Below are 288,358 nucleotides of genomic sequence, written 5' to 3'. Positions count from 1 at the left end.
ACACTCTAACCCACTGGGAGTGATCACTGACCCTGTGACCAATTGGGAGTGATCACTGACAATCTGACACATTAGGAGTCAACACTGACCCTCTGACCCCATTGATAGTGATAACTGATACTTTGACCCGTTGGGAGTGATCACTGATACTCTGACACGTCGGGAGTGATCACTGACCCTCTGACCCATTGGGAGTGATCATTAACCCTCTGACACATTAGGAGTGATCACTGACCCTCTGACCTCATTGGGAGTGATCACTGACACTCTGACCCGTTGGAAGTGACCGTTGACCCTCTGACACTTTGGGACTAATCACTGTCCCTCTGACCCCATTGGAAGTGATGACTTGCTCTCTGCTCAATTGGGAGTGACCGCTGACCCTCTGACCCCGTTGGAAGTGTTCACTGACCCTCTGAACCCATTGTGGGTGATCAAGGACCCTCTGACACGTTGGGAGTGATCACTGACCCTCTGACCATTTGGGAGTGACCGCTGACCCTCTGACCCGTTGGTTGTGATATCTGACCCTCTAACCCCTTTGGGAGTGATCACTGACCTTCTGACCCATAGGAAGAGTACAATACACAGTTCAATCCGATCATATGAATCTCAGAACATCAAACACTCCTCCATGAATCAGAACACGACCCATCCAAACGGTGGCCTCCATAGGGAGAGATCACTGACCCTCTGACCAGTTGGGTGTGATCATTGACCCTCTGACACGTTGGGAGTGATCACTGATCCTCTGACCCCGTTAGGAGTGACCACTGTCCCTCTGACACGCTGGGAGTGATCACTGATACTCTGACCCATTGGGAGTGATAACTGACACTCTGACCAGTTGGGAGTGACCGCAGTCCCTCTGACACGCTGGGAGTCATCACTGACCCTCTGAACCCATTGTAAGTGATCATGGACACTCTAACCCACTAGGAGTGATCACTGACCCTGTGACCCATTGGGAGAGATCACTGACCATTAGAAACATTAGGAGTGATCACTGACCCTCTGACCCATTGGGAGTGATCTCTGACCCTCTGACCCATTGGGAGTGATCACTGACAATCTGACGCATTAGGAGTGATCACTGACGCTCTGAGCCCATTGGCAGTGATCACTGACACTCTGACCCGTTGGGAGTAATCATTGACACTCTGACCGCACTGGGAGTAACCGCTGACCCATTGACCGCACTGGGAGTAACCGCTGACACTCTGACCCCATTGAGAGTGATCATTGATACTTAGACCCGTTGGGAGTGATCACTGAACATCTGGCCCCATTGCGCATGATCACTGTCCCTCTGACCCATTGGGAGTGATCACGGACCCTCTGACCCGCTGGGAATAATCACTGACACTCTGACCCCACTGGGAGTAACCGCCGACCCTCTGGCCCCATTGAGAGTGATCACTGATACTTTGACCCGTTGGGAGTGATCACTGATACTCTGACACGTCGGGAGTTATCACTGACCATCTGACCCATTGGGAGTGATCATTAACCCTCTGACACATTAGGAGTGATCACTGGCCCTCTGACCCCATTGGGAGTGATCACTCACACTCTGACCCGTTGGGAGTGACCGCTGACCCTCTGACACTTTGGGAGTGATCACTGATACTCTGACCCATTGAGAGTGATCACTGACTCTCTGGCCCCATTTGGAGTGAATCACTGACCCTCTGACCCAATGGGAGTGATCACTGACCCTCTGAACCATTCAGAGTGATCACTGACCCTCTTACCCCATTGGGAGAGAGAACTGACCGTCTGACCCGTTGGGAGTGATCACTGACCCTCTGAACTATTGGGAGTGATCACTGACCCTCTGGCCCCATTCGGAGTGATCACTGAGCCTCTGACCCGTTGGGAGTGATCACTGACCCTCTGACCCATTCGGAGTGATCACTGACCCTTCTGACCCGTTGGGAGTGACCGCTGCCCTCTGAGACTTTGGGAGTAATCACTGATACTCTGACCCCACTGGGAGTGATCACTGATACTCTGACCCATTGGGAGTGATCACTGACCCTCTGACCCGTTCAGAGTGATCACTGACCCTCTGACCCCATTGGGAGAAAGAACTGACCCTCTGACCTGCTGAGAGTGATCACTGACCTTCTGACCTGTTTGGGTTATCACTGAACATCTGACCCGTTGGGAGTGATCACTGACCCTCTGACCCCATTGGGAGTGATCACTGACACTCTGACCCGTTGGGAGTGACCGCTGTCCCTCTGACACTTTGGGAGTGATCACTGACGCTCTCACTCTTTGGGAGTGATCACTGATACTCTGACCCATTGGGAGTAATCACTGAGACTCTGACCCGTTCAGAGTGATCACTGACCCTCTGACCCCATTGGGAAAAAGAACTGACCCTCTGACCTGTTGAGAGTGATCACTGACCCTCTGACCCCATTGGGAGAAAGAACTGACCCTCTGACCTGCTGAGAGTGATCACTGACCTTCTGACCCCATTGGGAGAAAGAACTGACCCTCTGACCTGCTGAGAGTGATCACTGACCTTCTGACCTGTTTGGGTTATCACTGAACATCTGACCCGTTGGGAGTGATCACTGACCCTCTGACCCCATTGGGAGTGATCACTGACACTCTGACCCGTTGGGAGTGACCGCTGTCCCTCTGACACTTTGGGAGTGATCACTGACGCTCTCACTCTTTGGGAGTGATCACTGATACTCTGACCCATTGGGAGTAATCACTGAGACTCTGACCAGTTGAGAGTGATCACTGACCCTCTGACCCGTTCAGAGTGATCACTGACCCTCTGACCCCATTGGGAAAAAGAACTGACCCTCTGACCTGTTGAGAGTGATCACTGACCTTCTGACCTGTTTGGGTTATCACTGAACATCTGACCCGTTGGGAGTGATCACTGACCCTCTGACCCCATTGGGAGTGATCACTGACACTCTGACCCGTTGGGAGTGACCGCTGTCCCTCTGACACTTTGGGAGTGATCACTGACGCTCTCACTCTTTGGGAGTGATCATTGACACTCTGTCCCGTTGGGAGTGACCGCTGTCCCTCTGACACTTTTGGAGTGATCAATGATACTCTGATCCATTGGGAGTGATCACTGACACTCTGACTCATTGGGAGTGTTCACTGACACTCTAACCAGTTGGGAGTGATCACTGACCCTTCTGACCCATCGGGAGTGATCTCTGAACCTCTGACCCCATTGGGAGTGATCACTGACCCTCTGACCCATTGAGAGTGATCACTGACCCTTCTGACCCGTTGGGAGTGATCACTGACATTCTGACCTGTTGGGAGTGATCACTGGCCATCTGACCCATTGGGAGTGATCACCAACCCTCTGACACATTAGGAGTGATCACTGACCCTCTGACCCCATTGGGAGTGATCACTGACACTTTGACCCGTTGGGAGTGACCGCTGTCCCTCTGACACTTTGGGAGTGATCACTGATATTCTGACCCATTGCGAGTGATCACTGACCCTGTGACCCATTGGAAGAGATCACTGACCATTAGAGACATTAGGAGTGATCACTGACCCTCTGACCCCATTGGGAGTGATCACAGACAATCTGACGCATTAGGAGTGATCACTGACGCTCTGAGCCCATTGGGAGTGATCACTGACACTCTGACCCGTTGGGAGTAATTATTGACACTCTGACCGCACTGGGAGTAACCGCTGACCCACTGACCGCACTGGGAGTATTCGCTGACACTCTGACCCCATTGAGAGTGATCATTGATACTTTGACCCGTTGGGAGTGATCACTGAACATCTGGCCCCATTGCGCATGATCACTGTCACTCTGACCCATTGGGAGTGATCACGGACCCTCTGACCCGTTGGGAATAATCACTGACACTCTGACCCCACTGGGAGTAACCACCGACCCTTTGACCCCATTGAGAGTGATCACTGATACTTTGACCCGTTGGGAGTGATCACTGATACTCTGACACGTCGGGAGTGATCACTGACCCTCTGACCCATTGGGAGTGATCATTAACCCTCTGACACATTAGGAGTGATCACTGGCCCTCTGACCCCATTGGGACTGATCACTCACATTCTGACCCGTTGGGAGTGACCGCTGACCCTCTGACACTTCGGGAGTGATCACTGACCCTCTGAACTATTGGGAGTGATCACTGACCCTCTGGCCCATTCGGAGTGATCACTGAGCCTCTGACCCATTGGGAGTGATCACTGACCCTCTGACCCATTCGGAGTGATCACTGACCCTTCTGACCCGTTGGGAGTGACCGCTGCCCTCTGAGATTTGGGAGTAATCACTGATACTCTGACCCCACTGGGAGTGATCACTGATACTCTGACCCATTGGGAGTAATCACTGAGACTCTGACCCGTTGAGAGTGATCACTGACCCTCTGACCCGTTCAGAGTGATCACTGACCCTCTGACCCCATTGGGAGAGAGAACTGACCCTCTGACCTGTTGAGAGTGATCACTGACCTTCTGACCTGTTTGGGTTATCACTGAACATCTGACCCGTTGGGAGTGATCACTGACCCTCTGACCCCATTGGGAGTGATCACTAACACTCTGACCCGTTGGGAGTGACCGCTGTCCCTCTGACACTTTGGGAGTGATCACTGATACTCTGACCCCACTGGGAGTGATCACTGATACTCTGACCCATTGGGAGTAATCACTGAGACTCTGACCCGTTGAGAGTGATCACTGACCCTCTGATCCGTTCAGAGTGATCACTGACCCTCTGACTCCATTGGGAAAAAGAACTGACCCTCTGACCTGTTGAGAGTGATCACAGACCTTCTGACCTGTTTGGGTTATCACTGAACATCTGACCCGTTGGGTGTGATCACTGACCCTCTGACCCCATTGGGAGTGATCACTGACACTCTGACCCGTTGGGAGTGACCGCTGTCCCGCTGACACTTTGGGAGTGATCACTGACCCTTCTGACCCATCGGGAGTGATCTCTGAACCTCTGACCCCATTGAGAGTGATCACTGACCCTCTGACCCATTGAGAGTGATCACTGACCCTTCTGACCCGTTGGGAGTGATCACTGACATTCTGACCTGTTAGGAGTGATCACTGACCGTCTGACCCATTGGGAGTGATCACCAACCCTCTGACACATCAGGAGTGATCACTGACCCTCTGACCCCATTGGGAGTGATCACTGACACTTTGACCCGTTGGGAGTGACCGCTGTCCCTCTGACACTTTGGGAGTGATCACTGATACTCTGACCCATTGCGAGTGATCACTGACCCTGTGACCCATTGGAAGAGATCACTGACCATTAGAGACATTAGGAGTGATCACTGACCCTCTGACCCCATTGGGAGTGATCACAGACAATCTGACGCATTAGGAGTGATCACTGATGCTCTGAGCCCATTGGGAGTGATCACTGACACTCTGACCCGTTGGGAGTAATTATTGACACTCTGACCGCACTGGGAATAACCGCTGACCCACTGACCGCACTGGGAGTACCCGCTGACACTCTGACCCCATTGAGAGTGATCATTGATACTTTGACCCGTTGGGAGTGATCACTGAACATCTGGCCCCATTGTGCATGATCACTGTCACTCTGACCCATTGGGAGTGATCACGGACCCTCTGACCCATTGGGAATAATCACTGACACTCTGACCCCACTGGGAGTAACCACCGACCCTTTGACCCCATTGAGAGTGATCACTGATACTTTGACCCGTTGGGTGTGATCACTGATACTCTGACACGTCGGGAGTGATCACTGACCCTCTGACCCATTGGGAGTGATCATTAACCCTCTGACACATTAGGAGTGATCACTGGCCCTCTGACCCCATTGGGACTGATCACTCACATTCTGACCCGTTGGGAGTGACCGCTGACCCTCTGACACTTCGGGAGTGATCACTGACCCTCTGAACTATTGGGAGTGATCACTGACCCTCTGGCCCCATTCGGAGTGATCACTGAGCCTCTGACCCATTGGGAGTGATCACTGACCCTCTGACCCATTCGGAGTGATCACTGACCCTCTGAACTATTGGGAGTGATAACTGACCCTCTGGCCCCATTCGGAGTGATCACTGAGCCTCTGACCCATTGGAAGTGATCACTGACCCTCTGACCCATTCAGAGTGATCACTGACCCTTCTGACCCGTTGGGAGTGATCACTGACCCTCTGACCCCATTGGGAGTGATCACTGACACTCTGACCCGTTGGGAGTGACCGCTGTCCCTCTGACACTTTGGGAGTGATCACTGACGCTCTCACTCTTTGGGAGTGATCACTGATACTCTGACCCATTGGGAGTAATCACTGAGACTCTGACCCGTGAGAGTGATCACTGACCCTCTGACCCGTTCAGAGTGATCACTGACCCTCTGACCCCATTGGGAAAAAGAACTGACCCTCTGACCTGTTGAGAGTGATCACTGACCCTCTGACCCCATTGGGAGAAAGAACTGACCCTCTGACCTGCTGAGAGTGATCACTGACCTTCTGACCCCATTGGGAGAAAGAACTGACCCTCTGACCTGCTGAGAGTGATCACTGACCTTCTGACCTGTTTGGGTTATCACTGAACATCTGACCCGTTGGGAGTGATCACTGAACCTCTGACCCCATTGGGAGTGATCACTGACCCTCTGACCCATTGAGAGTGATCACTGACCCTTCTGACCCGTTGGGAGTGATCACTGACATTCTGACCTGTTGGGAGTGATCACTGACCATCTGACCCATTGGGAGTGATCACCAACCCTCTGACACATTAGGAGTGATCACTGACCCTCTGACCCCATTGGGAGTGATCACTGACACTTTGACCCGTTGGGAGTGACCGCTGTCCCTCTGACACTTTGGGAGTGATCACTGATACTCTGACCCATTGCGAGTGATCACTGACCCTGTGACCCATTGGAAGAGATCACTGACCATTAGAGACATTAGGAGTGATCACTGACCCTCTGACCCCATTGGGAGTGATCACAGACAATCTGACGCATTAGGAGTGATCACTGACGCTCTGAGCCCATTGGGAGTGATCACTGACACTCTGACCCGTTGGGAGTAATTATTGACACTCTGACCGCACTGGGAGTAACCGCTAACCCACTGACCGCACTGGGAGTACCCGCTGACACTCTGACCCCATTGAGAGTGATCATTGATACTTTGACCCGTTGGGAGTGATCACTGAACTTCTGGCCCCATTGCGCATGATCACTGTCACTCTGACCCATTGGGAGTGATCACGGACCCTCTGACCCGTTGGGAATAATCACTGACACTCTGACCCCACTGGGAGTAACCACCGACCCTTTGACCCCATTGAGAGTGATCACTGATACTTTGACCCGTTGGGAGTGATCACTGATACTCTGACACGTCGGGAGTGATCACCGACCCTCTGACCCATTGGGAGTGATCATTAACCCTCTGACACATTAGGAGTGATCACTGGCCCTCTGACCCCATTGGGACTGATCACTCACATTCTGACCCGTTGGGAGTGACCGCTGACCCTCTGACACTTCGGGAGTGATCACTGATACTCTGACCGATTGAGAGTGATCACTGACTCTCTGGCCCAATGGGAGTGATCACTGACCCTCTGAACCGTTCGGAGTGATCACTGACCCTCTTACCCCATTGGGAGAGAGAACTGAACGTCTGACCCGTTGGGAGTGATCACTGACCCTCTGAACTATTGGGAGTGATCACTGATACTCTGACCCCACTGGGAGTGATCACTGATACTCTGACCCATTGGGAGTAATCACTGAGACTCTGACCCATTGAGAGTGATCACTGACCCTCTGACCCGTTCAGAGTGATCACTGACCCTCTGACCCCATTGGGAGAAAGAACTGACCCTCTGACCTGTTGAGAGTGATCACTGACCTTCTGACCTGTTTGGGTTATCACTGAACATCTGACCCGTTGGGAGTAATCACTGACCCTCTGACCCCATTGGGAGTGTTCACTGACACTCTGACCCGTTGGGAGTGACCGCTGTCCCTCTGACACTTTGGGAGTGATCACTGACGCTCTCACTCTTTGGGAGTGATCACTGATACTCTGACCCATTGGGAGTAATCACTGAGACTCTGACCCGTTGAGAGTGATCACTGACCCTCTGACCCCATTGGGAGTGATCACTGATACTCTGACCCGTTGGGAGTGACCGCTGTCCCTCTGACACTTTCGGAGTGATCACTGACACTCTCACTCTTTGGGAGTGTTCATTGACACTCTGACCCGTTGGGAGTGACCGCTGTCCCTCTGACACTTTTGGAGTGATCAATGATACTCTGACCCATTGGGAGTGATCACTGACACTCTAACCAGTTGGGAGTGATCACTGACCGTTCTGACCCATCGGGAGTGATCTCTGAACCTCTGACCCCATTGGGAGTGATCACTGACCCTCTGACCCATTGAGAGTGATCACTGACCCTTCTGACCCGTTGGGAGTGATCACTGACCCTCTGACCCCATTGGGAGTGATCACTGACACTTTGACCCGTTGGGAGTGACCGCTGTCCCTCTGACACTTTGGGAGTGATCACTGATACTCTGACCCATTGCGAGTGATCACTGACCCTGTGACCCATTGGAAGAGATCACTGACCATTAGAGACATTAGGAGTGATCACTGACCCTCTGACCCCATTGGGAGTGGTCACTGACCCTCTGACACGTTGGGAGGGATCACGGATCCTCTGACCCTATTGGGAGTGAGCACTGACCCTCTGACCCGTTGGGAATAATCTCTGACCCTCTGATCCCATTGGACGCGATCACGGACTCTCCGACCCGTTGGGAGTGTTTACTGACACTCTGACCAGTTGGGAGTGACCGCTGTCCCTCTGACACGCTGGGAGTCATCACTGACCCTCTGAACCCATTGTAAGTGATCCTGGACACTCTAACCCACTGGGAGTGATCACTGACCCTGTGACCAATTGGGAGTGACCACTGACTATATGACACATTAGGAGTGAACACTAACCCTCTGACCCAATTGAGAGTGATCACTGATACTTTGACCCGTTGGGAGTGATCACTGATACTCTGACACGTCGGGAGTGATCACTGACCCTCTGACTCATTAGGAGTGATCATTAACCCTCTGACACATTAGGAGTGATAACTGACCCTCTGACCCCATTGGGAGTGATCACTGACACTCTGACCCGTTGGAGGTGACCGTTGATCCTCTGACACTTTGGGAGTGATCACTGTCCCTCTGACCCCATTGGAAGTGATCACTGACCCTCTGACCAATTGGGAGTGACCACTGACCCTCTGACCCCGTTGGGAGTGATCACTGATCCTCTGAACCCATTCAGGGTGATCATGGACCCTCTGACCTGCTGGGAGTGATCACTGACCCTCTGACACATTAGGAGTGAACACTGTCTCTCTGACTCCATTGGAAGTGATCACTGACACTCTGACCCGTTGGGAGTGACCGCTGACCCTCTGACACTTTGGGAGTGATCACTGACCCTCAGGCCCCATTCGGAGTGATCACTGAACCTCTGACCCCATTGGGAGTGATCACTGACCCTCTGACCCGTTGGGAGTGATCTTTGACCCTCTGACCCCATTGCGAGTGAGCACTGACCCTCTGACCCGTTGGGTGTGATCGCTGACACTCTGACCCATCGTGAGTGATCACTGACTCTCTGACTCATTGAGAATGGTCACTGACACTCTGGCTCCATCGCGAGTGATCACTGACCCTCTGACCAATTCGGAGTGTCCACTGACCCTCTGACCCCATTGGGAGTGATAACTGACACTCTGACACATTCGGACTGACCACTGTTTCCCTGACCCATTGGGAGTGATCACTGACCCTATGACCAATTGTGAGTGACCGCTGACCCTCTGACCCCATTGGGAGTGATCACTGACCCTCTGACCAATTGGGAGTGACCGCTGACACTCTGACCGTTGGGAGTGACCGCTGTCCCTCTGACACTTTGGGAGTGATCACTGACGCTCCCACCCTTTGGGAGTGATCACTGACCCTGTGGCCCATTGGGAGAGATCACTAACCATTAGAGACATTAGGAGTGATCACTGACCCTCTAGCCCATTGGGAGTGATCTCTGACCCTCTGACCATAGGGAGAGTACAATATGAAGCTCAATCCGATCATATGAATCTCAGAACATCAAACAGTCCTCCATGAATCAGAACACGACTCATCCAAACGGTGGCCTCCATAGGGAGAGATCACTGACCCTCTGACCAGTTGGGAGTGATCATTGACCCTCTAAGCCCATTGGGAGTGATCACTGACCCTCTGACCCCATAGGCAGTGATCACTGATACTTTGACACTTTGGGAGAGATCACTGATACTCTGACACGTTGGGAGTGATCACTGACCCTGTGGTGCATTGGGAGTGATCACTAACCCTCTGATACATTAGGAGTGACCACTGACCCTCTGACCCCATTGGGAGTGATCACTGACACTCTGACCCGTTGGGAGTGAGCGCTGTCTCCCTGACACTTTGGGAGTGATCACTGATACTCTGACCCATTGGGGGTGATCACTGACCCTCTGAGCTGTTGGAGTGATCACTGACCCTCTCACCCTTTGGGAGTGATCACTGACCCTGTGACCCGTTGGGAGTGATCTCTGACCCTCTGACCCCATTGGGTGTGATCACAGACTTTCCAACCTGTTGGGAGTGTTCACTACACTCTGACCCGTTAGGAGTGACCACTGTCCCTCTGACACGCTGGGAGTGATCACTGATACTCTGACCCATTGGGAATGATCACTGACACTCTGACACGCTGGGAATGATCACTGACCCTCTGGCCCTATCGCGAGTGATCACTGACCCTCTGACCAATTTGGAGTGACCGCTGACTCTCTGACCCCATTGGGAGTGAACACTGACCCTCTGACACGTTGGGAGTGATCACTGACCCTCTGACCCCGTAGACAGTGATCACTGATACTTTGACACTTTGGGAGTGATCACTGATACTCTTACACGTTGGGATTGATCACTGACCGTCTGACCCATTGGGAGTGATCACTAACCATTAGAGACATTAGGAGTGATCACTGACCCTCTAACCCATTGGGAGTGATCTCTGACCCTCTGACCCATAGGGAGAGTACAATATGAAGCTCAATCCGATCATATGAATCTCAGAACATCAAACAGTCCTCCATGAATCAGAACACAACTCATCCAAACGGTGGCCTCCATAGGGAGAGATCACTGACCCTCTGACCAGTTGGGGGTGATCATTGACCCTCTAAGCCCATTGGGAGTGATCACTGACCCTCTGACCCCAGAGGCAGTGATCACTGATACTTTCACACTTTGGGAGTGATCACTGATACTCTGACACGTTGGGAGTTATCACTGACCCTGTGGTGCATTGGGAGTGATCACTAACCCTCTGATACATTAGGAGTGACCACTGACCCTCTGACCCCATTGGGAGTGATCACTGACACTCTGACCCATTGGGAGTGACCGCTGTCCCCCTGACACTTTGGGAGTGATCACTGATACTCTGACCCATTGGGGGTGATCACTGACCCTCTGAGACGTTGGGAGTGATCACTGACCCTCTCACCCTTTGCGAGTGATCACTGACCCTGTGACCCATTGGGAGAGATCACTGACCATTAGAGACATTAGGAGTGATCAAGACCCTATGACCCCATTGGGAGTGATCACAGACTCTCCAACCTGTTGGGAGTGTTCACTACACTCTGATCCGTTAGGAGTGACCACTGTCCCTCTGACACGCTGGGAGTGATCACTGATACTCTGACCCATTGGGAATGATCACTGACACTCTGACATGCTGGGAATGATCACTGACCCTCTGGCCCTATCGCGAGTGATCACTGACCCTCTGACCAATTTGGAGTGACCGCTGACCCTCTGAACCCATTGGGTGTGAACACTGACCCTCTGACACGTTGGGAGTGATCACTGACCCTCTGACCCCGTAGGCAGTGATCACTGATACTTTGACACTTTGGGAGTGATCACTGATACTCTGACACGTTGGGATTGATCACTGACCGTCTGACCCATTGGGAGTGATCACTAACCCTCTGACATATTAGGAGTGACCACTGACCCTCTGACACCATTGGGAGTGATCACTGACACTCTGACCTGTTGGGAGTGACCGCTGTCCCCCTGACACTTTGGAAATGATCACTGATACGCTGACCCATTGGGAGTGATCACTGACCCTCTGAGCCGTTAGGAGTGATCACTGACCCTCTCACCCTTTGGGAGTGATCACTGACCCTGTGACCCGTTGGGAGTGATCTCTGACCCTCTGACCCCATTAGGAGTGATCACGGACCCTCTGACCCGTTGGGAATAATCACTGACACTCTGACCCCACTGGGAGTAACTGCCGACCCTCTGACCCCATTGAGAGTGATCACTGATACTTTGACCCGTTGGGAGTGATCACTGATACTCTGACACGTCGGGAGTGATCACTGACCCTCTGACCCATTGGGAGTAATCATTAACCCTCTGACACATTAGGAGTGATCACTGGCCCTCTGACCCCATTGGGAGTGATCACTCACACTCTGACCCGTTGGGAGTGACCGCTGACCCTCTGACACTTTGGGAGTGATCACTGACCCTCTGGCCCCATTTGGAGTGATCACTGACCCTCTGACCCAATGGGAGTGATCACTGACCCTCTGACCCGTTCGGAGTGATCACGGACCCTCTTACCACATTGGGAGAGAGCACTGACCATCTGACCCGTTGGGAGTGACCGCTGTCCTTTGACACTTTGGGAGTGATCACTGATACTCTCACCCATTGGGAGTGATCGCTGTCCCTCTGACCTGTGGGAGTGATCACTGACACTCTGTCCTCATTGGGAGTGACCGCTAACCCCTTGCCCCATTGGGAGTGATCACTGATACTTTGACACGTTGGGTGTGATTACTGATACTCTGACACATTGGGAGTGATCACTGACCCAGTGACCCATTGGGAGTGATCACTAACCCTCTGACAAATTAGTAGTGATCACTGACCCTCTGACCCCATTGGGAGGGATCACTGATACTCTGGTCGTTTGGGGTGACCGCTGTCCCTCTACACTTTGGGAGTGATCACTGATACCCTGACCCATTGGGAGAGATCAATGACCGCCTGACCCGTTGGGAGTGATCACTGACCCTCTGACCCGTTGGGAGTGACCGCTGACCCTCTGACACTCAGGCCCCATTCGAAGTGATCACTGAACCTCTGACCCCATTGGAAGTGATCACTGACCCTCTGACCCGTTGGGTGTGATCGCTGACACTCTGACCCATCGTGAGTGATCACTGACTCTCTGGCTCGTTGAGAATGGTCACTGACCCTCTGGCTCCATCGCGAGTGATCACTGACCCTCTGACCAATTCGGAGTGCCCGCTGACCCTCTGAACCCATTGGGAGTGATAACTGACACTCTGACACATTCGGACTGACCACTGATTACCTGACCCATTGGGAGTGATCACTGACCCTATGACCAATTGTGAGTGACTGCTGACCCTCTGACCCCATTGGGAGTGATCACTGACCCTCTGACCAATTGGGAGTGACCGCTGACACTCTGACCGTTGGGAGTGACCGCTGTCCCTCTGACACTTTGGGAGTGATCACTGATACTCTGACCCATTGGGAATGATCACTGACACTCTGACGCTCTGGGAATGATCACTGACCCTCTGGCCCTATCGCGAGTGATCACTGACCCTCTGACCAATTTGGAGTGACCGCTGACCCTCTGACCCCATTGGGAGTGAACACTGACCCTCTGACACGTTGGGAGTGATCACTGACCCTCTGACCCCGTAGACAGTGATCACTGATACTTTGACACTTTGGGAGTGATCACTGATACTCTGACACGTTGGGATTGATCACTGACTGTCTGACCCATTGGGAGTGATCACTAACCATTAGAGCCATTAGGAGTGATCACTGACCCTCTAACCCATTGGGAGTGATCTCTGACCCTCTGACCCATAGGGAGAGTACAATATGAAGCTCAATCCGATCATATGAATCTCAGAACATCAAACAGTCCTCCATGAATCAGAACACGACTCATCCAAACGGTGGCCTCCATAGGGAGAGATCACTGACCCTCTGACCAGTTGGGGTTGATCATTGACCCTCTAAGCCCATTGGGAGTGATCACTGACCCTCTGACCCCATAGGCAGTGATCACTGATACTTTGACACTTTGGGAGTGATCACTGATACTCTGACACATTGGGAGTGATCACTGACCCTGTGGTGCATTGGGAGTGATCATTAACCCTCTGATACATTAGGAGTGACCACTGACCCTCTGACCCCATTGGGAGTGGTCACTGACTCTCTGACCCGTTGGGAGTGACCGCTGTCCCCCTGACACTTTGGGAGTGATCACTGATACTCTGACCCATTGGGGGTGATCACTGACCCTCTGAGCCGTTGGGAGTGATCACTGACCCTCTCACCCTTTGGGAGTGATCACTGACCCTGTGACCCATTGGGAGAGATCACTGACCATTAGAGACATTAGGAGTGATCACTGACCCTCTGACCCGTTGGGAGTGATCTCTGACCCTCTGACCCCATTGGGAGTGATCACAGACTCTCCAACCTGTTGGGAGTGTTCTCTACACTCTGACCCGTTAGGAGTGACCACAGTCCCTCTGACACGCTGGGAGTGATCACTGATACTCTGACCCATTGGGAATGATCACTGACACTCTGACACGCTGGGAATGATCACTGACCCTCTGGCCCTATCGCGAGTGATCACTGACCCTCTGACCAATTTGGAGTGACCGCTGACCCTCTGAACCCATTGGGTGTGAACACTGACCCTCTGACACGTTGGGAGTGATCACTGACCCTCTGACCCCGTAGGCAGTGATCACTGATACTTTGACACTTTGGGAGTGATCACTGATACTCTGACACGTTGGGATTGATCACTGACCGTCTGACCCATTGGGAGTGATCACTAACCCTCTGACATATTAGGAGTGACCACTGACCCTCTGACACCATTGGGAGTGATCACTGACACTCTGACCCATTGGGAGTGACCGCTGTCCCCCTGACACTTTGGGAATGATCACTGATACGCTGACCCATTGGGAGTGATCACTGACCCTATGACCAAATGTGAGTGACCGCTGACCCTCTGACCCCATTGGGAGTGATCACTGACCCTCTGACCAATTGGGAGTGACCGCTGACACTCTGACCGTTGGGAGTGACCGCTGTCCCTCTGACACTTTGGGAGTGATCACTGACGCTCCCACCCTTTGGGAGTGATCACTGACCCTGTGGCCCATTGGGAGAGATCACTGACCATTAGAGACATTAGGAGTGATCACTGACCCTCTAACCCATTGGGAGTGATCTCTGACCCTGTGACCATAGGGAGAGTACAATATGAAGCTCAATCCGATCATATGAATCTCAGAACATCAAACAGTCCTCCATGAATCAGAACACGACTCATCCAAACGGTGGCCTCCACAGGGAGAGATCACTGACCCTCTGACCAGTTGGGAGTGATCATTGACCCTCTAAGCCCATTGGGAGTGATCACTGACCCTCTGACCCCATAGGCAGTGATTACTGATACTTTGACACTTTGGGAGTGATCACTGATACTCTGACACGTTGGGAGTGATCACTGACCCTGTGGTGCATTGGGAGTGATCACTAACCCTCTGATACATTAGGAGTGACCACTGACCCTCTGACCTCATTGGGAGTGATCACTGACCCTCTGACCCGTTGGGTGTGATCGCTGACACTCTGACCCATCGTGAGTGATCACTGACTCTCTGGCTCGTTGAGAATGGTCACTGACCCTCTGGCTCCATCGCGAGTGATCACTGACCCTCTGACCAATTCGGAGTGCCCGCTGACCCTCTGACCCCATTGGGAGTGATAACTGACACTCTGACACATTCGGACTGACCACTGATTACCTGACCCATTGGGAGTGATCACTGACCCTATGACCAATTGTGAGTGACTGCTGACCCTCTGACCCCATTGGGAGTGATCACTGACCCTCTGACCAATTAGGAGTGACCGCTGACACTCTGACCGTTGGGAGTGACCGCTGTCCCTCTGACACTTTGGGAGTGATCACTGACGCTCCCACCCTTTGGGAGTGATCACTGACCCTGTGGCCCATTGGGAGAGATCACTGACCATTAGAGACATTAGGAGTGATCACTGACCCTCTAACCCATTAGGAGTGATCTCTGACCCTCTGACCATAGGGAGAGTACAATATGAAGCTCAATCCGATCATATGAATCTCAGAACATCAAACAGTCCTCCATGAATCAGAACACGACTCATCTAAACGGTGGCCTCCATAGGGAGAGATCACTGACCCTCTGACCAGTTGGGAGTGATCATTGACCCTCTAAGCCCATTGGGAGTGATCACTGACCCTCTGACCCCATAGGCAGTGATTACTGATACTTTGACACTTTGGGAGTGATCACTGATACTCTGACACGTTGGGAGTGATCACTGACCCTGTGGTGCATTGGGAGTGATCACTAACCCTCTGATACATTAGGAGTGACCACTGACCCTCTGACCCCATTAGGAGTGATCACGGACCCTCTGACCCGTTGGGAATAATCACTGACACTCTGACCCCACTGGGAGTAACTGCCGACCCTCTGACCCCATTGAGAGTGATCACTGATACTTTGACCCGTTGGGAGTGATCACTGATACTCTGACACGTCGGGAGTGATCACTGACCCTCTGACCCATTGGGAGTAATCATTAACCCTCTGACACATTAGGAGTGATCACTGGCCCTCTGACCCCATTGGGAGTGATCACTCACACTCTGACCCGTTGGGAGTGACCGCTGACCCTCTGACACTTTGGGAGTGATCACTGACCCTCTGGCCCCATTTGGAGTGATCACTGACCCTCTGACCCAATGGGAGTGATCACTGACCCTCTGACCCGTTCGGAGTGATCACGGACCCTCTTACCACATTGGGAGAGAGCACTGACCATCTGACCCGTTGGGAGTGACCGCTGTCCTTTGACACTTTGGGAGTGATCACTGATACTCTCACCCATTGGGAGTGATCGCTGTCCCTCTGACCTGTGGGAGTGATCACTGACACTCTGTCCTCATTGGGAGTGACCGCTAACCCCTTGCCCCATTGGGAGTGATCACTGATACTTTGACACGTTGGGTGTGATTACTGATACTCTGACACATTGGGAGTGATCACTGACCCAGTGACCCATTGGGAGTGATCACTAACCCTCTGACAAATTAGTAGTGATCACTGACCCTCTGACCCCATTGGGAGGGATCACTGATACTCTGGTCGTTTGGGGTGACCGCTGTCCCTCTACACTTTGGGAGTGATCACTGATACCCTGACCCATTGGGAGAGATCAATGACCGCCTGACCCGTTGGGAGTGATCACTGACCCTCTGACCCGTTGGGAGTGACCGCTGACCCTCTGACACTCAGGCCCCATTCGAAGTGATCACTGAACCTCTGACCCCATTGGAAGTGATCACTGACCCTCTGACCCGTTGGGTGTGATCGCTGACACTCTGACCCATCGTGAGTGATCACTGACTCTCTGGCTCGTTGAGAATGGTCACTGACCCTCTGGCTCCATCGCGAGTGATCACTGACTCTCTGACCAATTCGGAGTGCCCGCTGACCCTCTGACCCCATTGGGAGTGATAACTGACACTCTGACACATTCGGACTGACCACTGATTACCTGACCCATTGGGAGTGATCACTGACCCTATGACCAATTGTGAGTGACTGCTGACCCTCTGACCCCATTGGGAGTGATCACTGACCCTCTGACCAATTGGGAGTGACCGCTGACACTCTGACCGTTGGGAGTGACCGCTGTCCCTCTGACACTTTGGGAGTGATCACTGATACTCTGACCCATTGGGAATGATCACTGACACTCTGACGCTCTGGGAATGATCACTGACCCTCTGGCCCTATCGCGAGTGATCACTGACCCTCTGACCAATTTGGAGTGACCGCTGACCCTCTGACCCCATTGGGAGTGAACACTGACCCTCTGACACGTTGGGAGTGATCACTGACCCTCTGACCCCGTAGACAGTGATCACTGATACTTTGACACTTTGGGAGTGATCACTGATACTCTGACACGTTGGGATTGATCACTGACTGTCTGACCCATTGGGAGTGATCACTAACCATTAGAGCCATTAGGAGTGATCACTGACCCTCTAACCCATTGGGAGTGATCTCTGACCCTCTGACCCATAGGGAGAGTACAATATGAAGCTCAATCCGATCATATGAATCTCAGAACATCAAACAGTCCTCCATGAATCAGAACACGACTCATCCAAACGGTGGCCTCCATAGGGAGAGATCACTGACCCTCTGACCAGTTGGGGTTGATCATTGACCCTCTAAGCCCATTGGGAGTGATCACTGACCCTCTGACCCCATAGGCAGTGATCACTGATACTTTGACACTTTGGGAGTGATCACTGATACTCTGACACATTGGGAGTGATCACTGACCCTGTGGTGCATTGGGAGTGATCATTAACCCTCTGATACATTAGGAGTGACCACTGACCCTCTGACCCCATTGGGAGTGGTCACTGACTCTCTGACCCGTTGGGAGTGACCGCTGTCCCCCTGACACTTTGGGAGTGATCACTGATACTCTGACCCATTGGGGGTGATCACTGACCCTCTGAGCCGTTGGGAGTGATCACTGACCCTCTCACCCTTTGGGAGTGATCACTGACCCTGTGACCCATTGGGAGAGATCACTGACCATTAGAGACATTAGGAGTGATCACTGACCCTCTGACCCGTTGGGAGTGATCTCTGACCCTCTGACCCCATTGGGAGTGATCACAGACTCTCCAACCTGTTGGGAGTGTTCTCTACACTCTGACCCGTTAGGAGTGACCACAGTCCCTCTGACACGCTGGGAGTGATCACTGATACTCTGACCCATTGGGAATGATCACTGACACTCTGACACGCTGGGAATGATCACTGACCCTCTGGCCCTATCGCGAGTGATCACTGACCCTCTGACCAATTTGGAGTGACCGCTGACCCTCTGAACCCATTGGGTGTGAACACTGACCCTCTGACACGTTGGGAGTGATCACTGACCCTCTGACCCCGTAGGCAGTGATCACTGATACTTTGACACTTTGGGAGTGATCACTGATACTCTGACACGTTGGGATTGATCACTGACCGTCTGACCCATTGGGAGTGATCACTAACCCTCTGACATATTAGGAGTGACCACTGACCCTCTGACACCATTGGGAGTGATCACTGACACTCTGACCCATTGGGAGTGACCGCTGTCCCCCTGACACTTTGGGAATGATCACTGATACGCTGACCCATTGGGAGTGATCACTGACCCTATGACCAAATGTGAGTGACCGCTGACCCTCTGACCCCATTGGGAGTGATCACTGACCCTCTGACCAATTGGGAGTGACCGCTGACACTCTGACCGTTGGGAGTGACCGCTGTCCCTCTGACACTTTGGGAGTGATCACTGACGCTCCCACCCTTTGGGAGTGATCACTGACCCTGTGGCCCATTGGGAGAGATCACTGACCATTAGAGACATTAGGAGTGATCACTGACCCTCTAACCCATTGGGAGTGATCTCTGACCCTGTGACCATAGGGAGAGTACAATATGAAGCTCAATCCGATCATATGAATCTCAGAACATCAAACAGTCCTCCATGAATCAGAACACGACTCATCCAAACGGTGGCCTCCACAGGGAGAGATCACTGACCCTCTGACCAGTTGGGAGTGATCATTGACCCTCTAAGCCCATTGGGAGTGATCACTGACCCTCTGACCCCATAGGCAGTGATTACTGATACTTTGACACTTTGGGAGTGATCACTGATACTCTGACACGTTGGGAGTGATCACTGACCCTGTGGTGCATTGGGAGTGATCACTAACCCTCTGATACATTAGGAGTGACCACTGACCCTCTGACCTCATTGGGAGTGATCACTGACCCTCTGACCCGTTGGGTGTGATCGCTGACACTCTGACCCATCGTGAGTGATCACTGACTCTCTGGCTCGTTGAGAATGGTCACTGACCCTCTGGCTCCATCGCGAGTGATCACTGACCCTCTGACCAATTCGGAGTGCCCGCTGACCCTCTGACCCCATTGGGAGTGATAACTGACACTCTGACACATTCGGACTGACCACTGATTACCTGACCCATTGGGAGTGATCACTGACCCTATGACCAATTGTGAGTGACTGCTGACCCTCTGACCCCATTGGGAGTGATCACTGACCCTCTGACCAATTAGGAGTGACCGCTGACACTCTGACCGTTGGGAGTGACCGCTGTCCCTCTGACACTTTGGGAGTGATCACTGACGCTCCCACCCTTTGGGAGTGATCACTGACCCTGTGGCCCATTGGGAGAGATCACTGACCATTAGAGACATTAGGAGTGATCACTGACCCTCTAACCCATTAGGAGTGATCTCTGACCCTCTGACCATAGGGAGAGTACAATATGAAGCTCAATCCGATCATATGAATCTCAGAACATCAAACAGTCCTCCATGAATCAGAACACGACTCATCTAAACGGTGGCCTCCATAGGGAGAGATCACTGACCCTCTGACCAGTTGGGAGTGATCATTGACCCTCTAAGCCCATTGGGAGTGATCACTGACCCTCTGACCCCATAGGCAGTGATTACTGATACTTTGACACTTTGGGAGTGATCACTGATACTCTGACACGTTGGGAGTGATCACTGACCCTGTGGTGCATTGGGAGTGATCACTAACCCTCTGATACATTAGGAGTGACCACTGACCCTCTGACCCCATTGGGAGTGATCACTGACACTCTGACCCGTTGGGAGTGACCGCTGTCCCCCTGACACTTTGGGAGTGATCACTGATACTCGGACCCATTGGGGGTGATCACTGACCCTCTGAGCCGTTGGGAGTGATCACTGACCCTCTCACCCTTTGGGAGTGATCACTGACCCTGTGACCCATTGGGAGAGATCACTGACCATTAAAGACATTAGGAGTGATCACTGACCTTCTGACCCGTTGGGAGTGATCTCTGACCCTCCGACCCCATTGGGAGTGATCACAGACTTTCTAACCTGTTGGGAGTGTTCACTACACTCTGACCCGTTAGGAGTGACCACTGTCCCTCTGACACGCTGGGAGTGATCACTGATACTCTGACCCATCGGGAATGATCACTGACACTCTGACACGCTGGGAATGATCACTGACCCTCTGGCCCTATCGCGAGTGATCACTGACCCTCTGACCAATTTGGAGTGACCGCTGACCCTCTGACCCCATTGGGAGTGAACACTGACCCTCTGACACGTTGGGAGTGATCACTGACCCTCTGACCCCGTAGACAGTGATCACTGATACTTTGACACTTTGGGAGTGATCACTGATACTCTGACACGTTGGGATTGATCACTGACTGTCTGACCCATTGGGAGTGATCACTAACCATTAGAGCCATTAGGAGTGATCACTGACCCTCTAACCCATTGGGAGTGATCTCTGACCCTCTGACCCATAGGGAGAGTACAATATGAAGCTCAATCCGATCATATGAATCTCAGAACATCAAACAGTCCTCCATGAATCAGAACACGACTCATCCAAACGGTGGCCTCCATTGGGAGTGATCACTGACCCTCTGACCCCATAGGCAGTGATCACTGATACTTTGACACTTTGGGAGTGATCACTGATACTCTGACACATTGGGAGTGATCACTGACCCTCTGACCCGTTGGGAGTGATCTCTGACCCTCTGACCCCATTGGGAGTGATCACAGACTCTCCAACCTGTTGGGAGTGTTCACTACACTCTGACCCGTTAGGAGTGACCACAGTCCCTCTGACACGCTGGGAGTGATCACTGATACTCTGACCCATTGGGAATGATCACTGACACTCTGACACACTGGGAATGATCACTGACCCTCTGGCCCTATCGCGAGTGATCACTGACCCTCTGACCAATTTGGAGTGACCGCTGACCCTCTGAACCCATTGGGTGTGAACACTGACCCTCTGACACGTTGGGAGTGATCACTGACCCTCTGACCCCGTAGACAGTGATCACTGATACTTTGACACTTTGGGAGTGATCACTGATACTCTGACACGTTGGGATTGATCACTGACCGTCTGACCCATTGGGAGTGATCACTAACCCTCTGACATATTAGGAGTGACCACTGACCCTCTGACACCATTGGGAGTGATCACTGACACTCTGACCCATTGGGAGTGACCGCTGTCCCCCTGACACTTTGGGAATGATCACTGATACGCTGACCCATTGGGAGTGATCACTGACCCTCTGAGCCATTGGGAGTGATCACTGACCCTCTCACACTTTGGTAGTGATTACTGACCCTGTGACCCGTTGGGAGTGATCTCTGACCCTCTGACCCCATTGGGAGTGATCACGGACCCTCTGACCCGTTGGGAATAATCACTGACACTCTGACCCCACTGGGAGTAACCGTCGACCCTCTGACCCCATTGAGAGTGATCACTGATACTTTGACCCGTTGGGAGTGATCACTGATACTCTGACACGTCGGGAGTGATCACTGACCCTCTGACCCATTGGGAGTTATCATTAACCCTCTGACACATTAGGAGTGATCACTGGCCCTCTGACCCCATTGGGAGTGATCACTCACACTCTGACCCGTTGGGAGAGACCGCTGACCCTCTGACACTTTGGGAGTGATCACTGATACTCTGACCCATTGAGAGTGATCACTGACCCTCTGGCCCCATTTGGAGTGATCACTGACCCTCTGACCCAATGGGAGTGATCACTGACACTCTGACCCGTTCGGAGTGATCACTGACCCTCTGACCCATCGGGAGTGATCACTGACCGTCTGACCAATTTGGAGTGACCGCTGACCCTCTGACCCCATTGGGAGTGATCACTGACACTCTGACCCGTTGGGAGTGACCGCTGTCCTCTGACACTTTGGGAGTGATCACTGATACTCTCACCCATTGGGAGTGATCGCTGACCCTCTGACCTGTGGGAGTGATCACTGACACTCTGTCCTCATTGGGAGTGACCGCTAACCCCTTGCCCCATTGGGAGTGATCACTGATACTTTGACACGTTGGGTGTGATTACTGATACTCTGACACATTGGGAGTGATCACTGACCCTGTGACCCATTGGGAGTGATCACTAACCCTCTGACAAATTAGTAGTGATCACTGACCCTCTGACCCCATTGGGAGGGATCACTGATACTCTGGTCGTTTGGGGTGACCGCTGTCCCTCTACACTTTGGGAGTGATCACTGATACTCTGACCCATTGGGAGAGATCACTGACCGCCTGACCCGTTGGGAGTGATCACTGACCCTCTGACCCGTTGGGAGTGACCGCTGACCCTCTGACACTCAGGCCCCATTCGGAGTGATCACTGAACCTCTGACCCCATTGGGAGTGATCACTGACCCTCTGACCCGTTGGGAGTGATCTTTGACCCTCTGACCCCATTGCGAGTGAGCACTGACCCTCTCACCCGTTGGGAGTGATCACTGACCCTGTGACCCATTGGGAGTGATCACTGAACATCAGACACATTATGTGTAATCACTGACCCTCTGACCCGTTGGGTGTGATCGCTGACACTCTGACCCATCGTGAGTGATCACTGACTCTCTGACTCGTTGAGAATGGTCACTGACCCTCTGACTCCATCGCGAGTGATCACTGACCCTCTGACCAATTCGGAGTGCCCGCTGACCCTCTGACCCCATTGGGAGTGATAACTGACACTCTGACACATTCGGACTGACCACTGATTCCCTGACCCATTGGGAGTGATGACTGACCCTATGACCAATTGTGAGTGACCGCTGACCCTCTGACCCCATTGGGAGTGATCACTGACACTCTGACCCGTTGGGAGTGACCGCTGTCCTTTGACACTTTGGGAGTGATCACTGATACTCTCACCCATTGGGAGTGATCACTGACACTCTGTCCTCATTGGGAGTGACCGCTAACCCCTTGCCCCATTGGGAGTGATCACTGATACTTTGACACGTTGGGTGTGATTACTGATACTCTGACACATTGGGAGTGATCACTGACCCTGTGACCCATTGGGAGTGATCACTAACCCTCTGACAAATTAGTAGTGATCACTGACCCTCTGACCCCATTGGGAGGGATCACTGATACTCTGGTCGTTTGGGGTGACCGCTGTCCCTCTACACTTTGGGAGAGATCACTGATTCTCTGACCCATTGGGAGAGATCACTGACCGCCTGACCCGTTGGGAGTGATCACTGACCCTCTGACCCGTTGGGAGTGATCTCTGACCCTCTGACCCCATTGGGAGTGATCACAGACTCTCCAACCCGTTGGGAGTGTTCACTGACACTCTGACCCATTAGGAGTGACCACCGTCCCTCTGACACGCTGGGAGTGATCGCTGATACTCTGACCCCATTGGGAGTGATCACTGACACTCTGACACGCTGGGAATGATCACTGACCCTCTGGCCCAATTGCGAGTGATCACTGACCCTCTGACCAATTCGGAGTGACCGCTGACCCTCTGACCCCATTGGGAGTGATCACAGACACTCTGACCCGTTGGGAGTGACCGCTGTCCCTTTGACACTTTGGGAGTGATCACTGATACTCTGACCCATTGGGAGTGATCACTGACCCTCTGACCCATAAGATCATAAGACCATAAGACAAAGGAGCAGAAGTAGGCCATTCGGCCCATCGAGCCTCCTCCACCATTTTATCACGAGCTGATCCATTTTATCCTATTTAGTCCCACTGCCCCGCCTTCTCACCATAACCTTTGATGCCCTGGCTACTCAGATACCTATCAATCTCTGCCTTAAAGACACCCAATGAGTTGGCCTCCACTGCTGCCCGTGGCAACAAATTACATAGATTCACCACCCTCTGACTAAAAAAATTTTTTTGCATTTCTGTTCTGAAAGGGCGCCCTTCGATCCTGAAGTCATGCCCTCTCGTACTAGACTCCCCCATCATGGGAAACAACTTTGCCACATCCACTCTGTCCATGCCTTTTAACATTCGAAATGTTTCTATGAGGTCTCTCCTCATTCTTCTAAACTCCAAGGAATACAGTCCAAGAGCGGACAAACCTTCCTCATATGTTAACCCCCTCATTCCCGGAATCATTCTAGTGAATCTTCTCTGTACCCTCTCCAACGTCAGCACATCCTTTCTTAAATAAGGAGACCAAAACTGCCCACAGTACTCCGTGAGGTCTCACCAGCGCCTTATAGAGCCTCAACATCACATCCCTGCTCCTATACTCTATTCCTCTAGAAATGAATGCCAACATTGTATTCGCCTTCTTCACTACCGACTCAACCTGGAGGTTAACTTTAAGGGAATCCTGTACGAGGACTCTCAAGTCCCGTTGCAACTCAGAGCTTTGAATTCTTTCCCCATTTAAATAATAGTCTGCCCGTTTATTTTTTCTGCCAAAGTGCATAACCATACACTTTCCAACATTGTACTTCATTTGCCACTTCTCTGCCCATTCTTCCAATCTATCCAAGTCTCTCTGCAGACTCTCCATTTCCTCAGCACTACCGGCCCCTCCACCTATCATCGTATCGTCAGCAAACTTAGCCACAAAGCCATCTATTCCATGATCCAAATCGTTGATGTACAATGTAAAAAGAAGCGGCCCCAACACGGACCCCTGTGGAACACCACTGGTAACCGGCAGCCAACCAGAATAGGATCCCTTTATTCCCACTCTCTGTTTCCTGCCAATCAGCCAACGCTCTATCCACGTATGTAACTTTCCTGTAATTCCATGGGCTCTTATCTTGTTAAGTAGCCTCATGTGTGGCACCTTGTCAAAGGACTTCTGAAAATCCAAATATACAACATCTACTGCATCTCCCTTGTCTAGCCTACTGGTGATTTCCTCAAAAAATTGTAATAGGTTTGTCAGGCAGGATTTTCCTTTAAGGAATCCATGCTGAGTTCTGCCTATCTTGTCATATGCCTCCAGGTACTCTGTAACCTCATCCTTGACAATCGACTCCAACAACTTCCCAACCACCGACGTCAAGCTAACAGGTCTATAATTTCCTTTTTGCTTCCTTGCCACCTTCTTAAATAGCGGAGTGACATTTGTAATCTTCCAGTCTTCCGGAACCATGCCAGAATCTATCGACTTTTGAAAGATCATCGCTAATGCTTCCGCAATCTCCACAGCTACTTCCTTCAGAACACGAGGGTGCATTCCATCTGGTCCAGGAGATTTATCGACCTTTAGCCTATTCAGCTTCCTGAGTACTTTCTCGGTCGTAATTGTGACTGCGCACACTTCTCTTCCCTGCCACCCTTGAGTGTCCGGTGTCCTGCTGTCTTCCTCAGTGAAGACTGATGCAAAATACTTGTTCAGTTCCTCTGCCATCTCCTCATCTTCCATTACAATTTCTCCAGTATCATTTTCTATCGGTCCTATATCTACTCTCACCTGTCTTTTACTCTTTATATACTTGAAAAAGCTTTTAGCATCCTCTTTGATATTATTTGCTAGTTTCCTTTCATAGTTAATCTTTTCTCTCTTAATGACCTTCTTGGTTTCCTTTTGGAAGGTTTTAAAGACTTCCCAATCCTTTGTCTTCCACTAATTTTTGCTTCCTTGTATGCCCTCTCCTTAGCTTTAACTTTGGCTTTGACTTCTCTTGTCAACCACGGTTGCATCACTTTTCCACTCGAAAATTTCTTCTTTTTTGGAATATACCTGTCTTGCACATTCCTCATTTCTAGCATAAACTCCAGCCACTGCTGCTCTGCCGTCTTTCCCGCCAGTGTCTCTTTCCAGTCAACTTTGGCCAGTTCCTCTCTCATGCCACTGTAGTTTCCTTTACTCCACTGAAACACCGACACATCAGATTTCGGCTTCTCTTTTTCTAATTTCACAGTGAACTCAATCATGTTATGATCACTGCCTCCTAAGGGTTCTTTCACCTCAATCTCTCCAATCACCTCCGGTTCATTACACAATACCCAATCCAGTACAGCCGATCCCCTAGTGGGCTCAACAACAAGCTGTTCTAAAAAGCCATCTCGCAGACATTCTACAAATTCTCTCTCTTGAGATCCAGTGCCGACCTGACTTTTCCAATCTACTCGCATGTTAAAATCCTCCACAATTATCATAACACTGCCCTTCTGACAAGCCTTTTCTATTTCCAGTTGTAATTTGTAGTCCACATCCCTGCAGCTGTTTGGAGGCCTGTATATAACTGCCATCAGGGTCCTTTTACCCCTGCTATTCCTTAGCTCAACCCAGAAAGATTCTGCACCTTCCGATCCTATATCACCTCTTTCTAATGATTTAATATCATTTCTTACCAAAAAAGCCACGCCTCCCACTCTGCCTACCTTCCTATCCTTCCGATACACCGTGTATCCTTGGACGTTCAGCTCCCAGAGACATGCATCCTTTAGCCAGGTCTCAGTGATGGCCACAATATCATACCTGCCAATCTGTAGCTGTACAACAAGATCATCCACCTTGTTTCTTATGCTGCGTGCATTTAAGTATAACACCTTAAGACCCGTTGGGAGTGATCACTGACCCTGTGACCCATGGGAGTGATCACTGACCATCAGACACATTAGGAGTGATAACTGACCCTCTGACCCGTTGGGAGTGATCTCTGACCCTCTGACCCCATTGGGCGTGATCACGGACTCTCCGACCCGTTGGGAGTGTTCACTGACACTCTGACAGGTTGGGAGTGACCGCTGTCCCTCTGACACGCTGGGAGTCATCACTGACCCTCTGAACCCATTGTAAGTGATCATGGACACTCTGACCTGTTGGGAATGATCACTGACCCTCTGGCCCCACCGCGAGTGATCACTGACCCTCTGACCAATTGGGAGTGATCAGTGACCCTCTAACCAATTCGGAGTGACCACTAACCCTCTGACCCCATTGGGAGTGATCACTGACACTCTGACCCGTTGGGAGTGACCGCTGTCCCTCTGACACTTTGGGAGTGATCACTGATACTCTGACCTATTGGGAGTGATCACTGACCCTCTGACCCGTTGGGAGTGATCACTGACCCTCTCACCCTTTGGGAGTGATCACTGACACTGTGACTCATTGGAAGAGATCACTAATCCTGTGATGCATTGGGAGTGATCACTGACCCTGTGACGCATTGGGAGTGATCACTAACCCTGTGACCCATGGGAGTGATCTCTGACCCTCTGACCCCATTGGGCGTGATCACGGACTCTCCGACCCGTTGGGAGTGTTCACTGACACTCTGACAGGTTGGGAGTGACCGCTGTCCCTCTGACACGCTGGGAGTCATCACTGACCCTCTGAACCCATTGTAAGTGATCATGGACACTCTGACCTGTTGGGAATGATCACTGACCCTCTGGCCCCACCGCGAGTGATCACTGACCCTCTGACCAATTGGGAGTGATCAGTGACCCTCTAACCAATTCGGAGTGACCACTAACCCTCTGACCCCATTGGGAGTGATCACTGACACTCTGACCCGTTGGGAGTGACCGCTGTCCCTCTGACACTTTGGGAGTGATCACTGATACTCTGACCTATTGGGAGTGATCACTGACCCTCTGACCCGTTGGGAGTGATCACTGACCCTCTCACCCTTTGGGAGTGATCACTGACACTGTGACTCATTGGAAGAGATCACTAATCCTGTGATGCATTGGGAGTGATCACTGACCCTGTGACGCATTGGGAGTGATCACTAACCCTGTGACCCATGGGAGTGATCTCTGACCCTCTGACCCCATTGGGCGTGATCACGGACTCTCCGACCCGTTGGGAGTGTTCACTGACACTCTGACCGGTTGGGAGTGACCGCTGTCCCTCTGACCCATTGGTTGTGATATCTGACCCTCTGACCGATTCGGAGTAATCATTGACACTCTGGCCCCATCGCGAGTGATGACTGACTCTCTGCCCAATTGGGAGTGACCGCTGACCCTCTGACCCCGTTGGGAGTGATCACTGACCCTCTGACCTGTTGGGAGTGATCACTGACCCTCTGACCCCGTTGGGAGTGATCACTGACCCTGTGACCCATTGGGAGCGATTACTGACAATCTGACAGATTAGGAGTGATCACTGACCCTCTGAGCCCATTAGGAGTGATCACTGACACTGACCTGTTGGGAGTAATTATTGACACTCTGATCCCACTGGGAGTAACCGCTGACTGTCTGACCGCACTGGGAGTGACCGCTGACCCTCTGACCTCATTGAGACTGATCACTGATACTTTGACCCGTTGGGAGTGATCATTGATACTCTGACACATCGGGAGTGATCACTGACCCTCTGACCCATTGGGAGTGATCATTAACCCTCTGACACATTAGGAGTGATCACTGACCCTCTGACCCCATTGGGAGTGATCACTGACACTCTGACCCGTTGGCAGTGACCGCTGACCCTCTGACATTTTGGGAGTGATCACTGATACTCTGACCCATTGGGACTGATCACTGTCCCTCTGACCACATTGGGAGTGATCACTGACCCTCTGACCCCATTGGGAGTGATCATGGACCCTGACACGTTTGGAGTGATCACTGATACTGTGACCCTGTTGGGAGAGATCACTGATACTCTGACCCTGTTGAGAAAGATCACTGTTACTCTGACCCATTTACTCTGACCCACTGGGAGTAATCACTGACCCTCTGACCCATTGGGAGTGATCACCAACCCTCTGTCCCCAATCGGAGTAATCACTGACCCTCTGACTCATTGGGAGTGATCACTGACCCTTCTGACCCGTTGGGAGTGATCACTGACACTCTGACCTGTTGGGAGTGATCACTGACCGTCTGACCCATTGGGAGTGATTACTGGCCCTCTGACCCCATTGGGAATGATCACTGACCCTCTGACGCCATTTGGAGTGATCATGGACCCTCTGACCCGTTGGGAGTGATCACTGACACTCTGATGCGTTGTAAGTGACCGTTGCCCTCTGACACTTTTGGAGCGATCACTGATATTCTGACCCATTGGGAGTAATCATTGACCCTCTGACCCGTTGAGTGTGATCACTGACCCTCTGGCCCCATTCGGAGTGATCACAGACCCTCTGACCCAATGGGAGTGATCATTGACCCTCTGACTCCATTAGGAGTGATCATGAACCCTCTGACCCCAGTGGCAGTGATCATGGACCCTGACATGTTTGGAGTGATCATTGACACTCTGACGCGTTGGGAGTGACCGCTGCCCTCTGACACTTTGGGAGTGATCACTGATACTCTGACCCTGTTGGGAGAGATCACTGATACTCTGACCCAGTTGGGAAAGATCACTGATACTCTGACCCATTTACTCTGACCCATTGGGAGTAATCACTAACCCTCTGACCCATTGGGAGTGATCACCGACCCTTTGTCCCCATTCGGAGTAATCACTGACCATCTGACTCGTTGGGAGTGATCACTGACCCTCTGACCCTGTTGGGAGTGATCACTGACACTCTGACCCATTGGGAGTGATCACTGACACTCTGACCAGTTGGGAGTGATCACTGACCGTTCTGACCTATCGGGAGTGATCACTGAACCTCTGACCCCATTGGGAGTGATCACTGACCCTCTGACCCATTGGGAGTGATCACTAACCCTTCTGACCCGTTGTGAGTGATCACTGACACTCTGACCCATTGGGAGTGATCACTGAACCTCTGACCCCATTGTGAGTGATCACTGACCATCTGACCCATTGGGAGTGATCACTGACCCTTCTGACCCGTTGGGAGTGATCACTGACCGTCTGACCCATTGGGAGTGATTACTGACCCTCTGACCCCATTGGGAATGATCACTGACCCTCTGACCCCATTTGGAGTGATCATGGACTCTCTGACCCGTTGGGAGTGATCACTGACACTCTGACGCGTTGTAAGTGACCGCTGCCCTCTGACACTTTGGGAGTGATCACTGATACTCTGACCCTGTTGGGAGAGATCACTGATACTCTGACCCTGTAGGGAAAGATCACTGATACTCTGACCCATTTACTCTGACCCATTGGGAGTAATCACTAACCCTCTGACCCATGGGAGAGATCACCGACCCATTGTTCCCATTCGGAGTAATCACTGACCGTCTGACTCGTTGGGAGTGATCACTGACCCTCTGACCCTGTTGGGAGTGATCACTGACACTCTGACCCATTGGGAGTGATCACTGACACGCTGACCAGTTGGGAGTGATCACTGACCCTTCTGACCTATCGGGAGTGATCACTGAACCTCTGCCCCATTGGGAGTGATCACTGACCCTCTGACCCATTGGGAGTGATCACTGACCCTTCTGACCCGTTGTGAGTGATCACTGATACTCTGACCCATTGGGAGTGATCACTGAACCTCTGACCCCATTGTGAGTGATCACTGACCATCTGACCCATTGGGAGTGATCAGTGACCCTTCTGACCCGTTGGGAGTGATCACTGACACTCTGACCTGTTGGGAGTGCTCACTGACCGTCTGACCCATTGTGAGTGATTACTGACCCTCTGACACCATTGGGAATGATCACTGACCCTCTGACCCCTTGGGAGTGATCACTGATACTCTGACCCATTGGGAGTAATCACTGACCCTCTGGCCCCATTCGGAGTGATCACAGACCCTCTGACTCAATGGGAGTGATCACTGACCCTCTGACTCCATTGGGAGTGATCATGAACCCTCTGACCCCAGTGGCAGTGATCATGGACCCTGACACGTTTGGAGTGATCATTGACACTCTGACGCGTTGGGAGTGACCGCTGCCCTCTGACACTTTGGGAGTGATCACTGATACTCTGACCCTGTTGGGAGAGATCACTGATACTCTGACCCTGTTGGGAAAGATCACTGATACTCTGACCCATTGGGAGTAATCACTAAACCTCTGACCCATTGGGAGAGATCACCGACCATTTGTCCCCATTCGGAGTAATCACTGACTGTCTGACTCGTTGGGAGTGATCACTGACCCTCTGACCCATTGCGAGTGATCACTGACACTCTGACCAGTTGGGAGTGATCACTGACCATTCTGACCTATCGGGAGTGATCACTGAACCTCTGACCCCATTAGGAGTGATCACTGACGCTCTGACCCATTGGGAGTGATCACTGACCCTTCTGACCCGTTGTGAGTGATCACTGACACTCTGACCCATTGGGAGTGATCACTGAACCTCTGACCCCATTGTGAGTGATCACTGACCATCTGACCCATTGGGAGTGATCACTCACCCCTCTGACCCATTGGGAATGATCACTGACACTCTGACGCGTTGTAAGTGACCGCTGCCCTCTGACACTTTGGGAGTGATCCCTGATACTCTGACCCATTGGGAGTAATCACTGACCCTCTGGCCCCATTCGGAGTGATCACAGACCCTCTGACTCAATGGGAGTGATCACTGACCCTCTGACTCCATTGGGAGTGATAATGAACCCTCTGACCCCAGTGGCAGTGATCATGGACCCTGACACTTTTGGAGTGATCATTGACACTCTGACGCGTTGGGAGTGACCGCTGCCCTCTGACACTTTGGAAGTGATCACTGATACTCTGACCCTGTTGGGAGAGATCACTGATACTCTGACCCTGTTGGGAAAGATCACTGATACTCTGACCCATTTACTCTGACCCATTGGGAGTAATCACTAACCCTCTGACCCATTGGGAGAGATCACCGACCCTTTGTCCCCATTCGGAGTAATCACTGACCGTCTGACTCGTTGGGAGTGATCACTGACCCTCCGACCCTGTTGGGAGTGATCACTGACACTCTGACCCATTGCGAGTGATCACTGACACTCTGACCAGTTGGGAGTGATCACTGACCCTTCTGACCTATCGGGAGTGATCACTGAACCTCTGACCCCATTAGGAGTGATCACTGACGCTCTGACCCATTGGGAGTGATCACTGACCCTTCTGACCCGTTGTGAGTGATCACTGACACTCTGACCCATTGGGAGTGATCACTGAACCTCTGACCCCATTGTGAGTGATCACTGACCATCTGACCCATTGGGAGTGATCACTGACCCCTCTGACCGGTTGGGAGTGATCACTGACACTCTGACCTGTTGGGAGTGATCACTGACCCTCTGACTCCGTTGGGAGTGATTACTGACCCTGTGACCCATTGGGAGCGATTACTGACAATCTGACAGATTAGGAGTGATCACTGACCCTCTGAGCCCATTAGGAGTGATCACTGACACTGACCTGTTGGGAGTAATTATTGACACTCTGATCCCACTGGGAGTAACCGCTGACTGTCTGACAGCACTGGGAGTGACCGCTGACCCTCTGACCTCATTGAGACTGATCACTGATACTTTGACCCGTTAGGAGTGATCATTGATACTCTGACACATCGGGAGTGATCACTGACCCTCTGACCCATTGGGAGTGATCATTAACCCTCTGACACATTAGGAGTGATCACTGACCCTCTGACCCCATTGGGAGTGATCACTGACCCTCTGTCCCCAATCGGAGTAATCACTGACCCTCTGACTCATTGGGAGTGATCACTGACCCTTCTGACCCGTTGGGAGTGATCACTGACACTCTGACCTGTTGGGAGTGATCACTGACCGTCTGACCCATTGGGAGTGATTACTGACCCTCTGACCCCATTGGGAATGATCACTGACCCTCTGATGCCATTTGGAGTGATCATGGACCCTCTGACCCGTTGGGAGTGATCACTGACACTCTGACGCGTTGTAAGTGACCGTTGCCCTCTGACACTTTTGGAGCGATCACTGATATTCTGACCCATTGGGAGTAATCATTGACCCTCTGACCCGTTGAGTGTGATCACTGACCCTCTGGCCCCATTCGGAGTGATCACAGACCCTCTGACCCAATGGGAGTGATCATTGACCCTCTGACTCCATTAGGAGTGATCATGAACCCTCTGACCCCAGTGGCAGTGATCATGGACCCTGACATGTTTGGAGTGATCATTGACACTCTGACGCGTTGGGAGTGACCGCTGCCCTCTGACACTTTGGGAGTGATCACTGATACTCTGACCCTGTTGGGAAAGATCACTGATACTCTGACCCTGTTGGGAGAGATCACTGATACTCTGACCCATTGGGAGTAATCACTGACCCTCTGACCCACTGGGAGTGATCACTGACCGTCTGTCCCCATTCGGAGTGATCACTGACCCTCTGACTCGTTGGGAGTGATCACTGACCCTCTGACCCTGTTGGGAGTGATCACTGAACTCTGACCCATTGGGAGTGATCACTGACACTCTGACCAGTTGGGAGTGATCACTGACCCTTCTGACCCATCGGGAGTGATCACTGAACCTCTGACCCCATTGGGAGTGATCACTGACCCTCTGACCCGTTGGGAGTGATCACTGACACTCTGACCAGTTGGGAGTGATCACTGACCCTTCTGACCCATCGGGAGTGATCACTGAACCTCTGACCCCAGTCGGAGTGATCACTGACCCTCTGACCCGTTCACAGTGATCACTGACTCTCTGACCCCATTGGGAGAGAGCACTGACCCTCTGACCTGTTTGGTGTTATCACTGACCCTTCTGACCCATTGTGTGTGATCACTGATACTCCGACCTGTTGGGAGTGATCACTGACCCTCTGACCCGATTGGGAATGATCACTGACCTTCTGACCTCATTCGGAGTGATCACTGTCCCTATGACCCATGGGAGTGATCACTGACCCTCTGACCCGTTAGGAGTGATCACTAACCCTCTGACCCATTGGGAGTGATCACTGACACTGTGACCCGTTGGTAGTGATCACTGACCCTCTGGCCCCATTCGGAGTGATCACTGATGCTCTGACCCGTTTGGAGTGATCACTGACTCTCTGACCCAATGGGAGTCATCACTGACCCTCTGACCCGTTCAGAGAGATCACTGACTCTCTGACCCCATTGGGAGAGAGCACTGACCCTCTGACCTGTTGGGAGTGATCACTGACCCTCTGACCTGTTTGGGGTGATCACTCACCCTTCTCACCCGTTGTGTGTGATCACTGACACTCTGACCTGTTGGGAGTGATCACTGACCCTCTGACCCATTGGGAGTGATCACTGACACTGTGACCCGTTGGTAGTGATCACTAACCCTCTGACCCATTGGGAGTGATCACTGACACTGTGACCCGTTGGTAGTCATCACTGACCCTCTGGCCCCATTCGGAGTGATCACTGATGCTCTGACCCGTTTGGAGTGATCACTGACTCTCTGACCCTGTTGGGAGTGATCACTGACAAACTGACCCGTCGGGAGTGATCACTGGCCGTCTGATCCATTGAGAGCGATCACTGACCCTCTGACCCGTTGGGAGTGATGACTGACACTGTGACTCGTTGGGAGTGATCACTGACTATCTGGCCCCATCGCGAGTGATCACTGACCCTCTGACCAATTGGGAGTGACCATCTGACCCTCTGACTCCTTTGGGAGTGATCATGAACCCTCTGACCCGTTGGGAGTGATCACTGACCCTCTGACCCCATTGGGAGTGATCACTGGCCGTCTGATCCATTGAGAGCGATCACTGACCCTGTGACCCCATTGGGAGTGATCATTGACACTCTGACGCGTTGGGAGTGACCGCTGCCCTCTGACACTTTGGGAGTGATCACTGATACTCTGACCCTGTTGGGAGAGATCACTGATACTCTGACCCAATTTCTCTGACCCATTGGGAGTAATCACTGACCCTATGACCCACTGGGAGTGATCACTGACCCTCTGGCCCCATTCCGAGTGATCACTGACCCTCTGACCCGTGGGGATTCATTACTGACCCTCTAACCCTGTTTGAGTGATCACTGACACTCTGAACCATTGGGAGTGATCTCTGACAAACTGACCCATCGGGAGTGATCACTGGCCGTCTGATCCATTAAGAACGATCACTGACCCTCTGACCCACTGGGAGTGATGACTGACACTGTGACCCGTTGGCAATGATCACTGAACATCTGGCACCATCGCGAGTGATCACTGACCCTCTGACCAATTGGGAGTGACCACCTGACCCTCTGACTCCATTGGGAGTGATCATGAACCCTCTGACCCCATTGGGAGTGATCATGTACCCTGACACGTTTGGAGTGATCATTGACACTCTGACGCGTTGGGAGTGACCGCTGCCCTCTGACACTTTGGCAGTGATCACTGATACTCTGACCCTGTTGGGAGAGATCACTGATACTCTGACCCTGTTGGGAAAGATCACTGATACTCTGACCCATTTACTCTGACCCATTGGGAGTAATCACTGATCCTCTGACCCATTGGGAGTTGACACTGACCCTCTGTCCCCATTCGGAGTGATCACTGACCCTCTGACTCATTCGGAGTGATCACTGACCCTCTGACCCTGTTGGGAGTGATCACTGACACTCTGACCAGTTGGGAGTGATCACTGACCCTTCTGACCCATCGGGAGTGATCACTGAACCTCTGACCCCATTGGGAGTGATCACTGACCCTCAGACCCATTGGGAGTGATCACTGACCCTCTGACACATTGGGAGTGATCACTGACACTTCTGACCCGTTGGGAGTAATCACTGACACTCTGACCAGTTGGGAGTGATCACTGACTGTTCTGACCCATCGGAAGTGATCACGGAACCTCTGACCCCATTGGGAGTAATCACTGACCCTCTGACCCATTGGGAGTGATCACTGACCCTTCTGACGCGTTGTGAGTGATCACTGACACTCTGACCCATTGGGAGTGATCACTGAACCTCTGACCCCATTGTGAGTGATCACTGACCCTCTGACCCATTGGGAGTGATCACTGACCCTTCTAACCCGTTGGGAGTGATCACTGACACTCTGACTTGTTGGGAGTGATCACTGACCGTCTGACCCATTGGGAGTGATTACTGACCCTCTGACCCCATTGGGAATGATCACTGACCCTCTGACCCATTGGGAATGATCACTGACCCTCTGACCCGTTGGGAGTGATCACTGACACTCTGACCAGTTGGGAGTGATCACTTACCCTTCTGACCCATCGGGAGTGATCACTGAACCTCTGACCCCATTGGGAGCAATCACTGACCCTCTGACCCATTGGGAGTGATCACTGACCCTTCTGACGCGTTGTGAGTGATCACTGACACTCTGACCCCATTGGGAGTGATCACTGACACTCTGACCTGTTGGGAGTGATCACTGACCGTCTGACCCGTTGAATGTGATCACTGACCCTCTGTCCCCGTTCGGAGTGATCACTGACCCTCTGACCCAATGGGAGTCATCACTGACCCTCTGACCCGTTCACAGTGATCACTGACTCTCTGACCCCATTGGGAGAGAGCACTGACCCTCTGACCTGTTGGGAGTGATCACTGACCCTCTGACCTGTTTGGGGTGATCACTGACCCTTCTGACTCGTTGTGTGTGATCACTGATACTCCGACCTGTTGGGAGTGATCACTGACCTTCTGACCCTATTGGGAATGATCAGTGACCTTCTGATCTCATTCGGAGTGATCACTGACCCTATGACCCATGGGAGTGATCATTGACCCTCTGATCCGTTAGGAGTGATCACTAACCCTCTGACCCATTGGGAGTGATCACTGACACTGTGACCCGTTGGTAGTGATCACTGACCCTCTGGCCCCATTCGGAGTGATCTCTGACCCTCTGACCCGTTTGGAGTGATCACTGACCCTCTGACCCTGTTGGGAGTGATCACTGACAAACTGACCCGTCGGGAGTGATCACTGGCCGTCTGATCCATTGAGAGCGATCTCTGACCCTCTGACCCGTTGGGAGTGATGACTGACACTGTGACCCGTTGGGAGTGATCACTGACACTCTGACCCATTGGGAGTGATCACTGACACTCTGACCAGTTGGGAGTGATCACTGACCCTTCTGACCCATCGGGAGTGATCACTGAACCTCTGACCCCATTGGGAGTGATTACTGACCCTCTGACCCATTGGGAGTGATCACTGACCCTTCTGACGCGTTGTGAGTGATCACTGACACTCTGACCCCATTGTGAGTGATCACTGACCCTCTGACCCATTGGGAGTGATCACTGACCCTTCTGACCCGTTTGGAGTGATCACTGACACTCTGACCTGTTGGGAGTGATCACTGACCGTCTGACCCCATTGGGAATGATCACTGACCCTCTGACCCCATTGGGAATGATCACTGATCGTCTGACCCATTGGGAATGATCACTGACCCTCTGACCCGTTGGGAGTGATCACTGACACTCTGACCAGTTGGGAGTGATCACTTACCCTTCTGACCCATCGGGAGTGATCACTGAACCTCTGACCCCATTGGGAGCAATCACTGACCCTCTGACCCATTGGGAGTGATCACTGACCCTTCTGACGCGTTGTGAGTGATCACTGACACTCTGACCCCATTGGGAGTGATCACTGACACTCTGACCTGTTGGGAGTGATCACTGACCGTCTGACCCGTTGAATGTGATCACTGACCCTCTGTCCCCGTTCGGAGTGATCACTGACCCTCTGACCCAATGGGAGTCATCACTGACCCTCTGACCCGTTCACAGTGATCACTGACTCTCTGACCCCATTGGGAGAGAGCACTGACCCTCTGACCTGTTGGGAGTGATCACTGACCCTCTGACCTGTTTGGGGTGATCACTGACCCTTCTGACTCGTTGTGTGTGATCACTGATACTCCGACCTGTTGGGAGTGATCACTGACCTTCTGACCCTATTGGGAATGATCAGTGACCTTCTGATCTCATTCGGAGTGATCACTGACCCTATGACCCATGGGAGTGATCATTGACCCTCTGATCCGTTAGGAGTGATCACTAACCCTCTGACCCATTGGGAGTGATCACTGACACTGTGGCCCGTTGGTAGTGATCACTGACCCTCTGGCCCCATTCGGAGTGATCTCTGACCCTCTGACCCGTTTGGAGTGATCACTGACCCTCTGACCCTGTTGGGAGTGATCACTGACAAACTGACCCGTCGGGAGTGATCACTGGCCGTCTGATCCATTGAGAGCGATCTCTGACCCTCTGACCCGTTGGGATTGATGACTGACACTGTGACCCGTTGGGAGTGATCACTGACACTCTGACCCATTGGGAGTGATCACTGACACTCTGACCAGTTGGGAGTGATCACTGACCCTTCTGACCCATCGGGAGTGATCACTGAACCTCTGACCCCATTGGGAGTGATTACTGACCCTCTGACCCATTGGGAGTGATCACTGACCCTTCTGACGCGTTGTGAGTGATCACTGACACTCTGACCCCATTGTGAGTGATCACTGACCCTCTGACCCATTGGGAGTGATCACTGACCCTTCTGACCCGTTTGGAGTGATCACTGACACTCTGACCTGTTGGGAGTGATCACTGACCGTCTGACCCCATTGGGAATGATCACTGACCCTCTGACCCCATTTGGAGTGATCATGGACTCTCTGACCCATTAAGAGTAAACACTGACCCTCTGACCCGTTGAGTGTGATCACTGACCCTCTGGCCCCATTCGGAGTGATCACTGACCCTCTGACCAATGGGAGTCATCACTGACCCTCTGACCCGTTGAGTGTGATCATTGACCATCTGGCCCCATTCGGAGTGATCACTGACCCTCTGACACAATGGGAGTCATCACTGACCCTCTGACCCGTTCAGAGTGATCACTGACTCTCTGACCCCATTGGGAGAGAGCACTGACCCTCTGACCTGTTGGGAGTGATCACTGACCCTCTGACCTGTTTGGGTGATCACTCACCCTTCTGACCTGTTGTGTGTGATCACTGACACTCTGACCTGTTGGGAGTGATCACTGACCCTCTGACCCTATTGGGAATGATCATTGACCTTCTGACCTCATTCGGAGTGATCACTGACCCTATGGCCCATGGGAGTGATCACTGACCCTCTGACCCGTTAGGAGTGATCACTAACCCTCTGACCCATTGGGAGTGATCACTGACACTGTGACCCGTTGGTAGTGATCACTGACCCTCTGGCCCCATTCGGAGTGATCACTGATGCTCTGACCCGTTTGGAGTGATCACTGACCCTCTGACCCTCTTGGGAGTGATCACTGACAAACTGACCCGTCCGGAGTGATCACTGGCCGTCTGATCCATTGAGAGCGATCACTGACCCACTGACCCGTTGGGAGTGATGACTGACACTGTGACCCGTTGGGAGTGATCACTGACCCTCTGGCCCTATTCGGTGTGAATACTGACCCTCTGACCCTGTTGGGAGTGATCAATAACACTCTGACCCATTCGGAGTGATCACTGACAAACTGACCCGTCGGGAGTGATCACTGGCCGTCTGATCCATTGAGAGCGATCACTGACCCTCTGACCCGTTGGGAGTGATGACTGACACTGTGACTCGTTGCGAGTGATCACTGACTATCTGGCCCCATCGTGAGTGATCACTGACCCTCTGACCAATTGGGAGTGACCACCTGACCCTCTGACTCCATTGGGAGTGATCATGAACCCTCTGACCCGTTGGGAGTGATCACTGACACTCTGACCCCATTGGGATTGATCACTGACCATCTGAACCATTGGGAGTGATCACTGACCCTCTGACTAATTGGGAGCGACCGCTGACCCTCTGACCCCATTGAGAGTGATCACTGACCGTCTGACCCGTTGGGAGTGATCAATGACACTCTGACCTGTTGGGACTGATCACTGACCCTGTGACCCCATTGGGAGTGATCATGGACCCTGACACGTTGGGAGTGATCATTGACACTCTGACGCGTTGGGAGTGACCGCTGCCCTCCGACACTTTCGGAGTGATCACTGATACTCTGACCCTGTTGGGAAAGATCACTGATACTCTGACCCATTGGGAGTAATCACTGACCCTCTGACCCATTCGGAGTGATCACTGACCCTCTGACCCGTTGGGAGTGATCACTGACCCTCTGACCCATTGGGAGTGATCACTGACACTGTGACCCGTTTGGAGTGATCACTGAACCTCTGACCCTGTTGAGAGTGATCACTGACAAACTAGCACGTCGGGAGTGATCACTGGCCGTCTGATCCATTGACAGCGATCACTGACCCTCTGACCCGTCGGGAGTGATGACTGACACTGTGACCCGTTGGGAGTGATCACTGACCCTCTGACCCCATTGGGAGTGACCACCTGACCCTCTGACTCCATTGGGAGTGATCACCTGACCCTCTGACCCGTTGGGAGTGATCAATGACACTCTGACCTGTTGGGACTGATCACTGACCCTCTGACCCCAATGGGAGTGATCATGGACCCTGACACGTTGGGAGTCAGCATTGACACTCTGACGTGTTGGGAGTGACCGCTGCCCTCTGACCCTGTTGGGAGAGATTACTGATACTCTGACCCATTGGGAGTAATCACTGACCCTCTGACCCACTGGGAGTGATCACTGACCCTCTGGTCCCATTCGGAGTGATCACTGACCCTCTGACCCGTTGGGATTGATTACTGACCCTCTGACCCTGTTTGAGTGATCACTGACAAACTGACCCGTCGTAAGTGATCACTGGCCGTCTGATCCATTAAGAACGATCACTGACCCTCTGACCCACTGGGAGTGATGACTGACACTGTGACTCGTTGGCAATGATCACTGACCATCTGGCACCATCGCGAGTAATCACTCACCCTCTGACAAATTGGGAGTGACCACCTGACCCTCTGACTCCATTGGGAGTGATCATGAACCCTCTGACCCCATTGGGAGTGATCATGTACCCTGACACGTTTGGAGTGATCATTGACACTCTGACGCGTTGGGAGTGACCGCTGCCCTCTGGCACTTTGGGAGTGATCACTGAAACTCTGACCCTGTTGGGAAAGATCACTGATACTCTGACTCATTTACTCTGACCCATTGGGAGTAATCACTGACCCTCTGACCCACTGGGAGTGATCACTGACCCTCTGGTCCCATTCGGAGTGATCACTGACCCTCTGACCCGTTGGGATTGATTACTGACCCTCTGACCCTGTTTGAGTGATCACTGACAAACTGACCCATCGTAAGTGATCACTGGCCGTCTGATCCATTAAGAACGATCACTGACCCTCTGACCCACTGGGAGTGATGACTGACACTGTGACTCGTTGGCAATGATCACTGACCATCTGGCACCATCGCGAGTAATCACTCACCCTCTGACAAATTGGGAGTGACCACCTGACCCTCTGACTCCATTGGGAGTGATCATGAACCCTCTGACCCCATTGGGAGTGATCATGTACCCTGACACGTTTGGAGTGATCATTGACACTCTGACGCGTTGGGAGTGACCGCTGCCCTCTGGCACTTTGGGAGTGATCACTGAAACTCTGACCCTGTTGGGAAAGATCACTGATACTCTGACTCATTTACTCTGACCCATTGGGAGTAATCACTGACCCTCTGACCCATTGGGAGTTGACACTGACCCTCTGTCCCCATTCGGAGTGATCACTGACCCTCTGACTCGTTGGGAGTGATCACTGACCCGCTGACCCTGTTGGGAGTGATCACTGACACTCTGACCCATTGGGAGTGATCACTGATACTCTGACCAGTTGGGAGTGATCACTGACCCTTCTGACCCATCGGGAGTGATCATTGAACCTCTGACCCCATTGGGAGTGTTCACTGACCCTCTGACCCGTTGGGAGTGATCACTGACCCTTCTGACCCGTTGGGAGTGATCACTGACACTCTGACCCATTGGGAATGATCACTGACCGTCTGACCCCATTTGGAGTGATCATGGACTCTCTGACCCGTTGGGAGTGATCACTGACACTCTGACGCGTTGTAAGTGACCGCTGCCCTCTGACACTTTTGGAGTGATCACTGATACTCTGACCCATTGGGAGTAATCACTGACCCTCTGACCCGTTGAGTGTGATCACTGACCCTCTGACCCGTTAGGAGTGATCACTGACCCTCTGACCCATTGGGAGTGATCACTGACACTGTGACCCGTTGGTAGTGATCACTAACCCTCTGACCCATTGGGAGTGATCACTGACACTATGACCCGTTGGTAGTGATCACTGACCCTCTGGCCCCATTCGGAGTGATCACTGATGCTCTGACCCGTTTGGAGTGATCACTGACCCTCTGACCCTGTTGGGAGTGATCACTGACAAACTGACCCGTCGGGAGTGATCACTGGCCGTCTGATGCATTGAGAGCGATCACTGACCCTCTGACCCGTTGGGAGTGATGACTGACACTGTGACCCGTTGGGAGTGATCACTGACCCTCTGGCCCCATTCGGTGTGATCACTGACCCTCTGACCGTGTTGGGAGTGATCACTAACATTCTGACCCATTCGGAGTGATCACTGATAACTGACCAGTCCGGAGTGATTACTGGCCGTCTGATCCATTGAGAGCGATCACTGACCCTCTGACCCGTTGGGAGTGATGACTAACACTGTGACTCGTTGGGAGTGATCACTGACCATCTGGCCCCATCGCAGTGATCACTGACCCTCTGACCAATTGGGAGTGACCACCTGACCCTCTGACTCCATTGGGAGTGATCATGAACCCTCTGACCCGTTGGGAGTGATCACTGACCCTCTGACCCCATTGGGAGTGATCACTGACGATCTGAACCATTGGGAGTGATCACTGACCCTCTGACCAATTGGGAGTGACTGCTGACCCTCTGACCCCATTGAGAGTGATCACTGACCCTCTGACCCGTTGGGAGTGATCAATGACACTCTGAAATGTTGGGAATGATCACTGATCCTCTGACACCATTGGGAGTGATCATGGACCCTGACACGTTGGGAGTGATCATTGACACTCTGATGTGTTGGGAGTGACCGCTGCCCTCTGACACTTTGGGAGTGATCACTGATACTCTGACCTTGTTGGGAGAGATCACTGATACTCTGACCCATTTACTCTGACCCATTGGGAGTAATCACTGAACCTCTGACCAACTGGGAGTGATTACTGAACCTCTGGCCCCATTCGGAGTGATCACTGACCCTCTGAACCTGTTTGAGTGATCACTGACCCTCTGACCCTGTTTGAGTGATCACTGACACTCTGACTCACTGGGAGTGATCACTGACAAACTGACGCATCGGGAGTGATCACTGGCCATCTGACCCATTAAGAACGATTACTGACCCTCTGACCCACTGGGAGTGATCATGGACCCTGACAGGTTTGGAGTGATCATTAACACTCTGACGTGTTGGGAGTGACGGCTACCCTCTGACACTTTGGGAGTGATCACTGATACACTGACTCTGTTGGGAGAGATCACTGATACTCTGACCCTGTTGGGAGATATCACTGATACTCTGACCCATTTACTCTGACCCATTGGGAGTAAACACTGACCCTCTGACCCATTCGGAGTGATCACTGACCCACTGACTCGTTGGAAGTGATCACTGACCTTCTAACCCTGTTGGGAGTGATCACTGACACTATGACCCCATTGGGAGTGATCACTGACCATCTAACCCCTTGGGAGTGATCACTGACACTCTGACCTGTTGGGAGTGATCACTGACCGTCTGACCCATTGGGAGTGATTACTGACCCTCTGACCCCATTGGGAATGATCACTGACCCTCTGACCCCATTTGGAGTGATCATGGACTCTCTGACCCGTTGGGAGTGATCACTGACACTCTGACGCGTTGTAAGTGACCGCTGCCCTCTGACACTTTGGGAGTGATCACTGATACTCTGACCCATTGGGAGTAATCACTGACCCTCTGACCCGTTGAGTGTGATCACTGACCCTCTGGCCCCATTCTGAGTGATCACTGACCCTCTGACCCAATGGGAGTGATCACTGACCCTCTGACCCGTTCAGAGTGATTACTAACTCTCTGACCCCATTGGGAGAGAGCACTGACCCTCTGACCAATTGGGAGTGATCACTGACCCTTCTGACCCGTTGGGTGTGATCACTGACCCTTTGACCCATTGGGAGAGATCACTGACCCTTCTGACCCGTTGGGTGTGATCACTGACACTCTGACCTGTTGGGAGTGATCACTGACCCTCTGACCCCATTGGGAATGATCACTGACCTTCTGACCTCATTCGGAGTGATCACTGACCCTATGACCCATGGGAGTGTTCACTGACCCTCTGACCCCATTGGGAATGATCACTGACCTTCTGACCTCATTCGGAGTTATCACTGACGCTATGACCCAATGGGAGAGAGCACTGACCCTCTGACCAATTGGGAGTAATCACTGACCCTCTGACCCGTTGAGTGTGATCACTGACCCTCTGGCCCCATTCGGAGTGATCACTGACCCTCTGACCCAATGGGAGTGATCACTGACCCTCTGACCTGTTGGGAGTGATCACTGACCGTCTGACCCATTGGGAGTGATTACTGACCCTCTGACCCCATTGGGAATGATCACTGACCCTCTGACCCCATTTGGAGTGATCATGGACTCTCTGACCCGTTGGGAGTGATCACTGACACTCTGACGCGTTGTAAGTGACCGCTGCCCTCTGACACTTTGGGAGTGATCACTGATACTCTGACCCATTGGGAGTAATCACTGACCCTCTCACCCGTTGGGAGTGATCACTGACCGTCTGACCCATTGGGAGTGATTACTGACCCTCTGACCCCATTGGGAATGATCACTGACCCTCTGACCCCATTTGGAGTGATCATGGACTCTCTGACCCGTTGGGAGTGATCACTGACACTCTGACGCGTTGTAAGTGACCGCTGCCCTCTGACACTTTGGGAGTGATCACTGATACTCTGACCCATTGGGAGTAATCACTGACCCTCTGACCCGTTGAGTGTGATCACTGACCCTCTGGCCCCATTCGGAGTGATCACTGACCCTCTGACCCAATGGGAGTGATCACTGACCCTCTGACGTGTTGGGAGTGATCACTGACCGTCTGACCCATTGGGAGTGATTACTGACCCTCTGACCCCATTGGGAATGATCACTGACCCTCTGACCCCATTTGGAGTGATCATGGACTCTCTGACCCGTTGGGAGTGATCACTGACACTCTGACGCGTTGTAAGTGACCGCTGCCCTCTGACACTTTGGGAGTGATCACTGATACTCTGACCCATTGGGAATAATCACTGACCCTCTGACCCGTTGAGTGTGATCACTGACCCTCTGGCCCCATTCGGAGTGATCACTGACCCTCTGACCCAATGGGAGTGATCACTGACCCTCTGACCCGTTCAGAGTGATTACTAACTCTCTGACCCCATTGGGAGAGAGCACTGACCCTCTGACCAATTGGGAGTGATCACTGACCCTTCTGACCCGTTGGGTGTGATCACTGACCCTTTGACCCATTGGGAGAGATCACTGACCCTTCTGACCCGTTGGGTGTGATCACTGACACTCTGACCTGTTGGGAGTGATCACTGACCCTCTGACCCCATTGGGAATGATCACTGACCTTCTGACCTCATTCGGAGTGATCACTGACCCTATGACCCATGGGAGTGTTCACTGACCCTCTGACCCCATTGGGAATGATCACTGACCTTCTGACCTCATTCGGAGTTATCACTGACGCTATGACCCAATGGGAGTGATCACTGACCCTCTGATCCGTTCAGAGTGATTACTAACTCTGTGACCCCATTGGGAGAGAGCACTGACCCTTTGACCCATTGGGAGTGATCACTGACCCTTCTGACCCGTTGTGTGTGATCACTGACACTCTGAACTGTTGGGAGTGATCACTGACCCTCTGACCCCATTGGGAATGATCACTGACCTTCTGACCTCATTCGGAGTGATCACTGACCCTATGACCCATGGGAGTATTCACTGACCCTCTGACCCCATTGGGAATGATCACTGACCTTCTGACCTCATTCGGAGTGATCACTGACCCTATGACCCATGGGAGTGATCACTGATCCTCTGACCCGTTGGGAGTGATCACTGACTCTCTGACCCATTGGGAGTGATCACTGACACTGTGACCCGTTGGTAGTGATAACTGGCCGTCTGATCCATTGAGAGCGATCACTGACCCTCTGACCCTGTTGGGAGTGATCACTGACCCTTTGACCAATTGGGAGTGACGGCTAACCCTCTGACCCCATTGAGAGTGATCACTGACCCTCTGACCCGTTGGGAGTGATCATTGACACTCTGACGCGTTGGGAGTGACCACTTGACCCTCTGACTCCATTGGGAGTGATCATATACCCTCTGACCCGTTGGGAGTGATCACTGACCCGCTGACCCCATTGGGAGTGATCATGGACCCTGACATGTTTGGAGTGATCATTGACACTCTGACCCTGTTGGGAGAGATCACCGATACTCTGACCCATTTAATCTGACCCATTGGGAGTAATCACTGACCCTCTGACCCACTGGGAGTGATCACTGACCCGCTGGCCCCATTCGGAGTGATAACTGACCCTCTGACCCGTTGGGAGTGATCACTGACCCTCTGACCCTGTTTGAGTGATCACTGACACTCTGACCCATTGGGAGTGATTACTCACAAACTGACCCGTCGGGAGTGATCACTGGCCGTCTGACCCATCAAGAATGATTACTGACCCTCTGACGCACTGGGAGTGATGACTGACACTGTGACCAATTGGGAGTGACCACCTGACCCTCTGACTCCATTGGGAGTGATCATGAACCCTCTGACCCTTTGGGAGTGATCACTGACCCTCTGACCCCATTGGGAGTGATCATGGACCCTGACACGTTTGGAGTGATCATTGACACTTTGACGCGTTGGGAGTGACCGCTGCCCTCTGACACTTTGGGAGTGATCACTGATACTCTGACCCTGTTGGGAGAGATCACTGATACTCTGACCCTGTTGGGAAAGATCACTGATACTCTGACCCATTTACTCTGACCCATTGGGAGTAATCACTGACCCTCTGACCCATTCGGAGTGATCACTGACCCTCTGTCCCCATTCGGAGTGATCACTGACCCTCTGACTCATTAGGAGTGATCACTGACCCTCTGACCCTGTTGGGAGTGATCACTGACAGTCTGACCCATTGGGAGTGATCACTGAACCTCTGACCCCATTGTGAGTGATCACTGACCCTCTGACCCATTGGGAGTGATCACTGACCCTTCTGACCCATTTGGAGTGATCACTGACACTCTGACCTGTTGGGAGTGATCACTGACCCTCTGTCCCCATTCGGAGTGATCACTGACCCTCTGACTCATTAGGAGTGATCACTGACCCTCTGACCCTGTTGGGAGTGATCACTGACAGTCTGACCCATTGGGAGTGATCACTGAACCTCTGACCCCATTGTGAGTGATCACTGACCCTCTGACCCATTGGGAGTGATCACTGACCCTTCTGACCCATTTGGAGTGATCACTGACACTCTGACCTGTTGGGAGTGATCACTGACCGTCTGACCCATTGGGAGTGATTACTAACCCTCTGACCCTATTGGGAATGATCACTGACCCTCTGACCCCATTGGGAATGATCACTGACCCTCTGACCCCATTTGGAGTGATCATGGACTCTCTAACTAGTTGGGAGTATTTTCTGACCCTCTGACCCTGTTGGGAGTGATCACTGACACTCTGACCCATTGGGAGTATTCACTGACCCTCTGACCAGTTAGGAGTTATCACTGACCCTTCTGATCCATTGGGAGTGATCACTGAAACTCTGACCCCATTGGGAGTGATCACTGACCCTCTGACCCATTGGGAGTGATCACTGACCCTTCTGACACGTTGGGAGTGATCACTGACACTCTGACCTGTTGGGAGTGATCACTGACCGTCGGACCCATTGGGAGTGATTACTGACCCTCTGACCCTATTGGGAATGATCACTGACCCTCTGACACCATTCGGAGTGATCATGGACTCTCTGACCCGTTGGGCGTGATCACTGACACTCTTATGCGTTGAGAGTGACTGCTGCCCTCTGACACTTAGGGAGTGATCACTGATACTCTGACCCCATTGGGAGTGATCACTGATACACTGACCCATTGGGAGTAATCACTGACCCTCTGACCCGTTCAGAGTGATCACTGACCCTCTGACCCAATGGGAGTGATCACTGACCCTCTGACCCCAGTGGGAGAGAGCACTGACCCTCTGACCTATTGGGAGTGATCACTGACCCTCTGACCCGTTTGTGGTGATCACTGACCATATGGCCCGTTGGGAGTGATCACTGACACTCTGAACTGTTGGGAGTGATCACTGACCCTCTGACCCCATTGGGAATGATCACTGACCCTCTGATCCCATTCGGAGTGATCATGGACTCTCTGACCCGTTGGGAGTGATCACTGACACTCTGATGCGTTGGGAGTGACCGCTGCCCTCTGACACTTTGGGAGTGATCACTGATACTCTGACCCCATTGGGAGTGATCACTGATACTCTGACCCATTGAGAGTAATTACTAACTCTCTGACCCGTCGCAAGTGATCACTGACCCTCTGGCCCCATTCGGAGTGATCACTGACCCTATGACCCAATGGGAGTGATCACTGACACTCTGACCCATTGGGAGTGATCACTGACACTCTGACCTGTTGAGAGTGATCACTGACCCTCTGAACCATTGGGAGTGATTACTGACCCTCTGACCCCATTGGGAGTGATCACTGATCCTCTGACCCCATTTGGAGTGATCATGGACTCTCTGACTCGTTAGGAGTATTTTCTGACCCTCTGACCCTGTTGGGAGTGATCACTGACACTCTAACCCATTGGGAGTATTCACTGACCCTTTGGGAGTATTCACTGACCCTTTGGGAGTATTCACTGACCTTCTGACCAGTTAGGAGTTATCACTGACCCTTCTGACCCATCGGGAGTGATCACTGAACCTCTGACCCCATTGGGAGTGATCACTCACCCTCTGACCCAATGGGAGTGATCACTGACACTCTGACCCATTGGGAGTGATCATATACCCTCTGACCCGTTGGGAGTGATCACTGACCCTCTGAACCCATTGGGAGTGATCATGGACCCTGACACGTTTGGAGTGATCATTGACACTCTGACCCTGTTGGGAGAGATCACTGATACTCTGACCCATTGGGAGTGATTACTCACAAACTGACCCGTCGGGAGTGATCACTGGCCGTCTGACCCATTAAGAATGATCACTGACCCTCTGACGCACAGGGAGTGATGACTGACACTGTGACCCGTTGGCAATGATCACTGACCATCTGGCCCATCGCGAGTGATCACTGACCCTCTGACCAATTGGGAGTGACCACCTGACCCTCTGACTCCATTGGGAGTGATCATGAACCCTCTGACCCTTTGGGAGTGATCACTGACCCTCTGAACCCATTGGGAGTGATCATGGACCCTGACACGTTTGGAGTGATCATTGACACTCTGACGCGTTGGGAGTGACCGCTGCCCTCTGACACTTTGGGAGTGATCACTGATACTCTGACCCTGTTGGGAGAGATCACTGATACTCTGACCCTGTTGGGAAAGATCACTGATACTCTGACCCATTTACTCTGACCCATTGGGAGTAATCACTGACCCTCTGACCCATTCGGAGTGATCACTGACCCTCTGTCCCCATTCGGAGTGATCACTGACCCTCTGACTCATTAGGAGTGATCACTGACCCTCTGACCCTGTTGGGAGTGATCACTGACACTCTGACCCATTGGGAGTGATCACTGACCATCTGACCAGTTGGGAGTGATCACTGACCCTTCTGACCCAACGGGAGTGATCACGGAACCTCTGACCCCATTGGGAGTGATCACTGACCCACTGACCCATTGGGAGTAATCACTGACCCTTTTGACACGTTGTGAGTGATCACTGACACTCTGACCCATTGGGAGTGATCACTGACCCTTCTGTCCCGTTGTGAGTGATCACTGACACTCTGATCCATTGGGAGTGATCACTGAACCTCTGACAAGTTGGGAGTGATCACTGACCCTCTGACCCATTTGTGGTGAGCGCTGACCCTCTGACCCATTTGGAATGATCACTGATACTCTGACCAGTTGGGGGTGATCACTGACCGTCTGACCCCATTGGGAGTTATCACTGACCCTCTGACCCATTGGGAGTGATCACTGACCCTTCTGACCCGTTGTGAGTGATCACTGACACTCTGACCCATTGGGAGTGATCACTGACCATATGGCCCATCGCGAGTGATCACTGACCCTCTGACCAATTGGGAGTGACCACCTGACCCTCTGACTCCATTGGGAGTGATCATGAACCCTCTGACCCTTTGGGAGTGATCACTGACCCTCTGAACCCATTGGGAGTGATCATGGACCCTGACACGTTTGGAGTGATCATTGACATTCTGACGCGTTGGGAGTGACCGCTGCCCTCTGGCACTTTGGGAGTGATCACTAATACTCTGACCCTGTTGGGAGAGATCACTGATACTCTGACCCTGTTGGGAAAGATCACTGATACTCTGACCCATTTACTCTGACCCATTGGGAGTAATCACTGACCCTCTGACCCATTCGGAGTGATCACTGACCCTCTGTCCCCATTCGGAGTGATCACTGACCCTCTGACTCATTAGGAGTGATCACTGACCCTCTGACCCTGTTGGGAGTGATCACTGACACTCTGACCCATTGGGAGTGATCACTGACCATCTGACCAGTTGGGAGTGATCACTGACCCTTCTGACCCATCGGGAGTGATCACGGAACCTCTGACCCCATTGGGAGTGATCACTGACCCACTGACCCATTGGGAGTAATCACTGACCCTTTTGACACGTTGTGAGTGATCACTGACACTCTGACCCATTGGAAGTGATCACTGACCCTTCTGTCCCGTTGTGAGTGATCACTGACACTCTGATCCATTGGGAGTGATCACTGAACCTCTGACAAGTTGGGAGTGATCACTGACCCTCTGACCCATTTGTGGTGAGCGCTGACCCTCTGACCCATTTGGAATGATCACTGATACTCTGACCCGTTGGGGGTGATCACTGACCGTCTGACCCCATTGGGAGTTATCACTGACCCTCTGACCCATTGGGAGTGATCACTGACCCTTCTGACCCGTTGTGAGTGATCACTGACACTCTGACCCATTGGGAGTGATCACTGACACTCTTATGCGTTGAGAGTGACTGCTGCCCTCTGACACTTTGGGAGTGATCACTGATACTCTGACCCCATTGGGAGTGATCACTGATACACTGACCCATTGGGAGTAATCACTGAACCTCTGACCCGTTCAGAGTGATCACTGACCCTCTGACCCAATGGGAGTGATCACTGACCCTCTGACCCCAGTGGGAGAGAGCACTGACCCTCCGACCTATTGGGAGTGATCACTGACTCTCTGACCCGTTTGTGGTGATCACTGACCATATGACCCGTTGGGAGTGATCACTGACCCTCTGACCCATTGGGAGTGATCACTGAACCTTCTGACCTGTTGGGAGTGATCACTGACACTCTGAACTGTTGGGAGTGATCACTGACCCTCTGACCCCATTGGGAATGATCACTGACCCTCTGATCCCATTCGGAGTGATCATGGACTCTCTGACCCGTTGGGAGTGATCACTGACACTCTGATGCGTTGGGAGTGACCGCTGCCCTCTGACACTTTGGGAGTGATCACTGATACTCTGACCCCATTGGGAGTGATTACTGATACTCTGACCCATTGAGAATAATTACTAACTCTCTGACCCGTTGCGAGTGATCACTGACCCTCTGCCCCATTCGGAGTGATCACTGACCCTCTGACCCAATGGGAGTGATCACTGACACTCAGACCCATTGGGAGTGATCACTGACACTCTGACCTGTTGAGAGTGATCACTGACACTCTGATGCGTTGGGAGTGACCGCTGCCCTCTGACACTTTGGGAGTGATCACTGATACTCTGACCCCATTGGGAGTGATCACTGATACTCTGACCCATTGAGAGTAATTACTAACTCTCTGACCCGTTGCGAGTGATCGCTGACCCTCTGACCCCATTCGGAGTGATCATGGACTCTCTGACCCATTGGGAGTGATCACTGACACTCTTATGCGTTGAGAGTGACTGTTGCCCTCTGACACTTTGGGAGTGATCACTGATACTCTGACCCCATTGGGAGTGATCACTGATACACTGACCCATTGGGAGTAATCACTGAACCTCTGACCCGTTCAGAGTGATCACTGACCCTCTGACCCAATGGGAGTGATCACTGACCCTCTGACCCCAGTGGGAGAGAGCACTGACCCTCTGACCTATTGGGAGTGATCACTGACTCTCTGACCCGTTTGTGGTGATCACTGACCATATGACCCGTTGGGAGTGATCACTGACCCTCTGACCCATTGGGAGTGATCACTGAACCTTCTGACCTGTTGGGAGTGATCACTGACACTCTGAACTGTTGGGAGTGATCACTGACCCTCTGACCCCATTGGGAATGATCACTGACCCTCTGATCCCATTCGGAGTGATCATGGACTCTCTGACCCGTTGGGAGTGATCACTGACACTCTGATGCGTTGGGAGTGACCGCTGCCCTCTGACACTTTGGGAGTGATCACTGATACTCTGACCCCATTGGGAGTGATTACTGATACTCTGACCCATTGAGAATAATTACTAACTCTCTGACCCGTTGCGAGTGATCACTGACCCTCTGCCCCATTCGGAGTGATCACTGACCCTCTGACCCAATGGGAGTGATCACTGACACTCAGACCCATTGGGAGTGATCACTGACACTCTGACCTGTTGAGAGTGATCACTGACACTCTGATGCGTTGGGAGTGACCGCTGCCCTCTGACACTTTGGGAGTGATCACTGATACTCTGACCCCATTGGGAGTGATCACTGATACTCTGACCCATTGAGAGTAATTACTAACTCTCTGACCCGTTGCGAGTGATCGCTGACCCTCTGACCCCATTCGGAGTGATCATGGACTCTCTGACCCGTTGGGAGTGATCACTGACACTCTTATGCATTGAGAGTGACTGCTGCCCTCTGGCACTTTGGGAGTGATCACTGATACTCTGACCCCATTGGGAGTGATCACTGATACACTGACCCATTGGGAGTAATCACTGACCCTCTGACCCGTTCAGAGTGATCACTGACCCTCTGACCCAATGGGAGTGATCACTGACCCTCTGACCCCAGTGGGAGAGAGCACTGACCCTCTGACCTATTGGGAGTGATCACTGACCCTCTGACCCGTTTGTGGTGATCACTGACCATATGACCCGTTGGGAGTGATCACTGACCCTCTGACCCATTGGGAGTGATCATTGACCCTTCTGACCTGTTGGGAGTGATCACTGACACTCTGAACTGTTGGGAGTGATCACTGACCCTCTGACCCCATTGGGAATGATCATTGACCCTCTGATCCCATTCGGAGTGATCATGGACTCTCTGACCCGTTGGGAGTGATCACTGACACTCTGATGCGTTGGGAGTGACTGCTGCCCTCTGACACTTTGGGAGTGATCACTGATACTCTGACCCCATTGGGAGTGATCACTGATACTCTGACCCATTGAGAGTAAATACTAACCCTCTGACCCGTTGCGAGTGATCACTGACCCTCTGGCCCCATTCGGAGTGATCACTGACCCTATGACCCAATGGGAGTGATCACTGACACTCTGACCCATTGGGAGTGATCACAGACACTCTGACCTGTTGAGAGTGATCACTGACCCTCTGACCCATTGGGAGTGATTACTGACCCTCTGACCCCATTGGGAGTGATCACTGATACTCTGACCCATTGAGAATAATTACTAACTCTCTGACCTGTTGCGAGTGATCACTGACCCTCTGCCCCATTCGGAGTGATCACTGACCCTCTGACCCATTGGGAGTGATCACTGACACTCTGACCTGTTGAGAGTGATCACTGACCCTCTGACCCATTGGGAGTGATTACTGACCCTCTGACCCCATTGGGAGTGATCACTGACCCTCTGACCCCATTTGGAGTGATCATGGACTCTCTGACTCATTGGGAGTATTTTCTGACCCTCTGACCCTGTTGGGAGTGATCACTGACATTCTGACCCATTGGGAGTATTCACTGACCCTCTGACCAGTTAGGAGTTATCACTGACCCTTCTGACCCATCGGGAGTGATCACTGAACCTCTGACCCCATTGGGAGTGATCACTGACCCTGTGACCCATTGGGAGTGATCACTGACCCTTCTGACCCGTTGGGAGTGATCCCTGACACTCTGACCTGTTGGGAGTGATCACTGACCGTCAGACCCGTTGGGAGTGATCACTGAACCTCTGACCCCATTGGGAGAGAGCACTGACCCACTGACCTATTGGGAGTGATCACTGACCCTCTGACCCATTTGTGGTGATCACTGACCATATGACCCGTTGGGAGTGATCTCTGACCCTCTGACCCATTGGGAGTGATCACTGACCCTTCTGACCTGTTGGGAGTGATCACTGACACTCTGAACTGTTGGGAGTGATCACTGACCCTCTGACCCCATTGGGAATGATCACTGACCCTCTGATCCCATTCGGAGTGATCTTGGACTCTCTGACCCATTGGGAGTGATCACTGACACTCTAATGCGTTGGGAGTGACCGCTGCCCTCTGACACTTTGGGAGTGATCACTGATACTCTGACCCCATTGGGAGTGATCACTGATACTCTGACCCATTGAGAGTAATTACTAACTCTCTGACCCGTTGCGAGTGATCGCTGACCCTCTGGCCCCATTCGGAGTGATCACTGACCCTCTGACCCAATGGGAGTGATCACTGACACTCTGACCTGTTGAGAGTGATCACTGACCCTCTGACCCATTGGGAGTGATCACTGACACTCTGACCTGCTGGGAGTGATCACTGACCGTCTGACCCATTGGGATTAATCACTGACCCCCTGACCCCATTGGAAGTGATCACTGACCCTTTGACCCGTTGGGAGTGATCACTGATGCTCTGACACATTAGTAATGACCACTGACCCCCTGACCCCATTGGGAGTGATCTCGAACCCTCTAACCCCGTTGGGAGTGATCACTGATCCTCTGACCCATCTGGAGTGATCACTGACCCTCTGACCCCATTGGGAGTGATCACTGACCCTCTGACCCGTTGGGAGTGATCACTGACCCTGTGACCCACTGGGAGTGATCACTGACCCTATGACCCGTTGGGAGTGACCGCTGTCCATCTGACACATTGGGAGTGATCACTGACCCTCTGACCCATTGGGATTGATCACTGACCCTCTGGCCCCATCGCGAGTGATCACTGACACTCTGACCCGTTGGGAGTGACCTCTGACCCTCTGACCCCATTGAGAGTGATCACTGACCCGCTGACCCCATTGGGAGTGATCACTGTCCCTCTGACAAGTTGGGAGTGATCACTGACCCTTCTGACCCATTGGGAGTGATCACTGACACTCTGACCTGTTTGGAGTGATCACTGACCGTCTGACCCATTGGGAGTGATTACTGACGTTCTGACCCTATTGGGAATGATCACTGACCCTCTGACCCCATTTGGAGTGATCATGGACTCTCTGACTCGTTGGGAGTATTTTCTGACCCTCTGACCCCATTGGGAATGATCACTGACCCTCTGACCCCATTCGGAGTGATCATGGACTCTCTGACCCGTTGGGAGTGATCACTGACACTCTTATGCATTGAGAGTGACTGCTGCCCTCTGACACTTTGGGAGTGATCACTGATACTCTGACCCCATTGGGAGTGATCACTGATACACTGACCCATTGGGAGTAATCACTGACCCTCTGACCCGTTCAGAGTGATCACTGACCCTCTGACCCAATGGGAGTGATCACTGACCCTCTGACCCCAGTGGGAGAGAGCACTGACCCTCTGACCTATTGGGAGTGATCACTGACCCTCTGACCCGTTTGTGGTGATCACTGACCATATGACCCGTTGGGAGTGATCACTGACCCTCTGACCCATTGGGAGTGATCATTGACCCTTCTGACCTGTTGGGAGTGATCACTGACACTCTGAACTGTTGGGAGTGATCACTGACCCTCTGACCCCATTGGGAATGATCATTGACCCTCTGATCCCATTCGGAGTGATCATGGACTCTCTGACCCGTTGGGAGTGATCACTGACACTCTGATGCGTTGGGAGTGACTGCTGCCCTCTGACACTTTGGGAGTGATCACTGATACTCTGACCCCATTGGGAGTGATCACTGATACTCTGACCCATTGAGAGTAAATACTAACCCTCTGACCCGTTGCGAGTGATCACTGACCCTCTGGCCCCATTCGGAGTGATCACTGACCCTATGACCCAATGGGAGTGATCACTGACACTCTGACCCATTGGGAGTGATCACAGACACTCTGACCTGTTGAGAGTGATCACTGACCCTCTGACCCATTGGGAGTGATTACTGACCCTCTGACCCCATTGGGAGTGATCACTGACCCTCTGACCCCATTTGGAGTGATCATGGACTCTCTGACTCGTTGGGAGTATTTTCTGACCCTCTGACCCTGTTGGGAGTGATCACTGACACTCTGACCCATTGGGAGTATTCACTGACCCTCTGACCAGTTAGGAGTTATCACTGACCCTTCTGACCCATCGGGAGTGATCACTGAACCTCTGACCCCATTGGGAGTGATCACTGACCCTCTGACCCATTGGGAGTGATCACTGACCCTTCTGAACCGTTGGGAGTGATCACTGACACTCTGGCCTGTTGGGAGTGATCACTGACCATCAGACCCATTGGGAGTGATCACTGAACCTCTGACCCCATTCGGAGTGATCACTGATCCTCTGACCCCATTCGGAGTGATCATGGACTCTCTGACCCGTTGGGAGTGATCACTGACACTCTTATGCGTTGGGAGTGACTGCTGCCCTCTGACACTTTGGGAGTGATCACTGATACTCTGACCCCATTGGGAGTGATCACTGATACACTGACCCATTGGGAGTAATCACTGACCCTCTGACCCGTTCAGAGTGATCACTGACCCTCTGACCCAATGGGAGTGATCACTGACCCTCTGACCCCAGTGGGAGAGAGCACTGACCCTCTGACCTATTGGGAGTGATCACTGACCCTCTGACCCGTTTGTGGTGATCACTGACCATATGACCCGTTGGGAGTGATCACTGACCCTTCTGACCTGTTGGGAGTGATCACTGACACTCTGAACTGTTGGGAGTGATCACTGACCCTCTGACCCCATTGGGAATGATCACTGACCCTCTGATCCCATTCGGAGTGATCATGGACTCTCTGACCCGTTGGGAGTGATCACTGACACTCTAATGCGTTGGGAGTGACCGCTGCCCTCTGACACTTTGGGAGTGATCACTGATACTCTGACCCCATTGGGAGTGATCACTGATGCTCTGACCCATTGAGAGTAATTACTAACTCTCTGACCCGTTGCGAGTGATCGCTGACCCTCTGGCCCCATTCGGAGTGATCACTGACCCTCTGACCCAATGGGAGTGATCACTGACACTCTGACCCATTGGGAGTGATCACTGACACTCTGACCTGTTGAAAGTGATCACTGACCCTCTGACCCATTGGGAGTGATCACTGACACTCTGACCTGTTGGGAGTGATCACTGACCGTCTGACCCATTGGGATTAATCACTGACCCCCTGACCCCATTGGGAGTGATCACTGACCCTTTGGGAGTGATCACTGATGCTCTGACACATTAGTAATGATCACTGACCCTCTGACCCCATTGGAAGTGATCTCGGACCCTCTAGCCCCGTTGGGAGTGATCACTGATCCTCTGACCCATCTGGAGTGATCACTGACCCTCTGACCCCATTGGGAGTGATCACTGACCCTCTGACCCGTTGGGAGTGATCACTGACCCTGTGACCCACTGGGAGTGATCACTGACCCTATGACCCGTTGGGAGTGACCGCTGTCCATCTGACACATTGGGAGTGATCACTGACCCTCTGACACATTGGGAGTGATCACTGACCCTCTGACCCATTGGGATTGATCACTGACCCTCTGGCCCCATCGCGAGTGATCACTGACACTCTGACCCGTTGGGAGTGACCTCTGACCCTCTGACCCCATTGAGAGTGATCACTGACCCGCTGACCCCATTGGGAGTGATCACTGTCCCTCTGACAAGTTGGGAGTGATCACTGACCCTCTGACCCATTTGGGGTGAGCGCTGACCCTCTGACCCATTTGGAATGATCACTGATACTCTGACCCGTTGGGAGTGGTCACTAACACTCTGACCTGTTGAGAGTGATCACTGACACTCTGACCTGTTGGGGGTGATCACTGACCGTCTGACCCATTGGGAGTGATCACTGACCCTCTGACCCAAAGGGAGTGATCACTGACCCCCTGACCCTCTGGGAGTGATCACTGACGGGGTCTGACCCATTGGGAGTGATCCCAGACCCTCTGACCCATTGGGAGTGATCACTGACTGGGTCTGAACGCCTTCACCTCGATGCATCAATCCTCCTCACTGCTTCAAGATGGAGTTGGTCATGACCTCACGTCCCATCGTTGTTTTTTCTCCACGAGTCAGCCTGTGTTCTCAGTCTCTTTCGGCCCTCTCTCATCTCTGGTCTCCATGAGACAGCTCTCTGGATCAGCATAGTGGTGGATCATTTGATCGAGATCCAAACTGTACGTCACAGGCACTAACAGTGTCTGTAACACTAACAATACGAAAAGGACAAGCAGAAGGCATAGAAAAAGTGATATAATGTGTGGAAGATGTTGTTCAAGGAATCTTTGTTTGCTGGTGCCATCTTGACACTACAAAACACTTTATGTAACAGCAGGATAGAAGCTGACTTTGAGTCTGACAGTTCATATTGTCAGGCTCTGTACCTCCTCCCCAACAAGAGAGAGGAGAAGACAGATTGACTGGTCTGGGAGGGGTCCTTAATTATGTTGGTTGGTCTTGAATGCACATGCTGTGGAGATGGACCATTGGGGAAAATAACTAAGTGTAGAAGAGGGAGGCAGTTCCCCTCCAGCTCTTCTGGCCAGTTTCAACTTGGAAATTGTGTCAGCCCAATGACCCAAGCCGATCAGACTGTAAGAATCCAGCTTCCGTTCACAAACTGTGGAAATGCTTGCTATACTGCCCTCTGATGGGAAAGGCTGGTGCTGCAACTCTATGTCACTTAAATAATCATCTCTCTTGACAGACAATAAACTTGGATTAATTCAGCAGATTTCAATTCCTCAGGACATTTCATGGTTTTGAAGTGCAATGTGTTTCACTTGCAGACACACAGCAGTGACACAGAACAGATCAAAATGTGAAATAATTCTGATGTGACAGTGGTGAAGACATCATCTCCTTGCTGACAAACAACCCAGACACACTTCAAAGATGCACGTCTTTCCCACTACTCTACTCTCTCTATACTCAAGACTGTGTGGCTAAGCACAGCCCAAAAGCCATCTGCAAATCTGTCATAACACCATTATTGTTGATCGAGTATCAGAGCCGGTGCCCAGGAGTGAGGCAGACCAGCTGGCTGAGTGGTGTCGCAACAACGACCTTGCAAGTTCAAGGAGTTGGCTGTTGACTTCAAGAAGGAAAAGTCAGGGAGGGACACCAGTCCTCATTGAGGGGTCAGCGGTGAAAAGGATGAGCAGCTTCATGTTCCTGGGTGCCAGCATCTCAGAGTACCTATCCTGTGCCCAACACATTGATACAATCATGAAGAAGCCTTGCCAGTGACTAGTCCTTGTTAGGAATTGGAGTAAGTATGGTCTGTCACCAAAGATTCTACAGCTTTCTATAGATGTACAGTGAAGAACATTCAGACAGTTGCATCACATTCTGGTGTGGATGCTCCAGTGCACAGGATTGTAAACTCAATCAGCTCCATCATGGGCAATAGCCTGCTTACAAAAGCAGGATAGGTGGTACCTCAGGAAGGCAGCGTCCATCATTAAGGGCCCTTGTTGTTCAGGATATGGCTGCTTCTCATTACTACCATCAAGGAGGAGATACAGGAATCTAAAGGCCCACTAAAGACTCAATGTTGTAGGAACAACTTCTTCCCTTCCATCATCAGATTTCTGAATGGTCCATGAACCCATGAACTCCACTTTGCTACTTCAGTCCTGAAGAAGAGTCTTAGCCTGAAATAGGCATCCGTCAGTCTCGTGAGACCATGGATTTGCACCTTGGAAGGTTTCCAGGGCACAGGCCTGTGCAAGGTTGTATGGAAGACGGGCAGTTGCCCATGCTGCAAGTCTCCCCTCTCCACGCCACCGATGTTGTCCAAGGGAAGGGCACTAGGGCCGATACAGCTTGGCACCGGTGTCGTCGCAGGGCAATGTGTGGTTAAGTGCCTTGCTCAAGGATACAACATGCTGCCTCAGCTGAGGCTCGAACTAGCGACCTTCAGATCACTAGGCGAATGCCTTAACCACATGGATGCTGCCTGACCTACTGAGTTCTTCCAATATTTTGTGCATGTTACTTTGCTCTTGTTTTATTTAATTGTCATATTTATTTATTTTGTCATTTATAGTAATTTTAAGTCTTTGCACTGCACTGCTGCCACAAACCAAAAAACTTCACATAAGAGTCAGTGATGATAAACCTAATATACCGTATTAATATCTTAGGTAAAATGGAGAGACCTGCTGTCCTTGGAAATAGTGCAAAGTGCAATCCAGGATTGGCCCTTAGCTTAGAAATTGTGATGTGTCATAAAAGGCTGTAATGCAGTGCACCAGTATCTGTTTCAGATGTTACAGGTCTCAGTATTGCCCATACTGCAACAATATTTGTTGCAACTTTTCCCTTGTAGGCTGCAGAATATGTGAAAGAAATGCCGTGCCCCTCAACCAAGACTGGATCCAGAGTGAGTGTGGTGGTAGTGTTGGGGTGCAGGCAGCTATCAGAGCCCCATCAAACATCTGAGATTCAATTGGCGTCAATGGCCATTTGGACTTTGGAGTTGTTGCAGGAATGACCAGTGATTACTCCTGATTCAAGTCCCACAAGAAGAAAGTATCTCACATGGAAGAAAGGGTCCAAGGCTCATGGAGAGCCTGAAAAAAATGTGATCCCTTTCATACAGGATCCAACAAACCGTTATACTGTGAGTTACTGTGAATTCCCTTAAAGAGCCGTCAGTGAACAAGATTAGTAAATGTCTGGACACTCTGTAACAGAAATAATTTGCACAAGAAGAAAGCATCACTCATGGAAGAAAGCATTTGATAAACACCTGAAATGGAAATAGAAAGATATTCACAAATGCCATTCATGCCAGAAAGTGCCCAGCCACCTATCCAATCATACAAAACATTCTCAAAGTTGCTGGTGAATGGAGCAGGCCAGGCAGCATCTCTAGGAAGAGATACAGTCGACATTTCAGGCCGAAAGTAAGGGTCTCGGCCTGAAACGTTGAATGTACCTCTTCCTAGAGATGCTGCCTGGCCTGCTGCGTTCACCAGCAACTTTGATGTGTGTTGCTTGAATTTCCAGCATCTGCAGAATTCCTTGTGTTTGAACAGTCACTCAGACTCAGCCACAACTGTTTGGCTGCCCATTTATCTGGTCTGGTCTTTGCTAGTATTACTCACAAGTTATCCTGAACCTGTAATGCAAGAATATTTCTTTTGGTATCTTATCTAAATTTACTTACCATCAGTTGATACAGTTTTCTTGATACATCTTAACAATGGCATTCACTAGATAAACCATGGCATTGTACAAAGGGATTTCTGGGATCTGAAGCTTAAAGTCATACCATTTAAGCTGCATTTAAACTGTTAAACCACTAAAACATTCAAAGTATGTTTAATTGTTAACTTGTTGTGTACTTTTCGATCTCCTGTTGTCTGATCACAGTGAAAGAATCACAATCAGAAACAGGTTTATTATCACCAGCATGTGACGTGAAATTTGTTAACTTAGCAGCAGCAGTTCAATGCAATGCATAATCTAGCAGAGGGAAAAAATAATACTAATTTTTTAAAAATAATAATAATAATCAATAAACAAGTAAATCAATTACATACGCAAACACGAGAAATTCTTCAGGTGCTGGAAATTCAAGCAACACACACAAAATGCTGGTAGAACACAGCAGGTCAGGCAGCATCTATAGGAAGAAGAGGTACCTCTTCTTCCTATAGATGCTGCCTGACCTGCTGTGTTCTACCAGCATTTTGTGTGTGTTAAATCAATTACATATATTGAATAGATTTTTAAAATGTGCAAAAATAGAAATACTGTATATTAAAAAAAAGTGAGGTAGTGTCCAAAGCTTCAATGTCCATTTAGGAATCGAATGGCAGAGGGGAAGAAGCTGTTCCTGAATCGCTGAGTGTGTGCCTTCAGGCTTTTATACCTCCTACCTGATGGTAACAGTGAGAAAAGGGCATGCCCTGGGTGCTGGAGGTCTGTCAAAATGGACGTTGCCCTTCTGAGACACTGCTCCCTGAATCTGATCCTGATTCTGACCTCAGCCCAGTCCAGTGTGCACCCTTCACTCAGCTGGGGAATACCTGGACAACGAAGGCTCATACGTTAGGATACTCTTCAGTGACTACAGCCCAGCATTCAACGTTATTGTCACGTTGACATTCATCACCAAGTTCCAAGATCTAGGCCTTGATACCTCCTTGTGTAACTGGATGCTGTTATTTCCTCACTTGCAGGCTCCAATCAGTTCAGACCGGCAATAATATTTCCTCTAAAGTCACCTTCAGCATAGGTGCTCCACAGGGCTGTGCTTGGCCCCCTGTTCTACTTGTTTTATACCTATGACTGTGTGGCAAAGTACAGTTCCAATGCTGCTGCAGTTAAGTTTGCTGACACCCCTGTTGCTGGCTGAATCAAAGATATTAAAGAATGGCAAAATGGGAGAGATTGAAAATCTGATTGGATGGGGCCATAACAACAACCACAACTGAACCCTAAGAGACAATTAACGACTACAGGAGATTGAGGCATCGAGAGACCAGCTGTGCAAAGGGGGAGCAGTTTCAAACTTCTGGGTGTCAACATCTCTGACAATCTATCCAGGGCCCGACATATTGATGCAATTACAAAGAAGGCACGACAGTGGTTCTATTTCATTTGGAGCTTGAGGAGAATTGATATGTCTCTGCAACTTGGAGCATTGTGAGCAGTCTTGGGGCCCTTATCTAAGAAATGACATGTTGGTATTTGAGAGAGACCAGAGGAGGTTCATGAAAGTTATCACAGGAATGATGATAAAAAATGAAATCAAATCATTAGAAAGAGGTGACAAAGGGTGGGTAGGTGTTGAATCGTTGTGGATAGAGCTAAGGAACTGCAAGAATAAAAGACCCTGAGGAGAGTTGTATACACACCCCCGAACAGTAGTAAGGATGTGGCCCACAAATTGTAATGGGAGATAGAAAATGCATGCCAAAAGGGCAATGGGACAGTAGCCATGGGGGACTTCAATATGCAGGTTGATTGAGAAATCAGGTTGGTGTTGGATTACAGGAGTGAGAATTTCTAAATGCCTACAAGATGGCTTTTCAGAGCAGCTGGTGGTTGAGCCCACTAGAGAATCAGCTATTCTGGATTGGGTGTTGTGCAACAAACCAGAATTGATTAGAGAGCTAAAGGTAAAAGAACCCTTAGGGGAAAGTGATCATAATATGATCGAATTCATCCTGAAATGTGAGATGGAGAAGCTAAAGTCAGATCTATCAGTATTACAGTGGAGTAAAGGGAATCACAGAGGCATGAGAGAGGAGTTGGCCAAAATTGATTGGAAAAGAACACTGGCAGGGATGATGGCAGAGCAGCAACGGCTTGAGTTTCTGGAACCAATTCAGAAGGCACAGGATATATACATCCTAAAGAAGGAAGAAGTATTCCAAAGGAAAGATGACACAACCATGGCTAACAAGAGAAGTCTAAGCCAAAGAGAGGGCATATAATAGAGCAAAAATTAGTGGGGAGTTAGAGGACTGAGAAGCTTTTAAAAACCAACAGAAGGCTACTAAAAGAGTCATTAAGGTATCAAAGATGGAATACAAAAGTAAGCTATTCGATAATATTAAAGCAGATACCAAAAGTTTCTTCAGATACATAAAGTGTAAAAGAGAGGCGAGAGTGTATATCAAACCACTGAAAAACGATGCTGGAGAGGTGTTTATGGGGGACCACAAAACAGCATACAAGCTGAATAAATATTTTGCATCAGTCTTCACTGTGGAAGATACTAGCAGTATGATGGAAGTTCCAGGTGTCAGGGGCCACAAAGTGTGTGAAGTTATCATTACTAGAGAAAAGGTTTTAGGCAAACTGAAAGGTCTGAAGGTAGGTAAGTCACTTGGACTCAGTGGTGTACACCATAGGGTTCTGAAAGAGGGGTTGAAGAGATTGTGGAGGCACTAGAAATGATCTTTCAAGAATCACCAGATTCTGGAATTGTTCTGGAAGACTAGAAAATTGCAAATGTCACTCCACTTTTCAAGAATGGAGAGGGGCAGAAGAAAGGAAACTATAGGGCAGTTAGTCTGACCTCAGTGTTGGGAAGATGTTGGAGTCAATTATTAAGGATGAGGTCTTAGGGTACTTGGAGGCATGTGATAAAATAGGATATAGCCAGCATAGTTTCCTCAAGAGACAATCTTGTCTGAAAAAGCCATTGGAATTCTTTGAAGAAATAAAAAGCGGAATAGACGTAGAAGAATCGGTGGATATTGAGTACTTGAATTTTCAGAAGGCCTTTGACAAGGTGCCACACATGAGGCTGCTTAACAAGCTACAAGTCCATGGGATTACAGGAAAGGTTCTAGCATGGATAACCAGTGGGTGATGGCAGGAGGCAAAGAGTGGGGGAATAAAGGGAGCCTTTTCTGGCTGGCTGCCAGTGTCTAGTGGTGTTCCACAGGGGTCTGTGTTGGGACCGATTCTTTTTACGTTGTACATCAATAATTTGGATGATGGAATTGAAGGCTTTTTTGCAAAGTTTGCAGATGATATGAAGATAGGTGGAGGCGCAGGTAGTTGTGATGACGTAGGGAGGCTACAGGAGGACTTAAAGAGATTAAGAGAATGGACAAAGAAATGGGAGATGGAATAATGTCAGGAAGTGTATGACCATGCACTTTACTAGAAGAAATGAAATGGTTGATTATTTTCTAAATGGAGAGGAAATGCAAAATCTGAGGTACAAAGGGACTTGGGAGTCCCTGTGCAAGATTCCCTAAAAGTTAATTTACAGGTTGAGTCTGTGGTGAGGAAGGCAGATGCAATGTTAGCATTCATTTCAAGACGACTAGAATATAAAAGCAAGAACGTAATGTTGAGACTTGATGAAGCACTGGTGAGGCCTCACGTGGAGTATTGTGAGCAGGTTTGGGCACCTTACCTGGAACTGGAGAGGGTTCAAAGGAGGTTCACGAAAATGATTCCAGGATTGAATGGCTTGTCCTATGAAGAACATTTGATGGTTCTGGGCCTGTATTCACTGGAACTCAGAAAAATGAGAGGTGACCTCATTGAAACCTACAGAATGGTGAAAGTCCTTAATAGAGTGGTTGTGGAGAGGATGTTTCCTCTGCTGGGAGAGTCTAAGATCAGAGGACACAGCCTCAGAATAGAGGGGTGTCCTTTTAAAACTGAGATGAGAAGGAATTTCTTTAGCCAGAGAGTGATGAGTCTGTGGAAATCTTTGCCACAGGCAGCTGTGGAGGCCAAGTTTTTATGTATATTTAAGGCAGAGGTTGACAGATTCTTGATTGGTCAGGGCATGAAGGGATATGAGGAGAAGGCAGGAGACTGAGGCTGAGAGGAAAATCTGATCCGCCATGACGAAATGGTGGAGCAGACTTGATGGGCCAAATGGTGTAATTCTGCTCCTATACTTTATACTTTATTGTTGCCAAACAATTGACACTAGAACGTACAATCATCTCTGCGATATTTGATTCTGCGCTTCGTGCTCCCTGGAGTACAAATCGATAGTAAATATTAAAAATTTAAATTATAAATCATAAATAGAAAATAGAAAATGGAAAGTAAGGTAGTGCAAAAATCCGAGAGGCAGGTCCAGATATTTGGAGGGTACGGCCCATATCCGGGTCAGTATCCGTTCAGCAGTCTTATCACAGCTGGAAGGAAGCAGTTCCCAAATCTGTCTGTATGAGTCTTCAAACTCCTGAGCCTTCTCCCGGAGGGAAGAGGGACGAAAAGTGTGTTGACTGGGTGGGTCGTGTCCTTGATTATCCTAGCAGCACTACTCCGACAGCGTGCGGTGTAAAATGAGTCCAAGGATGGAAGATTGGTTTGTATGATGTCTTATGGAAGACAGCTGTGTATGCCAAGTCTTGGTTATATTTAAGGCGGAGGTTAATAGGTTCTTGATCAATCAGGGCATCGAAGGTCTTGGGGAGAAGGCAGGAGAATGGGATTGAAAAGGATAATAAATCAGCCACGATGGGATGTTGGAGCAGACTTGATGGGCCAAATAGCCTATTTCTGCTCCTAGGTCTTATGGTCTTACATCTCCAAAGACACTCGGAATTTTTACAGATGTACAGTGGAGAGCAGGCTGACTGGTTGCATCACTCTCTGGGATGGAGGGGCCACTGCACAGGATTGGAAAAAGCTGCAGAGAGCTGCAAATTCAAAGTTCAAGGTTCAAGGTAAATTTATTATCAAAGTACACACGTCATGGCATACAACCCTGAGATTCATTTTCTTGTGGGTATACTCAGTAAATATATAACAATAACCATAGAAGAATCAATGGAAGACCACACCAACTAGGCATCCAACCAGTGTGCAAAAGACAACAAACTGTGCAAATACAAATAGCAAAAAAATACTAATAACAAATAAATAAGCAATAAATATTGAGAACGTGAGACGAATTGTCCCTGAAGCCTGTGACAAATTCATGCAGATTTACAGATCATTCCTTGAACATGGCCTAGTCCACTGAGTTGAAGCGATCCTGTGATCACTCCCCTGCCTCTTGCAACCACCCCTTTATTGTCCTCATCCTGTTAGTTTTGCTCTTTAGCCTCTACCTGCATGCACCTGATCGAATTTACGAAAATGCGTTCTGGGCATAGAACGGTAGGCATTAATTATCCTAGAATAACAGCGCTCGAGTGTGTTGGGACCTCTAGTGTTACCGGTAATTGAGCAAAACTTTCTTCAAAGGAGCCTGGTCAAAGTCCTCGGCAATGATCTGAAAATGTCAGGATGGACTATTTCTTGTTTGGAGACTGCATCATGCAGCATCTCAAGCATGTGATTACAGTCGGCCACTGATGGTATGTAAACTGTGGTCAGGATTATGGAGGTGAACTCCCTAGGTAAATAGAACAGGCGGCATTTGATCATGAGGTATTTGAGGTCAGCGGAACGTGAGTTCAACAATATCGCCACATCAGAGCACTATAAGAGTCTTTATGAAACACACACCTCCATCTTTTGCCTTTTCCAAATCAGCAGTTTGGTCCATTTGGCCTTCTGTTTGTTAGCTGTATCTGGCATTCCCGAAGAAAGCCACATCTCACTCAGACATAGAACACAACAATCTCTCATTTCCCCGCAATCTTGCCCTCAGGTCCTTAATTTTGTTCTCCAGCGACTGCACATTTGTTAACAAGATGTTGGGCAGAGGGGGCCTCATCCCTCTGTGTTTCAGCTTGGCTTGTAGCTCCTCCCTCCTGCCTTGCTTCGGCCATGGCGATGAACTTTCATCCACTTAAAGCTGCCATAGCTGCTTGGTCCACCAAGTCATTCAGACGATTGTGAAATCTGTAGATCTTTAAATTGATTTAAAAATACATTGCTTAAAGGGAAATCACATGTGTCAGATTGCAGCAAGAGTAATTCGAAATGGTATATTTAGAAGTATTGGTTGTAGCCCACAGGATGTCACCATGGTTGACAAGCAGCAACACTTTGCAAAGACAGCTGTATCGTGGGCACTAGCCTCCCCAGCATCAAGGACATCTTCAAAAGGTGGCTGCTCAAAAAGGTGGCATCCATCATTAAGGACCCCCATCACCCAGGACGTGCCCTCTTCTCATTGCTACCATCAAGGAGGAGGTATGGGAGGCTGAAGACACACGCTCAAGCTTTGAGAAATCGCCTCTTCCCCTCCACCATCAGATTTTTGAATAGATAATGAACTCATATACCCTACCTCCTTTCCTTTTTCCTTTTTTTACTGTCTTTTTCACTTTTTATTTAATTTATTTTTAATATATTTCTTGTTGTAATTGACAATTTTCTTATTATGTACTGCTGTCGCAAAGCAACAAATTCCATGACCTGTGCCAGCGATGTTAAACGCGATTCTGATTCTGATGTGGTGGATACAGCCCGATCCCATCACAGGCAAAGGCCTCCCACCACTGGAGTGTGGGGTGGCATCTATCATCGAGAACCCCGACCATCCAGGCCTTGCTTTCTTCTCACCATTACCATTAGGCAGTAGGTACAAGGAGTCTTCATGCTCAGGAACAGCTATTACCCTGCAACCGTCAGGCTCCTGAACCAGTGTGGATAGCTTCACTCACTCCAACATTGAACTGATAGTCCACACTGCACAGGCTCATTTTCAACTCGTGTTCTCAGTATTATTTATTTTTTTATTTATACAACTTGTCATCTTTGCACATTGGGTGTTTGTCATCTTTGTTTATGTATAGATTTTCATAAATTCTATTCGATTTCTTTATTTTCCTGTTAATGCCTGCAAGAAAATGAATCTCAGGGTAGTACGTAGTCACATATGCGTACTTTGATAATGAATTTACTTTGACTTTGACTTGAGATCACGATGTTCAACCTGCTGATACCACTGCTCTCTTCATTCCATTAGAGCGCCCATGTGATTTTGAAAGCCTCTCTGATTATTCACACCATAACAAAAGAATCATGTTTGCATGATTTGTTTGATTTTCTTTTCCTCTGAGCACATTGGGGGTTGGTCTTTATTTTTTTTAAATTGGGTTATTTCGGGTTCCTTGCTTTGTGACTGCTGGTAAGCAAGCAAATCTCAAGGTTGTATAATTTATACATTCTTTGATAATAAATGCACTTCAAATCTTGAACCTTTGAACCTTGAGGAAGCAATCCATTAGTTTGAAGTAAACAGGACAGTAAAAACAGAAAATGCTGGAGACAGTCGGCAGACCAAGCAGCATCTGCGGAGAGAGAGGCAGAGCTTCTTCATTCCGAAATATCCTTTGCTCACCAACACTACCTGACCTGTTGAATATATCTAATATTTCCTGTTTTATTTCAAATTTCCAGCATCTGCAGGTTTTAAAAATTCACAACCACTATGTAATGATGTTGTAAAATCATGCTAGCAAATAAACTGTTGAATTAAATAACTTTAAAATGCAATATTGAAATGAGAGGAAGAGTCATTTGACTGAAAACTTTTCACTTCTGTTTGAAAGCAGGATCGAAGTGAAACTATGAGTACTTGCTCTTTCACATATTTAGTCACTTCCCCAGATGGGAATTCGTCCTGTCAGTCCAGCATTTCCTTCCCAACTTTAACTGTGGCTGAGTTGGAAAACGCTTCTGCTCTCCACTGAAGGATGTTAGCTCAAGTCTTGTTCTAGACACTGGAGCATAAAAATCCCAGCGAGCATTCCAGAGTCATACTGTTGCCCTGCCTTTGAGGTGGCGGTTTGCTCAGGATAGAACAGATCCCATTAAACTACTTCCAAAGATGAGCAACCTTGGCCTCATGATCAGTACTTACCCTCAATCAACACAACTTCATATTGTTGTTACAGGAGCTGTTACTGGATGCCTTTGCAAACCACAGCAAGAGACTTGAGGGCTGTCGGGATAAGGAAGCTGAACCAGCCACGATTTTGTTGTGGAATGGTCAAGCAGATTTGAGGGGCCACTTTCTCTTCTCCTGCTCTTACGTGTTTGATGGTGTCCCAGCATGGTCACGAGCTCTTTACTCATCATGACAGCCAAATTCCATGGGACACATCCAGCTTTAACAGTACAGCACAGTTCAGCATGCTGTGCCAAACTTATTAAACACCTAACTAAACTAATCCTTTCCACCTGCCTGCACAACGGCCATATCCCTTCAGATCCTGCACATTTAAGAGCCTCCAACATACTTCCCTCCACCACCACCCCAGCAGCACATTCCAGACACCCACTCACCACCCTCTTGCCCAGCACATCTCCTTTTAAATGACACCCTCTCCCTCTTGCTGTCTGTCACAATGTGGGAAAAGGACAGGTACTCCATTACACAAGAAAGTCTGCAGATGTTGGAAATCTAAAGCAACACATGCAAACTGCTGGAGGAACTCAGCAGGTCAGGCAGCATCTATAGAAAAGAGTAAACAGTCAATGTTTCGGGTTGAGATCATTCCGCAGGATTGGGAAGGAGGGGGGAAGATGACTGAATTAAAAAGGTGGAGGAGGGGAAAGAGGCTAGCTGGAAGGTGATTGGTGAAGCCAGGTGGGTGGGAAAGGTCAAGGGCTGGAGAAAAAGGAATCTGATAGGAGAGGAGAGTGGACCATAGGGGAAAGGGAAGGAGGAGGGGCCCAGGGGGAAAGTAATAGGCAGGTGAGAAAAGGTAAAAGATCAGAGTGGGGAATAGAGGAAGTGGGGTAAGATTTGTTCACCGGAAGGATAAATCAATATTCATGCCATCAGGTTGGAGGCTACCCAGACAGAATATAAGGTGTTGCTCCTCCACCCTGAGGGTGGCCTGATCTTGGCACAAGAGGAGGCCAGGGACCAACACGTCGGACCGGGAATGGGAATCAGAATTAAAGTGTTTGGCCACTGAGAAGTTACGCTTCTGTGGATGGTGCAGAAGTGCTCGATAAAGCACTTGCCCCAATCTACTACGGGTCTCACCGTTGTAAAGGAGGCCACATGGGGAGCACCAGACACAATAGACAACCCAGCAGATCCACAGGTGAAGGACTGAATGGAGGTAAGGGAGGAATTGCATCGGCAGGTGTAGCAAGCACGTAGGCGCCTGCAAGGATAAGTCCTGGGATGGAGATTAGTGGGGAGCGACGAATGGACAAGAGAATCACGAAGTGAGCGATGCCTGCAGGAAGTGGAGGGAGGGGTGGAAGGTAAAGGTAGGTTTCGTGGTAGGATCCCTTTGGAGATGGCAGAAGTTGCGGAGGACGATGTGTTGGATGTGGAGGCTGATGGGGTGGTAGGTAAGGACAAGAGGAACTCCATCGCTGTTAAGGTGACGGGAAGATGGGTGAGCGCGGATGTTCAGGAAATGGAGGAGAGGCGGGTGAGGGCAGCATTAATAGTGGAGGAAGGGAAAGCCCGTTCTTTGAAGAAGGAGGATATCTGGAATGGAGAGCTGCATCCTGGGAACTGATGCAATGGAGAAACATGAATAGCATTTTTACAGGAGATGGATGAGCTGGGAAGAGGTATAGCCAAGATAACCATGGGGTTCGGCTGGTTTATAAAAGATGTAGGTCGACAGTTTGTCTCCAAAGATGGAGACAGAGAGATCAAGAAAGGGGAGGGAGGTATCAGAGATAGACTGAGTGAATTTAAGGGCAGGGCAGAAGTTAGAAGCAAAGTTGATGGAATTGACGAGCTCAGCTCAGCATGGGTGCATGAAGCAGCAGCACCAATGCAGTTGTCAATGTAGCGGAGGAAGAGTTGGAGAGTATAACCAGGGAAGGCTTTTGAACATAGACTGTTCTACATAGCCGATGAAGAGGCAGGCACAGCTTGGGCCCACGCGAGTGCCCATGGCTACTCCTCGGGTTTGGAGTAAGTGGGAGGAGCCAAAGGAATTTTTTTTTTTCAGGATGAGGACCAGTTCCGCAAGATGGAGAAACAAGCCCTGAGAAGACCCTCAGAGTCCTGAGATCAGTTCCTGTTTCATTTTAACTTTTGCCATCTGAAGAGAGCTGTACACACAAATAAATTTTAGATGCCCCCTAGCACCAGGTTTAGGGCAAGGCATTAGAGGTTTAGAGTAGTTTTAAGAATTATTCTTTTTGCCCAAAGCATGGTTGGAATATAGAATGCAGATGGAGGAAGCAAGTGCTCTCTTCTTATTTGAGAACTATCTAGACAAGAACTTGGAGAAGATTAAGTGCTGGTAAATGGGATGAGTGAGGAAGGTCAGCATAGACGTGCTGGGCTAAAGGTCCTTTTCCTGTACTTTATGACATTATGACTTTTAAATTGAATGCAAGTGAGATTCCAGAGAAACTGCATGAGCTACTCTACCTCAGCAGCTGTTATCAACCTTGAACAGCAGATGGCATACTTGTTATTCAATGTACCAACCACCGTATCTTATGAGACCAGACACAGCTGAAAGAAGCTGAGGCAAACATCACAAAATCATGGGTTAGTAAACAAAGCCATTCAGTCCATCAAGGCCGTGTCAACTCATTGCATTGTCAGTGCAGAAAGTTGCACTTCCCTGCCCTTACCCCGCTGAAGTGTATTTCTTTCTTCCAAGCATCGATCCAATTCCCCTTTTAGAGTAAAACCATGATAACTATGAAAGGAAATTAAAATTTCCATCGGAATCGCATTATTATTTGGATAGCTGCGATAAGAAAGGCATCTTTGCCCTCTTTGAAGCATCTATTGATTTTCAACATCATATGTGTTTGGGGAGAGGTTATTGAGAGACATAAAAGGGCCAAGTTAAAGTGTGGGGCACAAAAGCAACCAAAACTGGCAGATGCAGGATATCTGAAATAAAAACAGAAGGAAATGCTGGGCAGGTCAAGGCAGAAGGAAGAAGCAGAGTTAGTGTTTCAGTTCCATGACCTTTCAGCAAAGCTAGGGAAAGTTAGAAAACAGGCAGAGAAGGGGAGGGGCAGGAGAACAACGGGAAGCTGTGATAGGGTGAGACTTCCCTGCACTGCCCCGTCAGACAATACGTTCCAGATGTTAACTACTTACTGCATTAAAATGTGTTTTCCTCATGTTGCTGCTGGGCCTTTTGTGAATCAATTGCATCTTAAATATAACATTGACCCTCCTGCACAGATCAATGTAGACCCCTTAACCTACAAAATCTGCATGACCAGCAACCACCCATTTTTATTAATCCAACCCAGAAGCACTCTCTCCTTCCCACATTCCGACAAATTCCCCTCAAATACTACTGCTTATCTGTACACTCAATATAATTTCCAATGGACAATTAACCCACTAACCCACACAACACACACAAAGTGCTGGAGAAACTCAGCAGGTCAGGCAGCATCTTTGGAAATGAATAAACAGTTGGGCCAAGGCCCTTCTCCAGGACCAGAAAAGAGAGAGAAGACACTAGAATAAAAAGGTGAGGGCGAGGGGAAAGAAAATAGCTGGAAGGTGATAGGTGAAGCCAGGTGGGTGGAAAAGGTCAAGGGCTGGAGAAGAAGGAACCTGATAGGAAAGGAGAGTGGACTATAGGAGAAAGGGAAGGAGGAGGAGGCCTAGGGGGAAATAATAGGCAGGTGAGAAGAAATAAAAGATGAGAGTGGAGAATAAAGGAAGTTGGGGGGGGGAGATTTGTTTCTGGAAGGAGAAATTGATATTCATGCCATGAGATTACAGACTATCCAGATGGAACATAAGGTGTTATTCCTCCACCCTGAGGGTGACCTCATTTTGGCACATGAGGAGACCATGGTTCGACATGTCGGAATGGGAATGGGAATCGGATTTAAAGCATTTGGCAACCAGGAAGTCCCACTTACGGCGGGTGGTACAGAGGTGCTCAACTAACACACACATCTTGGTTGTGAAAGGAAACGGGAACTCCCAGAAAAAAGGCGGCACGGTAGTGTAGTGGTTAGCACAACGGTTTACAGTACAGGTGGCCCGGGCTCAATTCCTGCCACTGTCTATAAGCAGCTTGTACTTTCTTCCCGTGACTTTGGGTGCTCTGGTTTCTTCCCACAGTAGGACAGGAAGGGCCTATTCTGTGTTGTATCTTGATAAACAAATAAACACACCATTACAGAGAGAACATGCAATCCACACGGACAGCACAAGAAGTCAGGTCATTGGAGCCCCATGGTTGTGGCAAAATGAGCCATGACTCTGCGCTGTTTCATCTCCTGGCTCTTCCTTCCATAACGTATCACCTCACTACTTCCTGCAGTAGGGCCCATTCATTCCACTTGAGTGCCCAGACACTCGTGAAAATCTTTCTTTCCAAGTCTGCGTCACCTGCACAGTTTGAAAGTGTCACTGCACATCTATATCCAAGTTATGAATAAACTACAGCAAAGGTATTAGTCCCAGCACTAACACCAGAGAACATCAGCACCATTCATCATTCTTTTTCTCATTCACACATGTGCTTTCATTTTGCCTTTTACTCCACGGGTGACAAATCTGTGAACAAGCTGGTGAAGTGACACTGTATTGAACGTCTTTTGGAAGTCCATTGACACCACAGTAACTGCACTATCTTCTTTTCCTCTCTGCCAATTCATCAAAAAAATTCAGTCTGGTTAGTTGACCAAGACTTGCCTTTTACAAGTAAGTGCTGGCTTCTGTAACATTGTCCATCAGAATCCAAGTGTGTTCGTTCTAGAGTTTTGTTTCTCAAAGCCTCCATGTTACTGAGGTATAAGTGAGTGTCCTCTGGTTTTATCCAAACTCCATTTTTAATGAGTGATGTTTCCAAATGCCTGCTGCTCTGACACATTCCTTGTATCTCAGAGTGATTGGGAGGTTATGAGCAATGCCTCTGTAATTTAAAGCCTTGCTTCTTTCCGCAGTTTAGAATGCACCCCATCTGGAATTTGTGAACTATCTACATTAAGGACAGACTTTCCAGTTCCTCTGTCTTGTCAGATTTTTATCCCATGCCACAACGTAGCCTCTTCGTCTTTCTCTATGCTCGTTAGACTCTTTTAGACCCAAACTGGTCTTGCACTTTCTTTTATTATATTTTCACAATGGAAATCCCCTGGGTTCCTTGGCTGCGTAAGTAAAGAGTAAAGATGTGAACCAGGGCATTACACTATTTAAGAGCCTACCAAAGATATTTGGCTGTTTTTGTAATGTTAACTACCATATTCTCTGTCCTTATCCTTTCTCATTTTCTCCCTGTGTTTTCTAAATTCAGTCTGGCTCTCTGTGTTACTATTACTCTGATGTCTGCCACGGACCCACTTTCTCTGAACCATCTTATTTTCCTTTAAACCCTGGTTTTAATTGCCTTACACTTCCACCTGCTAAGTACAATGCAACTGTGATAACCTGGCATCTGTTGTTTGGAAATCCATAAGATATAGGAGCAGAATTAGGCCATTTGGCCCCTCCTCAGCCCCACTCCCCGGCCTTCTCCCAGTAACCTTTGATGCCACGTCTGCCTTAGATGCATCTAACGACCTAGTCGCCACAGCTGTTTGTGGGAATAAATTCCACAAATTCACCTCCTTCTGGCTAAAGAAATTTCTCTGCATCTCTATTTTAAATGGATGCCCCTCTATCCTGAGGCTGTGTCCTCTTGTCCTAGACTCCCCCACCATGGGAAACATCCTTTCCACATCTACTCTGTCTGGGCCTTTCAACATTCGAAAGGTTTCAATGAGATCCCCCCTTACCCTTCTAAATTCCAGTGAGTACAAACCCAGAGCCCTCAAACATTTCTTGTATGATAACCCTTTCATTCCTGGAATCAACTTTGTGAACCTAAATCCTGACAGTGTGGCATCTGGGGTTGATGGTGGTTGGGGGGGTGGAGGGTCATTCACTCATCAATCCAGAGTCGGGGCCTGGGATGCTAACTGTGTGCAGGTTGTGGGGTCAGAGCCTGGTTTGGGTTGGGTTAATCTGAAACCTGCAAACCCCTCTGTTCCCCTCTCCCTTTCAAATCACCGGGTTTAATGGACAACTTACTCACTGTGCAACATGGAAAAAAGTCAAATCAAAGTGCGTTTGGATACTAATCGAAGTGACATCCAAAAGTTTACAAAATCAATGAGCTTACCATGATGGTGCCAATGACCTATGGTGACATCTTACAGATAGCTTACAAAACTACGGGATACTCTCCATCTCCTAGACTTTTTCTTCTGAACTGCAATCAATTGCAGCCTGTAATTTCCCTTTTAAGAATTTATTTTTTGGACTACTGAATGAATTGATGCTTCTGAAATCTCCCAGGGGATTCAGCATGAAGTGGAACCGTGGTCGACCCCGGGTGTGGCTGCGTCGATCGCTAACGGCAGAAAGTGAACCCATGGTTTGCTCCATTACTCCGTGTCAATTAATGTGTCGACCAAGATTAAAACTGGCAGGGATGAGAGCGAAAAGCTAATGGGTGTTCACTGCCACCTGCCTGTATTTGACTGGAGGAAGGTTCATGAGTCTTGGGTCCCACGCTTCAAGGTCTGATCGCCTCCAGGGCTTGTGGATGTGGGCTTTCTTTCAGTTGCGGTTCGATGTTTAAGTTCCCCCGTGCTGAACGCGCTTTACTATTTGTGCAATTTATTGGAGGCACTTCCGCGTGGAACTGGAACTGTGGCTTGCAGCCAATGACCCAGCACTGAACTGAGTAACTCCGTAGCAGTGGTTGCGGCTATCAACTTCTGGACCGGCTTCACTCAAATCGACGGCTCTTTTGGGGATTCTGTGCTTGGACGTTTAATGTTCTGTGTGTTACTTGCTTGATTTTCGTTGTTTGCGCGATTTGTTCTTTGTTGGTGCAGTTTTGATGATCTTATTGCATGCGAGGTTTCTTTAAATGGGTTCGAAGGTGTTTCTTTGTTTTGTGGCTGCCTGTGAAAAGCTTGTATACTGTATACACACTTTGATCCATGTACTTTGAACTTAGAACCGCTAAAGACCCAAAAATGTTGTTGTTATTATCCCAACGTGCTTATGTTGTGCTCACTCCATTTCTGCTTTAAGAAACACACACTGTCAAGTTCTGTTTTGTCTCCCCTTCTTTGATTCTGATTGACCATGGCCAGGTCCATTCTCAACCCTCTAACTCTGGCCTTTCTCTTCAGTTAATCACTTTTGCTCCACATTGTTCCTTACCCTTCTCTTTGGCTAGTCTGCATCCTATGGTTTGGTCTGGGTATGTCCAGCAAATTTCTACAGAAGTGTGGTGGAGTGCATCACCGCCTGGTATGGAGGACTGTAGATTAGCCAGCTCTATCATCCCCACCACTGGGGACATCTTCAAGAGGCAACGTCTGAAGAAGGCAGCATCTATCATTAAGCACCCCCACCATCTGGGACATATACCCCCTTCCCATTTCTACCACAAAAGAGGAGATACTGGAGCTTGAAGACCCACATTAGGAACAGTTTCTTCCCCCTTGCCATTAGTTTTGGGAGCGGTTATTCTGATTCACCTTGCATCTGGGAACATTTAGCACCAAACTTGCCCAGCCTGGTCTGAGCCAGCTAACTCCCAATTAATGCTAAAATATCAGAATTCCACAGTGGTACTTTGCATCTGTTCTGAAATGAATAAATATCATGTTTGTTTATTTATTTGCTGATTTATTTACAGTATCTGTTTATCTTGTTATTTGTTTGTTTATTTATTTATGTATGTATCTATCTATCTATCCTCAGCTCGAGCTGGTAAAGTCTGAGGTACGGGCATAACCAAGTACCTTCATTTGTCAATTGCTTTTGGACTTTCAGACTACTCTAGCGGTGTTTAGTACTGTGGCTTTCTGGAGATTTATATCAATATTGCTGTGTAGGCCTAATTGTTTAGTGCTATTTTGCACTGACTTTGGGATGATACCAGTTGTAGATATTACTAATGGGACAATGTATACTCTGTTCATGTTCCATAGTCTTTCAGTTTCCTCTTTTAATGCAGCATATTTCTGGTGTTTTTCACTTCTTGATTTCTGTATGTGTGTTTGGAATGGCTATCAGTTGTTCTTACTTGTTTATCCTGTAATATCATATCTGGATGGTTATTATGGATTGTCCTATCTGTAATAACCAATCAGTCATATTGTAATTTGTGAGATGTTGACTCTAAAACTGGATCAGGCTTGTATTTATAGAAAGCTATGCTGTCTTTTATAAGTTTGAATTTTAAAGCAAGATTTTGGTGAATGATGTTTGCCACTTGATTGTGCCTGTGTAAGTAATCAGATTGAGTTAAACTGCTGCAGGATATTGTAATGAGTTCAATTGTTTCCGGTTTCTCTTGGCATTTTTTGCAATTATCATCTGGAATTTGTTGGTATTTTATTACGTATTTTTGATATTTTATTGTTTTAACCAACTGGTCCTGCATTGTCACAAGGAAACCTTCTGTTTCTGGGAAGAGGTCTTCAACTCTGAGCCAGGTGTTCAACGTTTCCTTGTCAACACCTAATCTGCTCAGATCGTGAAGATGTCTTCCAAGGAGGGTCATGATCTTCCATTGGTTAACTTTTTCTTCTATAATAGTAATTTCTTCATTTGTCTTGGTTGTGCTTTCATTTAAGTTTAGTGGTGTGTATTTCTTATCAGAATTGCCTATGCACACATGGAGTGCTTAATCCTGTTTTTGTTGATGAAAATACATCCTTAGAAGTTTTATCTGACTATTGTGTAATTTTTTTATGTCTGTTATCCTCTTCCTCCTCCTGTCTAGGTAGTGTTAATCCAAGCTCATTCAAGTGTTTTCTAAAATTTGTCATTTCAGTACTTATTTTTCTTTGTAAGTTTTCCAGATCATTTTCAGACCAACATATTATGCCAAAAGATTATGCTAATATGTGTTTATTGCCGTTGTTATATTTTTACTATTGAGCTCTCTTTGGCAGATTTTCTTAAGCCTTGAAGTAAATTTTGTTGAAAATTTTCCTTTTGTCGCACTATGATCATTTTCTTTAGTTGTAGATATCCCAGATACTTGTATGTTTCATATTGATCCATCTGTGTATTGTATCCTGCTGCTCTGTTATATATTCTATAGGCTCTGTTGCACCTTTCTCTGTGTTTAATGTTCGGCACTTGTCTAGTCCAAAGCCCATGTTTAGATCTCTCAAAAATAGTTCCACTATTTGAATTAATTGCTTTAGCTTTACTGATGAAGGAGTGTATAATTTCAAATCATCCATGTGTAGATGGTGTGTCAAGGTATAATTTGGTTGTTTCTGATTTGATACCCTATTTTCGTCCAATTCAGTAAATTAGAGAGGGGTTTAAAGCTGGACAAAACCATAGTAGACTCAGAGAGTCATGTTGGAAAATGCCTTGGCTTATTTTGATTAAAATGGTGGTTCTTTTTTGGTTGTTGGTAGAGTGATTACAGTATGCCAATACTTCACCAGATGTTGGAGGAATTTCATAAGTAGTGGGTCTAGTTTATGTATATTGAGAGCTGCTATTAACCATGAGTGTGGGGCAGAATCAGTGCTTCTTGGTAGACAATGTAATAAACTGAAAGATTTCTGCTTTTCCACCAGGCTTGATTTGGAATTACAGAATCTAATATTTTGATGTGTCATTTTAGATTTCTCCTTTAGGTAAGGGATATGTTTTGCCTTCTCTCAAAAATTCGGGCACTTTTTCAAGATTTTGAAGAAAATTGTTGATATGTATTAATAGGTACGGATAAGGGCAAGTAAAATTTTTATACCAATAATTATGGATATTATCATTCCTGTACTTTTCCAGTTGTGGGTGTTTTTTATAACTGCCTTTAGCAAAACCATTGTAACTTCAGGTGTTTGCTTGTCTTCAACTGTGAATGTGTTCTTTTTCCTCCCTAATTGAACTTGCTTCTTGATTATTCATGGTAAATTTTCCAGTTTGGTTTCATAGAAACATAGAAAGTAGGTGCAGGAGTAGGCCATTTGGCCCTTCGAGCCTGCACCGCCATTTATTATGATCATGGCTGATCATCCAACTCAGAACACCGCCCCAGCCTTCCCTCCATACCCCCTCATCCCCGTAGCCACAAGGGCCATATCTAACTCCCTCTTAAATATAGCCAATGAACTGGCCTCAACTGTTTCCTGTGGCAGAGAATTCCACAGATTCACCACTCTCTGTGTGAAGAAGTTTTTCCTAATCTCAGTCCTAAAAGGCTTCCCCTCTACCCTCAAACTGTGACCCCTCGTTCTGGACTTCCCCAACATCGGGAACAATCTTCCTGCATCTAGCCTGTCCAATCCCTTTAGGATCTTATACGTTTCAATCAGATCCCCCCTCAATCTTCTAAATTCCAACGAGTACAAGCCCAGTTCATCCATTCTTTCTTCATATGAAAGTCCTGCCATCCCAGGAATCAATCTGGTGAACCTTCTCTGTACTCCCTCTATGGCAAGGATGTGTTTCCTCAGATTAGGGGACCAAAACTGCACACAATACTCCAGGTGCGGTCTCACCAAGGCCTTGTGCAACTGCAGTAGTACCTCCCTGCTCCTGTACTCTAATCCTCTCGCTATAAATGCCAGCATACCAGTCGCCTTTTTCACCGCCTGCTGTACCTGCATGCCCACTTTCAATGACTGGTGTATAATGACACCCAGGTCACGTTGCACCTCCTCCTTTCCTAATCGGCCGCCATTCAGATAATAACCTGTTTTCCTATTTTTGCCACCAAAGTGGATAACTTCACATTTATCCACATTAAATTGCATCTGCCATGAATTTGCCCACTCACCCAACCTATCCAAGTCACCCTGCATCCTTTTAGCATCCTCCTCACAGCTAACACTGCCACCCAGCTTCGTGTCATCCGCAAACTTGGAGATGCTGCATTTAATTCCCTCATCCAAGTCATTAATATATATTGTAAACAACTGGGGTCCCAGCACTGAGCCTTGCGGTACCCCACTAGTCACCGCCTGCCATTCTGAAAAGGTCCCGTTTATTCCCACTCTTTGCTTCCTGTCTGCTAACCAACTCTCCACCCACACCAATACCTTACCCCCAATACCATGTGCTTTAAGTTTGCACACTAATCTCCTGTGTGGGACCTTGTCAAAAGCCTTCTGAAAATCCAAATATACCACATCCACTGGTTCTCCCCTATCCACTCTACTAGTTACATCCTCAAAAAATTCTATGAGATTCGTCAGACATGATTTTCCTTTCACAAATCCATGCTGACTTTGTCCGATCATTTCACCACTTTCCAAATGTGCTGTTATCACATCCTTGATAACTGACTCCAGCAGTTTCCCCACCACTGACGTTAGGCTAACCGGTCTATAATTCCCCAGTTTCTCTCTCCCTCCTTTTTTAAAAAGTGGAGTTACATTAGCCACCCTCCAATCCTCAGGAACTAGTCCAGAATCTAACGAGTTTTGAAAAATCACTAATGCATCCACTATTTCTTGGGCTACTTCCTTAAGCACCCTGGGATGCAGACCATCTGGCCCTGGTGATTTATCTGCCTTCAATCCCTTCAATTTACCTAACACCACTTCCCTACTAACATGTATTTCGCTCAGTTCCTCCATCTCACTGGACCCTCTGTCCCCTACTATTTCTGGAAGATTATTTATGTCCTCCTTCGTGAAGACAGAACCAAAGTAATTATTCAGTTGGTCTGCCATGTCCTTGCTCCCCATAATCAATTCACCTGTTTCTGCCTGCAGGGGACCTACATTTGTCTTTACCAGTCTTTTCCTTTTTACATATCTATAAAAGCTTTTACAGTCCGTTTTTATGTTGCCTGCCAGTTTTCTCTCATAATCTTTTTTCCCCTTCCTAATTAAGCCCTTTGTCCTCCTCTGCTGAACTCTGAATTTCTCCCAGTCCTCAGACCAAGATATTATGCTAAAAGAATATGTTAATATGGGTATAGTGAAAGTGTTTATTGCTTTTGTTGTTATTATTAACATTATTTCTTTTTCTATTTGCACAGTTTATTGTCTTTTGCACATTGGTTAGCTGTCCGTCCTATTGGGGGCGATCTTTCATTGATTCTATAGTGTTTCTTGTATTTACTGTGCATGCCCACAAGAAAATGAATCTCAGGGTTGTACAAGGTGGCATATATGTGCTTTGATAATAAATTTACCTTGAACTTTGAACTGTTGAACTTTAAACTCTATCACTGTTTATGTGTGTCCATTGCAAACCTCACCCCCATCAAAGTAGATACAGAGTCCATGGAGAGGACGGGGCTGTTTTCTGTGATGTACCACAATACTGGTATCTATCCAGGGTACGTACCTAAGACTTTTGCACAGTATTGTAGTAATTTTATGCTGCTCCTGCTGAAAAAAAATATGTGAGTGATGATAAATCTGATTCTGACATGGGTCTCCATTGTGGACTGAGAGTGGGAGGGGGGGCAGGGAGAGGGGAATTGTGGCTGGGAAAAGGGGAAATGCGAGGGGAGGGAGTGGGAAGAACCACAGAGACATTCTGTAATGATCAATAAACCAATTGTTTGGAATTAAATGACCTTGTCTGGTGTCTCAGGGCTGGGGGCTTAGTGCACAACTCACCCCCCTCCTACCCAGCACTCCTCTGCCACCTGCTCCACCCTCACCATTCCCAACATCCTTTGCTCCCACCAGACTTACAAACACGCTATCCGCTCCATGTTCGCAAGTACAGTACTGTGCAAAAGTCTTAGCTCTATATACATGCCTGAGACCTGCAGAGGTGAACACAGCTGTGTTCACAACTCTGCAAGTCCTTGCAGTCCTGTGCAGGGCAGCTGCCATGCCAAACTGTTACGCATTCCGACAGGGTACTTTCTATGGTGCGTCAGTAAGGGTCGATCGGGACATGCCCAGTTTCATTAGCCTCCTGAAGAACCGGAGCTTTCTTGGCCATGGTGTCTACATGGTTGGAACAGCACAGGCCTGGTGACTGGGGATGCTCACACCCAAGAACCTAAAGCTCTAAACCCTCCAGCACCAACACCACTGATGTAAATATGAGCATGTGCAACATCCCCCCCCAACCCCCCCACTTTCTGAAGTCATTGACCAGCTCTTTTGTTTCATTGACTTTGACGGAAGAATGTTTTCTTATGACAGCATGTCATTAAGCTCTCCATCTCCTTCACATACCTTGGCTCATCCTTATTTGCATATTGTTAGTTGTTAATTGTAGCTGAGCTGTCTGAAGCTGGTGTAAAGAGTGAGAGATAAATAAGAATATGGGAAGGGAAAAAAAAGTCGTAGAACAGTGGGTTATATAACATAGCTGCTGTTGGAAATCTGGAATTAAAGAGAAAGCTGGAAATAGCCAACAGAGCAGGTCAGATCAGTCTGAAGGGAGTAAAATTGACTTAACACTATGGGTTCATTAGAACGGTTTGGTCGTGAAATGAACAGGAAAGGGCTGTTATCTGAAATTGTTGAATGACAGAACAGTGCAAGGGGTCATGGGATCAGAAAGGAGAACGAACTGACACGATCATCCCTGTGGAATGAGCAGGGTCATCACTCAGACAGTGCTTGCTTTCCCTATTTTAGAGGAGACCACATCATGGGCACTGAATTAGTACATTGAATTGAAAAGAGGTAGAAGTGTGTCGGAAGTGTTTAATATCACTAGCATATGTTACGAAAATTGTTGTTATGCGGCAGCAGTACAATGGTTTCAATAGGTTTCAAAAGGTACATTTAATGTCAGAGAAATATATCCAATAGACATCCTGAAATGCTTTTTCTTCACAAACATCCACGAAAACAGAGGAGTGCCCCAAAGAATGAATGGCAGTTAAATGTTAGAACCCAAACCCAAAACCCCAAAGCCTCCCTTCAACTCCCCCCTCCCACCCATAAGCAGCAGCAAAGTGACGACTCCCCCCACTCCCCACCAGCAAAAATGCATCAGTACCCTCCACTGAGCACTCAATCGTGCAGCAAAGCACCAATAAAGACACAGATTTGCCGTACCCCAAAGACTATTCATTCACCCGGTAATTTGACATACCACAGGCTCTGTGTCTCCCTAATAAGGGGGAAAAAAAGGTGTCTCTGTTTCACAGTGAGTGGGAAAACATAACAAAACAACTTGCCGATTTATGGTGTTAAAAGTCTACTGCGTCGCTTTTTTTCAAACTCTCTATTAACCGTATGTTACAGTAAGAAATATATAGATTTAAAAATTAAATAGTACAAAAAGAGGAAAAAGTAGTGAGGTAGTGAAAAAGGATCTAGCGCCTTCCTGGCGTATATGATGAGTAAACTCTTCTCGGGCTTCCGGCCGGGTACAGGTATCAATTATAACCAACATCTCGATGACAAACGCTGCCATCTTCATCAGGGATAATGCCTGGGCACGTCAAGTCTGGTGGTATTTATACCCCGTAGTCCGTCCCTCCTGATTGGTTAGTCCTCTTCCAATCAGGTTTCCGCTCTCCCACCTTGTTTACAATTGAATTTTAGTTCTTTCTTAGAGCGAGACCTTCGTCTTTGTTAAAATTCTTTTTCTCTAGTTATTGGTTTTTGGGACTGCCTAGTAAAGGAAGCCATTGAAATAAAAATAGAGAAAAAGAATTTTAACAAAGGCAAAGGTCTCACTCTTAATAAGAAATGGAATTCGATTGTTAATAAGGTGGGAGAGCAGAACCCTGATTGGATGAAGACTAACCAACCAGGAAGGCTGGTCTACGGGGGGGGGGGGGGGTATAAATACCACTGGACGAAACATGCCTAGGCTTTGTCCCTGATGAAGATGCAGGAGTTTGTCATTGTAAAGTTGGTTATAATTGATACCTGTACCCAGCTGGAAGCCCGAGAAGAGTTTATTTGTAGTGAGACAGTGTTCATCGGTTTAATGTCCATTCAGAAATCTGATGGCAAAAGAGGAGAATTGATGAGTGTGTGCCTTCAGGCACCTGTACCTCCACTCTGACGGTAGCAATGAGAAGAGGGAACATTCTGGGTGATGGGGGTCCTTATTGACGGACGCTGCCTTTTTGATGCATCGCTCCTTGAAGATGTCCTGGATGCTGGGGAGGCTGGTGCCCATGATGGAGCTGACTGAGTTCACAACTTTCTGCAGCTTGTTTTGATCCGTGTAAGTGCCTCTCCATACCAGATGGTGATGCAACCAGTCGGAATATCAAGCACTGGTAAATCAAGGCAACTGAGCTTGCTGTGTTGTCTAGAAGACATTTCGCCTCCCATCCAAGAGTCTTCTTCAGTTCTTATCCATGGTGGGTAGCTCTGATCCATCTGTGAATAGAATTTACAAGCCGGAAAACTACCCAGCACGGATCAGAACTGAAGAAGCCTCTCAGATGAGAGGCGAAATGTCTTCTAGGCAACACAGCAAGTCCAGTTGCCTTGATTTACTAGTGCTTGACATACAATGACCTGGATGACTGAGAACCTCCATCGACATAATGCCAGTCAGAATCCTCTCCATGGTACCTATGTAGAAACTTGCAATTGTCTTTGGTGACATACTGGATCTCCTCAAATGGATCCCTCCATGTTGAGATGGTAAGACATAAAGGGCATAGAAGGGGAGTGGGTCTGGTACCAGTTATGTCATTCTCTCTGACCCAAACTTCTGACTTTTTCTCTAGTATTGAAGAGTCTGCACTGTATCTCTTGGTCCAGAGACGCTGCCTGAACTGCTGAATATTTCCCGTACTTCCTGTTCATTAGAACCATTAACTCTGTTACCCCCTCCACACATCCTGCATGACCTCGAGCCTCTGCCTGAAATATTAACCCTTTCTCTGCCCACTCTGCCGAGCTTCGTGAACACAGTTTCATCTAATTCCCTTTCGTATGTGAATTTGGGATGTCGTTTCGCCGCCTGCTCGGGCCGTATACACGCGAACGCAAGGAATTGGGAAGTAACATCGCTGGGCACGACTGGAGTGTCGGAGCAGGCGTTATCCTGCCTGCGCTGTGTGGCTGGGTTCATTGATATGCAGGCACACGACTTCCGCTGAGGTCGGTCCAGCCAGAATCTCAGTGAACGTACGGCCGGAGTGGAGTAGCCTCGACCACTACACTACGGTCTGTGCATGTTCTCGAGCCCGGGAGTAATCTCGCTGAAACTGGAAAGGTGCCTGAAATTAACCGGCTGATGAAATGGAAATTGACAGCTGCCGAGACGGGGTGGTAAGCAAAAGGCTTTTCCATATGAATTTGTTTGCAAAGTTTATTGAAACTTTTTAAAGTGACTCATTCTGCTGCCTTCATCTGCGGAGTAGAATTTGCCGTCGATGTGTGAAACAGTTGGCCTTTGGTTTGTTAAAGGCGGCCACTTACCCGGGCTCCAATAAGAGTCTAGTCTTACCAAACCCCTCCTAGTTAAACCGGCTCCGAATCCATTTCTTCTCCGTTGCCTGTCACTCGTACGTAATGATTTAAGACACAATGCGAGGAGAAGACCGGCTAGTTTTTTTCAGAAGCAAATGAGGTCGATGTTCTCTCCCGCACTCGTGAGGAGTTTGTCTCGCTCTTGGTTTGCCGGTCGGTGTGGGGCGAGGGAAGCTGACTACAGAAAGCCTGGGAATAGGTAAGGAGTTGGGTGACTGACGTCCCAGCACACATCTGCCTGGCTGGGATTGTATCAACAAAGTAGATACAATTGTCGAGTTTTGTTTTCTAATGCGGGCGGGGCCACATTTAGGAACACTTCAATTATTTCGCCCCGACGTTAAGAACCTGAGTTCAGTTGAATGTCTGCAGCGAGGAGTCCCGTTGCCGTGTCGAGGGGCACTGGTGTGGCTGGAACTGGGGCAGGCGTCTCTTTCCCCAGACTTCCCCGTGGTCTGGCCTCCCGATAGCTGGATTTCTGCCGCCTTGTTTCCACAGTGTGTCATGATCAGCCTCGACGTGTGCAGTTGGAGCTGAATGCCGCTTTCCAGAGGGAGAGTTTTGATCTCTGGCTGGTGGTCCTGGAGAAATGCTGGAGTGGGGGTGTGGGGTGGGGGTGGAGGGAAGTGGTCTGGTTTCCAATCCTTTAGGTTAGTCTGTAAACTGAAATTTAATCTCCAGGAAATTGATGCAGCCAACATTCAAAGCGGCGTGAAGCAAGACAGTGCGGGTTACTTCTAAAACTTTCGGTTATACTGTACGGTAATTAGAAAAGTTTTGAAGTGGTAGAAAGTAACTCTCTCTTCGGTTTGTAATTGTTGCGAAATGCTGTTGTACCTGGCGGATGGAGCCTTGGTGCAGGAGGAGACGGTGGACAGTGAGAGCTGGCAGCCCGGTTGCAGTGTTAACCGTCCTTTGGGTAAACACGTACAGCAGAGATTAGTTCCTCTGGGAAAATTGGCCCACCTGCGAAAGATGGAGGCTTGTACCTTTAATAAGGTCTTCCTTGGCTTGTGGCAAGGTGGTTTTCAGCTGATTAGCACTTTTATAAAATTGTAGCCATTGATAGAGGAGATATGGCATATTATTCCTGAAAGCGAGGTTCCATAAACTGTCATGTGATAATGACAAGTAGCCTCTCCCTGATTACGACACAGGAGCAGAATTAGGCCATTCGGCCCATTGAGCCTGCTCCACCATTCTGCCATAGCTGATTTATTATCCCTCTCAACCCCGTTCTCCTGCCTTCTCCCCATAGCCTTTCACGTCCTGACTAATCAAGAGCTGATCAACTCCTCCTCAATTATAACCAATGACCTGGCCTCCACATGTTAATTTGTTTTGAGAAATAAGTAATGGTCAAGACAGCCTATTCGCCAAGAAGTGTGTGGTGTCTTTTATGTTATTTTTAATTTGGGCAAGTATGAGTTGCTGCACTTTGGGAAGTTTCACTCAAGAGGAAAGTGTGCAGTAAACTGCTGGACCCTCAGAGGCACTGATGCACAGGGGGGCCTCGGGGTGCATACATAGTCCCCTGAAAGCGGCAGCACGAATAGAACGTGATAACGAAGCTGTGTAGCCTGCTTGCCTTCAATCATCGCGACAGTGAATGTGCAAAGCCATGTTGCCATGTATGCAACTTTGGTGAGACCACAGCTGGTAGGCTGTGTGCAAGTCTGGTCACCGCATTCCAGAAAGGTTGTGGAAGCTTGGAGAAGGTGCAGCAAAGGTTCACCAGGGTGCTGCCTGGATTAGAGAGTATTAGCTACAAGGAGAGGTCCGACAAACTTGAACTGTTTTCTCTGGAGTGTTGGTGGCCAAGGGGAGACTTAGTACAATTATGAGAGGCATAGATAGGGTAGGTACCTTTTCACGCCATGATGAAAATGTCAGATACTGGGGGACATAGCTTGAAAGTGGAGGGAGGAGTGCAAAACAAGTTTTTTAGAGAGTAATGGATGTCTGGGTCAAAGAGAGATGGAAACAGGGATAACAGTGAGATTAGAAGGCAGACACCTGCCATTCAGGATATGGATGTTCTGCATGCAGGTGGGGTTAATTTGTAGTGGCATCATGGTCAGTATATACATTGTGGCCTGAAGTGCCTGTTCCTATGCAATTCTTTGCAAAATGGGGTTAATACAGATGGATGCCCACTTTAGGCTGAATGTGATGGGTCAAGTGCCCCATTTGATGCAGTATAACTGTTAACTATAACATCTGCCAAAGCACTCATAGATGGACATTGATTGGAATGTGGGGAGAATTAACAGTGATTAATGAATGCTTGAAGTTCAAAGTAAATTTATTATCAAAGTACATGTATGTCACCGTACACAACCCAGAGAATCATTTTCCTGTGGGTGTCCTCAATAAATCTACAGAATAAAAACCATAACAGAACCAATGAAAGGCCACCCAACCAGGGCATTCAACTGGCGAGTAGAAGGAAACACACTGTGAAAATATAAAAAGAAGAAATGATAATAAATAAACAAAAGCAGTAAGCATCAAGAACATGAGGTAAAGAGTCCATTGTTTGTGGGAACATTTCAATGATGGGGCAAATGAAGCTGAGTGAAGTTATCCTGTTTGATTCAAGAGCCTGATGTTTGAGGGGTGATAACTTTCTGACCCTGGTGGTGTAAGTTCTGAGGCTCCTGTACCGGTTTCCTGATAAGAAGAGGGCATGTCCTGGGTGGTGGGAGTAGATGATGATGAATGCTGCCTTCCTGTGACAGCGTTCCATGTAGATGTGCTCAATGGTTGGGAGGGGTTTACCTGTGATGGACTGGGCCAAATCCACTACCTTTTGTGGGATTTTCCGTTTAAGGGCATTAGTGTTTCCATACCAGGCTGTGGTGCAACCAGTCAATACGTTCTCCACTACACGTATAGAGCCGTTTGTCAAAATTTTAGATGTCGTGCTAAATCTCTGCAAACTCCTCGGGAAGTAGAGGTGCTGCTGTGCTTACCTTCTAATTGCCCTTAAGTGCTGGGCCCAGGACAAGTCCTCCAGAATAATAACACCTAGGAATTTAAAGTTGCTGACCCTCTCCACCTCTGACCTTCTGAGGACTGGCTCAGGGACCTCTGGTTTCCTTCTCCTGAAGTCTATAAATCAGCTCCTTGGTCTTGCTGACATTGAGTAAGAGGTTGTTATTATGACACCACTCAGCCAGATTTTCAATCTCCCTCCTATATGCTGATTCATCAGCATCTTTTATCTGGCCCATGAGAGTGGTGTCATTGAACATGGCATTGAAGCTGTGCTTGGCCACAGAGTAAGTAGAGCAGGAGGTGAAGTACACAGTCTGGTTGTGCATCTGTGCTGATGGAGATGGTGAAGGGGATGTTGTCACCAATCCAGACTGACTAGTATACATGGGTGTTTGATGGATGGCATGGCATTAGTGGCCTGGGGGGGGTCGGTCTCCATGCTACTGGACTCGATGCTCTCAGCAGCACAGGATTGTTGGTTCAGATCCCTGCAGTGGGGCTCGAACTAACTCCTGGAGGGCAGACTGCAGCCACTGAGCCACAGAATGGCAGCAGAAGGGGAGAGAGACTAGGGGATGGAATTAGCAGACAAGCTTTGCTCCTTGGGAGTCTCATGGAAAAAGCATGTTTGTTCGATGGAGCTGACTCCTTGAAGGCCCTCAATAGATAATAAGATACAAGTGGAACGAATGTTAAGTAGTGTTCAGTCTTTCTCTTTGATTATTCAAGTGGCAGAACCATGCAAACACTAAATGGAGTAAAGGTTGCTATTACTGGGATGACTCAATTAGAAAGATAGTGTCAAAACAGGAAATGCTGGAAGCTTTCAGCTGGTCAGACAGCACTCACAGAGAAATAGAGTTAAGCTTTGAGGTTGATTTTAATGAAAAATCTACAACTCAAAATTTTAACACACTGCATCTTCTTAAGCATTGCCTGATCTGTGAATTTACGCCAACTTATAATTTCTGATTTACAGTGGTGTTTTAGTGTTACCATACAGGTGGAAGACAGTGGATCTGTCGGTTAATTAGGTCATTGGATAATCGAGACGGCCACTTACTTGGGACAACTCCTTTATTTAAAAAAAAATGAAAACACATCAAGAAAATAGCTGGGATTCCCCTCGTTTATTTGGGACACCACACAGCTTAATTGGAGCAGGAGACAGTTGCCACACATTAGCTAGTGTCAGTTGTGTGGCTGTTAGACACTACAACGTACTAGAGTGAACAGTTTTTTAAATAGCATCACTTTCATGTTTGTGTACACAAAGCAGTGACTTTTGTTGCTGATAGTTGGCGAGTCACTGTAAATACAACTCAGAACTGTTTTGCTCACTGTGCTTCCAGGCATTCAGACTTGGAGATGCCAGAGACAGCTGGGGGTGAAAATGAAACAATTTCACAACTCCAGGTTACAAACTATGAAGAAGTTGAAAGTATCAACAATCATCTTGAATGTTAGAATGAAAATGAAGATTTGGGGGATGTAATCATTGAAGGCACTGTTTAAAGGCAGTTCACCATATACACTAGGTGTCTGAATTGTTTTTGTTCATTTACAGTCTTATCAAAAGGACATGTCAGCGTACAGCCAGATAACTGTTAGGAACTAATAAGTTTTATCGTACCATAGTAATTTTGTAGTGTTCTAATTTATTCTATATTTTATTTAACTACATAATTTGTTACTTAGTTAAACAGTAGGTTGTCTTTTTTTTACACACCTTTCTAACTATTTTCATGAAACTTTGGCGAACTGGGCAGCCGCTTAATTGAGTCATGAAGTATTGGTCCCAATGTGTCCCAGTTAATGGGAATCCACTGCACTTTGAAATTTGCCCTTGTTGCTAAGCATAATGAAAGATGACCGTGGCTTTCAGTTCTGTACGCAGGAGGATGGTGGATATTTTGCATCTCTAAGCAGCAGAGTGAGTGTCAGCTGCGACTGAGGAGAGCTGTGCTTGCTGATAGCAGCAATGTCCCCAAGAGAAGGCTGTGAGGGAGAGATAGAGGAGACAGCAAATAAGCCAAAACCTAAATGACCTCAAATGAAAGATCCTGAGATATGGAGCATTGAATTTGCAGCTTTATGTCCTGAGTATTTCTCCAAGGCTTCGCTTGTTTGAAGCTCTGAATGTTGAAATGAGAATTCTTTGCTCTGCTTCATGTTGTACAATGGAATCTAATCTGATCTGAGGGGAGGGTCCCTGATTAAATGTCTCACTGTCTGTGCGATGTTCCCTTCCTTTACAATGGGCGGCGTTGGTGTGCGGGCATATCACGGGAGCAGAACCTGAACCGTGCCGTGTTACTGCAGTCACCAGGAATTCACTTCCTTGTGAGGATCCCAGCTCCCCAATTTCTCCTGGAGCCTTGGGAAATCCAGATCAATCCACAACATTCCTGCAAATAAGTAATGAGGAAAGCACAGGCAATGGAAAGTGGAGCTTTATATAAAATAATGGACAATTTTTGTATTGTCAGTGGTGGAAAGGCGATTTGATAGGATGTTTTCTTGGCCATCTGCGGTTATGGGAAGTGGATGGATGACTTTTCTTCCTAAGATAACAAATAAAAACAAGAAAATCTAAAGAGATAGAAATAGGACATATACATTTTTTAAAAAACTGCTGGACATTTGGCTCAGTTTAACACCAACTGTCCATTTTCCCCTCACAGATTCTGCCTGGCCTGCTGAATTCCTCCAACAGTCTGTTTGTTTTGATCCAGATTCTCGTTACTTCTGCTTCTTGCATTGTAAAATAAGGACCATGGTTCTCAAGAAAGAGGTTGGTCTCTGCTCTACTAGGCTTGGCCTGTGACTGAAAGTGTCTGTTGCCTAGGCAGCCTGGCCTTCATTCAGAGACTTTCTCATTCTGTTTACAAAGTTCAAGGTACATTTATTATCAAAGTATGTACAGTTGCAAGAAAAAGTTTGTGAACCCTTTGCAATTACCTGTTTTTCTGCATTAATTACTCATAAAATGTGGTCTGATCTTCACCTAGGTCACAATAATAGACAAACACAATCTGCCTAAACTGGTAACACACAAATAATCGTACTTTTCATGTCTTTATTGAACACAATGTTTAATCGCTCATGGTCCAGGCTGGAAAAAGTATGTGAACCCTTGTATTTACTAACTGGTAGAACCTCCTTAGCAGTAATAACCTCCACCAAATGTTTCCTGTAGCTGCTGACCAGACTTGCACAGCAGTGAGGAGGAATTACACTATAGACCATTCCTCCATATAAAACTGTTCCATTCATCAGTATTTCTGGGTTACCTTGCCTCAGCATTTCAATTGGGTTAAAGTCTGGACTCTGACTTGGCCATTCCAAAACACAAATTTTTTTCTTTTTAAACCATTCTGTTGTTGATTTACTCTTGTGTTTCAGGTCATTGTCTTGTTGCATCATCCAAGCTTCAGTTGACAGACCACTACCGTGACATTCTCCTGTAAAGTGTCTTGATACAATTTTGAATTCATTGTTCCCTCAATGATTGCAAGCTGTTCAGGCCCTGAGGCAGCAAAGCAGCTCCAAACCATGATGCTCCTTCCACCATGGTTCATAATTGGGATGAGGTTTTGGTGTTGGTCAGTAGTGTCCCTTTTTCCCTCCAAACGTAGTTGAACTTTTCTGCCAAAATGTTCAATTTTTGTCTCATTTGTCCACAGAACATTGTTCCAGAAGTGTTGTGGAACATCCAGGTGGTCTTTTGCAAACTCTAGACATGTAGCAATGTTGTTGTTGTTTTTTTTTGGAGAGCAGCAGTTTCCTCTGTGGTGTCCTTCCATGAACACCATTCTTGTTCAGTCTTTTTCTTCTAGTGTGGATGCATGAACAGAGATTTCAGCAAGTTCTAGAGATTTCTGCAGGTCTTTTGCTGTTTCCCTTGGCTTCTTTTTCACCTCCTTCAGCATTACACACTGTGCTCTTGCTGTGATCTTTGCAGGATGTCCACGCCTAGGGAGAGTAGCAACAGTACTGAATTTCCTCCATTTGTAGACAATTTCTCTTACTGCAGACTGATGAACATTCAGGTCTTTAGGAATGCTTTTGTAGCTTTTTCCAGCTTCATGGATCTCTACAATTCTTCTAAGGACCTCTGAAAGTTGTTTTGCTTGAGACATGTTGCACATAAGCAGATCTAACTTGAGAAGAGCAGGCTGCATCAGTAACCTGACCTTGTGTCTTTTTATACAGCAGGGCACCTCTACAACCCACACCTCCAATCTCATTTCATTGATGGGAACACCTGACTCCAAATAGCTCTTGTAGAAGGCATTACCCCAGAGGTTCACATTCTTTTTTGAACCTGGACTGTGACTATTTAAATGGTGTACTTGGTACTGATGAGAAGTATAAATGTTGGTGTTATTGCTTTAGGCAGATTGTGTTTGTCTATTATCATGACCTAGATTAGACCACATTTTTTAAGGAATTAATGCAGGAAACCAGGTAATTGCAAAGGGTTCACAAAATTTTTCTAGCAACTATACTCCATACAACCTTGAGATTCATCTCCTTACGGAAATTACAAGACAAAGAAACCTATTTAAAACACACCGTTAAAGACCGTCAGACTCCCAATGTGCAGAAAAAAAGCAATAAAATAGGCAAATAACAATGTGAAGGGCAAAAAATTCTGCCAGTACCTTGATTGACATTCAGGTCCTCAAACAGGACCAGTTGTCTGTAGGTGAGTGGCTAGTGCATTATTCTGCACTCCCAGAACTTCAGTACAAGCAGTAAAATTCACTTAAATGAAGCACTGCGGGGGGTTGAAGCTTTACACAGCGGAAGTTGATCACTCCTTCTGGAGTTGTCTGAGATATCCCCAGCTTGTTCAGTTATGTGGAGCTGCAGACCAAGTTATTTTGGTCCCAGTGTGCTTCGCACAAAAGAACCTTTAGACAGTAGCTGCAGAGTCATTAGAGATGGATATAGCCACCACACTTCTCAGTTTTGTTGTGCATGCTGTTGCTTACCACATCAGAATTAGGTTTATTATCACCGGCATGTGTTGTGAAATTTGTTAACTTAGTGGCAGCAGTTCAATGCAATACATAAAATAGAATAAAAAAAGTAAATAAATCAATTACAGTATAAGTATATTGAATAGATTAAAAAGTGTGCCAAAACAAATAATATATATTAAAAAAAAGTGAGGTAGTGTTCACAGATTCAATGTCCATTTAGGAATTGGATGGCAGAGGGGAAGAAGCTTTTCCTGAATCTCTGAGTGTGTGCCTTCAGGCTTCTAATGGTAACCATGAGAAAAGAGCACACTCTGGGTGCTGGGGGTCCTAATGATGGACGCTGCCTTTCTGAGATACTGCTTCTTGAAGATGTCCTGGGTACTTTGTAGGCTAGTGCCCAAGATGGAGCTGACTAGATTTACAATCCTCTGCAGCTTCTTTCAGTCCTGTGCAGTAGCAATCCCCCCGCTCTGCCCCCGTACCAGACAGTGATACATCCTGTCAGAATTCTCTCCAGAGTACATCTATAGATGTTTTTGAGTGTTATTAATTTTGCTGACATGCCAAATCTCTATAAACTCCTAATGAAGTATAAGCGCTGTCTTGCCGCCTTTATAGCATCGATATGTTGGGACCAAATTAAGTCCTCAGAGATCTTGACACTCAGGAACTTGAAGCTGCTCTCTCTCTTCTCTTCTGATCCCTCTATGTTCCTTCGTCTTACCCTTTCTGAAGTCCACAATCAGCTCTTTCGTCTTACTGACGTTGAGTGTAAGGTTGTTGCTGCCATACCATTCCACTAGTTGGCATATCTCACTCCTGTACGCCCTCTCATCTCCATCTGAGATTCTACCAACAATGGTTGTTTCATCAGCAAGTTTATAGATGGTATTTGAGCTGTACCTAGCCACAGTATTGTGTATACAGAGAGTAGAGCAGTGGGTGAAGCATATACCCCTGAGGTGCACCAGTGTTGATCGTCAGCGAGGAGGATGTGTTATCACCAATCCGCACAGACTGTGGTCTTCCAGTTAGTAAGTTGAGGATCCAATTGCAGAGGGAGGTACAGAGGCCCAGGTTCCGCAACTTCACAATCGGGACTGTGGGAATGATGGTATTAAATGCTGAGCTCTAGCCAATGAACAGCATCCTGACATAAGTGTTTGTGTTGTCTGGGTGGTCTAAAGCCTTGTGGAGAGCCATTGAGATTGCATCTGCTGTTGACCTATTGTGGAAATAGCCAAATTGCAATGGGTCCAGGTCCTTGCTGAGACAAGAGTTCAGTCTAGTCATAACCAACCTCTCAAAGCATTTCATCACTGTCGATGTGAGTGCTACCGGGAGATAGTCATTAAGGCAGCTCACGTTATTCTTCTGAGGCACTGGTATGATTGTTGCCTTTTTGAAGCAAGTGGGAACTTCTGCCTGTAGTAGTGAGAAGTTGAAAATGCCCTTCAATACTCCTGCCAGTTGGTTGGCACAGGTTTTCAGAGCATTAGCAGGTACTCCGTTGGGGCCTTCCACCTTGCGAGGGTTCACCTTCTTTATAGACAGCGTCTGACATTGGACTCTGAGACAGAGATCACAGGGTCACCGGGTACAGCAGGGATCTTCACAGCTGTAATTCTCCCTTTCAAAGTGGACGTAAAAGGCATTGAGTTCATCTGGTAGTGAAGCATTGCTGCCATTCATACTATTGGGTTTTGCTTTGTGGGAAGTAATGTCTTGCAAGCCCTGCCAGAGTTGTTGTTCATCTGATGTCACCTCCAATTTCGTTCCAAATTGTCTCTTCGCCCTTGAAATAGCCCACCGCAAGTCATACCTAGCTTTCTGGTACAGATCTGGGTTGCCAGACTTGAATGCCACAGATCTAACCTTCAGCAGACGATGTACCTCCTGGTTCATCCTCGGCTTTTGGTTTGAGAATATACAGTAAGTCTTTGTAGGCAGACACTCATCCACACAGGTTTTAATGAAGTCAGTAACAATTGCAGCATACTCATCCAGGTTCAAAGATGAATCCCTGAGTACAGTCTAGTCCACTGATTCAAAGCAGTCCTGTAAGTACTCCTGTGCTTCCCTTGTCCATACCTTCTTGGTCCCTTCTACTGGTGCTGCAGTCTTCAGTCTCTGCCTATACTCAGGGATTAGAAATACAGTCAGGTGATCAGTCTTCCTGAAGTGAGGGCGTGGAATAGCATGGTAGGCATTCTTGATGGTGGTGTAACAATGGTCCAGTGTGTTGTTTCCTCTGGTATTGTAAGTGATATGTTGATGGTAATTGCTTAGTGATTTTTTTTTCAGACTGGCCTGGTTAAAATCCCCCAAAACAATGGTGAAGGCGTTAGGGTGCGCTGTTTCATGCATGTTGATCCCATTACTCAGACAATCCAAACCTGCTTGACACTGGCCTGAGATCAGAGGTGTATCTACGGAAAATAGTGCCTATGGCAAGCACTGAAATTGCGCCCCTGTCCGAACATCTGACACCCATCTTTTAGATAATTTTACCATAATATCAGAGCTCGAAAATACAAGTCAAGCTCGTTAATCTTTTAATTAACAATATTGGCACTACATGAAAATTATAACTGCACCTTCCTTGCTTTCACTGATGCAAATTGGTCTATGATGTGATCAAAGTCAGTTTTTTCTGTTTCTTCTGTTTCTACTCTCAGCAGAGCAAGATCACAGAGTCGCCTTGACCCATGGAGGCTCTCAAATATGAAAGTATTAGTTTTAACTTGCTGAATGATCTCTTATAGCTGGCGATGGTTAGCATTATCTGAATAGCAATGCGAAGATTGGGGAAGATGCTCTCATCTCCATACAGAACAATAAATTCAAGAAGCCCTTCAGGTCTTGATATTTTCATGTTGACCGGCCTTGATAGCAATATTCTGCAATCCAAAATTTTTTCAGATGCCTGCTGTCCATCAGCATTACAGCTGTACAATTCGCCCAAATTTTCGCACTTCTTCTTTAGGTCGTTACTGTCGGCGCTGTAACACAGTCCCTCAACATTGAGAAGGAACCCAAACTTGGCATCAGTGTCATGCAAACAAGCGAACCTTCAGTCCATTTCTCTGTGAAGATGGTCGAGTGTTCCCTTCATGGCTCTTTCCATTTCCTCCTTAGCTGTTAGCCCAGTGTCTCTCGAGTACTCATCAGCCATTCGTTTCTTTCGTCTCTGACATCTTTCAGCTCCACTTTCCTCCTTCGTGAAGAAACGTTTCACGGTCTTCTTACACAATGCTCTGAAATAAGGCCATCCTAGTGCTTCTCACCCATGATAATCAGCGACAGATAATACACCTGAAGAAAATGCTTTTCTCACTATCCAAGGATGACTTGTCTGACTTTAATAGTCCCTTCCAGTGGCTCCCGGGGCACGCGCCATACCTACCATACCTTAGATACGCCACTGCCTGAGATGGAATACATACCGCTGCCAAAATGATCACAGAAATCTCCCGTGATGGGTAAAATGTGTTGTGAAGCTTGTACATTTGGTACAAAGAAGCCTCACAGCCATCATGCCGAGATGACCCTTTACTGCATTAAGTTAGGGGGTACTTCCCTGTTTCTTTCTGAACTCTTGAAAGATTTTTTTTCCTGTAATTGTGTAACTGTTAAAAATGATGAAGAACTTGGAGCTGTTTCTCAGGTTGAGTATTAAAGTTTAAAGTGTAAAAGCTCTTCTGCCACCCAAGATCTTTGACCTGTGCCTCTAGTTATTGACACTGCTGGGTTAGGATGTCTTTCCACAATTGACCAATGTCAGGCTGGCACTGGAGAAGCTGAGCACCCCAATCAATAATCATGTGACAGTGTACCCCGATGCCTTCCCGATCACTGCCGAGGACTTCAACCAGGCCGGCGTGAAGAAGTTGCTGACCGACTACCACCAACACGTTCCCTGTGCAATCAGAGGAGACCAGGCACGCCACCACTGTTACGTCAGCATCAAGAGCCCTTGCTGTGCCACCCCGTGCTACGCTCTGTCAAGTTTGATCACTCGTACTCCGGGCAGATAGACTGAGGACTGCAGCACCAATCACGAGAGGTGAAGGAGTACTTCGAGGGCTGCTCAGAATCGGTGGTCTGGACTGTATCATCGGTGACTCAACATCAGAACGTCTTTCAAGAGGGTGAATCCTTGCACAGCATCAGGCCCCAATCATGCACCTGGCAGGGTACTGAAAAACCATGCCAACCGACCGGCTGGAGGGTTCAAAGGTTCATTTATTATCAAAATATGCAATCCTGAAATTCTTCAATTCTGGGTGGCCCTGAAATCAAGAAAGAAAACAAAGGCAGCACGATCATCGATCCCCAAAGTCCTACATCCTCACCAAAAAAATACAAAGGAAAACGAAACAGGCGCATTAACTCCCAAATCCCTCCTCCTGTACAAAGAAATGAACAAAATGGATCAGGCACATTGAGACCCCAAATCCCTCTTCCCACACAAAAAACAGATCAGGCACATGAACCCCAAAATCCACCCCCCTGCACAAAAAAAGACAAAACTGATCAGGGGCATTGACCCCCCCCCCCAACAATCTCCCTCCCCACACAAAAAGCAAACAAATGGATCAGATACATCAACCCCAAAATCCTCCCCCCACACAAAAAACACCAAACAAAATGGATCAACACCATCTTCAATCTCTCACTGCTGCAGTCAGCTTCTCACTAGCTTCAAAGGGCATCAATTATATCACTTGGGGTGAGCTACCTCAGCAGTTTTCACATGATAGCACTCACATCTGTGGGGTAAAATGCTTTGGGAGGTTGATCATGGCGAGAATCAACTCCTGCCTGAGTAAGGACCTGGACTTGCTCCAATTTTCGTACTGGAGAACCATGACTCCATCAAGCTGTTGTTTATTGATTACAGCTCAGCGTGCAACACCATTGTCCCCTCAGTACTAATCAATAAGCTTCAAAACCGCCGGGGCTTTTGACCTCCCTCTGCATCTGGATCCTTGGCTTCCTCATCGGGAGACCACGGTCCATGCAGATCAGAAATAATATCTGACAATCAGCATAAGCACACCACTACTCCACTCTCTACACTCGAGCCTGGCCAGGCGCAGCTCAAATAAATTTGCTGGTGACAGAACAGTTGCCGGCAACTCAGGTGGTGACAAGGAAGCGTACACGAGTGAGAGAGGTCTGATGAGTGAATGCTATTGCAACAGCAACCTTGCATTCACTGTCCGTGAAACCAAGGAATTGAGTGTGGACCTCAGGAGTGGAAAACTGGGCAAACACACAGCAGTTCTTGGTGAGGAGTCAGCAGTGGAAAAGGTGAGCAGCTTCAACTCCTTGGGTGTCAACATCTCTGAAGATCTGTCCTGGGCCCAGCGTGTTGATGCAATTATGAAAAGGACATGCCAGCAGCTATATTTCATTAGGAGATTGAGGAGACTTGGTATGTCACCAATCACTCTCAGTAAGTTTCTACAGATGTCCCATGGCAAGCAGTTTGACTGGCTGCATCGCAGTCTGATATGGATGTGCCAATGGAAAAAGCTGCAGAGAAAACAGTGGGCTCCATCATGGGCACTAGCCTCACCAGCTTGGAGGTTAATTTCAAAAGGCAGCATCCATCCTGTCGGACCTTCACCATTCGGGGCATGTCATGTCTTCTTATCACTACATCAAGGAGCGGTAGAGGAGCCTAAAGGTGACCTTTCCATGCTTTAGTAACAGCTTCTTCCTCCATGCCATCATATTTTTGTACTGTCCATCAACATCGCTTCACTATTTTGCTCTTTTTGAATTATTTATTTTTTACTTATGCTCTTTGTAATTTATAGTAATGTTCATATTACACTGTATTGCTGCCCCAAAGCAATACATTTCATGACATACAGTATGTGAGTGACAATAAACCTGTTTCTGATTATCACTTTGCATAATTTTGAGTAACTGATAATATTCCTCCTTAACCTGCTCTGCTCTAAGAAGAATGACCACAGCACTGCAGTTTTTGCTGAACTGAAGCCTTACATCCCTCCAACCTTACAGCTTGCAATTACACCGTGAGTAAAATTAGCTTTATTTCTTTCTGATGATGGGAGCTGTTCAGTTGGGTGCATTGAGACTGTCAGCTTGGTTCTCTTGCGGTCAAGGTTTGATGAGGCTACCACTGACTTGTTTGAACACACACTTGTATCAACATAACTCCCTCTATCAGGAGACCTACTATGAACAAAGGGACAGAGTGGCCATGGGGTTGCCCTCGTCACCGGCTATTTCTAATTTCCACATGGAGGATTTTGAGGAGAGCTCATCGGCCTTGCGCCCCAAATGCTGCTTCAGTTACGTCGATGACACTTTTCTAGTGCAGCTTCACGCATTCCAGCAGTTCAGTGACCATCGGAACAGCAAACACTCAGTTTACGTTGGAGATGGAGAAGAATGGTTGCCTCCCGTTCCTGGACATTGATGCCACGGAAACCGGGCGGTGGCCTCAGACATGGCGTCTGCCGAAACCCCCTCACATAGTTTTGTACTTCAACAACAACAACAGCCACCATCACGCCTCCCAATGTACTTTAGTTAAACGTGCAAAAACTATTTCGGACCTGGAGAGTCTCAACAAGGAAATGAGACGATTCTGCACGTCATTCCAACAGAATGGCTACAAGGTGAAGGAAATTAATTGGGCTCTTAAAAAGGCTGACAGAAAACCAGGGGACCTTACAACGAGGAGGAACCCGCCGCTACTGCCTGTCTTCCCACTATTCCATGGTTTCTGGAAGGACGCCAGGATCCTTAAGAAGTACCAGATTAATACAATCCACAATCCCATAAGAAAGCTCAAAGAACAATTTATGCAGGTCAAAGGTGACCTGGGACTTGGGACAGCTGGTGTTTACAGGATTCACTGTGAATGCGGAGCAGCGTATATCAGCCAGAGGGGACGCACGGTGGAAACCCGCATCATGGAGCATAGGACATGTATCCATTTGGGTTACCTGGAGAAATCAGCACTAAGAGAACATTGTATTCATAATGGCCATAGGATTGACTTCGATGGTGTTAAATTTCTGTGCCGTACTAATAATGTCTTTTGGGACCACCTGGTAAAGGAAGCCATTGAGATAAAACTAGAGGAAAAGAATTTTAACAAAGACTTGGAGGAAACCAGAGTAGCTGAAGGCATCGCGGTGTCATGGTCATGGAGAGAGTGTGCAAACTGCACACATTTGGCACCCAGTCTCATGATTAAACCTGGATTACTGGTGCCATGGTTTAGTAGCTTAACGCCAAAGCTAGATCTTCTCCAAGCTAATGCTGACTATTGGTGAATCTCCTGGGCACACCTTGCTATGTGATGAAAGACTTGTCGAATATGTCCTGCCCTTTTTTTCCCAACCTGTCACAACTTGAGATGACTGGATTTGTGTTCCCCTGCCACTGCCCTTTTGCATTTGAGTTTTTGTTCTATAAGTGTAAAAAAAAAAGCCATTTCACTTGGTTAAAGGATTTTTTCTTTATTATTGTCACATGTATCAAAGTTGAATGAAAAGCTTTTCATTCCATAACTAATCGCATCGAGGTAATAAAGAGGAAAACAATGCAGAATCAAATGCCCCCCTCCTCTCATGACAGAGGCTGCAGTGTGGTTTGACTGCAATCTGCCATGTACTGTGTGAGCAAGATAGAATCCTTCTCTTGTACAAGAGCTGAACTTCACTGGAAAATAATTGTGTTCCCAGTGGACATGATGGAAAATCCTGTGATTTCCACATTTGCTGTTGTTCTTGAGTTGCAGAGGGAAGGTGGAAACTAGCTGCAAAGGGGGAAAATTCTATATTGGGTGTCACATCACTAAGGCAAAATCTGCCCCCCCCCCCCACCATTTCTGAACTTCTGCAGTAGCTTAACTCAGTGAATAGTTCTCTTGCACCTGTTAAAGTTGTGGGTGAAGTCCCATCGCAAAGAACAGTAGCATGAGCACAAAATATAGGCTGGTGTTCTTGGCATGCACTGAAGGAATATTGTCCTGGGCTTTCAGGTTCATAAGCACACGTCAAGGATGTTTGCTTAGCCCACTATCATACTCTCTCTCCACTCACAACTGTGTGGCTAGGATGAAGAAGGGTCTCGGCCCGAAACATTGACTGTTTATTCATTTCCGTAGCTGCTGCCTGACGTGCTGACTTCCTTCAGCATTTTGTGTGTGTTGTTTTGGATTTCCAACATCTGGAGAATCTCTTGTGTTTATGATAGCAGCTTCAAGTTCCTGGCTGTCATCATCTCAGAGGATCTGTCCTGGGCCCAACACACTGATGCAATCGTAAAGAAAGCACGTCAGCTGCTATACCACGTTAGAATTTTGAAGAGATTTGATATGTTATGAAAGGTGTGCAGATGGCATACAGATTTATGCAGGCCAGTTGCAACACCACTTGGTATAGAACCTCCAATGCACAGGATCACAAGAAGCTGCAGAGAGTGGTGACTCGGCCGGTCTGATCACGGGGGCAACGCTCCCCATCATTAAGAACATCTTCAAGGGGTGGTGGCTCAAGACGGTGGCATCCATCATTGAGGACCCTCCCCATCCAGGACATGTCATCTTCTCGTTGGGGAGGAGGTATAGGAGTGCTATTTCATGATTCCTCTTTTAGCACTATATTGGTATTAGCATAGCACTATTACAATGCTGAGGCTGGTGGCGTAATGGCATCAGTGCCGGATTTCGGAATGAAGGCTCCCGAGTTCGAATCCAGCCGGCTCCCTAGCACGCTCTCCGTCCATGCTGGGTTGAGCGTCGAGCTAGCAACTCAGCCTCGCAAAAATAAGGAAGCCTGCTAAAAAAATGCCATCATGACGGCGTCCTGATGACTCCACTTGAAGTTAAGGGCTTCCTCCTTCTTCACCTTCATTACAATGCCAGTGGCCTGGATTCAATTAAGCCGCTGTCAATGAGGAGTTTGGATGTTCTCCTCGTGAAGCGTAAGTTTCCTCCGGGTTCTGTGGTCTCCTTCCCTGCTGTATCTCATAAAAAATAAAAATAAATGTGTTAATTTTGTAATTTATAGGATTATTTATCTTTGCACTGTACTGCTGTAGCAAACAAATTTCATGTCATGCAACAGTATTAAGAAACCGGATTCTGATATTAAGGCATCCATGGTTGGACTTTATGGTAAGAGGTGCTTCATCCTACACTGTTCAGACCATCAAGCACCCATCTACAGTAAATCTACTTTTCCTTTTGCATAAATGACCCCCCCCCAAACATTCCTGAATTTTCCCCAACTATCTACCTACATGGTAGCCAATTAACCCACTGACTTCCACGTGTTTGGTATGTGTGTGAAAGATAGAGCAGCTGGAGTAAACCCATGTGGTCTCGGAGAGAATGCAAACTCCACACAGACAGCACTGGATGTCAGGATCAAACAGTGGGAATCCAGGATCAAACATTCCTGGGACTGAGAGAGTGCAGCACTCGCCATCTTGCCAGCTTGATCATTCGAGCACCTTTTGAAAGAGTATGGGCGAGCAGAATCTGCTAAGGTAGATTCTGATCATTCATTACGTTGCATTAAGAGTGAAGTGACCTTCCCAGGTACATACTTTAAAGTTATTCTTGTTGCTGTACTCCACATCGCGCACACTACCCTGAGAATATTTTAAAAAAAAACATTGATCTGAGAAGGTGCTTGAGACATTCAAGGTGATGGACGATGCTATATCAGTACAAGTCATTTTACTCTCTCTCTGACTGTAGGTTTGTTACCGTTAAGTAAGGTGTGTGTGTCTCTTCTGCTTTCCTTTGAGAGGGTTACAGTAAAGACTTGGAAACTTTGAAGGCCAGCATCTATTGCCATTCCTGAATGACACTGAGAAGGTGGCAGGCAACCTCTTGAACAAGCCTACCAGCGAGGGTACTCTCACTGCTGGGGAGGGAGTTCCAGGACTTCAACCCAACAATGATGGAAGGCCAGAGATTATATTTTCAATTCAGGATAGAGGGTGACTTGAAGGGAACCTGCAAGTGCTGGTGGTTCTCTGTCCCTAAACTTCGCAGCTTATTTGTGGAGGTTGCAGGCTTTGCGAATGGCACTGAGTAGCCTGAGGAGTAACTGCAGGGCACTTTGTAAATGGTACACACTACAAACACTGTAGTGACGTGGAGGAGATGAATACTTAGGGTTGTGGATGAATACCCCGGATGGTGTCAGATGTTTCCTTTACTGTTGCAACAGTTCTCATCCAGACGTGCAAAGTGTTTCCCATTACGCCACTGGCTTGTGCAGTGTAAATAGGGGAAAGGAACGGACAGAACTCGAGAATGCCCTGGTAGAGTAGCGGTGAGCTTATTACAACACGGGTCGGAGTTGGATTTCAGCATCCTCTGTGTGCCCGTGGAGTTCCTCCAGGTGCTCCGGTTTCCTTCCACAGTTCAAAGATGTACTGGCTCGTGAGTAAATCGTCCCGTGATTAGGCTAGGGTTAAATCGGTGGGAGGGGGGTGAGGCGGGGAGGCTCAAAGGGCCAGAATGGCCTGTTCTGTGTTGTATCTCTAAATCATAAAATAATGCATGTTTAGTCGGCTGTTGTACTCTCTCTACAGTTATTACTGTGTAGCGAGGCACTGTTCAAATGCCATCACTAAATTCGCCAATGACACGACAGCTCCTGGCAGAGTCTCAGCTGGCGATGAGCAGATGTACAGGAGTGAGATGGGTCAGCTAGTTGAGTGCTGTTGTAATGACAACCTTGCACGGAGTTTTAACAAATTCACAGCCGGCAGGTAAGCCTTGACTGTAAGCGGTTATAATGGTAACACAGGATTACAACTGGTGATGGTATTGGTCTGGCTGAGACCAAGCTGTCCCATTGGCAATGAGGTTGGTGCCGCTGGGTAATGGTTGAAGAGTTCTATTCTAGTGGCACTGTGAGTAAGGAGACACACTATCTTAAATGTCACCAAGGACGGTAATAAGTTTTTACAGATTTACAGTGGGGAGCATTCTGACCGGTTGTATCGCTGCCTGGAATGTGCAGAGTCAAAGAAAAAAAGTTGCAGAAATGTGCAGACTCAGCCAACTTCATCACCATCGTTACTCCCCCCACCTCAGAGGGCATCTTCAAGAGGATCCTCACCACCCGGGTGGGGACGTGCCCCCTTCTCATTACCGACATCAGGGAGGAGGTACAGGAGTCTGAGGACCTGCACTCAATATTTTAGAAACAGCACTTTCCCCTCAGCTATTAGGTTTCTGAATGGTCCATGAATACTACCTCACTATTCCTCTTTGCACGATTTATTTATTATAAACTTATAGCTTTTTTTATATCCTGCACTGCACTGCTGCCACAGAACAACAAATTTCATGAACACAAGAAATTCTGCAGTTGCATGAAATCTAGAATAAAACACACAAAATGCTGGAGTGACTTGGCGGGTCACCAGGATGAGGCTTCACTTCCTCCACTCTTGATGCTGCCCTGACTCGCATCTCCTCCATCTCCCGGACAGCTGCCCTCACCCCATCTTTCCACTGCCTCAACAGGAATAAAGTTGCTCTTCTCTTTACCTAGTATCTCATCAGCCTTCGCATCCAGCACAACGTTCTCCACAATTTCTGCGTATCTGACCACCAAACCCGTCTTTACCTTCCCCCCCACCCCCACACTGTCTGCTTTCTGCAGTAATTGCTCTCTTTGTGAGTCCCTTGTCCATCATCCCTCCCCACTGATCTCCCTTCTAGCACTTATTCCTGCAAGTGGAAGAAATGCTGCACCTTCCCATTCATCTCCTCCCTTACCTCCATTCAGGGCCTCAAACAGTCCTTCCAGGTGAGGCATCACTTCACCTGCAAATCTGTTGGGGCCGTCTACTGTACCCGGTGCTCCTAATGTGGCCTCCTCTACTTTGATGAAACTTGACCTGGATTGGGGGCTGCTTTGTCAAGCACCTTTGCTCTATCCCTAGCAAGCTGGTGGTCAACTATTTGAATTCCAATCTCCATTCCCATTCTGATGTGTCCGTGATCTCTTCTACTGCCATGATGAGGCCACTCTCCAGTTGGAGGAGCAACACCTCATATTCTGTCTAGGTAGTCTCCAACCTGATGGCGTGAACATCAATTTTTGGTGATTTTAACATTCTCCTTCGTTCTTCTTCCATTCCTCACTCTGACTCTACTCTTACCTCTTCTCCTCACCTGCCTATCACCTCCCCCTGATGTCCCCCCTCCTTCCTTTCCACCTATGGGCCACTCTCTGGGCCCTTCAACTTTTCCACCCATCACCTCCCAGCTTCTTGTCTTCAGGTTGTACACCTTCCCCTCCTTCTATCTTCCGATTTCGGCTTCTTCCCCTTTCCTTTCCAGTCCTGATGAAGGGTCTTATCCCAAAATGATGCTGGCTGAGCTGCTGAGTTCCTCCAGTATTTTGTATTTATTACAACAAATTTCATGGTGTATGTCAGTGGAAAAGAAAAGCCTGTTTCTGATTTCTTTTACAATCATGAATGTTGACTTCATCAACTGATCTTGGTTAGGAAACTCACTATGCTGTTTTTAATTAATTGAAGTTTGCACTATATTGTCTCTGCATAAACATCAATGTAACTATGTTGACCCCAGGCCAATAACCTAATACATAAATTCCATTGTTCCCACTGTACCAATACTCAGAACACTTCTCCAATTTATAACACTGAAATAGAAGATCGTCCATTGGCCAAGTGATTGTTCCTTTTTATTCTCCCAGCCCCTGGCATGTTATTCTTCCTTGCAGCAGTTAATCTCTGGAATTCTCACCACTTTATATTTGAAGATCTTCATTCTTATAGTCTCTCCGTATCAGTTCAAATTTTGTGTTCCAATCTTGTTGGCTCAAGGTTGTCTGACTGACCTGTGTCAGATTGCCATCAGATGTAGCCAGCTCTGTCTGTTGTATTCAATTCTGATTCAAACTAGTTCAACCAGGTCACCCAGACACTGGGCTGAGATAACGAGATAACTTCTGCAAGCCTGCCATCGTACATGATGAATAGCTTACCTGGGAATTATCTCAGGTTTAGCAGACCAATAGCAAAAAGTCATGTTTAATTGCTTTGATTAGGGTATCTCAGAGCAAGAATCAGTTCCTCAAGCAGTTCACAAAATGGAGGTTACAGAACAGCTTCACAAAATGGCAGCCTCCATTTCTTCAAGCACAAAGACGTTTTGTTTGTCTACTTTCACTGTCCTTGACATTCAGGTTTGATGTTTCCTTCCATATTTTAATTCCTTCATGGCCACTAATGATTATTTCTGTGCACTTCAGCTCTGTCTTGTTTAGAGTTGATTGACGGGGCCACATCTAAAACTGTGGGGAATATGGACTGAGGGTCATTTGCAGGAGGGTGGAGGGGGAAACTTACTGATGTGACAAGCTGTTATCCCCTGCCAGACCTGGAGTGGCACTGAGTTGGGTATGGCTGTGGTGGAGATGCATCCTGCTAGATCTGCTGTTGGTTTAGTGGAGCGTGAACTGTTGTGGATGTGTGAGGCTCCCGACAGGATGGGCAGATGTGGAGGCATGACTTGGGTGAAAGGCCACACTTGGTTTGAGAAGAATCACATTGTTAGATGGGTTATGACTGGGCGAGTGAAGGAGGTCATGACTGACAATTGGGACTATTGGTGATTTTTTGATTCAAAGATCCCATGAACTAATGGGAATATGAGGTACAGATAGCACAGGACAGGCATGAAGAGGCCAGTGAACTTGCACCTACTTCCAGTTACCTGTGCTCAAACAAGTAAAGTATCCATCTCCTGGAAGTTGAAACAAATGGGTAAGATCATTTAACCGATTGATCCAAACTTCAAGGAAATACTAAAGCAATTTTTAAAATCTATAACTATGCAGTTGAAAAATTCTAAGCTCCTTTGGAGCATGTGTCCACCACAGGACCATAATCAGCAGCAGCAATGTGTTTTTTAGAATAAAAAACATTACTTGCCAATTCTCAATTTTTTAAGTTCTTTACTCCTCATTTGAAGCATTTGGCTACATTTAAGTGCTGGTGTTAGGGTTGCCAACTTTCTCACGCCCAAATAAGGGACAAGAGTAGCAGTCAAATACGGGACACGTGTTTACCCCGAGAAAGACTACCATGACCATGAAGCCTTGCACGGGCACCTGTGTGCGCATGCGTGACGTGTACATACGTGTACGTGCCGATTTTTTTTTTTTCCCGACAAATCAGTTTTGTCTTAATCTTCCCGATTCTGATACACTGTACATACATTATTTCTACTTTATATAGGTTGTGTATTTATCATAGCATTCCTGCTTTTACTATATGTTAGTGTTATTTTAGGTTTTCTGTGTTATTTGGTATGATTTGGTAGGTTATTTTTGGGGTCTGGGAACGCTCAAAAATTTTTCCCATATAAATTAATGGTAATTGCTTCTGCGCTTTACGCCATTTCAGCTTACAAACGGTTTCATAGAAGTGCTCTACCTTAGCAGGGGAAATACGGGACAAGGGCTGTCTCGTATGGGACAAACCAATTTAGCCCAATATACAGGATGTCCCGGCTAATACGGGACAGTTGGCAACCCTAGCTGGTGTACACACTGGAGCCTGTAACTCAATTCTGCCTGGATTCTTGCTCGGTTGATGGTAGAGTGGGAGAGTCTGTATGGGCTGTGGTTACTGCTATGATTTACAGGATAGGGGAAGCCAGTATTCCTTGTAATTATTGGCGGGGTTTGGGGGGTGGTAGCAGTTGGGTATGTGTTATACTCCTCTACTTGAAAGCTGAGGCCTGGCTCTAGTGTTAGGCCAAAGTGGTTGAAGTAGGTATTGAGGTGGTGGGGAACTCCAGGGCCTGGTTCTGGTGGAGGGGACTGTGCATGGTTGGTTCAATGTGCAGATTGACTAGTGAAATGAATTTTAGACAAAACTGTGTCTGATGGTTGTCTATTTAATCTGTGTAACTTTTTCTTGGTGCCCCTGCCCTAGTGGCAACTCCAGAGGTGTGTTGTTAAAAGGGAATAAGTTGCTTTGTGGGGCCATTGCCAAAGAAATTTTAAGCTACTTAAAGAGACGTTGGGACAGTGGAATAAGAGCTTGATCAGGAGTCACTTTGAAAGAAGAAAGAGAAGTGAGACTTCTCTGTGGATGGTCAATTTAAAATCGAAAGTGCAATAGTTAATGTCATCAGTGGAATACACCTTTACGGAGGACACCAGCATCATGGTTTGTAGATACACTTCTTGTGTGTTGTGCAATTCTAAGCATACTTGCATGATAAGTCCTGGTTTGCTGAGCTGTATGGGAGATTGCAAAGCCCAGGATTTGGCTCTGATATCCTCCCCTTGGTTAATGGTAGGGGTCCAAAGTATTTAAAAAAAAAAAAAAAAGAGGTTGGGGTCCCTGCTCTACAGTAATCAACAGCTTCAGCTTGAGATATAACCATTAAGTGTTGGAATGTTATTTCGGAAGGGAGCCATGTGACGGGTTTCATGTTTCAACATTCCCGATGGAAAAATTTGGCCCAGAATCTTTGTACGGCGTAGTTCACTCAATTGACTAACTGTTTCTTTGCCGGGTTGATGGATCACATGCTTGTAAACACATTCTGACAACAAAATAGAGCTTCAATTGTGACTGGTATAAGGTGTTTGCCTGTCTGGGAGCTGTGTGCAAGTCCAGCTCAAGGCTGGTGGTGTGGCAGATTCCTCTGCTTGTAACCCAGCTGTACGGATGTGAAGTGGAATTGAACCTGGGAAACTTGGAACCGATAATGTTCAGGTAATTGACTGCAGAGATTTTGGCTCTCAAAGTCAGCATGATGTACCTACATGTTGGGCTTGGGAATAAGGTGTAGCACTGAAATTCCAGATGGCATAGAGGTGACTATTCCATGGCAGATTCCCATTCTGACTCATTTATTCATCACATGTTCATTGAAACATACAATGAAATGCACCATTTACATTAACAACCAACACAACCTAAGGATGCGTTGGAGGCTACCCACAAGTGTCACAACACGTTCCGGCACCAGTATAGCATTCTAGAAATGTTCAGCAGAACCATGCAAGCAACAACAGCAAAAAAAACCAAAACAAGCTCCTTTTCCTACCCCCCACCCCACCCCACCCACTCAGACATGGACAGTCCTCTCAACAGCAGGACAGGCTGCCTCCGGGCCTCCACGATCCAGTGGACTCACAGACCACTAGACGTTGGACCTCAGTGGAATCGCAAACCCATGGCTTTGCCCATTTGGGCCTTGACTTCTGATTGGACTTTGGGCTTTGATCTTTGGTATCAACTCGCAACAATGGGACTCTGAACTCCAGGCCTGAAACACCTGACTCGCTGGCCTTCATACCTCCTGTCCACATGGAGCTCCAGTCACAGGATCTGCTGACCTGAGAGTCACCAGCCCTTGTCCTCATTGTTCTTCGTCTGCAGAGGGAGTTGTGCCCAGATGTGGTGGTTTAGCATGTTGCTCCAGGCCTTAACCAGGGCTTGCAAATTAAAACACCACATGGCAGGGAGGGAATTAAACTTTAAAGTTTTTAATTAAATTGTACAGAAGCTAAAAATAGGATATCATTAAAGTGACTGTGTATCAATTTGAAGGGATTCAAAATGTAAGTTGCATCCTTAGGGTGATGCCAGTCTCTTGTAGTGATATGCCAACAGGAAGGACTGATTGGATCTTCATGCCGTATGCAAGATAAGCTTTTCAATGTACCTTAGTACATGTGACGACAATAAACCAGTTTCAGTTGCAAAGGGTGAGACAAACAAGTAACACCGCGACGCTGTGCTCCTGAAGGGACAGTCAGAGTGTGAAGGATAAATAACAGCGAGTGTTGGAGAAGCACTTCAGCTAGAGATGCCAGAATTGTGGCACAGATACAGAAAAATGCCAGGGAAACAGCAGTTCGAGTAACATCTGGTGAGAAGGAAAGGGTTAATCAGAATCAGATTTAATGTCACTGTCATATATAGCGACATTTGCTGTCTTTAAAACAGTAGTACAATGCAATGCATAATGGGGGAAAAACTGAATATCAGTGTGTTAGATTAAATTCGTGCAAAATAGAAATAAAAAGTGCATTGAGGTGGTGTTCATGGGTTCACTGTCCATTCAGAAAACGCTAGAGGGGAAGAAGCAGTTCCTGAATCGTTGAGTTTATGCCTTCACACTTCTGTACCTCCTTCCTGATAGCGATGAGAACAGGGCCATGACCTGGGTGTTGGGGGTCCTTAATGAAGGACGCGGCCCTTTCCCTGAGGCATTGCTCCCTGAGGATGGCCCGGGTACAATGGAGACTAGTGCCCGCGATGAAGCTGACTAAGCCACAGCTCTGTGGAGCTTGCTTCGATTCTATGCAGTAGCTCCCTCACCCACCATACCAGACGGTGATGCCGCCAGTCAGAATGCTGTCCGTGGTACATGGGTAGAAATTTGCAAGTGTGTTTGGTGACATACCAAATCTCCTCAAACTCCTAATGAAATACACAGGAAAGATCGAGTAATTACAGCACTTTTTGCTTGGCATAGGTTGTGAAATTTGTTGCTTTGTGGCACAAGTTACAATAAATAAATAATGCAAAAGAGGCAGTGTCATGGACCCTTCAGAAATTGATGACAAGAGCAAAGAATTTGTTCCTAGAACACAGTGTGGGTCTTCAGTCTCCTATACCGCCGCCCCCCCCCCAACACACAATGGTAGCAATGAGGAGGAGTTATGCTACAGGTGGTGAGGGTCTTTAATGATGGATGCCACATTCCTGAAGCACATCTCCTGACAATCTCCTTCACAGTGGGGAGGGTTGTACCCATGATGGAACTGGAGCTGACTGCATTTACAAACCTCTGCAGCATACATCCTCGGTGGTGATGCCCCCAATCAGAATGCTCTCTTTCACACATCTCTAGAAATTTGCTAGTCTTTGGTGACTTACCAAATCACCTCAAACTCCTAATGAAGTATAGTCACTGTCATGCATTCATCAATGTAACAGATCATCTGTTGACGCCTAGGAACTTGAAGCTACTCACCTTTTCTACCTTTGACCCCTCAAAGACTGGTATATGTTCTCCTCATTTCCCCTTCCTGAAGTCCACAATTGGCTCCTTGGTCTTGCTGCCATCGAATACAAAGTCATTGTTGTGACATCACTCAACCACCCGATCTATCTCGCTCCTCTCCAACTCGTTGCCGTTTGAGAATCTATCAATGACAGTGGTGTCATGGGTGAGTTTACTGATGGCATTTCAACTGTGCCTAGTCGCCGAACCATGGGTCTAGAAAGAGTAGAGCATTGGGATAACTACGTTGTCTTGAGGTGCACCAGTGTCGACAGTTAGTGAGGAGATGCTATTTCTAATCTCCACTCATTGTGATCTCCAAATAAGGAAGTTGAGGATCCAGTTGCAGGAGGAGGTTACACAGGCCCAGGTCTTGAAGATTGTTGATTACTTTTGAGGGGATAATGATGCTGAATACTGACCACTATCGTAAACAGCTGTCTGACCTATGTTTTACTGTTGTCCAGCTGTTCCAAGGCCGAATGTAGCAGAAAACAAATTGTAGTGGGTTCAAGTCATTGGTGAGGCAGGAGTTAATAGTCATAATCAGCCTTTCAAAGCACCTCATCACAGTAGGTGTGAGTGCTACTTGCTGATGGTTATTTGGGCAGCTCCCCTGCTCTTCCTGAGCATAACTGTTGTCCTTTGGAAGCAAGTGAGAACTCCTGACTGCAGCAGTGAGAGGCTGAAGATGGTCTTGAGCACTCCAGCCATTTGGTTGACGCAAGTTTTCAGTACACTGCTATGTACACCATCTGGGTGTGATGGCTTGTAAGCTGTTCTAGAAGCCTCCCACTTTCAAATCTCTTACTAACTCTTCCTTCAGTTAGTCCTGACGAAGGGTCGCGGCCTGAAACGTCGACTGTACCTCTTCCTAGAGATGCTGCCAGGCCTGCTGCGTTCACCAGCAACTTTGATGTGTGTTGCTAGAAGTGTTTATTCTGGATATGGGGAAAAAAATAGGGAGGGCGCATTTGGAATTGCTCAGCATTTGGTAGCTTTGCATTCTCCTGGATCCCCAGTGGATTGTGTGGCTGGAGTGGTGGGCCATGCAGAGATCTTTGCCTGTTGGTGTAGCTTGCGTACAAACCAAAGTGCCCAGCATTGGAGTAGGCCAGCCATTACAATGTCTTCAGAGCTTCTGCCTCACTGATGCTCCTGATAAGGAGAGAGCAGAGGGGTCTTATTTCATGGGGGTAAATACTAACACCAAAATGTTGGACCAAGATGGCTTTCTTAATTTTTTTTTTGATGGAGACTGAGGAGGAATTCCAAGCCCCCAACTCTATCAAGTATTGATTTCTGTTACAGAAAGCTGAAAATCTCAAAGCAATAATCCAAACAAAAATGAAACTGCTGAACTGAGTTCTAAATTAGTTATTTTCAAATGCAAACAATTCTGACAAACAATCTCACTGAGATTTTAACAACCCAGTCTTCTGCCCTCTTCCTGCCTGTGACCACATTCAGTTTATTAGATGCTAATAAACTAATCTCCATCATGAAGGAAGATTGTCCAACCTCATCTCCAGTTGTTAGAAGGTTCCTTGCACACTGTGCTCCTTGAGCATACATATATCGTTGTTGAGCTTCTAAGGTGGATCCACAGGAACAGACAGATGTACAGCGAGCCTGTGTTAATGTTGGTGTCAATGGGGATGAGAGAGAAAGTAATAATCGCCCTGGATTCCTGGACAATTCTTTGACCATTAGGTCTGTTCATTATGCTATGTCTAATGAATTTGTTTTATACCGGAATTAGTTCTCTCCAATTTACCAAGCTGCCTTACTCCTCACTATCCAGACTGCAAAGTACATCACTCTGATCTTTGTGTAATGTCAGCCATTGGCCTCATCGAAATGAGTTAACCTAGGATCAATAACCCAAGCCATTCCTGATCCGTGACTATCACAGAATGTGGAGCGGAACAAAACTGGAACAGGCCCTTTGGCCCACAATGTCTGAATGAACTATGATGCCAAATTAAATAAATCCATCTGCATGCACATTCTCCATATCCCTCTATCCCCTCCGTGTTCATGTACATAGTAAACTTGTTATCAAAGTACATATGTCACCATGTACATTCCTGAAGTTCATTGTCTTGACAGAATAATACCCATAACAGAATCAATGGAAGACCGCTCCAGCTTGGATGTTCCACCAGTATGCAAAACACAACAAACTGCAAATACAAAAAGTAAGAAAAAATAATAATAAATATATGAGCAACAAATATCGAGAACATGAGATGAAGAGCGCGTGAAAGTGAGTCCGTAGGTTGTGGGACATTTCAATCATGGGGCAAGTGAAGTTGGGTGAAGTTATCCGCTTTGGTTCAGGAGCCTGATGGTTGAGGGGTATAACTGTTCCTGAACCTGGTGGTGTGAGTCCTGAGGCTCCTGTACCTTCCTCCTGATGGCAGCAGTGAGGAGAGAGCATGACCTGGGTGGTGGGGGTCCCTGCTGATGGATACCGCTCTCCTGTGACAAAGCTTCCAAGTGTACCTACTCCCATCACCATTACTGCAAGAGCCCTAAGTCTGTGTGTGGGAGGGTGGAGAAACCTGGCCTGAACACCACTGTTAAACTTCCCCATCTTATCTTAATGGGTATTTGACATTTCCACACTGGAAAAGGACTCTTACCTACTTGATTTTTCCTCTCATAATATGATATACAGTTCGAGTTGCCAACTTTCTCACTCCCAAATAAGGGACAGTTGGCAACCCTTTATACAGTACCTCTATCAGGTGTCCCCTCAGCCTCTCCTTATAGCTAATACTCTATAATCCAAGCGGCATAGTGCTGAACTCCTGCACCCTCTCCAAAGCCTGCCCATCCTTCCCGTAATAGGGTTTTCAGGAGGGCAGACCATACAATGCATCGGATCACAGTCTGGCTCCGTGTCGCTGGAATGAATCTCTAATCCCTTTCAAGGGTCTATATTGTGCCTGCCCCAGGCTGGGCTGGGAGTCACAGTACAGCCCTTGTGTCCTGTGTAGCTATGTTTGGGTACTTCTTGTTCTTTGGTAAGCCACAAAACACCAGAGGGGTTGCTGGAGCAGAAACAGATTTGTATCTCTAAGCTTGGGTGCCAATTAATGCCAGCTGGCAGTGCAAGCACCAGTTTGACAGATTATGTTGTGGACCGATATGTGATGCGTGGAGACGAGGAGCAGTGGGGGTAATAGTGCAGGGTGACTGATTGCTTCCTGTGGTTGGCTAGAGCTGTTGCACATCGTGGGAGAATCCAAAGCCAAGGACGTGGAGTAAAATTGCAAGGCCTAGCCACAATCCCTTGCAGCACAACAGGAAATGCAGTCAGTTCCTCTGAAGGACAAGACTGGGTTTCAGCAACTTTTCAATTCACTCTCCAGGGATGTTACGACAGCACAGGTTGAATGATTGCACTGGAACCTTGGCTTGTATCTCCCTCTCCCTCTTTATATTCTTCCTTAAAAGAAACAGCTGCAATAAAGAATGAGGATATTTTTATTCCGTATCCCTAGTGGAATGATGAGCAACCAGCAGGCTCAAAATCCGGCTACAGGCATGTGGATCAAAGGTAATGTGAAATTGTGATAGCGGTTCTTCTGTGACCGGTTAATAATGAAGGAAATGTGCATGGTGAAGTTTTTTGTATTTCTTATAGTCTAGCATATCAGAAGGTGCTATTGCAAAATTTCCAGTCAAAAATGGAAACTTTCCAGTCAAAAACTTGTGTGGACTGCAGGAAAGTTTAATGTGAGGTTAACCCACTTTAAACATAGTGAGCTGTGTATTGTGACTATTGATAGGACTTTGGTGTAAGTAGGAAAATCCGTACTGCCTGGATAATAACTGTCAGAAGGGAGTAAATCAGCGAGGAAATCCACAGTACGTACCCAAATCTCTCAAAGCAGCTCCGCCATCCATTTCAGGTTTTCATATCTCCAACCCTCATAGTGATCTTAATCACGTCAGATCTCGATCAGAATTGGGGCTTTCAATACTAATGTGTTAGCGAAAGGGCACTGAAGATGGTTGGAGATGCCAAAACTGAGAGGATAGGGCAGGGCTAAAGGTGAACTGGTGGACATTTTATTTTTAAATTATGAAACGATTTGCTAAAACAATGAATGAGTTTCCAATTGTGGGAGATGCCAATCTGGAGGTCACAAATTAAAAAAGACCTTGTAAATGAAACCAATATATCAGCCTAGGATTTCAGGTGAAACTTCTATTTAAAACAGAGCTGTTATAATGTCACATCTACTACAGGGCAATTTGTCACAAATCACATTTGACATTTTAGAGGAAACTGGGAGAACTGCTGAGGGCAAAAATAACTGCATGGGCTGGATGGGTGGTACCTCTTCTCTCAAGTGGCCACATCTAATCTGAAGGGCCGTTGGAATGAAATATCTGAAGAGCAAAGTGGAAAGCAGCATCTATGGAGGGAAATGAGCTTTAAAAAAAAAAGGCCCCGACTTAAAATGTTGACTGTCCATGGATGCTGTTTTCACCTGAGTTTCTGTGCTGCTCCAGATTCCAGCATCTGCAATCTCTTGGGTCTGAATGGTCTGAAACTGGTAAATTGGTTTATTATTATCGTGTGTACCAAGGTACAGTGGGAAAACTTTGCCATTCATACAGATCATTTCATCGGAACAGAACATTGAGATGGTGCAAGGGAAAAGCAATAACTGGATGTAGAACAAACTGTGTAAAAAGCTGAATTCTGCACACCTCTGGACCCCAGTGTCGATGAGCCCAGAATCTGTGTGGAAAGCTGCATTCTGTGCACACCGGTAGATTCCAGACACACTGTGAGGTTAGTATTCACCCACCCACACAACAGCTTACTATCAATACTCTCAGTGGACTGCTCGAGAGGACTGTGGCTCACAGATGGGGTTCATTGAGTTTGGGATGTGAAAGGGTGAGGGGGGAATATACAGACAGCTGCTGACCACAGGAGCTAGGGACGATGGGGGGAGGATGGTCGTAGGCACTGAGGGACTGGGAAGCTGGTCTTGGGTGCCAGGGGTTGGTCTGGACAGGTTGTGTATGTATTCTGGATCAATTGCTCACAGCTTGGGTGCTGGTGTTTGATTCCTTGAGGCCACACTGCTTTTACGTCCTCCTTCATCTTACCTGGGGGAAGTTCTTGTATAGAAGAAAATGTCGGAAAAGTGATTTAATAAATAATATTCAAAAGGCAAAATCTGCATTCATTATGACTTTATGGGAGAGGATGTTTCTTCCTGAAGAGGCTGACTGTAGGTATCTTCAGACCTTCAGATTCGTACACAATGATAATGGCTGCCTTGTGTTGAATAAAGTACTGGAAGTACTCAGTTGGTCGGGCAGCAGTGGAAGTAGAAACCAAGATAATGTTTCAGGCTGGAGATGCTCTCTGCAATTTCTGCTTTAATTTCAGAATTTCAGCATCTGCAGATTTTTAAAAAAATTGTTCAGTTCTACTACAAGGTGATTTTATGTGTTGTCAATGCAGTCTATAATAGTGAAAATTCAAATTGGAATTTCATTTGACAAAAGCAGATTTTCTTTTTTAAAGAGACAAGATTCTGCAGATGCTGGAAAGATCGAACAACACACTCTAAATGGTAGATAAGCTCAGCATGTCAGACATCATCTCTGGTGGGGAATAAACAATTGGCATTTTGTGCTGAGCCCTTTCATCAGGACCTGTTCAAAACGGTGAAGGGTCTCGACCGGAAACATTAACTGTTTATTCCTGTCCATAGATGCTGCCTGGCTTGCTGAGTTCCTCCACCATTTTGAGTGTGTTCTTTTTCGGTCGGGATTCTGCTAAAGCACGTATTGAACGGAAATGCACGAGCTGGAGTTTGTTTCCATTTGTCACAAGTAGCCGGTACCATTGTCTGATCTGTTAGCAGTGCAAGTTCCCACCACTCTGCTTTCAATTCAGTCACTGTCGACTTCCTGCCTTGGTTTTAAAGGCAGTAAATAAGTTGCAGATGGCCGTTGTTGTCAAATCATCCCCAGGACTGGCGTGGCTCCACGTTAGAATCCGTGTACTCTGGGGACACTGGATGATTCAATGGGTGAGAAAATGTTGGCCGAAACTAACTGAATGAAAGTTGCCCTGTTCTCAGTTACATTTGTGTAGACTTGGCTCACTTTAAGCAAAACTATAAAGTCGGTCAGAACTTCACTTTTTCAAGATGAGTGTTTGAGAAGTGCTCAGATTTTTCTGAGATTTTTCTGTAGCTCATGATAAGGAGTTTTCATCTGTCCCTCCAGTGCTTGGCCTAATCTGCAAAAGCTTGATTTTTTTTCTTTTTTTTTCTTAAGGTGGGTATTCTCCAGCTGCTTGGGTTCCCACCGCAGTCTAAGGACCCGCTGGTCAGTAGGGTAACTAGTCTTTGTAAATCGTCATGTGATTAGGCCAGGGGATTACTGGGCCGCATGGCTCGCAGTTCTGGAAGGGCCTATTCCACACTGTATCTCAGTAAATGAGTACTAAACTGTTCCTCGTCTCAGTACAGTCTTAAATCACAAGCCAGACTTTTTTGGCCAAGAAGCTCCCTTTCAATATGCTAACTGGGGTCTGGTGCAGCCTTAACCTGAAAGGAGGCTGGGTAAGAGAGCAATGGCTTCTCTGTGTGCTGTGTTTTGGAATCAGGCCCAAAAGAGGCCAAGTGATGTACAGTTTCAAATATATTTTTGTTCTTAGTGTAACCCTTTCATAGTATTGTACAAATGGTGGTGGTTCTTAATTTGCGCTTCACTTTTGCTTTATTTCTTAATTGCCCCATACCTGATACACTGTCATAAAATTCAGATACATTACACTGAGTAGCATTGAATCTAAACCAGTGATCCCCAACCACGGGCCACGGACCGGTACCGGGCCTCAAAGCATATGCTACCGGGCCGTGAGGAAATGATATTATTTGGCGGTATGAAGCGATTTGAGTCAGCTGCACTTTTCCTCATTCCTTGTCACATCCATTGTTGAACTTGAACGTACGTGAGGTCATTACCCACGCGAGGTCATCAGTCTGTATGAGTGAAAGACAAATGTCGCTTGAGAGTTTCATTGGAAGACGTGGTAGGGAACATAAAAGGCCTAACGATGCTGATAACGCAGAGACAGCTGAGGCAGAGACTGCAAAAAAAAAGAAAGCTTCCTTCAACAGAAAATACGACGAGTCGTACATAAAATATGGCTTTATTGCGATCGGTGACTCGCACGCTCCAAGCCCCCTGTGTGTGATATGTGGAGACAAGCTGTCCAATGAGGCAATGAAGCCCTCAAACCTGCTTTGGCACCCTGAGTCCAAGCACCCTGCACTTAAAGACAAACCCGTTGAGTTTTTTGAGGGGAAAAACCGGGAGCAAGCGGGCCAGAGTCACCGATGGCTATCTGTCTGACATCTTCAACCTGCTGAATGAACTCAGTTTGTCACTTCAGGGGAGAATGACAACTGTCTTCAAGTTGGCAGATAAAGTGTCTGCTTTCACAGCCAAACTGGAACTGTGGGGACAGCAAGTGGACAGGGGCATATTTGACATGTTCCCAACATTAACTGGGATTTTGGGAGAGACTGAGGCTGCACCGTCTTTCTCACAGCTGGTACGCGATCACCTAACTTCGCTGTCGGCAGAATTCGAGCGTTACTTCCCAACGGCAAATGATCCAAGATGTGCAAAGGAATGGGTCCATGACCTATTTGTGAATGTCCCCGGTGAATCATCCATGTCAGCATGGGGAGAAGATCAACTCCTCGAGCTTGCAAATGACGGTGGGCTGAAAAGTATGTCTGACATAACATCTCTGCTGGCATTCTGGATTAATGTCAAGGCTGAATATCCTGAGATAGCCACGAAAGCGCTGAAGATGTTGCTTCCATTTCTAACATCATATCTCTGCGAAGCAGGACTTTCTGCAATGAATGCAGTGAAAACTAAATTGCGGAATAGATTGGACATAAGGAACCTCCTTCGAGTATCGCTGTCTTCCATCACCCCTCGATGGGACCGTCTTGTTGCAGGGAAACGAGCCCAGGGCTCGCACTTATTCAGTGATATTGGTGTGTTGCAATGATTTTATAAGTTCATACGAGGAAAATATGCGCTGTGTTTAATATCCAAACGTTACTTAAAATGTTACGATGCTATTGACTTATAAGTGACTTATAATTGATTTATCATTATATTCATGGGAGGAAAATATGTGCTGTGTGTTTAATATTAAATTCATTAGATAAACCCTTTCAGAAATGAAATTAAGTGTATTATTAACCCCTTGTAAGTGACTTATAGTTTCACCTATATTCCAGTCGTGATTAACGCATCCCCCGCCCCCCCACCCCCACCCCTGTCAGCCGGTCCGCAAGAATATTGTCAATATTAAACCGATCTGTGGTGCAAAAAATGTTGGGGACCCCTGATCTAAACCACTCAGCTTTACACTTTGATTGAAGTCATTTAACAATTCTTTGGTAAATCAGGCTGTTGAAGAAAAACTACATATTGGATTAAGACTCATGTACTGTCATTGTCAGACTAAGGAATGTTGTTTAAATTCTTTAATGGGGAACTTCGTTATGTACCATGTTGTATGACATATTTTTCTGCAGAAGTCATTTGCCATTGCCACCTTCTGGGCAGTGTATTCACAAGAGGGGTGACCCCAGCCATTATCAATACTCTTCAGAGATTGTCTGCCTGGTGTCAGTGGTGGCATAACTAGGACTTGTGATGTGCACCAGCTGCTCATACGACCGTCCACCACCTGCTCTCATGGCTTCAAGTGACCCTGATCCGGGGGGGTGGGGTGGTGGTGGGAAGGGGAGCTAAATCTCACCTTAAACCTATGCCCTCTAACTTTAATTCCTTTTCCATGGAGGAGAAAGACTGTGCATTCACACTACATGTATGAAACCATGATTTCATACGTCTCCAAGGAGTAAGGTCCTAGCCCACCCAACCTGTCGCTTTATCTTAGGCCCTCAAATCCTGTTGACGTTCCCACATGCAGTCTTTCCAGTTTAGTGATGCCCATCCTGTAACAGGGTAACCAAAACTATACACAATGCCCACTGTGATCTTGCACAACTACAACATACCATTCCAACTCTTTCATTCAGGACCCCTACTGATCATGGCCAGTGTACCAAATGTCGCCTTCATCACCCTGTCTACCTGTGATAACACTTGTAATCCTAGTTGCCTCTGTTCTACAATTCTCCCAGGTCCCTATCACCACGCTGAGGTAGAGCTACTCTGATTGCCAGTAGGACTGTGGAGCCAATATTAGAGAGGTTATTTATTAGAGATTTGAGCAAATAATCTGGGCCAAAAGCAATGAATCCAGTGGTAGTAATTAAAGAAAGGATATTCCTGCTTAGGTTATCTCTAACTGTGGTGTTGATTTCACAGCACTTTCCATTGTCAACAATAGAAGTGGAAAACTGTTTAAAACATATCAGCATTTCAGTCTGGGGAACTGGATCAACCCATAGGCAGAGCTTGTCTGAATAATTAACCCTGCTGACGAGTGAGCAGAGCTTCGCTCAGCAAAATGCACCAAATCCTGGAGGAACTCAGCAGGCCAGGCAACATATGTGGGCAGTGAAAGAGAATTAAGGTTTCAGGCTGATGGCCTTACACCAGAGTATTATTGAATTTGCTGGGAGTCGGGGTGGCGTGATGCTGGTGGTAAGTCTTGTTCCCATGGATGAGGCACGTGATCAACTGAGATGGTTCCAGGTCCCAGCTTGGATAATTGTTGCCTGGCCTTTTTGTTTTGTTCCAACGCATTACAAAATGCTGGAGGGCAGCATCTAAGGAGAGGAATAAAACATTCAACGTTTCAGACCAAGACCCTTCCTCAGGACTGGAAAGGAAGGGGGCAGAAGCCAGAATAAGAAGGTGGGGAAAGAGGGGAAGGAGTGCAATTTGGCAGGTGAGAGTGTGGAGAGAGCTGCCAACAGAAGGGGTGGATGTGGGTTTGATTTCGATATTTAAGAGAAATTGGGATATGTACATGGATGGGAGGGGTATGGAGGTGTGGGACCCAGGTAGAGTTCGATGGGACTCAGCAGAATAATAGTTTGGCATGGACTAAATGGGCCGAAGGCCCTCTTTCTCTGCTCTAGTCTCTTGACTCTAAATAAGAAACTTCGATTCTCAAGCCGCACAGTGTCTCGGCCATGTTGTGTGGGGTTTGGGTGTGGGCTTGGAAGAGAAGGCTCGGACAATCCAGGCCTAAAATTCTGTCCAGTCTGCAGGGGACGGGTTTGTAACCCAGATTAAGAATGTTCTCTGGTGATTGTTGACATCGTGAGGTGGGCATCTTGTGGAACAGAAAGCAGCCTGTCAGCCCAGTTACTCCCCTGTAAGATGTGCCCACTTACAGCCCTTTCTCTATCTATAAGGAGAATGTGAAGAGTGAAGAAGTTTCCCCTGATGTTCCCCTTAAACACTTCACCTTTCACCCTTAACCCACGACCTCTAGTTCTAGTCTCACTAAACCTCAGTGGACAAAGCCTCCCCAGGAGATGAATGTCCCTGGAGTCTTGTTTGGCTGGGAAGTTGTAGGTAGAGTAGGAAGAGGAAAGAGTGAGTGACGCAAGAAATGTTTGGCAGAGCAGGACCCCCCCCCCCCGCCACCAGTAACAGAGCTGGGATCTCTCTGAGCAGCTGATGTGCTGTTGCTTTGCAGGAAATGTAACTTACTGCTCCTGCTGGAGGCAGCATTTGGGTCCCTGGGGTGAGGGAGGCAGCAAGCAGGTGCTGCTGATCTTTGGCAGTTCATTAAGAATGAGTTCAGCACAGGGATTGAGAAGAAATATCTGTGCAGATTGGAGCAGCTATATTCCTTGGCAGCGAAACAGGAGCTTAGTTTGTGCACGTCTTACCATCTACCCGTCTGTCTGCCTGACTGTTTGCCGGATACTGTCTTTGTCTTTGCCTTTGTTGGAAATATTTGAGTTGCTTCCTTCCATGCACAACGGGAGACAATGTGCTGTTATTTACTATTGTGTTGGAATAGCTGTGCACAGCCAAAGCTCCAGAGCAGCTAGGCTCTGATCCAGCTCAGCGTTTTGAGTGTGTCATTGTATTTTCCACTGTAATTGGACACTTTGGAGAAAGAAGCCTGGAATCTGCCTGTTTGTCATTTGTGTCTAGCTGTGGGATCATCTGATTCATTATGGACCCTGCCTGGTGTTCCATAGTTTTAAAACCAATTTTCTTGGTACATACACAAACCACGAGGCACATTGTCAAATGCTTGATTATCATTACATTATTTATCTAATTTTCCTAATTAGTACTTCAATTAGGCATCTTGTCATTTACTTGGTTGAAACAGGGAAAGATTTTCTGTGGATGGTAGTTAATTGTCCTGGAAAAATAAATTCCTGCTAAGCTTTCCTTGGTCTTTAAGTTAATTGACGTTACCTCTTATTGTTTTGAAAGGTACTGGATTCTTAAGGGGCTTGTAAGAGCAGATCCAGAGAAAATGCTTTCTCTCACTGAGGTGTCTAGTACTGAAAGTCACAATCTTGGAGTAAAGGCGTAGCCTGCTGTGGACTGAGATGATGAGATGTTGCTTCACCCAAAAGATGAATCTTTGAACTTCTGTACTGTGGAGGCTCAGTCATTGATTTCATTCAAGACTCAGCTGAGCTGATTGTATATTCGAGGACTTGAGGGGTAGGAATAGGACAGGGAAATGGGAGCGGTATGGAAGATCGAGTGTAATTTCAATGCATGGCTGATTTGCAGGAGGAACCATTCAGCTCCTGTGGTGATATTGTCTTTTTTTTCCATTCCCTCACTCAGTTGTAGACTTGTTTAGCACAGAAATATGCTGACCATCAAACACTAATCCCATTTATTTCCTTTCTCACTTTCCTTTCAAGTCCTTTCTCCCCCCCCCCCTCACCAGTGGTACAGCAATGCACTGAGGTCAGTTAGCCGACTAGCCACACATCTGTGGGATGTGAGAGAATACTACTGTGCTGATTCTGCCTGCCTTTCCTCCTAGTGACTCTGTTATTCCTTTCAAACGCATCCTGCCGCTGTGTCGTACCTTAAAAACTGCTTGTAGTGTAATTACTTGTCATCGTCTACGTGCTAATGATCTGGATGAAGGAATTGATGACTCTGAGGCCAAGTTTGAGGGGTTGAGGTAGTGGGTGGGGGGGTGAGGAAGGTGTAATATATCAGCCATGATGGAATGGTGGAGTAAACTCTGGACGAAGTGGTCTAGTTCTGTTCCTGTGTCTTATGGTCTGGTGGAGTTGAGGTAGCAGGGAGTCTGCAGAAGGACTTGGGCAGATTAGGAGAATGGGCAAAAATGTGACAGATGGAATACAGCATAGTGAAGTGTATGGTCATGCATTTAGGTAGAAGGAATAAAGGTGCAGGTTATTTTCTAAATGGGGAACAAGTTGAGAAATCAGAGGTGTAAAGGACTTTGGAGTCTTCATGTAGGGTTCCCTGAAGATTAACTTGCATGTTGAGTCAATAGTAAGAAAGGCAAATGCAATATTAACATATATATTGAGAGCACTAGAATATAAAAGCAAGGATGTAATGCTAAAGCTTTGTAATGCATTGGTCAGACCATATTTGGAGTATTGTGAGGCCCCATATCTAAGGAAGGAACAGCTGGCTTTGGAGAGGGTCCAGAGGCAGTTTATGAGAAGGATCCTGGGAATGAAATGGTTAATGTATGAGGAATGTTTGATGGTTCTAGACCTGTACTCATTGGATTTTAGACGAATGACAAGGAGATTTCTTTGAAACCTCCTGAATATTGAAAGACCAAGATAGTGGATGTAGAGAGGATGTTTCCACTAGGGCCAGAGGGCACAGCCTTAGAATAGAAGGACGTCCTTTTAGAACAGGAATAAAGAGGAGTATCTTTAGCCAGAGGGTGGTGAATCTGGAATCCGTTGCCACGGATAGCTGTGGACGCTGTTGTGTTGGGTATATTTAAAGCAGAGGTTGAGGGGTTTTGATTAGTAAGGATGTCAAATGTTATGCTGAAACTAGAGCCGGTTCACGAAAATGATTCCAAGGTTGAACGGCTTGTCATATGAAGAGCGTCTGATGATTCTGAGCCTGTGTTCACTAGAATTCAGAAGAATGAGGGGGACATCATCGAAACCTATTGAATGGTGAAATGCCTTGATAGAGTGAATGTGGAGAGGGTGTTTCCTTTGGTGGGAGAGACCCAGAATAGAGGGGCCTCCTTTTAGAATGGAGATGAGGAGGAACTTCTTTAGGCACGAGGGTGGTGAATCTGTGGAATTCGTTGCCACAGGCAGCTGTGGAGGCCAAGTCTTTATGCATATTTAAGGCAGAGGCCGTTGGTCAGGGCGTGAAGGGATATGGAGAGAGGCCAGGAGATTGGGGCTGAGAGGAAAATTGGATCAGCCATGATGAAAAGGTGAGCAGACTCCATGGGCCAAGTGGCCTAATTCTGCTCCTATATCTTATGGCCTTGTGTTTATGGTAGAAGGCAGGAGGATTGGGTTGAGAGGGAAAATAAATCAGCCAAATGGCCGAGCAGGTTCAATGGGACAAGTGGCTTAATTCTGCTGTTATGTCTGATGGTCTCAATATAATTTACAATGGACTTGTTTTCCTTTGGTGTCCAAGAAGACTGTGGTAACCTGCCTCAGTAACTATCACTCAGTAGCACTTGCATCCACCGTGAGAGGTTGGTGATGAAACCTATCAACTCCTGCCTGAGGATCTGCTCCATTTTACCTACCCCCACAACAGGTTAGCAGCTGATGGCTCTTCACTCAGCTCTGGTACATCTAGACAGTGAGGATGCATATGAGGGGTGATTGATACATTTGTGGCTTAAGGTAGAAGGAGTCAATTTTAGAAAACCTAGCACATTTATTTTTCCTACATTTACACACTTAGTCCAGTGGTCGTGAAGCATACGGATCCCCTCTTTGTAGAAGTTGGGGTCTGGGACCTCCAGAAAGTGGTCCACAGCAGGGGTGATTGATAAGTTCGTGAACTAAAGGAGATGAGGAGAAACTTCAAACTTTCTGCATTTTCACTCAAAGAGTTGAACTGCACATGCATGTAACGAGAGCAGTAGGACACATATCCTTCTACCTTAGGCCATGAACTTATCAATCACCCCTGCTGTGAACCACCTGGAGGTCCAAGATACTCTTGTTACATGCACGTGCAGTTCAACTCTTTGAGTGATAATGCAGAAAGTTTGAGGTTAATAACTCATCTCCTTCTACTTTAGGCCATGAACTTATCAATCACCCCTGCTGTGGACCACTTCTACAAAGAAGGGATCCGTAATGCTCCATGACCGCTGGACTAAGTGTGCAAATGTAGGAAGGGACTATGTTGAAAAATAAATGTGCTACGTTTTCTAACATTGACTCCTTCTACCTTAAGCCACAAACTTATCAATCACCCTTCGTACATCAGGATGCTCTTCATTGATTGCGCTCAGAATTCCACACTCTCATCCCTTTGAACCTAATCAGTAAGCTTCAAGACCTAAGCCTTGGTACCTCATGCAAATAGATTTTTGATTTCCTCATTCAGTTTAGATTGTCAACAGCATCTCCTCCACGATCTCCATCAGCACAGCTGCTCCACAAGGTAGTGTGCTTAGCCTGCAGCTCGACTCAGTTTATACTTGTGACTGTGAGGCTGTGACAGCTCCAATGCCTTACTGAAGAATGCCAAAGACACCACTGCCATTGGCCTAATCAAAGGCCGCAATGAATCAGCAGATTGAAAATCTGACTGAGTGATGCTACAGCAACCTCTCACTCAGTATCAGCAAAACCATGAGCCAGTCCCCATCGGGGGATCAGAGGTGGAGAGGGTCAGCGGGTTTAAATTCCTCGGTGCTTTCATTTCAGGGAACTTGTCCTGGGACCAGCGTGTAAGTGCCATTGCAAAGAAGGCACGGCAGAGCCTTGACTCTCTTTGAAGTTTTCACAGATCCAGCATGTCATCTAAAACAGTGTTTTCCAACTTTTTTTTAGCATTTTCATACTTGTCTTTAAACCTAGCTTTCACAGTACCTACGCACTGTACAGCAGCTTCGATATCAATGTGATCCTAGAGTTTGATGGTTTTTAGCGAGAGTTGAAATATCTGGTTCAAGTTGAGACAGCAAAAGCCACAAGTCCCCACACGTAACAATGTTTAAGGGGTTTCTATTTTTTGTGAGTATGTGGTTCGCTGCACTGAAGCCCCTTACAACAAGGTTTTTTTATATGCTATATTCTGCCAAAGCCTTGGTGAGCACTTTATTTCAAGTGGTTGTCTTGGAGGAAAGATTCTGTGAGTGGTCCCCCATGTCCTTCTCACAGCACAGTTTTTTTTTACAAGGCTGAGTTGTGAGCTCGACACTCAACCAGGCACGGATGGAAAGCGTGCCCAGGAGTGGCTCGACTGGATTCGAACTCAGGAACCTTCGCTCCGGAGTCCGGCGCTGATGTCACTGCGCCACCAGCCAGTGCTACAACAAGGTTGGAGGGTGGAAATGCAATGAAGAGCGGTTTGGTTCTTCTCCAAAGACCAGGAACCTTTGTTTGACAGTGTAGCCACATACCACAAAAGCTGATCTTTTGGAAAAGCATTTTTGCTTTTTTGTTATTCTGAATTACGATAATTTCTTCTTGCAATCACTCTTCCTGTTCTACCATAAATGTCACATGTAAGTTAATCTCAGGGTATTTAGTGATATATAAATACTTTGATAATGGATTTACTTTGTACTTTGAAATCTTGTAGGACATGGGACTCATAGAAAATTTGAGTATAAAGTCAGGAAGTCATATTTCAGCTGTATGAAACTTTGTTTAGGCTGAATTGTGAGTGTTGTGTGCAGCTCTGGTAACCACATTACAGGGAGGAGGTAGAGGCTTTTCAGAGGGTACAGAAGAGGTTCACCAGGATGTTGCCTGGATTGGAGAGTATTAGCTATAAGAAGTTGTACAAACTTGTATTCTTTACTGTACAGCAGGTGTTCCCAACCTTTTTAATGACATGGATCTTTATCTGAGGGGTCCATAGGCTGCAGGTTGGGAAACCTGCTCTAGGATTTCCAAGGCTGATGGACGACCTGATAGAAGTTTATAAAACAGAGAGGCCTAGATAGAGTAGATGGTGTAAATGTCAAATACAAGAGAGCTTTGCTTTAAAGTGAGAGAGGGAAACTAAAGTGGATGTCCATGGCAAGTTTATTTTTCTCACAAAGAATGGTAGGTCAGGAATGTGCTAGCTGGTTGCAGAAGCAGGTGCAAGAGCAGCAGTTAAGAAACATTTGACCTACCACAGCCAGTGGCTTAGAAAGTATTGGTTTATTATTGACACGTGTACCAGCGGAAAAAAACCTTGTCTTGCACACTGTTCATACAGATCGAATCATTCTAATGCATTGAGGTGGAGCAAGGTCAAACTACGATTCAGAATAAAGTGCAACAGCTACAGAGAAAGTGCCGTTCAGGTAAACGATAAGGTAGATTGTGATGTCCAGAGTCCATCTCGTCAGACAGGGAAGAACAGCTGAGGAAATGGAATTTGGAAAGGCCAATTCCCATCCGGGAAACTCATCCACTCTGGAGTTGAGCTGGTTCCAGTTTCTCCTTGCATCTATATTCTTAGCTGTCAGCAAAAATGAGCCATTTATGCATTGCAGCTACTTGTCTGTAGTGTATCGCAGTTGACAAAAGCTTTTCTGTCCAAACATTTGGTACCAGTTTCAGCAGGCAGTGAGGCGGTGGCTGCCCTACGGCTAATGTGGAGTTAGGAATGTTGGCACCAGCTGAATTGACTGGGATTGCGTTGTTGCACTAGGATGCCTCGATATTCTCATCCCTATTCATGAAGTGGCAATTAATTCAGGCATTTGATCAAGTCACAAAGCATGTTGGTTAAGGTTCAGAGCTGATGCTTGAACTTCCTTTGTTCTGCTGTGATCATAATTTAGTACTATGAGGAGCTATGATTGCCGAGCAGAATGTAACTCCAGAGGGAAGCTGTCCTTTTACAGGACTACAGATGAATGTGTGTGGGATAAATTTAATGTGCAAGTCAGCAGTCCTGGCTTCTGCTGGTGCTCAGTGTGGTTTGCTTTGAGAGTCTGCCTCCATTCTGTCTCTGGAGAAAGTTGCAATTGTGGCAGGAGATTCCACAAGGTAAATGTGAAGTGAGAGATCAAAACGTGTGCATGGGCTGTAACAATGTATTGGTAATGTCTGAGCGCAGGGTCTGGGGAAACCCGGGTAGCTCTGAGCACCAGCTGGATGTAGTCCAAATCTTCACTGACACGAACTGTACAATAGGGCTGAATCTTTAAGCTGGTAATTTTGTTCATAATAGTGTGATGATTAATGCTCTTGGTGAAGGATGTAATGTTATGATCATACATATTGCTCAATATTAGACTGTGCAGCAACGTGCACTATACATTATTACATATGGTAGCTTGACAAAAGTATTCCACACTCAGCAGCACAAATTGTATAGTAACATGTACGTTGTGTAAATTGAGGTAAAGTATATTGTCAGCAAATCTGACCTAGGTTTCTAGTGGTGCATTGTATATAATTGCACATTCAGTACTACACAATAATGTGTGTATGGAATTCGCACTACATTGTGCTGTCCTCTGGTCATGCATGCGTGGCTATTCAGTAATAATACACATTTTATCAACTTTGGTACAATACTCACTACATAATTTTTAAAAATAAACTATACCAGAAATGTCATACCAATATTCTAAGTCGAACCTGACCAGAGGGCTTAAAAAGAGGATTTTCATAGCAATCATAGAGTCCATTCTCACATACGGATGTGAGACGTGGACACTCACCAAGTCTCTAGATGGTTGCTATACACAAATGCTCCGGACGGTTCCTGACGTGAGTTGGCAACAGCACATGACGAACGTCGAGCTCTATAACGACCTACCGATGCTCTCCACTAAAATCGAGGTGAGAAGACTGCAACTAGCGGGGCACTGTCTACGCCACCCCGAGCTACCTGCCAGGCTAGTCATCATATGGGAGCCCAAGCACTGGAGGATGAACCCTGGGCACCCTCCCAAGACTATGGTCAACACGCTCCTAGAAGACAGCGGCGCGGCTAATGTAGATGAACTGAACACACTGATGAGGGAGAGGGAGAAGTGGAGAGTCCGTCATCGTGCCTGATGCCAGCCCCCTAGGCCTGAGTCGACGTAGTAGTAATATTCTAATACAAATATATAAAAATGAAGTTTTGTGTATTTAATATTTCAGTAATATTTAACAAATATTGTAAACATATTTGGTACAAAGTTCATTACAGGTTATATGTAGAAATATGTGAATGGCATATGTCTTAAGTGCATGCTTTGCTAAAGTAAAATCTAAATGGAGACACATTATCCCTATGTCTTTGTTTAGGATCTGTGTTTTTCCCTTGATCTGTTTTAGAGTTACAGAACATTAACAGTGGCAACGAGCAAGATTTAAAATAAACCCAGGACGACTACCTACCTGTTGAAGCTCAGTGAGACATTAAAGTTTAAAAAAAGCACAGCATGTGTTTTTTTTCTTTGAAAGGGGGAGAGTAAGACATTTGAGTTTTTTAAATAAAGGCAGAAAATGGAGGAAATTCATGCATGAACAGTGAGTACTGGTTGATAAGAATAATAAACACAATAATAAATAAAAGGAGAAATCACTGGGTATGGTGGAAAGATAGATGTGTTCCATTGCACAAAAGATAACTGGCTGTTGCATACTGAACAATTTGAGAAGTATTTTGAAGCAACTGAAATAGCTGAAGAGAAACAAGTACCGTTTTTGCTGAGTGTAGTTGATGGAAGAGCATACAGTTTTCTTGGAAGTTTGACTGCTCCAACCAAAACAGCCTAAATGAGCTTTAGCTGATATCGTGAAAGTAATGGAGGAACATTTAGAACCAAAATCATTGTTGGTTACAGAACACTTCAGGTTTCATAAGCAGAATCAAAAGGAAGGGGAATCCATTTCAGCTTATGTGGCTGAATTGAAGAAATTGAGCATTGCCAGTTCAGAAACCAAAAGCTGCTCCTAAATGACACAATTGAAATCACTGTATCAATAGAAACAAGGCAGACGCAATTGAGTTGCAGTCGGGAATGAAAATGAGCATGAACAAAATTGCCAGGTCTATACAGAAACACAAACACGAGGAAATCTGCAGGTGCTGGAAATTCAAGCAACACACACAAAATGCTGGTGGAACGCAGCAGGCCAGGCAGCATCTATAGGAAGAAGCACAGTCGATGTTTTGGGCTGAGACCCTTCGTCGGGACTAACTGAAAGAAGAGATAGTAAGAGATTTGAAAGTGGGAGGGGGAGATCTGAAATGATAGGAGAAGACAGGAGGGGAAGGGATAAAGCTAAGAGCAGGAAAGTTGATTGGCAAAAGGGACACAAGGTTGGAGAAGGGAGAGGATCATGGGGCAGGAGGCCTAGGGAGAAAGAAAAGGGGAGGGGAGCACCAGAGGAAGATGGAGAGCAGGCAAGGAGTGATTGTGAGAGGGACAGAGAGAGGGAAAAAAAAGGAAAAAATATAAATAAGGGATGGGGTAAGAAGGGGAGGAGGGGCATTAAGGGAAGTTATACTTTGTATTTGTATCTTATTCCAATGCTTTGAACTGCTGCTGGATTATTGCTGTGAATGGCCTAGAACAAAAGAACTTCTCATCAATCTTTGGCTCAGTCTTTGAACACCTCTGTGATTAAAATATTGTGCTATATTTATCTACTTGCCAGTTGTTCACCAAGCAGTCACAGATTAACCAAATAGAAATACTATCTGTTGTCACTATTATGAAAAATAATCAATAATCAACTGCTATTCTCTAGGAAGCGGGTGTGATGAAGGTGTTTGTTATTAGTCAGAGTTTGTATCTTTTCTGCAAGAACTTGAACACTGGTTTGCAAATTGGAAAAGGTCATGGGGTAAAAATAAGAACTCACTAATTTTATAAACTGAAATCTTGGTGGCCACGTGGAAGTAACCATCAGCAGACTTAGTGGAACGAGGAACATTTGAAGGGTTTCAACAAGCAACTGGATGATAAATAAGGTGAGGGTTGAGGCTTAATGCTCATTTGTGCAGATCCAGTGTTACTTCAGTCTGAATCTGCTGGGGCATCAACAAATGTTCTGAGTTTGGTTTAATTGCACTTAAAGGAATTGGGGCCACCTCAGTCATGGCTCCCACTCTGGTACCAGTATGGTAATCTTCTGTGGAAAACCATCGGTGCAGGGATGAGATGAGGAATATTGGCTCTGACGTCACTTAGCAATCTGAATACTACTTTGGGCTAAGAGGGTCAAACTGGGGGTAGATTGCATGATAGCTCCTCGATTATTGATGTTCAAGCAACGATTCATCTAATTGATATGTTTACAATGATTTTAAAAGGGGAAATAGTGACTATTTACCTCCTAAAGGAGTCTAGAACAAGGAGACATAGCTTTTGAGAAACAGTTGGCCTGTGTAGGAAGTTTTCAACAGTGTTCAGTGAAATCTCTTAACTATCTCTCCAGTCGATTCATGAAGCAAGGAGTGAGTGGATTTGGAGAGTAAATTTACCTGAGCCTATCATCCCTACGGGGTCATAGGCCACTGACAGCAGCATGCCAGAGTCCTCTGTTCTGGGCCAGTCTTTCACTCCCAAGTGAAGATCCTTCCTCTCCCAGAGAAGAGGTCTTTGGAGCATCTGTTGATGTTTCTGTAGCTCTTGGTTTTTAATAGAATGTGGTTGCTAGCCCTTTGTCCAACCCCCCTGCTCTTGCAGCTGGACAGATTTAGGGAAGTTTAAAGCTGAGGGGTTATTTTTTCAGGAAGGGCAGGACCATGGTATACAGTGAGAACCAAATGCAGATTAGCTGTGCTCTGATCAGATAGACTAGGTGTGCTCCTTTTGAAATAGTGTGTTGTTAAAGTTTGTCTGGAAACTCAGTAACTTGATTTTAGAGAGAAGGGTAGGGCCCAGTGAGTCAGCACGCTAACTACATTCAGCCCCATAAAAGGTGACACCTGAAGATTAGACCTGCTCTGTTTTTCCAGTTGTTTTGCTGGATTGCAGTCATGTGATTTCCTGAAGTTGTCTCCATGGAAATGCCAAATCAAAAAGGGCTCTATTCTGATTACCTGTGGTGGTGCTGCCCTTGCTGGTTACTCAACAAAAAGTACTCACAACTTTTCTTGCATGATCTGTCCAGATAACTTGGATACCTTTGGTGTGGATCCAGTCACCACTTGATTTTAATCATATTGAAGGCAATGCTGAAAAGGTGGATATGATCTTTCAATTCTTCGTTCTATGTTGATGGTAAATTTAGACATTTTGTCAGAACGTCATCATTTAATCCCCAGCAGGCAGTAGCCAACATATTGGATTTAGCTGCTGACTTACTTGGCATTGAATTGTTGTGATGAAAAGCTATCAATGCAAAGCACTAACAATTTCTTCCTCCATAAACAGGATCACCGGCATGAAATGTGTTGATATGTGGCAGCGGTACAATGTGTAAGTAATAGAAACCGTAAAATACATTAAGAGTGCATATGTACATAATTTTTAAAAGTTCATGGGTTCAATGTCCATTCAGAAATCTGTTGGTAGAGGGGAAGAAGAATATGTGGCTTCAGACTCCTGTGCTAGCTCACTGATGGTAGCAACGAGGTGTTAGGGGTCGTTAATGGTGAACGCCATCTTTTCCCAGCATCACACCTGGATGTCCTGGATACTGGGGAGGCTAGTTGCTATCTTGCCTTCTTTGTAACTGCATCAATATGTTATGCCCAGGATAGGTCCTCAAAGATGTTGATACCTAGGAACTTGAAATTACTCACTCACTCTCTCCACTTCTGATCCCTCTAAGGACTGGTGTGTGTTCCATCATCTTTACCCTTTCTGAAGTCCACCATCATTTATTTGGTCTTACTGACATTGAGTGCAGGTTGTTGCCACGACTCCGCTCAACTAGCTGATATCAACTATCTCACTCTGGTACACCCTCTCATCACTATCTGAAATTTGCTAGTAATAGTTGGTGCTACTAGAAAATTTATAGATAACATTAGAGCTATGCCTAGCCACACAGTCATGGGCGTAGAGAGAGTAGAGCAGTGGGCTAAGCACACATCCTTAAAGTGCACCAGTGTTGATTATCTACAAGGTGGAGATGTTATTTCCAGTCTGCACAGACGGCGGTCTTCTGATGAGGAAGTGGAGGATCCAGTTGCAGAGGGAGGTACAGAGGCCCAGGTTCTGGAGGTTTTTGATCAGATCTGTAGGAATGATTGTGTTGAACACTGAGCTGCAGTCAATAAACAGCAGCCTGGCGTATGTGTTAGTATTGTGTCCAGGTGATTCAAGCCGTGTGAAGAACCAATGAGATCGCATCAGCTGTAGACTATTGTGGTGATGGGCAAATTGGGTCCAGGTCCTTCCTTGAGACAGGAGTTGACTCTAACCATAACCTACTTCTCAAAGCACTTCATCACCGTAGACATTACTGCTACTGGACCATAGTTGTTAAGGCAGCTCACCCTGTTCTTGGACACTTGCCTTATCTGCTGTATACTTCCAGCATTTAGTTTTTATTTAGAGGACCAGAGAGCAGTGTTGGGTCAAGGACAGGACAGAACAGGCACTGTTATCCATGTTTGCCTTAAGGCCTACGATCATGAGTCATTGGAGCATTCAAACTCTGAGCCCGTGAATTTTACTTGACATAAATAAACCAGCAGAGAAGGTGGTTTGGTTTCAAAGGAAGTGGGCATTTTTGCATTTCGAGTAGTTCTTGAGTAATCAAATGTTTGTGCAATAGTTGTCCTCATTTTGGCAAAGACGCTTGTGGCAAAATGTGGAATCGCATGGAATTTTACCAGAGAGGAATGGATTATTCAATTCGTGTTTGAGTCTCTTTCAACCTTGCTACATGCCTTTCTGATGTTATCCTCCCCAATTTCTGTCAACACCACCACACGTACCACTTGCACTTCTATTAAAATGGTTGCAAATCACCGTACTTAGCTCGTTGCTAGTCTTCATGCTTTTTTTAATCAAAAAAAAAGACAGCTTGTGAAATTGGCACTGGTATAATGTCTGTTGTCGTGCTGTAGTCAGTGGGAAGGGTCATTCCATACCAGCAACTCTGAAAAGACAGGCAATGCTAGGATTGTTCCCAGAAACATTGTAAGCAGTTGCCCCACCCCCATCCAGTCACCTCCTCAAGTCCTCACTTAAAGCCTGGGTAACAAAAATATTGTTTTGTTACCCTTGTGTTTTAAAGGCCCCCCCCCCCTCCGATTGTTACACAGTTTGAGATGGACTTATGTTGGCAGTAAGCACCAATCTTCCTTTCCACCTCCCTGTATTTCCATCTGCCCCCCAATCCCGCCAGCATGGGTGTAGCCCCACCTTGTGCTGCCAAGTTCAAGTTAATGAACTCAAAAGTATGCGCCAGACCCAAGGGCAGCTTTTAACCCACTTTAAGACAAAACAAATAGTTCCTTAATACAGCAAGATGGACTCCTGACCTCACAATCTATCTTGTTATGATCTTGCACCCCACTGTCCACCTGCTCTGCACTTTCTCTGTAGCTGTTACACTTTATTCTGCAGTGTTACTGTTTTACCTTGTTCTATCTCAGTGCAACACACATCAAAGTTGCTGGTGAACGCAGCAGGCCAGGCAGCATCTCTAGGAAGAGGTACAGTCGACGTTTCAGGCCGAGACCCTTCGTCAGGACTAACTGAAGGAAGAATGAGTAAGAGATTTGAAAGTGGGGGGGGAGGGGGAGATCCAAAATGATAGGAGAAGACAGGAGGGGGAGGGATGGAGCCAAGAGCTGGACAGGTGATTGGCAAGAGGGATACAAGAGGATCATGGGACAGGAGGTCCGGGGAGAAAGACAAGGGGGGGAGGGACCCGGAGGATGGGCAAGGGGTATATTCAGAGGGACAGAGGGAGAAAAAGGAGAGTGAGAGAAAGAATATGTGTATAAAAATAAGTAACAGATGGGGTCCGAGGGGGAGGTGGGGCATTAGTGGAAGTTAGAGAAGTCGATGTTCATACCATCAGGTTGGAGGCTACCCAGACGGAATATAAGGTGTTGTTCCTCCAACCTGAGTGTGGCTTCATCTTTACAGTAGAGGAGGCCGTGGATAGACATGTCAGAATGGGAATGGGATGTGAAATTAAAATGTGTGGCCACTGGGAGATCCTGCTTTCTCTGGCAGACAGAGCATAGGTGTTCAGCAAAGCGGTCTCCCAGTCTGCGTTGGGTCTCGCCAATATATAGAAGGCCACATCGGGAGCACCGGATGCAGTATATCACCCCAGCCGACTCACAGGTGAAGTGTTGCCTCACCTGGAAGGACTGTTTGGGGCCCTGAATGGTGGTAAGGGAGGAAGTGTAAGGGCATGTGTAACACTTGTTCCGCTTACAAGGATAAGTGCCAGGAGGGAGATCAGTGGGGAGGGATGGGGAGGACGAATGGACAAGGGAGTCGCGTAGGGAGCGATCCCTGCGGAAAGCAGAGGTGGGGGGAGGGAAAGATGTGCTTAGTGGTCGCTCCCTACGCAACTCCCTTGTCCATTCGTCCCCCCCATCCCTCCCCACTGATCTCCCTCCTGGCACTTATCCGTGTAAGCGGAACAAGTGCTACACATGCCCTTACACTTCCTCCCTTACCACCATTCAGGGCCCCAAACAGTCTTTCCAGGTGAGGCAACACTTCAACTGTGAGTCGGCTGGGGTGATATACTGCATCCGGTGCTCCCGATGTGGCCTCTTATATATTGGCGAGACCCGACGCAGACTGGGAGACCGCTTTGCTGAACACCTACGCTCTGTCCGCCAGACAAAGCAGGATCTCCCAGTGGCCACACATTTTAATTCCACATCCTATTCCCATTCTGACATGTCTATCCACGGCCTCCTCTACTGTAAAGATGAAGCCACACTCAGGTTGGAGGAACAACACCTTATATTCTGTCTGGGTAGCCTCCAACCTGATGGCATGAACATCGACTTCTCTAACTTCCGCTAATGCCCCACCTCCCCCTCGTACCCCATTTGTTACTTATTTTTATACAGATATTCTTTCTCTCACTCTCCTTTTTCTCCCTCTGTCCCTCTGAATATACCCCTTGCCCATCCTCTAGGTTCCCCCCCCCCCCCCCCCCCGCTTTGTCTTTCTGCCTGGGCCTCCTGTCCCATGATCTTCTCATATCCCTTTTGCCTATCACCTGTCCAGCTCTTGGCTCCATCCCTCCCCCTCCTGTCTTCTCCTATCATTTTGGATCTCCCCCTCCCCCTCCCACTTTCAAATCCCTTACTCACTCTTCCTTCAGTTAGTCCTGATGAAGGGTCTCGGCCTGAAATGTCGACTGCACCTCTTCCTAGAGATGCTGCCTGGCCTGCTGCGTTCACCAGCAACTTTGATGTGTGTTGCTTGAATTTCCAGCATCTGCAGAATTCCTGTTGTTTGCGTTCTATCTCAGTGTGCTGTGTCTGTAGAAGCAGCATGCAGCACAAGCTTTCCTCTGTTTCTTGGTACATGTGACAGTAATAAACCCATTCCAATTCTAATTTGGTTGAGATTCCGATATATACATGCATATCAAAATAGACAGTGAAATGTATCATTTGCATTAACAACCAACATTCGCTTTGTGCCGTGCTGTGACATTTAATGTGGGTGATCATGGTCTTTCCACGACTATGATTGTTTTCTACAGAAGTGGTTTGCCGCTGCTGCCTTCTGGGTCGTGTTGTTATACGCCAGGTGACCCCGTCATTATCAGTACTCTTCAGCGATTGTCTGCACCCGAGGATGTGCTAGGGGCAGGCCAAGTACATCCTTGTTGCCTCTCATTCCAACGTAGCATGCCTACAATGCTCGGCAGAACAACACAGAACACAACAAGCAACAAAACAACAACAGCAAAACAATCCCTGTTCTTGTACTTGGCCTCCAGCAGACTGGTGGATTTGCAGACATTAGGCCTTCGACTTCCCTAGCAGACCTGGAATTCTGGCCATTGGGCATCGACCCCTGAACTTCTGATCAATCTCCAGACTTCGATCAGGACTTCTGATCAACCTTCAAGCTTTGGTCTTCAATATCGATCCAGGGCTTGCCGATGGCAACGAATGAGGACCCAAACTCCGGATTTGCCGATGGCGGGACCCTGCACACTAGGCCTGGCCTTGCTGAGGCACAGGTGCAATTGAAGTACTTGCAGTCACATCACAGGCATGCAGGTACAGACGCTCAATACATGCAACAAATTAAATCTGGATGTTAAGTTGTGGTCAGTGTAAGGGGTCAGCTTAGGGGTACCTCAGTTATCTGTGTCCAGCCAGCTGGCACATTCCCTTACAGTGCAGTCACTGTTTGGTTGTTGGTGTCCTGGGAGTTATGTCAGGGCTAGCACCACCAAGCTGGATTCTACCTTGTCGGTTTTTGGGTGGAGACTACTGAGTTCTGGAGATTATTTTAAAATTAATGATTGTAGGTGATTAGCAGACCGCTCTTTGCCTGTGTAAAACTTGGACTGCTGTGCAGCCCGAGTCTCTGAATGAACAGGGGTGCTTGGAACCGCAAACTTGTTCTTCGAGTGAAGGCTTACCCGTCCCCATGCGAGCATTAGTGGGCCTCTGTCCCCTGGGTAACTCGCGCAATCTGACTGCATTCAGTGTTGTGCAGGCCCGGCTTGGGTCTCTGGGCTGTGGCTGCTGTCGTTCTGGGTCCTGGTGTTGTACTGTTTCCCCTTGGAGAGGATGAACCACTGCACGACTTCCTGTCACTCTGGCTGCGTCACATCTGGGCCTGCGATGCTGGAGAGGATGACTAGAGGATATGTATTTAGGGGATGTGGTAAGAGTTTTACAGGGGGTCTGAAAGGGACTACTTCACTCAGAGGGTGATGTGATGAGGTGAGTACATAGGATGCACTGCCAGAAAGAGTGGTAGAAGAGGAGTCACTGACAGTGTCAAGATGAGCACTTGAATCACCGAGGCATAGAGGGCAATGGGCCAAGTGCTGGAAGATAGGATTAATATGGATCTGTGCTCACTGGTCAGCATGGATGTAGAGGCCCGAATGGTCTACCTGCATGGTTTATGATATTATAAGACTCTCAGGCATTGCTGCAAAGTCCAGAGAAGGCGAATTCCTGCCCTAGCAAAATTCAACACTCACACAACTTGCGTAGTGCCATGGAAAGCAAGACTTGTTACCCTCGGAGTTCAACGTAAGTTCATGATGTTCTCACTCTCCTCTCCTGCACTTTCACTCGGTCGCCTGTGCTCCCAGCCTCGCCCGTGACTCCCTGTTGGTGAACTAGTTTATGATGTTCCTGGTTTGATTCCTCATTGAGATTTTTATCAGTAGAAGGAAGTGTCCGTTTCAGCAGGACCTGTGTAACTGGATGCTGAGGGTGTGGTCATAGTCACAGTCCATCTTGCTTTCTGCTATTTTACCCTCCCCATGGAGCAGGGTCCATAGATTACCTGTCTCGATACGGATTTGCTCTTCAGTTCCCTGCCTGACCTGATGAGTTCCTCCAGCGCATTGTGAATTCACTGCCTGTTATCAGCCTGTTTTTTGAACGTTGATGGAAGTAAAAGGCAGCGCTGGAGTTTAGACCCAAAACTCAGCGGGTCAGGCAGCACCTGTGGGAGTGTGGGGGTTGGGGGAGTAGGTAAGGTGTAAGTTGTCTTGTTTTTTGTGTTGCAAACTTGTTGCAGGCGAAGGGTCTTAACTCAAACTGTTAGCATCACACTTTCTGTGGCCCCTGATGCTGTTTGACCTGTTGAATCCCTCCGGCACTCTGTTCTGCATTCGTGAATGTTGCCCAGATCTGACTGTACACTAGCATGGGCTTTCAATTGCTGAAGAGGTACAAGTTGCCACTTTTAGTTGGGGACACCTCCTTACAAGAATGTGGCTGCCCTGTTACCACTGCTGCCAAGACGACCTCTGCTTGGTGTTTTATCCTTAGCTGACATTGTTCCTGTTTAAACAGCACTTTGTGTCCTTCCCTTCCAGGTGACCGTGGGAGTTCTCAGGAGATGGAGTAATGAGTAGGAGCAGGCTTGGGACAGCTTCTAAGGAGCCCCTCAATCCCCTGGGTTCTGGCAGGTCAGTTCATCTGAGGCATTGTGCTTTCTGTCAATCTCATAACCAGATTTGTTGCAATACATGGGCAGTGTTTTATTGACTATCCCTCATTCACCCAGGACTGGGGTGGTACTTATGTCGATCACCTTAGTGGGTCAGCAGGAGTAATGGGACAGATTTCCCCTCCGGTGGGGAGTCAGTGGTGTGTTTTTGCTGCTGCAGCTGGTAGATTGTACATTTCAGCCTACTCATCCTGAATTTCAGCTAGCGCAGTGGTGCTGTGGGTAGTCACGTTGCAGTGTCTCCACCCAAACTGCCAACCACCCCTCCTTCCTCCACAGATGCCACTCGACCCACAGAATCTTTCCTGCAATTTGTTTGTTTTTTTTTTGGTGTAGCAAGTAGTTTTGCTGCCTCCTTGGCCTAGGTTGAGTTGTGAACTTTGGTGCTGACTGTGTGTGGAGTTTGTGTGTTCCCCATGTGACTACGAGGGTGGACGCTGGGCGTTCCAGTGTCCTCACATGTTCCAAAGACCTGCAGCTCAGAAGGTGGTTGGTTGCTCTAAAGTGCCCCTAGTGTGGGCAGATGATAGGAGAACTGGGGAATGCTAATGGATGTGAGGGAGATAATAGGCTGCAGGAAGTGAGCTGATGTACTGACGGATGGAATGGTTTCTGGCAGTGTATTGTAAGCAAATTATGGAATAATCTGAGCTGTTGCAGTTTAGTTTCAACTTGGGTCTTTGGATCTCTTGAAACTTTACCCACCAGTCACAGGGTAAACATGTCCCTTGCCCCTCCCATCTCCTCCTTCCAAACCACCCTCAACAATCCCCTCATTCCCACCCCATCCCCCTTCAAGCAATGGCAGCTACCCTCTGTGAAACCTACTGAGCTCGTTCTAACACTCTTCCCTGGAGTAAGCCACAGTAATGATTACTTAAAGCTGAGGAAGGGCCAATTTACATTTTTCTTGTTGCTTTGGATTTTCTGTTGGAGTTAATCACAGTGTCAACCAAAAATGCTTGCGATGCATTCTCTAGGCCCAGAGGTGCATGAGGAGCTGCTCAGGATGATGAGTGAGTAGACAGCAAGTGAGAATGCTTTGCGCTGTGGAACACGGGGTCCTGTGTCATCACTGCACCTCCACTTTTCACCCCTTCCCACACCCCACCCCCACCCTGGGGGCTATGGTGACCTGAAAATCATATCAGCACAAGGTAATATTTCCAAGACGGGACGAAGAGGGGAAACAAATCTCATTCTGTAGTTCCCTGCCTGCCTGGAGGGTAAGGCAGTGAAGGGATGGCAACTCTGATACTGCTGCCTTGTGCACGGATTTGAGGCGGCAGCAGAGAGTTACAGGTGGTCTACATCCCACTGCCCGCTGTGTGCTTGACTTGATATAGCCCTTTACTCTCCTCCCGATGTGGCTACACAAAGTGGGGTGTCCTTGTCGTCCCTCACCAGTTTTTACAGAAAGCATCCTGTCTGGATGTACAATGGCTCGGTATGGCAACTGCTCTGCCTGAGAGTACGGAGTAAAGGACACAGTTCAGCATCTCCCGGAAACCAGCCTGCCCTCAGTGACCTCTGTCTGAATTTCTCAGTACCCCGGTAAAGCAGGCAACATAATCAAAGACCCCACACTGACCATTCTTTCCTCTTTCCCCTTCTCCCCTTCTCCTACCCCCCCCCCACCGCCCAAAGGGCTGAGTATACAGAATCCTGAAAACACAGCCCACCAGGCCCAAAGACGGCTTATATCCTGCATTTATAAGGTTCTTGGATGAACCTCTTGAATGATGAGGTGGACCTTTGACCTCACAATCTACCTCTTTGTGGCCTCGTACCTTATTGCCTGCCTCCTTTGCACTTCCCCTGTAACGGAAGCACTTTATTAATGATGCCGTGTTATTGCTTTTTCCCTTGTACTACCTCCATGCACTGATGTAGTGGAACTATCTTGTAGGGAAGGCATGCAAAACCGTGTTTGTTCACTGTGTGTGTGACGATAGTAATTTACAATTTACGGGTTTCCACTGTTACTTTACTCCCTTCCAGCAGGCAGCTTCTGAACCCCTCCTCACCTAGTATCAATACTTCTGTGCCATGCCTTTCACAAGGTCTAAATGTTAATTCCTGCTACCTATCCATTAGTGTTGTGGCCTCACTGCCTCATTGAGGAAAACAATGTAGGAGATTTGCTGTGAAACTTAGTGAGGGAAGTTTCATCTATTTGAGAAAAAATACAAAATGGAAAGCTGAATGGAGTTCAGAAATGATTGTAAATGTTTTTTTTCTGCTACCTGTCTCCCCATGTACTTCAAAAACTTTGTGTTTCAATATTTTGTCAGTTTCCTGTGATTTTTTTAAAATACTCGGTCACCTCTGTTCCGGTAACTCTGTAGTTTTCCCTCTCTGCTTTGCACATGAGCTGAATGTTGTCCGGCAGATCTGCCAACTCAGATGTTGCTGATTGTCATGTGATCAATTCTTATTCCTTGGCTTCATTTTCCCATTCCCCTGCCAAGTAGTAGTCCCTTTTGACACTGAGCTGCCAATTTTTCCCTCTTGCTATTGCGCCTCTTAGTCAACAGGGTGACTAATCAGGTTTTAATACAGTCATATGTTTTTGTTTTGGCAGTGTCAAGAACATAGTGAAAAAAATCGAAGACTCCCTGAGCCAGAGGTCTTGTACTACAACCAGCAAGACTCTCTGGAAATACAACTGGCCTCTGACCAAGAATCTGGAGAAGGCTAGACCCTCTGAGGTTCCCAAGTTAGAACCACAGACTCCTCTATCGGGAAAGCCAGCGCTCGCAGGGGACATTGGTTCAAGCAGAACAGGGCCAAATGACCCGCAGCTGCCCAGACACAAAGCATCGGGGAGGGGGGTTGCCATTCAAAATGGACAAGCGGTGAAGAATTTACCAAAGAAAATGCACTCATCAGATAGTGCCCCAAATCTTGGCGAGCGTGTTACTTCCCGGCACCATGGCGTGAATATTAAACAAAAAATTTTGCAATGGGAGGGGAAATCCAATGTTGTTCGCAGCCCAAACAAGCAGACGGATGGTGCTTTTCCTTCGGAGCATGAGTGTTCGTTTCCTTCAGATGCAAAAACTGAGAGTCTAGTGGACAACAATAAGAGGGGCCTAGTGAAAGCAAAAAGCCTGGGCCTGGACTTCAGGGAAGGATGGAATGCAAGTGACCAAAAGGTAAAAAGTACTGTTGACAAAAATGGAGGAGAACCGAATACAAGAGTGTTGTCCTCTGTCCTCTCTCAAACAAAGAAACTGGAGAACTTGGCCAAGAAGACTCCAGACTCTGCAAAGTTGCTACCTCCAGGAAATTTTTATACATCGCAGAAATTTTGGAAGAAGATTCAAGACATTCCGCAGGATCAAAATGCAGTATCTGCCTCAGAGCTGAAAAGGAAGCGAGAAAGTTCTAGTTCAACTGAAAAAGACTTGGATTTGTCAAATTTTAAGGTCAGCGATACTGGCACCAGGAATGCAGAGAATGTGTACAGCGCGGATTCTGAAGAAACAGCGGAGTCGTGTGGGATTAATCCCGTTCCCAAACCTCGTCGGACATTTAAGTATGCTGTAGATAAAAATTCTGGCTCTGCCTCTCAAGTGAAGGGGATGTCCCCAAGAGGAAATGCACCCCCACTGCCAACGCACCCACCTCCTTCAGCAAGGACACCTGGGACTGAATCACAACTAATAAAGGCAAAAAGGTAGGCTGATCGCCACTCATTTCCGAGCCTATTATTTCTGTAGAATTTACTGTTTTCAGATGTAGATTGTTACAGATCAATATTGGCTGAAAGATATCAGTGAATGCCAGGCAAAGGTGATGTGATTGCTAAAGTTCCAGATGATTACGTGGGTGGATAATGAGAAAGCTGACAACACCGGTGTGTCACCTTAGTTGGTTCTGTTCACTTATTCTATTTGATTGTTGCTCATTGCATATTCGACCTACATGTTGCATATGGTTTAATGGTGATTACCAGATTTTGAGTGTCAAGATATTTCTGACCCCCTGTTTCATTCTGTTGCTATTAAAGCAAAGATCAGTGTTCCACAAAGCACTTTAGCTATCTTATTCTCCACTTCCTTGTTCCCCATTACAATCTGGCTGCCACAAAGTGCCGGATATCCCAGTGGCTCCATCCATTGCAAAAGGCAGGATGTCCCAGTAGCTACTGTATCTGCTGCTCCTGGTGCTGTCTCCATGAAATCCTCTACTCTCTATCAGTGAGACCCAAGGTAGATCGGGGGACTGCTTTGTCAAACTCTTCCACTCCGTCCACTACAACAGGCGGGATTTCCTGGTGGCTACCCATTTCAATTTGATTTCCCGTTCCCATTCCGACATGTTTGTCCATGGCCTCCTCTACCGCTACGATGAGCCACACCCAGATTGGCAAAGCAACATCTCATATTCCGTCTAGGTAACCTCCAGACTGATGGCTTGGACATCAGTTTGTCGAACCTCCGGTAATTTCTACCCTCTCCCTTCTCCCTTTTTTCATTCCCCAATCTGGTTCCCTTTACCTGCCCATCACATTCCTCTGGTGCCCACCTCCATGCTCTTCCATGGGCCACCATCCTCTCCTATCTTCGCCTATTAGGTTTACCTCCTCGGCCTAACACTTCCCAGCTTCTTAATTCATTCCCCCTCCCCATCTACCCGGATCCCTGCCAACTGGTTTGACCCAACTCCTGCCAGCTTGTACTTCTTCCTCACCCCACCACTTTCTTATTCTGACCTCTGCCCCCTTTCCCTCCCAGTCCTGTAGAAGGGTCTCATCCCAAAACATCTACTCTTTGTTCCCCTCCATAGTTGCTGCCTGACTTGCTGAGTTCTTCCAGCATTTTGCGTGTGTTGTTCAAGATTCCCAGCACTGGTAGAAACTCTTGTTTCCGATACCCTAGGGGGTCCTGTGTTGCAGCTGTCACGTTTTTTCAGATAGGTTCACTCCTCCCAATCACTCCAGCTCCATGGCTTCTACTACTGTCCAGCCCCAGAGTGTTTGCATTCTAGTCGTGGCCTTTTCCGCATGGTCCCCATCTTCGTTCACCTTTGGACTCCTGCCTTCAGCCACCTGAACATTTGTTCCTAAGTCCTTCTACCTTTCCTTTCAATGAGATGGCTCTTCATCTCCTTGACCATGCAGTGTCCCGAGCAAATGACCAAATGCATAAAGGTTGGTGTTATATTTTGCATGAAAACTGGCCTTTTTAAGAATCTCAGGAAGCTTCATTGCATTAAGATTCCCACGTGAATCTAGCTGGTGATTTTTTCATTATGCCATGTTGCAAGGTCCTGGTGTATGCGGAAACCTAGATTGTTTAGCAGTTCCAGTGGATCAGCATGGGTGAAATCCTAGTATTCTGCTTCCTTTCTGGTTATGTGATCTAATGGTTCCTCGTGCCAAGGAGACAGACCATGTCTCCGTGAGTCACTGTTTTGCTAAGCTTGGCTGGGACAGCGATGAGCAAACAGGAAGATTCAAAATTATGAATCTCTGTTCTGCCAGCTCCTGGAATTGTCAATTAGTGGCCTACTTGTCTGTGTTTACTCTCCATAATTGAATAGCCTTCGTGTGCATTCACTAGATGCAGAGAGTCACAATACAGAAACAGGTCCTTGAGGTTATCCAATCTGTGCTGTAACATTAATCTGCCCAGACCATAGCCCCCCGTACCCCTCCCACCCATCTACCCATCTAAATTTCTCTTAAATGCTGAAGTCGACCCCAGATCCACCACTTGCATTGGCAGCTCGTTCCGCACTCTTCCCCACCCTCTGAGTGAAGAAGTTCTCCCTCATGCTCCATTAAAACATTTCACCTTTCACCCTTAATCTAGTTGTAGTCTCGCCCAACCTCAGCAGAAAAAGTCTGCTTGCATTTACCCCGGTGTAGATCAAACTTTGTCATCGTTGTCTTCTTTCTCTTCTAGCTATCCATCCCATAGGATGATGATGGTTCCTTTCAATCAGTTAGTGGGGTTTGATATGTGCGTCCTGGAGTGGCTGTACAGGACTGCTTGCCACATACTTGGCAGGTGAGGCCTGGAGGGGCAGCAGGGGCAGAAGCTCTGTTGTGGCACTTCCTGTGCCTTTCCTCTGTTGCCTTGTTGAGCTTGTTCTCAGCAGCGTCCACAACTTTTCTGATGGTGTCCCTCCACTGTGAGCGATCTTGAGCCAGATCCTCCCATGTTGGGGCAATGTCAGCTTTCTTGAGGCTCCTGTGCAGAACATCCTTGTACCATAGTCGCTGGCCTCCTCGTTTTTGGGTACCACTGGACAGTCGGCCGTACAAGATGTCCTTGGGCAGGCTTCCGCCAGGCATTCCGACATGTCCTGCCCAGCGCAGTTGGGCTGACATCACCAAGGTTGAAACTGCTGGCATTCCGGCTTGAGAGAGGACCTCGGTATTGGAGACCTTGTCTCGCCAGGTGATCTCCATCAGAGAACGTAGGTAACGCTGCTGCAGTTGGTCAAGCTGGCGTAAGTGTCTCTGATATGGGCACCTTGTCTTACATCCGTATAACAAGGTTGATATGACAACGGCCCTGTATACCTTGCACTTGGGGGCCAACCTGATGTTCTGTGACCAAACTCAATCTTTCAGCTGACCAAAGACAAAGCAGACTTTTCTGGTTCTTGACTCAATCTACATGCAGAGAAGCTGAGGCTGCTATTATGCTGCTGCCCAGGCAGCAAAACTTGTTGACAGCATTGAGACGAGTGTTATCAATGAGGACAGTTGGTTCTTCGTAGCTTGAGCCAGGAGCCGGTTGGTACAAAACTTCCGTCTTTTTCAGGCTGATTGTCAGTCTGAAGCTTTTGGCTGCACTGGCAAAGCAACTGGTGATCTCCTGTAAATGTTCGAGAGAATGGGTAACCAGTGCACAGTCATCAGCAAACTGTAGCTCATGCACCACAATGTTCCTGACTTTTGTTTTTGCTCTCAATCTTGTAAGGTTGAGGAGCCCGCCATCAGCCCTTGTTTGTAGGAAGACCCCTAACTTCAGGTCTGATGTGGCATCCTGAAGAACAGTAGTGAAGAATAGTCCAAACAGAGTAGGAGCCAGAACACAACCCTGTTTCACGCCGTTGCTGATGGAACATGGGTCTGACAACTCACCACACATGTTGATGCGGCCTTCCATGCCTTCGTGGAACTGACAGATGATGTTGGTTAGGTGTGGGGGGGGTGGGGCAACCAAATTTTGGTAGGAGCTTCCACAGGCCATCTCTACCAACAGTGTCAAACGCTTTGGTTAGATCAACAAATGTGACATAGAGACTTCTCTGCTGCTCAACACATTTCTCCTGGAGCTGCCTCAGTGAAAAGATCATGTCCACTGTACTACGGCCTGTTTGAAAACCACACTGGCTTTCTGGAAGGATGTTGTCACTGATGTTGGACATCAAGTGTCTAAGGATGATCTTCGCAAGGCATTTTCCTGCAACTGACAGATGAGAGATGCCACGGTAATTGTTGAAGTTTCTCTAGTCTCCCTTGTTCTTGTAGATGGTCACGATTGATGCATCTTGAAGTCTTGTGGTAGTTCTGCAGCTCCCCCCAACTTTGTGAACAGCTGGTGCAGGCATGATGTCAGTGTATGACCATCATACTGGTAGATCTCGGCTGCGACCCGGTCAAGTCCTGGTGCTTTGTTGAGTTTTAACTGCTTGATGGCTTTGATGACCTTGTGAAGAGTAGGAGGAGCATCTATCTCGAACAGTATGGGTCGAGGGTGTACTCTGTCCAGTGCTTCATCGGTGAAGGTTCCTGGTCTGTTCAGCAGCTCGTGGAAGTGTTCTTGCCATCTTTTCATGTGCTCTGACTTCTCAGTGAAGATGGATGTACTGTCCTTGCTCAGGAGTTGTGAGGCGCCTTGTTTTGATGGACCATACACAACCTTGATTGCTTCAGAGAAGCTTCTTGAGTCATTACAGTCAGCGAAGGCTTGTAACTCCTTGGCCTTGTTCGCCCACCATTGGTCTTTCATAGCCCTGAGCTGCCTCTGCAAAGTTGATTTTACACTCAAAAAAGCACGTTTTTTGGAACTTGAGTTTGGGTGTCGAAGAAGAGCCTGGTGTGCAGCTGCCTTAGCTCTTAGAAGCTCTTGCACAGATTGGTTCTCTCATCAAACCAGTCCTGATGCCTGTGCTTGACTTTCCCCAAGGTGTCCTGGGCAGCACTGTAGACCGTTCCTTTGAAGGCATTCCAGTGCTCAGTAATATCGTCTGGTGGATTCTCAACCAGTCTGCTTAGGGCAGTTTCCATAGAGGATTTCAGGGCATCAGCACACTCACGATGTTTCAGTTTGGTGGTGCTCAGCTTTTTGGGTGGTTTGGCAGCATCCAGTCTGCGTGGAGGTTTGATCGATAGACATAGATCCGACCACACCATTTGATGATCAGCTGAGCACTCAACTCCACGCTTAACTCTGGTGATACGAACGTCAGAGATGTCTTGTTGTCCGGTGATGACATAGTCAATGAGATGCCAACTTTTAGATCGTGGATGCATCCATGTGCAGTTGAGCTTGTCTGGCAATCTGAACAGTCTGTTAGTAATGCACAGTTTGAATTCTGTGCACATCGAGAGGAGCAGTAGACTATTACTGTTACTGTTGCCAACCCCTTGGCGTCCAATCACACACAGTGGACTCCTTGCCAACCTGAGCATTAAAGTCCCCCAGCAACAGCAGCTAATCGGAAGTTGCCACGCTACTGATGGTGGTTTTCAGCTCACTGTAGGATGCCTCCTTGACTTCACTGGGATCAGTCAGAGTTGGGGCGTAAACATTGACTATGGTGAGGTGGCGTTTTCCTTGCAAAACTGTATGCAAGGTCTGGATTCGGTCATCTACAGCAACAGACAAGGTTGGTAGCTTTGCTGCGAGCCAAGCACACACCAGATTCTCTTCATTCTTCTTCGGGCCTGCCAGACCAGAAGAATGTGTGCCCTCCTTTCTCTTCACAATGCGCGCCCTCTCCAGCGAGTCAGGACCCCTGGAAGGCCGCAATGTCCACTCTGTAGTCCTTGAGCACATGAGCAACAAGTGCAGTGCGTCTCTCTGGGCGATCTGAGTTAGCATTGTCCAACAGAGTTCATACGTTCCATGAGGCGACAATCAGATTCTGCTTGTGATTCTTACTGCTAACGCTGGACGACCCGTCAGCTGCGGCAGACTGGCCAGGTTGGTGTGAGCGGGCTTTGTTTGAGCCACCTTGTCTAGGCCCTTCTCTAATTATAGGGTGAGCAGTGCTTCCCTAAACAGGGCTTCTCAGACGCAGAGGGTGCTGCCTCACCGGATCTCCGCTCTGTAATCCATGTGAGACCACTCTCCCCCTGCCCCCTGCCCCCTGCATGCAGACTTGTGACTACAGCTCCTAGCTAGTCAAGCCTACCGCTTCGCCACTTGTCCGTCGCTACAGGACTTGGGTGTGTTGAGGATACCCCACTCCTCAGAAAGGAACAGTGTGTGTGTGAGTGGATTTTAGGTGAGTAGGGGGTTGCACAGGTCCAGACCCACCCTCTCAACATCCCCTTCTGGATCCAGCAGCATGGTGGGGTCCAAGACGGCTGGGGGAAGTCCTGTTGCAGTGAATGACCAGAGCAAGCGTCGATGCAAGGGATGCCCTTTCCGTGCTTCACGGCACGTGTTTGCTAGATGGTCGTTGACCCTACGAGAGGGTTCATCCGCCCTTTGACAGGTCTTGTTTTTCATCCTGCAGGGTGTCTAGCCACTTTGTATACGTCTATCAAATCTCCCCTCAATCTATGTTGTATGGAATAAATTCAGGTCCTCAAGTCCTGGCATCGTCCTTGTATATTTTCTCTGCACTCTTTCAATCTTATTTACATCTTTCCCGTAAGTAGGTGAACAAAACTTCACACAATACTCCAAATTAGGCCTCACCAACATCTTTTACAATATCAACATAACACCCCTCCTGTACTCAACACTGATTTATAAAGACTATGGGGTGGGGTGGAGATGCATCTCTACCAGTGCAGGTGTAAGGTGCTGCATCCCTCTGCTAGCCTGCAGGTCACCGTTGGGCAAGGTGTAGCCCCTGCTTAGTTGCCCCTCCCCCCACCTGCTGATTAGGATCACGTGGAGCCATGGGAGCAGGTGGTGGATGGTCATATGAGAAGCTGGTGCAGATCACAAGCTCTCGCTGTGCAACCACTGACACCAGGCAGACCATCTCTAATGATTATTGATAACGGCTAGGGTCACAAATGTGCTTTCTTTATGACCCTATCTACCTGTGACACCACCTCAATTAATTATGGAGCTGTAGTCCCAGATCCCTCTGTTCTACCTCATATCTCAGTGTCCTACACTGTGTAAGACCCACCCTGGCTGGCCTTTGCAAAGTGCAAAAGCTCATACTTGGCAGATGGAATTTAAAACAGGCTTTTTTTCCGCACATTTTTCCAGCTGATTCAGATCCTACTGCAAGCCTTGATAATCTTCCTCGCTGTCCTTTGCACCACCAATCTTGGTGATCTCCGCAAATTTGATCCAGTTAACAGTATTAGCATTCAGGTTATTGACGTAAATGACACAGAACAATGGACCCAGCACCAGTCCCTGTGACACACCACCAGTCAGAGGACTCCAGTCAGAAAGGCAATCATCTATAACCACTTGGCTTCTTCTATGAAGCCAATGTCCAATCCAATTTACTACCTCATCTTGAGTGTCAAGCGACTGAACCTTCTTGACCAACCTCCCATGTGAGACCTTGTCGAAGGCCTTTCTAAAGTCCATATAGACAGCATTCACTGCCTTGCCTTTTACAACTTTCCTGGTAACTTCCTTGAAAAACTCTATAAGATTGGTTAAAAGTGACTTACCACGCATGAAGCCAAGTTGACTATCCCCAATCAGTCCCTGTTTATTCAAATATCTATATATCCAGTCTCTTAGAATACCTTCTAATAACTTTCCCACTATTGATGTCAGGCCCACTGGCTTATAATTTCCTGGCTTATTCTTGGATCTTTTCTTAAACAATGGAGCAGCATTACTACCCCGCAATCCTCCCGCACCACACCCATGGCTAAGGATGTTTTAAATATCTCTAAGGCTGCTGCAATTTCTGCACTAGCATCCCACAGGGTCCGAGGGAACGCTTTGGCAGGTCCTCGGGATTTGTCCTAAATTGCCCCAAGACAGCAAACACTTCCTCATTTGTAACCTTGCTGCTGCATTTCCTCACATCTATTTACTGTGTCCAACTCCTGAGTGAATACAACTGCAAAGAATCCACTTAACGTCTCTTTTGACTCTATGCACAGATTACCAGTGTGATCTTACAGAGGGCTAATTTTGTCGCTTGCAATCCTTTTGCTCTTTATATATCTGTAGAAGCTGTTAGGATTCTTCTTCACTTTGTCTGCGAGAGCAACTCCATACCTTCTTTCAGCCCTCCAGATTTTTTTTCTTAAGTGTTTCCCTGTATTTCTTGTGCTCAAGTATCTTACTTGTTCCTGCCTGCCTGCCTATACTGGCTATGCACCTCCTTTTTGTTACACAGGGCCTCAATATCTCTCAAAACCCAACATTCCCTAAACTGGTTGTCTTTGCCTTTTATTCTGATGGGAGCAGCCAAGTTCTGTACTCAATTGGCGTTTATCCAATATAGAATCTCAACGCAAGGACCTTTTCCATAATTACTTTGAAACTAATGGCATTACAATCACTAGATGCAAAGTGTTCCCCCTGCATAAACATCTGTAACCTGCCCTGGCTTATTCCTTAATAGGAGATCTAGTACTGCATTCTCTCTAGATGTGACTTCTATGTACTGATTAAGGAAATTTTCCTGAGCACATTGGACAATTTCTATCCTATCTAGTCCTTTTACAGTACGAGTTGGTTCCTCCTGCCCCAGCTTCTTGGCCGCATGTTAAACAGTACGATCTAAGCTGATGAAGGATCTCAGCCCAAAATGTCCACTGTTTGTTCCCATCTATAGATGCTGCCTGACCTGCTGGGCTCCTCTAGCACATTGTGTGTATTGTTCTAGATTTCCAGCATCTGCAGTACTTTGTGTCTATGATAAACTTTATGACCTTACTGTATCTGGCCTCACTAGCACGTGGCACAGGTAACAGTCGTGAGATCGCAACCCTGGAGGTCCTGTCCTTTAACTTAGCACCTAACTCCCTGAACTGACTTTGCAGGGCCTCGTCACCATCCCACCCATGTCATTGGTACTGATGTGGACCATGAGCTCTGGCTGATCACCCTCCCATTTAAGAATGCTGTAGAGTGAATCCGAGATGTTGCCTCCCAGGTGTTAGGGTTGGGGACAAACCATCCAGGAATCTCGTTCTTATCCACAAGCCTCCTTTCTGTTTCCCTAACCAATGAATGCCCAATTACTGGGTTGCAGAGACCTACTTAACTGTGGATTCTCCCAGGTAAAGCGTGGGTAAAATCTGTCAACAATATCCTGATCTGTCTGGTACTTTCAATAGCTTTACCCACATTAAATAATTTGACAATAAGTGCAGAGGCTCTTCGATAAGATAAATCACTGCTCTGGAGGCTGCAGGTTGCTGCAACAACATTTCATTCTGGTGTAGCTAGTCCAGAATCGAAGTGTGGGAAATGTGAAGCCTGCTTTGGGAATGGGATTAAAGAACTGCAGGAGAAATCCCAGTCTGGTGCTTCCCTTTCCCATGACATTTCAGAAATTACTGACTGTACCTTTCCACTTTAATGAGCTGTTGAACTAGGCCTCTGTTGGTTGTGATAAATAGTGCTAAATGTTGAGGGCTCTGTCAAAGGAAGAGATCACTTGGTAGACCGAAGAAAAGAATAAAAGATGATCTTCATAAATCCTTGGTGGAGGGTGGGGTGGTTGGGGGAGCAATGCAGTATTCCCACTAGCTTCCAGAAATCCCTGGCCCATGGCGGGGAAGGAACATTCAGTCTGGGAGAAGCAGGAGTCAGTGCTGCAGAGATGGCAGGTGGAGCAGATCATCTTGCCCCAGCACCCAGCCACCTTGTGAGGCACAATCCCCATCCTGCCCCAGCTGTGTGACAGACTGCAGTTTTATCATTGCCCTCATCCACACCCAGAAGTGGGTGCGAGTGATCACGTCTGAAGTAGTAACAGGTTTGTGTCAACAGAGGAGGAGACTAAAAGCTGGAGTGCTGACCCAGTGCAGTCAGCGGCCTGTCAGCCCACACGGACCGTTGTGTCAGGCTGCACGAGGGGGGAAATAGAACAGGTCAGATGAGAGAACTGATTGATGACCCCATCATACACACTGAACATTAAAACAACAATCCACACATGAATGTAAAGGAGATGCAGGTGGAAAGGTGTAAATCTATGAATGACTATGGGGCATAACTAGCAATGGAATGATAACAGACCTTGGAACTTGCCACCCAAATTATCAGAATGTACCTTTGAATACGATGTGTTAAAAGACCAAGTGAGACCCATCTCCACATTGGAATAATAATAATGTCTCAGAAATCTTGCTCTGATTAGGAGGGTCATCTCTGTTGGGTGACTCCAAGGAATGCCATAGACACAGTTTCTCTGTTTCTGTCTCTCCTCATGACCTTCTCTTCCACCTGTGTTTCTCTTCCCTTCTGTCTCCCTCCTGCCACTGTACCCTCCCCCATGCAACTTTCCCCTCTATCTCTCTCTCTCTATATCTCTCTCTCTCTATCTATCTCTCTCTCTCTCTCTATCTCTCTCTATCTCTCTCTATCTCTCTCTATCTCTCTCTATCTCTCTCTATCTCTATCTCTATCTCTCTATCTCTCTATCTCTCTCTCTCTCTCTATCTCTCTCTCTCTCTATCTCTCTCTCTCTCTATCTCTCTATCTCTCTATCTCTCTCTCTATCACTCTCTCTCTCTCGTGCATCGCTAACTTTCCTCTCCAACAGATACAGTATGTCTCGTGCCTCCCATTATCACCTCCGTACCTATCCCCATCCCTCCACGACCACCTTAGTGTTGTATTCAGAGATTTCTTCGTCAAGCTGACCAGTTGTCTATCTTAGCAGCCATACTTGCTCCTGCCATGATCTTTAATCTTTGAAATTGACGTCCCACTACGATCCTCACTCTATATGCTTCCATTTTTTTTGCCACGTAAGAGGTTCGGATTAAATCTGTTTTTTTTTGGTCCGGGTGTCTGGTTGTGTATCCCATTAGAAGTCTTGGTGACATTTTGTTTGACGTCATTGGTGTGGAGAACGGATTACAGCAGAACTTTTGGGCTGTACTCAGGATGCTAGACGTGGTCGTTTGTGCCCCTGTGTACCTGCCTGCCTTCTCTCCTTCCTTGGCTTCCCACTGTTTCCTCCTTTTCTTTGTCCTTCTTCGCTCCCCCTATCCTGGTGTTCTTCCCTGCCTATCCAGTTTCTTTCTTTCCCCTCCCCTCTCCGAGCCCATTTAGCTCTGAACTGCAAGCCTGACTCCAAACATTGCAACTCACTCTCTATTTGTAGGAAGTCCTTCGAATTTGAGGATGTGGACAGTCTCAAGGTCCTCCTGACTCCTGTAGGTCACGAGAAGAATCACGGACAAGGTGTTAAGGATATGGAGAAGAAACTTCCCCAAACGCTGTCCGAAGAGAACATCTACGAGGATATCATAAGTAAGCAGTCGAATTTGGAGATGAAAGTATTCTTTGCCATACTGCTGTGATTATTTTTGCTCTGCCTGTTGGTACTTTCCACCACACTGCATTTTGCAATGCATTCCTCGTGTACGTAGCTTTTCTTTTCTATTATTTATTGATCGATCAGTAGAAATGGAACATTCTAGAAGTTAGGGGAACAGTACATGGCTCCTTCAATAAAACCACAGGCACAAAAATGGGTCCTTCAGACCACTACGTTCCTGCTAGCCCTTTTGTTCATCTGCACTGACCCCATGTACGCATTAGAGCTGTATCCTTCTACACTTCTCTTGGTTAATTGCTTTTCAAAGTACCTCAGCACCATCTCCTCTGGCCGCAAGTTCCAGATCGCAGCGGTTTCCTGTCTATTTAAAAACACAGTATTGTGCAGAAATTCTATGTACAGATAGGGAACTTACGACTCTTGCACAGTACTGTAGTAATTTTATGTGTTGCACGGTACTGCTGCTGCAAATTTTAAAAAATCATGGCATATGTGAGTGATGATAAATGTGATTCTGATATGGGTCTCCATAGTGGACTGAGAGTGGAACAGGGGCAGGGAGAGGGGAATTGTGGTTGACAAAAGGGGAACGGTTAGTGGAGGGAGCAGGAAACACCAGAGAGACATTCTGTAATGATCAATAAACCAGTTGTTTGGAATCAAAGGACCTTGCCTGGTGTCTCAGGGCTGGGTGTGTCTGCACCCGTGCCACTCCCTGCCCCGGCACTCCTCTGCCACCTGACCCACACCCCTCCCGCGGTGCCCCAATCTTGCTATTCTCAACATCCTTTGCTCCTGCCAGATTTACAAATTCCCTCTCCGCTCCATATTGACAAAATGCAGTACTGTGCAAAAGACTTGGGCACCCGAGCTATATACAGTATGTCCCTAAGAGTTTTGCACAGAAATCCCCTTTAAAACGTTTCCCTTCTCAACTTAAACCTTTGCCCTTGTGTATTTTAAATCATTTTCCATGGTAAAAAGATTCCGACTTTCTACCCTACTATGCATTTCGTAATATAATATACTTGCATCAGATCATGCCTCGGGCTACTCAGCTCCTGGGAGAACAAGCCCAGTGTATCCATTCTGCCCCCATCACTTTAGCTGTTACATTAATGGTGTGTGTATGTGTATGTACTTGTGTGCATCAGCCCCACGTTTCAGGCCTTTCCATCAAGAACTCTTGACTTCCCGGCCCACCTCATCGTGGCCCTTGCCTGCACTGCACTGCACTCTCTCTGTAACTGTGAAACTTTATTCCACTTTGTACTACGTCAAAGCTCTTGTGTTTCGGATGATTGGTATGACAAGCTAAATTTTTCACTATATCTCAGTACATGTGACAATAGTAAACCAGTTAACATCATCAATCCCAAACTTTAGAAATTTGTTTTCCTACTTTCCTCTCCGACTTTCATTTATTTGGGGAAAAAAAAGCTTCCCAATTCTCTAACTGCCTGTCCTATTGATTTCTGTGCTGTCAAGACAACAGCATTTCCCTCTGTGTCGTCATAACAAAAGCTCTCGTCATTGACTTCAGGAAGAGGGTGGTGTACGTGTGCTTGTCCATATCAACAGTATTGAGATTGAGAAGGATGACTACCAAGAGGTGGATCACTAATTATCTGTCCTGATCCAACCTTGCAGACATCACAGCCAGGAGAGCTCATCAATGCCTCTACCTCCTCCGGAACATAGAACAGTTCCTGCCCACACTCTGCGGACATTTTAATTTTCAAGGTCAATCTAACTGTTCCTTTCCATGTGGCCCTCCATTTTCCTTTCATCCTTGTGACTATCATGTAGTCTCTTAAGTGTATCTGCCTCTACCAACACCTCTGACAGTGCATTCTGTGCACTTTTCTCTGGGTGTTTAATAAAAAAAAGCTACCTTTTACAGCACCCCCCCATACTTTTCTCCAATCAGCTCTCATTAGCCAATGTTGCCCTGGGAAATGCCACTGGCTTTCCAATCTGTCTCTTGTCATCTTATACACTCTAACCAGGTCTCATCTCATCCTCTTTTGCTCCAAAGAGAAAAGCCCTGGCTTGCTCAACCTTTCATCATTAGACATGCTTTCTAATCCAGACCGCATACTGGTAAATCTCCTTTGCACCCTCTCCAGAGCTTCCGCTTGCTTTCTATAATGAGGTGACCAGAGATGAACACAATATTCCAGGTGTGGTCTAGTCATGGTTTTACAGAGCTGCAATATGACCTCACGGCTCAAATTCAATCCCACAAATAACAAAGGCCAACATACCAGATGCCTTCTTAACCACCCTATCAATTTGTGTGATAACTTTGAGGGGTCCAGGGACAAGACCCTCTGTTCCTCCACACTTCGAAGAATCTTCTAATTATTCTTGTACTCTGCCTTCAAGTTCAATCTACCAAGCTGTAGGACTTCACACTTTTCCAGATTGAACTCTATCTGCCACTTCTCAGCCCAGCTCTCCATTCCATCGAAGTCTCGTTGTAACCTATGACAACTTTCCAATCTATCCACTTCCTCACCCAAGTCATTGATTAAAGATGACTTGCAGGGATCCCAGACAGATCTTGCAGAACACCACTGGTCACAAGCCTCTAGGCAGAAAACTCTCCATCTACTACCACCCTCTGCCTTCTATGGGCAAACCAACTCACTATCCATGCAGCCAAGTTTCCCTGGATCCCATGCCTCTTGACTTTCTGGATGAGACTAGCATGGGGAGCCTTGTCAAATTCCTTATTAGCATGCATATCAACAGCAACCACTGCTCTACCCCTTTATTTTGTCACTTCCTTGAAAAAGTCTGTCAGGCTTGTGAGGCACAGACTGCGTCTCACCAAGCCACCTGACTATCCCCAATGAGACTATTCTCCAAATGCTCGTAAATCCTGTCTCTGAGAACCCTCTCCGGTAGTTTGTCCATCACTGATGTAAAGCTCACTAGCCTAATTCCCAAAATTGTCCGTATTCCCTTTCTTAAACAAAGGAATAACATTTGTTCTCCTCCAGTATTCCGGTACTACTCCTGTGGCCAGTGAGGATGCAAAGATCATTGCTAATAGTGCAGCTTCCTGTGCTAATCTGTGATATATACCATCTGGCCCTAGGGTCTTGTCTATCCTCATGTTTTTCAAAGGTTCCTACTCGTCATCTGTCTTAACCTCTGCGTTCCAGCACGTTGGCTTGTTTTATGCTGACCTCCCATTCATCAAGGTCACTCTTACTGGTAAATACTGAAGCAAAGTTTTCATTGAGATCCTACCCTCAGTCTAGCAATCCTCCTATTCTTCAAGTGATTCCTTAACTCTACTCGACGAGGCCTTCTCATCCGCCCCTTCTAGCTCTCTTAAGCTCTTCCAGGCCACCTTGTAACACACAAGAGTCATGTCTTGTTTTTGCTTTCAAAACATTAAATATACCTCCTTCTTCCTCTTGATTAAATGTTCCAGCTTTCTTGTTATCCAAGGTTCCTTCACTCTGCTTCTATAGAATAAACCTATCCAGAAACCCCTGCAAGTACTCCAAAAACAATCTCCTAATTTCCATTGTACATTTCCCTGGGTACATCTGTTCCCAATTACCATTCCAAGATCCTGCCTAATAGCATCATAATTAGCCCTCCCCAATTAAATACTTTCCCATGCCGTCTGCTCCTATGCTAAAGGTCAGGGAGTTATGGTCACTGTTGAAAGTTTGCTCACTGAGATCTGTCACCTGATGAGGTTAATTGCCCAGTACTAAGTCCACTATGGCTTCTCCTCCAGTTAGCCCGTCCTCATATTATGTCGAAAATCTTACTGGACACACCTAATCAATAAGCAATGATCTTTCAAAAATCACAAGTTCTGGGATGGTTCAGGAGGACTGGACAGTTGAAAATATCACTCCACTCTTTAAGGAGGGAGGGAGGCAGAAAAAGGAGCTGGTGGTAGACCTGAGGAGAGCTAAGGTACCGGTGACCCCTGTTTCCATCCAGGGGGTCAGTGTGGACATGGTGGAGGATTACAAATACCTGGGGATACGAATTGACAATACACTGGACTGGTCAAAGAACACTGAGGCTGTCTACAAGAAGGGTCAGAGCCGTCTCTATTTCCTGAGGAGACTGAGGTCCTTTAACATCTGCCGGACGATGCTGAGAATGTTCTACGAGTCTGTGGTGGCCAGTGCTATCATGTTTGCTGTTGTGTGCTGGGGCAGCAGGCTGAGGGTAGCAGACACCAACAGAATCAACAAACTTATTCGTAAGGCCAGTGATGTTGTGGGGATGGAACTGGACTCTCTCACGTTGGTGTCTGAAAAGAGGATGCTGTCTAAGTTGCATGCCATCTTGGTCAATGTCTCCCATCCACTACATAATGTACTGGGTGGGCACAGGAGTACATTCAGCCAGAGACTCATTCCACCGAGATGCAGCACAGAGCGTCATAGGAAGTCATTCCTGCCTGTGGCCATCAAACTTTACAACTCCTCCCTTGGAGGGTCAGACACCCTGAGCCAATAGGCTGGTCCTGCACTTACTTCATAATTTACTGGCATAACTTACATATTACTATTTAACTATTTATGGTTCTATTACTATTTATTATTTATGGTGCAACTGTAACAAAAACCAATTTCCCCCGGGATCAATAAAGTATGACTATGACTATGAAAAGTAAATTTTAATCCAACTAGCCTGACTGCAGTGGTTGGGCATACGTGCGTTAATAAGGATGGGGTTTCGAGGCACCCAGGTATGCATGAAAAAAAGTAGGCCAAAGTCAGCATGGTTTCCTTAAGGGGAAATCTTTCCTGACAAATCCGTTGGAATTCTTTGAGGAAATAATGGGCAGGATAGACAAAGGAGAGCCAGTGGATGTTGTTTACTTGGATTTTCAGAAGGTCTTTGACAAGATGCCATACATGAGTGTGCTTAACAAGATAAGAACCCATGATATTACAGGAAAGATACTAGCATGGATAGAAGATTGGCTGACTGGCAAGAGGTAAAGAGTTGGAATAAGAGGGCATTTTCTGGTTAGCTACTGGTGGCTAGTCATGTGCTGCTGGGGTCGGCTTCTTTTCATATATGTGAATGATTTGGATGTCGGAATCTGCAGAAGCACCTGGACAGATTTGGAGAATGGGCAGTAGACTGGCAGATGGATTGTAGCATGGAGAAGTGTATGGTGATGCTCTTTGGAAGAAGGAATAAAGACGCAGACTATTTTTAAGTGGAGAGGAAATTCAAAAATCTAAAGTGCAAAGAAACTTGGGAGTCCTTGTGCAGGATTCCGTAAAGGTTAACTTGCAGGTTGAGTCGGTGGTAAGGAAGGCAAATGCAATGCTATCATTCATTTCAAAAGGACTAGAGTACAAAAGCAAGGATATAATGCTGAGGCTTTATAAGATCATAAGACCATAAGATATAGGAGCAGAATTAGGCCATCTGGCTCATCGAGTCTGCTCCGCCATTCAATCATGGCTGATCCTTTCTTTTTCTCCTCCTCAAACCCACTTCCCAGCCCTCTCCCCGTAATCTTTGATGCTACATCCAGTCAAGAACCCATCAACCTCCGCTTTAAATATACCGAACGACCTGGCCTCCACAGCTGCTTCTGACAGCAAATAAGGCTACACTGGTCAGACTACAGTCAGAGTATTGTGAGCAGTTTTGGACTCCTAATCTAAGAAAGGATATGTTGGCATTCGAGAGGGTCCAGAGGAGACTGACAAAAATGATCGTGGGATTAATGTATGAGGAGTGTTTGATGGCTCTGGAATGATGGGGATTGGGGATCTCATTGAAGGGTCTGATAGAATGGATGTAGGAAAAATGTTTCCAATAATGATGAGTCTAGGACCAGAGGGCACAGCCTTGGACTAGAAGGACTTCCATTTAGAACAGGTGAGGAAAAGTTTCTTTAGCCCAGAGGGTGGTGAATCTGTGGAATTCATTGCCATGGACAGCTGTGGAGGCCAAGTCATTGGGTATGTTTAAAGCGGAGGTGAATGGGTTCTTGATTAGTCAGGGCATGAAAGGTTATGGGGAGAAGGCAGGAGAATGGGGTTGAGAGGGATAATAAATCAGCCGCGGTGGAATGACAGAGAAGACCTGATGGGCCAAATGGCCTAATTCTGCTCCTATGTCCTGTGGCCCATCTAAACCTTGCACTAAGGAGGTGCCAATCAATATTAAGGAAGCTGAAGTCCCCTGTGACAGCTACCCTGTTATTTTTGCACCTTTACAAACTCTGCCTCCTGATCTGCTCCTCAGTGTGTCTGAAGATATTGACAAGCCTATGGAATACTCTCAATGGAGCAATTTCTCCCTTACTGTTTCTAATTTCAATCCACACTGACTCAGTGGGCAATGTCAGAATGTCCTCTTTTCTGCAGCCCTGATACTATCCCTGATTCACAATGCCACTCCCTCATCTCTCTTACCTCTCTCCCTGTCCCTTTCCAAATGTCTAAAACCCAGAGTATCCAGCAGCCAATCCCACCCTTGTGACAGCCGAGTCTCCTTAACGGCCACAGCGCCATGGTTCCATGTACTGATCCAACTGTTTTTTAAAATGTTATTTTTGTTAGGGTGGTGAACTTGCTTGTTTAGAGATACAGCATGGAGCCTGCCCTTCTGGCACAATGAGCCCAGCATCAGAGGACAATTTACAATGACCAGTGAACCTGCTAACTGGTACGTCTTGACTGTGAGAGGAAATTGGAGTAGCCGGAGGAAACCCATGCATTCACAGGGAGAACATAGGAACTCCAGAATTGAACTCCAAATTCCGGACTACCCCAAGCTGTTGTAGCACATTGCTAACTGGTATGCTGGCCCACTTCAGTTAATGAAAGAGGCATTTCTCCTTTGACCTTCACCAACTTTCCTCGATGCATCCCATCTGCATAACATCTCGGTATGATAACTGCTCTGCACGTAACTACAAGGAACTGCAGGGTTGTGGACACAGCTCAACGCCTGTCTCCCCTCTATACGACACACAGAAAATGCTGGAGGAACTCAGCAGCTCAGGCAGCATCTACAGGAAAAGAATAAACAGTCGACGTCTCAGGTTGAGACTCTTCACCAGTCCTGATGAAGGGTCTTGGCACAATACATCAACTGTTTACTCTTTTCCATAGATGCTGCCTGGCCTGCTGAGTTCCTCCAGCATTTTGTGTGTGTCTTACTTGGATTGTTAGCATCTGCAGGTTTTCTTGTGTTCGTGGTCCCCTCTATGGGCTCTATTTATAATCCTCACTGCCTCAGTAAGGCAACCAGCATAAATTGAGACATTCTCTCTTGTTCCTCCTCCCGTCAGGCAGAAAATACAAAAGCCTGAAACACGTACCACCTGGCTGAGGGACAAATTCTGCCCTACAGTTATAAGTTTATTTATTTATTTACTTATTGAGATACAGCATGGAGTTGGCCCTTCCGGTGTCTCAAGCTGCACTACTCAGCAAACCACCGATTTAACCCGAGCCTAATCACGGGACAGTTTACAATGATCAAATCAACCTACCAACTGGTACATGTTTGGACTGTGGGAGGAAACCGGAGCACCCGGAGGAAACCCGAGTGGTCACAGACAGCGGTGGGGATTGAATCAGGGTCGCCTGTTCTCTAAAGCCTTGTGCTGACCACTTCGCTGGTAGATGATGAACTTGTCCCCTCGTACGATGAGTTGGACTCTTGACCTCCTGATCTCCCTCTTCAAGACCTTATTGTTTACCTGCACTGCACGTTGACATTCCTTTCCCTTGTTTAACCTCACTGTACTGCGTAATGATCTGATCTGCATGAACAACGAGCTTTTTTTTGTATCTTGGTACACATGACAATAATAAACCAGCTCCAATTTCCCTACAAGAGATAACCCTTGGGTTATTTCATCAGTTCATACACAAATACAAAAAAAAGCTGGAGGAAGCAATTAGATCCCCTATGCCAGTGCCACTATTCAGTAAAATAGAACATAGTCCTGTACAACACAGAACAAGCCCATCAGCTCACAGTGTTGTGGCTTGCTAATTAAACCAATGATTCCCAATTAACCTAATTCCTCTGCCCTTTGCATTGATCATATCCCCCCCTCCATATTCATGTGCCCATCTAAGGGCCTGTTAAGCGCCCTATGCTAATCTCCCTCTACCACCATCCCTGCCAATGTATTCCAGGCCCCCACTGCTCTGTGTATTTTATTTTTGAAAAACTTGATTGGCACATTCCTAGTAGCTCCCCCTACTCCAGCCCCATTTCCACCCATCCCACGTGCCTTAACGTACTAGACATCTCATTTCTGGGCAAAGCTACCGACTGTCTTTCTATGAACTTCCAAATCTCTCTCACCCTCTGCTGCTCTCGGGGGGAAACGGCCCCAGCCTGTCCAACCCCTCCTCAGAAAGGAGCACATGTCCTCCACACCATGCAACGTCCTGGTGAACCACCTCTGCACAAAGCCTCCATTTCCTTCCTGTAATGTGGCAAACAAAATTAAAGCCAAGACTCTAAATGTGACCTGGCCAGAGTTTTGTAAAGCCACCTCCAGTATCAGTTGAAGTCACTTGTTGCAAGCTCCTTCTCCCTGGCTGGAAGTGGTCCAGCAGTTCCCTGGAATGTAACCTCCCCTGCTACAAATTGCCTGTCAAAGTCCTGGAATGTGGAGCCGACGCTGTCAGTAGTATCTGTGTGCTGGGTGGGTTGTGCAGAGCTGTGAACAGCTCTGGCCCTCAGTTTCTAGATGCCTTTGATCCACCTCTTTGGTTACAGCAACACGTGGGTTGGAAAGAATTCAACATGTTAGGGTGACACAGGTAGAGCAGTGCATTGTATCCAGTGCTGACCCTCAGCAGCTCGAGGAGCATCTGTGGGAGGAAAGGAATTGTTGACATTTTGGGTCGAAGCCCTGCGTTGGGACTCAGGGTGGAGAGGAGATGAAAAGGAGAAGGGGACTGGTGAGATGGGAGTCTGAGGTGACAAGTGGACTGAGGAGGGGAATGTAAGATGATGAACAGTCTGTGCTGGGAGGGGCTGTGTCTCCACAGCACCTCCTCTTGTTGGTCAGCAGTCCCCACCCGAAACAGGAAGATGGGCACCCGGGGCTAAGTCATGCCTGTTTTAAGGGGGGGGCGGGGTGCTGAGATATTGTCAGATGGAAGATCTTTTTCTTTAAGGAAACGCAGTGGTAGTCTCATCCGTTTGGTGATGATTTTGAATTTCAGTGCCACACCACCATCCAATCACTTCATTAGTGGAGGGTCTAGTTGGTGTTCCTGCTGAATAACTGACAGCACAGGAAATGGCCCATGGCCACATTCTGTACATCGAAGCCATTACATAAACTGTGCGTGACTCCATTCTTAACCTATTTCATCTAATCCCAATTGTAAACCCTCATGCTCAAATCCTTCCTATAAATGACAGATGCCGAGCAGATGCAACATCTAGAACCAATTTCTAGGCAGTCCTGCTCTACAGTGTTCAATGCAGTATCTCCAAGGAGAATGTGTACTCTCCCCGAGTGACCGCTAGCCAAAAGGTAGCGTTGAGCAGACTGACAGCATAACTACTAGCCTTTTTCCTGCCAAGCAAACCCACCCCTGGATAGAGTCTGACATGTCCTCTGGGAAGCCTCCTGTATATAAGGAGTTGCCCTGTAAAGATGACATCTGGGGTTCCAGTGTCAAAGGTAGTGCATTCCAGCTCAAGGCCAGACCACCATGAATCCATAGATGCATTTATATTGCAATAAGGACCACTCTTCCTTCATGCATAAAAACAGAAGAAGACCTTCTGCCCATCAGGCTCCTGCTGGCTAGTAGCAGAGCTGTTTCTCCCCTTTGTTTCCCTGTAGCCCATCTGGGAGGTGTGGGACTTGTTCTCTTGTACCCACAATTCTCTTGTTGCTTAATGACATTAAGCAGAAGAGGTCAGAAGCTAATTAACCTACCTGCACATTTGTTGGCATGTGGGAGGAAGCTGGAACATCCTGGACAAACCCATTTTTGGTACGAGCAGTGAAGGGCCTGTCCCTGGAACTGTGGGACTGCAGCACAGTGTGATGCAGCAGATGGTTGTCCAGTTAGAAAGTAACTAGCTATCAGTGCAATGCTGAAAGTGATCATACTCACACCACCAGGTTCAGGAACAGTTATCACCCCTCGACCATCAGGCTCTTGAACCACAGGGGATAACTTCACCTAACCTCACTCGCCCCATCATTGAAATGTTCCCACAACCAATGGACTTACTTTCAAGGACCCTTCATCTCATGTTCTTTATATTTATTGCTTATTTATTATTTTTATTATTATTTATTATTATTGTTCCATTATTTTTTGTATTTGCAGTTTGTTGTCTTCTGCACTCTGGTTGAATGCCCAAGTTGGGCAGCCTCTCAGTGATTCTGTTATGGTTATTATTCTATAGATTTATTGAGCGTGCACACAAGGAAATGAATCTCAGGGTTTATATGGTGATGTATGTGTATTTTGATAATAAATTTACTTTGAACTTCGATCCTTCTGTTTCAGAGAACAAACTCTGCCATGTTGAATGCAGTGTCCCTCTTACATTCACTGTTAAATGCCGAGGTAGTTATCCCTTGACAATCATCTGCATTGGTTGATGGGTCTGTGATTATACAGAAGGGGTGATCTGATTGGAAAAACATACCATCCTAAGGAGGCATGACAGTGTATTAATGTTTTCACCAACAGAAAACTCGTGAACAGGGGTTAGAGTTTCAAGAAAAGGGGGTGATCGTATAAAACCAGGTGACATAGAAATCTCTTCTTGTGGAGGGTAGTGAATCTCTGATTCTCTAGCCCAGAGCTGGGGAAGCTGGCTCAGCAGGAGAAGGTAAAATAGAGAGAGAGAATTCTGGAAGCTTGATATTTGGGATAGTGGGCTGTGGGAATCTGGCACAGAGAAGGAGATGTGTCCTGGGATAGATCAGCCATGACTATATTAAACGTTGGGGCAGGAATGAGGGGTGGAATGGGCTACTCTTATTTCCCAGTGTCCCAGTATTCAGAAATCAGGCATTCTGATCAGCAGCTTCTTCTTCTGCGTTGACTCTAGGTCCTTCGAAGGAGAATCCATACGAAGACGTCAAGTTCTCACCGTTTCTATCTCGGGGAAGGCGAGTTTGGGCATCACCACCGAGTCGACCCAGGAGGCCTCCAGAGGTAGGAATTCCAAACAGCATGTCCTTTACACCTCTACTTTTCAGGATCCCGGAAGTAAAAGTGGACTTATTAAACTGGGTCCATTTAGACATTGGAGAGAGATGTGCACGTCTGCATGTATGATATATACAGAGAGCACTTTTCACAATATGTCTTGAATCCACTGCTGGCAGTTTTGAAGTGTGGTCCCTGTGTGGGACAGGAAATGTAGCTGCTAGTTTAGGCTCAGCCAGGTCTCACCAGAAGCACACTTGTGATGTTGGATGGTTGAGAAACATGTCTGGGCCAAGCCACTGGAGAGAACTTGTTACATAGAACAATACAGCACAGGAACAAGCCCTTCAGCCCACAGTGTCGTGCTGAACAAATATAATCATTCTTGCCTGCACATGGTCCATATCGCTCCATTCCCTCTTTTCCCATCCAACTATCTAAGAGCATTTTAAGTGCCTCTATTAAACCTGCCTCCACCACCACCAGTGCCAGTGCATTCCAGGCACTCACCACTCCGTTTCAAAAACAAACTTGCCCCGCATACTCGCCCCTTGTACCTTAAATGCATTCCCCTATCGTTAGACCGTTTGACCACAGGGAAGAAAATTACCAGCTGTCTATCTATGACTCTCATAATTTATAAACTTCCATCAGTCTCACCTTGGCCTTCACTACTCCAGAGAAAATAACCCTAGTTTGTCAATCCTCTCTTTATGGCGCGTGCCCTCTAATCCAGGTTGCATCCTGGTGAACAACATCTGCACGCTCTCCAAAGTCTTGACGGTCTTCCTATAACAGAGTAACCAGAACTGAATGCAGCAGTCTGGGAGCAGCCTTACCAGAGCTCGATAAAGCCGAAAGCTTGGCTTCTTGTCTCACAAGCCTGATGCCTAGAATAATAAAGGCAAGTATGCCATATGCCAACAAAATTGGCAACATTATTGGAGGAGGCTATTCAACTCATCTGGTCCATATTGACTCCCGAGGGAGCAGTTTCATTCTCCTTCCATGGTCCACTCTTTTTATTTTACTTTTAACCTGTGCACCGTGGCAATTTGTGGTAACTAACTAACCCTCTAGCACGTTTTTGGGATATGGTTGGAAACCAGAGCACCCAACTGAAATCCACTCGGTCAGTTAAGAACTTGCCTATCTGGTTGAAGCTATCACAGGAGCTGGGGTAGCAGCACGATCTGCTGCACGACTGCGCTAACCTCTCATGTTTCAAAGTGTAGCCAAGAGGCTGTGTATCCATGCACTAAGAAGAGAAACCATGGATTAATATGATTTAAGGCAGGGGTGCCCAAACTTTTTTTGTGCCATGGACCAATACCATTGAGCGAGGAGTCCATGGACCCCAGGGTGGATATTTAAAATATTGTAGTTGTACAAAACATTGGTGGGGTTGCACCTGGAGTATTATGTATATTTTTGATTACCCTTTTGTAGGAAAGACGTAGTTATGCTGGGAAGAAGTGCAAAGATTTACAGGAATATTGCCAGGACTTGGGGGCATTAGTTACGGTGAGAGGTTGGGATTGTATTCTTAAGATTCTGAGGGGTAATCTTAGAAGTGAATTAGGGGCAGAAAATGGGCGAAGGCACACAATTGTTTCCCCAGAGCAAGGGAATCAAAAACAGGAAGGCAGAGGTTAAAGGAGAAAGATTTTAAAGAGACCTAAGGGGCAACGTCTTCACTCATAAGGAACTAGCTGCCAGAGGAAGTGGTTGAGGCAGGTACAATAATAACATTAAAAGACATTTGGACAGGTAAGCAGGTAGGATAAGTTTAGACCAAGGGTTCCCAACCTGGGGTCCATGGACACTTGCTTAATGGTATTTCTCCATGGCATAACAAAGGTTAGGAGCCCCTGGTTTAGAGGGATGTGGGTGAGTAGGACTAGCTCAGATGGGTGTCTTGGTTAGCATGGATGGGTTGGGCCAAATTGCCTGTTTCCCTGCGGTATTACTCTTGACTGCATCAGTCAGCTTCTGTTAAGACCAAGTTGTCATTTTGGGTTGATGACCTTTCATTAGATGGGTTAAAATAAAAGGAGAGAAAATAGAGGGGCTGACAGAGTAAAAGAGAAGCTCAGTGATGGGATAGAAGCCAGTAGATTCTGAGTGACACAAATGATGGTACCAGCTAAAACAGGCAAAGACTGAGGTAGTGTCTGATGGGGATTAGTCTCGCTTCAACTGCAGTGCAGTAATTGGGTCTGTGGGCAGTGAGAAGGGAAGAGATAAAAGGCAGCTGTTAAATTGCACTAAAGGTGAGGAGACTTGATTTGGGTCCCTGTTCAACGATGAAGAGCAGGCGAGATGAACGTATAGATGGATTGGATTTTGGTAAAACAGCTTGATCAGCCCTGGACACCAGAATCTTTTAAAATAGTAAGCAACGCCAGAAATGAGATGATTGTAGGTAGGTGTGGGGTAATGGGGTGAGGTACGTCTCTACTAAAGGACGTATAAGATACTCCATCCCTCTGCTACCCTGCAGGTCACCCTGGGGCAAGGTGTAGCACCTGCTTAGCCCCCCCAATCAGGGTCAGGTCATGGGAGCAGATGGTGGATGGTTGTATGAGTAGCCGGTGCAGATCACAAGCCTTGGTTGTGCAACCACTGAAGCCAGGCGGACAATCTCTGAAGAGTATTGATAAAATGACTGGGGTCACCCATCTTGTAAAGACACTGCCCAGAAGAAGGCAATGGCAATCCACTTCTGTAGAATAATTTGCCAAGAACAATCATTGTCATGGAAAGAGCATGATCGCCCATGTCATATGACACGGCACATAATGAATGAACGGATGCAGTTAGGTGTACGCAGGAGAGAAAGAACTGATCAGGAAGAAGTGCTTTGTGGGGCGAGAACAGACTGAAAAGGAGTTCACCAAGATGGTCTTGCTTGTGAATCTTGAGCAGGGAATAGAATTGGGCTATGTGTGTTTTGATGATCAGGGCTGAGGGAAGATTCAACATTTGAAACAGAGTTAAGTGTTTTGGTAACAAAGGTCTGGTGTTCAGTGGTGGAGCTCTGGTCCAGAGCAAAGAGGAAGTGTCTGAGATCTGAGGTCCATATTTACAAGTGTGTTAGCAAAGCAACAATAGTAGTGCCTTTATTGATAGGTCTGATGACACTGATGGGGTTAATTATAACTGAGCAGAGAGGGTTAGGCAAGAGTGAGAGGGTGCAGTGGAAAAATCTGAAGGTCTGTGTCAGGACAGAAGTTGATCATAAATAAATCGGGTAAGATGCTAGAGCAGTGTGTCTAGGTTCACAATCAGGATTAAAGACTAGCAAGTGAAATGGGTGTATACGAGGTGGGTAAGTGGAGTTAGAATATAGTCAGAATTAAGTAAAATGGGAAAATGAGGATGGAAGCAGGTCCTCTGGTTGGAACTGATGATTCAAGGAAATGAAAAAGTGGAAAAGAAACTGAAAATGCTGCAGGATCCAGACTAGGAGAGAGGCAGGATCAGGGGAAGAGAAATTCAGGAGTTGAAATCTGTAATATTCTTGAATCTCTTTGACTTGTGATTGACTCACTTGTGGTTCTTTGGTGCTGGATTCTTGATGTTGTGAACGTGGGACATAGAACTTGATTACTTTGACTGGATAGTAAGATGTTGCCAAGAATACCATTGATCAAAGAAACGCAGACAAATTGTACCCTCTGCTTGGGGAATTGAGAATAAGGGGATCCACCCCTAAAGATTGAAGATGTTTTCCACACTAGCTACAATATCGGGGAGCACGTTGGCACCGGAGTGGATGACGATACTTGCAGGACGTCCCCAGCACATCTTCGGGCTGCGTTGGTTGTTGACATAAACAATGCGCTTCACTGTATGTTTCAATGTGCATGTGACAAATAGAACTAATATTTATTTGAAAAGGTTATTTGGAAATTGGAAGGTCTTAAGCAGGCTGTTGTGGTTAGCAAACATTACTACTTTTGTGTTAGCCAGGGATACTGATAGTTACAGAGCAAACCAGGAAACATAGAATTAAGAGTGGGATCAGTTGCTATCTTACTGAGTAATTGGTGGGTTGGAATTAACTACCCTGAGCTGCATTGGACAGACTGTAAGCAGCAATACCTGCCTCAGTCCAGCAGAAGTAACTGCATTGGAAATGCTGGGTGTGAAGTATGCAAGCTACAGCCAGAGGAATGAGCCTCTCACCAGTGTGGCTTACACACTTTACACCATGTTCTAGTGACAGTATATAACTACAGGTATCCCCCGCTTTTCAAAAGTTCGCTTTACGCCACTTTGCTTTCAGCGTTTGTTTTGCAGCGAGCTGTTATAGAGGCAACGCGCACCCCGAGCAGCGGGACTGATGCCGCCAAGCCCCTTCCCCACAAACTACCCTCAGCTATCAAGCCGCCATAGCTTTGAACTGTGCCTGTGAGCATCTGTGCTTTATCTCCATTTATTTTCTGCATCCGTTAACAAGATGAGTCCTAAGGTATCAGAAAAGCCTAAGAGAGCTCGTAAGGGTGTTATGCTTAGCGTGAAACTGGACGTAATTAAGTGTTTTGATCGTGATGAACGAAATAAAGACATTGTGCGTGCGTTGAACTTGCCTGCGTCCACCGTTCGTACTATTTACACGCAGAAGAAAGAATTTTGAAAGCTGCCGATGTTACCATTGGTTCTGCTAGTAGCAAAGTGGTCTCCTTTAGTCGGTATCCAGTGTTATTTTAGGTTTTATGTGTTATTTGGTATGATTTGGTTGGTTATTTTTTTGGGTCTGGGAACGCTCAAAAAATTTTCCCATATAAATTAATGGTAATTGCTTCTGCGCTTTACGCCATTTCGGCACGAAAGGTTTCATAGGAACGCTCTACTTTCAGATAGCAGGGGAAACTTGGACCACTTTGTTTTGAGGCACTGATTCTGTTTTATGACCACAGTATCGTGACTGACTTTAAAATGTGGAAAAGACTGTGTTAAACTGAAGCAAACTGCCAGCCTAGGAAAAGTTTTTAGATGGATATTTAAGTATGTGCAAAGGAAAGTTATCTGATTAGATGGTGCTTTTTTCCCAGCTCTTTCAGGTCAGGAATGGGCAACCTCAACCTAATGTTTGTATATTTATTCCACTCCCGTCAGCTCCCACCAAAGCCCCCCGGTCTTCAGGGACAAGCTCAGGAAAGTAAAACATTGAAAGCTGGAGAGCAGAGGAAGGTTGGTAAGGACTGCACAGTACCTCTGCTTCGCTCTAGTCCCCTGTCTGTGCCGGGCATCCCTGAGGATTCTGTCAGTGGAGACGTGTTTGTGAAAAAACGAAAGAAGATCCCTTTGGTGAGTTAATTGTGCAATCTGGTTGGTTGTTTATACAGCAGATCTCCAATAATCCACTATTCCGCTATGTTTTAGAATCTCATTCATCGGGTAAGGTTGGTCTCTTGCTGAGGCACCATTTGCCATCTACCCTTCCAGATCTGGATTCACCGCAACGTGTTACTATTCAACTATCTTAACGTGCTGATTAATGTGGAATAACATCTGGTCACAGAGTCATAAAGCATTGCAGCACAGAACCAGTACTGAACTGTTGTTCTGCCTAGACCCATCAACTCACACCTGGACCATAGCCCTCCCATCAGTGTACTCATCCAAACCTCTTCAATGTAGACGTTCATCCAGATCCACCATTTCCACTGGCAGCTCAGTCCACATTTCCATCACTTCTCCCTCAGTTTCCCCTTAAATATTTCACCTTTCAACCTTCACCTATGACCTCTAGTTCTAGTCTCACTCAACCTCAGTGGGAAAAGACTGCTGTACCCCTCTTGATTTTGTATACCTCTATCCAATCTCCTAGACTCCAGAGAAAATGATCCAACCTATTCAAACTTTTCCTATAACTTAGGTCCTCAATTCCCAGCAACATCTTGGCATACATTTTCTGTTGCTTTCTTTCAATCTAATTGGTATCTTCACCGTAGGCAGGTGACCAATTTGGCCTCACCAACTTGCTCAACTTCAACATAACATCCAAAGTACTCCTGTACTCAGTTCAATTTATGAAGGCCAATTTGCCAAATGCTCTCTTTACGACACTATCTACCCGTGACACCACTTTCTAGGAATTATGGATCTCTTTTCCCAGATCCTCCTTTTTCTACTGCACTCCTCAATGCTGCACTGGTCATTATGTATGTCCTCTCCCGGTTTGTCCTTCCATATTACAACACCTCACTCTTGCCTCCATCTGCCATCTTTCAGCCCACTTTTTTTGCAGCTGGTTCAGATCCCATTTCAAGTTTTCATGGCCTTCCTGGTTATCCATTAAGCCCCAAATGTTGGTGTCATCCACAAATCTGCAGATCCAGTTAACCACATTATCATCCACAGTATTGATATAGATGACAAACAACGACAGACCCAGCAGCAGTATCTGTGGCACTCCACTAGTCACAGGCCTCCAGTCAGAGAGGCAACATCTAATACGACTCTCTGACTTCTCCCACTAAGTTAATGTCTAATCCAGTTTACTACTTCACCCTGAATGCTAAGTGACTGAACCTTCTAGACCAGCCTCCAATGCATGAGGGACTTGGTCAAAGGCCTCACTAAAGTCCATGTGGCCACAATATCCACTGCCTTTCCTTTACCAGCTTCCCTGGTAACCTCCTTGAAAAATTCTAAGATTGGTTAGACATGACATATCATGCACAAAGGAGCATATCATGGGAGGCTAATCCAGAAGATTAAAATGCACGGGGCAAATTAGCTGTTTGGATTCAGAACTGGCTTTGCACAAAGACAGAGAGTAGTGTTTGAAGGGAGTTATTTGAGCTGGAGGTTTGTAATTAGAGGTGTTCCGCAGGGATCTGTGCTGGGACCTCTGGTGTTCATGATGTATATAAATGACCTGGATGAAAATGTAGATGGGTGTATTTATAAATTTGCAGATGATACCAAGCTTGCTAGAGTTGTGGATCGTGTAGAAGACTGGCAAAGAATACAGCGTGATAGAGATCAGTTGCAGATATGGGCAGAGAAATGACAGGTGGAGTTTAACCCAGATAAAAGTGAGGCGTTGCACCTCGGCTGGGCAAATGCAGGGAGACAGTACATGGTTAAGGGCAAGATCATTAAGTGTTGCTGAACAGAGAGATCTTGGGATCCAAGTTCATAGCTTCATGAAAGTGGCTACACAGGTCGAAAAGGTGGTTAAGAAAGCTTATCGAATGCTTGCTTTTATTAGTCAAGGCATTAAGTTGAAAAGTCAAGATGTTGTGTTGTAACTTCATAAAACTCTGTTAGGCCACATCTGGAGTATTGCATATTGGAGTATAGGTCGCCCCACTGTAGGAAGGATGTTGAGGCTTTGGAGAGGGCGCAGAAGAGGGTGCTGCCTGGTTCAGATGGAATGTGCTATCATGAGAGGCTGGATAAACTTGGCTTGTTTCCTCTGGAGCGTCAGAGGCTGTGGGGAGATCTGGTAGAGGTTTACGAGATTATGAGAGACATGGATAGAGTGGACAGAGAGCATCTGTTTCCCAGGGTAGAAATGACTAATACGAGAGGGCATTCATTGGAGGTGAGAGGGGTTAGTTTCAAGGGGGGTGTGAGGGGTAAGTGCTTTTAATCCAAGAGTCATGGATGCCTGGAGCGTGCTGCTTGGTCTGGTAAGCGATACTTGGATCAGCACATGGATGTAGGGAAACTGGAGGGATATGGCCACGGTGTAGGTCGGAGGGATTCATGTTTGGGTGTCTTTGATTTGCTTTTTGCTGGTTCAGCACAACACTGTGGGTTGAATGGCCTGTTCCTGTATTGTATTGTTCTTTGTTCAAAACCAGATACTTGTATATATCCTGTCTGTTAGCATACCTTAAAATAATTTACCCACAACTGATGTCAGACTCTGGTCTATAATTTCCCAGCTTATTCTTAGGGGCTTTCTTGAACAATGGAACATTGGCTATACTCCAGTTCTCTGACACCTTGCCTATGGTTAAGGATTTTTTTAATTCCTCTTCCAAGCCCCCTGTAATTTCTGCAGTAGTTGTGGTCATGGAAAGACCATGATCACCCATGCCTTACGAAATGGCTCATAACAAACGAGTGAATTGTTTGGCTTCGTGCACTGATGACCGCACTGACCTTCAAGTTGACCAATTTTCTGAAAACTGATCATTTGGAAAATCTGCTGGTCCAGCATCACCAAGTCCAATGTATGCTGGATTGTTGTATCTTCAACTTTAGGAGAACACCAACAGAATGTCACTTAAAATAATTGCCATGGGAAGGTTGTGCACTGTGTTTGGTGTGTTATCAGAAAATTAAGATGTCTAAATTTTAAGCACAGTGCTTAAGATGATTACACCTAGCATTGTGCAAGGTACTAGGTCAGAGGTACTTACCTGTGATTTTCAGAAGTGTGGCAGTTTGTGTTTTACCCCACAATAAACAGACTCCAGTATTTGTGGAATGCCATAATCTCACTGGTTTAGTGTGATTGCAGATGCTCGAATCTACAGCAAATAAACTGCTGGAGAAACTCGGTGGGTCGAGCACCGTCGGTGGGTAGGAGAGGAATTAATCTGAGTCAAGGTCTTGATTTTAAATATCAGCAGTTTCTCTCTCCCCACAGGTGCAGCTCAACGCTCTGAGTTCATCCAGCGGTTAGTTTTTATATTTGCTCTGGTGTTGGGGAGAAAATTACCTTGTACTTTTATAGGGAGCAATCACATAATAGTTACTGCTCCAACTTAGTACCTAACTTGCCACACTGGATAAAGTCTTCGGCATTTGCAACACCATACCTTACTGGTCCCCTGTGTTCCACGGTTTCTAGCAGATAGAACGGACAGTGATGCTCTGGTGAATGACAGCTGTCATTTTCTTCCAGCTGGTCCTGAAGATCCAGGCAGCATATGATGCAAAAAGAGGAAAGAAAAAGGTGAAAGCTCTGACGTTCACAGGACCGGAGTCCACACCACAGAAAGGTACAAAGTTTGTGCTTGCATGTTTATACTAAAAGTTTCCGACTAAATCATCAAAATCCAGTAACTCTAGACTTTGTGTCACACATTGGAATTTTTAAAAGTCCGTGTAAACAATTTCTCAATGACAATCTACTTAAGTGGAAAATTTAGATAATATAGAAGGCACTTTTATATTAAATATTTCTAGTTTCCTTTTTATTCAACAGAGTAAGTTCGATTCACTGTGGCAATTTGTGGTGCTCCTGCTTATTCAGCAGGATCTAGTTTATCAGACAGAACAATGACAGATTGCCACTTCCAAGAGTGGTGCATTGTATTTGGTAGGTTGTCAGGAAACTGTCTAAAAGGAATAGGCTGAGAAAGTTGGTCAGTGGTGGTAATAGTTCAGAATCACAGAACTCTCAACGACAACTGCATTGAACTTGGCATTCTTGCGATCTAAAGTAAGTTTGTTATCAAAGTATATATATGTCGCCATATACAATCCTGAGATTCATTGTGGGCATACCCAATAAATCTATAGAATAATAACTATAACAGAATGAATGAAAGACTGCCCAAACAGGGCATTCAATCAGAGTGCACAAGACAACAAACTGTGCAAATACAAAAAGAAAGAAAGAATCAATAAATACGCGATAAATATTGAGAACATGAGATGAAGAGTTCTTGAAAGTGAGTCCATAAGCTGTGGGAACATTTCAATGATGGGGCAATTAAAGTTCAGTGAAGATATCCCCTTTGGTTCAAGAGCCTGATGGTTGAGGGATAGTAGCTGTTCCTAAACCTGGTGTGAGTCCTGAAGCTTCTGTACCTTCTTCCTAATGGCCACAATGAGAAGAGAGCATGTCCTGGATGGTGTGGATCCCTGCTGATGGATGCTGCTTTTCAGCGACAGTGTTTCATGTAGATGTGCTCAGTGGTTGGGTGGTTTGGGCCGTAGCCACTACTTCGCTGACAATAAAGCAGCGACTTATCCTGGCAGCGAGTGCCATGGCTCTTGCTGTGTGTGTATGGCAACGATCACAGTGTAATAGTACGTTTGAACTGCAGGTGGGAGCCAAGTCAATGGGGTAGTGTGACCAACAGTACTATCGTGGCAGCAGCTAATGCTGCAAGTTTGATTCAGGAGATGCCGGTGGAACTCCTGTGTTGTCGGATGGTGTGAACTTTAATCTTGTACAATAATGACCCAGGAACTATGGTCAGTTGCAAGCAATCTCATTCAACACACAACGTCGTGGTTTCCACAGTCAACAACCTGTCCCAAGCTTCACCAAAATCCTTCGTGCCAGCAGGTATTTGTCCATTGTTCTGGGGTTACAAAATGGGGGAAGACTGCTATTTCAGTTACCAAAGCTACTAAATTGTAAATATCTTTGGATGGTTCTGATATTCAGAATATTTCAAGCTGTTAACATGAATTTTTAATAAAAACTTTTTAAATGTTCAAAAAAGATTTAAACATTCTAAAATTAAGTGTTGCTGTATCAAAGTGGAGGTTTACAGTTTCTTGATTAGTAAGAGATCAAAGCTTATGGGGCGAAGGCAGGAGAATGGGGTTCAGGCGGATAATATATCGGCCATGATGAAATGGCAGAGCAGACTAGGTGGCCTAATGCTGCTCCTGTTCCTTACGGCCTTAACAAGGATGTGATTGAATTAGAGAGCATGCAGAAAAGAAGTTCACAAGTATGTTACATGGATTGGAGAGCTGGAGTTTTTTTTTAAAGTTTGGATAGGCAGTGAAGGCAGCTGAGGGTTGACCTTACTAGAGGCTTATAAAACTGGGGGCACAAAGGTAATTCTTTCTCTCAGCCAGGAGAGAGGCACTTGAAACTGGATGGCAGAGGTTTAAGGTGGAGGAAGGATTTGAAGGGGATCTAACAGGCAAATCTTTCATACGGCAGGTGATGGGTATGTGGAACAAGCTGCCAGAGGAAGTGCTAGAGGCGGGTGTACGCTTAAATATTTAACGTAGAAACATAGAAAACCTACAGCACAATACAGGCCCTTTGGCCGGCAATGCTGTGCCAAACATGTACTTACTTTAGAAATTACCTAGGGCTACCCATAGCCCTTGATTTTTCTGAGCTCCATGTACATATCCAGGAGTCTTTTAAAAGACCCTATTGTATCCGCCTCCAACACCGTCACCAGCAGCCCATTCCACGCACTCACCACTCCCTGTGAAAAAAAATTTACCCCTGACATCTCCTCTGTACCTCCTTCCAAGCACCTTAAAACTGTGCCCTCTTGTGTTAGCCATTTCAGCCCTGGGAAAAAGCCTCTGACTATCCACACGATCAGTGCCTCCCATCATCTTATACACCTCTATCAGGTCACCTCTCATCCTCCGTCGTTCCAAGGAGAAAAGGCCGAGTTCACTCAACCTATTCTCGTAAGACATGCTCCCCAATCCAGACAACATTCTTGTAAATCTCCTCTGCACACTTTCTATGGTTTCCACGTCCTTCCGGTAGTGAGGTGACCAGAACTGAGCACAGTACTCCAAGTGGGGTCTGACTAGGGTCCTATATAGCTGCAACATTACCTCTTGGCTCTTAAACTCAATCTCACGATTGCTGAAGGCCAATACACCATATGCCTTCTTAACCACAGAGTCAATCTGCACAGCTGCTTTAAGTGTCTATGGACTCGGACCCCAAGATCCCTCTGATCCTCCACACTGCCAAGAGTCTTACCATTAATGCTATATTCTGCCATCATACTTGACCTACCAAAATAAACCACCTCACACTTATCTGGGTTGAACCCCATCTGCCACTTCTCAGCCCAGTTTTGCATCCCATCAATGTCCCGCTGTAAATTCTGACAGCCCTCCACAGCACCCCCAACCTTTGTGTCATCAGCAAATTTACTAACCCATCCCTCCACTTCCTCATCCAAGTCATTTATAAAAATCACAAAGAGAAGGGGTCCCAGAACAGATCCCTGAGGCACACCACTGGCCACTGACCTCCATGCAGAATATGACCCGTCTACAACCACTCTTTGCCTTCTGTGGGCAAGCCAATTCTGGATCCACAAAGCAAGGTCCCCTTTGGATCCCATGCCTCCTTACTTTTTCAATAAGTCTTGCATGGGGTACCTTATCAAATTCCTTGCTGAAATCCATATACGCTACATCTACTGCTCTAACTTCAATCAATGTGTTTAGTCACATCCTCAGAAAATTCAATCTGGCTCGTAAGGCACGACCTGCCCTTGACAAAGCCATTCTGACTATTCCTAATCATATTATGCGTTTCCAAATGTTCATAAATCCTGCCACTCAGGATCTTTTCCATCAACTTACCAACCACTGAAGTAAGACTCACTGGTCTATAATTTCCTGGGCTATCTCTACCTTTCTTGAATAGGGAACAACATCCTCAACCCTCCAATCCTCCAGACCCTCTCCTGTCCCCATTGATGATGCAAAGATCATCGCCAGAGGCTCAGCAATCTCCTCCCTCACTTCCCAGAGTAGCCTGGGGTACATCTCAGCTAGGCCTAGTGACATACCCAACTTGATGCTTTCCGAAAGCTCCAGCACATCCTCTTTCTTAATATCTATATGCTCAAGCTTTTCAGCCCGCTGTAAGTCATCCCTACAATCGCCAAGATCCTTTTCCATACTGAATACTGAAGCCAAGTACTCATTAAGTACCTCTGCTCTCTCCTCTGGTTCCATACACACTTTTCCACTGTCACACTTGATTGGTCCTATTCTCTCACTTCTTATCCTCTTGCTCTTCACATACTTGAAGAATACCTTGGGGTTTTCCTTAATCCTGCCCACCAAGGCCTTCTCATGACCCCTTCTGGCTCTCCTAATTTCATTCTTAAGCTCCTTCCCGCTAGTCTTATAATCTTCTAGATCTCTATCATTACCTAGTTTTTTGAATCTTTCATAAGCTTTTCCTTTCTTCTTGAATAGATTTTCAACCACCTTTGTACACCACGGTTCCTGTACCCTACCATCCTTTCCCTGTCTCATTTGAACGTATCTATGCAGATCTCCATGCAAATATCCCCTGAACATTTGCCACATTTCTGCCATACATTTCCCTGAAGAACATCTGTTCCCAATTTATACTTCCTACCTGATAGTCTCATATTTCCCCTTACTCCAATTAAACATTTTCCTAACTTATCTGTTCCTATCCCTCACCAATGCTATGGTAAAGGAGATGGAATTGTGATCACTATCTCCAAAATGCTCTCCCACTGAGAGACCTGACACCTGACCAGGTTCACTTCTCAATACCAGATCAAGAACAACCTCTCCTCGTGTAGGCTTATCTACATATTGTGTCAGGAAACCTTCCTGAGCACACCTAACAAATATTCGGACTGCTACATCGGACCAATTAGATTAGCTTATTTCAGCATCTTGGTAAGCACAGGCAAGTTGGACTGCAAAGCCTGTTTTCACATTATATAATTCGAAGCACTCAAGCATTTACAGTCCCTAGTTTTTATTGTTTTACAACATTGAATCATAGTGGATTTAATTTGGCTTTTTTTTGACACTGGTCAACAGAAAAAGACTCGTGTCAAAATGAAAACAGATCTCTAGAACATGATTTAAAATAATTGCATATATAAAACACAAAGTGATTGTATAAGTGTTCACCCCCTTTAATATGACATACCAAATCATCAATAATGCACCCACTTGGTTTTAGAAGTCACGTAATTAGTCAACTGGAGATCACCTGTGTGCTGTTGAGGTGTTTCAATTGATTGTGATAAAAATACACCTGTATCTGGAAGGTCTAACTACTGGTGAGTCAGTATCCTGGCAAAAACTACGCCATGAAGACGAAAGAACACTCGAAGCAACTCTGTGAAAAGGTTATTGAAAAGCACAAGTCAGAAGATAAATGCAAGAAAATTTTCAAGTCACTGAATATCCCTTGGGGTAGAGTTAAGTCAATTATCAAGAAATGGTAAGAATATGGCACAGCTGTAAATATGCCCAGATCAGGCTGTCCTCAAAAACTGAGTGACCGTGCAAGAAGGGGACTAGTGAGGGAGGCCACCAAGATACCTGTGACAGCTCTGGAGGAGTTACAAGCTTCAGTGGCTGAGCTGGGAGAGTCTGCGCATACAATAACTGTTGTCCAGGTGCTTCACCAGTTGCAGCTTCATGGGAGAGTGACAAAGAGAAAACCACTGTTGAAAAATACTCACATGAGATATCAAATAGAGTTTGCCAGAAGGCATGAAGTCAGCTGGAAGAAGGTTCTATGGTCTGAGGAAACTGAAATAAAGCTTTTTGGCCATCAGACTAAACGCTATGTTCTGAATAAGCCAAACACCACACAACGTCAAAAGCACACCATCCCTACCATGAAGCACAGTGGTGTCTGCATCATGCTGTGGGGATGCTTCACTGTAGCAGGACCTGGCAGGCTTGTGAAGGTAGAGGGTAAAATGAATGCAGCAAAATACGGGGAAATCCTGGAGGAAAACCTGATGCTGTCTGCTCGAGAACTGCGACTTGGGACAAGGTTTGTTTTCCAGCAAGACAAAGACCCAAGCATAAAGCCAAAGCTACACAGGAATAGCTTAAAAACAACAAAGTTAATGTCCTGGAGTGGCCAAGTCAGGGTCCAGGCTATAATTCAATTGAGAATCTGTGGCTGGACTTAAAAAGGTCTGTTCACCCACAAACCCCATGCAATCTGACAGAGCTTGAGTAGTTTTGTAAAGAAGAATGGGGAAAATTTTTGCAGAGCCCAGATGTGCAAAGCTGATAGAGATCTATCCACAGAGACTCAAGGCTGTAATTGCTGCCAAAGGTGCATCTACTAAATACTGACTTGAAAGGAGTGATTAATTAAGCAATCAACTATTTGTTTAATAATTGTAATAAATTTAGACTAATTTGCAGAAACTTGTTTTCATTTTGGCACTGAAGAGGCTTTTCTGGTGATCAATGTCAAAAAAAAGCCAAATTAATTCCACTGTGATTCAAAGTTGTTAAACAATAAAACATGAAAACTTCCGGGGGGGTGGGGTAAATACTTTTTATAGGTCCTGTAAATAATATTTTAAAAGAAATTTCAATTACCAAGTCCCTCACAACAGTACTTCTCGTATTGGACGTTCACAAATCTTCCATGCATGCTGGATCAGGTTTTCACGAGAGGTGACCCAGTGGTCAGATTACTGGATTGGTAATGGTGGCTGAGACAAAGCAATCCCAAGAAAAGGGTTCAAATACCAGCATGCCAGTAGTGCAGTTTAACGTCAGACTATAACATCAATAGTAATGGTAGTAATGCTTTAGTAAAGATAACCGCAAGTTATATAAGTTGTTGGAAGGAAAGGGTAAAATGATGGAGCAAAGATAGTTCAGATGATATTGACGGGGGTTGTAGAACTGGAATGACAGGGCTGAGGGTAGGGCAGTTGGTATACAAGTAGATGCAGTGTGCAGTGAGACTGTGAAGAAGGACAGGCAGATGACAGGGCAAAATCGCATTCTGTGGGATGAACTGAAATGTATCGTGGGAGCAAAATTGAAAAGGATGATGAATACAGGACTGAATATGATATATTTGAACGCATCTAGTGTACAGAATATGGTAAATGATCTCCTAGTGCAGTTAGAGATTGGCAGGTACAACTTTGTGGGCCATCTCTGAGTAGTGTCTGAAAGAAGAACATAGTTGGGAGCTCAACATCCAAGGATAGGCAGGGGGAGTGGGGTGGTTCTGTTGGTTCAAAAAAAATGAAATCAAATCCTTAGAAAGATTGGAAGATGTAGAATCCTTGTGGGTAGAGTTAAGAAACTGCAAGGTTTAAAATACCCTGATGGGAGGTAGATGCTTCGCATCATGGCGGTGGTGAGGAGGTCGAGAAGAAGAGGAAGGTCAAGTGGCCAGCAATGGCAGATGAGAAGGCTTGGCATGTGTTTGATGAGGATATCAGTATGATGTTGGAGAACATCCTCAGGGAAACATCAAAGAGAAAGTTGGAAGTGATGGGCGATATGATTTACGATGTTGGAAAGTACCAGTTCGGTTTGGTTGAGATGAAGAAAGCAAAGCCTACACAGACACCAAGCAGATGCCAGAAGGAGATTAGTAGGTTGAGGAGAGAGCTCAGATTGTTGAGACAGAGGTGGAAGGTAGCAAGTGAGGGTGACAAGCCAGGGCTTGCTGATCTCCGAGAGCATTTTCGAATAAAGTTAGCATCACTCCATCGTGCAGAGTCACAGCATAAAAAGAGAAAGAAGAGAGAGAAGGCAAGAAAGTCATTCTTTGAGAACCCTCACCAGTTCACAAAGAAATTGTTTGAACAAGGTAAGAGCGGGCAGCTTAACATCTCTCAACAAGAACTTGAGGATCACCTGGCAAGCACTAACCCTAACGAACAGCGGGAGGCTCCTTTGCTTGACATTTCAGGGCTTGTGAAGCCTACCAAGCCAGGAGTGAAGTTCGATCTGTCAGAGCCCAAATTGGCCAAAGTCGAATGGTTCATCAGAAAGGCAAGGTCAGGCTCAGTGCCAGGACCTAATGGAGTGCCGTATAAGGTGTTCAGGAAGTCTGAAGAACTGAGGAAATACTTGTGGAGATTGTTAAAGGTGGTGTGGAGACAAGGTGTTGTTCATTTGTCATGGAGTGAGGCTGAAGGAGTGTACATCCCAAAGGAAGAGAATTCTACTACATTGAATTAGTTCCGACCAATTTCACTCCTGAATGTAGAGGGGAAGATTATGTTTGGTATTCTAGCAGAAAGAATATCTTCATTTGTGATTGGTAAATACATCTGTGCAGAAAGCAGGAATATCAGGCTTCCCGGGATGCCTTGAACATACTAGTGTGATATGGCATACCATCCAGGAGTCGAAAAGGTTGAGAAGAAATCTGGCTGTAGTTTGGCTTGATCTGGCAAATATTTATGGTTCTGTTCCACATGCCCTGATTGAATTTATGATGGAATTCCTATGGATTCCTGCTAAGGTGAGGAACTTTGTTATGCAGTACTACAACGATTTCCAGATGAGGTTTTCCACTCAGCAGTTTACAACTAGGTGGCAGAGCTTGGATGCTGGAATCCCAATGGGATGTGCAATTTCACCCATCTTTTTTGTGTTAGCCATGGAGGTCATTGTGAGGGCTGCAGAGTCAGTGGGACCGGGTGTCACACTTGATGGTGGAAAGGAGTTACCACCAATGCGAGCGTTCATGGACGATCTTACCCTTTTGGGTGCCAGCACGGAGGCAGTGGAAAGTGTACTATCTAGACTCGAGGAGCTAATGGATTGGGGAAGAATGAAGTTCAAGACCAAGAAGTCAAGGAGCCTTGTTCCTAGGAGAGGAAAGCTGGCTGACTTTCATTTCACTCTTTGTGGAGAGGAGATTCCATCCATTCAGCACCAACCAGTTAAGAGCCTCGGGCGATGGTACACAGAGGAGCTGAGAGACACCAAGAGGGTTCAGGAGAACAGTTCAGCAGAGGTCTGATGTCTATTGACAAGTGTGGCTTGCCTGGCAAGTTGAAGTTGTTGTGCTTGCAGTATGGACTGATGCCACGGATAATGTGGCCACTAACTGTCTATGAAGTGGCAATGTCCCATGTTGAGGCAATGGAACGGAAGATCAACAAGTAGGTGAAGAAGTGGCTTGGAGTACCGAGCAGCCCCACCAATGTTGCAAACCACAGTAGCCAGACAAAGCTTACCATCCCAGTGCAATCCCTTGTTGAAGAGGTCAAGGTAGCCAAGGTAAGATTATTCTTGATGCTTCGAGATTCAAAAGACCCTGTCGTCAAGAACACCCAGCCGGATGCGAGATCGGGCAGGAAGTGGTCAGCCCGTGTAGCAGTTGATGAGGCTGAGTCCAGATTGAAGTGCAAGGAGACGGTTGGGGCTACCCATCTAGGTCACCAACCCACAAGTGGTGGTCATCTTCTGCAGGTAAGGAGCGCTGTGAGCTTGTAACACAAGAAATACGAGAGGTAGAAGAGGAGAAGAGGTTAGCTAAAACAGCTGGCCTGGCCAAACAAGGGGCTTGGACCTGGTGGGAAAATGTTGAACAACGACATCTATCTTGGAATGTTCTGTGGCAGATGGAACCGCTCCGCATTTTGTTTCTATGCAGAGCAGCGTACGATCTGCTCCCAACACTTGCCAACCTCAGCACCTGGTATGAAGATAAGACAGACTTCTCTGCTTGTGGTGAGAAGGGAACACGTCAACATATTTTGAGTGCATGCAGAGTCAATCTTTCCAGCGGCATGTACACTCGGAGACATAACAACGTTCTCAAAGTTGTAACAGAAGCGGTTGAGCAGAGAGTACTGCAGCACAACTTATCTCATGCCCCATGCTGCACAGAACATCGCATATCACTTGTGAAAGAAGGCTCCAAGTCAAGGGTGTACAGCACAGGCTCACGATCAAGCAAACCTTCTTCAGCCAATGATTGGTGTGTCAAGGCTGACCTGGACGGGAAAGGCAGTTTCCCGGAGCAAATAGCTTTCACCACATTGCGTCCAGATATAATCGTATGGTCTGACACCAGTAGAGAAGTGGTTATTGGTGAAGACACAGTCCCCTGGGAAGACAACATTGATGAAGCCCATGAGCGCAAGTTAACCAAGTATGCAGAATTAAGATCAGAGTGCAGAGACAGAGAGTGGAAGGTCTCATGCTATCCATTCGAGCAGGTTGCCGTGGCTTTATTGCGTTCACTTTCCAGAAATGGCTGCGTGACCTTGGTTTCACTAGAAGGGAGATCAAGTCAATCAGCAGGGCTGTAGCTGAGGCAGCAGAGAAAGGATCAGCATGCGTGTGGACCAACTACGTCTAGAGGGGCAGATAGTCAGACAGTGTATCCATCTTTTTCCAAACCCTTCAGTAATTGCATAGACACCTGAAGAGCAGACTATCCGTTGAATGGAAGTGACCAACAACTCTGACAGAGGCAGATGCCAAGTTTTTAAGCTCACAGTGGGAGGTGGTGCTTTAGCACTGCTGGCCCACCACCTCGAGAGAGTCTTGATCATAAGCGGGCCGAAACTCCCGAAGACAGGTAGCAGATCAACTGATGATCCCACTGGTGATAGCACAGGACAGTTAACATCTTAGTCCAAGTGTATTTTCGATTCTTACAGGCCTCCAAATAGTAGCCAGGATGTGAGATACAAATTACAAAAGGAGATGGAAAGGGCATGTAAAAAGGACAATGTTATAATAGTGATGGGACATTCCAATATGCAGGTAAATTAGGTTGGAGCTGGGTCCCAAGAGAGGGAGTTTGTAGAATGCCTACAAGGTGGCTTTATAGAGCAACTTGTAGTTAACCCCAGTGGGGAAAGATAATTCTGAATTGTGTGTTGTGTAATGAGCCAGATTTAATTAGGGAGCTTAAAGTAAAGAAACCCTTAGGAGGCAGTGATCATAATATGATAGAATTCACCCTGCAATTTCAGCAGGAGAAGCTAAAAGTGGATGTGTCAATATTACAGTGGAATAAAGGGAATTATAGAGGCATGAGGGAGGAGCTGGCCAAAGTTGATTGGAAGGGGACACTAGTGGGGATGACAGCAGAACAGCAATGGCTAGTGTTTATGGGGGAAATTCAGAAGGTGCATGATAAATACATCCCAACAATGAAGAAGTATTATAAAAGGGGATGATACAACCATGGCTGACAAAGAAAGTCAAAGACAGCATAAAAGCAAAAGAGAGGACTTAGAGTATAGTAAAAATGAGTTACGACTGGAAAACTGTAACTGTCACGTACTCTTTAAGAAGGGAGGGAGGCAGAAGAAAGGAAATTATAGGCCAGTTAGCCTGACTTCAGTGTATGGGAAGTTGTTGGAGGCCATTATTGAGGATGAGGTTTTGGGAAACTTGAAGGTGCATGACAAAATAGGCCAAAATCAACATGGTTTCTTGCCAGATCTTGCCTGACAAATCTTTTGGAATTCTTGAGGAAACAACAGGTAGGATAGACAAAGGAGAGTCAGTGCATGTTATGTATCTGGATTTTCAAAAGGCCTTTGACTAGCTGCCACACATGAGGCTGCTTAACAGGATAAGAGCCCATGGTATTATAGGAAAGATACCACCGTGGATAGAAGATTGGCTGACTGGCAGCAGGCAAAGAGTGTGAATAAAGGGGGCCTTTTCTGGTTGGTTGCCGATGACTAGCGGGCATTAGAGTTGGGATAGCTGACAAAGAAGATCGGCAGTCCAGGCTGCTTGAAGCGACCAGGCACCTGCAAGCAGAGGCATGAGGGCAGGTGACTTGGTGACTCAACGTGCCCGGTGTTCAAGCCTGGAGTTTTGAGTCCTGTCATCGGCTAGTCAGTGAGCTGATACCTAAGATCACTGGGTAGCCCAGAATTGGAAGCCTGAAGACCGGAGGTCTGTCCTAGAGTTGGAGGACTGTTCATGTGTGTGGGTGGGTAGAAGGCAGGATGAGGCTGAGGAAAGAGGCTTGTTGTGTTCTGTGTTGTTTTGCCTAGCATTATGGGTGCAGTGGAAAGTGTAGCAACACTTACGGGCTGTTCCCAGCACACCCTTGGGTGTGTTGGTTGTTAACGCAAATGATGCATTTCACTGTAGGTTTTGGTGTACACGTGATAAATAAATCTGAATCAGTAAAGGAGTTGAAGACACTATAGATCAGCCATGACTGTTGAATGGCAGAGCAGGCTTGTAGGGCTGAGTGACTTACAGATCCAACTTAACTGTGTTCTTACATGATGTCCAGTTCTTGGGTGCTTAGAAAACAAAGGGCAAGGAAGCAATGGGTTTGAATCCTCCTTCAAAAAGCAGGTACCAGTGTGAAAAAGGTCACCCAAAAATGGCCTAGCATTCCTTGAAATTCTAATGCTGAGCGTATTATGGAAGTACAACATCCCAATTATTGAGTGTGTGACTCTGTTAAGGAGATACTTCCCTTCAAAATCCTTATGGTCTTAGGCAACTAAGCATCCTAGATTTCAGTGGGCATGTTCTACAAGTGTTCACAATGTAACAACACTACAGAGTCGATAGAAGCTCCCAGAGCAGCAACATCTACAACTACAGGAAATGCTGTTGTAGGACAGCAGCATCCATCATCAGAGATCCTCACCACCAAGGCCACGCTCTTTTCTCACTGCTGCCATCAGGTCGAAGGCACGAGCGCCTCAGGACACACACCACCAGGTTCAAAAAACAGTTACTACGCCTCAACCTTCAGGCTCTTGAACAAAACAGGATAACTGCACCAATATATTGAGATTCCTACAATCAATTGTCTCACTTTAAGGACGCTTTATCTTGTTATTTCATGTTCTCATTATTTATTGCTATGTATTTATATTTGCATTTGCACAGCTTGTCTTCTATGCTATCGGTCTGTCATTGATCCTGTTTACAGTTACTATTCTATAGATTTTCTGAGTATGCCCGTAGAAATAAGATTCTCAGGGTTGTTTGTGGTGATGAATGTACTCTGATAATAAATTTTAATTTGAACTTTGTTCTCATTGCTGCTATCCACTGTTAAAGTTCTGATATTCCCTACTTATATCAAACTTTGTGCTGAGCCTTGCTGACAATGATTGACTATTCTGCCTTTTGTTTTTGCCCTGTGATTGTTGGCCTTTTCCTTCCCCACTTCTGAGGCTGCAGGCTCTCTCTACAGCTCTGAGTGGGGAATTAAAGCTAACATTTGGTAAATTATCTGGTCTTATAGCTTGTGGAAATGGGCCCTTCAGCCCATCAAGTTCATGCCAATCCACAAACACCCACCTGTGTGAGCCAGTTGTCCTGCATTTGGTAAACAGCCTTGGCAATTCGAGTGTTTGTCCAGATACTTAAACATTATGAGAGCGCCTGGCTCCACCACCCATTCAGATTGTGTGTTCCTGAGTCCAACCACCTGGCTAATAGGCTTACATGTATTGGAAAAAGTTGCATAATTGGAAAGACTCAGCAGTCCAACTCCTCCAGCATTTTGTGTATGTTGCTTGGATTTCCAGCATCTCCAGATTTTCTCTTGTTTGTAATTGGAAAAACTCTGGAAAATGTTATTTTTCTAATCCACTCTTAAACCTCTGAGATTTGTCTTCAACCCTATTGTGTGGGGGGAAAAAAATTCCTTCTATCTACCTTATCTATGCCCTTATAATACTGTATACTTCTATCTACTTCCCCAGCCTCCTCTGCTTCAAGATCCAGACTTTCCATCCCAGGAAGTCCTGGTAAATCTCCTCACCCTCTCTAGTGTAATCAAACTCTTCCATAATGTGATGGTTAAAGTTATCCCCACTACTCCGACTGTGGCCTCACCAAAATTTTATAAAGTTGCACCATAACCTCCCTACTTTTGTCTTGTCAGTCTTGGCAAATAAAGGTTAGTATCTCAAACATGAACACTGAAGTCCCTTATTTCCCTTCCCTGCTCACTGGAGCCTACTGTTCATCATGTATGTCCCACCGTCAAAGGGCATCACCTCGTCATCTCATCCTGCTGCCTTTGACAATTCTACTTAAAAACACCCACACTAGCAACTTGTATGCCATCTGCAAATTACTAATCATACATCCTATATTCATATTCAAATCACTAATCTATGTAACAAACAGTAGGGGGTCCCGGCACCAATAACAACAAAAGCAACCATCCCTCATTGCCCTCTACCTCTAAACCGAGGCAATTTTGGATCCAGTTTGCTTACTTGACCTGGATTCCATGGGCTCTAACCTTCTGGACCAGCTTCCTTGTTGAAGTCCACGTGGAATACATCAAATGCAATGCCCTCATCTGTCTGGCAGAATCTCCCCCAGACAACACAGTGCTGATTATCTTTGGTTGTTCTCTCGTTTTTAAGAGCAGGTTATTGCTATCCTTCAGAGCTTTTCCCTGTAATTTCCCCATAAGTGTTGTTAGACTCTCAGACCCGTAATAACCTTATTAATCCCTGCCGTCACCTTGAACAAGGGTGGCACATTTGCTGTCCTTTGGCACCTCACTATGGCCAGTGAAGCATATACAGTCTGTCCATTTGTTCCTTATAGCTGAAGCTTCGATTTCTAAAAAACATCCTTGTACCTCTCCTCTGCACCCTCTCTAGTACAATTACATCTTGGCCCTAATGTGGTAACCAGGACAATATACAGTCCATAAGCTGTGAAATGCTTGTGGTTATTGCATCTTCTACCTGTGCAAAACTCCAGCCTCCGTTTTGTTTCCTCTGATTGTTTTTATTGTCCTGTGATTCTTTTGCTGTGCAATGTCTTGAGTTTGATAAATGTTTGAAGTTTGCGTACAAAATTCATGTTGTTCTTTTTAGATTATGAGAACATTCAGTCTTCTTTTATTGTCATTTAGAAATGCATGCATGCATTAAGAAATGATACAATGTTTCTCCGGAGTGATATCACAGAAAACAGGACAAACCAAAGACTAACACTGACAGAACCACATAATTATAACATATAGTTACAGCAGTGCAAAGCAATACCATAATTTGATGAAGAACAAACCATGGGCACGGTAAAAAAAAAGTCTCAGAAGTCCCCGAGTCGATCGACTCCCGAGTCCCCAATAGCAGGTGGCAAAAGGGAGAAACTCCCAGTCATAAACCTCCAGGCGCCGACAACTGCTGATGCCTTGGAAGCAGCCGACCACAGCCGACACTGAGTCCATCCGTCTGAAAACTTTGAGCCTCTGACCAGTCCCTCCGATACAGCCTCCTGAGCGCCATTCTCTGCCGAGCGCCTTCGACCTCACCCCAGCCGCTGAAACAAGCAAGCCGAGGATTTCGGGGCCTTTTGCTCCAGAGATTCCGGTTACCACACAGTAGCAGCAGCAACGAAGAGGGCATTTCAGAAGTTTTCCAGATGTTCCTCCACACTCTCACGTCTGTCTCCATCAAATCAGAATTGTGCACGGTTCCCTACTTGACAGATAACAGATATTCATCACCGGAGAGACCGCGCACGCTGCCGTCGCACCGCCATCTTCTCCTCCTTTCAAGAGCTAAGAGAGATATTTGATGCAAAACAACACACACAAAGTACTGGAGGAACTTGGAAGGTCAGGCAACATCTATGCAGGGGTTCCCAACCAATTTTATGCCACAGACCCCCTACCCTTAACCAAGGGGTCTGTGGACATTCAGGTTGGCGATCCCTGAGATGAAAATCAATAAGCAGTTGATGTTTCAGGCCGAGACCCTCCTTCAGCAGGACTGCAGAAGGATCTTGGTCCGAAATGTTGACTATTTATTCATTTCCATAAGTGCTGCCTGACTGGCTGAGCTCCTTCACCATTTTGTGTGTGTGTGTGTGTGTGTGTGTTCGTTCCTTTGGAGTTTCAGCATCTGCAGAATTTCTCATTTAGAGATACTAGATGTATGGATTTCTGTTCTCCATCTCTTGTAAAGAACTGATCTGAATAATGGGGGCAAGAATCATAAGCACTTGTTATTGTTCTGGATTCTAAACAGTCCATACTGTTCCAGTCCATACAACCAGCAGAGGATGGCTGGCTGAGAGTATAAGGGTACAGCGCTTCCTGATCACCATGGGTTGGCTTGACTCGCACTTCCTTCCCCTTGAGTGGCCAAAGCACCACAACGTTTCTGAGCTCTTTATTTCCTCATCTCAGATACAGGTTTGAGCACTCACTTCCAAGTACAAGGTCAAGGTTCAAGTTGCATTCCGGAGTCCGGAGCAGAAACTCTGGGCTGATATTCCTGTGCAGCACTGGGCGAGGTTACATAGGGTGCTGCAATGTAACACTGTGGTGTCAGACCCAAAGCATTTCCCATAACAGAAAGCCAGGAGAGTTTGCACTGGTGTCCAGACCTGCAGACTCTTCGGCTAACCGTGCTTTTAGTTTGCTGTTTGTCGGCATCTTGCTGTTCACTGGTTGCTGCATTTCTGGCACAACTGTACTTGGCTATTATAGGCTATCTAGAGGTCTAAAACAAAAATAAATCTTTTTTTTTCTTATCATCTGACAGATATCCGGCATATTTTGAGTTCCACAATCACAGGCCTTCTTATTCAGCACCTTATTAAATCCATTCCTTTTAAGACAGGGTGATTTAAAATAAGTACCAGTAATGGATTCATCAGATATTGCAGTTTGAGTGTAGAGAGACGCGAGTCTGTTCCTGGCCTCCCTCTGGTCATGAGGAGTAGGAGTTAGCTGTATTCCACCAGTCCTTTCACTTCTTTCTCACCATCTCTCATTCAAGCCAGCATCTCTCTCACTTCTCCTGATCCAAGAATCTATTGCTTTTGGCTTTCAATATAAACCACAATGTCCATTGCATACTTAGGTAGAACATTCCAAAGATTTATACCCCTTTAAGAAATGTCTCTCTCGGGCAGAGACCCTGATCCTTAATCCAGAGACTGTGCCCTACCAACCTCCTCCCCACCCCTTGCTCTGAGCTCCACCCTGAGGCACAACCTGCAAACCTCCTTTCAAAATCCTGTATGTTTAACAGAAATTGCCTCTCCTAAACTCCAGCAAGTGTGTACCATCTTCTTCCCTGACCCGCAGCACTGTCTGCACACTACACTTGCACTCCAGCTCCCCAGCTTTGCATTCTGGACCAAGGGTTTCCGAGCAGTCGGATTCTGGATTATCTGGGTTTTAGCTTAGGAACGATATTTTTGTATCTGACATAAATCCAAATCGCCCAATCTTGCTTCTCTGGAGGGATTGGGAACATCACATTGCACTTTAAGGGTCTGGTTCAGCCATTTAACCTTTCTAATCTCTCTACGTTCTTCTCTCTTTCAGATGAGAATAGTGAGACGGAGAGCGATACGGAAGAGCAACAGAAAGGTGAAAATGACCTTGTGATGTGTGCATTTGGATGGGATGTTGGCAGTGGTCTTCGTTTTTAGACAGTCCTCTGGGACTGGGGATGCGATGCCCTGTTCTGGAGTTGCTTTGATGAGGGGCTGCAGTCTATTCATCAATAGGAACAGATGTGCCCTTGGGGAGGAGGCTGTTGGTTAGTTTGAGGCAGACACCCCACTATCCATAGATCGGAATTCCCAATGCCATTCCGAATACTCCCCCTCCCAGTGAATGTTTGTGGATAAGAGATTCCAGAGAGTTGGGGAAGACAAATGAGAATCAGGTTTATTATCCCTGAAATGTGTTGATCTATGGCAGCAGTACAATGCAATATATAAAGAGTTACAATAAAACAAATAAATAAATCCTTCAAAAGAAGAGCAGCAAGGTAGCGGGCCATTTGGCAATCTGATGGCAGAGGGGAGGAATCTGTACCTAAAACAGTGTGCAGGCTCAGGCTCCTGTGCCACCTCCCTGATGTTGGTAATGAGAAGAGGGCACGTCCTGGATGGTGACAATCCTTAATGGTGGATAAGCATCAACTCTTGAAGATGTCCTCAGTGGTGAGGAGGGTTGTGCCCGTGATGAAACTGGCATGAGTCTACAACCCACTTTCGATCCTATGCATTGGAGCTCCCATACCAGGTCAGAATGTAGCTACTCAGAATGCTTTCCACAGTTCATCTGTAGAAATATGCTAGGGTCTTTTGTGAAATGCCAAATTTCCTCATACCTCTAATAAAATATAGCCACTGAGCTCATCCTTCAGTCTTCACTCTGTCCACCGAGTAATCTCTTACCATGACAGAGGTCAGACTCGAGTGCATGTTCCAGTGGTCCAGGATCACGCATGCAAACTACATGCCCTGCCCAATGTAAGTCACTGAGCAGAATAAGGGCCAGAACACTGCTAATGACAGCTTTGGAGGGGACGTCTGCATTGGTTTCCTTATCCTTCCAGTGTCTGAGATAAGCGACTGAGGGCAGACGACTTATAACCTACTTTCCTTTCGAATGAAACAAGTTGGCAGACAGTATATTATTCCACATGGTTAGTATCCCTCTGACCTGGCGCAGATTTACAACATTCCTGAAGTTCACTGATGCAGGCCAACTAAGAGCTGAACCTTTCATTTTTACAAACCTCTCATATTCCAACATTTTTCCTGTTTTAGGATTTTCTTATCCTGACCCTCGATGATTTTATAATGTACAGAGGGCAAGGAGTCAAATTAGCATGAACACCTCATGGAGTGATAGTAATCCTAAGCCATCTCCAAGCAGATCCAAACTATTTCAGATCTTTGGCGATTGACCATCCAACTTTGTTCTGGAAACTGGAGAAATAAGTTTTCAGGAGAGACTGGGGAACTGCTACCTAATCTAAGATAATCTTGGACTCCAAAGTTTAAAGGATAGAGTAGATACACGAAAAGAAATACAACTAAATACTTTATTAATAACACTTATGTAAAAAAACACTGTGGTAAACGATTGCCATAAACAATGAAGTGGTGAACAAAGGCAAGGCTGACTCGAGGGTCAAAGTGTGCGGGCATGGGGCAAGGTTGAGGTATATTCGAGGAGAAGGTGGGGTGAGGTTGAGGCAGACTCAAGGCCCATCCACCTAAACCAAGAGCGAGGTTTGGTCGATCTAAGCACTGGGCTGGTTTGGAAAGGTCAGGTACAGTCTGAATCGGGGCAGTGGGGGTCTAGGCCCAGAGTGTATCGATGCAACAAAGCCTGGGTCTTGGAGGAATGACACGATGTTTGGAAGGTTTAAACAACAGGCCAGACGGGTTGAAAAGGGAGGGTTTCAGGACCAGAGGTGAAGGTTGGGCCAGTTCTGCTCACAGCTCCATGACATTTACTCCACTCTTCACTGTGCTGAGGCTGTGGGCTTGGTATCTTGGGGGGCTCGATGATGTTTACTCTGCTATGTTTTGAACTGAGTCTGAGGATGTGGGCCTGCCCTGGCTGTCCCAGGCTTCATGTCTAGGGACCAACTTTTATTCTAAAGTAGTTTTGTGAAGTGTCTGAAGGATGTCGTCATTGTTCACTGGCGCCATCTTCTGTCCTCTAGAAAGGGCGACAATCGTACCAGTGCCCAAGAACAGCAGGGTGAGCTGCCTGAATGACTATCACCCTGTAGCACTCACATTTACTGTGCTGAAGTGCTTTGAGCGATTTGGTCATGGGCAGAGTGAACACCTGCTTAAGCAAGGACCTAGACCGGTTGCAGTTAGCCTGTCACCATGATAGATCTACCACGAATGCAATCTCACAACTCCTCTCAGCATTCCATCACCTGGACAATAGGAATACCTACTGCTTGCTGTTTATTGACTACAGCTCTGCATTCAACACAACCATACCCTCAGTACTAATCAACAAGCTCCAAAACCTGGGCCCCTGTTCCTCCCTCTACAACTGGACCCTTGACTTCCTCACCAGGAGACCACACCTGTGCAGATCAGTAATAACTTCTCCTCCTCACTGACAATCAACACTGGTACACCTCAATGATGTGTGCTTAGCCCTCTGCTCTACTATGTCTATACCCATGACTGTGTGGCAAGGCACACTCAAATGCCAGCTATAAATTTGCCAACAGCACAACTATTGGCACAATCTCCGCTGGTGACGAGGAGGCATACAGGAGTGAGATAGATCAGCTAGTTGAGTGATGTCAAAAAAAAAACTTTGCACTCAGTATCAATAAAACCAAGGAAATGATTGTGGACTTCAGCAAGTGGAAGTCAGGAGAACATACACCAGTCCTCTTCGAGGTATCAGAAGCAGAAAAGCTGAGCAGTTTCAAGCTGCTGGGTGTCAACATCTCTGAAGCTCTATCCTGGGTCTAACGTATTGATACAGTTACAAAGGAGGCACAAAAGTGGTCGTATTTCATTAGGCGTTTGAGGAGACTTGGTATGTCACCAAAGACTCTCAAATTTCTACAGGCGTACCCGTGGAGAGCATTTTAACTGGTTGCATCACCGTCTGGTATGGAGTGTCATCACCACCGCACAGGATTGGGAAAAACTTGCAGAAAATTGTAAACTCAGCCTGCTCCATCAAGGGCATTAGCCTCCCCAGCATCGAGGACATCTTCAAAAAGCAATGCCACAATAAAGCTGCATCCATCATTAAGGACCCCCATCACCCAGGACATGCCCTCTTCTCATTGCCATCATCAGGGAGAAAACCTGAGGACACACACTGAGTGTTCCAGGGACAGCTTCTTCCCCTCCACCGTCAGATTTCTGAATGGATAATGAACCCATGAGCACGAGTCCACTTTTTTTTGCTCTCTTTTTGCTCTACTTTAATTTTATTTATATATTATTGTGTTTTATTTTTCACTTATTGAGTATTGCAATTTACTGCTGCTGCGAAACAACAAATTTCACGATAATGCCAGTGATTTTAAACCTGATTCTGATTCAGGCACAGGGTACTGATTTTTGGCTGGTCACCCATAATAATATTGAATAGTAGTGGAGTGGACAGCCTCCTCCCACGTTCTGATGGAACCTTTGGTGAGGTACAGCAATTTTAAAGGGTGTCATTGACACAGCTGAGTTGGGCTTCTGACATTGGTGATAAAGCAGTAATGGCTGTGTTTTAAATCTGGTCTGTTCTGGTGTAGAATCCATCGGCTGATGCTACAATGCGCGTATGTTGTTCCTGCTGACATGTAATTCTGCACTCGAACAGTGCCATAAAAAGCATTCACCACCCCCTGCCCCTGGAAGTTTTCATGTTTTATTGTTTTACAGCATTGAATCACAGTGGATCTAATTTGGCTTTTCTGACACAGATCAACAGAAAAAGACTTGCATGTCAAAGAGAAATCCAATCTCTACTAAATTATCTAAATTAATTACAAAAAAAATGCAAAATAATTGCTTAAGTATTCAAGTCAGTATTTAGTAGATGCACCTTTGGTAGCAATTACAGCCTTGAGTCTGTGTGGATAGGTCTCTATCAGCTTTGCACATCTGGACACTGCAACTTCTTCCCCATTCTTTACAAAACTGCTCAAGCTCTGTCAGATTGCATGGGGATCATGAGTGAACAGCCCTCTTCAAGTCCAGCCACAAATTCTCAATTAGATTGAGGTTGGACTCTTGACTTGTCAACTCCACGACATTAACTTTGTTGTTTTTAAGCCATTCCTGTGTAGCTTTGGCTTTGTGCTTGGGGTCATTGTCTTGCTGGAAGACAAATCTTCTCCCAAGTCGCAGTTCTCTTGCAGATTGCATCAGGTTTTCCTCCAGGATTTTCCTGTATTTTGCTGCATTCATTTTACGCTCTAATGTCATAAGCCTTCCAGAGCCTGCTGCAGTAAAGCATCCCCATAGCATGATGCAGCCACCATCATGCCTCACAGTAGAGATAGTCTGTTTTGTTGATGTGTGTTGTTTGGCTTACAGCAAACATAGCGTTTAGTCTGATGGCCAAAAAGCTCAATTTTGGTTTCATCAGACCATAGAACCTTCTTCCAGCTGATTTCAGAATCTCCGACATGCCTCCTGACAAACTTGAGCCAAGATTTCATGTGAGTTTTTTTCAACAGTGGCTTTCTCTTTGCCACTCTCCCATAAAGCTGCGGCTGGTGAAGCACCCGGGCAACAGTTGTTGGGTGCACAGTGATTTAATGTTGTAAAACTGTAAAACAGAAAAACTCTCAAGGGGGGGGTGAATACTTTTTATTGGCACTGTATGTCACCATGTTAACCCAGCCCCTGAATTTCACTGTCACTGTGCCAGCTGAAGGTAGCTCTGTTCCATTTAATACATTATTCTCCATTGGAACCTCTCAACTCATCCTGCAACGAGTTTCTCTCATTTGATATCAGTGCAGTGCTTTTCCATGTGTGAGTAAAGTAACCCTTCTGGTTTTGATGTTCGCAGCACACAGCCAGCGCCTGGTGTATGTACATTCCACGTTGAAAAGGAACACACGTTACCAGACTCTCGAACGAGATTTAATCGAGTTGCAGGAGCAGCAACTTTTTGAGTACTTTGTGGTGGTGTCTCTTCGGAAGAAAGCTCCCTCCAACACCTATGAGCCACAGGTCACGCAGCAGTTCCCAAGTAAGGTAAGACGGATTTGCACGCTGTGCGCATACATTTATGAACGACATCATGAAAGCTCACCCACATTGTTGCGTATACTTTCCAAGCAATCCTGTTTTTGCTGCAAGTAACCACATCCAAATCATCAGGAAATATATCCAAGATCCCCAGCTGAAACCTGTATTTCAATGCGAGGTCAGTGTAATTCTGAACTGGCACTGCGTTCCCTTGCACTGAGGTCAGTCCAGTGAAGGATCAGGCCTGCGTTCCCTTGTACTGAGGTCAGAAAACTATTGGACTGGGACATGTTCTCCTTCACTCAGACCAACTGGCACCGTAGAGCACTAATTATTCTCACATATTTAATCTGGCACTCAGTGAATCCGCTCCCCCCCCGCCCCCCCAAAGTTTGTACTGTTTTAACCAGCTTAGCCTATTCTGGCCTCTTTCTGCCATTGTTCATTCATTATGTGCCTTGTCCTGTGATGTGGCCGATCATGGTCTTTCCATGACCATGACTGTTCTTGGCAAATATTTCTACAGAAGTGGTTTGCCATTGCCAGGCATATTCTTTACATTAATGACCCCGGCCATTATCAATATTCTTCACAGATTGTCTGCCTTGCATCAGTGGTTGCCTAACCAGGCCTTGTAATATTCACCATCCGCTCATATGACCAACCACCACCTATTTCTGCTATACCTGTGCTGTTAGCACACACTCTACCTGGTTTGAATGACTACAGTATCTGACTCTAAAGGGTTAGGACCCTGTCTTGGTTCATGATTTAGCTGTCCTCAGTATCAAGATCTCTTCTCCTTTATGGTCTGCAGCCTTCTGAACCACAGACCTAACCCAGTTGCTAGCTCCTGACTTCCCATTTTGGTTCTGTCCAGTGTTACAGGTCTTCCATTTCACCTTCTTAAGGTTTACTGATGAGATTTGCCACCATTGTTCTCCTGTCATTATCAAAATCACAGAAATAGCCCACCTCCAGACATTGAAAATAGAGTGTACCTTAATCTTCAGATTTAACACCTTGGGGATGTAGGCCAGTTCCAGGTAAAACACCTGACCTACAGAACCACCTGCAATCGAACAAGCTCCCGTAATATTGCTAATTTCAAAAATTTGATGTACAGTTGTAAGAAGAAGTTTGTGAACCCTTCACAATTACGTGGTTTTCTCATTTGTTACTCATAAAATGTGGTGCGATCTTCCTCTAAGTCACAATAATAGACAAACACAATCTGTTTAAACTGATGACACACAAACAATTGTACTTTTCATGTCTTCATTGAACACATTGTTTAATCATTCAGAGTCCCGGCAGGAAAAATTATGTAAACCCTTGTATTTACTAACTGGTCGAACCTCCTTTAGCATCAATAACCTCCACCAAATGTTTCCTGCAGCAGATGATAAAACTTGCACAACAGCGAGGAGGAATATTTGACCATTCCTCCATACAAAACTGTTTCAGTTCATCAGTATTTCTAGGATATCTTGCATGACTGTGCCACAGCATCTCAATTGGGTAAAGGTCTGGACTCTGACTTAGCCTTTCTAAAACACAAATTTTCTTCTTTTTCTTCTTTTTAAACCATTTTGTTTCGGATCATTGTCTTATTGCATCACCCAACTTCTGTTAAGCATCAGGTGACATTCTGCCCTGTCAGCTACTCTTGACATTGTCCTGTAAAATGTCTTGATACAATTTTGAATTCATTGTTCCCTCACTGATTTGCAAGCTGTCCAGGCCCTGAGGTGGCAAAGCAGCCCCAAACCATGATGCTCCTTCCACCAGTTGGGATGAGGTTTTGATGTTGGTGTGCAGTGCCCTTTTCCCTTCAAACATAGCAGTGAGCATTTTTGCCAAGAAGTGCAACTTTTGTCTCATTTGTCCACAGGACATTGTCCCAGAAGCATTGTGGAACATCCAGGTGGTCTTTGCAAACTTGAGACGTGCAGCAATTTTGTGTTTTTATTTTTGGAGAGCAGTAGTTCCCTCCGTGGTGTCCTTCCATGAACACCATTCTTGTTCAGTGTTTTTCTTATAGTGGACACATGAGCAGAGACTTTAGCAAGTTCTAGAGATTTCTGCAGGTCTATTGCTGTTACCTTTGGGTTCTTTTTCACCTCCTTCAGCATTGCACATTGAGCTCTTGGTGTGATCTTTGGAGGATGCCCACTCCTAGGGAGAGTAGCAACATTACTGAGTTTCCTCCATACGTAGACAATTTCTCTTACTGTGGACTGATTAACACTCAGGTCTTTAGAAATGCTTTTGTAGCCTTTTCCAGCTACACACATCTCTACAATTCTTCTAAGGTCCTCTGAAAGTTTTGGTTGAGGCATGGTGCACATAAGCAGATCTTTCTTGAGAAGAGCAGGCTGCATCAGTAACCTGACCTTGTGTGTCTTTTTATAGGGCAGGGCACCTCCACACCCTACACCTCCAATCTCATCTCAATGATTGGAGCACCTGACTCCAAATAGCTCTTGTAGAAAGCATTACCCCAGAGGTTCACATTCTTTTCGAACCTAGACTGTGATTATTTAAATGGTGTACTTAGTATTGATGAGAAGTACGAATGTTTGCATGTTATTAGTTCAGGCAGATTGTGCTTGTCTGTTATTGTGACTTAGATGAAGATGTGACTGCATTTTATGAGCAGAGAACCAGATAATTATAAAGGGTTCACAAACTTTTTCTTGCAACTGGTACATGTTTCCTTCCCGTGAACGGCAGGACCAGTTTTCTCTGTTTCTCCGCCTTTAGCAATTGTTCTTTATCAGTCTCGTGCTCTGTTGATGCCATTCATTACAATACTATGAAGGCGTTTTTACCAAATCGAATGATAGTTCTCTATTTTCCAACTTGCGGACTAACTCAACTAGAAATGCCTGTGCCTGTGAAAATGGAAACTGTTCATTGCTTGATGATGGCCTATAGCAAAGAAGGAAAGAAAATCCAATTATTGGCTAGAGCTGACAGAATAGCAACTGGCCATGGGTAGCTGTCGGGGGGGGGGGGGGGGATAGGCAGCCAGTGCAGAGTAAACCTGTGGCCGTTCCCCCCGCGACAGGTATATTACTTTGGATACCGTTGGGAGTGAGGGGGATTGATCTAGCAGCTAAAGGTCACAGCGGTCAGGTCTCTGCCACTGGATCTGTCTCTGTGGCTCAGAAGGGAATGGGGGAGAAGAGGCCAGGTGTAGTGATAGGGGATTCAGTGGTTAGGGGAACAGAAAGGAGGGTCTGTGGACATTGCCTCCCAGATGCCAGGGTATGGGACATGTCAGGTTGAGTCCACAGCATTCATAAGTGGGAAGGAGAGCAGCCAGGGGAGCGGTCGGCAATGGTACCAGTGATATGGGGAGGCTGGGTGACGAGGTTCTACAAAGAGAGTTGGGTGCTAATTTGAAGGACAGGCCCTCAATTGTTGTGATCTCAGAATTACTACCCATGCCATGTGCGAGTGAGGCCAGAAAGAGGAAGGGTATTCCTGGTCCTCGGGTTAAGATTCTAGATCAGAGAAGGACCAGCTTTGATGGTATCAAAAAGGCTCTGACAAATGTGCATGAATGGAGCCAAAAGGGATGGGGGAGATCGTAAATGGATTTTTTGCATCTGTATTGACTCGGGAGGCAGATACAGAATCGAATGAAATGAGACAAAGCAGCAGTGTGGTCATGAACCATATACAGGTTACAGAGGAGGAGGTATTTGTTGTCTTGGGGCAAATTATGATGGATAAATCCCCAGTGCCTGCCACTATGATCCCTTGGACCTTGTGGGAGGCTAGTACTGAAACTGCAGGGGCTCTAGCTGAGAGATTTTAAATATCCTTAGCTACGGGTGAGGTGTCGGAGGACTGGGGGATAGCTAATGTTGTTTTCTTGTTTAAGAAAGGCTCGAAGAATAAGCCGTGAAATTGTAGGTCACTGAGTGTCACATCAGTACTGGGAAAGTTATTGGAAGATGTTCTAAGAGACTGGAAATAGAAGTATTTGGAAAGACAGGCACAAGCCATTGTGCATGGTCGGTCATGTCTAACCAAACCTAGAGTTTTTTGAGGAAGTTACCAGAGATGTTGATGAAGGCATATCTACACGGACTTTAGCAAGGCCTATAATAAGGTCCTGCGGGAGGTTGGTCAAGAAGGTATTTCAAGATGAAGTAGTAAATTGGGTTACCATTTTGGATATTGTTGTGGGCGATGACCTCCGAGGGGAATGCCATGGAGACCAGGCTGCTGGCACTCAGCATGGGTCCATGTAGCAGAAGGGAAAGAGGGAGAAGAGGGGAGCGGTAGTGATAGGGGACTCAGTAGTCAGAGGAACAGACAGGAGATTCTGTGGACGTGAACAGGACACCCGAATGGTATGTTGCCTCCCAGGTGCCAGGGTCAGGGATGTCTCGGATCGTGTCCACAACATTTTGGAGGAAGAGCAGCCACATATCCTGCTACATATTGGTATCAATGGCAAAGGAAGGAAAAGCAAAGAGATCCCCAAGAGAGAATTTAGAAAGCTGGGCAGAAAGCTAAGAAGCAGGACCTCCTGGGTAGTAATTTCTAGATTGCTGCCTGTACCATGCACCAGTGAGAGTAGAAACAGGATAAATGCAGATAAATGTGTGGCTGAGAAGCTGGTGCAGGGGGCAGGGCTTCAGGTTCTTGGATCATTGGGATCTCTTCTGGGGGAGGTATGACCTGTACAAAAGTGACCGGTTGCACCTGAACAAGGAGGGGAGGGACCAATATTCTCGTGAGCAGGTTTGTTAGAGCTGTTGGGAAGGATTTATCTAATTTGGCAGGAGGATGGGAACATGAGTGAAGGGATGCAGGATAGGGGAGATGGTAAAAAAGCAAAGGTAGCGTGCTGTCAGACTGTCAGGAAGGGCAAGCAGATGATAGGACAAAACTGCAACCAGCAGGGTGATTATCAGTACACTAGGGATGCAGAATACATTACTCAGTGTTATATCTTAGTGCACAGAGTATAAGAAATAAGGTGGATGATCTTGTTCCTTTATTACAGGTTGTCAGGTATGACATTGTGGCCCTCACTGAATCGTGGCTGAAGGATGGTTGTAGTTGGGAGCTGAATGTCCAGGGTTACACATTGGATTGGTGGTATAGGAAGGTCGGCAGAGGGGGTGGCATTGCTTGGCTGGTAAAGAATAGCATCAAATCAGTAGAAAGATATGACATGGGATCCGAAGACGTTAAATCCTTGTGGGTTGAGTTAGAAAACTGCAAGGGTAAAAGGATGTTGATGGCAGTTATATACAGGCCTCCCAATAGTGGCTGGAAGGTGGACCACAGATTACAACAGGAAATAGAAAAGGCGAGTCAAAAGGGTGATGTTATGCTAGTCATGGGAGATTTTAACATGCAGGTCTATTGGGAAAATTATGTTGGCAATCGGTCTCGAGAGAGAGTTTGTTGAATGCCTACGAGACGACTTGTTAGAGCAGTTTGTCATTGAGCCTGCTAGGTGATCAGCTATACTGGACTGGGTGTAATGTACTGAAATGGAGATTATTGGGAGCTTAAGGTAAAAGAACCCTTAGTAGACAATGATCACAATATGATTGAGTTCCACTTGATAGGGAGAAAGTAAAGTCTGATGTAGCAGTATTTCAGTGAAGTAAAGGAAATTACAGAGGTATGAGAGAGGAGTTGGCCAAAGTAAATTGGAAGGAGATATTGTCAGGGATGACAGCAGATCAGCAATGGCATGAGTTTCTGGGAAATATAAGGTAGGTACAGCACAGATGTATTCCAAAAATGAAGAAATACTCAAATGATGAAATAGCATAAGGGAAGTCAAAGCTAATGTAAAAGCAAAAGAGAGGGCATACAACAAAGCAGAAATTAGTGGGAAGATAGAGGATTGGGAAGCTTTTAAAAACCCACAGAGAGTAACTAAAAGAATCATTTGGAGGGAAAAGCAAGCTAGTAAACAGTATCAAATGGATAGTAAAAACTTTTTCAAGTATGAGTGGATATAGGACCACTAGAAAATGAGGCTGAAGAAATAGGGGACAAGAAGATGGCAGATGAACTAAATGAGTATCTTGCATCAGTCTTCACTGTGGAAGACACTAGCAGTGTGCCCAATGTTGTAGTGTGTGAAGGAAAAGAAGTGAGTGCACAGGGTAAGGTGCTCAAAAAGCTGAAAGACCTAAGGGTACATAAATCACCTGGACCCGATGTACTGCACCCTAGGGTTCTGAAACAGGTAATGGTAGAGATTGTGGAGACATAAGTAATGATCTTTCAAAAATCATTGCACTCCAGCATGGTGCCAGAGGACTGAAAAATTGTAAATGTCACTCCACTCTAGGAAAGGAGGAAGACAGCAGAAAGGAAATTATAGACCAGTTAGCCTGACCTCAGTGGTTGGGAAGATGTTGGAGTCAATTGCTGAGGATGAGGTTATGGAGTGAGTACTTGGTGACACAGGACAAGATAGGACAAAGTCAGCATGGTTTCTTTAGGGAGACATCTTGCCTGCCAAACCTGTTGGAATTCTTTGAGGAGATTATAAGTAAGATGGATAAAGGGGATGCATTGGATGTTGTATATTTGGACTTTCAGAAAGCTTTTGACAAGGTGCCACACCTGCTTACTAAGTTAAGAGCCCATGGTATTACCGGAAAGTTACTGTCTTGATTAGAGCATTGGCTGATTGGTAGGAGGCAGCGGGTGGGAATAAAAGGATCCTTTTCCAGTAGGCTGCCAGTGACTAATGGTGTTCTGCAGGGGTCGGTGTTGGGACCACTTCTTTTTATGCTGTTTATCAATGATTTAGATGATCAAATAGAGGGCTTTGTTACCAAGTTTGCAGATGGTACGTAGACTGGTGGAGGGGCAGGTGGTATTGACAAAACAGGAAGACTGCAGAAGGATTAGGAGAATGGGCAAGAAAATGGTAAATGAAATATAATGTTGGAAAATGCATGGTCTCGTACTTCGGTAGTAGAAATAAATGTGTGGACTATTTTCTAAATGGGGAGAAAATCCAAAAATCTGAGATGCAAAGGGACTTGGGAGTCCTTGTGCAGAATAGGTTAACTTGCAGGTTGAGTTGGTGGTGAGGAAGGCAAATGCCATGTTAGCACTTATTTCAACAGATTTGGGATACAAGAGCAGGGATGTGATGCTGAGGCCTTATAAGGCACTGGTGAGGCCTCTCCTTAACTATTGTGAACAGTCTTGAGCTCCTCATCTTAGAAAAAATGTGCTGGCATTGGAGAGGGTTCAGAGGAGGTTCACAAGGATGATTCTGGGAATGAAACAGTTATCATTTGAGGAATGTTTGATGGCTCTGGATCTGTACTCGCTGGAATTCTGAAGGATGGGGAGGTGTTGGAGATCTCATTGAAACCACTCATATGTTGAAAGCCTAGACAGAGTAGATGTGGAAATGATGTTTCCCATGGTGGGGGAGTCTAGGACAAGAGGGCACAGCCTCAGCATAGAGGGGCGTCCATTTAAAACAGAGATGTGGAGAAATTTCTTTGGCCAGAAGATGGTAAATTTGTGGAATATGTTACCACAGACAGCTGTGGAGACCAGGTCATTGGGTGTATTTAAGGCAGGGACTGATAAGTTCTTGATTAGATACGACATCAAAGGTTATGGGGAGAAAGCCGATGAGTTGTGTTGAGGAGGGGGAAAGATGAATCAGCCATGATGAGATGGTGGAGCAGATTCAATGGGCCAAATGGCCTAATTCTGGTCCTATGTCTTATGGTCTAAATTGGATTAGATATTGGCTTTGCAGGAAAGCCAGGGAACGGTAGTAGATGTTGCCTCTCTGACTGGAGGCCTGTGCCCAATTGAGTGCCACAGGTATCAGTGCTGGGTCTGTTGTTGTCTGTCATCTATGTCAAGTATCTGGATAATAATGTAATAAACTGAATCAATAGTTTTGCGGATGATGCCAAGATTGGAGGTGTAGTGGACAATGAGAAAGACTATCAAAGCCCTCAGTGGGATATGGACCACTGGAAAAATGGTCTGAAAAATGACAATTCATTGCAGACAAGTGTGAAATGTTGCACTTTAGGAAGACAAATCAGAGTAGGTCTTACACAGTGATCAGTGAGGAGTGAGGTAAAACAGGGATCTGGGAATACAGATCCATAATTCCTTGAAAGTGGTGTCACAGGTAGCTGGGTGGTAAAGAAAGCTTTAGACACGTTGGCCTTCGGAAATCGAAGTATTGAGTTCAGAAGTTGGGATGTTTTGTTGAAGTTGTATAAGACATTGGTGATGTCTAATTTGAAGTATTTTGTGCAGTTTTTAGTCACCTACCTACAGGAAAGAAGTCAAAAAGAATGAAAGAGTAAAGAGAAGACGTACAAGGATGTTGCCAGGACTTGAGGACCTGAATTATAGGGAAGGATTGAGCAGGTTAGGACTTCATTCCCTAGAACATAGAAGACTGAGAGGAGATTTGATAGAGATGTACAAAATTGAGGGGTATAGATAGGATAAATGCAAGCAGGCTTTTTCCACTGGGGTTGGGTGAGATTAGAACGAGAGGTTGGTCATGGGTTAACAGTGAAAGGTGGAATGTTTCAGGGAAGCACGTGGGGGAACTTAACGCAGAGTGGTGAGAGTGAGGAATGACCTGAAAGCAGAAGTGGTGGAGGTGGGTGCAATTTTACTTTACTTTATTGTTGCCAAACAATTGAAACTAGTGTGTACAATCATCACACCGATATTCGATTCTGCACTTTGCACTCCCTGGAGTACAAATCAATAGTAAATATTAAAAATTTAATTTATAAATCATAAATAGAAAAGGGAAAGTAAGGTAGTGCAAAAAAACTGAGAGGCAGGTCCGGATATTTGGAGGGTACAGCCCAGATCTGGGTCAGGATCGTTCAGCAGTCTTATCACAGTTGGAAAGAAGCTGTTCCCAAATCTGGCCGTACGAGTCTTCAAGCTCCTGAACCTTCGCCCGGAGGGAAGAGGGACGAAAAGTGTGTTGGCTGAGTGGGTCGTGTCCTTGATTATCCTGGCAGCACTGCTCCGACAGCGTGCAGTGTAAAGTGAGTCCAAGGACGGAAGATTGGTTTGTGTGATGTGCTGCGCCGTGTTCACGATTTTCTGCAGCTTCTTTCGGTCTTGGACAGGACAACTTCCATACCAGATTGTGATGCACCCTAGAAGAATGCTTTCTACGGTGCATCTATAAAAATTAGTGAGGGTTTTAGGGGACAAGCCAAATTTCTTTAGCTTTCCCAAGAAGTAAAGGCGCAGGTGGGCCTTCTTGGCAGTGGACTCTTTTGACCTGGTCCACTTGCGCACCACCGATGTAAGTGAGGTCGTGCGGTCCGCTACTCCTTCTGAAGTCAACAACCAATTCCTTCGTCTTGCTGACGTTGAGGGTTAGGTTATTGTCTTCGTACCATAGAACATAGAACATAGAATAGTACAGCACGGTACAGGCCCTTCGGCCCACATTGTTGTTCCGACCCTCAAACCCTGCCTCCCATATAACTCCAACCTTAAATTCCTCCATATACCTGTCTAGTAGTCTCTTAAATTTCACTAGTGTATCTGCCTCCACCACTGACTCAGGCAGTGCATTCCACGTGCCAACCGCTCTCTGAGTAAAAAACTTTCCTCTCATATCCCCCTTGAACTTCCCACCCCTTACCTTAAAGCCACGTCCTCTTGTGTTGAGCAGTGGTGCCCTGGGGAAAAGGCGCTGGCTATCCACTCTATCTATTCTTCTTATTATCTTGTACACCTCTATCATGTCTCCTCTCATCCTCCTTCTCTCCAAAGAGTAAAGCCCTAGCTCCCTTAATCTCTGATCATAATCCATACTCTCTAAACCAGGCAGCATCCTGGTAAATCTCCTCTGTACCCTTTCCAATGCTTCCACATCCTTCCTATAGTGAGGCGACCAGAACTGGACACAGTACTCCAAGTGTGGCCTAACCAGAGTTTTATAGAGCTGCATCATTACATCGCGACTCTTAAACTCTATCCCTCGATCTATGAAAGCTAACACCCCACAAGCTTTCTTAAGGAAGATGCCACCAGGTTCTTGATTTCCTCTCTGTACTCAAACTCATCATTACCCAAGATACGGCCTGAAATTGTGGTGTAATCAGCAAACTTATATATAGAGTGCAATGGAAACTTGGCTACACAATCATGGGTGGACAGTGAGTACAGCAGGGGGCTGAGTACACAGCCTTGTGGGGCACTGGTGCTCAGAGTGATTGTAGATGAGAGCTTGTCCCCTATTTTTACAGCCTGGATTCTGTCTGTGAGGAAGTTGAAGATCCAGCTACAGATCTGAGTGCTAAGGCCCAGGTTCCGGAGCTTAGGAATCAGTTTGTTTGGAATGACGGTATTAAAGGCAGAACTGTAGTCAATGAAAAGGAGCCTTACGTATTCTCCAGGTGTTCTAAGGATTTCAGCATTTCAGAGAAGTTTGGATAGGTGCGTGGATGGGAGAGGTATGCAGTGCTATGTCCAGGTGCAGGTTGATGGGGTTAGGCAGATTAATAATTCAGCATGAACTAGGTGGGCCAAAGAGCCTGTTTCTGTGTCTAACATGGACTACGACCTCTGGCTGTTCACCCTCCCACTTAACAACGTGAAAGATTCAATCTGAGATGTCCCGGACCCTGGCACCCGGGTGGCAACATACCATCCAGGAATCTCATTCTTGCCCTCAAAAGCTCCTGTCTGTTCCCCTAACTATTGAATCCCCTATCACCACAGCATGCCTCCTCTTCCCCACCCACCTTTCCACAACCTCTAACCTTTGTGATGCCTGTTGCAGTTGCGAAGCTAAGAGGAGCTCTTGTATGAGGAAAAGCCACTGGGAAGCAAAGGAGTTGGATATTGTTCTTGGGAGCGAGAGAGGTTCAAGGAATATGGTGGGAGGGGGAAGCTGGAACAAGCTACTGAATTAGGATGATTAACCATGAACGACAGAACAGGCTTGAGGAGCTGGATGGCCTACTTTATTTTTTTAGGTAAGCTGTGCTACTAATGGACTAGGAACATTCATCATAGTTAAGCAACACCTGGAATTTGGGGGCATTTAGCGGGGGAACAAGGTGATCCTGAGCTGTGTACATTGTTTGCTTCATGAGGCTTCTTCACGTGGTCTGTTACAGTTCGAGAAATCAACAAGGCAAGCTCGTGATGCCGAGGAGAGACTGAAGGCTATCCCACAATTCTGCTTCCCGGATATCAGTGAATGGGCTGCGGTTTCCCACCTGAACAGGTAGGGCTCCTGGGCTCCTGGGCTCCTGGGACCCTGGGTGGTTTTTGAAAATGGGGCCTCTTTCCTGTCACATGAAAGCAGCCCAGTGAAATTCCAACAGCAGCCGGTGGTGAATTTGACAGAGCAGCACATTTCCTCCGAGTTGCCACAACTTAATGGTAGGTCTGGTAGAAGCCCTACCGTGTACTGTTCTCATTTACAGTCAGGCCAGCCCATAGCAAGTTCTGGGTGAAAGTGAAAAATAGGAATAAATATTGGTCAGGATACTGGAATGAGCTCCTGCCCTTCATTTGATGAAGAGTTTATTGGCGTCCATTTGGCAAAGAATATAGCACAGTACAGCACAGGAAGGGGTCCTTTGGACTACTGTTCTTGGCGAATGTGATGCTTGTCTGTTTGCACATGGTCAATGTCCTTCTGTTCCACGGCTAATCGTGTGTCTGTCTAAACGTCTCAGATATTGCTATTGTATCTGCTTCCCCCACCTCCCCGGCAGTGGGTTCTGAACACCTATCACTTTACGTTAAAGAAGAAAGCTTGACTCGTATATCTTTAAACTTTCCCCTCTCACCTTAAGTATTTGGCAATTACGATCTGGAAAAAAGATTCAGAATTGTACCCTATCAATATTTACTGTAATGTTATTTACACTTGTACAGCAGGGAAACAGGCCATTCGGCCCAACTCATCCATGCCGTCCTGATGAAGGGTCTCGGCCCGAAACGTTGACTGTGTACTCCTTTCGGTAGATGCTGCCTGGCCTGCTGAGTTCCTCCAGCATTTTGTGCGTATTGCTTTGATTTCCAGCATCTGCAGATCACTATCCATGTGCTTGCCGAGATGGCTAGCAAATGATGATTATGTGGCCACCTCAGCCACTAGTACCGGCAGCTCATTCCAAATATGCACCACCTTTTGCGTGAAAAATCTCGCTTGCCTCTGATCTTAAACTTGTGCTCACTTTTTTGTTTAGTCATGCCCTCTGGAAAAAAGGCTGCGTCTATACCAGTCAGGGACCTTCTGCATTCCAGGGAATAAAGTTTTGGTCTTTACTCCCTCTTCTCATGACTCAGGACCCCCAGCCCAAACAACATCTTGATAAATCCTTTCTGCACTTTTGCTAGTTTAATAACATCTTCCCTGTAACGGGATGATGAAAACCATACACAATACTCCACGTACAACCTTGCTGAAGTCTTATATAACTGCAACATCACTTCCCAACTTCTGACTGAAAGCCAGCACACCACACACTACCCTCACCTCTCTACCTGTGACACCACTTTTAGTGAACTCCATAACACTGCCCAGGGCCCTGCCACTCACTGTATAAACCCTGCCCTTGTTTGATCTGCGAAAATGCAATACCTCATATTTATCTGAATTGAAACCATTTGCCAATCAGCCAAATACCTGTATGATCAAGATCTCCTGGTATTTTTTCATTACCTTCCACACCTTCTACACCACCACCTAATTAGTATCATCTGCAAATTTTCGAATCAGGCCTTGTACATTCACTTTAATTCCATCAGGTCATCCCTTTGTCATTCCGGAGAAATGTATCCAAGTTTGTCCAAACACTCCTTTCAGCTAACACCGTCTAATCCAGCCAACATCCTGGTGAACCTTTTCCGCACCATCTCCAAACCCTCTACATCCTCCTTGCAATGCTCCAAACAGAACTACACATAATATTCCAAGCGTGCCCTGACCGCGCTGCAACCTGCCTTTCTCACTTTTACAATCAATGCCCAGGCGGAGAGTGAGACAGGGCTTTTGTTTCCTCCTGTGGAGAGTGGCTGTCTGAGGTGATACAAGGGCTGATTTTGAGCAGCAGTTTGTGGTAGGAATACGGAGGGATATCCTGGAAAACACTGACGTTTGAACGTGCCCGGTCTCACGCAGGTGAATGCTTCAATAGGCTTGGAATGGGCCATTGGAAAGGAGAGAGGCACACAGCCTGCTTCAAGTCAATTAGAGGGAATGGAAGAGGAGGTTGCATATTGTGGCAGTAAAAGTTGGATTAACCAAGTGGTTATCTAACTTGTTCATCAAGCTGCATCAAGGGTTCCCAACCTTTTTTATACCCTGGACCATATCATTAAGTAAGGGGTCCATTGACCCCAGGTTGGGAGCCCCTGAATGATTTGATCAACCCACTGATTGTAATAGTGTACTCGAGGGGCCCTGGAACCTGAGGAGTGATTCGCTGCACTGTTTGAATTGACCAGCTTTTGGGCCGGTGAAAGTAGAGCAATAAGTACACTTTATCATGGTGTGTCTCAACACTTGTGAAGGTCCTGCCCACCAAAATGCTGTGGGATGTTCTCTGATGTTGGCTGTAACCAGGATTATCATCGTTATGTCAACAGTGAAACCTTCTCCTTTGTTCTGACTGGCGAGGATGGAGGCAGGAGATTCGGATACTGCAGGAAGCTCTTGGTAAGTCGGTCACTCAGCCCTAACGAGCCTGTGATCAGTATGAATTGTTACACATTTTTACAAAGCATACAGTATACCGGCTGATATAAAATTGTTCTAGACCCAGAAACAGTAGGCCTGGCACATTCACCCAGACAACCTCCTTAATACTCTTTGCACTCGTCTGAGTTAAATTTCCTCTGCCATTTCCTTGCTAACTTTCCTAGTTCACCTTGATCCTATTGCATCTTTAGATAACCTTCACTGTCATCTGCAATTGCACTATGCAAATTCGAGGTAAATTTATTGCCAAAGTGCATGTTTGTCACCATATACAACCCTCAGATTCATTTACTAGCAGGGATACTCAATTAGTCCATAATAGAATAATACCCATAACAGAATCAATGAAAGACCACACCAGCTTGGTTACTCAACCAGAATGCAAAAGGCAACATACTATGAAAATATAAAAAGAACGAAAGAATAGTAATAAATAAATAATAAATATTGAGAACATGAGATGAAGAGTCCTTGAAAGTGAATCCATAAGTTGTGGGAACATTTCATTGATGGGGCAAGTGAAGATTATCCCCTTTGATTCAAGAGCCTGATGGTGAAGGGTAATAACTCTTCGAGAACCTGGTGTGAGTCCTGAGGCACCTCTACCTCCTTCCCGATGGTGGCAGCGAGAAGAGAGCATGTCCTGGGTGGTGGGGGTCCCTGATGATGGATCCACTACTTTTTGCAGGATTTTCCATTCAAGGTCATCTCCATACCAGGCAGTGTTGCAACCAGTCAATATGCTCTCCACCACACATCTGTGGAAGTTGGTCAAAGTTTTAGATGTCATGCCAAACCTTCGCAAACTCCTAGGGAAGCAGAGGTGCTGCTGTGCTTTCTTCGTGATTGCCTTTGCATGCTGGTCCCAGGGCAGGTCCTCTGAAATGATAACACCAACAGATTTAAAGTTGCCGACCCTCTGCACCTCTGATTCTCCGACAAGAGGAAGGACCTCCATGATTGGTGATCTGATTGTCGTGGCTGGACGGGAGCCTGAGGCAGGCTGAGTCTGTTGCAGAGCATCAGCCAGCAAAGTGCAAGCTGGCACCAGAATGTGGTGACACTCTGCAAGTTCTTTCAGAAAACCTCTTCATTACACCTATGAAAATTGTTCTGCTGTCTTGAGTCTCAATTCCATGAGCAGCACTGCACTTCCTCTGTAACTGTAACACTATATTCTGCATTCTGTTACTACTTTTCCCTTTGCACTTGCGTTTAGAATGATCTCTTTGTTTGGCATGCAGAGCAATGTTTTTCACTGTTTCTCAGTTCTTGTGACAAAAATAAACTACTTAAATGCTTCACACCTCAACCCTTGCTCAGCAATGAAAGTTCAAAGTGGGTATGAGGATTGAATAAAAACCGGGATCGCGAGAGTCTCCATCACTCACTATATTTCAATAGTGCTGGGTACAGTAGAAGATTGAACCTATCCCTAACAGTACAGTGCAGACTGGGACGCTTCAGCCAAGAGTGGCCTGCGGCCTGCAGTGGGCTAGCAGCATGATACTGAGCTAAACTGACTACTACTGGGCTCCTGGTTTGATATTCCATGTGTCATTCACCAACTTTTTAATCGTTTGCATAATTTGTTCTCTTCTCTTGTGTTGGGTGTTTGATGTTTTCTTGAACGTGTTCCAAGGTGTTTCTTTGTTTTGTGGCTGCCCACAGGAAGATGAGACTCGGAGTTGCATTTTCTATGTATCCTTTGATAACAAATGTACTTTGAATCTTTGAATAGTGGAGTAGATATCTTGGGTCAAGCAGTCTACTCCCAATTTCTTATGTAAACTTTGACGCTGTTTCTGCATTCAAAGTCAGCAGCGTTTAACACCATCGTACCCCCGTTCTAATCAACAAGCTCCAAAACCTGGTCCTCTGTACCTCCCTCTGCAAATGGACTTCCTAACCAGAAGACTACAATCTGTGCAGATCGGAAATAGCATCTCCACCTCGCTGTCAATGAACACTGGCGCACCTCAGGGGTGTGTGCTTAGCCCATTGCTATATTCATGACTGTGTGGCTAGGATGCCATCTATAAATTTGCTGATGATACAACCATCATTGGTGGAATCTCAGATGGAGATGAGAGGGTGTACAGGAGTGAGATATACCAGCTAGTTGAGTGGTGCTGCAGCAACAACCTTGCACTCAACATCAGCAAGACTAAAAAACTGATTGTGGATTTCAGGAAGGGTAAGATGAGGGAACACACACCAGTCCTCACAGAGGGATCAGAAGTGGAGAGAGAGAACAATTTCAAGTTCCTGGGTACCAATATTTCTGAGGATCTAACCTGGGCCCAACATATCGATGCAGCTACAAAGAACGCAAACAACATCTTATAGAATGCAGAACAACACCTTATATTCCGTCTGGGTAGCCTCCAAACTGATGGCATGAACATCGACCTCTCTAACTTCTGCTAATGCCCCACCTCCCCCTCGTACCCCATCCATTATTTATTTTTATACACACATTCTTTCTCTTACTCTCCTTTTTCTCCCTCTGTCCCTCTGACTATACCCCTTGCCCATCCTTTGGGTCCCCCCCCGCCTTCTCTTTCTTCCCGGGCCTCCTGTCCCATGATCCTCTCATATCCCCTTTGCCAATCACCTGTCCAGCTCTTGGCTCCATCCCTCCCCCTCCTGTCTTCTCCTATCATTTTGGATCTCCCCCTCCCCCTCCAACTTTCAAATCCCTTACTAACTCTTCCTTCAGTTAGTCCTGACGAAGGGTCTCGGCCTGAAACGTCGACTGTACCTCTTCCTAGAGATGCTGCCTGGCCTGCTGCATTCACCAGCAACTTTGATGTGTGTTGCAGCTACAAAGAAGGCATGACGGTGGTAATATTTCATTAGCAGTTTGAGGAGATTTGGTTTGTCACCAAAAACACTCACAAATATCTACAGATGTACCGTGGAGAGCATTCTAAATGGCTGCATCACTGTCTGGTATGGGGGTGGGGGGCTGCTGCACAGGATCAAGCTAAGCTGCAGAGAGTTGTAAACTTAGTCATCTCCATCATGGTCAATAGCCTCCACAATATTCCAGACATCTTCAAGGAACAATGCCTCAAAAAGGTGGCGTCGGTCATTAAGGACCCTCATCATGCCTTGTTCTCATTGCTACCGTCAGGAAGGAGGTACAGAACCATGAAGGTACACACTCAATGATTCAGGGACAGCTTCTTCCCCTCTGTCATGTATTTTCTAAATGGACATTGAAGCCATGAACATTGTAATTCAGTTTTTTCTATTGTTATGTATTGCATTGTACTGTTGCCGCAAAGTCAGCCAGTTTCGCGACATACGCCAGATCCTGATGAGAGAGGGATTTGGTGTTTCAGAGCACAGGAATTTAGATCCACGAAACAAGCCTCTGGCTCACCAGTATGACCGCAGATGTGCAGCGGGAGTTGTGGGACTTGCATTGGGCACCAAGTGTCTCCCAGGGAAAGGGCCATCAGTATATCTGGGGCTTCAGTTTAACTTTGCACTGAGGCATTGGCAGAATTCTCGCCACATGGGAACCCAGGTTCGATTCCTGGTCAGCGTCAGCGCAGCAGTTATTCTTGGGGCATCACGGTGGTGCTACCTCACAGCTCCAGGGTTCAGACCTGACCTGGTATGCTGACTGTGTGGAGTTTGCATGTCCTCCCTATCATCACGTGAGTTTCTCCGAGGAAGTGCTCCAATTTCCTCCCACATCCCAAAAGCATGCAGGTTGGTGGGTTAATTGACACTGTAAATTGCCACCAGTGTGCAAGTGTAGTGCCCCTGAAAAGGGGTAAGGCAAATAAAGCATAGATACACTATGTTCATGCATCAAACACTTCATGGAACAAAACTAAACTACAGTACATCCAGTTACCTGTATAACAATAGGCAATGAGATGTACATTAAATCAAGTTCAGTCCTTTTCCCTTTTATACTCTTTATCCATTTAACATTCAGGCATTTTTTGGTTTAACCATTATTTCTGTTATTCCGTTGGGAACATTTCGCTTTAATCCTAAAATATCAAAAATATAACACAAATATAAAACTACTCTAATAAACCATCATTTTCTTTTATCAGCAATAGTCTGCATCCAAACAGTTACACTGCATGCTTATGACACTTATGCAGCTTTAACACTTCGATCATACAAGCCACAAGGCTGAAAACAGCCTTTTTTTTTCACAGTTTCAAACAAACCTATAACTCAACGAATTACACAAAACTTTGGAAAAAAAATACTTAGCGTTTTCTTCTGAAAACATGAATGTGCCAATTCACTTAAAATTCCAATTATTTTCTGAATTTCTTTCCCAACCAGGAAAAGGGATATAGCAGTGAAATATAGATACGTGTGCTGAAGATCGAATGCAAGCTCTTACAAATCAATGGCAGGTTCAGTGCTCAATACTATAAAAGAATACCTTGCACACAGTCTCAGAATTTTCAACCGAACACATTTGCATGTTTTTCAAGTAATATCCCTTTCCTCAACATGTAATGATATTCACATGAAATCAATTATTTTAACTTAACAATTATTTATAACTAAATTCAGCAGATTTCAACCTTGTCACACGTGAGTGGTAGGATCTGAAGGAGATGGGGGTGCGGAAGTAATTGATGGAAAGTGGGGAAAAGTAAACTGGGGCTCTATAGTGGATTTTTAAAGGCTTGCTGGTTGTCGAACCTTCCACACTGTGAAAACTCTGAGACCTCTATGATCTATAACTGAGCACACCACCTCCATCATATAAACTGGGTGACCCTATATTAGGGAATTCGGTGGGGGGTGCAGTGAATTGCTCATGGTTTAGTGAGATCTATGTGGTGGAGGTAGATGACCACTTTAAACGTTAAAACTCCTGAGAATGATATCATCCTGCCTCACCAGCTACTCCTGGCTGACTGTTTTATCTGCTCTGTTCCATGTGGTCCGTCCAGCCGAACGGGAAAGGTAAAAGGCTGCCAGAGGTTTACTGCATCATCAGTCGTCTAGGCTGCTTCAATCTCTTCTCCAAGGTAAAAGCAAATCCAGAGTTTGTCTGCTTGTGTCTGTGTAGCTATCAGTGTGCCTGTCTTGTGTCCTCCCATCACCCGGCACAGTGTCCTTCCTGTCCCCACCTGGTGAAGGAGCAGTGTGTAGTGGTTCTCCAGAGATTGCCAAAACAAGAAATCTGCTCTGATCAAAAGTGCTACAAAGCTGTTGGTTGCCAGCTCACCCTTCCTGGAGCCCAGGGCTTTTGGCCTACACTGAGGAGGTATCAGCAGTTCAGAGGACTGAATTTCAATCAAGAAGTGCCATCCTTGATGGGGTTTCTGGGCCAGGAAATGCTCCGGGAACCCTGGCTACTAATTGTTGCCACATGAAACTGTGGAAATGAATCTGCACTTAGAGTTTCACTGCAGATACAGAAACTAGCCACAGGACCCAATCAACGTACTACATTGACGTCACAAATGAGGATTTAGTGGTTTGCGTGACGCTATTACAGCTTGGGGCATCAGAGTTCAGTTCCGGTGTCCTCTGTAAGGAGTTTGTACGTCCTCCCTGTGAATGTGTTCGTTTCTTCCCACAATCCAAAGACTTACTGGTTGGTAGGTTAATCGGCCATGTAAATTGACCTGTGACAGGGCTGGGCTTAAATAGGTGGGTTCTTTGGCACTGCATCGCTAAATAAAAAAAAATAAATAAATACATTTGTAAACAAGAGAAAATCTGCAGATGCTGGAAATCCAAGCAACACACACAAAATGCCGGAGGAACTCAGCAGGCCAGGCAGCCTCTATGGGGAAAGAAGTCTAGTTGACATTTTAGGCCGAAACCCTTCGGCAGGACGGGAGAAAAAAAGCTGAGGAGTTGATTTAAAAGGTGAGGGAAGGGGAGAGAGAAACGCTAGGCGATAGGTGAAACCTGGGGGGGTGGGGAGTGGAAGTTGATTGGTGGAAGAGACAGAAGGCCATGGAAAAAAGGAAAAAGGAGCCGGGAGGAGTACCAGTGGGAGGTGATGGGTGGACAAGAAGGTAACATGAGAGAGGGGCAAGGGGATGGGAAATGGTGGGGGGGGGGGCATTACTGAAAATTTCAGAAATCGATGTTCGTGCTATCAAGTTGGAGGCTACCCAAACAGAATATAAGGTGTTGTTCCTCCAACCCAAGTGTGGTCTTATCCTGATAGGGGTGGGGGAGCAACTGGGAGATCCCACTTGTTTTGGCGGATGGAGCATAGATGCTCGGTGAAGTGGTGTCCCAATCTACATCGGGTCTCACCGATGCACAGGAGGCCACATGGGGAGCACCGAACACAGTATGTGCCCCAACAGACTCTCAGGTGAAGTCTCGCTTCACCCAGAAGGACTGTTTGGGGCCCTGGATGGCAGTGAGGGAGGAGGTGTTGGGGCGGATGTAGCACTTGTTCCGCTTGCAAGGTTAAATGCCAGGAGGGAGATCAGTGAGGAGGGACGAATGGACAAGAGAGTCACCTAGGGAGCGATCCCTGCATGAAGCAGAAGGTGGGTGGGGGAGGGAAAGATGTGCTTGGTGGTGGGATCCAGTTGAAGGTGGTGGAAGTGTTGGAGAATTATGTGCTGGCCATGGAGGCTGGTGGGGTGGTAGGTGAGGACGAGGAACCCTATACCTGGTAGGGTGGCGGGAGGATGGGCTAAGAGCAGAGGCATGTGAAATGGAAGAGATGTGATTGAGGGCAGCGTTGATGGTGGAGAAAGGGAAGCCCCTTTCTTTGAAAAAGGAGCACATCTCCTTCGTTCTAGAATGAAAAGCCTCATCCTGAGAGCAGATGTGGCGGAGATGGAGGAATTGAGAGAAGGGGATGGTGTTTTTACAAGTGGCAGGCTGGGACGAGTTATAGTCCAGTTAGCTGTGAGAGTCCGTTGGTTTATAATAGACATTGGTGGATAAGCTGTCTCCAGAGATAGAGACAGTGAGTTCGGGAAAGGGGAGGGTGGTGTCAGAAATGGACCAGGTGAATTTGAGGGCCGGGTGGAAGTTGGAGACAAAGTGGATGAAATCAAGGAGTTCAGCATGGGTGCAGGAAGCAGCATCAATGCAGTTGTCGATGTGGCGCAGGAAACGTGCAGGACGGTCACCAGTGTAGGCTTGGAACATAAACTGTGTGACCATGACATGGGTGATCATGGTCTTTCCATGATCATGACTGCTCTTGGCAAATTTTTCTACAGAAGTCATTTGCCGTTGCCTTCATCTGGGCAGTATCTTTTCTATGCTTCTAAGACGAGTGACCCAGCCATTATCAATAATCATCAGAGACTGTTTGCCTGGCATCAGTGGTCGCATAACCAGCACTTGTGATATGCACCACCTGCTCATACGACCATCCACCACCTGATCCCGTGGCTTCAGGTGACCCTGATCGGGGAAGGAGCTGCACTTTGCCCAGGGGTGACCTGCAGGCTGCCAGAGGGAAGGAGCACCTTGCACTTCCTTTAGTGGAGACCTATCTCCAACCTGTCACCCGTATCTCTATCATTTATCAGTGTTTCTTCATATTTAACCCCTCAACAACTAGAAAGTGTCCATTTCTATCCACTGCATGCCATGTTCCAAATGTCATTATCCTATCAGGCTTTGTTTTCACGCACCCTGTCCCTACATTTGAAGGCCTCGATAGAGTGGACGTGGAGAGGATGTTTCCCGTGGTGGGTGAATCTAGGACCAGACGGGACAATCTCAGAATAGAGGGGCGGGTGTCCTTTTAGAACAGATGAGGAGGAATTTCTTTAACCAGAGAGTAGTGAACCTGTGAAATTCATTGCCACAGGCAGCTGAGGAGGCCAAATAATTGGGTATTTTTAAAGTGGAGGTTGATAGATTCTTGATTAGTCAGGGCATGAAGGGATACGGGGAGAAGGCAGGAGATCGGGGCTGAGAAGGAAAATGGATCAGCCATGATGAAATCGTGGAGCAGACTCAATGAGCCAAATGGCCTAATTCTGCTCCTATATCTTATGGTCTTAGAATAGTTTTATTCAAATCCTGTCATCAGTTGTTCTCCCAGCACACATTGCTGACACCAAGATGCTCAGGGAGGTAATACCAGCCAATGGGAAGGAAGGCAGAAGTGCGTGTGAGTAAAAACCAAGGCTGAGACTTTAAATAGCTTCATCGTCACTTCCCGATAACCCCTCTCACCAGAGAGAAAACCTCCGTGGTTCTCTCAAGTTCCTGGATGTATGCATAATCCGGCAGATAAAAGCCCCTGACTTGCTCCTGGCCAAACAAATCTCGGAAGTGCTTAAATGGGAAGCACAGGAAGCAGCAGCGAGACAGACTGTTACCTGCTGTTTCCGGTCTGGTCTCTGGTGTTTTTCAAGGAGATCCCATGTATTGCCTCTGGCAGCTTCTCTTGTGTTTTGGAAAGAGGCCAAGGATTACAATCAACAGAATAAATTAGTTTTTGTCCATAAGATAAAGGAGCAGTGTTAAGCCATTTGGCCCATTAGGTCTGCTGCACCATTCCATCATGCTGATTTATTATCCCTCTCAACCCCATTCTCCTGCCTTCTCCCCATAACCTTTGACGCCCTGACTAATCAAGAACTTATCAACCTCTGCTTTAGATATACTCAATGACATGGCCTCCACTGCAGCCTGTGGCAATGATTTCCACAGATTCACCACCAGCTGGCTAAGGGAACTTATCTTCATCTCCGTCCTAAATGGACTATTCTAAGGTTGTGCCCTCTAGTGCGAGATTCCCCCACTATAAGAAGCCTCCTCTCCACACCCTCCACATCCAGTCTATATGGACATCTCAATATTTGAATGGTTTTGTTGAGATTCCCCCTTTGATTCTTCTAAACTCCAGCAAGCACGGGCTCAGAGCCATCAAACACTCCTCATACATTAACCCTTTCATTCCTAGAATCATTTTCATGACCCTCTCAGGAAAGCGGGCCAAAACTGCTCACAATACTCCAAGTGCAGTCCGGCCAATGCCTAATAAAGCCTCAGAATTACTTCCTTGCTTTTAATATTCTAGTCCTTCCGAAGTGAATGCTTACATTGCATTTGCCTTCCTTACCACTGAGGGAATCGTGCTCAAGGACTCTCAAGTCCTGCTGCACCCATAGTCATAAGAATGGTTTAACCTCTTTGCTCAGACGCAGCTGCAAGAATTGTTGCATCGTAGAATCTGATCCCATTTGCAGCTCCAGGCTGTGATGAAATAGCACCAATGCTTAAAATAACAATGGAAGTAACGGGATCTCAGCAGACTCCCCGAGAAAGTGCTGCTCAGTGTCTGCTTGTACCAAAATGGTACGGAATGTCTGCATTCTGTCAGGAATTGGTTACTACTTTACTGAGTAGGCTGACATCCACTAACTTGCCACAGATAATGAGTTAATCTGATGTCCCTTTAGTTTAGTGATACAGCAGGGCCACAGGCCCTTCCAGTCCAATGACCCCCCCACTGTCCAATTGTACCCCTGTGACCAATTAACCTACTGACCCATACACCTTTGGCCTGTGGGAGGAAACCAGAGCACTGGGAGGAAATCTATGTGGTCACAGGGAGAGCACACAATCTCCTTACTGACAGTTCCAGGAACTGAACCTATGTCCCTGTCATTGTAATAGTGTTACACTACTGTACCGCCCCTGCTGAATACTATCAGGACTGGAAATACTCATGAACGTTTTGGGCCGGTGACCATTCATCTGAACCTGAACTGTTTACTGTTTCCCCTTCCACAGATGCAACCTGATCTGCCAAGATTTTCCTGCATTTTGTTTTTATTGCAGATTTCCAACATTTGCAAGGTTTTTTTTTATTTTTCAGTCTTTATAAATGTACCTTCATGATTAATTGCAATTCTTTCTCCCCATCCCAGGATGTGCTGCATTTCACCAACCCTGGTATATGCATTTTCATTACAAAGAATGCATCTTGCAGCCCCAGGGATTTCAGTCTGTCTAACTTCATGACTTTCCCCTTTTTTAAATAGTAAACTCCCCTTCAACTCTGCACCATTGAATCAGAGAAATTGCCACAGAGATCAAGAGTGTTGGGACCACTCTGCTCTCACTAGCAAGAATGGAATTATTCTTGTTACTCCAACCTGCCAGCTTTCCACCTCTACCCTTGTCTTGAGGCTCTTTGAGGAAGAAGCTTACCGAGTACGAGAAGTTATCAGTGGACAGGTTAGTCCAGACTTGGTGTTTAGTCCAGAGAAGTGAGATGACATGTATGGGGCTGAACCATGTCAGGAAATTTGTGATAGATAGTAAGACAGCAGAAAATCACTATGGACTCTCACCATTCTGGTTGTGCCATCTTCTCATTTCTAGCATCAGGGAGGAGGCACAGGAGCCCAAAAACCCACGTTCACTGATTCAGAAACAGCTTCTTCCCCTCCATCAGATTTCCGAGCGGTCTGTATAACACATTATACCTTTCTGTTTGGCAGTATTAATTTAATTTAAAACTTTATAGGAATTGTCTGCCTTTGCACCGAACTGCTGCTGTGAAACTGCAACATTTTCATAGTACAAGTTGGTTATAATAAATCTGATACAGAAATGTAGAGGAAAAGGGTGATTTTGCACTACAGCCTGTAGTCGGAGACCTGTATGAGGAGTGTACAGCTCGAAATGGATCCTTTGGACCTGATTCACAGAGAACAGCATTGATACAGGCACTGATGTGGAGGCAGTATTGGAAATATAAACAATCATTCACTCCTACAGCACCATCCTTGTAGCCAAAGAGCACTGGAAACTGTGGGTCAGAGTCTGCATTGTCCCATCCCTGGCTTGCTGTAAGTAACCTGGGATGCATGTTCTCCGAGCCTGGCAGCTTACTCATTGTTAAAGGTGTGGAACCACACAGTATCCAGGCTACAGTTTGCCTCATTAATAGGGCAACTCATTTTCTATCACTTGCCTGACAATACTTTCTCTCTTTTATAATTGCACACCAGCATTTTCCATTCTCAGGTATTTCTACAATGTTGAGTTGCAGGTTTTCCTTTCTTCTCTTTTTCCTACCCTGCATGATTGGGGATGTGGGGGCTGGATGTGAGAGTTTCCCTCAGTCCCTTGCTATGTGCTCCCCGCTGTACCCTCCAGTCCATACCCACCTCCACTGCTCCGTTTCTAATTTACCAACAAGTAACTTTCTTTACTACTTTTGGGCACATCCCATTTCAAAACAAAATCCAGTCTACTTTATATCCCTCTGTCAAACTTGTGCACTGATCTCAAAAGTTCTCTTCAATGAATTTTAAGAATTCTTTTCCTCCTTTACCTATTGTTACTGACTTCGTTTGTTATGTGCACCTACCTACAGGAAAGATGTGAATAAGATTGAAAGAGTACAGAGAAAGTTTACTGGGACTGGAAGTCCTGAGTTATGAGGAAAGATTGAATAGGTTAGGACTTTATTCTCTAGAACATAGAAGGCTGAGGGGAGATTTGATAGAAGTATTCAAAATTATGAGGGGTATAGATAGGGTAAAAGCAAGCAGGCTTTTTCCACTGAGTTTGGGTGGGACTACAACCAGAGGTCATGGGTTAAGTGTGAAAAGTGAAAAGTTTAAGGGAAGCGTGGGAGGAAACCTCTTTACTCAGAGGGTGGTGAGAGTGTGGAACGAGCTGCCAGCACAAGTGGTGGATGCAGGCTTGATTTCAATGTTTAAGAGAAGTTTGGATGGGTACATGGATGGCAGGGGTATGGTCCCGGTGCAGGTCGATGGGAGTAGGCTGTTTCAATGGTTTGCATGGACTAGATGGGCTGAAAGACCTGTTTCTCTGCTGTAGTTTTCTATGACTCCATGTTACATTGGTTGGTATCCTCACAAACCTGCCCACATGTTTGCTTTTAATCTCTGTTCCAGTCGAGTGGCTTCCCTTCTTTAGTTCAACTCGTATACCCTCGTTTATTGATTTCTCTAGGACCTTAACCTCCTCACAGCCCATTTATTTTCTTTGCTGACACTGATGTGCTTCCTTAATCCTCTCCCCCAACCAAAAGGCTTGTACTCCTGTACGCTAAGGCTCAGCTGAGTAACAGCCACATCATACACCCATGTGTTTGACTGTCTGCCTCCCTTTCAGTGCCAATCTTCACAGAATCATACTGGCATACATCTTTTTCCCTGAATCTTCTACATTCCAAATTTGTCACTAAACCCTTCTTTTGTCCTGGCCTTCTGAAACTGCTGTTGAGTTCTCATCCCCAGGCCAGGTAGTTTCCATCCAACCTGAAGTCAAATGCCGTCCTCGTCGCCAGAATGTTGGTACTTGAGATCCTGTTGAGATGTTGCCCTCCCTTCCTGTCACTTGAAGAGAGTCCACCTGCCCTGTTTGCACTGTCCTCTATTTGTGATCAACACATGCCGGCACCTCCTGAGGCCCTACGTTTTTAATCATATTCCCAGCACTGCTTGGAGGACCTCGTCATTCTTCCCATCTCCTGATGGTGTTGCTCTGGACCACAATCTCATTCCGCCTCAATACTCTGCACCCACTCGCCACATCTCTGGAACTGTTGAGGCAACATGCCACCTCTGAGTCTCGGCGACATTGATCACAGACTAGGCTCCGGCTGTACTTCCCTGAGAAACCGTGGCCATCTCCAGTTTTCAGAGAGAAACACAAGTGGTTGCACTTGGGGCTCCAGCACCATCTGTCAGTTTACAGCAGGTCTCACCAATGTAGGGATGGCGGCATTGGGAACACCAAGCACAATAGGCAAGCCCAGCACTTTTGCAGAGGAAGTGCAGACCTGGAAGGACTGTTCAGGGCCCTGAGTGGTAGTGAGGAACTAGAGGCCAGGTGTATCACTTAGAAACATAGAAACATAGAAAATAGGTGCAGGAGTAGGCCATTCGGCCCTTCGAGCCTGCACCGCCATTTATTATGATCATGGCTGATCATCCAACTCAGAACCCCGCCCCAGTCTTCCCTCCAAACCCCCTGATCCCCGTAGCCACAAGGGCCATATTTAACTCCCTCTTAAATATAGCCAATGTACTGGCCTCAACTGCTTCCTGTGACAGAGAATTCCACAGATTCACCGCTCTCTGAGTGAAGAAGTTTTTCCTAATCTCGGTCCTAAAAGACTTCCCCTTTATCCTCAAACTGTGACCCCTTGTTCTGGACTTCCCCAACATCGGGAACAATCTTCCTGCATCTAGCCTGTCCAATCCCTTTAGGATTTTATACGTTTCAATCAGATCCCCCCTCAATCTTCTAAATTCCAACGAGTACAAGCCCAGTTCATCCAGTCTTTCTTCATATGAAAGTCCTGCCATCCCAGGAATCAATCTGGTGAACCTTCTTTGTACTCCCTCTATGGCAAGGATGTCTTTCCTCAGATTAGGGGACCAAAACTGCACACAATATTCCAGGTGTGGTCTCACCAAGGCCTTGTACAACTGCAGTAGTACCTCCCTACTCCTGTACTCGAATCCTCTCGCTATAAATGCCAGCATACCATTCGCCTTTTTCACCGCCTGCTGTACCTGCATGCTCACTTTCAATGACTGGTGTATAATGACACCCAGGTCTTGTTGCACCTCCCCTTTTCCTAATCGGCCACCATTCAGATAATAATCTGTTTTCCTATTTTTGCCACCAAAGTGGATAACTTCACATTTATCCACACTAAATTGCATCTGCCATGAACTTGCCCACTCACCCAACCTATCCAAGTCACTCTGCATCCTCCTCACAGCTAACACTGCCGCCCAGCTTCGTGTCATCCGCAAACTTGGAGATGCTGCATTTAATTCCCTCATCCAAGTCATTAATATATATTGTAAACAACTGGGGTCCCAGCACTGAGCCTTGCGGTACCCCACTAGTCACTGCCTGCCATTCTGAAAAGGTCCCGTTTATTCCCACTCTTTGCTTCCTGTCTGCTAACCAATTCTCCATCCACATCAATACCTTACCCCCAATACCGTGTGCTTTAAGTTTGCACACTAATCTCCTGTGTGGGACCTTGTCAAAAGCCTTTTGAAAATCCAAATATACCACATCCACTGGTTCTCCCCTATCCACTCTACTAGTTACATCCTCAAAAAATTCAATCAGATTCGTCAGACATGATTTTCCTTTCACAAATCCATGCTGACTTTGTCCGATGATTTCACCGCTTTCCAAATGTGCTGTTATCACATTTTTGATAACTGACTCCAGCAGTTTCCCCATCACCGACGTTAGGCTAACCGGTCTATAATTCCCCGGTTTCTCTCTCCCTCCTTTTTTAAAAAGTGGGGTTACATTAGCCACCCTCCAATCCTCAGGAACTAGTCCAGAATCTAACGAGTTTTGAAAAATTATCACTAACGCATCCATTATTTCTTGGGCTACTTCCTTAAGCACTCTAGGATGCAGACCATCTGGCCCTGGGGATTTATCTGCCTTCAATCCCTTCAATTTACCTAACACCACTTCCCTACTAACATGTATTTCGCTCAGTTCCTCCATCTCACTGGACCCTCTGTCCCCTACTATTTCTGGAAGATTATTTATGTCCTCCTTAGTGAAGACAGAACCAAAGTAATTATTCAATTGGTCTGCCATGTCCTTGCTCCCCATAACCAACTCACCTGTTTCTGTCTGTAGGGAACCTACATTTGTCTTTACCAGTCTTTTCCTTTTTACATACCTATAAAAGCTTGCTCTGCTTGCATGGGTAAGTGCTGGGAGGGACAAAAGGAGAAGGGAATCACGGAGGGAGCAATCCAGGCGGAAAGCAGAAAGTGGGAGAGAAATAAAGATGTGTTTGGTGGTAGGATCCCTTTGAAGATGGTGGAAGTTGCAGAGGATGATGTGTTGGATGTGGTCGCTGATAGTGTGGTAGGTAAGGACAAGAGGAACTCTATCACTGTTAAGGTGTCAAGATGATGGGGTGAGCACAGATGTACGGGAAATGGAGGAGAAGTGGGTGAGGAGGAAGGGAAATCCCGTTCGTTGAAGGAGGACACCTCCCGGTCAAGATGGTGCCTGCGTACAACGCTCCTTTGGTCGGCATCTTCGGGATAGATCAGGAAACCATTCTTTTCACTTCTTTTATGTCTTTTGCACTTGCTTCTTGTCTTGAATGTGATTCTGGAACTGTTGGAGACTGTGTTTTGCTGTTTGGAGATCGTTTGAGTGCTTCTGCGCTCTGCAGTCTCTGTGAGAATTCCGGGAGGCAGAGGCAGCGTCAGTGAACGTCGTGGTGAGAAAGCTGCAGGATGGTGCACAGGCTCACGTTTGATCCCATTTTGCCAATTAAAGCGACGAGGGAGATTGAAGCATCGAAGTGCGTGCAGAGGGTGAGCACTGTCTGCTTGCCTTCTGATCTCTTGTGCTGTGCTGGAGAGGGGTGAGGCTGCCACTGTGCCCAGACAGAGTTGCTCAGGCTTGTTCTGTATTTTGGATGTAGACCTGGACTATAAAATCTCTTAAACAGGAGGAAATCTGCAGATGCTGGAAATTCAAACACACATAAAAAATACTGGTGAACGCAGCAGGCCAAGCAGCATCTCTAGGAAGATTACTATCTCTTACTATCTGTTCTTTCAGTTAGTGCTGACGAAGGGTCTCGGCCCGAAACGTCGACTGTACCTCTTCCGAGAGATGCTGCCTGGCCTGCTGTGTTCACCAGCAACTTTGATGTGTGTTGCTTATAAAATTTCTTTTTCAGTCTGATAGTTTTAATATTGTACTGCTTTGTCTGATCAACTGTTTTTTGGTGCAGGGAGGGAGATTTGGGGGGGTGGGTCGATGTGCCTGTTTGTTTGTTTTTGTTTGTATGGGAGGAGAGATTTGAGGGGGGTTGTAGAACTGCCTGATGCAATGTGCTCTGTTTTTGTGTGCGAGCAGGGATTCGGGGTTGATCTGCCTGTCCACTTTTTGCTTGCTTTTTTGTAGTGGGGAGTTGGGATTTGGGGTTGGTGATCGCGCTGCCTTTCATTTCTTTCTTGGTTCCATCGCTACCCAGAGCATTGAAGAATTTCAGAGTTGTATACTTTGATAATAAAGCGAACTTTGGCCTTTTGAATCTCTGTTCTCTAAAGGGAAAACCACATCCAAGGAGCAGGTGCAGCGGAATTGAAGCAATTGAGAAAAGAGAATAGCATTGTCACAGGAGACGGGGTAGTATGAGAATTGTCAAGAAAATCGGTAGGTTTATAAAAGGTGTCAGTCAACACTTTGTCTTCAGCAGGGTGGAAGTTAGAGACAAAGCTGATGAAATTGATGAATTCAGCTTGGGTACATGAAGCAGCACCACTGCGGTTATCAGTGCAGCGGAGGAAGAGTTGGGGAGTATTACCGGGGAGGGTTGCGAACATATACTGTTCTGTAAACACAAAATACTCTGCAGATGCTGGGGTCAAAGCAACACGCACAACACGCTGGAGGAACTCAGCCGGTCAGGCAGCATCCGTGGAAACGATCAGTCAATGTTTCGGGCCAGAACCCTTCATCAGGACTGTAGAGGGAGGGGGCAGAGGCCCTATAAAGAAGGTGGGGGGAGGGTGGGAAGGAGAAGGCTGGTAGGTTCCAGGTGAAAAACCAGTAAGGGGAAAGATAAAGGGATGGGGGAGGGGAAGCAGGGAGGGGATAGGCAGGCAAGGTGAAGAAGGAATAGGGGAAAACACAATGGGTAGTAGAAGGAGGCGGAACCAAGGGGTAGGTGATAGGCTCCTTCTCTACCCATTGCGCTTTCCCCTATTCCTCCTCCACCTTTCCCGCCTATCCCCTCCCAGCTTCCCCTCCCCCGCCCCTTGATATAGGGGCCCCTATAGGGCCCCTGCCCCCTCCCTCTTCAGTCCTGACGAAGGGCCTCGGCCCAAAACGTTGACTGTTCGTTTCCACGGATGCTGCCCGACCTGCTGAGTTCCTCCAGCGTGCTGTGCGTGTTGCATGTACTGTTCTGCTTAGCCAATGAAAAATCAGGCATAGCTGGGTGCCTATGACTACCCCTAGAGTCTGGAGAAAGTGGGAGCAGCTAAAGGAGAAATTGTTGAGGCTGTTGACTAGTTTTGCCAAATGGAGGGGAAAACTGGTTAGTTTTTTTGAGAAAGAAGCACAGATCTTTAGAGCCATCTTGATAGGGGATAGAGGTGTATCTGGGCGTCCATGGTGAAAATGAAGTGGTCAGGGCCAGGGAATTAAGAGTTAGTGAGGAGACTGGGAGTGTGAGAAGTGCTGTGGATGTAAGTGGGAAGGGATTGAATGGAGTTGAGATCTGAGGATGCACGTTCAGTGGGGCAGGAGCAGGTAGGGACAATGGGCCTACCCAGACCATCAGGCTTGCTCTGCACAAACAATGCTGGCTATCCCTAATTAGGCCATTTTATTAAAAATACTATTTATTTTCAGTGCCCAGCATCATTTCTGTATTGAATTGCTAAACTACCCAAATACCCAACCTTTTCTCTTTGTGAAAACACCACTGGTGGGATCAGGGGAGTGGTGGTTGCCAGGTTTCAGAATAAGGATGTCAGCCACTGAGATAGTGGTGAAGAGGAATTTCTCCTTGGGTCAAGAATCTTGCAATTTCCTTACTCCAGAAAATTGCGAGGCTAAAATTGACAAAGCGGCACAGGGACAGTTAATTAATCTGCTGGCTCCCAGAGCCAGTAACTCTGGTTCAACCCTGACCTTGTGCAAAGTTTTCACATTCTGTCTGTGACAACATGGATCACCACCCTCTTCCCCCTCCCCCCACCAAATATCCCAAAGACATGCGAGTAGTTGAATTGCCCGTGGTGCGTAGCTGCATGGTGTTGGTGAGAATGTGGGCAAATAAACAAGGGGTTAACGTACAGTGAGACTGGGTGGCTGATGTTCAGTATGGGTGTAGCAGAAAGAGACGTTCACATGCTGTATCACTCTAGGTTTTTGAACTATGGGAATGTTAAGGATTTTGAGGAACAGGCAATGGTGGAACAGAGAACTAGATCATCAGTGCAGTGATCTGAATTAAGACCAGAAGGTATAGGAGTGGAATTAGGCCATTTGGACCATCAAAATAGTCTGCTCCACCATTTCATCATGGCTGATCCATTTCCGCTTAGCCCCAATCTCCTGCCACCTTCCCTTATCGCTTCATGCCTGATCAGTCAAGAAAATAATCAACCTTTGCCTTAAGTATACATACAAACTTAGCTTCGACAGCTGCCTGTGGCAACAAATTCCACAGATTAACCACTCTGGCTCACAAATTTCCTCCTCATCTCCATTCTAAATGAACATCCCTATATTCTAAGGCTGTCCTCTGGCCTTAGGTTCCCCCACCATAGGAAATACCCTCTCCACACTCACTCTGTCGAGGCCTTTCAGCATTCAATAGGTTTTAATGAGATCCCCCTCGTTCTTCTGAATTCCAGTGAGTACAGGCCTAGAGCCATCAAACACTCCTCATATGATGAGCCTTTCAACCCCGGAATCATTTTCGTGAACCTGCTTTGAACCCTCTCCAGTGTCAGCACATCCCTTCTTAGATAAGAAGCCCAAAACTGCTCACAATGCTCCAAGTGAGGCCTCACCACTGTGCCTTATACAGCCTCAACATTACAACCTTGCTTTTATGTCTAGTTCTCTCAAAATGAATGCTAAGATTGTATTTGCTTTCGTCATCACCGACTCAACCTGTAAATTAACCTTTAGGGAATCTTGTGCAAGAACTCCCAAGGCCTTTTGCACCTCAGATTTTTGAATTTTCTCTCCATAGTCTGCGCTTTTATTCCTTCTCCCCAAGTACATGACCATACAGTTCTTCCCCTGTTTCTTATGTTCTGAGTTGTTAGCCCTGACCTCAACCTGACTGAAATAGTTCACAGCCAGGGTTACTTCCATCTGTGCTTCTCACCTTACATGTACCTTTCTTCATTCTTACCCCAGATATTAGATGAAGTGGAGAAAAGACGAGAGCTTTCGCCTGCCCTCGTCCACCCTTTCATGAGGAGCGTCATGGAGGCCCCTTTCCCTGCCCCGGGTCGAGTCATCACGGTGAAGAGCTTCCTGCCAGGTTCAGGAAATGAGGTAATGGCAGGCACACTGCCTCAGGTAGATGGCACAAGAACTGGTGGTGGTCCAGGGATGAGGCAGGAACTGAATGGGAGACCCAAGGAGAGATGAGGTGAAGTGAAACGAAGCCTAGAATGGGGAGGAACTTGTGGTTTAAACATGGACTCTGGCCAGTGCAGGAGGCTGGGAAATGCTGAGTACTGCATTAGAAGGTCTGTAGACAAGGTGGACTGAGACTATTGGGTCTTGTGAAGAATATTTTCTTGACCAACTAGATGTAACCATGCTGGATTTGTAGTTTCAGTATTGGCTTGTCCATCAGTGACAGCATAGTGGTCAGTGGCTTAATCTGGCTGGAAGTCCTTGATGAGTGGAGTTCCACAGGGATCTGTATGGACTTTTGCTATTACTCTATATAAATGTCCTGGTTGGAAAAGTAGGTGTCTGGACAATTCAAGGACGGGTGGTGTGGAGAGCAGGTTTCCAAAAGGTACGGCAGGATCCAGGCAAGGAGATGGAATATAATCCGGGCATGTGAGAGGTGTTGCACTTTGGGAGATCAAACATAAAAGGACAGTACGTAGTGAATGGTGGGATCCTGAACAGTGTTGGTGGACAAAGAGATCTTGGGGTCCAAGTCCATGGCTTAAAAGTGGCTACACAGGTTGACAGGGTAGTAAAGAATGCACATATGGTATGCTTGCTTTTATTGGTTGAGACAGGAGTCAGGAAACTATGTTTCTGCTATATAAAACTCTGGTTTGGCTGCATGTGGAATTCCTGCATTTAATTCTGGTTGCCCCATTATGTAAAGGATGTGGACACTTTGAGTGGGGTACGGAAGAGGTTTGCTGGTTACCTGGATGGGAGGGCACGTGCTATAAGCAGAGGTTAGACAAATCTGGGTGGGTTTTTTTTTCCTGGAATGGCAGAGGTTCTCAACTGCGTCTCCTCGCGTCCCTTTTGCTCCTCGTTGCCGGTTACCACTACCAGTTAGGCTGTAATGTCCCGCGCTGACGCAAGACTGACATCCCTCAGGTGATTGAGCTCTGCCGCCCCACGGATTCGAGGCTGGAGCACGTAGACTTTGAATGCCTCTTCGGATGTTTGAATGTGCGTCATGTGGTCCACGTGTTTGCTTCTCTGCTCCTGGAACGGAGGGTGATCTTCATCGCAGACAAGCTCAGGTAAGGAGTTAAAATCACTGATCTCATCGTGGGTTCTTAAACCAGGACCCAGGATCTATTCAACATGGAATTTGGGAGTGGAGGGAGAGCTTCTGGACTTGACGGAAGGTGGAATTCGCAACTAGAGATGCTGGGGGCTGAAGCTCAATACATGAGGGAGAAGGTAGTAGAGGATATGCTGATAAAATGGCGTCAACTGAAGGGGAAGCAGGCTTGTATGGAGCATGCACACAAGTGTAAAGCTCAATCAATTGTCACGACACTACAATTTTGTCTGTTGGCATCACCTGGGGAGGCTTGTGTATTGGAATATGAGCGAACAATGTGGGGCTCAAACTCTTTCCTCTGCTTCTGGATTTAAATGTCACTGTTGTTTCTCTTCTATGGCTCAACCCGCCATTTTTAAACCTATACCTTTTCCTGCCAAGGCTCATCTTTGTGTCTTGTGTCTCCAATTTTAAAAAAATCTCAAAATCTCAACTGATTTAATGCTCTTCCCTCTACACACCATTTTGCTTTTGTATTCCTGTAATGAAATTCACTCACTGGCTTACACGTCCCACTCAATGGAATTTATCCACAATGTTTTTGCGGTCTTATGACTAACGTGTGCTGGCCCAGCCTCCCTGTAACCTGCTTTCTGTCCCTCTTTCCCTGCCGTGTTTCTCGGTCACTCTAAATTCTCTTTGAATTTATAATGATTAACCGCTCTCCGGTCAGTGATGGTTCCTCTTGTTTTCCAGCACCCTGTCTAAGTGTGGGCATGCAGCTGTGGCCATGCTGTACCCATTCACCTGGCAACACACCTACATCCCTGTGCTTCCTGCTGTCATGATTGACATCGCTTGTTCTCCCACACCCTTCCTTATCGGAATCCTTTCCAACTCGGTGCCTCTGCTGAATGACCTGCCAATCGAGGAGGTGAGACTTCAGAAAACCGTCAGGAAGTTCCTGTTAGGACCTGGAAGTGGAAAATAATGAACTCTGAAAGATGTAATTTCTGTCTAATCTAAGTGTGAGTTCAGTGACGGGGTGTTAAAATTAGAATTGTGTTACTGTCACATGTACTAAGGTATCTTCGGTACCTCATAAAGTGGCCACTGAGTGTATGTTCATGGTCCTCTGCTGCTGTAGACCACCCACTTCAAGGTGCGACATGATGCGCACTTCTTTACACCACCGTTGGAACGTGCGGTTAATTAAGTCACTGTCACCTTCCTGTCATTGACAAGGTGTTTCCACCACAGAACTGCTGCTCATTGGATGTTTTTGATTGTTTTCTCACCATTCAGGAGATCAGCAGTTTCTGAGATACTCAAACCACCCCATCTGGCACCAACAATCATTCCACGGTCAAAGTCACTTGGATCACAGTTCTTCCCTAATCTGATATTTGGTCTGAACAACAACTGAACCTCTTGACCATGTCTGCATGCTTTTATATATTAAGTTGCTGCCTCATGATTGGCTGATTAGATATTTGCATTAATGAGCAGGTGTACCTAATAAAGTGGACACTGCATGTAAATCGAGTCACTGCACAGTGCATTGAGATAGTCAGGGTAGAAAAATCAGTGAATGCAGAATAAAGTGCAACAGCTACAGAGAAAGTGCAGTGCAGATAGATAATAAGATGCAAGATCATAATGAAGTAGATTGTGTGGTCGGGAGTCCATCTTGTCCCTAAGATGTTTAGTAACTCCTGAGGGCAGGGAATGTTCAAACAGTTTAATTTCTGTCTCCAAGACAAGTCTGTATGTTTGAAAGTTTATTTTATGTGTAAACCTTAAAACAAGACCTGCAGTTGCTGGGAACGGAGCCGGAACAGTTATGAAGATGGGTTGCAGGCCCGGAATGATAACTGCTTCTCTTTCCTCTGACACTGACCCACTTGCTCAGCTCTGCCAGCGTTTTCCTCCCTTGTTTTTAGTTTGTATCTGTCTCTCAGGCAACGGACAGAAGTGCGGGGCTCCAGGTGAAGGGACTCATCATGAAAGGTTGACTGTCCATGTCCCTCCACAGATGTTGCCTTACCTGCTGAGTTCCTCCAGCACTTTGTTGCTCCAGGTTCCAGCATCTGCATTTCTCTTCTTTCTCTGTCCATGAGGCAAGGCGTGTGTTCTCCCCGTGAGTGTGTCTCCCAGGCTAGCGACCTGCTTGGGCAGTCTGTCAGTGTGTCTCAGAGGGCAGGGGAGGGAGTATGCAGTCAGTATTTGTGTGCCTCTAAGGAATGCCTTCCCTTAGTGATCTGAACAAAAGGTCTTGTGTAAAGCTGAACCTTGCTGTCTGTGTATGGAAGCTCGAGTGAGCACATTTGCTGCAGGGATTATGCCATACTGCTAAATAAGTATTAGATTTGATTCTGGCTGCCATTTATCTCTGTTGCTGGCAGGAGTATTCCAGCTTCTTTCTGGAATGTCAAGGTCCCTTTGTTCAAGGGAGCTCACTGCATGCCTTGTGGAAGAGAATTCCTGTCACTAATTTGGCTCCTGTTGGTGGTGATGTGCCTCCGAAGGTCAATGTTCAAACCCAGGCATCCAAGTATTTGAGAGCACCAGCCCAGTTAGAGTGGTGGGGTGGGGATACGTCTACCGAGGGAAGTGTAAAGCACTCCTTCTCTCCGCTATCCTGCAGGTCACCCTTGGGGAAGGTGTAGCATCTTCTTGGCCCCCAATCAGGGCCACGAGAAGTCACGAGAGCAGGTGATGGATGGTTGTATGAACAAGTGGCACATATCACAAGTCCTGGCTATGGGACCACTGACGCCAGGCAGACAATCTTTGAAGAGTATTGATAATGGCTAGGGTCACCCGTCTTGTAAAGACACTGCCCAGAGGAAGGCAATGGCAAACCCCTTCTGTAGAAAAGTCTGCCAAGAACAGTCATGGTGAAGACCTTGATCTCCCATGTGGTGTGGTACGGCACGTGATGATGATGAATCCCAGCTTGCACTCCAGTGTAAATCTAAGGTGATGTTGCACAGTTAGAGGCCCCGGGGGTGATACTGATAACGATGCCAGCTATTTCGTCTGTTCCTCATTGCCCCCGCATGTGCTAGGAAGTTGAGGAGTTTTGACCACTAATGGTTCTGCATTCTGGTTATGGGCTCAATGATAAGGACAGCAGTGAAGCAAATATTTTTAAATCAACAACCCTCTAGTTTCACGGCTAGTTTCCCTATCTGTGTTATCAGCTCTGCTGTGTTTGTTTATATTGCTCTGGTGCAGCACGTCAAGGCTGCTTGTTTGATTTTTTTAAAATTCTAAATGGATTTAATTGCTTGGAAGTTACTTCTCCAGCTGCCACAGTGGGGCTTGAATTTTTTGGGCGGTGATTGTGAATGAGCCATGAAATGGATGCCCGTCTGCACTCTGAGGAGCGCCATGGAGCACAGCCACTGCATCGCTGCCACGTGCTGATTACAGAAGGGGTTTTTCCCAACTCTCTCCATTCAGTAATTTTAACTGTTTGTCCAACTGGGCTCTACAAACTAAAGAGGTGTTGGGTTTGACTGAGCTGTGTGTCATTATGAAGTGGGGCCATCAGGGAACAACAGAACTCACTCCCTGTCCCTTATGCTGTCTGTTTTCCAGGTGCTGGTAGTGGACTTGTGTGCCAACAGGTTTCTGAGAAAGGTAAGTACGGCGCTGTCCAACGAGCAAAAGCTGTGGAGTTCCTCACTGACGTGTCCGGCTGAAGTTCCCTCCCCATTCATTCCCTCCCTCCCTCAGACACAGAACGAACCAATCACTGTAAATACATTCCTAGTTGAATGGACTTCTGGCGGCAAGCAACACGCCCAGATGAGGCCGGAGCCTCACTGGCTGAGACTGGAGGGAAATGTGTGCTGAGCCTTGGGACCAAAGCCTCTGGTAGCACTGGCTGGAATAGAATCAGGCTGGCTTATATCTGGATGCCTCCAAGTCATTGAGGGGGTGACTACTCGTAGAGCAGCATCAGATTCCATCTCAGGGGTTGATGGTAAAGAAGCAACAAGGGAAGTTGCAGCTTTTTCCATTTCTGTTGGTGCCCACCAGATAATTTTCCATCATGTGGCTGACACTAATGGTTGCTCTCACGTTCTTCTAGCTACTGAAACAAGTAACATGAAGCGATAGATGCAGCTTCACAGTGGGTGCTGTAACTGTTGATCAGCCAGCCCTTCCTGTGCATACACGGCACACCCCTACACACACCCTTGCACGCGTGCGCAGCATGTGTGCACACTGGACAACAGGAAACGTTTGTTTAGTGGTTTCCTGCTTCCTGTGGTTTCCGTTTCCTTTGAGATCTCCTGGTTATTTAAGGGAAGCCTGTGACCTCAGGAGTTGAAGTACTTTTGTCTCATCCATGCCGATCTTATTAAAATCTGTGTACTGTATTTAGGAGCCATTAATGTTGTTTAGTGTGTACTGTGTTTACCAAACCACATCAGTGTAGACAGTGACAGTTTGGTGTGGATATTGTAAACAGTTTGCCTGTTACTAATGGCTCTCCTGAAATACTATTGCATCCCTCTGACCCCACACTGAGTCCATCTAACCATACATCTAAAGTGTAGAGTATGTACCTCCCTCTAACTGTTAAATAGCCACTGTCAACAGTGAGTCCACAGCTCTGAGGGACACAGTTTGCACGGCTGAATCTCCTGATCTTTGCGGCCCATAGATGGATGATGAAGATTGCATCCTTCCCCACAAGCTCCAAGCTGCACTGGTGCACATCTTTGAGCAGAGAAATGAAATACTTGCTTCAGAGGAGGGAGCAGAGGCTGGAGATGGTGAGTACAATGACCAGTGACTGCTAGACTCTGTACTTTGTCTCTGGTGATGCCAGTAGTTGATGAAAATCATGGATTTAATGGTGCTAGAGGAGCACACAGATTCAGCAAGTAATTCAGAACTGGTGTGATTATTCTCTGTGGGAGCTGGAGTACAAGGGAATCATACAAACCTTGAGTGAGTTTGCATGTACAGGTTTAGGCTGGGTATCTAAGGAAGGATCTCCTTGCTTCAGGAAGGAGTGTTCCTTTAACTTGTTTGTTCGTTACGTGCTGTGTCGTTTCATGTGTCAATCATGGTCTTTCCATAACTCTGATTGTTCTTGGCAAATTTTTCTACAGAAGTGGTTTGCCATTGCCACCTTCTGGGCAGTGTCTTTACAAGATGGGTAACCCCAGCCATTACCAATACTCTTCAGAGATCGTCAGTGATCATGTCACCAGGTCTAGCGATATACACTGGCTTTCCATACAACCATCCCCCACCTGCTCCCATGTCTTCACATGACCCTGATCGGGGGGCTAAGCAGGTGCTACACCTTTTCCAAAGCTGACTTGTAGGCTGATGGAGGGAAGGAGTAACTTCACACCTCCTTTGGTAGACGCATCAACACCCCGCCACCCTTTCCCAATGGCTTGATCTCAAGAAGAGTAGTCCTCCACTCTCTGAATTCTGATAAATAACAGTGAACCTCATAACAAAGGGCTGGCCAGATACCTGTTGAATGATTGGTTTCCTCAGGTTAGGTAGTCCAAATTCAGAGAACACAATCTTAGTACATCGGTCTTCTTGGACAGTGGTAAATCTTTGGAATACTCTGCCTAGAGGTTGCTCAGTCTTTACAGATATTCGAAGCCACAGGAGAGCTTTTTGAACCCATTAGAAACATGGTAAATCACACTGAATAGCAGGGCAGGCTTCTTGCATTCTTAAGTTTGAATCCGATCTTGCTTGCATGTGACTGCTTAACTCTTAAATGCTCTATGGAGTGACCCAGCAAGCAACTCATTGTATGAAATCATGAGTGTAAAGTAGATAATAGACAACATTGGACTAGCCACCATATTTGGATACAGTAAAGTTTCCCCAGACCAGGATATCTTGCACAGTCCTCTCTAACATCTGGGATTTGGTGTCTCCTAAAGTGGAACAGATGAGGTTTTATGAAAAATTGGTGGATTTTGGTCGTTGGCTCTTTCACAAGTTGTGTTTTTAACTTGTCAGCAGAGTTTAAATATGATAGATGCATAGCCAGGCTTTGAGCTCATGCCTGTGGATTGTGGATCCAAGCCTCTGTTTCTTGACTGTGTTTCAAGATTGTTTCTAGACCCCTGTGCCACAGCTGTATGCCAAGTTACACAGACATTAAAAAAGTGGTAAAATGTTATAAACATGAGAAATTCTGCAGATGCTGGAAATCCAAAGCAACACACACAAAATACTGTAGGAACCCAGCATGCCAGGAACTTCTATGGAAACGAATAAGTAGTAGATGTTTAGGGCCGAGACTCTTCTCCAGGACTGAGGAGGAAGGCAGAATATCAGGTGTTACTCCTCCACCCTGGAGGTGGCCTTATCTTGACACAAAAGAAGGCTATGGGCTAACGTGTCTGAACAGGAATGGGAATTAAAATGTTCAGCCATCGGGAAGTCCCGCTTGTGTTGGATGGTGCAGAGGTGCTCAAAGAAGCCATCCCCCAATTTACGATGGGTTTCACCGGTGTAGAGGAGGCCACTTTGGGAGCACCGGACACAACGGATGACCCCAGCAAATTCACAGGTGAAGTGCTGCCTCACCTGGAAGGACTGTTTGGAGCCCTGACTGGAGGCGAGGGAGGGGGTGAATGACCGCCTGCAGGGAAAAGTGCCAGGAGGGAGATTAGCAGGACAGGATGAATGGACAAGGGGATCACAGAGGGAGCGATCCCTGTGGAAAGTGGATGGGGAGGGAGGTAAATACGTTTGGTGATAGGATCCCTTTGGAGATGGTAGAAGTTGCGGAGGATAGTGTGATGGATGCAGGAGCTGATGGGGTAAGTACAAGAAGACTCTCATGATTAAGGAGGTGGGAAGGTGGTGAAAGCATGGATGTATGGGAAATGGAGGAGGTGCAGGTGAGGGCAGCGTCAATAGTGGAATGAAGGAAGCCCCCTCCTTTAAAGGAGATCGCTGATGTCCTCGAACAGAAAACTGCATCCTGGGAATGGAGGAGAAGAAACTGAGAAAAAGGAACAGCATTTTTATAAGACGTGGGGTGGCAAGAGGTATAGTCGAGATCACTGGGAATCAGTAGGTTTATAATAGATGTCCGTTGACAGTTTGTCTCCTAAGGATGGAGACAGAGAGATCGAGAAAAGAGAGGAAGGTGCCAGAAAAGGACCAAGTGAATTTAAGGGCAGGGTGGAAGTTAGAGGCAAAGTTGATGAAATTGACAAGCTCAGCACGGGTGCATGAAGCAGCACCATTGCAGTCATCAATGTAGTGGAGGAAGAGTTGAAGAGTATAACCGGGGAAAGCTTCAAACATGGACTGTTCCAGATAGCCAACAAAGAGGCGGCATATCTTGGGCCCACGTGAGTTTGGAGAAAGTGGGAGGAACCCAAGGAAAATTGTTCAGGTTGAGGATCAGTCTGTCATACAGAGGAGGTTGGAGTGGAGGAAGGGGATTGGTTCTTTTGTCAAACAAGAAGCAGAGAGCTTAGAGGAACTAAAATGTTTGGCCTTCGGGAAGCTCTGATTTTGATGGATGGATTGGAGGTGATGGTGAAACAGCCTCCCAATTTACCTCCTCCTTCATCTTTATTCAGGGCCCTAAACAGTCCTTCCAGGTGAGGCAACACTCTGCCTGTGAATCTGCTGGAGTCATCCATTGTGTTCGGTGCTCCTGATGTGGCCTCCTCTATATTGGTGGTCTCCATTTTAAATCGGGGGATCTCTTTGTCAAGCATCTCCGCTCCATTCACCAAAAGCAGAACTTCCCGGTGGCAAAGTGTTTTAAATCCCATTCCCATTCTGACATGTCGGTCCATGGCCGCCTCCTCTTCTGCCATCACGCGGTCATCCTCAGGATGGAAGAACAACCCCTTGTATTCCGTCTGGGTAGCCTCCTACCTGATGGCATGAATGGTGGAAAAAAAAATTCCCTCCCTCTCCCTCCCCTCTCCTATTCCGCCCTCTGGCTCTTTACCTCTTCTCACCTGACTATCACCTCCCCCTGCGTCCCTTTCTCCTTCCTTTTCTCCTACGGTCTACTCTCTTCTCCTTTCAGATTTCTTCCACTCCAGCCTTTTATCTTTCTTACTCACCTGGCTTCACCTATCACCTTCTAACTGTCCTCCCTCCCCTACCCGACTATTTTATTCTGTCATTCTCTCCCTTCCTTTCCAGTCCTGAAGAAGAGTCTTGGCTTGAAACATCGACTGTTCATTCATTTCCACAGATGCTGCCCGACCTGCTGAGTTCCTCCAGCATTGACTGGGTGTTGCTCGAACGTTTATTTTGCTAAAACAACATAAGATGGGTGATTGTCTTTCTTTGGATTCCTTTCCCTGGACAAAATAATGATCCCGAAGGGAACTAAAACTATCAGAGGATTTCTTTCACTGCACCCCTCCTCCTCCACACACGCACAAAGTTGTTTTAAAGAAAAGCTCTAGAATGTGGTATGCATATGGGAACTTGTAACTGATATCTGCAGGTTTGCCCTTAAAGTGTGGAAAAATTATTCCAAGCAAGTTTGTTTCTGGCCCCACCTGCCCTTGGGGTGACCAAAACTTTCTGGAGAATTGGTATGAAAACCTGTAAGCTGATGTGTCTGGGTGTTGGTTTGTGGTGGGCACTCACTCTGTCCCTCTCCCCAGCCCAGCCCTCTCTCAGCTCTCTCGTCTCAGAAGCGTGCGTCAGGTTCTTCGTGGAGATTGTGGGCCATTACTCCCTGCACATGTCAGTCGGTGAGAGGGGGGAGCGCTGCTTCCAGAGGGATGCCTTCCGCAAATCCCACACCTCCAAGAGCGTTCGGCAGTTCCTGGAGCTCTTCATGGAGACTCAGATGTTTGCTGGCTTCGTGCAGGACAGGGAGCTCCGGAAAAGTGGAATCAAAGGTTGGTGCTGCTTACACCATTTACCTCTGCCTATCCTTTATACCTGCAGTCTGTTTCTCTTTCCCAAATGCTTGCTCTTCTGCTCTCTTTTTATTCTGTCTGATTATTACTTCCATATTTTTCAATCTGTGTTTCCAAACCGAGGGAGCACCTGGTGATTCCTCCTGATACAGTTGACAATAATTAGTACAGATTATAATAAAAAAGCCTTCACAGTGCTGATTAAGTGAGGAGTAGTACACTCTGAAATGTAAATACCTGTCTCGTCCCTTGTATTTGGCAAACCTATTCCATGCTCCTTTCAAGGCTGCCATGGCCCTATTGAACAAAGGTTACGGCTGCCTCAGGAAGTGTCCAAAATGAATCCATTGCTGTATTACAGCACTTCACTTTGGTTAGTCTAAAGGGCAACCTTCACTGACGTTGATTGTGGAGGCAGCTGTGCTTGTTTGCTCTTATTCTATCAAATCTGCTATGTTAGCTTGGACAAGGGTACAAATGGTTCAAATAATTAAAAATCAGAAAAATATACAATATACAACCTGAAAATCTTACTCTTCACAGTGATCCACAAAACAGGGAACACCATAGAATGAATGACAGAAACATCAGAACCCCAAAGCACCCCCCCCCCAATCATCTAAGCCCAATCTGTAGCTTTAAAACCTTTCTGGGCGACTACACCACTCTGGTGGAGTAGGATAAGTTATTTTTCTCTAATCATGATAATCCTTTGCATAACGTTTGTTGACTCAGCCAAGCTCTTGCTTGCTGGGTACCATGGGGATTTTTATTGTGCTGTCAACTTTATAAACGTTTTATCTAAAGCAAGGGATCTGAACTTTTGTCAGTCCGGCGATGCCCATGGGGCCCTTTCTCAGAATTATGTATTTATATATATAAAATAAAATGCACAGGATTACAAAAGAAACCAATTTCATTGAAATATAGTGATTAAAATATTTTTAAAAACAAACTTGTGATATGGTAATATATTCATAATTGAAGGAGACGCTAAATTTCAGTTAGAGGTTATTGAGAATAGAGACGTAATTTTTTTCCCCATCCAAGTTTACAGACCCCTGGAATCTATCCATGGACCCCGAGGGTTCCCTGGACCCTAGGGTAAGAACCTCTGATTTGCTTTTCTCAGGTTTGATTTCTTGGTTCCTAAATCCGGCTTTCTGATCTCACTTCACTTCATTTTTTAAAAAATAAACATGTCCAGCACGTCCACTCTTGCAAAAGATAATTTCTGTTCATTTCAACCACACTGGGTGATAAACACAGCCCTTCCTGTCTTGCAAACTGTTGTTTATTCCTGTTGTCAAATGACATCTCCACTACTTCCCCTTGAGATCTCCATTTGAACACATTCCCTGGCTTGTACTATTTGTTTGCTCCTTTCTGAATTCTTAACCATGTTTTAAACAGGCCTATCCCAAAATTGTGAATCTTCTGTAAAACAAACAGCCACTGTCTCAGATAATTGTTGTAGAATGTTATCACTAGTATTATCATAATTTCTAAGGCACAATTATGTCGCAAATCTATTTATGTATTTTATGTCCTCTGGTGCATTCCTGGAGTTTTCAAACAATTTGTTCCTACAGTGTCAAATGATCAACTGTCTGTTATACTGTAAATAGCTGCAATAAGCTATATAGTGACAGACACTAGCGGAACGTAATCGATCCTGAAGTTAGGCTGCTTAATTCACTGGCTGTGGCTCTTGGGCAAGTTTGGTCTGTCTGGTTGAAAGAACGTGTTATACAAGCAGGAGTGTTCATGCGTGTAAATGTCAAACAGAAGAGAGCAAATGGTCCATCACACCTGTCCCACAGTTACTAGAGAGGCAACAATGTGTCCTGTTGAAAGTATTCATATGGCTTTAAGCTCTATGGTATAACTTTACTTTTGAGGGACCCTTCTAAGTTGGTCTTACGCAAAGGTGGTGGTGATCCATTTGAGTTCTTCATTGTGGAGGCGTTAGTTAGTAATGATAAAACCATAAGATATAGAAGCAGAATTAGGCTATTCGGCCCATCAAGTCTGCTCCACCATTTTATCATGGCTGATCCATTTTTTCCTCTCAGCCACATTCTCCTGCCTTCTCCCCCCTTCTCCCCCATCCCTTCATGCGCTGACCAATCAAGAATCTATCAATTTCTGCCCTAAATATATGTAAAGACTTGACTCCACACTGCCTGTGGCAATGAGTTCCACAGATTCACCACTTTCAAGAATCAATGGATTCTAGTATGGTTCTGGAGGACTGGAAAATTGCAAATGTCACTCCACTCTTCAGGAAGGGAGAGAGGCAGAAGAAAGGAAATTATGAGCCAGTTAATCTGACCACTGTGGTTAGGAAGATGTTGGAGTCGATTGTTAAGGATGTGGTTTCAGGGTACTTGGAGACACATGATAAAATAGGTCAAAGTCTGCATGGTTTCCTTGAGGGAAAATCTTGCCTGACAAATCTGTTGGAATTCTTTGAAGAAATAACAGACAAGATAGACAAGGGAGAATTGGTGGATGTTGTGTACTTGTATTTTGAGAGGCCTTTGACAAGGTGTCACACATAAGGCTACCTAACCAGATAAGAGCCCATGGTATTATAGGAAAGATACCATTTCTGCTCCTATATCATATGGTCTTCATTGGCTTGGCAGTTATCCAAACACTAGGAGTAAGTTTGAGATTATGCTGAGATCTGGTATTCCCAAACACTAGGAGTAAGTTTGAGATAATGCTGAGATCTGGTATTCCCAAACACTAGGAGTAAGTTTGGGATAATGCTGAGATCTGGTATTCCCAAATACTAGGACTAAGACTGGGATAATGCTGAGATCTGATATTCCCAAACTCTTCCTTTCTAGATTTATTCTTTTAAGCTTTTTCCATGTAATGTTTAGTCTGAAAATAAGTCACCAGAAAGGTTGGGTCTGGAAAGAGCATGTTCTGTTTGATTCAAGCTTGGATCGGGTGAAAAGGGGCAACTCAGACAGTGTCCAGGATGGGGGCGAAGAGAGATGTCAGTAAATGCCAATGGCATCATGCTGTTTTCCCAGTGAGCCATAAAGTCAGGGGCAAGGGTGACGGAAGAGTTAGCCAGTAAATGCTTCCGCAGTCAATCCGTTTGTTCACACTATTATGCAGTTTACAATCCGCATTCCAAATCTATTGTCAAAGAATATCTATGCTTGTGGATAGATGGGGATGAGCTACTTACTGAGCAGTGATATCTGGATGTTTCCAATGCAGGCCTCTTTGAGGTGCGAGCTGGGGAATATCTGGAGACCATCCCTGAAACTGAACCAAGAAGCGTTAACAGGTTCCTTAAAGGCCTTGGTGAGTATTGGCGGCTTCAGTGACCTCCATCCTGAGTATTGTTATGCATGACACCCACCATATTTGCATCATGCATCTTGTCCTAAGGAAACCTCTGATTAATTACAGGGGCAGCTGGGTGCTGCAAACAGCAACCTCCCAGTGTATGGTGGAGCACTGGTGTAGCACTCGCAAAATCTCAGCCAGTGGCACGAGATTTTCAGTTGGCATCAAAGTCCCAACGATAGTGAGAACTCTGACCCACATGAATGTTGCTGCATTACTGGAAAACCATAGGTCATGGCTACTCTGCCATTTCATCATGACTAATCCACTTCCTTGTCAACCCCATTCCCCTGCCTTCTCCCCATAATCTTTGATGCTCTGACTAATCAAGAACCTATCAACCTCCGCCTTAAATACACCCAATGACCTGGTCTCCACAGCCTCCCATGGCAACATATTCCACAGAATCATCACCCTCTGGCTAAAAGAATTCCTCCTCATCTCCATCTAAATGGACATCCCTCCATTTTAAAGCTGTGCTTTCTGGTCTTGGACTCCTCCAGCAAAGGAAGCATCCTCTTCACATCCACTCTATCTAGGCCTTTCACCATTCAACAGGTTTCAATGAGTCCCCTTCATTCTTCTGAATTCTACTGAGTACAGGCCCAGAGACTTCAATCACTGCGCATGTGATAACCTTTCTTTCCAGGAATCATTCTGAACCCTCTCCAATGTCAGCATGTCCTTTCTTAAATAAGGGACGCCGAACTGCTCACAATCAAGTGAGGCCTCGGCTGTACCAGTGCCTTTTACAACCTCAGCATTACATCCTTGATTTTATATTGTAGTCCTCTTGAAATGAATGCTAACCACATTTGCCTTCCTCACCACTGATTCATCCTGCAAATTAACCTTTAGGGAATCCTGCACAAGGACTCCCAAGTCCCTTTGGACTCTTTTTTTTAAATTTTCTCCCCTTTTAGGAAATAGTCTATACTTTTATTCCATCTACCAAAATGTATGACTGTACACTTCACAACACTGTAGTCCATCTGCAACTTCTTCACCCATTCTCCTAATCTGTTTAAGTCCTTCTGTAGCCTCTCTGCTTCCTCAACACTACCTGCCTCTCCACCTACCTTCATATTGTCTGCAAACTTGGCCACAAAGCCATCAGTTTCATCAGCCAAATTGCTGGCATACAATGTAAAAGGAAACGGTTCCAGCACAGTCCCCTGCAGAACACCACTAGTTTCTTGCAGCCAATCCAAAAAGGATCCCTTTATTCTCACTCTTTGCCTCCTGCCAATCAGCCAAACCTCTATCCATGCTAGTAAAACTCTCCTCACCATCGACCACATCTACACAGAGTATTTTCATAGGATAGCAGCATCCATCGTCAGTGCCCCCACCATCCAGGCAATGCTCTTTTCTCCCTGCTACCGTCAGGAGCCTGAGGACTCTCCACCAGGTTCAGGAGCTGTTATCACCCCTCAACCAACAGACTCTTGAACCAGAGGGGATAGTTTCACTCAACTTCACTTGCCCCATCACTGAAATGTTCTCACGACCAATGGACTCACTTTTAAGGACTCTTCATCTCATGTTCCCTAAAAGTGGCGTCACAGGTAGATAGGGTCATAAAGAGAGCTTTTGGTACATTGGCCTTTATTAATCAAAGTATTGAGTATAAGAGCTGGAATGTTATGATGAGGTTGTATAAGGCATTGGTGAGGCCGAATTTGGAGTATTGTGTACAGTTTTGGTCACCAAATTACAGGAGGGATATAAATAAGGTTGAAAGAGTGCAGAGAAGGTTTACAAGGATGTTGCTGGGACTTGAGAAACTGAGTTACAGAGAAAGGTTGGATAGGTTAGGACTTTATTTCCTGGAGCGCAGAAGAATGAGGGGAGATTTGATAGAGGTATATAAAATTATGATGGGTATAGATAGAGTGAATGCAAGCAGGCTTTTTCCACTGAGGCAAGGGGAGGAAAAAAACAGAGGACATGGGTTAAGGGTGAGGGGGGAAAAGTTTAAAGGGAACATTAGTGGGGGCTTCTTCACACAGAGAGCGGTGGGAGTGTGGAACGAGCTGCCAGATGAAGTGGTAAATGTGGGCTCACTTTTAACATTTAAGAAAAACTTGGACAGGTACATGGATGAGAGGTGTATGGAGGGATATGGTCCAGGTGCAGGTCAGTGGGACTAGGCAGAAAAATGGTTCGGCACAGCCAGGAAGGGCCAAAAGGCCTGTTTCTGTGCTGTAATGTTCTATAGTTCTATGTTCTCAATATTTATTGCTTATATTTTATCATTGTTGCTATTTTTTTTCTCTAAGTATTACGCAGTTTGTTGTCTTCTGCAAACTGTTTGTTCACCCTGTTGATGTGGTCTTTCATTGATTCTATTATAGTTATGAGATTTATTGAGTATGCCTGCAAGAAAATGAATCTCAGGGTTGTATATGGTGACATATACGTACTTTGATAATAAATTTACTTTGAACTTCATTATTTTTCCCTCCTGACTAGCCTATCCCCCATCCCAGTAGTCACCTGCTGCTGTATGCTATTATTTTGCTCGATAAGCTGTCCAGGGTTTTAAATGTGTAATGACCCCATCAGAGTCTGAGAGGCGGCTGCGATTCCAGAGGACCTTTAGACAAGTAAATGGATGGACAAGAGCTAGAGGGGAGACTGGGCAAAAGTGGAGAAATGGAACTAGATTGGATGGACATCTGGGTTGGCAGTACAGGATGGGCTGAAAGGACAGTTTACTTGCTTCATAAGTCTTTATTACCCTGTCAGGGTCGTGTCTCTGGAACAGCTGTTCTTGGTCAGAAATGTCTTCCTGATTGTCTGTATTAACATAGAAATCTACAGCACATTACAGGCCCTTCAGCCCTCAACATCGGGCCGATCATGTAACCTACTCTAGAGACTGCCCAGAATTTCCATTCCACATAGTCCTCTATTTTTCTAAGCTCCATGTACCTATCTAAAAGGCTCTTAAAAGACCCTATTGTATCTGCTTCCAGCACCACCACTGGCAGTGCATTCCCCATACCTACCACTCTCTGTGTGGAAAAACTTACCCCTGACATCCTCTTGGTACCTATTTCCAAAGGCCTTAAAACTATGCCTCCTCGTGCTAGCCATTTCAGCCCTGGAAAAAAGTCTCTGACTATCCACATGACCAATGCCCCTCACCATCTTGTACACCAGGTCACCTCTCATCCTCCGTCACTCCAAGGAGAAAAGGCCGAGTTCACTCAACCTATTCTCATAAGGCATGCTCTCCAATCCAGGCAACATCCTTGTAAATCTCCTCTGCACTCTCCCTCTATCCTTCCTGTAGTGAGGTGACCAGAACTGAACACAGTAATCCAAGTGGGGTCTGACCAAGGTCTTGTGTAGCTATAACAGCTATTGTACCAGCCATTGCATTCCAAAAGTCATGTTCATTAGGTAGAAATTATACTATGGTGTACCAATGTTACCGACCATGTGGGGAAAACAAGGTTGCCGATACACAAGACCCTAAACCAGAGGCCCACTTCCACCCATGTTGGTTTAAGTATCCAAGGCTCATGTTGGAATACACATCTTCATTGAATCAAAGAGTGTAGAAATAGTCCAAGCCGACCGAGACGCCCATCTCAGCTAAGCCCATCTGCCTGTTCTTGGCCCACATCCCTTAAACCTGGGGTCCACAATCCTTGGCCTAAAAAAGGTTGGGAACCCCTGCTCTAAACCTTTCCTAACCACATTACCTGTCCAAATATCCATTAAACAATGTTAATGTCCCTGCCTCAGTCTATCTATTCTTCTGTGAAAAATTCACCTCTTGGTTTCCTATTAAATCTGTCCCCTTCACCTTAAGCCTGTGATTTTCTTTTGTGAATGTGGATCTCAAACCTTGTAGCAATGTGTTATGATTAAACAATATACATATTCTGTCTCTGAAATTAATGTATCATTACACAGTTCTACTAAGTTTTATGGGAGGGGGTGGAATGTAAGAGACAATTTGTGCAAAACGTGTAACTTGTGACTGATTACGCTTCTGACTGTTAAAACTTCCTGTTTATTCTCATCAACAGGGAATAAAATGAAATTTCTTTCCAAGAAGTGAAAGCAGATGCAGTAATGCAGACACTTCAGCATGATGAAGCAGCTTGTTACCAAGCAGTGAGAGTACTCCTGAACTCAGTCCCTCCAGAGTCTGCCTTTGCTGGTCATTGGGTTCTCTGGATTGATTCCGCTCGGTGCAGTTTGCCCTCCCTCCCATGTCTGTGTGTACTCCTCACTGCACTACGTTTGGAAGCAGTCTCCTAGCAACAGGCCCTGGATTTAACCCTGTGATGCTGAGGAAAAGCAACATTCCATCTCAGACCCGCAGCAAAGTGTTCAGAAGCAAACTGGATGTGACTGAGAGTGAAGGTTGCATCAGTCCTGGCTGTTCTATCTGACAAGAGTTGTCCTTGCAATCAAAATAGTGCTTCACTTTGTTCTGGTGTTATTTTCGAACTCACCGCCTGTAGGCAATTGTTCCTTTCACTCTGTGACCTGTTCTTGGGTTGGCATTCCTAACTGAAGTTATTGGTGACTCTACGCTATTTCCGATGTGAGGCACAGTGCTTGTACTCACAGTTGTGCGTGCACTCGTACTGTCTCTCTCTGAAAGCTGCGTTGTGGTTGGGATCAGCACTCTGGGCTAGAAGCTGATGGTATGAGGAAGGATGTGAGGCGAGAACTGACTGGGCCTGAGACAGCAGCACTGCATCTCAAGCTGGCGTCAGGGCTAAAAGGGCCGTCCTCCCACAGCTGGTTTGCACAGTCTGCAGCTTCAAGCACTGACTCATTTTGGAACTGGACCACGGCTGGAACTTTCCGTCAGTCATGTCAGAGAGATTGATGGGAACTTTCCCGATCAATATCCTATTCGCTTCCAGGGAAAGTTCTTGGATTTGCAGAAGGGGAAAAGTTAATCCAGCTAAAGAAAGCTCACAGTTATAGGCTCCAATTAACCATCGGTCGCAGTGAACCACGCCATCACCCATCTCTCTGTGTTATTACGGAAGCAGCATCTGCCTTTCCCCTGTTCTGAAGAGATGTGTCATACAGCTGTTTTTCCTCAGTCAGATCACGTTTGTGGGAGACCGGACTTAGCAAGCTCCTGTCTAACCCGGATGCCTTGTATTCCTGCTCTCCCTCACCCCTGTAATGCTTTTCCTCCCTCACTATAAAGTGATCCGATATGGGAGGTGTCACTGATTCTAATTTTCTTCGCCACCCCAGAGTGCCTGAAGCCAGTTGGGGTAAATGAAGGTGTTCTGCAAAAGAACTGGGAAAAGCGAAGTCATAGACTCATTACCAATTTCCACCTGGGTGTCGGAGCATCATGGACACTGGTTCAGGCAATTTTTTTTTAAGAGAGCCACAGATGGTAAAGGCAGGAGTTTCCTGCCCTCAGTGGCTGTGAAGATTCCACCCTGTCTACAGCATTCCATGGATTGTCCCGTAATGTGAATGGTGGTGTCTCAGTCCCCTGCGTGCTTCATAGGGTCAATCACAGAGAATATTCATAAGCTAGTCTTGTAAAGCTCGTTAGCTGCTCCCCCGCTGAAACATAGATCTATAGTGATTCATCAAGTGATGGACTCCATGGAGACCAATGTGCAGAATGGCAAGAAGGAGACATTGTCCTGCAGAGCGTTCTCCAACAGCCCTGCAGCTGTACTCCCTCCAAATGTGTAGTTTGACATGTACACTAGCCCTCGGGATCTTACCAAAGGCAAGTGTCAAACAGCCGAGCTCAGGGCCCAGTCAAAGCCTCTTGTCTTTCCATTACTAAAACTGTTTAAAGTCTTGTTCTGAGTGCTTGCCTGGTCAGAATGAACGTGTTCTGTTTCAGAAAATGCCATGAGCGCACATCAGGTCAGGCAGCATCAGTGGGAAGAGTAAGTTGAGGTCTGAGGTGGAAGACTTTGTCAGACTGTTCTGAAAAAGAGGGCTTCTCTTTTTCTCTCCCCACAGCTGCTGCCTAATGTGCTGAGTGTTTCCAGAACTTTCTATTTTTACTTCAGATTTCCATTTCTTGGGTCAAACCAAAGAATGCAGACCAACAGCACTCCAGTAAACAGAGGGATAAATCTCACCCCCTCCCTGCACGGGCTATGTGTGTGTGTATACCTGTACCTCGCCTAGTCTTTATTTGTGCCCATTTGTCCTGGGGTAGAGTCACACATGCGGGCACATGTCTGTCTCCCTGGAGACCCTCTCAGAACTTTCATATGATTTGCACAAATATTCTCTGGACGTTAGCCATTGTCTGTGAATAAATTGAATGTAAAGCGTGAAGTTAAGTTTCACAGGCGTATTTCATTTAAAATAAAGCACTTCATGATATCCTGAGGTGATATTGTATCGATTATTTTCTTTGTAAATCTTTTGTATAAATCTTTTCATTACCCATACTTTGTTCTCTCTGTCTGTGTGTGTCTCTGTCAGTCTATGTATCTCTCATCCCGTTACTGCTTTTCTCTGATGCTGAGCTCTTTATAGAGCTCAGGGGACCAAGACAGGAGCTACCAGTTTCTGAATTATTATGAAAGGGTCACTAAAAACTGTAGCAGGGGGCTGCAAGTTTTAGGAGAACTGCAGTGAACGTTTGCAGAAAACTGATATTCTGATTAGTGAAACCACTAATACCTAGGTCACCAAGGCAGCCAGTCACCAAGCACCCCCAATCTTTGCAGTATGATCGGTTGGTGCTGTTTGGCTGCCTGTGTATGTAGGAGAAATAACTGTAACAAATACTTGTTTACATGTGAATTTTAAAATAAACATTTTGAACCAAAACTCTTTGCATCCTTGTTCTTTACTATTGCCCAGATGAATTCTTCACCCCAAACTTACTGCAGTCAGTTTGAGTAAGGTTTTTCAGTGACTCAGTGGGCTAGATGGCCTAATTCTGTTCCGATGCCTTACAGTCCAAAAAGTGCCATTGTGCCTGGACACCCGTTACTAGAGGGTCTCACTGACTGGACACAAGGTGAGTGGGGAAGGAGCTTCCTGCTCTCGGTCTTCGGAAGGGGGGTAATGCACAGAAGCACACCCCAGCAGGTGAAGCTCGCTGTACATTCCCAGAAGAATTCAGCGGGTCAGGGGAAAAGTGCAGACAGCATTTTCAGGTCAGAACCTTTTCATCAGAAGTGGAAACGTGAGAAAATGTTGCATCGAGAGGACAGAATGGAGAGAGCTGTGAACGTAACACTTACTTTATAAAACCAGTGGTAGGAGACAAACCAAGAAGAGGTTGAAAGTGAAAAATAGAGCTGCATAAAAGGGAAAGAGAAAAGGGGGAATTATCTAAAATGGTTAAATTCAATATCAAGTTTTGCAAGCTGAATTTCCCTCATACATGGGTTTTCTTGTTCGAACAGAGGTCAGAGAGGCTTTAGCGCACTAAATTAACACAACAGATGACTGGAAGCCTACTGCAGATTGAACAGAGGTGGTCACACAATCTGTGTTTGACTGCATGGGTGCAGACACTCTTTGGTGAATGTTGAATGCAGTGCACTGAGGCGCAAGGGGATTACTGCAACATCTGGAAGGAATGGTTGGATCCCTGGATAACAGGAAGGGAAAGAGGTCAAAGGGCAGATGTTGCAGGGTTTCAACCCAAAACATTACTAATTCCTTTCCTCCCACAGATGCTGCCCGACCTGCTGAGTTCTTCCAACAAGTTGTATGCTGTTTTCTTGCTTTTCCAGTTCTCAGTGTTTCTCTTCCCACCAGTGCTGAATGCTTCTAGTATTTTCTGTTTGTGTTTCAAATTGATTCTATTATGGATTTATCAGAATCACATTCAGATTTAATATCACCAGTATATGTCATGAAATTTGTTATCTTTACAACAGCAGTACAATGAAATACTTGATAAATAAATATAGAGAAACTCAATTACATTACATATATATGCCCATTAAATAGTTCATTTAAAATAAGCAGTGCAAAGTAACAATTTTAAAAAAGTTATGAGGTAGTGTTTAAGGGTTCAATGTCCATTTAGAAATCAGATGGCAGAGGGGAAGAAGCTGTTCCTGAATTGCTGAGTGTGTGCCTTCAGGCTTCTGTACCTCCTACCCGATGGCAACAGTGAGAAGAGGGCATGTCCATGGTGGTGGGGGACCTTAGCGGTTCCTAAGGCACTGCTCCTTGAAGACGTCTTGGATAATAGGGAGGCTGGTACCCATGACTGATCTTACAAGTCTCTGCAACTTGTGAAGTCACCCCCCGCCCCCCACCATACTAGACATTGATGCAGACAGTCAGAATGCTCTCCATGCTACATCTATGGAAGTTTTCAAGTATTTCAGTTGACACACCAAATCTCCTCCATCTCCGAATGAATAAAGCCGCAGTTTTGCCGCCTTCATAGCTGCATCAGTATGGTGTGACCAGGTTAGGTCCTCACAGATATTGACACCCAGGAACTTGAAATTGCTCAATCTCTTCACTTCTGATCCCTCTATGAGCATTGGTTTGTGTTCCCTCATCTTACCCTTCCTGAAGTCCACAATCAGCTCTTTGGTCTTGCTGACATTGAGTGCAAGGTTGTTACTGTGACACCACTCCACTAGCTGGTATATCTCACTCCTGTACACCCTCTCATCTCCATCTGAGATTCACTCAACCAGCCGGTATATCTCACTCCTGTACACCCTCTCATCTCCATCTGAGATTCACTCGACCAGCCGGTATATCTCTCTCCTGTACACCCTCTCATCTCCACCTGAGATTCACTCAAGCAGCCGGTATATCTCTCTCCTGTACGCCCTCTCATCTCCACCTGAGATTCACTCAAGCAGCCGGTATATCTCTCTCCTGTACACCCTCTCATCTCCACCTGAGATTCACTCAAGCAGCCGGTATATCTCTCTCCTGTACACCCTCTCATCTCCACCTGAGATTCACTCAAGCAGCCGGTATATCTCTCTCCTGTACACCCTCTCATCTCCACCTGAGATTCACTCAACCAGCCGGTATATCTCTCTCCTGTACACCCTCCCATCTCCACCTGAGATTCACTTGACCAGCCGGTATATCTCTCTCCTGTACACCCTCTCATCTCCACCTGAGATTCACTCAACCAGCCGGTATATCTCTCTCCTGTACACCCTCTCATCTCCACCTGAGATTCACTCAACCAGCCGGTATATCTCTCTCTCCTGTACACCCTCTCATCTCCATCTGAGATTCACTCGACCAGCCGGTATATCTCTCTCCTGTACACCCTCTCATCTCCACCTGAGATTCACTCAACCAGCCGGTATATCTCTCTCCTGTACACCCTCCCATCTCCACCTGAGATTCACTTGACCAGCCGGTATATCTCTCTCCTGTACACCCTCTCATCTCCACCTGAGATTCACTCAACCAGCCGGTATATCTCTCTCCTGTACACCCTCTCACCTCCATCTGAGATTCACTCAAGCAGCCGGTATATCTCTCTCCTGTACACCCTCTCATCTCCACCTGAGATTCACTCAACCAGCCGGTATATCTTTCCCCTGTACACCCTCTCATCTCCACCTGAGATTCACTCAATCAGCCGGTATATCTCTCTCCTGTACACCCTCTCATCTCCACCTGAGATTCTGACAACCAGCCGGTATATCTTTCCCCTGTACACCCTCTCATCTCCACCTGAGATTCACTCAATCAGCCGGTATATCTCACTCCTGTACGCCCTCTCATCTCCACCTGAGATTCACTCAATCAGCCGGTATATCTCACTCCTGTACGCCCTCTCATCTCCACCTGAGATTCACTCAACCAGCCGGTATATCTCTCTCCTGTACACCCTCTCATCTCCATCTGAGATTCACTCAACCAGCCGGTATATCTCTCTCCTGTACACCCTCTCATCTCCACCTGAGATTCACTCAAGCAGCCGGTATATCTCTCTCCTGTACGCCCTCTCACCTCCACCTGAGATTCACTCAACCAGCCGGTATATCTCTCTCCTGTACACCCTCTCATCTCCACCTGAGATTCACTCAACCAGCCGGTATATCTCTCTCCTGTACACCCTCTCATCTCCATCTGAGATTCACTCAACCAGCCGGTATATCTCTCTCCTGTACGCCCTCTCATCTCCACCTGAGATTCACTCAAGCAGCCGATATGTCTCTCTCCTGTACACCCTCTCATCTCCACCTGAGATTCACTCAAGCAGCCGGTATATCTCCCTCCTGTACACCCTCTCATCTCCACCTGAGAGTCACTCAAGCAGCCGGTATATCTCACTCCTGTATGCCCTCTCATCTCCACCTGAGATTCACTCAAGCAGCCGGTATATCTCTCTCCTGTACACCCTCTGATCTCCACCTGAGATTCACTCAAGCAGCCGGTATATCTCTCTCCTGTACGCCCTCTCATCTCCACCTGAGATTCATTCAAGCAGCCGGTATATCTCTCTCCTGTACACCCTCTCATCTCCACCTGAGATTCACTCAACAATAGTTGCATCATCAGCAAATTTATAGATGCTGTTTGAGCAATATTTATTGAGTAGGCCCGCAAGAAAATTAATCTCAGGGTAGTATATGGTGACATATATGTACTTTGATAATAAATTTAATTTAAACTTTGAAATATCCAGTATCTTTAGCTTCTCTCTCACTGGTCTGTAATGTACATACACCTCCTCAATCTCTGATCAAGTCCACTGTATCTGTGCTGCCTTGTTCCAGTATCTTAAATAAATCAACCTCTCAAGCATCAGCAAGAGGTGGTAATGAATTGAGTCAGAGAAGGAACCAACATCAAGTTCATCTCTATTGTTGTCCAACACCTCAGGCTATTTTTAAATGCTAAATATAATTCACCCTAAAGAGCCCATGGTATTACAGGAAAAATTCTAGCATGAATGAAGCAGTGCCTGTTTGGCAGGAGCAAAGACTGGGGATAAAGCGAGCCTTTTCTGCTTGGCTGCTGGTAACTAGTGGTGTTCCACAGGAGTCTGTATTGGGACCACTTCTTTTTAAACTGTATATTAGTAACTTGGATGATGGAATTTATGGTTTTGTGGCAAAGTTTGTGGATGGTGCAAAGATAAGCGGAGGGGCAGGTAGTTTTGAGGAACTGGAGAGGCTACAGAAGGACTTGAACAGATTGGGAGAATAGGCAAAGAAGTGGCAGATGGAATTTAGTGTTGGGAAGTGTATGGTCATGCACTTTGGTAGAAGAAATAAAAGCATGGATTATTTTCTAAATGGAGAAAAAAATTTTAAAATCTGAGGCACAATGGGACTTGGGAGACCTTGTGCAGGATACCCTAAAGTTTGATTTGCAGGTTGAGTCATTGAGAAATGTAAATAAGAGGTTACCATGCATTTCATGAGGACAAGAATATAAAAGCAAGGATGTAATGTTGAGGCTTTATAAGGCACTGGTGAGGCCTCAGCTGGGGTATTGTGAGCAGTTTTAGGCCCTTTATCTAAGAAAAGATGTGGTAACATTGGAGAAGGTTCAAAGGTTCATGAAAATGATTCTGGGATTGAAAGACTTGTCATATGAAGAGCATTTGATGGTTCTAGGCCTGTACTCACTGGAATTCAGAAGAATGAGGGGAATCTCATTAAAACCTACTAAATGTTGAAAGGCCTTGAAAGAATGAGTGTGGAGAGGGTTATTTCCTATGGTGGGGGAATCTAAGACCAGAGGACAGCCTTAGAATAGAGGGATGTTCATTTAGAATGGAGATGAGGAAGAATTTCTTTAGCTAGACAGTGGTGAATCTGTGGAATTTATTGCTACAGGTGGCTGTGGAGGCCAAGTCATTGGGTATATGACTTGGCCTCTGCAGGTTGATAGATTCTTGATTAGACAGGGCATGAAGGGATAGGGGGAGAAGGCAGAAGATTGGAGCTGAAAGGGAAAATGGATCAGCCATGCTGAAATGGGGGAGCAGATTTGATGGGCCAAATGGCCTAATTCTGCCCCTATATATTATGGTCTAAATAGCCAATAAATGTAACATCCATTTTTGGGGAAAATCATTGTGTAAACATGAACAGTAAGTCATTGTTTGATCAATATGAAGTTGCACAATGCATCAACAATAGGTTTTCCTGACAATTCTCTCCTATTCCTAGACATTGATTCACTGAGTTTGTGATTTCAATAATTGGCCTGCAGACCTGGACCTTCCCAGTGGTCATGTTCTGTATTTTCAAGATGGCACTGGTGAACCGGGGTGATGGTCTGCGGGCAACATACAAGCCTACTTCAGAATGCTCTTTATCAACCACAGCTCAGCATTCAATACCAATATCCCCTCAAAACCAATAAGCTTCAGGACATTGATCTGAATACCTCTTATTGCAATTGGGTGCTAGACATTCTCACTTGCAATGCACCACGAGGCTGTGTGCTTTGCCTCCTGCTCTACTCATTTCACAGCTAAGCACAGCTCCAATGTCATAGTTAAGTTTGCTGATGACACCACTGTCATAGGCTGAATAAACGGTGGTGAAGAATCAGGATACAGGAGGGAGACTGAAAATCTGGTCCAGTGGTACCACCACAACAACCTTTCACTCAATATCAGCTTGACCAAGGAACTGCTTTAGACTTGAGGAAACCAGAGGTCCTTGAGCCAATCCTCATTGAAGGATCTGAGGTGGAGAGGGTCAGCAATTTTAAATTCCTCGGTATTGTCATCTTGGAGGACCCGTCCTGGGCCCAGCATGTAAGGGCAATTACGAAGAAACATAGAAAATAGGTGCAGGAGTAGGCCATTCGGCCCTTCGAGCCTGCACCACCATTTATTATGATCATGGCTGATCATCCAACTCAGAACCCTGCACCAACCTTCCCTCCATACCCCCTCATCCCCGTAGCCACAAGGGCCATATCCAACTCCCTCTTAAATATAGCCAATGAACTGGCCCCAACTGTTTCCTGTGGCAGAGAATTCCACAGATTCACCACTCTCTGTGTGAAGAAGTTTTTCCTAATCTCGGTTCTAAAAGGCTTCCCTTTTATCCTCAAACTGTGACCCCTCGTTCTGGACTTCCCCAACATCGGGAACAATCTTCCTGCATCTAGCCTGTCCAATCCCTTTAGGATTTTATACGTTTCAATCAGATCACCCCTCAATCTTCTAAATTCCAATGAGTACAAGCCCAGTTCATCCAGTCTTTCTTCATATGAAAGTCCTGCCATCCCAGGAATCAATCTGGTGAACCTTCTTTGTACTCCCTCTATGGCAAGGATGTCTTTCCTCAGATTAGGGAACCAAAACTGCACACAATATTCCAGGTGTGGTCTCACCAAAGCCTTGTACAACTGCAGTAGTACCTCCCTGCTCCTGTACTCGAATCCTCTCGCTATAAATGCCAGCATACCATTCGCCTTTTTCACCGCCTGCTGTACTTGCATGCCCACTTTCAATGACTGGTGTATAATGATACCCAGGTCTCGTTGCACCTCCCCTTTTCCTAATCGGCCACCATTCAGATAATAATCTGTTTTCCTATTTTTGCCACCAAAGTGGATAACTTCACATTTATACACATTAAATTGCATCTGCCATGAATTTGCCCACTCACCCAACCTATCCAAGTCACCCTGCATCCTCTTAGCATCCTCCTCACAGCTAACACTGCCGCCCAGCTTCGTGTCATCCGCAAACTTGGAGATGCTGCATTTAATTCCCTCATCCAAGTCATTAATATATATTGTAAACAAATGGGGTCCCAGCACTGAACCTTGCGATACCCCACTAGTCACTGCCTGCCATTCTGAAAAGGTCCCATTTATTCCCACTCTTTGCTTCTTGTCTGCTAACCAATTCTCTATCCACATCAATACCTTACCCCCAATACCATGTGCTTTAAGTTTGCACACTAATCTCCTGTGTGGGACCTTGTCAAAAGCCTTCTGAAAATCCAAATATACCACATCCACTGGTTCTCCCCTATCCACTCTACTAGTTAACATCCTCAAAAAATTCTATGAGATTCGTCAGACATGATTTTCCTTTCACAAATCCATGCTGACTTTGTCTGATGATTTCACCGCTTTCCAAATGTGCTGTTATCACATCTTTGATAACTGACTCCAGCAGTTTCCCCACCACCAACGTTAGGCTAACCGGTCTATAATTCCCCTGTTTCTCTCTCCCTCCTTTTTTAAAAAGTGGAGTTACATTAGCCACCCTCCAATCCTCAGGAACTAGTCCAGAATCTAACGAGTTTTGAAAAATTATCACTAATGCATCCATTATTTCTTGGGCTACTTCCTTAAGCACTCTGGGATGCAGACCATCTGGCCCTGGGGATTTATCTGCCTTTAATCCCTTCAATTTACTCAACACCACTTCCCTACTAACATGTATTTCGCTCAGTTCCTCCATCTCACTGGACCCTCTGTCCCCTACTATTTCTGGAAGATTATTTATGTCCTCCTTAGTGAAGACAGAACCAAAGTAATTATTCAATTGGTCTGCCATGTCCTTGCTCCCCATAATCAATTCACCTGTTTCTGTCTGTAGGGGACCTACGTTTTTGTCTTTACCAGTCTTTTCCTTTTTACATATCTATAAAAGCTTTTACAGTCAGTTTTTATGTTCCCTGCCAGTTTTCTCTCATAATCTTTTTTCCCCTTCCTAACTAAGCCCTTTGTCCTCCTCTGCTGAACTCTGAATTTCTCCCAGTCCTCAGGTGAGCCACTTTCTCTGGCTAATTTGTAGAAGAAAGCATGGCAGCACCTCTACTTCCTCAAGAGTTTGTGAAGACTCAGCACGACATCTAAAACTTTGACAAACTCCTATAGATTTGTAATGAAGAATATATTGACTGGTTGAACCAAAGCCTGATATGGAAACGCCAATGCCCTGAAACAGAAAATCCTACAAAAAGTGGTGGATGCAGCCCATTCTATCATGGGTGAAGTCCTACTCACCACTGAGCACATCTACACAAAGTGCTGTTTCAGGAAAGCAGCATCCATCCTATGGGACCACCCCACCACTCTTGCTGCTGACATCAGGAAGAAAGGGTTAGCAGTCTTGGGACTCACACCAGCAGGTTCAGGAACAGTTATTACCTCTTGAACCAAATGAGGTGACTTCACTCAACTTCACCTGTCCTATCATTGAAATGTTCCCTCAACGTGTGGATGACTCATGGTCTTGATATGTATTGCATGTTTATTTATTATTATCATTTCCTCCTTTTGAACAAGGGCTGAATGCCCAAGTTGGTGTGGTCTTTCATTGATTCCATTATGGTTATTATTGTATTATGGATTTATTGAGATAAATCTCAGGATGACATATATGTACTTTGCTAATAAATTTACTTTGAACTTTATCGTGGATGTCTGGCATCTATACTGCCAATCACTGCTTCCTTGTTTTATCATGTCAATACTCTCATTACTGCTTCGTGTAATTTCTTGTACACAGCTGTAAAGGAGACCGGAATAATTACTACTCCAGATCTGGTGCAACACAAAAGACGAGGAACGCAATAATAATTATTAAAACACAATAAACATATACCTATAAGATAGCTATATGCATAGATTGTATGTCCATAAAGTGAGCTAGGTTGTACATAAGGTGACTGGCAGGAAAGAATAAAGTAGCCTTACTACTTGGGGAAAGTAACTGTTTTCGAGTGTGGTGGTCCTGATGTGGATGCTATGTAGCGTCCTCCCTAATGGAAGTGGGACAAACAGTCCATGAGCAGGGTGAGGTGGAGTCTTTCATGATGTTACTGGCCCTTTCCTAGCACCCTTCTGTAGATATGTCATTGATGTTGGGTGGACTGGTGATGTGTTGGGCAGTTTTAACTTCCTGTCAGTCACAGTGCAGTTTCTGTACCATGCAGTGGCACGGCATGTCATGATGTTCTCTGCTGTGCATCTATAGAGTGACATGAGTATAGATGTGCAAAGTCCAGCTCTCTTCAGCCTCCTCAGAAAGTAGAGGTTTTGGTGAGCTTTCTTGACTCTGTAGGATGTGTTCTGGGACCATGAGAGATGTGTGATGTGCACTCTCAGGAGTTTGAAACTGCTGTGCTGCTGATTTAAAGAGGGATGTGAGTGGTGCAAGACCTCCTGTAGTCGATAACCATCTCCTTTTCCTCAATGTTGGTGATGAGCCCCACCACTATTGTGTCATCAGTGAACTTGACAATATAATTGTTTGGGTGTTTGGCCGTGCAGTCACGTGTGAACAGCACGTACAGCAATGGGCTCAGCATACAGCCTTGGGGGTGGGGGTCGGGACACCTGGGTTGAAGGTGATGGGGAGCATGTCCTGACTATCTGGTGGGAAAACTCAGAAGTTGTTGAGGGAAAGAACAAGTTGTGCAGGCAGCTGAGGAGAACTAATTGGATCTTTGAGAAAGAAATAGACCTTCCTGAACAAGGGGGATAAGGGTCTATAGAAACTGTGGATGTCCGGAGTTGGTGTAATTGAGACTAATTATTAAAATGGTGGAGGGCATGAGAGGTGTCCCAGATGCAGCTGGGGAGGGGATTGGAGAAGAGGAGACAGATAGAGTTGCACAATGATGAATGTGAGACATATCTATCGAGTTTGAGGAGATTGAGAATGTCACCAAAAAACACTCACAAATTTCTACAGCTGTACTGTGGAGAGTGTTTTAACTGGATGTATCACCCTCTGGTATGGAGAGGGGTGCTGCACAGGATTGAAATAAGCTGTAGGGTGTTGTAAAATTAGTCAGCTCCAACAAGGCACTAGCCTCTATAGTACCCAGGACATCTTCAAGGAGCGATGCTTCAAAAAGGCAGTGTCCATCATTAAGGACCGTCATCACCCAAGACATGCCCTCTTCTCATTGCCATCATCAGGTAGGAGGTACAGAAGCCAGAAGGCACACACTCAGTGATTCAGGAACAGCTTCTTCCCCTCTGCCATCTGATTCCTAAATGGACATTGAAGTGAACACTAGCTCACTACTTTATTTCTATTTTTACACTACTTATTTAATTTAACTGTACTGCTGCTGCAAAGACAACAAATTTCACAACATGCTGGTGATATAAAACCTGATTCTGTGTCTGCTCGATGATGATTTGAACGAGGCTGATTTGTTTTCTTTCTCAACTCCATTTTTCTGCCTTCTCCCCGTAACCTTTGATGCCCTTGTTAATCAAGAACCTATCAACTTATGCTTTAAATTCTTGCAATGACTTGGCCTCCACGCTGTCTGTGGCAATGAATTCCACAGATTCACCACCCTCAGAATTGAAGGGTGTACTCTTAAAACACCCTTTAGTCAGAGGCTCTGCCCTCTGCTCTTGGACTCTCCCATTATTGGAAACGATTTTACACGTACCCTGTATCTCAGCCTTTCAATGTTCATAGGTTTTAATGAAATCACGCTCATAAACTCCAGCAAATACAGGCCCAGAGCCATCAGATATTCATAATTAATCCTTTCATTCCTGGAATCCTTCTCATAAACCTCCTCTAGACCCCCTCCAATGTCAGCACATCCCTCCTGAGATGTGGGACAGAAAACTGCTCACTATACTCCAAATATTGTCAGACCAATATCTTGTAAATCTTTGGCATTACATCACTGCTTTTGTTGACCACTTAAGTTGGGCTAACAGACCTAAAACTCCCTGCCTTTTGCCTCACTTCCTTCTTAAAGATTGGAGTGATACTTGCAATCCTCAGGAGCCATTCCAGACCCTAGTGATTCTTGGAAGATCATTACTAATGCCTCCACAATCTCTCCAGCTACCTCTTTCAGAAACCTGTGTTGTAATCCATCTGATTTACCTAACTTCAGGCTTTTTAGCTTGCCGAAAGCTTCCTAGTAATAGTGACTACACCCCACTTCTGCCCACCTTCACCTAGTTTGTACAGTTAATTTGATGGTTTTGTTATCTTCCTGTCTAAATTGATGTTCGGCCCACAGTTTTGCTCTGCTAACTTGGGAAAAAGATGTATTAGTATTGGAGGCAGTCCAGTGGAGATTCACAGGAGAAGTCCTGGGATAAAGAGATGTTCAATGGATCGAAGACAGGCAGGAACAAAGTGTTCACCTGTGCCAGCCTCTTTATAGATCTGCTCAGGCAACAGAAGGTGGCATTAGTGATCAACTAGAACCATCCTCTCATCACTGCCTGAAATTCTGCTGACAATGGCTGTATCAACAGCAAATTTATAGGTGGTATTTGAGCTCTGTCTAACCACACAGTCATGGGTGTAGAGAGAGTACAACAGTGGGCTAATTACACATCCCTGTCGTGCACCAGTTTTGATTATCAGTGAAGTGGAGATGTTATTTCCAATCCACACAGATTGTGATCTTTTGGACAGGAAGTCGAGGATCCATTTGCAGAAGGAGGTACAGAGGCCCAGGTTCTGAAGCCTTTCAATCAGAACTGTAAGAATGATGGTGTTCAACATCAAGCTGTAGTCAATGAGCAGCATCCTGACATGGGTATTTGCATTGTTCAGGTGATCCAAGCTTTTTGGAGACCGTTGAGATCACATCTGCTGTAGACCCATTGGAGAAACAGGTCCCTGCTGAGACATATGTTGATTCTAGCCATGACCAACCTGTCAAAGATTCTGGTCACTTGTATTGTTTCCCAATTGCACTGTAAGAATATATGATGGTTGGTATTCTATTTAGGTAAAGGTATGACAAGAGGAGATTTGGGACAATCAGCCCATTGAGTCTGCTCTACCATCTCAACCGCATACTCTTTCCTTCTCCCCGTAATCCTTGACACCCTTACTACTCAAGAACATATCAACCTTCGCTTTAAATATACCCAATGACTTGGTATTCACAGCCATCTGTGGCAATGAATTCCACTGATTTATCACTCTCGAGCTAAAGAAATTCCTCTTCATCTCTGTTCTAAATGGATGTCTCGCTATTTTAAGGCTGTGCTCTCTGGTCTTAGACTTCCCTCATCATAGGAAACATCCTCTTCACATCCACCATGTCCAGGCCTTTCAATATTCACTGGGAACCCACTTCATTCTCCTGTGAGTAGAGGCCCAGAGCCATCAAGTGCTCCTCATATTGAGAATCATTCTGAGAACCTTTCTTGTGGATCTCCTCTGGACCCTCTCCAGTGCAGCAAATTCAGCAATGGCTCCTGGAACAGTATTTTGTTTTGTGTGAAATGTGGAATAACCACATCTGCACCTGTTTCAGGGAGCTGCAGCTCAATGACGCTCATATGGGAGAATGAGGAGGTGATAGACAGGAGATACAGGGAGGTAGTCATCCCAAAGTTGCAGGAGGCAGTAACTGGGTGACAGTCAGGAGAAGGAAGGGAAATGGGTAGCCAGTACAAAGAATCCCTATGGCCATTTCTGTTAGCAATAAGATTCCACTTTGGATACTTTTGAGGGGACAACCTTGAGGAGGAGCCACAGTGACCGATTCTCTGGCACTGAGTCTAGTGCTGTGGCTCAGAAGGGAAGGGAGGTGAAGAAGACTGAAGTAGTGATCGAAGATTCCATAGTCATAGGAATAGAGACACCCAAATGGTATGCTGCCTCCCAGCTGCCAGGATCAGGGTCACTGGGTCCACAGCATTCTAAAGGGTGGGGGGTGAGCAGCCAGAAGTCTTGGTACATATTGGCACCAGTGACTTAGATAGGAAATGTGAGGAGGTCCTGATGAGAGATTTTAGGGAACGAGGTAGAAAGCTGAAAAGCAGGGCCTCCGGGGTGGTAACCTCTGATTTGGCAGATGAATGTGTGGCTGAGGAACCAGTGCAGGGGGCAGGGGTTCAGATTTATAGATCATTGGCATCTCTTCTGGGGGAGGTATGACCTCCATAAAAGAGAGAGTTTACACCTGTATCTGAGAGGGACCAATATCCTTGCGGGCAGATTTGCTGAGCGGCTCAGGAGGATATAAACTAATTTGGCAGGGGGATTGGTGGGAACCAGAGTGATCGGCTGAGGATAGGGTACTCGGTATACAAACAGAGGCAGTAAGTAGTGAGTGTGGAGGAGCTGATTATAGGGCAAAATTGCAGTGAGTGGGATGAGTTGAAATGTAAAACTTAGGGAGACAATATTGAAAAAGGTGATGAATACAGGACTGGAGATGTTATATCTGAATGTACGCAGTATACAGAATATGGCAGCTGAACTTACAGATTGGCATGTGTGACATTGTGGGCATCACTGACTTGTGGCTGAAAGAAGATTTTAGTTGTGAACTCAACATCAAAGAATACACATTGTATGAAAAGGTCAGGCAGGCAGGCAGAGAGGGTAGTGTGGCTCTGTTGGTAATAATGGAATCAAATCATTAGAAAGAGGTGACATAGGATAGGAAGGTGTAGAATCATTGTGGGTAGAGTTAAGAAACTACAAGGGTAGAAAGAGTTATATATAGACCTCCAAACAGTAGCAAAGATGTGGTCAACAAATTGCATTGGGAAATAGAAAATGCATGTCAAAATGCATGCAATGTTATAATAGTCATGGGGGATTTCAAGATGTAGGAAGGTTGGGAAAATCAGTTTGGTGCTGGATCCCAAGAAGGGGAGTTAGTAGAATGCCAAGGAGATGGCTTTTTAGAGCAGCTTGTGGGTGAGTCCTCTAGAGCATCAGCTATTTTGATTAGGCTGTTGTGCAATAACCAGAATTTATTACAGAGTTAAGCTGAAGAACACTTGAGGCCAGTGATCATAATATGATAGAATTCACCCTAAAGAAGCTAAAGTCAGATGTATCGGTATTAGAGTGGAGTAAAGGGAATCATAGGGGTGTGAGAGAAGAGCTGGCCATAATTGATTGGAAGGGAACACTAGCAGGGATGATGACAGAGCAGCAATGGCTGGAATTTTTGGGAGAAATTCGGAAGGCGCAGGATAGGTACATCCTAAAGAAGAGGTAGTATTCTAAAGGCAGGATGATGCAACGGTGGCTGACAAAGGAAGTCAAAGCCAACATAAAAACCAAATAGAGGGCATATAATAGAGCAAAAATTAATGGGAACGGAGAATGGGGGATCGGGAAGCTTTTAAAAACCAACAGAGAGCAACTAAAAAGTCATAAAGAAGGAAAAGATGGAATACAAAGATAAACTAGCCAATAATATTAAAGAGGGTACAAAAAGTTTCTTCAGATATATAAAGTATGAAAGAGAGGTGAGAGTAGCTATTGGACCTTTGGAAAATGATGGTGAAGCGGTAGTAAAGACGGACAAAGAAATGGCAGGTGCACTGATTAAGTATTTTGCATCAATTTTCACCGTGGAAGTCACCGGCAGTGTGCCGGAAGTTCAAGAGAGTCAGGGGGAAGAAGTGTGTGAAATTGCCATTCATAGGGAGAAGGTGTGTGGGCAACTGAAAGGTCTGAAGGTAGATAAGTCCCTTGGACCAGATGGTCTATGTACAGTCCAGACTTGATGGACCAAATGGCCCAACTCTTCTCCTGTATCTTATGGTCTTATACTGTTAGTATCTTGTTCATTTATCTTTTCCTTAACCCCATTACTACCTCTCCAGCATCAATTTCCAGTAGTCCAATACCTAGTCTTGCTTCTCTTTTTCTCTTTATATCTATAAAAATTTTTGGTAACCTCTTCGATATTATTGTCTAGCATACCCTAATATTTCATCTTTTCTCCCTTATGGGTTTTTAGTTGCCTTCTGCTGGTGTTTAAATTTTCCCAATCCATCAAGTTCCCACTAATTTTGCTCTATTATATGCCTTCTCTTTTGTTTTTATGTTGGCTTTGATTTCCCTTGCCAGCCGTGGTTGTACCACCCTTCCTTTGGAATACTACTACTACCTCTTTTGGGTATATTTAGCTTATGCCTTCCAAATTGCCCTTAGAAACTCCAGCCATTGCTGCTGTGCTGTCATCCTGCTGGTGTCACCTTCCAGTCAGCTTTGGCCAGCTCCTTTCTCATACCTCTGCAATTCCTTTTACTCCATTTAACTGTAACTTCTCCCTCTCAAATTGCAGAGTGAATTCCACCATATTATGAACACTGCTTCCTAAGGGTTCCTTTACCTTAAGCTCCCTAATCAAATCTGGTTCATTACAAAACACCTAGTCCAGAATAGCTGATCCCCTCGTGGGCTCAACCACAAGCTGCTCTAAAAAGCAATCCTGTAGGCATTCTACAAATTAGGATCTGGCACCAACCTGATTTTTCCAATCTATCTGCATATAAAGCAGAGAGGAATAGCCATTGTAAAGTGGTGTGAGAGGGGTGTGGAGAAAGAGCTGGCAAGCTATAGAGGTGTATATTCCAATGTAGCCCCAAAATCTGGTTCCAGTTCCAACTACCTTGAACCTCTCCTCTGATGGTTCCCATTGTCAACTTTTTTATTTATCAGTGTCCAGCATCGGTAGTTCTTTGTGTTCCTCCAGAGCTGTTTCCAATCTTCACACTCTCCTCACCCCAATTTACCCCATCTGTCTCTTCCCATAATTTATTTTAGTTTCCAGGGGATTAGCAGAATCAGATACATACGGGACACTTAGATAGGCACATGGATGATATAAGCTTTATCTTATTGACAAAATCTTGATGGGTATTGTTACCACTGAGGATTTATCAATCATTGGCCAGACCTCACAGAGTATTTTGAACAGCTGTGGGCTCCTTATCTAAGAAAGGATAAGACCATAAAACATGGGAGCAGAATTAGGCCAATTGGCCCATCGAGTCTGCTCCACCATTTTGTCACGGCTGATCCATTTCCCCCTCAGCCCCAATCTCCTGCCTTCTCCCCATATCACTTTGTCAAGAACCTAACAACCTCTGCCTTAAGTAAACCCAGTGATTCAGTCTCCAAAGCCACCTATGGCAACAAATTTCATAGTTCACCATTTTCTGGCAAAAGAAATCCCGCCTCATCTCCATTCTAAATGGATCTCCCTCTATTCTGAGGCTGTGTCCTCAGGTCTTAGACACCCCAACCATTGAAAACATCCTCTCCACATCCACTGTATCAAACCTTTCAACATTCAATAGGTTTCAATGAGATCCTTGTTCTTCAGAATTCCAGTGAATAGGGTCCCAGAGCCTCCTCATAGATGAGCCTTTCAATCCCAGAAACATTCTGATTAACCTCATTCGAACCCTCTCCAGTGTCAGCACATCCTTTCTTGGAAAAGGGGGCCCAAAACTGCTCAAAATACTCCAAGTGAGGTCTCACCAGTGTCTTATAAAGCCTCAACGTTACATCCTTGCTTTTATATTCTAGTCCTCTCAGAATGAATGCTAACATTCCTCAACACAGACTCACCCTGTAAATTAAACTTTAGGGAATCCTGCATGAGGACTCCCAAGTCCCTTTGTACCTCATATTTTGGAATGTTCTCTCCTTTTAAAAAATAGTCTACACTTTTATTCCTTCCACCAAAGTGCATGATTGTGCACTGCCTGACACTATATTCCATCCTTACTTTACTTTATTACTTTACTTAATACTTTATTGTCACCAAACAATTGATACTGGAACGTACAATTATCACAGCGATATTTGATTCTGCACTTCACATTCCCTGGAGTATAAATCGATAATAAATATTAAAAATTTAAATTATAATTCATAAATAGAAAATAGAAAAGGGAAAGTAAGGTAGTGCAAAAATAACGGAGAGGCAGGTCTGGATATTTGGAGGGTATGGCCCAGATCTGAGTCAGGATCGATTATCCTGGCAGCACTGCTCCGACAGCGTGCAGTGTAAAGTGAGTCCACGGATGGAAGATTGGTTTGTGTGATGTGCTGCGCCGTGTTCACGATCTTCTGCAGCTTCTTTCGGTCTTGGACAGGACAACTTCCATACCAGGTTGTGATGCACCCTAGAAGAATGCTTTCTACGGTGCATCTATAAAAATTAGTGAGGGTTTTAGGGGACAGGCCAAATTTCTTTAGCTTTCTCAGGAAGTAAAGGTGCTGGTGGGCCTTCTTGGCAGTGGACTCTGCTTGGTTGGACCAAGTCAGGTCATTTGTGATATTGACCCCGAGGAACTTAAAGCTTTTGACCTGTTCCACCTGCACACCACTGATGTAAATTGGGTCGTGCGGTCCGCTACTCCTTCTGAAGTCAACAACCAATTCCTTCGTCTTGTTGACATTGAGGGATAGGTTATTGTCTTTGCACCATGCCACCAGGTTCTTAATTTCCTCTCTGTACTCAAACTCATCATTACCCGAGATACGGACTACAATTGTTGTGTCATCAGCAAACTTAGATATTGAGTTTGATGGAAACTTGGCTACACAATCATGGGTGTATAGTGAGTACAGCAGGGGGCTGAGTACACAGCCTTGTGGGGCACCGGTGCTCAGAGTGATTGTAGGGGACAGCTTGTCCCCTATTTTCACAGCCTGGGTCCTGTCTGTGAGGAAGTTGGAGATCCAGCTGCAGATCTGAGTGCTAAGGCCCAAATTCCGGAGCTTAGGGATCAGTTTATTTGGAATGATGGTATTAAAGGCAGAGTTGTAGTCAATGAAAAGGAGCCTTACGTATGTGTCTTTATTCTCCAGGTGTTCTAAGGAGGAATGTAGGGTCAGAGAGATGGCATCTGCCACTTCTTTGCCCATTCTTCTAATCTGCCTGTCTTTCTGTAGCCTCTCTACTTTGTCAAGACTACCTGCCCCTCCAGCTCACAAACAAGAGAAAATCTGCAGATGCTGGAAATCCAAGCAAAACACACAAAATGCTGGAGGAACTCAGCAGGTCAGGCAGCATCTATGGAAAAGTGCAGTCAATGCTTTGGGCTGCAGGACTGGAGAAAAAAGAATGAGGAGTGGGTTTAAAAGGTGGGGCGAGGGGAAAACACATGATACGTGAAACCTGAAGGGAGAGGCTCTCGCCAATATACAGGAGGCCATATCGCAAACATTGGACACAGTAAATGACCCTAACAGACTCACAGGTGAAGTGTCACCTCACCTGAAAGGACTGTTTGGGGCCCTGGATGGTAGTGAGGAGGAGGTGTAGGGGCAGGTGTAGCACTTGTTCTGCTTGTAAGGATAAGTGCCAGGAGGGAGATTAGTCGGGAGGGACGAATGGACAAGGAAGTCATGTAGAGAGCGATCCCTGCAGAAAGCAGGAAGTTGGAGGGGTGGGAGGGAAAGATGTGCTTGTTAATTCTTCAAAGAATGCCATCAGCTTTGTTGGGTGAGATTTTCCCTTAAGGAAACCTTGCCAGCATGCCAGAAGTTGGAGAGAGTCGGGGGCAGAAGTGGATGCAGCAGTCATTACTAGGGAGAATGTGCTTGGGAAACCGAAAGGTCTGAAGATAGTTAAGTTACCCGGGCCAGATGGAATACACCAGCAGAGTTCTGAACCAGGTAGCTGACGAAATTGTAGAGGCATTAGTAATGTTCTTTCAGAACTCATTAGATTCTGGAATGGTTCCAGAGGACTGGAACATTTCAAATGCCACTCTTCAAGAAGGGAGGTTGGCAGAGAAAGGAAATTATGGGCCAGTTAGCCTGATTTAATGGTTGGTTAGATGTTGGATTCCATTATTAATGATGAGGTTTCAGTTTACATGGAGACACATGATAAAATAGGCCAAAGTCCTTAAGTGAAAATCTTGTCTGACAAATCTGTTGGAATTCTTTGAAGAAATAACAAGCAGCATAGACAAAGGAGAATTGGTGGATGCTCCACACTTGGAGTTTCAGAAGGTCTTTGACAAGGTATCGCACATGAGGCTACTTAACAAGAGCCCATGGCATTACAGGAAAGATGCTGACATAGCTGATTGGCTAGAGGCAAAGAGTGGAAATAAAGGAAGCCTTTTCTGGTTGGCTGCCAGTGACTAGTGGTGTTCCACAGGGGTCTGTGTTGGGACCACTTTTTATGTTGTATGTCGATGATTTGGTTGAAGGAATTGATAACTTTGTGGCCAAGTTTGTGGATGATATGAAGATTGGTGGAGGGGCAGGTAGTGTTGAGGAAGCAGAGAGGATGCAGAAAGACTTCGACAGATTAGGAGAATGGGCAAGAAAGTGGCAGATGGAATACAGTGTCAGGAAGTGTATGGTCATGGACTTCAGTAGAAGGAATAAAATCATAAAATATTTTCTAAATGGGGAGAAAATTCAAAAATCCAAGGTACAAAGGGACTTGGGAGTCCTTGTGCAGGATCCCAGAGGTTAATTTGCAGGTTGAGTCGGTGGTAAGGAAGGTCAATGCAATGTTAGCATTCACTTCAACAAGGACTAGAATATAAAAGCAAGAATGTAATGCTGAGGCTTTAGAAGGCACTGGTGAGGTCTCACTTGGAGTATTGTGAGCAGTTTTGGGCCTCTTACTTGAGAAAGGATGTGCTGACATTGGAGAGGGTTCAAAGAAGGTTCACAAAAATGATTCTGGGATTGAAAGGCTCATCATATGAATGGCGTTTGATGTCTCGGGACCTACACTCGCTGAAATTTAAAAGAATGATGGAGACTCATTGAAACCTATCGAATGTTGAAAGGCCTAGACAGAGTGAACATGCAGTGGATGTTTCCTATGGTGCAGGAGTCTAGGACCAGACAGCACCACCTCAGAATAGAAGGCTATCCATTTAGAATAGAGATGAACCTGAATTTCTTTAACCAGAGAGTGGCAAATCTGTGAAATTCCTTGCCACCGACAGCTGTGGAGGCCAGATCATTGAAGGTATTTAAGGCAAATATTGCTATGTTCTCAATTCGTCAGGGTGTGAAAGTTAGGGGAGAAGACAGGAGAAGGGGGCTGTGAGGGAAATAGATCAGCCGAGATAAAATGGCGGAGCAGACTCAATAGGCCAAATGGCCTAATTCTGCTCCTGTCTTACGGTCTTACTCTTACTGACGAGTCACGACCGGAAAGTTCAACTGTCCACTTCCCTCCACGGATGCTGCCTGACCCACTGAGTTCCTCCAGCAGCTCATTCTTCAGTCGGAATTCCAGCATCTGCAGTCCCCTTTGTCTCTACTTTGGAAAGGCTTGGTCCTGCCCTGACTGAGATCTGTAAAGGGTTTCCTAGAGTCACGAATGTGAAGTATGTACTAGTGATCGTAACCGTGGGTCATTCAGTAGCAAGCCCTCTAACAGAGAGAGTGGGAAGAATCGGCTACTGACATAGCTCATTACAAGCTTATGCAAGGTGAGCGAGGAAACACTTGAAGGAAATACGGATATAGGATTAGTTTCCTTCCAATATTACGTGTTGCTTCCAGCTGGTTGGTTTGGAGGAGTGCAGGAGTCTAGCATTGGTTGACATTGATCAGCTGATGTTGGGCTGCAAGAACAACCGGGTGTGTGTGGGGTAGGGGGGTGGTGGAGGGCCAGGTGAAAGGCAATGCAACATGTCTTTGTGGGAAATGGGATGGTCAATGATACTGGTATTACTTCATTATCATCGCACATGCTGAAACTCAGTGAAAAGTTCTGGGTGCATCAAAATGAGGTAGCAGAAAGCAACCAGACTGCCATTACAGTGCAAATGCAGTTCAAGGTCCATGATGAGAGAGACTGGGAGACCAAGAGTTCATCTTTTAACATCTGAGAAGTCAGTTGATGAATGTGATATCTGACTCGTTGTCCTTCAAGCTGGTGATATGTGGCCTCAGGCTTTTATATCTTCTGCCCGTTGGAAGAGGGTAGAAGTGAGAATGTTTGGGGTGAGAAGGCTTTCTGTTATGGTGGAAGCTTTCCTGAGGCAGTGGGAAGTGTAGACGGAGTCAATTGAGAGGAGGATGGTTAATGTGAGATATTTTGGGAATGGATTCCACAGAAGATCAGGAGCAGAGACAAGGGTCCTAAGATGTGCCCTGATGTCCCTCTCCTCCCTCTCCCTCACCAGCAGTATGGCCACTGTGAAGTGAACGCTGTGTGTTGGCTTTTCCTACAGCACATGGTCCTGAACAACCAGGAAATTTCATACACGCCTTCCACATAGAAAAAGACCATTCAGTTTATCAGATATGTACTGGCTCTCAGACCACCCCATTTATTTCCCTATAACCCAATCTCATTCATGGGCCTGCCAACTTCTCCACCACTTCTCCCCCCACCTGCGCACACAGGGGATAACTTGCCGTGGCCAGTTAACATACCGATCCCCTATCTCCGGAAAACGGAGCATCCAGGGTTCGTCCACACCATCGCTAAGACGACGTGCCAGCTCTACACTGCCATCGCCAGTGGCTGCAATGTGACCCTGGTCCCCAGAGCTGTGGAAGAGCAGTTCTCCACTCAGTGCCACTGTGCTGGCCAGCACGCTCACTTTGATCACACCTGAGGTGAGCAGTTCAGGCAGTATGGTAGTGTAGTGGTTAGCAGAACTCAATTACTGCCCTAGCTTCCCAAATTCAATTCCCACTGCTGTCTGTAAGAAGTTTGTACGTCTTATATTTAAGACAAGGCTGGATAGATTTTTGCACAGCAGGGGAATTGAAGTTATGGGGAAAAAGGCAGGTAGGTGGAGATGAGTCCATGGCCAGATCAGCCATGATCTTATTGAATGGTGGAGCAGGCTTGATGGGCCAGACGGCCAACTCCTGCTCCTATTTCTTATGTTCTACTGACCCCGGAACAACAACATTCAAGATAGGAACCAGACGGAGCATGACAGAGAGGGATACAGGTTCCACCCATAGCAATCCACTGCCAGTACTACAATTACAGCTGTACTTCTTCATGTCAGCAAAACCTCTCGCAAATTTGTACAGATGTACCATGGGGAATATTCACCAGAGTCTGGAGACACCAATGCACAGGATTGGGAAAGGCTGCAGACTCAGGCAGCCCCATCATGGCCTCCCCACCATCAGGGGCATCTTCTTCAGGGTGATGCCTCAGGAAGGTGGTATCCATCACGCAGGTCCCTCACTACCCAGGACATGCTCTCTTTCCATTACCGCCACCAGCGAGGAGATACCGGAGCCTGAAGATGCATTCTCAGGCTTAGGAACATTTCCAACATCAGATTTCTGAATGCTCCGTGAACACTACCTCACCATTTGGCTCCTTTTTGCACAGTGCTGTGCTTGTCAGTGCGGAGCAGAGAGTGAGCTTGTAAATCTGCCCGGAGCAAAGGATGTTGGGAATGGTGAGGGTGGAGCGCCATGGGGGGGGTGGGTGGGACAGGTGGCAGAGTACCAAGGGCATGGTTTGGTGTGGGTACAGACACACACAGCCCTGAGGCACCAGGCATGGTCACTTGATTCCAAGCAATTGGTTTATTGATCATTACAGAATGTCTCTCTGGTTCTTCCTGCTCTCTTCCCTCTCCCTGCCCCCTTCCCACTCTCAGTCCACAATAGAGACCCATATCAGAAACTGGTTTATCATCACTCACACGTCATGAAATTTGTTTTTTTTTGTGGCAGAAGTACAGTCCAATACATAACACCACCAAAGTACGGTGCAGTATTCTTTGGCACCCTAGCTATATATACAGTATGATTCTAAGACTGTTGCACAGAACTGTATTCATTGTAATATATTCTTATTGTAACTTATTATAATGTTGATACCTCCCACTGCACTGCTGCCGCAAAACAACACATCTTATGCCGTAGCTTAGTGATAATAAACGTGAATCTGAATCTGATTCTGATTCTGAACTAAGTAGACCTTCTTCCATTCATTCACAGAAACAGAGCGAATGCAGCAAATGCTGAGAGTGAGAGTATTGCAGACAAAGGATCACGTACAGGAAGAATCCCAGAGGAGCACCCCAAGAGCCACAGAAGTACTTAGCCAGCGGTGATAGCAGAGAAAAAGAAACAGAAAATGCTGGAAACACTCAGAAAGTTGGACTGCACCCGAGGGAAGAGAAACAGGAGTTAATGTCGCAGGTCTCACAACTGTTCACCAGTGCTGGGGAAGAGAGGTACAAAAGATAACTTCAATTTGCAGAGAAGGTGGCAGGAGTGATGGACAGGATAGAAGGAACATTTATGCTAAGACCGAAGCAAATGAGCTAACAGAACATAATGCACATTACAGTTCCATACAGAAAAGCCTGTGGTGAATGTAAAACTAGCAACAATGCATTTGGTTGTTGTATTGATGCCACAGCAGACAGACTAATGTGAGGAAGCACTTTCATCCGCCACATACTAATAAAGAGCAATGTCCTACAGTGAACATAGTGCAGAGCACAAAAAGTTATGAGTGTGCTATTGACTGAGATAACAAGAGATCAGTTGCTGGGTGCTGTGACAGACTACATTAAAAACTAAGTGTGGGAAGGGTCTATACTGGGCATAGCTTATCCCACCTGCTTATTTCAGCAGAGTGAAGCAGAGGAAGACCCTAGGCAAATCAACAGGAGTGTCAGAAAGGTTGTGGTCACAGGAAAGACAATGCAGCACATTCACACTGAAAACCAGGGCATGGACTAACACAGCAGAGTGTGCACAACTTGACAAAAGGACTGCTGCCCCTCTCAAGATAACAGAACGTAATACCAATGAGCAAGGAGTTGCAACCACAATCTAACAATATTATGTCCTGGGGAAGTGGGGATGGGTAGTCAGTCATTAGAATAGAGAACAGTATAGTACAGGAACAGGCCATTCGGCCACAGTGTTGTGCTGAATCAGCCAGAGAGAAAATCAAAAACACCCAAACACTAATCCCTCCTACCTACACCATGTCCAGACCCTTACATCCATTTGCCTATCCAAATGTCTCTTAAAAGACTAATATATTTGCCTCTACCACCGTAGTAGGCATCCCATTCCAGGCATCCACGACTCTCTGAGTAAAAAACTTACCCCTCACATCCCCCTTGAACCTACCCCCTCTCACCATCAATGCATGCCCTCTGGTGTTAGACATCTCAACCCTGGGAAACTAATATCCTCTGTCCACTCTATCTATGCCCCTCATAATCTTGTAACCCTCTATCAGATCTCCCCTCAGCCTCTGAAGCACCAGAGAAAACAAGCCAGGTTTATCCAGTCTCCCGTGATTGTACATTCCCTCTAAACCGGGTCTTAGTAAATAAGGTTCAAGGATTTAAAGTGAGCATTGAGAACTTGCTCTTGGGTCAAAGATCTTGGAAGATGCAAATGTCATAACTGAAGAACATTTGCCTGAATTCAGGAATCATTTCCTGAATGTAATGATAGTGATGTAGTTTCACTGCAGCCTAGGCTTTGACAGAAAAGACTTGAGAAGAGGAATATGAATGAAGTGTGCTATCTCACTACATCAGACAAATGGGATTAATCATCTCATTTTGCATTGGGTGGCTCCCAAGAAAATCCTGCTGGGATCTGTCAGTTTTGTAAACACAGGGAAGTGGAAATCCTCAAGCGGATTGGCTGATTTCAGTAAGCTGGAACAAACATATTTGTGCCTTGGAGGCTTCATGGAAAGCAAAATCCACATCAGAGTTAGCCATAGTCGCACAGAATGCTTTAAGGCAAGATCACAAGCTCATGACACTGAATAAAACATCCACCTCATGCAGAGCTGCTAGCCACATGAACCTCTGATGTAATCCCTTGAGTTTCCAAGTCCAGGTGAGTTGATGTTTTAATGCAGATTGTTGTTGATTGTTGCCATGTATGCACTGTGCTAATGCAGGAGGACTTGGATAAATTACGAGTAGAACTGCAGCATCTGGACCCTGAACAAGAGACCGAAGTCAGAACATCATTGGAACTATCTGCTGTGTGCTCAGTTCCTAAGTGAGGCAGATCTGCACTCAGGCAAGGAGTAAAGCTATGAAAACAGTCTTCAAAGGCAAACAGAGGTAAGGCCCATAGGAAGGACTTTAAAGGGATAAAGGAGAAAAGAAGCCAGAAAGGAACAAGAAGATCCTGTGCAGAAACTTAAATGAATGGGTAAATATCACAGTCCTGAAAGGGGGACAGGGAATGCAATGAGGGCAGAGCTTTTCCTATAAGAGTCCAAAGGAATAAATGTGTCTACAGTGGGGGTTTACAACCTTTTTTATGCCATGGAGCCTTATTATTAACCGAGAGGTCCCTGGACCCCACGTTGGGAATCCCTGGACTAGAAGAATGTCAGTGAACTTGGAAATTTTTTTTATTGCTCATTTACGGGATGGGGGCGGTATCAGCTAAGCTAGCATTTATTGCCCATCCCTAGTTGTCCTTGAGAAGGAGGTGATGAGCTGCCTTCTTGAACCACTGCAGTCCCTGAGGTGTGGGTACACCCACAGTGCTGTTAGGGAGGGAATTCCATGATTTTGACCCAGCGACAATGAAGGAACAACGATATGTTTCCAAGTCAGGATGGTGAATGACTTGGAGGGGGATTTCCAAGTGGTGGTGTTCCCAGGTATCTGCTGTTCTCGTCCTTCTAGATGGTAGTGGTCGTGCTGCCTTAGGAACTTCGGCAGTGCATCTTGTAGATACTCAGTGAAGCAGATAGTCAGAAGAATGTCTGTGAACTTGGTGATTATTCAAGGCACAGTAGATCTTGACTGCGGTCCTTGTGGAAGAGTAATTAAACAGGGGCGAATAAAGGATGTAAAACCTACATGTCTTTGCCATGGAACCAGACTTACAAGTTCATGATTGACATGTTAACATGTTTTTTAAAGTGAGTAAGGTCACATCTGTAGGGGATACTTAGAGATTGTAAGACTATAAGACATAGGGTCAGAATTAGGCCATTCAGCCCATCGAGTGCACTCCACCATTTTATTGTGACTGATCCCGGATCCCACTCAACCCCATACACCTGCCTTCTCATCATATCCTTTGATGAGCACAAGAACATAAGAAATAGGAGCAGGAGTCGGCCATCTGGCCCATCAAGCCTGCTCCACCATTCGATAAGATCATGGCTGATCTGACCATGGACTCATCTCCACCTACCTGCCTTTCCCCATAACCCTTAATTCCTCTACTATGCAAAAATCTATCCAAACTTGTCTTAAGTCTATTTACTGTGTTAGCCTCCACTGCTTCATTGGGCAGAGAATTCCAGATTCATCACTCTCTGGGAAAAGCAGTTCCTCATCTCCGTCCTAAACCTCCCTTGAATCTTGAGGCTATGTCCCCTAGTTCTAGTCTCACCTACCAGTGGAAACTACTTTCCTGCCTCTATCTTATCTATCCCTTTTATAATTTTATGTTTGTATAAGATCTCCTCTCATTCTTCTGAATTCCAGTGAGTACAGTCCCAGGTGATTCAATCTCTCCTCATGGTCTAACCCCCTCATCTCTGGAATCAACCTGGTGAACCTCCTCTGCACCGCCTCCAAAGCCAGTATATCCTTCCTCAAGTAAGGAGACCAGAACCGCACATAGTATTCCAGGTGCGGCCTCACCAGTACCCTGTACAGTTGCAGCATAACCTCCCTGCTCTTCAATTCAATACCTCTAGTAGTGAAGGCCAACATTCCATTTGCCTTCTTGATAGCCTGCTGTACCTGCAAACCAACCTTTTGTGATTCATGCACAAGCACTCCCAAGTCCCTCTGCACAGCAGCATGCTGTAATGTTTTTTTACCATTCAAATAATAATCTGATCTTTCATTTTTCCTTCCAAAGATGACCTCACATTTCCCAACATTGTACTCCATCTGCCAGAACTTGCCCACTCTATATCTCTCTGCAGACTCTCTGTATCTTCTGTACACTTTGCTTTTTCACTCATTTTAGCATCATCAGCAAACTTAGATACACTACGCTCTGTCCTCTCTTCCAGATGCCCTGGCCGATCAGGAAACTATAAACTTCTGCCTTAAATATACCTATCTGTGGCAGAGCATTCCACAGATCTACTACTCTGGCTAAAAAAAATCATCCTTACCTCTGTTCTAAAGAGTTACTCCCGTTAGAGTACTTTCACTCTTGCAGTTTTAGCTATGTCCACAATGATTCAACATCTTCTGATCCTATGTCAACTCTCTCCAAGGATTTGATTTCATTTTTTACCAACAGAGCCACCCCGGCCCCTCTGCCTACTTTCAATACAATGTGTGTCCTTGGACATTAAGCTCCCAGCTATAATCTTCTTTCAGCGACAATTCAGTGATGCCCACATCATACCTGCCAATCTCTAACTGTGCTACAAATTCATTTACCTCATTCCGTATGAATGCCTTCGGTCCTGTATTCAGGCTTTTCGATTTTGTCCACCTTTTACACTGCATCTCATCCCGTTGACTGCAATTTTGCCTATCGTCTGCCTGTCCTTGCCAGCAGTCTCACTACATACTGCCTCTGTTTGTATACCAACTACCCATCCTCACCCCTATCACTCCAGTTCCCATCCCTTGCCAAATTAGTTTAAACCCTCCTGAACAGTTCGAGCGAATCTGCTCATAAGGATATTGGTCCCCCTCAGGTTCAGGTGTAACCCAACCCTTTCGTACAGGTCATACCTTCCCCAGAGGAAATCCCAGTGATCTATAAATCTGAAACTCTACCCCCTGCACAAGTTCCTTAGCCACACATTCACCTGGCAAATCATCCTATCCTTGCCCTCACCGGCATGTAGCACAGGCAGCAATTCAGAGATTGCTACCCTGGAGGTCTTATTTTTCAGCTTTCTACCTAGCTCCCTAAAATCTCTCATCAGGACCTCCTCACCTTTCCTAGCCATGTGACTGGTGCCAAAACATACCAGGTTTTCTGGTGCTTACCTTCCCCCTTTGGAGCCCCATGGACCCAATCCAAGAGATCCCTGGCACCTGGGAGGCAACGTAACATCCGGATGTCTCTATGTGCCCACAGGATCTCATCTTTGTTCCTCTATGGAACCTCCTATCACTCCTGCAGTCCTCTTCACCTCTCTTCTCTTATGATCCACAGAGCCAAAGACCTGGTTGCTGCGCTGGGTTGTCCCCCTCAACAGTATCCAATGTGAAATACTTAGTTTTGAGGGGAACAGCCACAGGGTTATTCTGCACTGGCTGCCCACTTCCCTTCCTTCTCCTGACTGTCATCCAGTTACCTGCCTCCTGCAACCTAGGGGGACTACCTCCCTGTCGCTCCTATCACCTATGAGCTGAAGGTCATCGAACTGCATCTCCAGTTCTTTATAACACATTCCCTGAGGAGATGCAGCTCAGGGCACCTGGCACAAATGTAGTTATGCGGGAGGCTGGGGCTCTCCCAGAATTCCCATATCTCACACACAGAACAAATCACAGCCCCTGGAGCCATTGTCACTGTGTTAGCAGACAAAGAATGAAAAAATAAAGAGAAAGGAGAAATTTACTTGATACTTAACTCACACAAGCCTGATGAGCCAAAGGCACTTTAACACCGGCCCACTCACACAATGGCCGCTCCACTTGCTCCTGCCTTATTTTTATTTGACCTTCCTAATGAATCCTGTTCACTGATTGGGTGCAGTCCAACTCCAGAACCTGCCACAAAGTGCTGCCTATTATCAACTTCAGCAGCAGACCCAACTGAAATCACTGCTTCTTCTTGTGCTCCCGCTCACTGATTAGGTGCAGTACAACATAAGGTTTGTCATGCAGGATTTTTCCTTAAGGAAACCATGCTGACTTTGGTCTATCTTGTCATGTGCCTCCAAGTTCCCCAAAATCTCATCCTTAACAATTGACTCGAATAGCTTCCCAACCACTGATGGTCAGGCTAACTGGCCTATAATTTCCTTTCTTCTGCCTCCTGCCTTTCTTGAAGAGTGATATTTGCAACTTCCCAGTCCTCCGGAACCATGCCAGAATCTAGTGATTTTTGAAAGATCATTACTGGTCCCTCCACAATCCCTTCAGTTACCTCTTTCAGAGCCCTGGGTTGTAGTCCATCAGAATCAGGTTTATTATCACCAGCATGTGATGTGAAATTTGTTAACTTAGCAGTAGCAGTACAATGCAATACATAATATAGAAGAAAATAATAATAAATAAGTAAATTAAATACAGTATATATATATTGAATAGATTAAAAATCGTGCAAAAACAGAAATAATATACATTTTAAAAGTGAGGTAGTGTTCATGGGTTCAATGTCCATTTAGGAATCGGATGGCAGAGGGGAAGAAGCTGTTCCTGAACCGCTGAGTGTGTGGCTTCAGGCTCCTGTACCTCCTCCCTGATGGCAACAGGTCCATGCAACTTACCTACCTTTGGACCTTTCAGTTTCCCAAGTGCCATCTCCCTAGTAATGACAACTTTGTTCACCTCTGCACCCTGACACGCTCGAATGCGCTTAATTGTAACTGGAACAAATGGAGCAAGCAACAGTTTCATTGAGACACACAAACAGCCCTTTGTCCGGAAGGGACCCGGGTGCTGGTTAATCTCAGGTGTTAATTTAAGAGGGACAGTGTGACAGTGTGCAGGAGCAGTGTTAATAGATCACCTTATGCTACAGACACAAGGGTGGTGTTCAGACAGGTGACACCAGTGTTCAGCAGCTCAATCCGCCTGTTTACACACTGTTACACTCTTCAAGTCAAACATAATTACACAGAGTGATATGATTCAGTTACCTTGGGTAATCAGTGTAATAAAAATACTCAGCAAGGTAATGTTTAACCAGTGTCCAGGTTGGAACCGGGCGGCTGAACAAGAGGAGGTGTGTGTTGAGAAACCAGCTGCCCACCCATTTTGGAATGGTGCTGTGCAGGGAGGAGAGGGGTAGGTGGGCTCAGGGATAACTATATCAATAAGGTAAAGACATCAGAAGTAAATTTGGGAACCGATGATCCCTCCTTGCATGGTCCCAGAAGGAGACGTTGTCCAGTCGATGCCCCTCCAGGATTTCATCAGCCGCTGTCACACGCACAGTGAGCTGAGAAACACAGTATGCGCTGGACAGAGGCTAACCAGGATCCTGGACTGTCTCGGCTCCCAGGCTGAGGAGCTAGTATCGATTCCGCCCTGCAATTTCACATGGTGTTGTCCTTGAGATGATGTAGATGTAATAACTCCCACCGTCGCAATCGTCCCCATCAAACCCCTTGCCAAAAGACAAGTCCACGTATCTCGTCACAAGGTTGTGATTGAAAATTCAAGGCCATCTTAAAGGCTGCACTTTAACGACTGGCTTTTGGAAATCCCACTGCACTACATTTCACTGACTCTCCTTTATCCTACTGGTTCAGGCTCAGAGAACTCCGATAAATATATAAATACAATTTCTCTTTTATAAGGCCATGTTGACTCTGCCTTTCTAAACAATATTATTCACATCTTGCTGGCAACAGATTTAGTCTAACTGGTCTCTGTTTCTATTTTATTAATTACTGGGTCTTAGGTTCTGAGCACCAATATTTACTTTAGCTACTTGTTTGTTTTTTACGTACAATCTGTTTTATATTTCTTGCTGATTGAGACTTATTCTACTCCCTTGTCATGGTTTGTCCATTGTTAGTTTGTAAGATTCTTCCAATCCACAGGCCGCCTTTGGTAACATAACAATTTTATTTTAATCTGCCATCATCCTTAACCTCACTACTTAACCATGAATGGATTACTTTTCCTCATTAAAGTCTTATTTTGCAATTACATCTTGTTAAATGCTCCCATTTGCTTATTTTCTTTAGCCAGAGAGTGATGAATCTGTGGAATTCGTTACCACAGACAGCTGTGGAGGCCAAGTCTTTCTGTACGATTATTTTACGTACGTATATTTTAAGGCAGAGGTTGATAGATTCTTGATTGGTCAGGGCATGAAGGGATACGTGGAGAAGGCAGGAGATTGGGACTGAGAGGAAAATTGGATTAGCTATGATGAAATGGCGGAGCAGACTCGATGGGCCAAATGGATTAATTTTGCTCCTATATCTTATGGTCTATGGTCTAATCTATCATAACAAATATACCCCTCATATTTATGTAATTTCCTGTCCTTAAGTTTAACACTTCTCTTTTGACTATCAGTTTGTCACTCTCAAACTGAATGTAAAAGACTACCATTCATATTACAATGAGATTACTAATTATCCCTGTTCTATTAGAAAGACAAGATTTGAAGCAGATTCTTCCTGGATTAAATTCCAGGAATTTAAAAACAACATAAAACCCCAAACGTGAACTGTAATCATAAAACATTGGGGGACACTCAGCAGGTCAGGCAGCATCTGTGGAGAGAGAAACACAGTTAACATTTCAGGTTGATACTTTCATCGTAACAGTTCAGAATTATTCTAAAGAAAAGTCTCAAATATATTCTATGAACTCAAAAACTACTTTTGATAACTTGATTTGTCTGATCTATATAAAGTTTAAAGTCACCTATGGCTAAGCACATCTTCATCACATTTGGATTTGTCCAATAATTCAGCTACCTTCAGAGTATTTATTTATTATTTAGAGACTGATAAAACCACTTTGCAATTTTTATTTTCAGTCAATCTTATTTCCGGACCTTTTGTCACTTTCCTCTACCAATTTCCATTTGTCCTTTATTCACACAATGTCACGTACTATGGAATATTCTGCTGTTGCTTTTGGTCATCTCTGTGCCACCATTTCATAAAGACTGTTAGATCAAACCACTAGTCTCAATCTTTGGATTAATTCATATACAAATGTTCCATGCATTCAGAATAAACACTTTAATATTGCTTCGTACTAAACCTGATTGTTATTGTACTCTGAAGATATGCACTGTTTCTTTCTGCTGTATTCTACCTATCTGGCCACTGTACACCATGCTATTACTTTAATAAGAAACTTTACTGTTTTGAATTTCCTCCCACTTGACAACCCTTTCCAGCGTCCAACTTAAAATTGTATCTGGTACCACTGATGACCTGACTTGTCCAGGTTCAATTCAACCTCCCTATGAATCAGCTGTCTCTTTCCTGGGTACTGGGTAAATACTCTACACTGGCAACACCCTTACTCTACCTCAGCTTCCAAGCACCAATATTTACTTTAACTACTCGTTTGCTTTTTTATTACAAACAATCTGTTTTATACTTCTTGCTGGTTGAGACATTCTATTCCTTTAGTCATCTTTTGTTCTGCTCCCCAGAATCAGAATCAGAATCAGAATCAGGGTTATTATCACTGACATGTGTCATGAAATTTGTTAACTTAGCAGCAGCAGTTCAATGCAGTTCATAATATAGAAAAAAGTAAAGTATATATACGAATATTGAATAGATTAAAAATTGCGCAAAAACAGTAATAATACACAGTCCCTATAAAAAGTATTCACCACTACGGAAGTGTTCATGTTTTATTCTTTTACAATGTTGAATCACAGTGGACTTAATTTGGCTTTTTTTGACACTGATCAACAGAAAAAGATTTTTTCATGTCAAACTGAAAACAGATCTCTACAAAGTGATCTAAATTTATTCCAAATTTAAAACACAAAAAAATAGATTGCATAGGTATTAACCCCCTTTAATATGACACACCAAATCATCACTGGTGCAGCCAATTGGTTTTAGAAGTCACATAATTAGTTAAATGGAGATCACTGTGTGCAGTCAGGGTGCTTCAATTGATTGTGGTAAAAATACACAATCTTCACATCACCAATGGGGATTGTAGGTTTGTGTGTGTGTGTGTGTGTGTGTGTGTGTGATTGGGTGAAGGGATTTAGAATGTATGTCTAGTGCACATTCTGGAGCAGAGGGTGGCGGTAATGCACCATTAAGCTGGATGCCAACTGCTGTAAAACAAGATACAGACAGACAGACACCAATGGGGATAGGAGAGGATCTGGAGGATTGGAGGGCTGCAGATGTTGTTCCCTTACTCAAGAAAGGGGCTACAGATAGCCCAGGAAATTATAGACCAGTGAGTCTTACTTCAGTGGTTGGTAAGTTGATGGAGAAGATCCCGAGAGGCAGGATTTATGAACATTTGGAGAGGTATAATATGATTAAGAATAGTCAGCATGGCTTTGTCAAAGGCAGGTCATGCCTTACGAGCCTCATTGAATTTTTTGAAGATGTGACTAAGCACATTGATGAAGGTAGAGCAGTAGATGTAATGTATATGGATTTCAGCAAGGCACTTAACCAGGTACCCCATACAAGGCTTATTGAGAAAGTAAGGGGGCATGGGTTCCAAGGAGACATTGCTTTGTGGATCCAGAACAGGCTTGCCCACAGAAGGCAGAGTGGTTGTAAAGGGGTCATATTCTGCATGGAGGTCGGTCACCAGTGGTGTACCTCAGGGATCTGTTCTGGGACCCCTATATGGGTAATGTTACAGCTATATAGAACCCTGGTCAGACCCCACTTGGAGTACTGTGCTTAGTTCTGGTCACCTCGCTATAGGAAGGATGTGAAAAACATAGAAAGGGTGCAGAGGAGATTTACAAGGACGTTGTCTGGATTGGGGAGCATGTCTTACGAGGATAGGTTGAGTGAACTCGGCCTTTTTTCTTTGAAACGACGGAGGATGAGAGGTGACCTGATAGAGGTGTATAAGATGATGAGAAGTATTGATCATGTCCCGATAGCAGGCGGCAAAAGGGAGAAACTCCCTGTCATAAACCTCCAGGCACCATCAACTTGCCGATGCCTTGGAAGCAGCCGACCACAGCCGACACTGAGTTCATCCATCCGAAAACTTCGAGCCACCGACCAGCCCCTCTGATACAGCCTCCTGAGCGCCATCCTCTGCCAAGCGCCTTCGACCTCGCCCCGGCCGCTGAAACAAGCAAAGCCGAGGATTCGGGGCCTTTTGCTCCAGAGATTCCAGTTACCACACAGTAGCAGCAGCAGCTAAGCGGGCATTTCAGAAGTTTTCCAGATGTTCCTCCACACCCTCACGTCTGTCGCCATCAAATCAGAATTGTACACGGTCCCCTACTTGACAGATTACAGATATCATTCACTGGAGAGCTCAATTTATAGAAATTTGTTTTCACTTTGACACAAAAGAGTCTTTATCCGTTGATCAATGTCAAATAAAAAACAAATTAAATCCACTATGATTCAATGTTGTAAAACAATAAAACATGAAAACTTCCAAGGGGAGTGAATAATCTATAAAATATAGAGACTGCATATTTAAAAAACAAGTGAGGTAACGTTCATGGGTTCAATGTCCATTTAGGAATCAGACAGCAGAGGGGAGGAAGCTGTTCCTGAATTGCTGAGTGCGTGTCTTCAGGCTTCTGTATCTCCTTCCCAACGGTAACAATGAGATCTTTAAAGATGGCAACAGTGTACATGGGTAACTCTCTGCGGGCTGCAGGAATTGGAACCTAAGTATGCGCCTTCTGAACAGCTTTCGCTGCAATCTGCAGCAGGTAAATTTCTTCTTAACAAAAATATCAATGATCTTCAGATCGCACATCGACAGTTAAATGCAAAGCAGTTAAGCACGGTTGCTTAAGGGTCAAGGCCAGGTCAAAGCCGAAAGCAGGTTAGGAGAGGCGGGATTCAAATCAAGCTGAGGCGCAGAGAGATGAGGCTTCCTCTGCCCACCATCTAGTCTGCGAATGTACAGTCACTGGAAAATGAGACTGCTGTATCAGGGGCAGACGAGGCAAATAACCATTGTTTATTGCACTGCGACTTGGTTAACAGCGACATGCCGGATGCAGCTACCTGACCAGAACCTCAAATTCTGGTAAGGAAAGAGGTGGCAGTGTATGCTTTTTGGTCAATTCTTGTTGGTGCAGGTATGTTGGGGTTATGTCAATTACTTGTTCCCCTGACTTAGAACAACTAACGACTAAACATTCTATTTGCCTTTAGGGTTCTCATCCGTGATCCTGACCACAGTTTACAAACCACCGGCGGCCATTTATAAGCAAGCACTCACAAAAATGCACAATGCTGTCTGTAAACAAGGAACTGCCCTTCTTGATGCATTTCAAATTATAGTTGGTGATTTTAACCAGGCCTTTTTGAAGAAAACCCTACCCAATTAAAACTAGCATGTAACCTGTTGCACCAGAAGTCCCAACATACTAGACCACTGCTACACTACAATAAGGAATGCCTATCGTTCCTTTCTGAGACCGCATTTTGGCAAGTTGGATCATTTGGCTGCACTCCTGCTACCTGCATATAGACAGAGCCTAAAGAGCCAGGCTCCAGAGATAAAGACAACCAAGGGACTGAGGAACGGTTACATGATTGTCTTCAGTCATTGGAATGGGCAGTGTTCAAGAACTCATCTGAGGACCTGAATGACGACACCAGGGTTGTTACAGACTTTATTAAAACAGCTGTGGATGAGTGTGTTCCCATGAAATCACTCAGGGTATTCCCTAATCAGAAGCCTTGGATGAACAATGAAATCTGGAACCAGCTGAGAGCCAGTTCAGAGGCATTCAAGTCTGGAGATCAAGAATGCTACAAGAGGTTCAGGTATGATCTCCAGAAAGCCAAGTCTCGGGCAAAGTGAAAATTCTGGACTAGACTGGAATCAACAGGGCATGCTCAATGGCTGTGACATGGTTTGAATGCTATAACCTCTGACAAAGCTAAATCTTGCAACATGAGGACAGCAGGGCTTCGCTCAATATCTTCTATTCTCACTTTGATCACTAGGACAAGTAGGAAGCATCGCACACACCCCTATGTCTTCCAGTGATCATTTGGTCTCAGTATCTGAAGATGACATGTGGGCTGCCTTCAAGAGAGTGAATCCAAGGAAAGCATCCGGCCTGGACAAAGTACCTGGCTGAGAACTGGAGACCTGTGCTGACCAACTGGCTGATGTATTCAAGAATAGGGAGGAGAAGATGGTGGCAGGCCTGTGTGTGCGCAGCCCTCCGGTGAAAAATGATATCGTATCTGTTAAATAGGGGCCGTGGACAATTCTGATTTAAACATAGAAAATAGGTGCAGGAGTAGGCCATTCGGCCCTTCGAGCCTGCACCACCATTCAATATGATCATGGCTGATCATCCAACTCAGAACCCTGTACCAGCCTTCCCTCCATACCCTCTGATCCCTTTAGCCACAAGGGCCATATCTAACTCCCTCTTAAATATAGCCAATGAACTGGCCTCAACTGTTTCCTGTGGCAGAGAATTCCACAGATTCACCACTCTCTGTGTGAAGAAGTTTTTCCTAATCTCGGTCCTAAAAGGCTTCCCCTTTATCTTCAAACTGTGACCCCTCGTTCTGGACTTCCACAACATCGGGAACAATCTTCCTGCATCTAGCCTGTCCAATCCCTTTAGGATTTTATACGTTTCAATCAGATCACCCCTCAATCTTCTAAATTCCAACGAGTATAAGCTTAGTTCATCCAGTCTTTCATCATATGAAAGTCCTGCCATCCCAGGAATCAATCTGGTGAACCTTCTTTGTACTCCCTCTATGGCAAGGATGTCTTTCCTCAGATTAGGGGACCAAAACTGCACACAATACTCCAGGTGTGGTCTCACCAAGGCCTTCTACAACTGCAGTAGTACCTCCCTGCTCCTGTACTCGAATCCTCTCACTACAAATGCCAGCATACCATTCGCCTTTTTCACCGCCTGCTGTACCTGCATGCCCACTTTCAATGACTGGTGTATAATGACACCCAGGTCTCTTTGCACCTCCCCTTTTCCTAATCGGTCACCATTCAGATAATAATCTGTTTTCCTGTTTTTGCCACCAAAGTGGATAACTTCACATTTATCCACATTAAATTGCATCTGCCATGAATTTGCCCACTCACCTA

At 46.3% G+C, this 288,358-nt stretch overlaps 1 protein-coding gene across 6 annotated transcripts; it reads left to right on the top strand.

The window, feature by feature from the left end:
• Positions 1-87,074: 87,074 nt before the first annotated feature.
• Positions 87,075-251,640, top strand: LOC140195242 (DENN domain-containing protein 2C-like). 6 transcript variants are annotated; one of them, XM_072253266.1, is made up of 21 exons: positions 87,424-87,730; positions 135,146-135,190; positions 141,732-141,824; positions 144,450-145,547; positions 156,338-156,486; positions 167,588-167,694; positions 172,813-173,004; positions 176,567-176,663; positions 193,448-193,492; positions 198,431-198,618; positions 209,766-209,875; positions 212,251-212,320; positions 217,309-217,386; positions 231,251-231,391; positions 232,415-232,563; positions 233,307-233,484; positions 236,157-236,198; positions 237,232-237,343; positions 241,205-241,444; positions 244,709-244,795; positions 248,887-251,640. In XM_072253266.1, the coding sequence occupies exons 3-21, from the start codon at positions 141,763-141,765 to the stop codon at positions 248,916-248,918; spliced, it is 3,177 nt and encodes a 1,058-aa protein (XP_072109367.1). In that variant the 5' UTR covers positions 87,424-87,730; positions 135,146-135,190; positions 141,732-141,762; the 3' UTR covers positions 248,919-251,640. The 6 variants fall into 6 exon arrangements, with proteins under 6 accessions (XP_072109368.1, XP_072109365.1, XP_072109369.1 ...); XM_072253264.1 differs by lacking the exons at positions 87,424-87,730; positions 135,146-135,190 and adding an exon at positions 87,076-87,330; XM_072253263.1 differs by lacking the exon at positions 135,146-135,190.
• The last annotated feature ends 36,718 nt before the right edge of the window (positions 251,641-288,358 follow it).

This window comes from Mobula birostris, chromosome 3 (assembly GCF_030028105.1).
Source record: "Mobula birostris isolate sMobBir1 chromosome 3, sMobBir1.hap1, whole genome shotgun sequence".
In the NCBI taxonomy this organism is placed as follows: domain Eukaryota; kingdom Metazoa; phylum Chordata; class Chondrichthyes; order Myliobatiformes; family Myliobatidae; genus Mobula; species Mobula birostris.
This window is presented reverse-complemented; position numbering and strand designations above follow the sequence as displayed.

What these genes read in the sequence shown, in the direction of transcription:
- LOC140195242 (XM_072253264.1), top strand. Translation starts at nt 141,763, where the DNA reads ATGAGTAGGAGCAGGCTTGGGACAGCTTCTAAGGAGCCCCTCAATCCC. An exon ending in CGCAGCAGTTCCCAAGTAAG is followed by an intron (nt 198,619 to 209,765) that starts GTAAGACGGATT and finishes GGTCTGTTACAG; the next exon opens with TTCGAGAAATCAACAAGGCA. An exon ending in GGGAGCAGAGGCTGGAGATG is followed by an intron (nt 237,344 to 241,204) that starts GTGAGTACAATG and finishes CCCTCTCCCCAG; the next exon opens with CCCAGCCCTCTCTCAGCTCT.